Source organism: Carex rostrata, chromosome 4 (genome assembly GCF_964058835.1).
Source record: "Carex rostrata chromosome 4, lpCarRost1.2, whole genome shotgun sequence".
NCBI classification, from domain to species: domain Eukaryota; kingdom Viridiplantae; phylum Streptophyta; class Magnoliopsida; order Poales; family Cyperaceae; genus Carex; species Carex rostrata.
In genome coordinates, this window is record NC_135921.1 from 6,239,839 (window position 1) to 6,473,472 (window position 233,634).

At 33.5% G+C, this 233,634-nt stretch overlaps 13 protein-coding genes, 1 long non-coding RNA gene and 2 pseudogenes across 22 annotated transcripts; 5 read left to right on the forward strand and 11 right to left on the reverse strand.

The window, feature by feature from the left end:
- Positions 1-2,030: 2,030 nt before the first annotated feature.
- LOC144553198 (F-box/FBD/LRR-repeat protein At1g13570-like) lies at positions 2,031-4,401 on the reverse strand. Its single transcript, XM_078301299.1, has 3 exons — positions 3,577-4,401; positions 3,097-3,249; positions 2,031-2,664 (listed from the first exon to the last, which is right to left on the reverse strand). The coding sequence occupies exons 1-3, from the start codon at positions 4,399-4,401 to the stop codon at positions 2,326-2,328; spliced, it is 1,317 nt and encodes a 438-aa protein (XP_078157425.1). The 3' UTR covers positions 2,031-2,325.
- Positions 4,402-10,139: 5,738 nt separating this feature from the next.
- LOC144552873 (F-box/FBD/LRR-repeat protein At1g13570-like) lies at positions 10,140-53,807 on the forward strand. Of its 3 annotated transcripts, XM_078300898.1 has the most exons (5): positions 10,140-10,258; positions 11,313-12,144; positions 12,271-12,423; positions 12,536-12,874; positions 53,748-53,807. In XM_078300898.1, exons 2-4 carry the CDS (start codon positions 11,332-11,334, stop codon positions 12,830-12,832), a joined length of 1,263 nt encoding a protein of 420 aa, XP_078157024.1. In that variant the 5' UTR covers positions 10,140-10,258; positions 11,313-11,331; the 3' UTR covers positions 12,833-12,874; positions 53,748-53,807. The 3 variants fall into 3 exon arrangements, with proteins under 3 accessions (XP_078157024.1, XP_078157023.1, XP_078157025.1); XM_078300897.1 differs by lacking the exon at positions 53,748-53,807 and having other exon boundaries at positions 12,536-12,952; XM_078300899.1 differs by lacking the exons at positions 12,271-12,423; positions 53,748-53,807 and having other exon boundaries at positions 12,536-12,952.
- On the forward strand, positions 15,166-21,872 carry LOC144553200 (uncharacterized). The gene is made up of 4 exons (XM_078301300.1): positions 15,166-16,864; positions 20,341-20,780; positions 21,309-21,464; positions 21,579-21,872. Exons 1-4 carry the CDS (start codon positions 15,166-15,168, stop codon positions 21,870-21,872), a joined length of 2,589 nt encoding a protein of 862 aa, XP_078157426.1.
- Positions 53,808-68,176: 14,369 nt separating the features above from the next.
- LOC144553517 (uncharacterized) lies at positions 68,177-69,272 on the forward strand. The gene is made up of 2 exons (XR_013511384.1): positions 68,177-68,705; positions 69,009-69,272. It is a non-coding gene; the product is annotated as an uncharacterized LOC144553517 (long non-coding RNA).
- Positions 69,273-72,386: 3,114 nt separating this feature from the next.
- Positions 72,387-75,374, reverse strand: LOC144552887 (PLAC8 family protein). 2 transcript variants are annotated; one of them, XM_078300913.1, is made up of 6 exons: positions 75,234-75,374; positions 74,916-75,155; positions 74,276-74,339; positions 73,805-73,969; positions 73,520-73,585; positions 72,387-72,784 (listed from the first exon to the last, which is right to left on the reverse strand). In XM_078300913.1, the coding sequence occupies exons 2-6, from the start codon at positions 75,146-75,148 to the stop codon at positions 72,572-72,574; spliced, it is 741 nt and encodes a 246-aa protein (XP_078157039.1). In that variant the 5' UTR covers positions 75,149-75,155; positions 75,234-75,374; the 3' UTR covers positions 72,387-72,571. The 2 variants fall into 2 exon arrangements, with proteins under 2 accessions (XP_078157039.1, XP_078157040.1); XM_078300914.1 differs by having other exon boundaries at positions 74,916-75,308.
- A 4,068-nt stretch (positions 75,375-79,442) lies between these two features.
- Positions 79,443-83,809, reverse strand: LOC144552882 (G-type lectin S-receptor-like serine/threonine-protein kinase At1g61490). The gene is made up of 7 exons (XM_078300909.1): positions 82,289-83,809; positions 82,065-82,196; positions 81,836-81,969; positions 81,396-81,606; positions 80,623-80,863; positions 80,178-80,310; positions 79,443-79,900 (listed from the first exon to the last, which is right to left on the reverse strand). Exons 1-7 carry the CDS (start codon positions 83,058-83,060, stop codon positions 79,583-79,585), a joined length of 1,941 nt encoding a protein of 646 aa, XP_078157035.1. The 5' UTR covers positions 83,061-83,809; the 3' UTR covers positions 79,443-79,582.
- Positions 83,810-94,493: 10,684 nt separating this feature from the next.
- LOC144552884 (putative cysteine-rich receptor-like protein kinase 12) lies at positions 94,494-98,193 on the reverse strand. The gene is made up of 6 exons (XM_078300911.1): positions 98,047-98,193; positions 97,807-97,940; positions 97,275-97,485; positions 96,583-96,829; positions 95,059-95,191; positions 94,494-94,880 (listed from the first exon to the last, which is right to left on the reverse strand). Exons 1-6 carry the CDS (start codon positions 98,099-98,101, stop codon positions 94,611-94,613), a joined length of 1,050 nt encoding a protein of 349 aa, XP_078157037.1. The 5' UTR covers positions 98,102-98,193; the 3' UTR covers positions 94,494-94,610.
- An 88-nt stretch (positions 98,194-98,281) lies between these two features.
- Positions 98,282-101,708, reverse strand: LOC144552459 (G-type lectin S-receptor-like serine/threonine-protein kinase At1g11410). The gene is made up of 2 exons (XM_078300440.1): positions 101,644-101,708; positions 98,282-99,498 (listed from the first exon to the last, which is right to left on the reverse strand). Exons 1-2 carry the CDS (start codon positions 101,705-101,707, stop codon positions 98,282-98,284), a joined length of 1,281 nt encoding a protein of 426 aa, XP_078156566.1. The 5' UTR covers position 101,708.
- A 5,141-nt stretch (positions 101,709-106,849) lies between these two features.
- Positions 106,850-109,770, reverse strand: LOC144552883 (cysteine-rich receptor-like protein kinase 10). The gene is made up of 6 exons (XM_078300910.1): positions 109,631-109,770; positions 109,403-109,521; positions 108,944-109,154; positions 108,048-108,288; positions 107,797-107,929; positions 106,850-107,312 (listed from the first exon to the last, which is right to left on the reverse strand). Exons 1-6 carry the CDS (start codon positions 109,731-109,733, stop codon positions 107,043-107,045), a joined length of 1,077 nt encoding a protein of 358 aa, XP_078157036.1. The 5' UTR covers positions 109,734-109,770; the 3' UTR covers positions 106,850-107,042.
- Positions 109,771-110,110: 340 nt separating this feature from the next.
- Positions 110,111-112,672, reverse strand: LOC144553201 (G-type lectin S-receptor-like serine/threonine-protein kinase SD1-29). The gene is made up of 2 exons (XM_078301301.1): positions 112,636-112,672; positions 110,111-111,345 (listed from the first exon to the last, which is right to left on the reverse strand). Exons 1-2 carry the CDS (start codon positions 112,670-112,672, stop codon positions 110,111-110,113), a joined length of 1,272 nt encoding a protein of 423 aa, XP_078157427.1.
- Positions 112,673-117,941: 5,269 nt separating this feature from the next.
- Positions 117,942-119,568, reverse strand: LOC144552885 (agamous-like MADS-box protein AGL29). Its single transcript, XM_078300912.1, has 2 exons — positions 119,415-119,568; positions 117,942-118,865 (listed from the first exon to the last, which is right to left on the reverse strand). Exons 1-2 carry the CDS (start codon positions 119,532-119,534, stop codon positions 118,053-118,055), a joined length of 933 nt encoding a protein of 310 aa, XP_078157038.1. The 5' UTR covers positions 119,535-119,568; the 3' UTR covers positions 117,942-118,052.
- Positions 119,569-123,391: 3,823 nt separating this feature from the next.
- Positions 123,392-162,711, reverse strand: LOC144552881 (G-type lectin S-receptor-like serine/threonine-protein kinase B120). Of its 4 annotated transcripts, none has more exons than XM_078300906.1 (11): positions 161,863-162,281; positions 128,972-129,211; positions 128,091-128,597; positions 127,570-127,779; positions 126,937-127,050; positions 126,526-126,740; positions 125,969-126,179; positions 125,434-125,671; positions 124,650-124,800; positions 123,683-123,987; positions 123,392-123,549 (listed from the first exon to the last, which is right to left on the reverse strand). In XM_078300906.1, exons 1-11 carry the CDS (start codon positions 162,221-162,223, stop codon positions 123,513-123,515), a joined length of 2,589 nt encoding a protein of 862 aa, XP_078157032.1. In that variant the 5' UTR covers positions 162,224-162,281; the 3' UTR covers positions 123,392-123,512. The 4 variants fall into 4 exon arrangements, with proteins under 4 accessions (XP_078157032.1, XP_078157031.1, XP_078157033.1 ...); XM_078300905.1 differs by having other exon boundaries at positions 126,937-127,056; positions 161,863-162,275; XM_078300907.1 differs by lacking the exon at positions 161,863-162,281 and adding an exon at positions 130,138-130,549 and having other exon boundaries at positions 126,937-127,056.
- A 6,200-nt stretch (positions 162,712-168,911) lies between these two features.
- Positions 168,912-171,721, reverse strand: LOC144552889 (G-type lectin S-receptor-like serine/threonine-protein kinase At2g19130 pseudogene; annotated as a pseudogene). The gene has a single exon (XR_013511260.1). The product of XR_013511260.1 is annotated as a G-type lectin S-receptor-like serine/threonine-protein kinase At2g19130 pseudogene (transcript).
- An 8,877-nt stretch (positions 171,722-180,598) lies between these two features.
- On the reverse strand, positions 180,599-183,445 carry LOC144552888 (G-type lectin S-receptor-like serine/threonine-protein kinase At2g19130 pseudogene; annotated as a pseudogene). Its single transcript, XR_013511259.1, has one exon. The product of XR_013511259.1 is annotated as a G-type lectin S-receptor-like serine/threonine-protein kinase At2g19130 pseudogene (transcript).
- Positions 183,446-203,764: 20,319 nt separating this feature from the next.
- LOC144553586 (G-type lectin S-receptor-like serine/threonine-protein kinase RKS1) lies at positions 203,765-207,241 on the forward strand. Its single transcript, XM_078301814.1, has 5 exons — positions 203,765-203,952; positions 204,788-205,960; positions 206,051-206,224; positions 206,324-206,460; positions 206,769-207,241. Exons 2-5 carry the CDS (start codon positions 204,889-204,891, stop codon positions 207,021-207,023), a joined length of 1,638 nt encoding a protein of 545 aa, XP_078157940.1. The 5' UTR covers positions 203,765-203,952; positions 204,788-204,888; the 3' UTR covers positions 207,024-207,241.
- Positions 207,242-207,420: 179 nt separating this feature from the next.
- On the forward strand, positions 207,421-209,256 carry LOC144553587 (putative cysteine-rich receptor-like protein kinase 33). The gene is made up of 3 exons (XM_078301815.1): positions 207,421-207,665; positions 208,192-208,322; positions 208,814-209,256. Exons 1-3 carry the CDS (start codon positions 207,653-207,655, stop codon positions 209,093-209,095), a joined length of 426 nt encoding a protein of 141 aa, XP_078157941.1. The 5' UTR covers positions 207,421-207,652; the 3' UTR covers positions 209,096-209,256.
- The last annotated feature ends 24,378 nt before the right edge of the window (positions 209,257-233,634 follow it).

The window sequence follows — 233,634 nt, forward strand, 5'->3', positions numbered from 1 at the left end:
ATATACCAATCCATAACTGGCACCGATCTAAACCTTGTCAAGACAAAATTGTCAAATTCTGAATACGTTAACTCAAGAAATTTTATCGTATATTACTCTGTCAAATGACACCTCAGCAGTTGTGATGCAGAATTTTTATCAGAGTATTGCAGGAAATTATCGAATGGGGAACCCATTAGACAATTGGATACTAGGTTATAGGTTGTTCAGAGAGAAAGAACTACAGGTTGTCGGATGTCGGTAGTGCATTTCTCCTACTTCTTTTGTGCGTTCTTTAATCTATCAATGAGCCAAAAGCCCAAAACAGTTGAGATTTTCCAAAAAGTCAAGCAAGTATGAGATATGACAAAGGATGCAAATTGAATTTTAATTGGGCCATTGGTTATATAATATACAAAAATTTGATATAGAATGGGTTATCTGAAGTTCGAAATAATGCAGTTACTAATTCATGCTCTAGCATACATACAGAAAACATGAGAAATAACCTATTACTTTTGATTATAAAAAACAAAACTACTATTACTAAAAAAATCTTACTATTTTTAGTAAAAAGAATTCTAATTCTATATTTTTTAGTAATAGTTCGGGTAGGCCAAACGGCTGTAGATTCGGGGTTTTCAGTTTTAGTTGAGCATCAAAGAAGGATCTTTTATACTGATAGTCACAAGATCTCCTTTTCAAGGAAAGAGAATACTCAAAGTATTAAGGTTCCAACAAAAATACTTTTGTCCATCAAAAATCCCGTCCAAATATTTGAATTATTCAAGATAGGGCAATATTAATTTTCATGGTAGAACAAAGAACTCAGTCTTTTTTAACTAGTTTTAGATTTCTAAGATAAGGAAGTTGCCCTACCCTGCGCTATAGTAGATCTGCCCCTGCACCTCAGTTCTTGATCAGTCCATATACTCCAATAACAGGTCTAGCTGTGTTTATTGAACCTGTGTCAGTGGATCAATACCATGGTAATTTTCTCCTATAACCAGCTTCTTAAACATGGGAGCAATGTTAAGTACAAGCTTTAATTAAGAACAGCAGCACAAAAAATATATCTATGAAATTAACCATCTAAGTATCAGTACCTTCATCGACACCGCACCTGAAAGGTTAACATAGTTGTAATGTTATGCATAATGAGTGTTGATTTAGCAGGCTAAATTATTAAATAATTAGATGAAAATAACATCATCAATTGGTTAATATTTAGAATTAGTTTTTTTTTTCCTCATCAACTCGCCAAAGTGTATATAAATTAATGTTTATAAATTTTAACTAGGCTAAAAAATCAAATACAAAATGTATGGGTACACAAGATACTTTCACTGTGCGCTACAATCTATTACTTAATGGTTGCAGATAACATATTTGGGTATATTATACCCATTATACCCTAAAAAACTGTATTTTTTTTTATAGAAAAATGACAGTTATATATTTTTTATTTTTTAATATTTTTTATATGGGTAGAAAATCGTTTGATTTAAAAATTCTAAAACGTCCAAAAACAGTGTTTTTATGCTTGTATTAAAAAATAGAAAAAAGTTCTACAAAATATAAAAATTAGTCTGCAAGTACATTTTTGTATGGTAATGATGTTTAATGATTCAGATTGACTATTTAATACTTAAAAATAGAGAAATAAATCCATAAAATGAGTCGATCCGTAATATACATATTAACAGAGTGAGGATATCTATTATACCCTTTATCCTTTATAAAATACTCATTTTGCCTTCAAAAATCAGATACTCACTATATCCTTTACCCTTTATCCTTCATAAAATATCAATTTTGCTTTAAAAAACTGATGAAATATAAGACTAACATTTTTTTTAAACAAGTTACAAAATAATTATTTATGCCTTCAATAAAGGTTAAATTAAGTATTTCATAAACTTAAATGAGTTTTAATATAAAAGACAATAAAATAGATAAACTTGTGAGTTTTAAAAGTTTAGATGGGAAAATAAGTAATCTCAAAGTTTGAAGGGGCATACATGTAATTTTTGAAGCTTTTAAGGGGCATACATGAAATTCCCTCTTAATTTTATATACTAAGCTTCAACAAAGTAGGTAGTACATGTAATGGAGAGTAATGTCAATCACTACAGTTCTCTATGCCTCTATCTAAGGTGGTCATTTTAGTGTCAGAAGGAAAATCAAGTGGTCATTCGTCCATAATAACTGACCATAAAGTGCAGAGATCTATTATACTAAGACAAAAACCTAACATAAAAGTGCAAAGTGATAGCCCTCAACATAGAAATTTCTCAAAATATCACCACAAAAATTTCAGACTGCTGGAACATGAGTGGACACTATTCATGCATCACTGTCTTCATCACCATCACTCTCTTGTTCAACTTCCTCGACAAGAACGATTTTACACTTCACTGATAACTTGGGGAACAACTTTAGCTCCTCAAAAACTACCATGGCATCCCCCAAGTCAGTGACATTGAGTTCCTCTAACATAGGTGCAGTGCTTAGCACAAGTTTTGCAAATTCTAGTATCCACTTGGAGCTTTGTAAGGGCAACTTATTAATTTGTTCACACATAATGTTTACAACCTCGAGGTCCTTGAACAAGCAGTCCTGGATTGCTTTCAATTCCCACGAAGCTTGAACATGCGGTTCATCCATATCCTCAAAATCCCAAAACTGAAAAATTTGAAAGAAAAAGAAAGGAACCATGTTAGTGGTATCATTAGGTGGTATGATTGGATAGAAAGATTCAACTAATTGGCCAGAAACATATAATTACGTTGATCCAATCCAAGCATCAGTTTTATATAGATTGGTACTGGACCAATTCTGAAGCGTAGGGCGGATTTTGGACAATGGGGGTCAGTGTATACAGAGGAGCTATTAATGTTTATTTTTTTCAAAGTATGGGGGTAATTGCATCACTCAACCAGTCCATTTAAAGTAATTGGTAGCTATGTTATTCTTTCTGGTTTCCTATCCTACAGGATTACTTAAAAGATTTGCAATTAATTGAGCATTCAGTTTTGCCCAAAAATAAAAAAAATATTATAAAAGGTAAATAGAAAATTAATTAAATCATATATAAATTGTAGAGAAATAGTGGACCTCTATACGGAGTACTTTTAAGTTCGGTGCATTTTGAAACAAACAAAGTGCAGTCGGCATCATATCCTGGTGAATACGGAGGAGCACAAAAATTTCTGTCAAATGATTGAAGATGGCTGGAAGATTCTCTGGAATAGGTCCCACGGCTAAGTACTTGCAAAGAAAGTAGTAGAAATCATAAACATCTAGCCAAAAAAATAAGCTCATACTATTACAGTATCAGACAAATCTGTGCCGGTCGGATCTGTCAACACTGTAGTAACACATGTACATACCAGAATGTATTCGACTCATAGCCATTAATTCTATCAATTTGTTTTTTCTGTTGCTAGTCTTTCCTTGGCTAATTTATCTTAATTAAGTGCAGAGCTTGAGGCTTAATTAACTAGAACATAACCATTCTGTACAAAAGTTTTATGGTATTACGAGGAACAGGTATGCTTATATATGTCAAAAAATTTAAGCATATATCAAACTTACATCAAAAAATTCACCACGTACTTCTAGCCTTTGAATGCTAGAAAGGCGACCAAGAGCACGTGTAATGTTGCTTTCCTTCATATGTTTTGCTACACTAAACTCTTCAAAATCATCATTATCTGTGATGAGCCAAATGACTCCCGAGACCAATTTTGGAGTTTCCAAACAGATGTCATGAAATCCACCAAGAATATCCAAATAAGTGAGGTTTGGTGCAAGGATACGAAGGCAACCTTCCTGGAAAAAGGACCGAAGTTCCAAATGTTCTAGTAAAGGGCAACTCGAAACCAATTTTTCTATACCAAACCCCGACAAATTAAAATTAGATAGGCGAAGGGTGTGTAACAGAGTAAAACCATTGAAAAACTGAGGAACATTGATAATGCAACCTGACATGCACACAAATTTCAATGCAGTGCAAGAAAAGAAGCGGGAAGAAGGAATCTCGCATCTTTCACGACCTTTAAATGTTAGATGTAGTTCCTCAATTCCATTTGTAGATAAGGCATGGATCCAGCAACCGATTGCCTCATTGCAAGCATGCTTACTGACAAGCACGAATAGTCGAATCAGACCCTGGTGAACCAGTAATACCCTGTCAACCAAGTTAACAAGCCTAGACTCTGTAGATTTTTCTTTAAACACCAAATTTGGAAGTGAAGTCCATGAATCCTTCCACTTACTCGAGAGGATGCTTGTTCTAACTGCCTCATTGATTGAAAGTTTCACTAGAATTTTCTCTTTTAAATCAGCCGGTAAGTTGCTGATATAATCATGATTCAAATCAATATTAACTCTGCCTTTTTGGAGCTGAGGTCTGTCCATTGATAATTTGAATTCAATTTCAACCTGCAAGCAGCACTAGGAACTTATTATATGGTTATTAAGAACAGAAAGCATACCACTGAATCTAGATAAGTAGCAATTATAGCATAGCAGTTAATGAGTAAAATGAGTTGATCCAGATTAGAATGCATCTCACTAAACAAAATAACTCTTATAATATAAGGGTATAATAGCATGCACACCCAACTTTTATGGTACATCTAACTCTTATGTAGTTATGTTACATTTTTTTTAAATATATTAAATTCAAAAAAGTAAAAATTGCAGATGTGTCCATATTAAACAATTAAATTTGTAGAATTAATAATTGTCAAAGGTTTAGAAAGATAGTGCATAGAAGAAAAAGCTACATGGAAAAGAAAATCACAAGAATTATTCAATCTAACTAAAATCTCAACTATAGAAACGCCCACAATCAATTGATCTGACACCTAATTCCATATCATTGGAAATCAAATAATTCTATGACCGGCATTAGTTTCTATGCTTCCGACAATAAAAATAAGGCCAGTATCTGATTTTTTCTCCTTCTGCTTGATGTTTGGGGATGCTGGTTCAAATCGTAAAGAATTTCTTGGAAACATTACCCCCTCTATCTATTGAATCAAAGAAAGAAAGCTGAGGCCAAAGGTCTAGATCCAACCACAAAATTGTATAGCTAGAATAATGAAGTGCAAGTTTTTGAGAAAATAGAAGAATTAAAAAGGCGTTGCAAGCATCTACTCCTTAAAAAAAAAATTAACTTAAGAGAAATATGGGCAATCGGATAAGAGAGAGAGAGAGTACCGGAAAGAAGGGAAGTCGCGGGGAGTAGGCCGAGAATCTATGGAGTGGCACTGTGGCAGTGGAGATTGGAGAAGAAGAGGCAAGGCAAGATTTAGGGTTTAGTGTATTTTAAGTGGCGCCTTTCTAGTTTCGACTACCACAGGGCTCAGGGCACAGGCCCTATTTCCTATTTCCTATCCTCTATCTGACTCAACACAATTAAAATAGACGGCCCAGATTTAATTTCATTCGGTGGGTGATCGGAATGGCAGTAGGGGACTAGGGGGCAGTATTATTTGTGCTTTGAGATGCGTGGCAAATTAAAATTTTCATTTTCAGACCACAAGGAATAACTAGGGTTAGCTGCTATTCCGAGTGAGGCTATGATACTTTGCAATGTGCAGATTGTTCCGTTTATTGGATTTATATTTTCGTCTTTAAAGTCTAAATAGTCAATTCGAATTGATCAATATTATTATCATATGAAAAAGATATTTGAAAATCAAATTTTATATATTTTAGAATTTTTGTAGATTTTTCTTTTTTTACTATTTTTTTTTTATTTATGGTTTCCAAAAAAAAAAAATTTCAAAGAGAGCATGATGGGGCCAGAAAGATTTTCTCGGCACAGCATCCTGTGTGAGATTTGATAAATCTCGCCTAAGCCTAGGGCCCTAGGCACAGAGCATAGCACAGAAGAGCGAGCAACACTTCCCAAGCCTTAGGCCTAGGCCTTCTCGTTAGTAGTGAAATATCCATCTTCAAACACAATCTCCTTCCCTGAACATCAATAGGTATACATGGACTCCTTTCCTGGACTACTCCAGTGCCAATCTATATTAAGTTGGTGCTTGGATTGAATCAACATAATCATATGTTACCAGCAAATAAGTTAAACCATTCTATCTATCATACTGCCTATTGAGACTACTGCCAGGGTTTTCTTTTAATCCAATTTTCAGTTATTATATTGGATGAATGACACTTGATTTTCCTTCTGGCACCAATAGGGCTGCACAAAAAATTTGTAGTTCGTGATTCGATTCGAATTTGATTCGAAAAAGTTCGTAAAAGATTCGATTCAAAATAGTTCAAAATTAATTCAAATCAAATTCAAACTGGATCTGGTTCGTTCGAAATAGATTCACAAATTATTCTAGTTCGAAATTCAAAGTAACGTGAACTGTTAATTTCCGTTAATAACTGTTAATAACTTATATTCGCTGATGACTTAAAAGTTAAAACATAAGATCGCCCAGCCATAAGTCATAACTCGTAAGTCGTAACCTTCGCTCTCAGTTCTAAAACCCTAGACGACTTTCACCTCTCGCTTTCGGCAACTACGATCACTCTTCTTTACCATAAAAAAGTTCGTAAAAGATTTGAAAATTGAGTTCGTAAAAAAATTGATTTGAAATTAATTCAAACCAAACTCAAATTAGAGTAAGTTCGATTCAGTTTGATTTGTTTGCAGCCCTAGGCACCAATGTTCAATACATATAGTCCTAGGAACTGTAGTGATTGACATACCCTTTAGTACATATACATTGTTCCATGTGTGCTTGAGAAATGAGAACGGATGCAAAATTCTATGTTATCCAAATGACAAAAAAATAGGCCTAACATGCCAATCCAATTTTATTTTGATGATCCATATTTTTTTTAAAGTTAGAATTGGTGGCCACAAAGATCACACTATCTTGTACAAAGTATATTGTAGAACAACAACAGAACAACAACTGTGAATCTTTGTATGATATTAAACTTCAAAAAGATGTACTAAAAGTGTTCTGGATAAATAAAACGCCAAGATAAAACAAATTAAAGAAAACTAGTAATAAGTGTAATTAGAAATGGCAGCTTTGAATAAGAAATAATAACAAAACAAAAGAAGAGGACTTTGTTTTATAAATTTCATTAGTAATAATATTGCCTTAAACTTGGGACGGGACTAATTTAAAATTTAATTTTTTTTAGTACTGGGAAATTAAACGAAAGTTTTATGGAATTTGACTTTGTTTTCCTGTCTATGCCAGAAATAAGTGTTAGGATTGATATTTCAAATTCTGATATTTTGAAACTTTAAAATTTTAATTAATATTTTAATAGGGGATTAATTTGAAGATTTTTTAAATAGCAAATCAGAGTAAAAGAGGAATCTAAGTATTTTTTTTGCCCAATCAAACATCAGAGAGGGTTAAAAAACGATGGACGATAATCTGGGCATTTGTTGTATAATACTCTTCTTTTCTGTGTTTTCTATGTATATATGTACCTTTATTTAGTGTTTGGTAAATGCCCCCGGGGACCCAACCCGGACCGGTCCGCCCGTGCCCGTGCCCGGACCGGACCGTGCCCGTGCCCGGACCGGACCGTGCCCGTGCCACGGGTATGCACGGGTACACGGGCACACGGGCACGGGTATTAAACGGGCCGGACCCGGTTTTTTGAAAAAATGCCCGTGAGAACCCGGACCCCCGTACCCGTAACCCGTACCCGTGACGCCCGTGCCCGTGAGCCCGTGCGCCCGTGCCTGTGCCCGTGACCGTGAGCCCGTGACAGAATTTTTTTTTTTTTTTTACTTTTGGTGTAAAATTCAAAATTTAAACTCAAATTCTCCCCCTCATTTCCCCCATGCCCCAATATATTTTATTATAACAAAAATTATTGAGTTCAAATATACAACCATGTCCAATGAGTTTAAATTGGTATGAATTTGGATTTATAATATATTGGTTTTCAAAAAAAAAAACAGCAAAACAAAACAGCAAAAAAAATACAGCAAAAATAAAACAGCAAAAAAACAGCAAAAAAAAACAGCAAAATAAAACAGAACAAAAAACAGAACAAAAAAAAAAAGAACAAAAAAACAGAACAAAAAAACGAAAAAAAACAGAACAAAAAAAACTGAACCGAAAAACTGAACAGAAAAACCGAAAAAAACAGAAACAAAAAACAGAAAAAAAACCGAAAAAAAAACAGAACCAAAAAAACAGAACCAAAGAAACAGAACCAAAAAAACAGAACAAAAAAACCGAAAAAAAACCCAGAAGAAAAAAAACAGAACAGAAAAACAGAAACAAAAAACAGAAAAAAAAAAAAAAGCCGGTCCGGACCCGGACCGCCCGGCCCCCGGTACCCGGACCGTCCTGCCCCCGAACCCGTGACGGGCACGGGTATTAAACGGGCAGGGCAGGATTTTTGAAAAAAAAACCCGTGACGCCCGGCCCGTTGTACCCGTGTGCCCGTGACGCCCGTGACCGTGGCTACCCGTGCCCGTGCCCGGGTTTTGCCCGGACCGCCCGGCCCGGCCCATTTACCAATCACTACCTTTATTTCAATACGAGACAATATAGGGCCAGGGCTGTAAATGAGCCGAGTTTGAGCGAGTTACTCCCAACTCGAACTCGGCTCGTTTAATAAACGAGCGAGCCAACTCGAGTTGAGATGGTAATAACGAGTTGTAGAGCCAACTCGAACTCGGCTCGTTATCAACTCGAGTTAGCTCACAACTCGTTTAACCAGTGATAGTATTACAACACAAGTTCAAATGAAGCTCGTTATCAACTCGAGTTGGCTCACAACTCGTTTATAACTCGTTTAACCAGTGATAGTATTACAACACAAGTTCAAACTAAGCTCGTTATCAACTCGAGTTGGCTCACAACTCGTTTATAACTCGTTTAACCAGTGATAGTATTACAACACAAGTTCAAACATATTTTGCACGAATCTCAAAGCACAAATAACAGTCTAGAGATTCGAGTTTGATTATTTTAGAATTTATTGTGACCAATAATTTGCAACTCGAGTTATAAATGAGCGAGTTGGGCCCAACTCGAACTCGGCTCATTTATTAAACGAGTTGGCCAACTCGAGTTGTAAATGAGCTGAGCTGTAAATGAGCCGAGTTAAACGAGCTGTAAATGAGCGAGTTACGAGTTCGAGCTTTTTTGCCCAACCCTATATAGGGGTGTCAGGAATGTGGGGGGTGTGATACATGCACATAAGTTGTGACGTGTGGGGGCTCTGGATCACACAAAATATTAAGAATAATTATATTCATTCTCACACTCTTACCTTTCTCTATTCTCACATCTACAATTTAGAAAGATTGTATTATGATCTCCACTAAATATTTAAACACTTCTAAAATTAGAGAGTCCACGTTAAATAAGAATTGTGATAATTATTTAAAGGTTGTACTATGATCTTTACTAATTATTTAAACACTTCTAAAATTAGAAGTTGTACAATGGTCCCACTAATTATTTATTCATACAAAAAAATATTTATCACAATAAACATATACAAGGTGATTATTCAAATATTTTTTTACATAGGTATAAATACTCTAGTGTATAGGCATAAATACTTATAATACTTGATGTTAATACTTTCATATGTCAGTCAGTGTCATATGTAAAAAATATTTTCAAGTATATGTATAAATACTTGCACAACTAGGTATAAATACTTGTGCGACGACGAGCCTGAAAGTATGTCATCATTGATTTCGTTTGAAAGAAAAAATTACGTAGAAGACGTTTGTGGTTTTAGATTCGTAAAATTCCTCACAGATCGTCAGATATGTGTATAACCATAATACTTTTATTCGTAAATAAAACATAAATCATGAATCATTCATGAAAAAAAATGTAAAAAAACATGATTTTTTTTTGTTGTTGCTATGATACCGAATTATATTCGAATTATTCTCAAATTATTAATTTTTAACTCCGCCGAATCAAACATAATTCTGATAGCGCTGTAATAAGACAGGATGATGTGTTATATAAAAGATATCCCGGCACAGATTTGTACCGCACAGTGACATAGAACATGATGCATGCCTAGGCCTTGTCGGTTTGTCTTGGACGAATCGTATCAGGCACAGGCAGGGTTTAGAGGGGTTTTAATTGTTCACAAAACCCTCGAGCGACGATCGACGATCGACGATCGACGATCTCGCCTTCCTCCCCTCCACTGCCTCTCCCTCTCAGCGTCTCTCCTGCTCGCCTCCACTTCCTTTGGATCTCCCACTAGTCTCCGTTTTCTGACTCTTGTCTCGGTAACTAATTAACTCATCTCTCTGTTTATCCTTCTATCTATTTCCTTGATTATTGAAATTAATAGATGCATTTGTATCTTTTGCGGAGGAAGTTTCTTGCGGTATTAACTCTTTCTTTATTCGCTCTGTTTCATGATTGCAATGAATTGATTGTTAAGCTGTGAGAGAACTCATTGGACAAACATTTTGCTAGAATTCATGTTTTCTTAGATTCTTGCGGTGAACACATACAAATAATGCATCTACCAGTTGGCGTTTTTTAATCATTTATATTTTTATTTGGTATATAGATATTTAAAATATGCCTTTCTTATGCATCCACATTTTGCTTACATTATTTTGGAATTATGGTGTCTCTTATTTAATGGATCAAGATAAGCCGTTTCGTTTTAGAATTTATTCTTAAGGAATAAGGATCCCCACTCAATAGCAAATGCAATAACAAAAACAACAACAACAACAAAGCCTTTAGCCCAAAACAATTATATGACAGGGCATCAATTAATAATACCAAGCGCAGAAGAAATAGAAAGAAATATTCCAATCCATTTATAATAATAGCATCAATTAATAATTATATGACAGGGCATTATGTGTGTAAGGACCCGTTGTGAGCATTTCTATCTTGCAAAATAATAGAAATCAAATAATTTAACATTATTGAAATACTGTGGCAAAATTTATTGTCCACTTTCCTGTTTCCTATTTCCGCTCTGTTCTTTTTCTGAAAATAACTATCGAAGCTGTGAATGACTTGCAAAATTTCTCAAGAAAACATCTATCCGGTTGGAGGTATGGTTGCAAATTAAATATTTTCCTAATTCAATAAATTATCTGTTGTGTTACCAAACTAGGAAGCAAATCATTCCAAATTATTATTCTGCCTTGGAATTCTGTTTGAGCGATAACAAAATTTCATGTGATTATCGGTAACACAAACCAAATGCCCTCTTCCTTTAGTAACAGCTGCTATTCTATGCCACTTGCCATGTTTCAATCTTATACTTTTGCTATTTTCTAATAATTGCTAAAGAATTTACCAATACTTTTATAGGTCTCAAAGATAATACACCATGAACATTTTTCAGCGCAGAAGGTGCAGTGTTGATCTCGATTTAGAACAAGATTATATCAGCAACTTGCCCAAAAATTTAAAAGAGGAAGTTCTTATGAAACTTCCAATTAAAGAAGCGATCAGGACAAGCCTTCTATCAACCAAATGGAAAAATGCGTGGATGTTAATTCCAAATTTGGTCTTCACAGAAGACTGTTCACAGTCAACGCTAATTAGGCTGGTTGATATAGTATTATCGCTGCATTACGGTCCAATTCTACAATTTAAACTCATCAGGAGACATGCATGCAATGAGGCAATTGGTCGTTGGATGCTCATCTTGTCCAGAAATGGAATTAAGAATCTTTATGTAAAATTGGGGAGTTTTGTTGAAAAATGCATTATTCCTTCCAGCTTCTTCTCTTGTATTGAATTGGAAGATGTGCTTTTATATTACAGCATCATACATGTTCCTCCATCTTTTCTGGGCTTTAAGTTTCTTCGCACTTTAAGGCTGTTTTCATGTAATTTAACTGGGATTACTGTAGCAAAACTCATTTCAAGTTGTCATTTACTTGAGAGCTTGGAGCTGGATGGCATTGTGGAGTATGGTCGCCTCGTCATCCATGCACCAAACCTTAGATGGCTGAGTTTCACAGGGGGTTTTGTTGATCTCTGTTTGGAAACCCCCAAGTTGCTTTTTGCGAACATTTTTCTCGATTGTTATCAGAATTTCACAATGCCAAGCGAGGATTGTAAGAGTAATATTTTGCAAGTTCTTGGTATTCTTTCTGCGATTGAAGAACTTCAACTGTGCTCTGAAATTATTTCAGTAAGTGATCCGTACAAGTTCCCATCAATTACCTTAAAGGTGTTTAATTCGCACCTTTTATGATCTCTATATAGTTTTGCATTTGGCCTAGAGATTAATGATAATCTATTCTTTGACTTGTTTTAGTATTTTGCCAAGGGGCCTATACCAGAAGCATTCCCGTCACCTTTCTACCAATTGAAAAAGCTGCATATCGACCTTTTTTCATACAAGGAAGAGATTGCAGTTGCTTGTTGTTTGTTCAAAAGTGCCCCCAACTTAAAGGTGCTCTCTTTCAGGGTGCGTCCAAGAAACTGTTCACAAATTGGCTATTTGTTTGGTACAATTAATTTATATTTCTATTCAGTATCATTTTCTCATTGTATTTATCTTTTTTTTCTTTTCTTTCCAGCTTCATGAAGAGGAGGGTTACCCTTCATCATCACTTGCTCAATCTTTTTGGGAGGTGAAAGGAATAGAATCTGACTTGTTTAACTGCCTTGAAATTGTGAAGATACTTAATTTTGAATATCCTGCGTCAATTCTAAATGTTGCAAAATTCGTCTTCTGTGCTGCACCTGTGTTAGAAAAGCTGGTTATAAGAGAAGAAAGCTACTTCGATGATTTAAAGGATAGCGTGGCATTCTTGAAGCAGCTGGCGAGTTTTCCAAGGTTATCAAAGATGGCTGAAATTGTCTTTGTTGAGTGATTTCCTATGATATAAAAGAAAGCTGATATAGGTACCTTTTTAGTGCGTGGAATAGTTCAGCAACATTTCAAACAATCTACTATATATATTTTGTATAGCTTTTGTTAGCGCTCCAGTGGTATTGACTATTGACATATATTTTGTTGGAGAAGTTGTGGTTTAAATTTCTTGTTCTGTTTTTTTTTTTTTTTGAAAACTTGGTAGTAGCTACCAAGATTTGTGAGGGGGAATCGAATTCTCAATCTTTGGGTATAACAACTTTAGGACATTTTTCTAGCCAATTGTGCTACCTCCCCTTTCTCATTTCTTGTTCAGTTTTAATCAAGACAATCTGATCTAGGCAAAGGCTTCTATGGACATAAGAACCTATTTGTAAAATGAACACCCTTTTTATTTTCAAAGTTCAAACAGTTGATCCGAACCGTTCATCTTGTTCTCCATATTAATATGTACTTGGAGACCAAATTTTACATTTTTCTGAATTTTTTTACTATTTATTAAGACGGGTACAAAATTCAATGGTCTGAATTTGATATTTTTTGTACCCATCTTAATAAATAGTGAAAAAATTCAGAAAAATGTAAAATTTGGCCTCCAAACACATATTAATATGGAGAACAAGATGAACGGTTCGGATCGACTGTTTGAACTTTGAAAATAAAAAGGGTGTTCATTTTATAAATAGGTCCTTATGTCCATAGAAGCATCACTCTCTGATCTAACATAGACTTGCTCGGATAATTTTGAATCTCCCATTACTTCTATATCACCAGAGTGGATCAAACACTCAAAAAGTAATTTGTTTCAAGAATAATTAATAAATCATGTTTGTAACAGTCATGCTAAACTCAAATATATATGCTGAAGTTAAACATATTTTAATTCCTCTTTTGAGTTTCACTCGGCAACCTCCGATTAGAATAAAATAAAATTAAACGTTTTGGTTTGTAAAAAAAAAAAAAAAAAACAGAGAGAGAGAGAATCCTTTCCGAATCAAATAAGTATTGTGTCAAAGATTGCATTGCTAGTAAGAAGATTAAAGATAGCAGGAGCTACATCCTTTGGCTCTCCCCAAAAAAAAGAAAGCAGGGAAGAAAGAAAATATAGAAGTAGAGGAAAAATGAATTTAGAGGTGTAGAAAGAAGATTGAATTTATGTGCTAGGTACATGTCAGTAGATATAAGAACTCGAATCTTTGAAGCAAAAAATGGTTGAACAATTATCCAGGCTAATAGTGCCAATAAAATAATGCTTGTTTTAACTAATTGCCCTTTCTTGTGATGCATGTATTTTGAATCTGGTACAATGATAGTATTCTTTTCTTCTACAGCCTTTTATTTTAGATGGACCTCTCCGGAGTATATTTTTGTGTGGTGCCTTCTTCTTTTCTTTAGAATAACAATGTCTTTTAGATGGACCTCTCCGGAATTAGGCAAACAAATTCAAAAACTAATTTATTAGAATAACAATCTCGTCAATACTAATTTATACATGTATTTTAAAAAGGGGATTTCTCAAGATCCAACTTATGGTTTAGTGACAAAGATAATTGCTTCCGTATGAAATGATGGATCTAGTAAGAGAGAATGGAGTCAATTGATGATCCCGTTTCATTTTCAAATTTTAAGCTTATACATGTTTTTCTACATAGTTTAGAGTAAAATGCATGAGTAATTAATCCCATTAATTTTCAATAATTTTATGCTTATACATGATTTTCTATATAGTTTATAGTAAAACGTTATGAATATTGTAAAATTACCCTTATACTCAACATAGAAATTTTATATGATTAATTTTCATTTTTTTACTTTCATAACTTAATAATCTAGTACCACCTTTGCATGTAAATACTAAATAATTAATTGACTTAACCTTCAATTTTTACTTTAAAAAATATTCTATCGCCTAAGAACGAGCAAAGATCATCCAAAAATGAGCTATGAACAGAGTTTGAGCATGCCTTCAACGTTCAAACAATCTAAACTTGGGCATTTCTCTTCAAAATCAGTCGCAACTTAAATTGAAACATTAGATATAATCTATTGCACATTAAAAAGTTCCTTTATCAAATTAACTTTGAGTCGAAACATATAAACTTTGTAAATACGTTTTCTTATTTAATCAATTTATTAGCGGCAACAGTCATCTAACTTTAAAAAAAAAATTGCATCGAAACAACATAGTATTTTTAAGAAAAAAAATATGCACAACACCTGTTGCATATAGCAAGAGAGAGGAAACTACCAATATCACTGTTCAAGGCAGATTTCACTAAAGCATTTGACACAGTCAGTTGGGAATTCATCATTAAAGTTATGAGAGCACAAGGAATGCCAACCCAATGGTTATCTTGGATTCAACATTGCATACTAGCAGGCACATCTCAGATTATGATCAACGGTTTACTGGATAGGAAAATCACTTTAAAGCGTGGGGTGCGACAAGGAGACCCTCTTTCTCCACTACTATTCATCTTAGCAATCGACTTCCTAGGAAGGTACACTCAAAACCTAGCATACACTGAAGAACTGAGACTACCTTTCAGAGATATGACCCCATGTTTATTATATGCGGATGATGCGATGTTCTTCCTCAAACCAGAAGTACAACAGTTACAAGTGTTGCAGATAGTATTGACGGTGTTCAACCAAGTCTCAGGTTTATCTGTTAACCTCTCCAAATCCGAACTCCTCATTTCAGAAGGGCCGCAGCTCCTCAAGCAAGAACTCGCCAATGTCTTAGGATGCAAACTAGAAACATTACCATTTACATACCTCGAACTTCCTTTATCGAACAAAATACTCCCAAAGTCTGCTTACCTGCCACTTTTACAAAGGATGAACAAGAAATTAGGAGGTTGGGCAGCAAAGCATTTATCCATTGCCAGAAGAATAGTTCTCGTAAATTCAGTGTTGTCATCGTTACCGACATACTTCATGTCTTGTCTGAAGCTGCCAGAATGGGTAATCAAAGATATAGACAAGATACGACGATCTTTCTTATGGCACGGAGTGGCATTGAACCAAACTAAGATCAATCCAGCAAATTGGAACTTAGTATGCACGCCGAAGGATTTTGGGGGTTTAGGTGTTATGGATTTAGCAGTCTTCAACCAAGCTCTACTGATCAAGTGGTATTGGCAATGGACTCGACCCCAAAACACACTATGGAAGCCAATAATGCAAATAAACATAGGCCATGATGGCCTACCTCTCTCACCCGTATTCACTTTAGCCCTCAAAAAATCGATTCAGTTTTGTCTGATGTCATTCACGCACGTGATAGGCAGCGGAGCACAAATACAACTCTGGAATCACAAGTGGGCTGGCACTCCCCTTTGTCAAAGTCTACCGAATTTGTACTCACATGCAATTGATCAAAATGTCAGTCTTCAAGAAGTCAAGACAGCAACCGCACTCACTGATTTTTTCAGATTAATCACGTCCGACATAGCGCTATCAGAACTCACGACCCTACAACAACTGCTGGCTCAACTCAACCTTCAGCCGAACACACATGATGACATAATATGGATCTGGACGGATTCAGGACTCTTCACTGTGAAGAGTGCCTATCAAGCAATGAAAAACTTTCCCAGGATAGCAAATCGAGCACACAAAGTTTGGAAACTGCACATCCCTCCACGAATGAAAGTGTTCGGATGGTTGATGTCACTTAATAGATTGCTAACTATAGACAATCTAAACAAACGAGGATGGCCATTGGTGAATAGATGTATACTCTGCAAAGTGGCATTGGAATCCGTCTCACACTTGATGGATGACTGCATATTCTCATTAGTGGTATACAATGCAGTATTGATACATAGCCCGGACAGGATGACACCAAGACATAATTCAATATCATACAGAGAGGCAATTTCAAACCCAAAGATCCCAAAAATTCAAAGAGGCACCCTTCTAATAACACAATTCGTCATATGGAGAGAACGATGCTCACGAATTTTTAGAGATTGCAACAAAGAAGTGGAAGAACTCAAAGATGAGGTCATATGGCAGCTGCAATTCGGTTAGAGGCAACAGACACAATATCAAGAAAATCAGGGACTAAAATAAATAATTGGCTAAGGAGATATACTGACAATGGCTTTGAGGGTACCAACAGCTAGGGTACCAACCGCACAAAATTCAACCTTTTATTCTCTTTCAAATCTATTTTATGATGTTTTCAATTTACTTCTTTCATATTTTCAGTTTTTATTTATTTTGTAGCTCAACTGTTTTGAGCTCAATTGCTTTTTATTTTGGTGGTTACCACCCTTATGTAACGGAACCTTTCGTTTAATATAAATGTGGGCAAGACCCTCATTTTTATTCAAAAAAAAAAACAACATAGTATTTTAAAAAAAAAATATGCAAAACGGTAAAAATTGAAAGAACAAAAATACACAATAAATAGGTAAAGTTCACATCCCAATAAAGCTAAACTTCGTATAATAACAATCAAGTTAACTTGGAGAGCAGTACTAAAATACTTCCAAAACCCTAACAAACCATTCTTACATTTTCACCGTCTCTTGCTCAAACTAAAGGAAATGAAGCGCCAACACATGCAATGAATTGGAGGTGACATTTCGAGAAATTCAAGGGACAACATGTACTAAAATCAGGTATTATTTGGAATTATATAATGACCATATCCTAGTTAGATCGAAAATAGTTTTATGATATAATGATAATTAATTAACGGAAAACATTGAATTGAGTTCTTTATCCGTGCTTAATTTTATAGCACAAAGTAATTTTTTCTAAGATGACATCTATAATTTATAACATATAAGAGACAGTATCAGAGAGAACAATTAATATATATAACCGTGCGTCAAGAGCAAGTTTGATGTGACAAGATGTAAAATCTATGCACTAACTAACTATCATAACAACTGTATACATTCGGGTAAATATGTGATGTCTCATTATTGGGGACTCAATTTTAATGTAAAATGTTAATATATATTTGCATAATCACTTGACTATAATCCAGAAGGTATATATATAGTACATTTGTGTTGAAAACATTAGTTTGCAACTATTTATGCAAATAATTAATACATGGTAAACAATTAAAGAGCAATAGTGAACGAATCGACGAAATTTCATATGCTTATCACTCAGGCATCTATATATATGTAATTATTTTGTATAAAGTACTGACAAATGAACTTCAGATTATTTGAACGTGTATATCTTTCGTAAAAAATTATATTTGGTTAATCTTTATTTTAGAATTATTAATGTGGTAAGTACTTAAAAATTAATTTAAGTAATTATGAACCTTATTTAATAATAAATTAAAGCAAAGTTTATGATTAATACGTCTTTGAATAGAATAGAAACATTTAATTTAAATAACATAGAAGCAATAATTTAAAACCAATTATGTAATTATAAATAATCTCATTTGGAAAATAAAACTTCTAAGAACTATAATGAAAAAAACTTCGTCAATTTCTGAAGCTTTTTAGGAACTTTTAGTTTCAGTACAGTTATTTTTCTCTTCAAGTCTATCAAAAAGTTTCTCACAATACAAAATCCGATTCGAGGCTTATTAATCATTATTAATTATGTACATTTGAGAATAATATTTTACTGGGCCCTTATTATTATTTTTTTATCAAAGGTTCTACATCGCAAAAAAAAAGAAAAAAAAAGAAAAGAAAATAAATCAGAATAACTACGCATTTCCCTGCAACTGATTAAAACAATGCATTTCCCTAAATCAAGTTGTATCAATTCAACTGTTTGGAATATATTAAATTAAATAATACTTAAGAAATATAATTAACTCATGCATATTTAATTATTTAGCGAGATGATCGCAAGTTTTAATGCAAGTTTTAATTTGTTTTCCACTTTTCCTGTATAGGCTGATAGGACCCGCACAGTGACATAGAGCATGATGAATCGTGTGAGCTTTGATTAATGGACGGACCTGATCAACAGTGGAAATATCCCAGTTCCCTTTAGAACTGGTGCCACCGCCACATACATTCGACGAAATTCGTACCAAATATAACTCTTTTATTCTCCCACTTCGCTGGCTTCCACACGACTCCTGAAGTAAGTAGGGTTTAGAGGGTTTAGGCGCCACCCTTCTGTTTTGGAATCGACAAAATCACAAAACCCTCCATCCACCATCTCCCCTCCCCTGCCTCTCCCTCTCAGCGTCTCTCCTGCTCGCCTCCTCATCTTTTGGATCTACCATAAGTCTCCGTCTTCTAACTCTCTCCTTACTTCGGGTAACTAATTAACTACACACTATATTTATCCATCCGTCTATTTCATTGATTATTAAATCGATAATGTGTTTGTGTCTTTTACGGAGGAAGATTCTTGCGGTATCTACTCTTTCTTTATTTTTCTTTGTTTCGCAATTGCAATGAACTGATTGTTGCGCTATGAGAGAACTCATTGGACACAAATTTTGCTAGAATTCATGTTTTGTTAGATTCTTGCGATGAACGCATAGGAATAATGCATCTAACAGTTGGCTTTTTTATGATTATTTACCTTTTTCCTATAAGTTAGTTTCGTAGCTGGGAATTTGAAATGTGCCTTTGTTATGCATCCACACCCAGCTTACATTATTTTGGAATTAAGGTAGAGTTTCTGTGTCACTTTGGGTTTGTTTGATTCAATAGATAGAATAGAGAGATTTTTTCTCTTATTTAACATATCGAAAGAACCCATTTATCAGTTTGACAACTAAATGTTAAGGATCCCCACTCAATAGCAGATCCAACACCTAAAAATTTCAAGCACAAGTGAAATAGAAAGAAATATACCAATCCCTTTATAATACTAGCATCAGTTAATAATTATATGACAGGGTATTATGTGTAAGGACCTGTTGTGAGCATTTCTATCTTGCAGAATAATAAAAATCAATAATTTAATATTATTGAAATACTTGACATTGTTCTCCAGTTCCCCATCAGTTTCTTTGCTGTTATTTCTCCAATATAGACTTTAATGAAATGTAATGAACCTTTTATCCTATATTTTTTGTGGACTATGGAAAGAAATGTATCCTCATTGACAAATATTTTATTTATTTTGTAATTGTTTCTCCTGTTGTTAATCTAATATGTGAATTGGCAAAATTTAATGTCCACTTTCCGGTTTACCCTTTCCCTGTTGTTCTTTTTCTAAAAATAACTATCTAATCCGTAAATGACTTGCAAAATTTCTAAAGAAAACAGCTATTCAGGTGGGGGTATGGTTGGAATTTTCCTACTAACCATAGAGAGCAAATTAATTATTTTGGTAATCCGATAAACTATCTGTTGTGTTACCAAATAATACTTTGTCCTGGAATTATGTTTGAGTGATAATAACATTTACAGTGATCATCTGTAACCTAAAAAAAATGCCCTCTACCTTTCTTTAGTAACTCATGCTATTCTATACCACTTGCCCAGTTTCAATCTTATGCTTTTTCTATTTTCTAATAATTGCTAAATAATTTACCAATGCTTTTTACAGGTCTTAAAAGATCATACGCCATGAACAGTTTTCAGCCCCAATTGGGTAGTACTAATCTTGATTTAGAAAGCGATTATATCAGCAACTTGCCCACAAATATAAAAGAGGAAGTTCTTATGAAACTTCCAATTAAAGAGGCAGTGAGGACAAGCCTTCTATCAACCAAATGGAAAAATGCGTGGATGGCAATACCAAATTTGGTGTTCATAGAAGATTGTTCACAGTCAAAACTAATTAGGCTGGTTGATCTAGTATTATTATTGCATAGTGGCCCCACTCTACAATTTAAACTCGTCAGTAGGCACAAGTGCAAAGAGGCAATTGGTCGATGGATGCTTATCTTGTCCAGAAATGGAATCAAGAATCTTTATATAGAATTGGATTCTGTTAAAAGATGCATGATTCCTTCCAGCTTCTTCTCCTGTCTTGCATTGGAACATGTGCATATATTTCGCAGCACCATTCATGTCCCTCGCTCTTTACTAGGGTTTAAGTTTCTTCGCACCCTAAGGTTGTTTTTGTGCAAATTAACTGGGAATGTATCAAGACTCATTTCAAGTTGTCCTTGACTTGAAAGCTTGGAGCTATCTAGACTTATTGAGTATGGTTGCCTTGTCATCCATGCAACGAACTCAGATGGCTGAGCATTGGAGGGGAGTTTGGTGATCTCTGTTTGGAAACCCCTAAGTTGAGTTATGCAAACATTAGTCTCCTGATATATATTGGATGTTTTATGAATTTCAGTCTGCCAAGTGAGGATTGTAAGAGTAAAATTTTGTGAGTTCTTGGTAGCCTTTCTGTGATTGAAGAACTTGAACTACACGTTGCTTTTGTTACGGTAAGAGATCCATACTTGAGAAAAGTTCCCATCAATTGCCTTAATGGTGATTAATTTACACCTTTTAAGTTCTCTATAGCTTGTATTTGGCCTACATGTTAATGGTAATCTATTCTTTGACTTGTTTTAGTATGTAGCGATGGGGCCCATACCAGAAGCGCTCCCTGTACCCTTCTATCGATTGACAAAGCTTCATATTGACCTTTGTTCTGCATATAAGAAAGAGGTTGCAGCTGCTTTTTGTTTGTTCAAAAGTGCCCCCAACCTAAAGGTGCTCTGTTTACTGGTACGTCCAGCAAATTGATCATTAAATTGGCAATCTGGTACCATCTTGTTTGCTACAATTAATTTATCTTTCTATTCAATCTCATTTTTCATTGTGTTTTTATTTTTTTTCTAGCTTGACAAAGAGGTGCGTGACTATCCATCGTCACTTGCTCAATCTTTTTGGGAGGTGGAAGGAATAGAACCTGACTTGTTTAACTGCCTTGAAATTGTGAAGATACTTAATTTTGAATATCTCGAGTCAACTCTAAATGTTGCAAAATTCTTTCTGAGCACTGCGCCTGTGTTAGAGAAGCTGCTTATAATGGAATGCAATGTTGTTGATTCAAATGATGTCAGGTCCGTCATGAAGAAGCTAGCAAGCTTTCCAATGTTATCGAAGATGGCAAAAGTCGACTTTGTTTACTGATTTCCTATGAATTATGATATAAAAGAAAGCTGTTATTGGTCCTTTTTTGAGTGCATGAAATAGATCAGCAAGATTTCAATCAATCGACTATTTTTTTGTATTTCTATTAGCTCTCTAATGGTATCAACATATGTTTAGTTGGAGGAGTTGTGATTTTTCTTGTTCATTTCTATGCCTGCAAAAGAAAATTCTCTGTTATTAATTTTAGAAGAAACAAACAAATATGAAGGAGATTTTTCTTTGCGCCTTAATATATGATTAAAACTCGGTTATAATCTTATAGACAATCTGATCTAAAATAGACCCCTCAGGTATGTTCAGGACTCTTCAATTACTTATTTTCACCAGAGGATCAAACCCTCAAAAAAGGTTATATGAATTAAGAATAATGAACAAAATAATGTTTGTGGGATGAACTGGAATTAGGGGTGAAAACGGAGTCGGATTATCCGACGGATATCCGTTCCGAATCCATTTAAAACGGATACGGATAATACCGGATACGGATCCGGATATTTATTGGATATGGAAAAATAACCCGGATACGGATACGGATAATTCCGTAAGGGTATAAACGGAGCGGATATCCGTATATATCCGGATCCGTCTGAACCCCACGGACCCGCTAATTTTTTACCCCGCTAATAGCGGGTTGCCAGTCTTCGAGGACCAGCCAAGTGAATTTTAATCTGCACCCCGCTTATTTTATAGCCCCTCCTCCTAGCGACTCTTTTTAATATTCTCGTGTGGGACCAAACAAATGCAAATGCTGGGAACCGGACAGAGCGCGCCTCTTGACATGAATTGTTGTGGGAACTAGGAAGCTTGGCCACGTAAATTATGGAAGGCCTGTTTATAGTTGGGCCTAATTATAACTCATTTATTTGTTAGGCCTTTCTATAATGCTTAAAGAATAAATCAAAAGACCAATAAATAAATATAAGGTTGGAGCAAAATATCAAGGTGAAAAGTCTAAAATTATGATAACTTGTGACAACTGTGAGTTGGCATTTGGAATTCAAATATATTTAAAATTTAAAAGAACTGAATTAAAATTATATTTATTTACTTTATATTTGAATGTAGTTAAAATCATAATTATATTATCAGATTTATATAACTCAATTATCCGAACATTATTCGTTTTATATCCGTATTCGAATTCGTATCCGTGGACTATCCGTTCCGTATCCGTATCCGTTTAAGGCGGATTTGGTTTTGAATTTTGATATCCGTTTACTATCCGTATCCGTATTCGTATCCGCTCATTGTCCGACGGATGCGGATATGGTATCAGCATTATCCGCTCCGTATCCGCTCCGTTTTCACCCCTAACTGGAATGTTCTCTTTTGCTTTTCTCAGCTATATCAATGAATATTGGAATTTGTTGCTCCATTGTTAAAGACAATATTGTTTTGGTTTGTAAGAAAAATAAAAATAAAAAAGAGCGAGAATCCTTCAATTTGATATCTACGACCTTTCAGATATTTTGATTAGTATAAATTATATCTGAGATTTTTCTTTGTTCTTTTACAGATTTCAGAAAGACCCTTATTTTTCTGGGTGAAATTTATGAGCTCGCTGTTTGTTTTAGGAGATTCAAATTAATTATCTTTTTATTTAGACAGCAATTTATGTTTGATTGCCCACCTCCTTCGAATCTCTATTAATCAATTTAGTTTTGAATAAGAATAATTATTTCAGAGAATAACAGAGAATATGCCTCTTGGATAAAATAGGCCTGACCTGCCAATCCGATTTTTTTTTTTATAGCTCCAAAATTCTTGTAACGTTATAAAACTCCAAAAAGCATGTTTGTATGATATGAAACTCCAAAAAATGTACTGTATCAAGTAAAACGCCAAGAAAAAACAAAAGAAAACCAATAATCAAGTGTCCCTGCCCTATCATGGTGTTATGTTTTTATAGAGTAAACTGGGATAACAACTCCAAATTGGAAATGGTAGCTTTGAATGAGAAATAATAAATTTTCCAAAGTAGAAGAGGACTTTGCCTAAATTAACTACATAGATCTTTTTACATAAATCAAAATAAAACACAAACAAGAGAAAATCTTCAGCCGTTGACTGCTAGCCCGAATTTGGGAGAAAAATCTATTCTATAAATTTCATTGTTCCATTCGCATTCAAGTACTAATTTAAGCAATCTTAAACAAACCAAGTTGAAAAACCACAATCCTAGTCTCAAAGCATGCTTACTACGAAGTCTGCACTTCCTAACCGGACCAATGAAATTTATAGAGTGGAATGAGATCAAAATTCTCTTTGAGTCTAGTGATAGATCGATGGATGGTTTTTCTGAAAATAACTATTTATTTGGTTTTAGCGATAATAATTTTGAGTGAGTCTATGGTACTATGCATATTACGATTTGGCACCGTGTTACAGCTCTATATTTGAGTTTTCAAATCCTAACGGTTGATCCGAACCGTTCATCTTGTTCTCCATATTAATATGTGTTTGGAGAACAAATTTTACATTTTTTGAAATTTTTTTACTATTTCTTTAGATTTATTGAAAATCACTGTTTTTGGATGGTCCAGAATTTTCAGATCAAGTGATTTTCTAAATATCTAAAAAAATAGTAAAAAAATTTCAAAAAATGTAAAATTTGGTCTCCAAACACATATTAATATGGAGAACAAGATGAATGGTTTGGATCGACCGTTAGGATTTGAAAACTCGAATATAGAGCCGTAGCACGGTAACAACCCGTGATATGCATAGTACCATAGACTCACTCATAATATTTCTAGTGATTGTAACCAGAATCAAATACCCTCTTTCTTGCTGTAATAAATGTTGCTATTCTATGCCAATTACTTGCTCCGTTTCAATCTTAATTATACTTTTGCTATTTTGTAATAATTGCTAAAACATTTACCAATGCTTTTTATAGGTCTAAAAGACAATACACCATAGAACATTTTTCAGCCCAGAAGGGGTAGTGTTGATCTCGATTTAGAAAAAGATTACATCAGCAATTTGCCCATAACTATAAAGTAGGAAATGCTTATGAAACTTCCAATTGGAAAGGCGATCAGGACAAGCCTTATCAACCAAATGGACGTATGCATGGATGTCAATTCCAAATTTGGTGTTCAATGAAGATTGTTCACAATCAACGCTAAATAATTAAACTGGTTGATCAAGTATTATCACTGCCACAGTGGACCAATACTACAATTTAAACTCATTAGCTATGCTAGCAATGGGGCAATTGATCGATGGATGCTCATCTTGTCCAGAAATGGAATCAAGATACTTTATATAGATGTTAAAAAATGCATGATTCCTTCCAGCTTAATCAACTACTAGCGTCTATTTTTTTAATCTGATTCGGTTGAATTTTATTAACCGTATATGTTAGTACTATTTAGACACAATTCGGATTTCATGTACAAAGTATCCCTATTCATACACAACACTCACTGATACGGTTGTGTAATCGTGTGTGGTCGAGTTTTCGGATCGTGTGTGGTCGCGTTTTCTGTAATAGTGATAATATGTTTTTTAATCGGCTTATAAATTAGTATTTTAATCGGTGAAAACTAGATACATCAAAGTCGATTATGTGAGCCTATAAATAGATCAGGTCATATATACTTTTTTTTTTTTTTTGAGATAATGGCAGCAGCTGCCATACTTATTCTATTATTTGGTATTTAAAAAAATAAAAATATAGTCAAAGGTATCAAATTATAAAAAAACTACGTGAGCTAAGTAGGATATGTCATGTATCTTGTAATTGTGTGTTTCTCTCGTACCATACCGAACTTTTGATGGTGCAGTAGCAATTTTCTAAATGTGCGGATTGTAAATATATCTATCCATTATCTAGCACATCAGAATATCAGATAGAGTGAGGCTATGATAAAATCGGCCATTTTTATTAATATCCCTAAAACAAATGAAAATTTTAAATATGTCCCTGCTCCCAATTTTTTTTTATAGATGCCCTGACCGCCTGGGCCCAGGGCGGCCCAAAATACCCTCTGAGGCGCCAGCCCCTGGGGCGGCCCACAAGCCAAGTGAGGCGCCACACCCTGGGGCGCCCCATTAGGCCTGTGAGGCGCCACCCCCCCAGGCGCCCCATATGTAGTATGATTTAAACCCATTCGTTTTCTGCCTCTGCACTTCCCGATTTGAGAACTTCTCTCGAGGCGAGAAGCTGAGTGAATATGTATTTTTTTAATTATAATAATTAGTTATTACTGTTGCAAGTACTGTAGCGAACTGTACATTTACTGTAGAAATTTACTGTTGCAAGTAATGTAGCGAACTGTACATTTACTGTTGCACGCACTGTAACGTACCGTACATTTACTGTAGCAATTCCTGTACACCTACTGTAGAAAAATTGTAATTTTTTTTTTTTTTTTTTTAAAATATTTTTCAATTAGTCATTTATTACTGTACCCATTATTATGTCATGTAATACTTGTAAATTTTTTTTTTGAATGTAGTTTGTTAAAGAAGAGATGTTAGTTGCACTGTATGTCGGCGGCAAGCTAGAAAGGGATGAAGATGGCGTGCATTACACAAAAGAAGTCGCATTTGGCTTCGAGATTAATGAAAATACCACATTTGAGGAACTGAAGCAGCTAATATACGAAAAGACATCTGTAAACCCCAACAGGTATGAAATAGAATTGGCTACACGAATTGACAACTCACGTGGGGGGGGTGGGTAGACCTTACTTTGTTAAGTTTCCAATAACAGATGCCAATTTGTGGAGAGTTGTGTATACTCAATTTGTAGCTTGTGGGGTCCCGGTAATGGACATATATTCGAAGAGGGTTCCCCGAACGAGGGCTGGACCTTCAAGTTCGGCTGGGGCTGAACCTTCAGGTTATGATAACCAGGGGTACCACCAGCACTCCCCTTGTGACAACCAGGGGTACCATCAGCACTCCCCTTATGACCACCAGGAGTACCACCAGCAATCCCCTTATGTCAACCAGGGATATCACCAGCACTCCCCTTATGACAGCCAGAGGTACCACAGCCCCGGTTATGACAACCAGGGGTACCACAACTCCCCAGAAAATATTGAAGAGTTACCACCACCACCCAGACAGACACCCATAATCCCTAGATTTCCAACTATGCCAGAGTCAGGACCGGTACCCGTTAATCGAAATGATATTGATATTGATGTTGATGCTATTGATGCCATACCAGAAAGGGAAATGGAAACGGGGGATGAATACCAAGGGGTTTGGGAAGCTGATGACTTATCAGATGGTGATGCAAATGTACCAGGTTTATCCAGGGCAGAAAAATTCCCGATTACAGGTCGGGGAAGTAAGCATCCAGTCGCCACATTCAACGACACCACAGCTTTTGAAGAGGCAGACATTAGTTTCTTTGGTCCTCGTGTTGTATACAATCACGAACTTGCCGCAGGGCAACTTTATACCAACATAGATGAACTTGTAAAGAAAATCAATGAGACTCATGTTCACGGAAACTGGGAATGTATAATACAAAAAAGGGACCGAACAAGGTTAGTTGTGCTGTGTAAAACTCACCCGCACTGCGAGTTCCGCCTTTTTGCAACCCCTGCGGGTTCAGGGGAAGCATGGATGATTAAGAAGTGTGAACCACCTCATACATGCAAGTCTGCATCCACAAGGAGAGACCATGCGCAGCTGACTGCATCATTAATTGCCGATGTAATTGAGGAGGACATTAAGTTGGATCCATCGATGAGCATCAAGGCGGTGGCTATGACCGTCAGACACAAATACAAATATGTAATCCCAAAATACAACAGGCTGTGGAGAGGTCGTGAACTTGCAGTTTGCAGAATATTCGATAGTTGGAATGATTCATATGGCTATCTGGCACCATTGCTCCAAGCCATGGCAAGTACAAATGTTGGCACCGTATATGAGCGATGGCACTGCCCTTTTTTTGATAAAGACGGAGTACTAATAGAGGGAGCTACACAATTCAAGGGCATAGCATGGGCTTTTGGTGCTTGTATCCAAGCTGTGCCATACATCAGACCCGTTATCAGCATTGATGCATGCTTCATGTCTGGCCGTTACGAGGGGAGGCTACTCATAGCATGCGCATATGATGCTGAGAACCAGCTGTTGCCTTTGGCGTTTGCAATTGTTCATAAAGAGGACGGCGAGAACTGGGGATTATTTATGCAGTTTTTAAGAAGACGGGTGATTGGGGAAGGGAAGTTTTTCTGTGTGATATCAGACCAGCACAAAGGAATAAAATATGTTTTTGATCGTGAAGATTACGGTTGGTCAACCTGTACTGGCCAGTGTGTGCACAGGTTGTGTATGCAACACGTTGCGGAGAACCTTTCCAAGGCAACCGGGGGCGACAAGTGGGTTATTGATACATTTAGATGGAATTGCAGAAAGAAAAAACCGAGAAGGGTGGTAGAGATGACTAGCAGTTTTGCAAAGGTACATGTATTTCAATTGTTTACATATATTATTGTACTTTAAGAAAACAATTTTTTTTACTACAATTGTTTACTTACATTATTCTATTTCCTTATTTTTTATGTAGTACATGCCAAAGGCAAATCTTTACTTAATGAAGGTGGGCAAAAATAATTCCCGAGATGTCAACGAAGATCCAGCATACGAGAAAATATATCAATCCCGAGATGGAGGTTGGCGTTGGGGAATTATGACCACCAACGGATCCGAGTCACTGAATGCAGTATTCAAGCAGAGCTGAATGTTGCCTGTGGCTGCAGTTGTAGAGGACACATTCTACAAGTTAAATGCCTGGTTTCAGGAACGGCGTGCTAAGGCCGCATAATTAATAAGGATGAACCAGTCATTTTCAACAAGGGTGGAGGAGAAACTAAGATGACACAGGGACAAAGGTGCAACTATGACCGTGATCCCGATGGGTAATGATGGAACATAATTCGAAGTGCAAAATCCAAATGAGTACGTTCCTACCAGCCGTAAACCAGACGGCACTATGGCGTTTGTCAAGAGGCCTTGCAAGTACGTGGTTAAATTCGGAGATGCCAGGGCGGTAACTTGTACATGCCAAGGACCCCAGCTAAGTCACATACCCTGCAGTCACGTGATGGCGGTATGCCGAGTGAGGAACTACTGTGAGGATCACTATGTTGCTGACATGTACCGTACCGATTACCTTGCTTCCACTTGGGGTGGATCTTTCCATTCTTATCTCGATCAGCATGAGTGGCCTGCATATGTCGGTGATAGAATACTCCCTTCAGAAGGATGGATAAGAAAGGGCAGGAGGAGACACAAGCGTATTGTAATGACCATGGACGAGATGGGTGGTAGGCGACCGTCGGGAAATCGGGCTCGCCGTTCTGTTTCCGACAGGCGCAGGGCAGGTACGTAGAATTGTACAAAATTTATTTATGTTTTAATTATATTACTAACTGAATTGCATTGTTATCTTCAGATGCAATAAACGAACACAACGAAAGAGAAAATGCCAGAGTTGTTGCTGAAGCAACCGGTAGAACACAACCCCCTCCTCCTGTAAGCCAATCATCTAGTAGCCAAGCCTCTACAAGTAATGCCGCACCTGCCACTGGTACCAGAAGAACTAGTCGTTTGTTAGGTTTATTCAGACGTGGTGGCAGATAAACTTGCTATTTTGCTCATGCGAATTGATTTATTTGGTTTGAACTATGTTCTGAACTTTAATTGCGCTTTTGATTGTACTGTTGAACTTTTTATTGTTGAACTATGTTAAACTATTTTTAGAACTATATATGTATATGTGTATATGTGTATATGTGTATGTGTACGTGTATGTATATGTATATGTGTATGTGTATGTGTATATGTGTATATTATACATATAGTTCACCAAAAAAAAAAAAAATCAAAGTTATAAAAATTTACGACATCACTCCGTAAATATATCAAATATTTTATTTTTTGGCATACACATACACATACACATACACATACACATATACATAATATTTTATTTTTTGACATACACATACACATATACATAAACCCTAAACTTTTTTTCACAAAATTATTCAAATCAAAATACTAAGATTTCTCTAAAAAAAAAAAAAAATTACACATGAGGCGCCCCAGGAGCTAGCGCCTCACTAGCCTTATGGGCCGCCCCAGGGGCTGGCGCCTCACAGGGTATTTTGGGCCGCCCTAGGCCCAGGCGGTCAGGGCATATTTAAAAAAAAATTGGGGGCAGGGGCATATTTAAAATTTACATTTGTTTTAGGGATATTAATAAAAATGGCCGTGATAAAATGCACATTATACAGCAGTATGAGCTATGCACACATCTTTTTCATTTTTAAATTTCAAACTGCCAATTTGAACTTATTAACATTTTTTTCTTATAAAATGTACTTATTGAACAAATATTATGTTTTCAAGAATATTTAAACTATATTTTAAATAGTTAGAATATTACTTGATTTGAAAATTCTGAATTATCTAAAAATAATATTTTTCTACCTTTCTAAAAATATAATAAAATAATATATTTGCTGTCCAAATATATTTTAATATAAAAAATATGTTTAACTATTTGAATTTTCTTTTGAGTAAAGAGTAGACGTCAAACCATCAAACTATATTCAATATCTATAATGAATTTTTTTCATTCAAATTTCGAACCTGTAACTTTCAACACAAATAACATTTTCTAAATTTGCCACTAGATTAAATGTAGGTTACCTTAACTATTTGAATTTATATAAAAAATAAATAAATATGTCGTAACAGGTCGATCCATAATATCCATGTTTGCCTTACTCCATCAAATATAATATCGTCAATGGCACCCTTTTACCAATTTACTTATCTGAAAATATGTATAAGGGTAAGATTTTTTTTTTTTCGTTAGTTTATCGGATACGGATAATGGTAACGATTTTTTCGTATATAATTTTTACAAATAAAATTATATATATACATATATATATTTGTATGAAGATATATACATGATACAATAATTTTTTTGTATTTTATTAAATTTTCATAATACAAATTAGTTATATTCATTATTATTTTTTTCTTTTTGTTCTTCTTTTGAAAAAATAATTTATCAAAAACACAAATCGAAATGTCAGTGACATTTTTTTATCCGTTTATCCGATCCGTACCGTATTCAGAAAGACATGTAAGATAAAGATTTTTTTTGTTATTATAACGGATACGAGTATGAAAATTCCTCCACCCGATCTGTATCGTACCCGTTGACACCCCTAGAAGAACTAGTGTCAAACTTCACTAAATACATTGGATCCATAAAATTAAAACAAAATAACATATATACTTCACTGAGTCAAACTTATCAATTATACTGGTTCTACTGACATAAATTCAACAAAATTAATACTTGACATGAACGTAGCACGAACATAGAAATTATGTTCCGCAAATAAAATAAGATATGTTATTGTCAATATAATTTTAATTGAAGAAAACAGTTTTAATTAGTGTCGGGTCAAATAGGACCAGAATAGAAAGTGTAAAATGAGCGAATTGTATAGGTTTAAGTTTACTGGATATTTTGTTTAAAGATAATTTTGATCTTAATTAATAATAGGATTTAAGGAAAGAGAGAATTTTAATCTTCTATTGCCATCAGGAGATACTACTAGAGTGTCGCAAAGACTTTCAATTGAAGTGTTGCATTAGGATTGTGACTATCATCTTCTCTTGCCATATGAAAAAACTACTAGAGTGCTACAAACACCTTCTATTAGGGATACAAGTATTAACTTCTATTGCCATATGAAGACACTACTAGAGTGTTGCGAGGACCTTCAATTGGAGTGTTGTATTAGGCAGCAAGTACCCTATTCTCTTTTGATATGGAGACACTACTTGAGTGCTGCAAAGACCTTCAATTGGAGTGCTGTATTGGGGTTGTAACCACCCTCTTCTCTTTCTATCTAGAGACACAACTAGTGTGCTATAAATATCTTCAATTTAGGGTTGAATTCGGCTAACAACTTCTCTTGCCATTTGGAGACACTACTAGTGTGTTGCAAAGGCCTTCAATTGGAGTGTTGTATTAGGGTTGCAACCACACACTTATTTTGCTATCCAGATACATTACTATTGTGCTGCAAAGACCTTCAATTGGAGTGTTGTATTAGGATTGCAACCACCCTCCTTTCTTGCCATCTTGGGACACTACTAGTTTCCCGCAAAGACCTTCAATTGGAGTGTTGTATTAGGGTCACAACTACCCTCTTCCCTTGCCATCTGGAGACACTATTAGAGTGCTGCAAACAACTCAATTGGAGTGTTGTATTAGGGTTGCAACTACCCTCATCTCTTGCAAATCTGGAGACATTATTAGAGTGCTGCAAACAACTTCAATTGGAGCAAAGACCTTCAATTGGAGTGTTATATTAGGGTAGCAACTCTCCTCTTCTCCAGCCATCTGGAGACACTAGTAGGGCTGCAAACACCATCAATTGGAGTGTTGTATTAGGGTTGCAACTACTATTTTCTCTTGCCATATGAAGACACTACTAGAGTGCTGCAAACACTTTCAATTGGAGTGTTGTATTAGGGTTGCATCAATCATCTTCTCTTGCCATTTGGAGAAACTACTAGAGTGCTACAAAAACCTTCAATTGGAGTGTTGTATTTGGGTTGCAACTCCTATCTTCTCTTGCCATCTGGATTCTGGAGACACTTGTAGAGTGCTGCAAAGACCTTTAATTGGAGTGTTGCATTAGGTTTGCAACTAGCCTCTTCTCTTGCCTTATGGAGACACTAGTAGAGTGCTTGCTGCAAAGACCTTTAATTGAAGTGTTGCATTAGGTTTGCAACTAGCCTCTTCTGTTGCCATATAATGACACAACTAGAGTGCTACAAAGACCTTCAACTAGAGTGTTGTATTAAAGTTGCAACTATCCTATTCTTTTGCCATTTGGAGACACAAGTAGAATGCAACAAAAACCTTCAATTAGAGTGTTGTATTAGGGTTGCAACTACCCTTTCTCTTGCCATATGGAGACACTACTAGAGTGCTACAAAGACCTTTAATTCGAGTGCTGTATTAGGGTTGCAAGTACACACTTCTCTTGCCATATGGAGACACTATTAGAATGCTTCAAAGACCTTCATTTGGAGTGTTGTATTGGGGTTGCAACTCCCTCTTCTCCTGCCATCTAGAGACACTAGTAGAGTGCTGCAAAGATCTTCAATTGGAGTGTTGTATTAGGGTTGCAACTATGCTCTTTTGTTTTCTTCTGCGGATACTACTAGTGTGCTCCAAATAACTTCAATTGGAGTGTTGTATTAGGGTCGCAAGTACTCATATCTATTGCTATATGAATACACTACTAGAGCGCTGCAAGAACCTTCAATTAGAGTGTTGTATTAGGGCAGCAATTACCATATTCTCTTATGATATGGAGACACTACTTGAGTGCTACAAAGACCTTCAATTGGAGTGTTGTATTGGAGTTGCAACTATCATCTTCTCTTGCTATCTAGAGACATTACTAGTGTGCTGTAAAGATCTTCAATTGGAGGGTTGAATTCGGTTTAGAACTGCCCTCTTCTCTTGCCATATGGAGACACTACTAGTGTGCTGCAAAGGCTTTCAATTGAAGTGTTGTATTAGGGTTGAAACCACCCACTTATTTTGCTATCTAGAGACACTACTATTGTGCTGCAAAGACCTTCAATTGGAGTGTTATATTAGGATTGCAGCCACACTCCTTTCTTGCCATCTCGGGACACTACTAGTTTGCGACAAAAATCTTCAATTGGAGTGTTGTATTAGGGCCGGAACTACCCTCTTCTCTTGCCATCAAGGCAGGGGCTTGATGGGGTGGAAATTAATGATAATAATATTTATAACCCTAATTTCTACTTACTGTCAATTCACAAGCGCATGAATCTACCATGTAGTATAGATTGGGGTGTCGATCCGCAGGGATGGTGCATTAAGAGATCTAAGGTGTAAACCAAGGTCTAGGTTATCAGTTCCTTTAGGTTGGTTGATTGTGTTTGGTTGTTTGATTGATGGTTTCTCAGTTGTAATGTTGGATTACAACAAAGTAGTAGATTAAGTGTTTAGAAGATGGACTTCTAGGGAATCAGACATTCTATCATTCAAACTTGTTTAATCTAGGTTCTGGTTGTCATAACAATAGCGCACAGTTCTGTCACCAACCGCATACTATTGCTAATACTTGTCAGTTGCAAAGTTACTCAATAGCATGCGGCTCTGTCACCATCCGCACATGTTTGGGTAAACTGTACAAAGTCTTGTTTCAACTCCAGTCAGAATCGCATACAGTTTGATCAGAACCATACACTCCCGGTACGGTATCTCTGCGATCTGAGAGCTGCTAATCCTATTCTAGTGTTGATCTCCAGTCAGTCTCACAATACCGTAACTGAGTAAGTACCTGTCGGGTACTTAGCATAATTGCATGTATATTAATGATAAGTCCTAATTACTAATATTATAAAAGGGTCAAGTTCACTTGGTCAGTCCTTCCTCTAACCTTTGGTAATAACAATAATCAAGATTACCCCACTATCAGTGATGGAATGCGATATTTGTTTGCTAAACCACTTCCCAATAGGTCCCTTAATTGTGGTTCGAATACAAGCGGTCAACCGGTCAGTCTATTCTACTTGTATCTAGGATAACTTATATTCTTCGGATATTGGTTAACCCCAATTAGGTATGAACGGATTGTACACTCCATTCATACGAGGTCATTTTAAGTACACAATAAACAAGAATACAAGGCATAAAATCTCAGTAAGAATTCATATCACAGTGCAAAGATAATATAAATGAACAACTAGATTAAACTCATAAGAATTCAAGATTACATGTCTTCACCCTCAAATAGGGTTGCTTATCCACTCATAGTGGGTTCAACAACAAAAGAAACAAAGTACATAAAGAGGGAGAGCAATAGAGAGAGATGGAGGGTGAACACCTATGCTACCCCTTATCTCATGCACGCCGTCTTTACGCCTTGTTCCTTCCTCCTCTTCTAGTAGAGACCTTGCTATTCCTTAGTGATTTCTCCTTTGCATAACCTCCACTAGAGTGAAACCCGAGTTCTAAGTGCTCTCTATTATGTGTATTCTTCTGTGGTTCGAGAGAGAGAGAGATCTTTCCCAGTCGTTCATTTGCTTAAATAGGCCTTGATTGGGAAGTTAGATCTGTAACTGCTGTTCTGGCAGTTTCTGCGTGCAGATGCCGAAATAGCATGCGGTTTGGCTGAGATCCGCATGGGCGACATAACCGTCTGCGGTAGCGCTTCTGAATAACATGTGGATGAAGGCATCTGTGCGCTTGAGATTGAGATGTCAGAATTGCGTGTTTTATTCCTGTTTTTGCTCTAATGTCATTGAAAATATGTAATTCTCTAAAATCAAGTGAAATAACAAAATTGAATCTGATTCTCTATAAAATAGGCAATTGTAACTTGATAAATAATAATAATATAGGCTAAGTGATAGGGAAAATAGTGACATATTTGACCCCTATCAGGGGCGGAACTAGAGAATCTTAATAAGGGGGGCTAAAAATTAAAATATAAAAGTTGTAGCTAGTGGAAATTGAACCCAAACTCTTCCCAACACTACATAAGCTCTTACCACTAGACTAAAATTAACATGTGACCAATTATGAGGGGAGCTGGACTATATAAAATGTTTTAAAAAAAAAAAAATTTAATTAAATAATACTAATATTTTAAAATCATAGGGGTGGCTTAGCCACTTTTTGATTGGCTTAAGATCTGCCCTTGCATCAAGGGACACTACTAGTTTGCTGCAAATATCTTCAATTGGAGTGTTGTATTAAGGTCACAACTACCCTCTTCTCTTGACATCTAGATACACTAATAGAGTGCTACAAACACCTTCTATTAGAGTGTTGTATTAGGGTTGCAAGTACTCACTTCTATTGCTATTTGAAGACACTATTAGAGTGCTGTAAGGAACTTCAATTGGAGTGTTGTATTAGGGCAGCAAGTACCCTCTTCTCTTGTAATATGGAGACACTACTAGAGTGCTACAAAAGACCTTCAATTGGAGTGTTGTTAATAGGATTGCAACTCCCCTCTTCTCCTGCCATTTGGAGCCATTAGTAGAGTGCTGCAAAGACATTCAATTGGAGTGTTGTATTAGGGTTGCAACTACGCTCTTTTATTGCCTTCTGGGGACACTACTAGTTCGTTGCAAAGAACTTCAATTGGAGTGTTGTATTGGGGTTGCAACTACCCTCTTCTCTTGCTATCTGGAGACACTATTAGAGTGCTGTGAAAACCATACATTAGAGTGTTGTATTACGGTTGCAACTACCCCTCTTGCCATATAGAGACACTTCTAGAGTGCTGCAAATAACTTAAATTAGAGTGTTGTATTAGGGTTTCAACTACCCTTATCTCTTGCCATAAGGAGACACTACTAGAGTTATACAAAGACCTTCAATTGGAGTGTTGTATTAGGATTGCAACTCCCCTCTTCTCCTACAATCTGGAGCCACTAGAAGAGTGTTGCAATCTGGAGATACTATTGGAGTGATGCAAACACCTTCAATTCGAGTGTTGTATTTGGGTACCCATTTCTCTTGACATATGGAAACACTACTAGAGTGCCAAAAAAAACCTTCAATTGGATTGTTGTATTAGGGTTGCAAGTACCCACTTCTCGTGTGATAAGGAGACACTACTAGAGTGCTCCAAACATCTTCAATTGCAGCGTTGTATTAGGGTTGTAAATGCGCTATTATCTTGCAATCTGGAGACACTACTAGAGTGCTCCGAACACATTCAGTTAGAGTGTTGTATTAGGGTTGTTAATGCACTATTATCTTCCCATATAGAGACACTACTAGAGTCCTCCAAACAACTTCAATATGAGTGTTGTATTAGGGTTGTAAATGCCCTATTATCTTGCCATATAGAGACACTACTAGAGTGCTCCAAACACCTTCAATTAGAGTGTTGTATTAGCGTTGTAAATGCACGATTAACTTCCCATATAAAGACACTACAAAAGTGCACCAAATACCTTCAACTGGAGTATTGTATTAAAGTAGTAAATGCACTATTATCTTACAATCTGGAGACACTACTAGAGTGCTCCAAACACATTCAGTTCGAGTATTGTATTAGGATTTTAAATGCCCTATTATCTTGGAATCTGGAGACACTACTAGAGTGCTCCAAACACCGTCAATTGGAGTGTTGTATTAGGGTTGTGAATGCGTTATTATCTTGCAATATGAAGACACTACTAGAGTGCTCCAAACACCTTCAATTAGAGTGTTGTATTAGGGTTGTAAATGCAAGATTAACTTCCCACACAAAGACACTACAAGAGTGCTCCAAATACCTTCAACTGGAGTATTGTATTAAGGTAGTAAATGCACTATTATCTTGCAATCTGGAGACACTACTAGAGTGCTCCAAACACATTCAGTTCGAGTGTTGTGTTAGGGTTGTTAATGCACTATTATCTTCCCATATAGAGACACTACAACAGTGCTCCAAACACCTTCAATTAGAGTGTTGTATTAGAGTTGTAAATGCGCTATTATCTTCCCTTATAGAGAAACTACTAGGGTGCTCCAAACACCTTCAATTGGAGTGTTGTATCAGGGTTGTAAATGCCCTATTATCTTGGAATCTGGAGACACTACTAGAGTGCTCCAAACACATCCATTGGAGTGGTATATTAGGCTTGTAAATGCCTTATTATCTTGCCATATGGAAGCAATACTACAGTGCTCCAAACACCTTCCATTGGAGTGTTGTATTAGGGTTGTTAATGCCCAATTATCTTGCCATATAGAAACTACTAGAGTGCTCCAAACACCTTCAATTAGATTGTTGTATTAGGGTTGTAAATGTCCTATTATCTTCCCTTGTAGAGAGACTACTAGAGTGCTCCAAACACCTTCAATTGGAGTGTTATATCAGGGTTGTAAATGCCATATTATCTTGGAATCTGGAGACACTACTAGAGTGCTCCAAACACCATCAATTGGAGTGGTATATTAGGCTTGTAAATGCCTTATTATCTTGCCATATGGAAGCAATACTACAGTGCTCCAAACACCTTCCATTGGAGTGTTGTATTAGGGTTGTAAATGCCCTATTATCTTCCCATATTGAGACACAACAAGAGTGCTCCAAACACCGTTAATTGGAGTGTTGTATTAGGGTTGTAAATGTCCTGTTATCTTGGAATCTAGAGACACTACTAGAGTGCTCCAAACACCTTCAATTGGAGTGTTGTATTAGGGTTGTAAATGCCCTATTATCTTCCCATATTGAGACCCAACAAGAGTGCTGCAAACACCATCAATTGGAGTGTTGTATTAGGGTTGTAAATGCCCTATTATCTTGCCATATAGAGATATTACTAGAGTGCTTCAAACACCATTAATTAGAGTGTTATATTAGAGTTGTAAATGTGCCATTATCTCCGCTTATAGAGAAACTACTAGTGTGCTCCAAACACCTTCAATTGGAGTGTTGTATCGGGGTTGTAAATGCCCAATTATTTTGGAATCTGGAGACACTACAAGAGTGCTCCAAACACCATCAATTGGAGTGGTATATTAGGCTTGTAAATACCTTATTATCTTGCCATATAGAAGCCATACTACAGTGCTCCAAAAACCTTCCATTGGAGTGTTGTTTTAGGGTTGTTAATGCCCAATTATCTTGCCATATAAAGACACTACTAGAGTGCTGCAAACACCTTCAATTAGAGTGTGTTATTAGGGTTGTAAATGCACTATTATCTTCCCTTATACGAAGACCACTAGAGTGCTCCAAACACATTCAATTGGAGTGTTGTATCAGGGTTGTGAATGCCCTATTAACTTGGAATCTGGAGACACTACTAGAGTGCTCCAAACACCATCAATTGGAGTGTTGTATTAGGGTTGTAAATGCGCTATTACCTTGCAATCTGGAGACACTTCTAGAATGCTCGAAACACATTTAGTTAGAGTGTTGTATTAGGGTTGTTAATGCACTATTATATTCCCATATAGAGACACTAATAGATTACTCCAAACACCTTCAATTAGAATGTTGTATTAGGGTTGTAAATGCCCTATTATCTTCCCAAATTGTGACATCACAAGAGTGCTCCAAACACCATCAATTGGAGTGTTGTATTAGGACTGTAAATGCGCTATTATCTGGCAATCTGGAGACTACTAGAATGTTTGAAACACTTTCAATTGGAGTGTTGTATTAGTGTTGTTAATGCCCAATTATCTTGCCATATAAAGACACTACTAGAGTGGTCCAAATAACTTCAATTAGAGTATGGTATTAGGGTTGTAAATGCACTACTATCTTCCCTTATAGAGAGACTACTAGAGTGCTCCAAACACCTTCAATTGGAGTGTTGTATCAGGGTTGTGAATGCGTTATTATCTTGCAATATGGAGACACTACTAGAGTGTTCCAAACACATTCAGTTAGAGTGTTGTATTAGGGTTGTAAATGCCCAATTATCTTCCCACATTGAGATACAACAAGGGTGCTCCAAACACCTTTAATTAGAGTGTTGTATTAGGTTTGTAAATGTCTTATTATCTTGGAATCTGGAGACACTACTAGAGTGCTCCAAACACCTTCAGTTAGAGTGTTGTATTAGGGCTGTAAATGCTCTATTATCTTCCCATATTGAGACACAACAAGAGTGCTCCTAACACCATCAATTGGAGTGTTGTATTAGGGTTATAAAAGCCATATTATCTTGCCATATAGAGACACTACTCGAGTGCTCCAAACACACCTTCAATTAGAGTGTTGTATTAGGGTTATAAAGCCATGATTAACTTCTCATATAAAGACACTACAAGATCCTCCAAATACCTTCAACTGGAGTATTGTATTAAGGTAGTAAATGCACTATTATCTTGCACTCTGGAGACACTACTAGGGTGCTCCAAAGAAATTCATTTAAAGTGTTGTATTAGGGTTGTTATTGCACTATTATATTCCCATATAGAGACACTACTAGAGTGCTCCAAACACCTTCAATTAGAGTGTTATATTAGGTTGTAAATGCCCTATTATCTTGCCATATAGAGACACTACTAGAGTGCTCCAAACACCGTCAATTGGAGTGTTGTATTCGGGTTGTAAATGCCCTATTATCTTGGAATCTGGAGACACTACTAGAGTGTGCCAAACAACTTCAATTAGAGTGTTGTATTGGGGTTGTAAATGCCCTGTTATCTTCCCATATTGTGACACCAGAAGAGTGCTTCAAAAACCATCAATTGTTGTGTTGTATTAGGGATGTAAATGCACTATTATCTTGCAATCTGGAGACACTACTAGAATGTTTCAAACACCTTCAATTGGAGTGTTGTATTAGGGTTGTTATTGCCCAATTATCTTGCCATATAAAGACACTACTAGAGTGCTCCAAACACCTTCAATTAGAGTGTGGTATTAGGGTTGTAAATGCACTATTATCTTCCCTTATACAAAGACCACTAGAGTGCTCCAAACACATTTAATTGGAGTGTTGTATCAGGGTTGTGAATGCCCTATTAACTTGGAATCTAGAGACACTACTAGAGTGCTCCAAACACCATCAATTAGAGTGTTGTATTAGGGTTGTAAATGCGCTATTACATTGCAATCTCGAGACACTACTAGACTGTTCGAAACACATTCAGTTAGAGTGTTGTATTAGGGTTGTTAATGCACTATTATCTTCCCATATAGAGACACTACCAGAGTACTCGAAACAACTTCAATTAAAGTGTTGTATTAGGGTTGTAAATGCCCTATTATCTTGCCATATAGAGACACTGCTAGAGTGCTCCAAACACTTTCAATCAAAGTGTTGTATTAGGGTTACAATTGCACGATTAAATTCTCATATAAAGACACCACAACAGTGCTCCAACCACCTTCAACTGGAGTATTGTATTGAGGTAGTAAATGGACTTTTATGTTGCAATCTGGAGAAACTACTAGAGTGCTCCAAACACATTCAGTTAGAGTGTTGTATTAGGGTTATTAATGCACTATTATCTTCCCATATAGAGACACTACTAGAGTGCTCCAAACACCTTTAATTAGAGTGTTGTATTAGGGTTGTAAATGCCCAATTATCTTGCCATATACACTACTAGAGTGCTCCAAACACCTCCAATTAAAGTGTTGTATCAGGTTGTAAATGCCCTATTATCTTGGAATCTGGAGACACTACTGGAGTGCTCCAAACACCACCAATTTGGGTGTTGTATTAGGGTTGTAAATGCGTTATTATCTTGCTATCTGGAGACACTACTAGAGTGCTCCAAACACATTCAGTTATAGTGTTGTATTAGGGTTGTGAATCTACTTTTATCTTCCCATATAGAGACACTGCTAGAGTGCTCCAAACACCTTCAATTAGAGTGTTGTATTAGGGTTGTAAGTGCACTATTATCTTCCTATATAAAGACACTATAAGAGTGCTCCAAATACCTTCAACTGGAATGCTGTATAAGGGTTGTAAATGCCCTATTATCTTGCCATCTGGAGACACTATTAGAGTGCTCCAAAGACCTTCCATTGGAGTGTTGTATTAGGGTTGTTAATGCCCAATTATCTAGCAATGTGGAGACACTACTAAAGTAGTTCAAACACCTTCAACTGGAGTGTTGTATTAGGGTTGTAAATGCCCTATTATCTTACCATATCGAGCACTACTAGAGTGCTCCAATCACCTTCAATTGGAGTGTTGTATTAAGGTTGTAAATGCACTATTATCTTGTAATCTGGAGACATTACTGGAGTGCATTAAACAACATTAATTGGAGTGTTGTATTAGGCTTGTAAATGCACTATTATCTTGCCATATTGAACACTACTAGAGTGCTCCAAACACCTTCAATTGGAGTGTTGTATTAGGGTTGTAAATGCCATATTATCTTCCCTTATTGAGACACAACAAGAGTGCTCCAAACACCTTCAATTGGAGTGTTGTATTAAGGTTGTAAATGCACTATTATCTTGCAATCTGGAGACATTACGGGAGTTCTTTAAACACCATCAATTGGAGTGTTGTATTAGGCTTGTAAATGCCCTATTATCTTGCCATATAGAGACACTACTAGAGTGCTCCAAACACCATTAATTGGAGTGTTGTATTAGGGTTGTAAATGCGCTATTATCTTGCAATCTCGAGACACTACTAGAGTGTTCCAAAGATATTCAGTTAGAGTGTTGAATTAAGGTTGTTAACGCACTATTATCTTCCCATATAGAGTCTCTACAAGAGTACTCAAAACACCTTCAATTAGAGTGTTGTATTAGGGTTGTAAACGCACTATTATCTTTCCATATAGAGACACTACTAGAGTGCTCCAAACACCTTGAATTGGAGTGTTGTATTAGGGTTGTAAATGCACTATTATCTTCCCATATATAGACACTACTACAGTACTCCAAACACCTGCAATTAAAGTGTTGTATTAGGGTTATAAATCCACGATTAAATTCTCATATAAAGACACTAAAAGAGTGCTCCAAATACCTTCATCTGGAGAAACTACTAGAGTGTTCCAAATACATTCAGTTAGAGTGTTGTATTAGGGTTATTAATGCACTATTATCTTCCCATATGGGGACACTACTAGGGTGCTCCAAACACCTTTAATTAGAGTGTTGTATTAGGGTTGTAAATGTCCTATTATCTTCCCATATAGAGACACTACTAGATTGCTCCAAACACCTTTAATTAGAGTGTTGTATTAGGGTTGTAAATGCCCTATTTTCTTGCCATATAGAGACACTATTAGAGTGCTCCAAACACCTTCAATTAAAGTGTTGTATCAGGATTGTAAATGCCCTATTATCTTGGAATCTGGAGACACTACTAGAGTGGTCCAAACACCACCAATTGGGGTGTTGTATTAGGGTTGTAAATGCGCTATTATCTTGCCATATTGTGTCACAACAAGAATGCTCCAAACACCATCAATTGGAGTGTTGTATTAGGGTAATTAATGCACTGTTATCTTCCCATATAGAGACACTACTAGAGTGCTCCAAACAACTTTTATTAGATTGTTGTATTAGGGTTGTAATTGCCCTACTACCTTGCCATATAGAGACATTACTAGAGTGCTTCAAACACCATCAATTAGAGTGTTGTATTAGGGTTGTAAAAGCGCTACTATCTTCCCTTATAGAGAAAGTTCTAGAGTGCTCCAAACATCTTCAATTGGAGTGTTGTATCAGGGTTGTAAATGCCCTATTATCTTGTAATCTGGAGACATTACTAGGGTGCCCCAAAAACCATCAATTGGAGTGGTATATTAGGCTAGTAAATACCTTATTATCTTGTTATATAGAAGCAAAACTACAGTGCTACTAGAATGTTTCAAAAACCTTCAATTGAAGTGTTGTATTAGGGTTGTTAATGCCCAATTATCTTGCAATCTGGAGACACTACTAAAGTAGTTCAAACACCTTCAACTGGAGTGTTGTATTAGGGTTGTAAATGCCCTATTATCTTACCATATCGAGCACTACTACAGTGCTCCAATCACCTTCAATTGGAGTGTTGTATTAAGGTTGTAAATGCACTATTATCTTGTAATCTGGAGACATTACTGGAGTGCATTAAACACCATTAATTGGAGTGTTGTATTAGGCTTGTAAATGCACTATTATCTTCCCATATATAGACACTACTACAGTACTCCAAACACTTGCAATTAAAGTGTTGTATTAGGGTTGTAAATGCCATATTATCTTCCCTTATTGAGACACAACAAGAGTGCTCCAAACACCTTCAATTGGAGTGTTGTATTAAGGTTGTAAATGCACTATTATCTTGCAATCTGGAGACATTACGGGAGTTCTTTAAACACCATCAATTGGAGTGTTGTATTAGGCTAGTAAATGCCCTATTATCTTGCCATATAGAGACACTACTAGAGTGCTCCAAACACCATCAATTGGAGTGTTGTATTAGGGTTGTAAATGCGCTATTATCTTGCAATCTCGAGACACTACTAGAGTGTTCCAAAGATATTCAGTTAGAGTGTTGAATTAAGGTTGTTAACGCACTATTATCTTCCCATATAGAGTCTCTACAAGAGTACTCAAAAAACCTTCAATTAGAGTGTTGTATTAGGGTTGTAAACGCACTATTATCTTCCCATATAGAGACACTACTAGAGTGCTCCAAACACCTTGAATTGGAGTGTTGTATTAGGGTTGTAAATGCACTATTATCTTCCCATATATCGACACTAGTACAGTACTCCAAACACCTGCAATTAAAGTGTTGTATTAGGGTTATAAATCCACGATTAAATTCTCATATAAAGCCACTAAAAGAGTGCTCCAAATACCTTCATCTGGAGAAACTACTAGAGTGTTCCAAATACATTCAGTTAGAGTGTTGTATTAGGGTTATTAATGCACTATTATCTTCCCATATAGGGACACTACTAGGGTGCTCCAAACACCTTTAATTAGAGTGTTATATTAGGGTTGTAAATGTCCTATTATCTTCCCATATAGAGACACTACTAGATTGCTCCAAACACCTTTAATTAGAGTGTTGTATTAGGGTTGTAAATGCCCTATTTTCTTGCCATATAGAGACACTATTAGAGTGCTCCAAACACCTTCAATTAAAGTGTTGTATCAGGTTTGTAAATGCCCTATTATCTTGGAATCTGGAGACACTACTAGAGTGGTCCAAACACTACCAATTGGGGTGTTGTATTAGGGTTGTAAATGCGCTATTATCTTGCCATATTGTGTCACAACAAGAATGCTCCAAACACCATCAATTGGAGTGTTGTATTAGGGTAATTAATGCACTGTTATCTTCCCATATAGAGACACTACTAGAGTGCTCCAAACAACTTTTATTAGATTGTTGTATTAGGGTTGTAATTGCCCTACTACCTTGCCATATAGAGACATTACTAGAGTGCTTCAAACACCATCAATTAGAGTGTTGTATTAGGGTTGTAAAAGCACTACTATCTTCCCTTATAGAGAAAGTTCTAGAGTGCTCCAAACATCTTCAATTGGAGTGTTGTATCAGGGTTGTAAATGCCCTATTATCTTGTAATCTGGAGACGCTACTAGGGTGCCCCAAAAACCATCAATTGGAGTGGTATATTAGGCTAGTAAATACCTTATTATCTTGTTATATAGAAGCAAAACTACAGTGCTACTAGAATGTTTCAAAAACCTTCAATTGAAGTGTTGTATTAGGGTTGTTAATGCCCAATTATCTTGCCATATAAAGACACTAGTAGAGTGCTCCACACAACTTCAATTGGAGTGTGGTATTAGAGTTGTAAATGCACTATGATCTTCCCTTATAGAGAGAATACTAGAGTGATCCAAACACCTTCAATTGCAGTGTTGTATCTGGTTTGTAAATGCGCTATTAACTTGGAATCTGGAAACACTACTAGTGTGCTCCAAACACCATAATTTGGAGTGTTGTATTAGGGTTGTAAATGCGCTATTATCTTACTATCTGGAGACACTACTAGAGTGCTCCAAACACATTCAGTTAGAGTGTTGTATTAGGGTTGTTAATGCACTATTATCTTCCCATATAGAGACACTACTAGAGTACTCCAAACACCTTCAATTAGAGTTTTTTATTAGGGTTGTAAATACTCTATTATCTTGCCATATAGAGACACTACTGGAGTGCTCCAAACATCTTCAATTAGAGTGTTGTATTAGGGTTGTAAATGCACTATTATCTTCCTATATAAAGACACTATAAGAGTGCTCCAAAAACCTTCAACTGGAATGCTGTATAAGGGTTGTAAATGCCCTATTATCTTGCCATCTGGAGACACTATTATAGTGCTCCAAAGACCTTCCATTGGAGTGTTGTATTAGGGTTGTTAATGCCCAATTATCTAGCAATCTGGAGACACTACTAAAGTAGTTCAAACACCTTCAACTGGAGTGTTGTATTAGGGTTGTAAATGCCCTATTATCTTACCATATCGAGACACTACTAGAGTGCTCGAAACACCTTCAATTGGAGTGTTGTATTAAGATTGTAAATGCACTTTTATCTTGCAATCTGGAGACATTACTGGAGTACTTTAAACATCATCAATTGGAGTGTTGTATTAGGCTTGTAAAAGCGCTATTATCTTGCCATATAGAGACACTACTAGAGTGCTCCAAACACCATCAATTGGAGTGCTGTATTAGGGTTGTAAATGCGCTATTATATTGCAATCTCGAGACACTACTAGAGTGTTCCAAAGACATTCAGTTAGAGTGTTGTATTAAGATTGTTAACGCACTATTATCTTCCCATATAGAGTCTCTCTACTAGAGTACTCAAAACACCTTCAATTAGAGTGTTGTATTAGGGTTGTAAATGCACTATTATCTTCCCATATAGAGACACTACTAGAGTGCACCAAACACCTTGAATTGGAGTGTTGTATTAGGGTTGTAAATGCACTATTATCTTCCCATATATAGACACTACTACAGTACTCCAAACACCTGCAATTAAAGTGTTGTATTAGGGTTATAAATCCACGATTAAATTCTTATATAAAGCCACTAAAAGAGTGCTCCAAATACCTTCATCTGGAGAAACTACTAGAGTGTTCCAAACACATTCAGTTAGAGTGTTGTATTAGGGTTATTAATGCACTATTATCTTCCCATATAGAGACATTACTGGAGTGCTCCAAACACCTTTCATTAGAGTGTTGTTTTAGGGTTGTAAATGCCCTATTATCTTGCCATATAGAGACACTAATAGAGTGCTCCAAACACCTTCAATTAAAGTGTTGTATCAGGGTTGTAAATGCCCTATTATCTTGGAATCTGGAGACACTACTAGAGTGCTCCAAACACTACCAATTGGGGTGTTGTATTAGGGTTGTAAATGCGCTATTATCTTGCTATCTGGAGACACTAGAGTGCTCCAAACACATTCAGTTAGAGTGTTGTATTAGGGTTGTGAATCTACTTTTATCTTCCCATATAAAGACACTACTAGAGTGCTCCAAACACCACCAATTGGGGTGTTGTATTAGGGTTGTAAATGCGCTAGTTTCTTGCCATATTGTGACACAACAAGAATGCTCCGATCACCATCAATTGGAGTGTTGTATTAGGGTAATTAATGCACTGTTATCTTCCCATATAGAGACACTACTAGAGTGCAACAACCAACTTTTATTAGATTGTTGTATTAGGGTTGTAAATACCCTATTACCTTGCCATATAGAGACATTACTAGAGTACTTCAAACACCATCAATTAGAGAAGGGTTGTAAAAGCGCTATTATCTTCCCTTATAGAGAAACTACTAGAGTGCTCCAAACATCTTCAATTGGAGTGTTGTATCAGGGTTGTAAATGCCCTATTATCTTGGAATCTGGAGACACTACTACTAGAGTGCTCCAAAAACCATCAATTGGAGTGGTATATTAGGCTTGTAAATACCTTATTATCTTGCCATATAGAAGCAATACTACAGTGCTACTAGAATGTTCCAAAAACCTTCAATTGGAGTGTTGTATTAGGGTTGATAATGCCCAATTATCTTGCCATATAAAGACACTAGTAGAGTGCTTCAAACAACTTCAATTGGAGTGTGGTATTACGGTTGTAAATGCACTATTATCTTCCCTTATAGAGAGACTACTAGAGTGCTCCAAACACCTTCAATTGGAGTGTTGTATCAGGGTTGTAAATGTCCTACTATCCTGGGATCTGGAGACAGTACTGGAGAGCTCCAAACACCTTCAATTAGAGTGTTTTATTAGGGTTGTAATTGCGCTATTATCTTGCAATCTGGAGACACTACTAGAGTCCTCCAAACACATTCAGTTAGAGTATTGTATTAGGGTTGTTAATGCACTATTACCTTCCCATATGGAGACACTACTAGAGTGCTCCAAACACCTTTAATTAGAGTGTTGTATTAGGGTTGTAAATGCCCTATTATCTTGCCATATAGAGAGACTACTAGAGTGCTCCAAACACCTTCAATTAATGTGTTGTATCAGGATTGTAAGTGCCCTATTATCTTGGCATCTGGAGATACTTGAGTGTTTCAAACACCATCAATTGGGGTGTTGTATTAGGGTTGTAAAGGCGCTATTATCTTGCAATCTGGAGACACTACTAGAATGTTTCAAACATGTTCAATTGGAGTGTTGTATTAGGGTTGTAAATGCCCTATTATCTTGCCATAGAGAGACATTACTAGAGTGCTTCAAACACCATGAATTGGAGTGTTGTATTAGGGTTGTAAATGCACTATTATCTTTCCTTATAGAGAAACTACTAGGGTGCTCCAAACACCTTCAATTGGAGTGTTGTATCGGGGTTGTATATGCCCTATTATCTTGGAATCTAGAGATACTACTAGAGTGCTCCAAACACCTTCAATTGGAGTAGTATATTAGGCTTGTAAATGCGTTATTATCTTGCCATATAGAAGTAATACTACAGTGTTTCAAACACCTTTAATTGGAGTGTTGTATTAGGGTTGTAAATGCCCTATTATCTTGCCTTATAGAGACATTACTAGAGTGCTTCAAACACCATCAATTGGAGTGTTGTATTAGGGTTGTAAATGCGCTATTATCTTCTGGGGACACTACTAGTGTGCTCCAAATATCTTCAATTGGAGTTTTGTTTTAGAGATTCAACTACGCTCTTTTGTTTTCATCTGGAGACACTACTAGAGTGCCGCAAATACCTTCAATTGGAGAGTTGTATTAGGGTTGTGACTACTCTCTTCTCTTTTCATATGGAAACCCTACTAGAGTGGTCCAAAATCTTTCAACTAGAGCGTTATATTAGGGTTGCAACTTGCTTATTCTCTTGCCATCTGTAGACAGTATAATAGTGCTTCAAACACATTCAATTGGAGCATTGTATTAGGGTTGCAATTATCATCTTTTGTTGCCATCTAAGGACACTACTAGAGTGCTGCAAGGACCTTCAATTAGAGAGTTGTATTAGGGCAGCAAGTACAATCTTCTCTAATGATATAGAGACAATACTAGAGTTGCAAAGACCTTCAATTGGATTGCTGTATTGGGGTTGCAACCCTCTATTTTCTTCTGACACTACTAATGTGCTGCAAAGTACTTCAATTGGAGGGATGTATTCGATTTACAACTGCTTTTTTTCTCTTGCCATTTGGAGACTACTAGAGTGCCGCAACCACCTTAAATTGGAGTGTGGTCTGAGATTTGCAACAACTCTCTTCTTTTGCCATATGGAGACACTACTAGAGTGCTGCAAACATCTTCGTTGGAGTGTTATATTTGGGTGGCAACTACCCTCTTATTTTGCCATATGAAGACACTACAAGAGTGCTACAATGACCTTCAATTGGAGTGTTGTATTAGGGTTGCAGCATTTTCGCTTGCCATCTAGAGACACTAGTAGAGTGCTACAAAAATCATCAATTGGAGTATTATATTAGGCTTGCAACTACCCTCATCTCTTGCCATATGAAGATACTGGTGTGCTGCAAAGACCTTTTATTGTAGTGTTGTATTAGGGTTAGAACTACTCTTTTGTTGCCTTCTGAGGACACTACTAGTGTGCTCCAAATACCCTCTTCTCTTACCATATGGAGACACTACTCTAGTGCTGCAAACATCTTCGATTGGAGTGTTATATTAGAGTAGCAACTACCCTATTCTCTTACCATCTATAGACACTACTCTAGTGCTGCAAACATCTTCGATTGGAGTGTTGTATTTGGGTCGCAACTACCCTCTTCTCTTGCCATATGGAGACACTACTAGAGTGCTACAAAGACTTTCAAGTGGAGTGTTGTATTCGGGTTGCAAATATGCTCTTCTCTTGCTATATGGGGACACTACTAGTGTGCTACAAATACCTTCAATTGGAGTGTTGTATTAGAGTTACAACTACCTTATTCTCTTGCCATTTTGAGACACTATTAGAGTGCAGCAAACACCTTCAATTGGGGACTTGTATTACGATTGCAACCACCCTCTTTTATTGCCATATGGAGACATTACTAGTTTGTTGCAAAGACCTTCAATTAGAGTGTTATATTAGGGTTGCAACTCCTCACTTCTCGTTTGATTTGGAGACACTAGTAGAGTGGTGCAAAGACCTTCAAATGGAGTGTTGTATTATAGATGCAACTATCCTCTTCTCTTGCCGTTTGGGGACACTAATAGAGTGCTGCAAACACCTTCAATTGAAGTGTTGTATGAGGTTTGCAACAACTCTTTTCTCTTGCTATATGAAGACACTACTAGAGTGCCGCAAATATCTTCGATTGGGGTGTTGTATTTGGGTCGCAACTACCCTCTTCTCTTGCCACAAGAAGACACTACTAGAGTGCTGCAAGGACCTTAAATTGGGGTGTTGTATTAGAGTTCCAACTATGCTCTTCTATTGCCATATGGAGATAGTACTAGTGTGCTGCAAAGACCTTCTATTGGAGTGTTGTATCAGTGTTACAACTATGTTCCTTTGTTGCCTTCTGAGGACACTATTAGATTTCTGCAAACACATTCAATTGGAGTGTTGGATTTGGATCGCAGCTATCATCTTCTCTTCCCATATGGAGACACTACTACAGTGCTACAAAGACCTTCAATTGGAGTGTTGTATTAGGGTTGCAACTACCCTTTTCTCTTGCTATATGGAGACACTATTAAAGTGAACAAATACCTTTAATTGGAGTGTTATATTAGGGTTACAATTTCCCTATTCTCTTGCCATTTTGAGACACTATTAGAGTGCTGCAAACACATTCAATTGGAGTGTTGTATTTTGGTTGAAACTACCCTCTTCTTTTGACATATGGAGACACCACTAGAGTGCTCCAAAGACCTTCAATTGGATTGTTGTATTATGGTTGCAACTACCCTCTTCTCTTGCTATATGAAGACACTATCAGAATGTACAAACACCTTCAATTTGAGTGTTGTATTAGGGTTACAACTACCCTATTCTCTTGCCATCTAGAGACATTAGTAGAGTGTTACAAAGATCTTCAATTGGAGTGTTGCCTTAGGTTTGCAACTACTCTCTTCTCTTGCCATATGGAGACGCTACTAGTGTGTTGCAAAGGCCTTAAATTGGAGTGTTGTATTAGGGTTACAACTACGCTCTTTTGTTGCTTTCTTGGGACACTACTAGTGTGCTCAAAATACCTTCAATTGGAGTGTTGTATTAGGGTCACAACTAAGCTCTTATGTTTCCATCTGGAGACACTCTACAAATACCTTCAATTAGAGTGTTGTATTAGGGTTGTGACTACCCTCTTCTCTTGCCATATGAAAACGCAACTCAAGGGCTACAAAAACTTTCAATTGGAGTGATGTATTAGAGTTATAATTACCCACTTCTCTTGCCATATGGAGCACTACTAGAGTGCTGCAAGGACCTTCAATTGGAGTGTTGTATTTGGGGCAGCAAATATCCTCTTCTCTCGTGATATGGAGACACTACTAGTGTGCTGCAAAGAACTTCAATTTGAGGGTTGTATTCGATTTACAACTACCATCTTCTATTGCCATCTAGAGATACTACTTGTGTTTTGCAAAGGCCTTCAATTGGAGTATTGTATTAGGGTTGCAACTACCCTCTTCTCTTGCCATATAGAGACATTACTAGAGTGCTTGAAACACGTTCAATTGGAGGTATTAGATTTGCAACTACCATCTTCTCTTGCCATATAGTGACACTACTAGAGTGCTACAAAGACTTTCAATTCGAGTATTATATTAGGATTGCAACTACTCTTTTCTCTTGTCATCTAGATATACTATTAGACTGTTGCAAACACCTTCAATTAGAGTATTTTATTATGCTTGCAACTATCCTCCTCTTTTATCATATGGAGACACTACTAGTGTGCTGCAAAGATTTTCAATTGAAGTGTTGTATTAGGGTTCCAACTATGCTCTTCTGTTGCCATCTGAAGACACTACAATAATACTGCAAAGACCTTCGATTGGAGTGTTGTATTAGGGTTGCAAGTACCCACTTCTCTTACCATATGGAGACACTAATAGAGGTATTAGAGCAGCAAGTACCATTTTCTCTTGTGATATGGAGACACTACCTGAGTGCTGCAAATTACAAGGCTGAGCATTTCACTTAAACATACTACATTTTATTTTTTTAATAAAAGTAATTGGGTATTTAATAAATTTAAAATGAGATTTAATTGAAAATTTAATAAATTGAATAAATTTGTGAGTATTTATTAATTAAGAAGTATAAATAAATATTATGAATTTTCGATGGAAAAATACTTAATTTCAAGATTTTTGAGGTATACATGAAATTCCTTCTTTTAAAACAATTGTCATTGCTAGCTTATTGACGTGACAGAAGTGGTGGTAGGCCTCTTTAGAGAAGGAAATACGTGAGACGCCGTGACATGATGTGACAAACACGTCGTGATTTGCTCACGTGAAGTGATCAAAATGGTGGCGAATGGTCACGTCACGTGTAGTCATGCAGTAACCGTACGTGACATGATTACACATGACGTGACCACACGTGAAGTGACGTAAATTAGTCACGTCAAACTTTTTTTAATTTTAATTAAAATTGTTGAAAAAAACATATAAAAAATATGAAAAATTCTAAAAATTCTAAAATAAATAATAATGTTGCAATTTTTTTTGTTTTGAGAAAAGACAGTTGTATATCTGATATTACTTTAAAATTTAAAATTTAAAATATTTATTATACTAAACTAGACAACATTGGAACATGTGCATATATATTGGGTCACCAAACATGTTCCTCAACCTTTGCTAGGCTTTAAATTTGTTCGCAGCCATGTTGTTTTCGTGTAATTTAAATGGGAATATAGCAAGACTCATTTCAAGTTGTCCTTTACTTGAGAGCTTGAGCTGGATGACTTTGTTGAGTTTGGTCGCCTCGTCATCCATGCACTAAAGAGTTTGATTATCTCTGTTTGGAACCCCTAAGTTGTGTGTTGCATACATTAATCCCAATGGTTATTTTGGATATAATCTGAATTCCAGTCGGCCAATCAGGGATTGTAAAAGTAATATTTTACGAGTTATTGGTAGCCTTTCTGCAATTGAAGAACTTAAACTATACTCTGATTTTATTTTGGTAAGAGATCCATACATGGAAAAAGTTCCCATCAATTACCTTAAAAGTGATTGATTCACACCTTTTATGTTCTCTATATCTTTGTATTTGGTCTAAAGGTTGATGATAATATATTTTTGACTTGTTTTAGTTTTTATCCAAGGAGTCTATACCAGAAATGCTAGCAGTACGCTTGTTCCGATTGACAAAGCTGCCTATCGTACGTCCTTCATTCATACAAGGACAGTTGCTTGTAGTTTGTTCAAAAGTGCCCCCAACTTGAAGGTGCTCACTTTCATGGTGCGTTCAAAAAACAGTTCCCTAATTGGCTATCTGCTACTATCTTGTTTTCTACAATTAATTTATCTTTCTATTCAATCTGATTTTTTCATTTATATTTTTTTTCCAGCTTTACGGAGAGGAGTGTTACCCTTCATCATCACTTGCTCAATCTTTTTGGGAGGTGAAAGGAATAGAATCTGACTTGTTTAACAGACTTGAAATTGTGAATATACCTTATTTTGTATGTCTTGAGTCAATTCTTAATGTTGCAAAATATGTTCTGAGCACTGCGCCTGTGTTAGAAGCTGGTCATAGAAGAAAGGGTTGTTGATTATTTAATGGATGACATGACATTCTTGAAGAAGCTGGCGAGCTTTCCAAGGTTATCAAAGATGGCCAGAATTGACTTTGTTGATGATTTCTTACCATATTAAAGTAAGTTGAAATTGGTCTTTTAATTTTAGTGGAGCAATTAAATAATACAGCAAGATTTCAAACAATCTACTTTATTTTGTATTACTTTTATTAGCGAAGCAGTGGTATTGGCATATGTTTGGTTGGAGAAGTTATGATTTTTCTTGTTTATTTCTATGCCTGCAAAAAGAAAATTCTCTGTTATTAATTTAGGAAGCAACAAACAAATATTTAAGTTCGTTTTTTTTTGTATCTTGATATATAATTAAAACTCAATTTTATTCAAGACAATCAGATCTAAAATTGACGGCTCGTATATGTTTAGGACTCTTCAATTACTTCTATATATATTACCAGAGAAGATCAAATCCTCAAAAAAGGTAATTTGTTTTAAGAATAATCAACAAAATGATGTTATATATGCGAGTCCCTCTGTTTGTAATCTTTGTAACAGTTATTCTCTCTCTTCAATTTATGTAATTAAAGAGATAACCATTTATTCAATCAGACCACTTGATCTCTGCTAAACCGACTTTCGTGCCTATATATCATTTCTATCTTTCCATTATGCCTAGTAATTTTACAAGCTTTAGCTAGTTTTTCTGAGCTATAAATATTAGAAATGTACTGTAGGCCAGAATATTTATGAGCCATATTAATAATTAATATGGATCAACTCTTTATTGGGCTAGAATATTTATGGGCCATATTAATAATTAATATGGATCAACTCTTTATTGGGCTAGGCCCGAATTTCTGATATTATGATATTTTGATATGATCTGAAATGGATAAGTCTTCTGAAAGGGTTCAACGAATTGATGCCATGAATAGGCTCAAACGAACTGGTGCATATGCTTTATAAATATGCAGTGATTTGTTCAGAATAGGTGGGCTATTATTATTCAGATTTTTGGAAAAACAGAAAGAGAGATAGAAAGAAAGAGGGGCTGTTAATTCGGTACTAGCATATCGAATTACAGAAGTTTATCAACCTGTTCGTGTGGATACTGATAGAGGCGTGACTACTGGGCTGTTGCGTGGATCTGACACGAAGGAAAGGAGAAGAAGGCTACTGCTAGACTTGAAGTTTCCGCTGCGCGTCTAGTGGTAAAATCTTTTTTAATCTTAGAATTAGTTTTATACATGGATTCTGATTTTCGGGTAGTGAACAAATATTGAACTGTTTCGAATTGTTGCACTATAACCTACCCGAAATCTCTACAATAAATATAGGACACAAAATCACTTTTGCTGGTTAACTCTGCTTCAAAGCAAACTTGCTCATTGAACAATTATTTACTCTTTTGAGTTTCACTCAGAAAGTCTAATTAAAACTTAATTAGAAGATGTTTACATTTGGACATAATTGTCGTCAATTAATTTTACAAATGTTATATATTTGGACATACATGTTATTTGGTGGTCTATACACTAGTGGAAAAATTAGAATCAGGATCGGCCTATCTGGATCGGTTATATGAGGAAACCGACCCTAATAAGTATTTGGATCGGTTTTTTAAGAAAAACTGATCCTAATAACTATTCAGATCGGTTTTTAGTAACAACCGATCCTAATTATTAACTATTATGATCGGTTTTTTGTGGGAACTGATCCTGATACTTTCAGGATCGGTTTTTCTAGACAACCGATCCTAATAATTAATAATTAGGATGTTAACCCGGACCCATGTAAAACACGACTAACATGTGGTCACTACTGAGACAAAGTATGCAAAGAGTGGGATAGGATGTTAACCCGGACCCATGTAAGCCCTATTGTGAACAGAATTGAGTACCCAACCTTGTTCTTAATTAATTGTGTTTTATTATAATTGCAGATGGACCGCAGTTCGATGTACGAAGCATCACGTCTATCTGATGAATATATGATAGGTGTCGAGGAATTTATCAGAGTTGCTATGGAAGATATGGCGAGCAAAGGGAGTGCACTGATGTCGTGTCCTTGTCGTGATTGTAACAATGGTCAAAAATTTTCCAACCCGAACCAAGTGAAGAACCATTTAATCCGTCGTGGATTCAAGCAAGGATATAAGTGTTGGTTATGGCACGGTGAGAGTTTGTCAACCGGCATATGTACTGATACTGAGCATCAGGATTACCATACCGGTGATAATGACGGGAATAATCTCCGGGGATTGGAAACCGACATAGGCACTCGTACCCAGCATCAGGAATACCATACCGAAGAAAATGATGATATGGTGGTAGATAGATGTGATAATTTTGATCAAATGTTACGTGATTTAGAAGAGGATTTTGATAATGATAAGCAGTATTGTTTATTTGAGAATTTGTACGAAGATTCTAATAAGGAATTGTATCCTGGTTGTTCGAAATTTTCAAAATTGAAAGGTGTATTAAAATTATATAACCTTAAAGCATCTAACGGTTGGAGTGATAGAAATTTTACCGAGTTATTACAAATTTTGAAAGAAATGCTTCCGGATGGGAACGAGATACCACCTAATGTTTATGAAGCGAAGAAAATATTGTGCACAGTGGATTTGGAAGTTCAAAGAATACACGCGTGTCCAAATGATTGTATATTATATCGAAATGAGTATAAAGATCTTCACGAGTGTCTAAAATGTGGTGTATCACGTTACAAACCAAAGCAGATAACCAGCGATAAAAGTGATGATTGTAAACCGAATAAAGGACCTCTGGCAAAAGGATTGTGGTACCTCCCCGTGAAACCGAGATTGAAACGTTTGTTCTCAAATGCTAAAGATGCAAAATTAGTGCGTTGGCATGTAGATAACCAGAAAAAAGAGGGAAAATTACGGCACCCCGCTGATTGTCCTCAGTGGAGAAATATTGACAGAGAGTTTTTGGAATTCGGACGTGACCCTAGAAATCTAAAGCTTGGGCTGAGTGCAGATGGAATAAATCCGCACAGTAGCATGAGCAGCAAGCATAGTAGTTGGTCGATTCTATTGTGCATTTATAATCTTCTGCCTTGGTTATGTATGAAGCGCAGTTGACCTTGCTCATATCAGGACCCAAACAGCCAGGGAATGACATAGATGTGTATCTAGCACCATTGATTGAGGATTTAAAAGAATGGCAACCCGGAGTGCAGATATTTGATGCATACAGGAAGGAGAAATTCACTTTACGGGCCATGCTTTTCTGCACCATTAATGATTTTTCGGCTTATGGAAATTTGTCGGGTTACAGTGTCAAAGGAGAGAAAGTGTGCCCTGTTTGCCTGGACGATACAGTCGATGTCTGGCTACCTAACTCCTCTAAAAATGTGTACATGGGTCATCGTAGATTTCTTCCTGCCAACCATGCACACCGAAAGAGAAAGAAAGAATTCAATGGAAAGACCGAGAATACCAAAGCAAATTATCCGTTGACCGGTAAAGTTGTTTACTCGCGAGTAAAGGATATCAAAGTTCAATTTGGGAAATTAAAAAAAGGCGGTGAGAAAGAAAGGAGCACCGAAAATTAGTTGGAAGAAGAGGTCAATATTCTGGGATTTACCATACTGGCAGCACTTAGATGTTCGACATTGTCTCGATGTGATGCATGTGGTTAAAAATGTGTGTGATAGCCTGGTTGGAACATTATTGAATATTCCGGGTAAGACTAAGGACGGTATCAATGCTCGGAAAGACATGCAATTCTTGAACATACGGCCGGATCTACAACCAACAGAGAAGGAAAGAGAAAATGGGAAAACTTGTACATATCTAAAACCCGCAATGCATACGCTGTCGAAAGCAGAGAAAAAAAGCTTATTGGAATGCCTTCATGGTGTCAAAGTTCCATCTAGATATTCTTCGAATTTAAAAAACCTAGTTTCACTGGAAGATTTAAAATTGACAGGAATGAAGTCTCACGACTGTTATGTTTTAATGACACAGCTTCTTCCTGTTGCAATTCGGGGCATATTGCCAAAGTGTGTTAGGCAGACCATCACAAAGCTTTGTTTTTTCTTTAACGCCATCTGTTGCAAAGTAAATGATCCTGATACACTGGATGCTCTGCAGAAGGAGGTTGTTGTCACTCTTTGTCATCTTGAAATATACTTTCTGCCGTCCTTTTTTGATATCATGGTTCATTTAATCGTTCACCTAATTAGAGAAATTAAGATGTGTGGACCTGTCTTCTTGCGGTACATGTATCCGTTCGAGAGATACATGGGCTTGTTAAAGGCATATGTGAGGAATCGATATCGGCCTGAGGGCAGCATTGTAAGAGCTTATGCTGCCAAAGAGGTTATTGAGTTTTGTACTAATTATATGGACGATGTGAAAGCTATCGGCATCCCTAAATCTCGGCACGAGGGTAGACTTCACGGGGTAGGCACAATCGGTCCAAAATTATTCGAGCCCGATAGTACAACGATGTCACTGGCACATTTCCATGTTTTGCAACACCTCACTGACGTTCATCCATTTTGGAACGAGCATATGACTCTCTTGCGGCAACAGAATCCCAAGAAATCCGACAAGTGGTTAATCGGCAAACACAATAAAAAGTTTGAAGGATGGTTTACACGTAGAGTCATGCAAGCTCCAGAGGGAGAAAACATTAAAGAAACTGTCAGATTGTTGGCTCTTGGTCCAGTCCATGTCGTTAGGACCTTCCAAGGATATGACATCAACGGTTACACATTTTACACAAGAAATCAAGATTCAAAGAGTACCGTGCAAAACAGTGGAGTGACGTTAGTAGCCGTTTCGAGTGATTTGTCAGATCCTAAAGGTGTCGGACTATCGCATGCATCGATGTCATATTACGGATTTGTTGAAGAAATTTGGGAGCTAGATTATAGAAAATTTAACATCCCGTTATTTATGTGTAAATGGGTCGATAACCGTAGGGGGGTTAAAGTTGACGAAGATGGTTTTATTTTGGTGGATTTCAGTAAGGCTGGATACAAGGATGATCCATTTATACTTGCAAGACAAGCCACGCAAGTGTTCTACGTAACTGATCCCACCGATCGTTCAAGACATGTTGTCCTCCCTGGTAAAAGACGTATAATCGGGATTGATAATGTAGAAGACGAAGAAGCGTACGATCATTTTGATGAGATACCACCGTTTTCTACTGGCATGGCATTTTTACCAAGTGATGATAACGAAACAAGTCACACGCGCAACGATCATAATCAAGCTTCTAAATAGCTAGCTATAGCGGTTTTGGACCCAGAAAGCTAAGCTACGGGCTAAAACTGCGCTAATCAAGCTACGACCGCTATAGCGGCAATAGCGGTCCGCTATAGCGCGTAGCGGTCCGCTATAGCGCGTAGCGGCAATAGCGGTCCGCTATGCTACATGGGTTATGATTTTGCAATTTTTTTTTCTGAAAACATGATTTTGCAATTTTAATGGGCCTTAATATCTAGATTAGTTTTTTTTTTACTTTATTAAGCTATATCAATACAATGGAACATGTGCGGGCTATACCGCTATATCAATTAAATTTTGTATCATGCATTAATATATGGTAGTGGTATATTTTGAATATAAAATATATCGATAGTTTTTGAATTAGGGATATTTTGAATGACAATTTGAACTTTGTATTGGTTTAATATGAATAATATTAGAACTTCTTAATTAATTTGATATTTTTTTTCTTGATGAGACATTTTTACTAGGCAAAGCCTTCTATGAACATAAGGACCTATTTGTAAAATGAACATATTTTTGTTTTTAAAGTTCAAACAGTCGATCCGAACCGTTCATCTTGTTCTCCATATTAATATGTGCTTGGAGACCAAATTTTACATTTTTCTGATTTTTTTTACTATTTATTAAGATGGGTACAAAATTCAATGGTCTGAATTTGATATTTTTTTATACCCATCTTAATAAATAGTAAATAAATTCAGAAAAATGTAAAATTTGGTCTCCAAAGATATATTAATATGGAGAACAAGATGAACGGTTCGGATCGGCTGTTTGAACTTTGAAAATAAAAATATATTCATTTTACAAATAGGCCCTTATGTCCATAGAAGCATCACTCTTTTTACTATTAGTAGAAATATAAAATATAATTTTTGAAATAAAAAAACGCTATTTATAATAGCTTTCGCTATAGCTCCGCTATTCGCTAAAACTTTTTTTTTTGTCTCCCCGCTACACCGCTATAAACGCTATTTAGAAGCTTGATCATAATGAAGGAGAATGGATTGAAGTTGTTCCCACTAGAAACAATCCCTAAAAGCTTATGGGTATGTCAAAATATAAAAATATGAAAATGTGAGTTAATATTCGTTCTTCTCACTGACTTTATAATTTTTTTTTTCAGGATGAATTGAACCACTAGTCAGTGAGAAGCATGCAAGTAATTCTTCGAAATTTGTTGTAGCTTATATCTATTGATGGCGAATGTAAATTTTTAAGCTTATTTTTTAATTTGTAAATATCATCCTAAAATAATTATTTTTGTGTCTTATAAACATCTTATATATACAATTATTTTTGTACAGTTATTTATTAAGATATTTATTTAATTATTTTTTTATCTTTCATTTATCTTTCATTTATCTCAAACATATCAAATAAATTAAAATAAATCAGAAAAATAAATCTGGATCGGTTCTATTAATAAAAACCGATCCAGATAACTATCTGGATCGGTTCTTTATGGAAAAACCGATCCAGATAGTTATCTGGGTCGGTTATTACACTGAAAACCAATCCAGATCCATTTTTACTTCAATTCTGTGTGAAAAATTTCCTATTGCAATTATTTTTGTACAGAGAATACTTCAATTCTGTGTGAAAAATTTCTTATAAATTTTTATACATAATCCAGAGATATTATATTAGTAATTAACTTACATATATCTCAAACACAACTAATAAATCAATTTAAATCAGAAAATAGCATCTGGATCGGTTCTGAACATAATAACCGATCCAGATAACTATCTGGATCGGTTCTGCACTAAAAACCGATCCAAATAGTTATCTGGATCGGTTATTATACAAAACCGATCCAGATGCCCATTTTCCTTTCAATTATTATATAAAAAATTAGAAAAGTAAATTACACATTAAAATTTATTTTGTAAAATTGTATTAGTATTTTATTCTAATATAATTCTTAAAGATTATGACATCCTAAAATTTATTTTAGTATTACATTCTTAAAGATTATAAAAATAAATTGCATAAAAAAATTATTTTATAAATTGATTTATAAATTATTTTATAAATAATTAGAATATAAAAAGTTAGTAAATAATATTGTTAAATATAACCTACAAATTTTTTTGATTGAATTACAATATAAAACTTAATAAATTATTTTTACAAATTACATCTTAAAAAGTTAATAAATTTTGAATTAATTATTCTAAAAATAAATACATACAAAAATTATTTATAAATTGTTTTATAAAATATTTTATAAATTGTTTTATAAATTTTCTTTTTTAATATTAATATTCTCATTCCTTAAAATTAAAAATAAGTATCTGGATCGGTTCAGATTGAATAAAACCGATCCAGATTGATTAAAACCGTGCATACATGAACTATCTGGATCGGTTTTAGTGTAATAACCGATCTAGATAGTCCATGTATGCACCTCCCTCCTTCTCTTCGGGTACTTAAACAAAATTGAAAATTTTAAAAACACTCAAACCGTGACCTAGCTAGCTCTTACTCTCCTCAAACCACACCGTCGGCTCCTCCCTCTCCTCCTCCGTGGCCTCTCTTGTTGCTCCTCCCTCTCCTCCACCGTCGCTACTTTCTCCTCCGTGGAAGCTTTCTCTTCCACTCCCTCTCCGTCGGCTCGGTGGCCCCGCCTCCCTAGATCTCCCTCTCCAACCCGGCCCTCTCTCTCAAACTCCGGTAAGTCCCCTCTCCCTCTCCCTCTCTAAACTTGGTTTGTTAGGAATGGTTTAGAAATTGTTAGCATTTCGAATTAGAATTTGTTGTTAGGATCGGATTAGAAATTGTTGCTAATTAATTCGGTTTATTATGAATTTTTTAGAAATTGTTAGCATTGTGAGAAATTGTTAGCATTGTTGCTAATTAATTCGGGTAATTAATTTGGTTTATTTAATTATTTTTGTTAACCCTAGTTACTCAAGTGTAATTGGTACCAAGGCATTGTGAGAATTTTATTTGGTATTTGTTGCTAATTAATTCGGTTTATTTAATTATTTTTGTTAACCATAGTTACTCAAGTGTAATTGGTACCAAGGCATTGTGAGAATTTTATTTGGTATTTCATATTGTATTGGTTAGATTGTCATATGTGTCTTCTCATTACAAATATATTATAGTTTCTAATAAATTAGTGAAAGAATGGTTAGATTGTGCATGGTTTAGATTATGTATGGATTAGATTATGCGTAGATTAGATCAATTTTGTGGTCTCATTTTAATTTTATGCATGGATTGGATTATCTCCTCTTTATTGCATTGTATAATCGGGTAATTGCATTGCTATTAATTGTTGTATGGTATAACTTTGTTCTACTAATTATAGTTCTCTAGAGATAATGTAGCATTGAGTTCAATTAATTGTTTTGAAAAAAAAACAGATATGGAAGGTGATAGTGGTCATGATGGTAGTGAGTCGGCCTCGATTAAGAAACGAGGAAGAGGGCCTAACAGAATTAAGGAGAAGTTTAACGAGAAAGGGAAAACGCTGCAACTTGACAAATTTTTCAGGCCGGTTGTTACTCGAGAGACAACGAGTTTTGCAACATAATTTGGAATATTGGTAAGAAGGAATATTCCTATAAGGTTCCAACGATGGAAAAATGTTCCAGATGAGTACAAGCAAAAAATATGGGAAATACTTAAGGTAAATAACATGGTACTAATTTCATTAAAAATCATTCGATTAGTTTAACTCTAAATTTTGATTTATATTTGTTTGTTAGGTGACCTGGGGTATAGTCGAAGACGTAGATGTGAGGAAATATTATTATCAGAGAATGGCTACTTGTCACCGAAAATGGCGAACCGAGCTGACTAAAGTGTTCCGCGAGGGTGGGACGCCCGATTTTGATAAGCTCCAGATTGAAGAAAAAGACTGGGAAGAATTTGTCGAGTACCGAATGACGGAGGAATTTGATGTATGTTTATTTCTATGGACCACCTACCTTATCTATAATTAAGAATTCAATTTTTTTTTTATAATGAAGGCCAATTGTTTCTTTCTTGCCGTTGTAGGCTGCCAGTCAGATTGGGAGGGAGAATCAGGCCCACAACAAGTATCCACATTTCTTGGGATCCAGAGGTTACAATGATGAGGGTTTCCAGAACAGACTTAAAGATGCTATGCAGGCGATTGCAAACGAGAAAGCATCTAGTGATCCGTCTTCCCAAGGATCAACTAGTACTGCATTGACACCAGAGGAGTTTGTTGATTTGTCGGTTGAGCATAGGCACGTCACATGGAAACTAGCCAGACAGAAGCTCTCAGACGAGACCAAGGAACGCTTTTATCCAGAAAAATACATACCGGTTATCAACAGAATTGTGAGGATTTAGATATTGTTATTCATTGAAATTCAACTTTAAATTAATATGTTGTAACATGCATGTTGTCATTTCAGGAAGAACAAGAAGCGGCTTTCAAACAAGGCCAGTTGGCGGTCGTACGATACGACGATGTTCTGGGAAAATCTCTCCCAAATCCGGAACATCCTGGGAGGGTGAGAGGAGTGGGAGGTCTGATTCCACAGTAAAAAACATTCGGGAATGGCCGGATAAGGAGGACACGCACCTCGAAGACATCCGAAGAAGAAATTAACGCGAGAGTGGATCAAAGAGTGGATGAGGGAGTAAGAGGAATGGAGGACAGATTACGGCAAGAAATGAGGAAAGAAATGAAATCTGAACTTGCAATTTTGATTCAGCAGACGATGGCCCAACAAGAAAAGACGTTTACCCCAACGCCGATCTTTCTGGGTTTACTGAGGTAATACAAATTTAGATTTAAATCAGTTGGCATATGCCTTAGTTTCATATATATTCAGATTTTATTCGAGTAAATACATATACTTGTACAGGAGGCAGAACTGCGCTGCAAACTCCTCGCAAAAGTAGGTGAGAATACCCGTGTGGTGGCCAAGGGGATAATTAATGTTCCAGTTGTACCCGGTGGAATAATTCACAACAGGCCGATGCCACACGACCATGCAAGAGTAATGGTGGATGGTATTGAAGATGCGGACTTCCTAGACATCCCCTTACCTCTACCAAATGGTGAGCAGTTAACCCTTGGATCAGTCCTCGGCAGTTTCACTGCATGGCCGATGTCCATGATATTGACAGGTTCAGATGAGGTATATATTATTACTAAGTTCTTATACTTCTTAATTTGTATCTATATGACAGAGTTATAGTTCATTCTGAATTTTATTTCAATTTATTACGAAATTTTGCAGGAACCACGCAAAGAGATACAGCTTCCTATAGGTGGGAAAGCAACGAGTCACTGCCAGGCGCTTGATGGTATCAATTTTGACAAGCTGGGACGAACATTCAAGCAGCTGCGTGATTGGTTTTCGGAGCTAGATGGCAGTCCATTCAAAATCGATCCTCCACTTGATCTTTTCTGTTCAGCAGACTCCATATCTGTTTATGCAGATGATTATGCGGCCTTGCTTACACCACGGGAGTGGCTCACTGGACCAGTCATTCAGATGTGGATGCTGTGAGTTAATATTCGTAATAATTATAGAATTTAGTACCTGTAATTCAAATAAAACAAATTTAGTAACACCTGTATGCCTTCTTTTTTTTAGGTATTGGCACAAATTCGTCAAGGAGGAATTTCCCGATGAGCATGTTGGTTTCATGGACCCCCAGCGAACGAATGCCACCATGCTGAATGATGATCGAGGACGTACATTTCAATACATAGGGGAAGCACTCAACGAAAATCGGGACAAGAGATTGATATTTATCCCTTACCATCAGATGTTAGTGCTACATATATATATTCTAATTTTATTATATATATATATATAGAGTTAGGCTGGGGTGCTATGGATAGCATAGAGGCCTCTATGCTACGGCTCAATATTCGAGTTTTCAAAATCCAAACGGTCGATCCGAACCGTTCATCTTATTCTCCATATTAATATCTGCTTGGAGACCAAATTTTACATTTTTCTGAATTTTTTTACTATTTATTAAGTATTTTACAAAATTGTTGATCCAACGGTGGCTGCACAAAACAGTAAAACCGTTGGATTAGCGATTTTCAAAGTGGCTTAATAAATAGTAAAAAAATTCAGAAAATTATAAAATTTGGTCTCCAAGCAGATATTAATATGGAGAATAAGATGAACGGTTCGGATCGACCGTTTGGATTTTGAAAACTCGAATATTGAGCCGTAGCATAGACGCCTCTATGCTATCCATAGCACCCCAGCCTAACTCTATATATATATATATCTATTATAGAATATTACATGCTACAAACCTAACATGCAGCAATCATTGGGTATTGGCCGTGCTTATGCCAAGAGAAAGTGCTTTGTACGTGTACGATTCCGATAAGAAGAGTAAAAAAATGCTAATGATCACTGCTACGGTCGAGGAGTAAGTGTCATCCTAAATTTTATGTTTTTTTACAATGCATTAGATTTTTTTATTTTTTTTCAGTTTAAATATCTCTCGTAAGTACTGATTGTTCAATGTGTTCATATTTCAACAGTGTCTTCATCAGGGTAATGGGTACTTCTTTGACGATTCATAACGATTGCAAGGTAATAGTTTATATTGAGATATATGATTATAAGGACCTAGTTGGAAAAAAATTGTGAATATCTAGACATATAAGTCATTTGTATGCTCATTAACATACATTTCAATTTTTTCAAACTTTTTATGTAGTGCCCACAACAACCGGCCGACTGGGAATGTGCATATTATGTCATGTTGCTCGTGCAAGACATAATAAACGAACACATTGATACTTTTCCGAACTTAAAGGTATGCATTTATTAATTTTTCAAAAAGTAATTCAGCATTGTTGCTTCAAATATAATAAAATACACAATTAATTGTGCATGCTCTTCTATCTTTTAAAAAATGCAGGACATTTCCTCTAAACATACTGTACAATGCTTGAGCGAATTACGAAAAATATGGGTTCAATACTTCCTAAATGAGGTAAAGTCGACAAGAAGAAGTATTACAATTTAGGATGTGTAAACTTAATCTGTAGGATGTGTATGTCTATGATATTTAATTTAGGATTCGTATGTGATTTGTATATGTAAACTTAATTTAGGATGTGTAAACTTAATTTGTAGGATGTGTTTGATATCTATATGTGATTTGTATGCATATATATTTATCAATCTGTGATTTGTATCAGTAGCATATTAATTGGGCCAGCATATATATATAAATGGAAGCTGGCCAAATAATTAAAGTTTTATTTTTTACATTCAACCAAACATCTGGATCGGTTCTTATTCAAAAACCGATCTAGATATGTAATTTTTAATAAAAAAAATCAAAAAAACTATCAGGATCGGTTTTATATAACAATCGATCTTGATAGTATGTATCTGGATCGGTTCTTATTCAAAAACTGATCTAGATATGTAATTTTTAATAAAAAAAAATCGAAAAAACTATCAGGATCGGTTTTATATAACAACCGATCTTGATAGTATGTATCTGGATCGGTTCTTATTCAAAAACCGATCTAGATATGAAGTTTTTAATAAAAAAAAATTCAAAAATATTATCAGGATCAGTTTTATATAATAACCGATCTTGATAGTATGTATCTGGATCGGTTCTTATTCAAAAACCGATCTAGATAACAACTATTAAGATCGGTTATATTAAAAAATCGATCCTAATAGTTTCTATTTGGATCGGTTCTTTAAAAAATATAAAACCGATCCTGATAGTATCAGTATCGCCTTCATCAGGATCGGTTAGATTCCGATACTGATATGTGTATATAACCGATCCTGATTCCATATTTTCCACTAGTGATATTATCTCTACATAATGAACTGGAAATGTTCGCTGTTGATTTTCACAGCTATATCAACAAATATTGGAATCTGTTGCTTCATTGTTAAAGGCAATATTACTCTAGTTTGAAATAAAAAACACACTGAGAGAATTATTCTAGAACTAATAAGAATTGTGCCAGATATTGCATTGCTAGTAAGAGGATTGAATAATTACAAGTTCAAGGCTCTTCAATTTGAGAAGTACTCATCTACACCCCTTCAAACACTTTGATTTTAATATTAATTATTTATGGGATTGTTCTTAGTTCTTTTACATATTTTAGAAAGACTCATTTTTCCGGGTGAAATTTATGAGCTCTCTGTTTGTTTTAGGAGATTCAAATAATTTATCTTTTTTTTAGAAAAAAAAATATGTTTGATTGTCCACCTTCTCTGAATCTCTATTAATCAACTTAGTTAGTTTTGCATAAAAGTAATTATTTCAGAGAATAACAGAGAATAGGCCTTTCGATAAAATAGGCCTGACAAGCCAATCCGATTTTATTCTGAGGGCTCCAAAATTCTTGTAACGTTAGAATTGCTGGCACAAAGACCACACTATCCTGAACGAACTACGCAAGTACAACGTAAAACTCCAAATATGTATGTTTGTATGATGTGAAACCAAAAAATGTACTGTATAAAATAAAATGCCAACATAAAACAAAAGAAAACCAATAATACAGTGTTACTACCCTATCACGGTGTTCTCTTTTCCAGAGTAATTAAACTGGGACAACAGCTCCGAATTGGAAATGCATGGCAGCTTTGATTGAGGAATAAAAACAAAACTGAAGTATAAGAGGGTTTTTTCCCTAAAAAAAGTGCATAGACCATTTTTACAAAAACCAAACTTAAACACAAACAAGAGAACTATGTTGACACGTCGGTCATTGATTGCTGCTAAAAAATTGTGAGAGAAATCTTCTCTCTAAATTTCATTGTGCCATTTGCTAATTAATTTAAGTAATCTTAAAACAAACCAAGTTGAAGAACCACGATTCTAGACTCTTGCTCAAATAAGATAATTGAGCATTTTTCTACGTTGATATTTTCTTACCCAATTATAAATTTATTCCCAAACATGTGATGTGATGTTGAGTCATGAAAGTACGTGATGCACTTGTTAAATCATGCATTATTTTCTTGATTGTAGGTTTTTTTACATCTTTATTTGTTATATACAAACTACTTGAGCACATTTCTTAATTATATTTTTTACTAGTTAATTTAGTATATTATATCATAAATAAAGGTGAACCTCTGTAACAAAGATAGGAAGGAAAGGGAATAATTAAGAGAAAGGAGATGAGAGGACAAATTGAGACCCACAAATATATATTTGAATAAAGATTTTTATCTCCCAATCTATTTCCCCCATTTATCCCCCACTAACGGTCAAAGTCTCCAACTATTCTAATTATACCCCATTTCATCCCCATGTAACTGAATTTCCCTAAACGTCCTCTAATAATATTTAACGGTCTTATCCAATGGTCTAGCTTTCTTCTTCTCCCCAAGTAGCAATCAACATTGTTTTTCTTTCCAGATCAAACAAAAAAAAAATCACGCTGCTCTCTTCTCCTCCTCTCTCTCATTTCTTCATATCTCTCCTCTCGATTGCCTCTCCTTCACAGCCTCTGTCTCTTCTCTGTTGCTCTCCGATCAGACACGCTCCCTCTATCTCCTATCACATAAGATCAGATCTCCTTCACGGCCTCTGTCTCCACCGCCATCGCAATTTGGAATCCCTCCCCTTTTGTCTCCATTATTACTCCTCGTTTTCTCCTTCTTCACCTTAATTTTGTGTGAATCAGTCGAATACAAATTCGCGTTGCTCGATTTCCTCGCTCAGGCTCCGTACTCACGTGACCTTAACTGGGACCAAGCCACACACGCGTGCAGCAGCTGGACAGGTATCACATGCTCCGTGCTGGACAAGTATCACATGCTCCGTCAGCGGATCTCGCATCACGGCCGTACGCCAGATCCCTCTAAATCTTCAGTGTACTTCTAATTCGATCTTCACTGCTTTTTTCTATCTTTGCTGTTTAGTTCTTCATATTTTGTCAGAAATCGAGAATTTATTCTTTAGAAATTGTCTCATAGAGGATTGGAGATCAAAATTAAAAATAAAAATAAAAATAAGATCTGACAGATACTGCATAATTTATGTGTCAACAATAGATGTATGCATTTAATTTCTTTTTCAACTTTAGATCCAATAAAATATTCATTTTCAATTCTGTCAAAACATACAAATGTGATCAGATCCTCATTTAATGTCTATGTTTCATTTGCCTGTTGTAGGAATTGGGTGTAGAAATCAGAGTCTAACCGGATACGACATAAAACTATGCTTATTTGTATGATTTTGTGAGGGTAGTTAAGGAGTCGAATGCTCGAGTTTGAACTAATTCCAATATATTTTTTCTGGTTTGAACAACAACATATTGCCATCTAGTGCCAGTATACTTGAATTTACGGTTATTTTTAAAATCTGTTAGGTACCTTAGGTATGAATACTTGCATTACGACTGTATAAATATTTGCTCAATGTTGTATGAATACTTGTATTCTAGATTTTTAAAAATTGTCATATCGTCGTATTTGTATAGTATCTGTGCACATAGGTATTCATAATTGTGTACATAGGTATTCATATTTGTGCACATAGGTATTCATATTTGTACATAGTTTTTTTTAGAAATATATTAGATATCTTAGAAATGAATACTTGCATTACGAGATATAAATATTTGCTCAACATAGTATGAATATTTGCGCATATAGACATCCATACTTGCATCCAGTTATTTTAGAAATATGTTAGGTACTTTAGGTATGAATACTTGTATCGTATTTGTATCGTATCTGATACGATATCCATATCTGTATCCATGCAACATAGTCTACAATGTAAATATTAGTACATAAATGCACAGGTGTGAATACTTTCCATATTACGTATTAATACAATCAAACACCAAATAGAGTAATTTGTAAAAAAATATTAAATTAAGATATTTTTCAACGTAACAATTTATACTTCAGTTATAAGTATGAATACTGACATTATGAGGTATGAATACTGACAATACATAATATTAATACTTTCAAATATCATCTAGTGCCACAAGCAAAAAAATAGAGAATATGTTAGATACAAACACTTGATACACGAACTATTCACGCTTGCATGACAATGTATGAATACTTGTAATACTTTATATTAATACTTTCATATATCATCCAGTGCCATATAAAAAAAAAATAGAATTTGTTAGATACATATACTTGATACATGAACTATTTACACTTACATGAGGAGGTATGAATACTTGTATACTTTATATTAGTACTTTCAAACGTCATCTGATGCTAAAAGAAAAAAAACCGTTGATAAAATATTTTAGATAAAACGCTTGATACATAAACTATTAACATTTGCATGACAATGTATGAATACTTGCAATATTTGAAATTAATACTTTCATACATCATCACATGCCATATGAAAATAAAAATAAAAATTTCATAGATTATGCTAGTTACTAACACTTGACATATGAACTATTTACACTTGCATGACGATGTATAAATACTTGCACTACTTAATATTAATATTTTCAGATGTCATTCTCTGTCATATGGAAAAAAAATTGATAAAATATATCAGGCACAAACACTTCAGACATAAATTATATACACATGCATTACAAGATATGAATACTTGAACGAGGAGGTATGAATACTTGCTCGACAAGATATTAATACTTGCACGACGAACAACCCGAAAGTATGTCATCATGGATCTCATTTGAAAGAGAAAATTACGTAGAAGACGTCCATGGTTTTAGATTTGCAAATTTCCTCACGGATCGTCAGAAAATATTGCTGAGATTAAATGGAGAAAAAAAATCCAACTCTAAAAACATGTAGAAGATGTGTGTATGATGTGTCCAGTTTTTTTTTAAAATACTTGGTATCTTAGGTATAAATACTTGATATATTATATATTAACACTTACGCGCATAGGTATTCATACTTGCACGTGTCAGTCATAAAATATATCAAATATTAAGTGTTCTCACAAGTAATTAATGAATTACAGTTAGTTAATGGTCCCCACAAGTAGTTATTGATTGGGGGATGAATTGGGGAAATTGACTGGGGATAGTTAGTCGATCCCTATATATTTTTCTAATAATTTTAGGGAAAAAATTATTGGATGATTATAGAAAAAAAAAAAAAAAACAATTTTAACATTTCTCCTTTTTATTCCTAACCTTTGCATATATTTGGCTCCTTTCCGTTATTCTTATCACTTCTCCGTCTTTTGACCGAACATTTTTGTTCCACTCTAGTGGGTTTTTTTTTTTTCCAATTAGGACTGCTAGTGTCAATAATACTGTGGTAACCGGTATCGTCCTGGAATAATCTCCTCTCCACTATTCCACAAATTATTCGATGGTTTGTGTAAGATATGATCCATCCGTTTCAGATTAGATAGTTTATATCTATCTTCACTTCCTAATGGTCTTACTCCTGCCGATTTTGACTAATTTTAAGGGTAAAATTATTTTAAATTTAGACATTCTGAATAATGCTAATATCAAATTTGTATATGCTTTCCAATCATATGAACTTTAAGATACATATACTAGTGAAAATAAAGAAAAATAAATTAGAAAATAAAAAAATAGTTAAAAAAAATGGAGAAGAGATGGAATAGAGATCAGAAGGGAGTGGAGAAGCGGCGGAGTAAAAAGTTTGAGAATTAAACGGAGCAAAATCCAAAACTTTGAAACAGAAATGCCAAAAGCAGCGATCCGGACGACCGGAGCTTTAGTCCTACTTTTGAAATTAAAAAAGAAGCTAACAACTAGCAACAACATATTCTTATCATAATACTAAAGAATTAATTAATATACACACTACCTGAACTTTCATATAGTCTCAACCTGTATGTAACAACCCTCATCAAAAAAAACTAGCAACTACATATTCTTATCATACTCAAATATAAATTAATATACACACTATCTGAACTTTCATATAGTCTCAACTTGTAATATAACAACTCTTATCAAAAGAGCTAGCAACTACATATTCTTATCAGAATAATTAAAAATTAATTAATATACATACTATCTGAACTTTCATATAGTCTCAACTTGTATATAACAATCCTTATCAAAAGAGCTAGCAACTACATAATCTTATCAGAATACTCAAATATTAATTAATTAATATACACGCTATCTGAAATATAGTCTCAACTTGTATATAACAACCATTATCAAAAGAGCTAGCAACTACATATTCTTATCAGAATAATTAAAAATTAATTAATATACATACTATCTGAACTTTCATATAGTCTCAACCTGTATATAACAACCCTTATCAGAAGAGCTAGCACCTACATATTCATATCAGAATACTCAAAAATTAATTAATATACACACAATCTAAACTTTTATATAGTCTCAACTTGTAAAGATTTATACTTGCAATGCAAAAGATTTAATTATGTTTGTCATCATACATAGACACTTTTGAAAAGAAGTAGATATATAGATGCAAATAAATTGGGCAGGATAATTTCTAAATAAATTACTAAATCCACCATCCAGTTGAATCAGTTTATTATTCAGCTATCAATTTAGGAGCACATGCAGTCTCTATTTGTTTATTTACTAACTCATTGACAACTGAAATAAACTTAAATTGGAACATGAGAGTCATGGTGACAACAATTGACATTAAACAGGCAACTTGAACTTAATTATTATGATACAATTAAGACAATTCGATCGTGCTAATTAAGTGTATTACATGTTACATTTCGCAGATATTCACTAAACAGTCTAAGGTTCTAATTGACTGACATGTGGACCCAGCGACTCTCCATCTCCGTTCAATTTCCTATCCATACTACAGAGCTCAGGAGATTTTACAGGTAACAATTTCGGGAGATTCGTATTTCCCTCGGAGCTGTTGCCACTAACTAAACACATTGTTTCACCTCTCCCATGCCACACACCACATTGTACATTGTTCATTTCCAGTGTTCTCGACTCCTGGTCAATTCAACAACCCTTAGATTCATTTTCCAACTTTTGATAAATATAATGAGAAGAGTGAGGCTATGGTACTATGGAGAGGCGGATCCACTCTTATTGCATGGGGGTCAATTGACCCCCATTCAATTTCAAAATTTTTGTACTTTAATATATATTTTTTTATATAATTGAAAAAAAAAAAAAAGATGCTATGAATACTATAGAATTGACCCCCATATTTTTCGTGAAAATTTTATATGATTGACCCCCATACGAAATTCTTAAAATTTGACGCCCATGACTTGAAAGTCTGCCTCCGCCCCTGGTACTATGCATAGGCACATAGCGCATATTGGTCAGTACTATAGATTAATTATTTCCATTTTAAAGCTTCAAACAGTTAACCTGAACTGTTCAACATGATCTCTGTATAAATATACTTGCAGACTAAATATTACATAATCTTTTTTCTATTTTTTTAGATAATTAGAAAATTACTATCTAAAGATTCTGACCATTTAAAATAGTAATTTTCTAGCTATCTAAACAAATAGAAAAAATGATTATGTAATATTTAGTCTGCAAGTATATTTTCATATAGGGATCATGTTGAACGGTTCAAATCGATTGTTTGAGCTTTAAAAATGAAAATATTGATCCATAGTACAGACTAATATGCGCTATGCAAAGTACCATAGCCTAACTTGAATGAAAATATGGCATATTGCCATATTCCGAAGTGTGGTTTTGTACCTGGGATAAGGTGCAACAAGGAAACACGAGATGACTCGCACAATCATCTATTGAGCTGTTATTTCCCTACAACAAAGGAATTGTCTATTTAATATTGTGAAAAGAACACAAATCAAATAAAGGTGGACTCGTACATGTTTGGTAATGGTGGGGCCAAAATTAGATTAAACTATAGGAAAATCACATTATTTCATAATGAATTAAAATGATGTATATCATGTCTGAGGTAAACTATCCGGAGAAACTTGAATGATTTTAAAGAGTAACTTAAAATTTAAAACTTACCCTGATGTTGAACTGTTTTCTAATTCTGTTACGGAAATAGCCCAGGTAAACTCCAATCAAAAGAGCCGAACCAACACCAAAGTATACATACGCATTATGTCTCGTGACAAAGAATGCAACCAAGCTGATCAATGCCAACAGTCTCAATATCAAATATATCGCTCCCTGGTTACAAAAACAAAACAAAAATGTGGATAATGTACCATATACAAATCTCTGGACAATATAGGGACCTTATACAAATTTGTCCAAATATAAAACTATGAAGAAACATCACTTCCAGGCAGAATGAGCACATGAACTAGTGAATAAAAGTCAAATGGATTTTGCATTATTGTACTACATTCAAATATCATGCTAATTACATATATTCCTTCCACATGATATACCGAAGACTACGCTAAGTGTGAAGTTAGAAACAAATAAATAAATGCATGTATGTGTGTGTATCTTATTCATTGAGATGATTACCTGAAGAAAGCAAGAACCTAAATTAGCCCTTTGCATGTTCTTCCCAAATATATAACATGGACAACTGCAATAATTGAAAGCAACAGAAGAGAAAATAAATATTCCTAAAATAGAAACAGAAAAAAAGGGTAAAATTAGTAATTGGTCAAAAGGTTAATTTTGGAGCAAATGCTTAATGTTCAGTCTGCATTTTTATAGCAGTTTCACATTTATGGTACCGAACAGGTATCAGCTTAGCACCAGTAAATAGTCCTTTTCTATCTAACTTTTACCAGAGCAGTTTTCGCTTCATATAGCACACGGACAATAGAAACAAAACAGCGCTGCATATGATTCATGTAACTAGTTTCCTATCTAACATTTGGTATCTTTTGTGCTTATGCTAAAACTGTAGCTAAACAATTGTGTAACTTCACTACTGTTTCAGAAATCAGACAAGAATAGAAATCGAAACATGATTTCATAATGGAAAGAAACAAGGAACCAAGTGGGTTTTCTAAGCATGAAATTCAAACTTTGGTACAAAAAAAAAAAAAATGCGCTGCGTATATATGGTCCAAGTAAGTTCGCAAGGAACTATAAAACAAATATAAGAAATAACAGGGGTGATACACAAAACAACCAACGAGAGAGAGATTACCAGGTGGCTTCGATAGCAATCTGACGGTCGTCAAGATAATCCGCAAGCAACTCACCTTCCCACATGCGCTGCACGTGACCTAACCCCCACCTCTCCTCGCCCTCCTCCGCCACCTGCGCCACCTTTGCTGGCGCCGCCGCCGCCACAGCAGCACACAGCATATCAAAATCCAGCACCGCTACGCCTCCTGTCTCTCCCTCTCTCCCCTCCGCTTCCTCTTCTCTCTCCACCATCTCTTCTCTGAAATCGCCAATTGCAATTTGTTAGAAATGAGTTCTCGAATTACCCAGCAATTGTTTCCGAATGGAGTGATTATACCTTGCGTTTTGGAGGAGAAGAGTTTAAATTGGTTCAATGCATGAACCAGGAAGCAACACGAATTCAACAGTGAGAGATTATTTTATTTCGTTTTTAATTCCTCGTGTTTTGTTTAATATCGATTTGGTGAACCTTCCTGTTGCTATTTTCTTCAAATTTCTATTCCAATATCCATATTAGATCCCATGTAGCAGTTGTAATTATATCTTCTTTTTGATCGTCTGATAAGATCACACAAAGAGATAAATGCGTAAGATCCATAATTATCTTTTAAGTGGATTGGGCATGGATTGAGTTGGCTGGTGGGATCATTACACAACTAAGAATACGCGCAACTTTTACGGCGCATTCTTTACGGATGACGTGGCGAGATTCGAGTGGCTTAAATTGTTTAGACTAAGGGAAAACAAATGCACTGAGACTCTGAGTGGGCTTATCTGTAAATTGTTGTGTACCGTTGGTGCAGGTGCCGACAACATAGCCGTTTGGAAGATAGACGACGGCTGTTGGCGCACTAATTGATGGAATCTCATGTATGTGCCTGGAGTACAGATCGAGTACAGCAACATTATGTAGACCGAATTTTTATTTAACAGATAAATTAAAAAATATATATATAATTTATAAATATATTAATATTTTGAGAATACTGATATCTGCAATTATATTAGAATGTAATGTGAATCTAATTGTTGCGTAAATCTCAACATGAATCGGATGGTTTAAGTCTGACTCTAGGTAAAGATTATTCAAATTTTTTGAACAAAAACCTCACAAACATTAAACATTAAATAAGTCCTACAGAATGTGGTGAATTTTTTGTTGCTATTCCACATTGTTATACCCAAAATAAATAAATTAATGTTCTATTTATTTGCAACATTAACATTTCTTTTGAGGGGATCGAGCTTATAATGATTTTTTTTTCAGAATTTGATTAACAACATAAGCTATGAATGTTGTTTAATATTTTTTAAAACTTAATTAATATTATGCGTAAATATATAATAAATATAATTGTTATTAAATTGTAAGAATTGCTTATTTAATAAGAGTGAGCTACTTCTAATTGAAATAATTATATTGTGTAACAATGGAGTAAAATTATAAATAGTATAATAGTGATTACTCGAAAGAAAAACTATTAAAATAAATAAAAAATATTATTATTAACAAAATCATCATTCAACAAATTATGATAAAATTAACGAAATAATCCACATTTAACGAGAAAGTTTGTCGCTGGTTTAGGTTTGGTGCTCTTGAATAACAAATAGTCTTGGTGCATTGAAAATCATTCTGGTGGGCACACCGTTGCTTCGACCACTTTTATTGGTGGGGACCACCACAAGGTTACAATTTTTCTCGGCCGGTAATTGCAAGGGGTTTAACCTAATAATAATTGAATGCAAAAAAATAACCTTATAATAATGACTTCTAGTTATCAACGAAGAATTACGGATTGTAAGGAAAATTATTTCGTTAATTTTACAATTGGAGTCGTATTAAATACTGGTACAAGGTTCTATTGATTAGAAAATTATTTCTGCCAAAAAATAAGAGTAATTAATAATAATAGGTCCAATAAGTGTCTCACAAGTTTCTGAAAATAGTATTAAAAGTACAGATTTCTAATATTTAGAGCATGTTTTCCAGAATATATTTATAATAAGGACGATTTGGTATTATAAACAAACAAACATAAATCCTTAATTAATATTGAGAGAATAGTGTTGTTAGAAACTATCAAACTATTACGGCTTGACTGCTATAAAAAAATGCAATAGATAACTAAAAGAAGGCAGTTGAGGATAGACATCAGAGGAAAAAGAAAGAAAAGAGAGGATTAAAAAAAGAAGAGAGCAACGAAAAGAAATGGACATGATGGATTCGCCGCCCTGTTTGCAACCAAAAAAAAAAAAAAAGATTCCAATCAGATAGAAACAGAGTTGATCTTCGTTCACATGATTCATACTTTAAATTAACTCTTATTTTATCTATGGATACAACTTATTTGAATCAGGCAGGTCCTCTGATAATACTGTCGGATACGAGCACTCAGGAAAGGAGAAGCTCCATGGGGAATTCCGACGAGGACGCTTTTCTTGGTTTAGAGGGGCCGACCCTCTCTAACTATTTGCTTGATAGGGCCGAGTATGGCTATTGATGGTCTCCTCAATGATTCTCCTAATGGCGTTTTCTAGTTCTATGAGTGCTGTGGTTCGAAGTGCTACGTCTTAATTGCTTTAGTTGACTTAGTTGTTATTGGTTGCATTTTGCCTTAGCTGTTTTTATTTTCAATTTAGTTGTTCTTGGTTTTGTATATTTTGGACTATGCATTTGTACGAATTTGAACGTTTCGTAATGAAACCGATGGTATCCCCACTTTTTCAAAAAAAAAAAAAAAAATGCATATGTAGTCGCATATTTTAAACTACATAAATTGTATGACATTTTGAATGCGACTGTCGGCTGCATATGTATATACGGTATTTAAAAACAATAATTTTCACTCAAATTGTACGGATTTTATTTTGAATCATTTAGGTTAGACGATATATAAATAATTTTGATAATTTTATACCCTCTATTTATCTGTTAGCCCATGATGCCATACTTTCCTTAATTTGATCTGGACACTCATATTTTGAAATAAGCGGTTCAAACTTGACAGAAATGTGTACTGCTATCAGTCCCGATTTTTTTATTTATATCTAAAAATTAAATCAAATTACAAATAATAACCGAAGCACTGTTGAATTTCGAAAACTACCCAATCCGGTTATCCAACAGTGCTTCGGTTATTATTTGTAATTTGATTTAATTTTTGGATATAAATAAAAAAATCGGCTATCAGTCTCTACCTCTATTTATCCCAAATAAGCGTAGATTTAGCTTTGATACGATTATTAGATTCGCTCAGGAACTATCAATTGTGAGCAATTTGATGACTTGAAATTAGCTCTAATTTGTTAAAAATATCTAAACATATTGTAAATACATTTTATCTGTTTTTGTTACGGAAAAGTATATGTATTATTTTGAATTTGTTCTAACAAATTGTTGTGAAAACATTGGATAATATTTGAATTATTACAAGTGTCACGTTTAAGTTATTTACTGACTTAAAAATGAGTTCTGAATTAACTAAAAATATCGAACATGCAGTCAATGTAATGTAAATGCATCACAAGTTTACAACAAACCTTGATTGCTTAGACATATACATGTGTTCTTTTGAATCAGCTCTAATAAATTATTACAAAAGTATTAGATAATATATGAAGAATTATTGTCAGTTTTTGACATTTAATGACTATTAAATGAGATTGGAAATAATTAGAAATATATAACATGAACAATGTGATAAAATAAATGAATAAAAAGCGGCAATATTTGTTTGAGTAAAAATTGAAATAATCTTTCGATTCACTATAATTGATCTTCATGCAAGGATTAGAAAAAATATTTGAAGAAGAAATGATAGTTGATCTTGTATAGGTTAGAAAATATTTACATTATAAATCCTTGTTTTGATAATATTTACTTAATTAGAAACATCTAGCTTGCATGCAACATCAAATGCAACATCTAGCTTGCATGCAACATATCTTTTTAATTAGAAACATCTAGCTTGCATGCAACATCAAATGCATTCACGCAACTTTTGTTCCAAAAAACAATATATCTTTTTAAAATTTATCAAATAAATCTTTGTGAAAGTATTAGTCAATATTAGAAGTATAACTGTTACTTTTTTTATGTTTTAAAAACTTAAAGTGAGTTCTGATTTAATTAAGAACATATAGCATGCACGCAATGTGCTGTGCATGTATTAAAGTAGCTTTTGTTGCATATAATTAATTGTATAATTTTGAATTCGCTTAAAATCTTTGTAAAAATATTTGATAATATTGAAGAGCATGAATATCAGTTTTGGAGATTTAATGATATGTAATATGCTCTTGTATAGGTTAGAAAATATTTACATTATAAATCCTTGTTTTGATAATATTTACTTAATTTCAAATTTAGTTTTGATAACAAAATTAAGTAAATACATCCAACATGCACCCAACCTGCAGTAGTAAAAGCATTACAACAGTATGTGTTTGCATAAAAAAACTATATATCCTTTCAAATACGCTATTATAATTATTTCTGAATAAAATAAATAATATTTGAAGAATAAGTGATACTTTTTCGTATTTAACAACTTAAAATGAGGTTTGAATTAATTAGAAATACCTAACAATAAAGTAGCAGGACATGACATCCAGGAAAGTATAGAGGAGAACAAACCATAATATATCAACATAGAGACAATATAATATGGTGAGGCTATGGTACTATGCATGGCGCATATTGACCTGCGCTGGGGACTCAAAATATTCGGTTGGCAAGAGAGCCGAGCTGTTAACAACTGTAGAGCGGCCAATGACAATATTGCCCCAACACGAAGCCTGATCAGGCAAGGGAAGAGGATGGGTTGATTGGCAAGTAAGCCAGTGATTGATTTCCCGCATGCTAGGCCTCAAATTAGGATCTTCAAGGAGGCATTGTAATGCTATGTGTATGCTTCTTTTTATTTCAACATCAGAGCAGGGTTCTCTTAGTCTTTCATCTTTTAAATCTAGTATTCTTCCTTCATTTAAGTATTGAAGTACCTAAATGGTTGTGCAAACAAAAATTTGATATTTCTGTGAGTGAGAGAGAGAGAGAGAGAGAGAGAAGCACCCACTGCCAAGCTTCTCAAAAAGAGAGAGAACACTTGGCAGACGCTGCCATGGCTTTCAAATAAAAAAAGAGAGATGGAGAGAGAAAGGAGTTTGTCATGTTTTCTGGTTTTTATTTTGGACCAATGCGTGAGGTGACATTACATTTTACTTGTACAAAAGGAAGTACCTGCTTTTCATTTCAGAGAGAGAGAGAGAGAGAGCTTACAAGACTAACAAGCCCTGTAGGACTCGAAGTGTTTCTTTTACCGCTGATTATTTCGAGAACCACCATTCCAAAACTGTACACATCGGCTTTAGCTGACAGCATTCCACTTTGTAGTTCTGGGGCCATGTAACCTCTGAAAATATGAGTTATGAACCAATACTCGAGGTCAATATAGTTACATATCACAAACCATTTAATCTACTCAAGCCCATTGAATTTTACTGGACTGCCATTTATACCAATATATATAGGTATATTACTAATTGTTCCTATGTTTGATCCTTGAATTTCTTTCACAATAACTTGATTTTCGTTTAGGACTAAGTTGGTTATTTTGAAAAAGTTTTGAATCAATTGAGTTCATATATTCAGAAGTTCGGACCAGTTTGTTATATAATAAAGTCGAGAGACCGGTTTGTTATAAAACAGAAAGTCATGGACTAACCTCGTACCACCAATAGTGCTGATTGTAAAAAAAGTGCGATCTTCTTCAAAGAGTCTTGAAATGCCAAAATCTGAGATTTTTGGGACCATATTTCTGTCCAGTAGTATATTTGCAGGCTTTACATCCCGATGAATAACTGTATCACCAATATCCTCATGTAGGTAAAGAAGGCCTGAGCTGATTCCTTGTATTAATCTGGATCTCTGTTCCCAGTTCAGTTGTACTTGCAACATTCTAGTGCCTATTTAAACAAATCACACTTCTTAGTCAAAGTAAAATAAAAAAAATTCATTTATGGTCATGCACACATAAATCTCTTGCATGAAGGGTTGCACAATATTTAGAGTTTTGCGTGGAACGTAAAGAATGAATGAACAACATATGTCAAAGGGATCTAAGTATCTGACATAGGCTTAATATCATCTATACACTTTAACTCTTCTTAGATTTCATATTTTTTTTCCTATTTTTTATTGGATATATCATACTTCTCACTCAACTCTAACAATTATTTTCATTCTTAATACACAGTCATTGTACATTTATTAATCCTAATAAATGGTGAGATAAGAACTGATAAAAGTACCCTCTTCTTCCTCTATGTGCTGGCACTCTCATTTTCTTACTTGTATTGCAGGCCCTCAGTGAACTAAACTATATTTGCTTTTCCATATACCAGCATCCTTATCCCAGATTAGTGGAATACTGAAATAATTTTCAAGTGACTCACAAGACTATTCAAAACAAAAAAGAAAAATAAATGTGTAACATACCATACAACACTTGATCGAGGCTAGAATTTGTCATGAATTCAAAGCATAGGATTATTTCTTCCCGCTGTATGCAAAATCCCAACAATTTAACAAGATTTTTGTGCTTGAGCCTTGCAAGAAGATTTAGCTCATTTTTAAGCTGTTCATTTCCATTATGTGCACTTCTTGATACTCTTTTAACTGCTATTTCTTCACCGTTCTCAAGAATTCCCTATAGCAATGCACATGACAAGGGACATTAATTAGGGATCAGCTAATTTAAGAGTCAAAATAATTCAATCTATAACAAAAATTGTCGTAAAAAGGAACATTGATAGTAGTAAATACTAAATACATTATAAGTACAAAAAAGTTGAAATAATATTTTCCTTTATTATTAATTGTCTTTTTGAAATAAGCAGCCTAACGGCTCTCTCTGCCCGCAGAATGCATGATCATACCTTATATACTGGTCCAAGCTGTCCTTCGCCAATCGTGTGACTAAAATTATCAGTGGAAGCAATTATTCTCGTGAAATCAAAAATTTCAAAAATTTGAACATCTTCTCGGCCATTAGACGGATTATTTCCTAGAACTTGAGATAAGAAAATGTGAAGTATGTTCAGGCAATAGGTAATTATGATTCAAGAACGAACATTGGTCTGAGAATTGTTCTTAAACTAATCATACCTACTTGTGAAGTTCTTTTGAACGGCCACCTTCTTGTTTTCCAAAACAAAAATACCACTGCTAGTGATAAGAGAACCATAACTGCGGCAATACTGAGAAGCACGGCGAATAATACATTTATTTTATTGGACTCTGGCAAGACAAAGTGCAAAATAATCAATAAAAAAATAAATCAACTTCCCAAGCTGGTTAATTTTTTTTAATCATGGCAAATAACCACATACCACTCTTAGAAGCATCACTCTTAGATGCAACACTGATATATAAAGTATCCCCTCCTTCATGAAATTGTATCATATCAGTGATGTCTCCAAACCAAGCCAGACATCCTTGCCATCCGATATGTGCATAAGCCATGCAAGAGGAATTCTTCTGGCACCAACTCTTACATTCACTTTCGTTCTTTCTTTCATCAGAAATTGCATTGAGTGTGTCTGGCAACTTCACATTATCTAGAGATTGAAATCCATGATCTGTTGTGTCATTATTTAAAGGAGCGACTCTTTCACAACCTCCAGAATATATGCGATTCTTCCAATCTTTCTCATTCTTGTGATGAAAAAAGCTATCCAGACAACATTTACAAGTGCCATCACTATAAATCCCATAGGGCCCACAAAAAGCATATCGAGGGGTCGTATCATCTGGCGCTTTCCAAAATTCTATCCATTCACTGTTGTTCAAATAATAACGATATGTTGTACCATTATTTGAGTCCAGGACCAGACGCCAAAGGACTGATGAGTCTAGAGGCTCATACCAGAAAAACGCTCCATTTTCACCTGATTTTGAGACATTAAACCTCACCAATTCGTTTGTCATTTTGGGGAAACCATTCCATCGCATACCAGTCCATGGACCAGACCGATAAATTACATCAGAGCCCATAAAAGTAACCAGTTCGTACCTTCTAGAAGGGTCCACCTTCCGAACATATTGCCCAGGAGAAGGATCAATTCCAGTAATGTTCCAAGAAGAGAGTTGAATTTCAAGCATTGAATCCAAGAACTTGGTATACCCAAGTGGTACATGGGGCAATAGGGTATCAGAGAGTTGGTATAAACTCTGCCACAAAAGTTTCCCTGTTTTGGTATCATTAACTATGAGAAGCCCTAAATCAAGGAGACAAGCTTGAGGTTCTACTCTGCTGAGCTGACTACCAGTAGACCATATATCTCGGCCTGTGCTATCTTGGATGAAAAGGGTACCATCTGGGGATAGGTTAAGCTTGCCAGCACCACTGATGATTGGACGACCCCCATTGGCAACCCAGATGACTGTCTTATGAGGGTCGGTGATCCAAATTCCAAGATATAGGCTCTTGGAATTTGTGCTGTTGAAGAAACCCAATTGGAATCTTCCATTAGATGAAGTTAGGACCTCGCTATCTTGCAGCACCTCACTTGTGTTTAGTGTATTTCCTACAATGCAATGATAAATTTAGGTTACACCCACTCTATTACACTAATTCATTAAGAATGGATTAATGAATCATACTCTCTCATAAGTTATTATGCTATTTTAATTAGGCTTTACACTGACAAAAGTAAATGTCCATATATATATAGTCATGATCTTTGTTACGAGAATTACCAAGAGCAGAATTGGACAGCTCTAGTTCAGTGTTTCATTCGATGCTAGTTAGGGAGTCAATATAGGTATGGTGGTTAAGGATGAATATAATTGACAAATATATATAAAAAAAACATGCATAGAAAAACAACTTACAAATTCATATTAAATGAAAATAAATATTGAGATGATAAAGGATATAACTATACAGGCTTGATAGGAGTAATACAAAGGTGCAAAGGAACAAATCTTGGCGTGGAGCACCCCTGAAGTTGTTTGATATGCTGAGAATTGCTTTAGGTACTGGTAAGGATCAGATTAGGGATGAAGGATCAACTTAGGTACTGGTAAGGTAGATACTGGTTTAGGTTTGCTTGTCTATGGTGTGTGCCAAGAACAAGGCTTCTGATACCACATTTTAATGTATGGAGAAGTATTATGAATGAAATCTTTGTATTTATTTTCTTGTCTAATTGTATTTACATATAGGGATTTTTATAGACTTGTAAGATAAGCTAACAACTCCTTAACAAACTCTTCTAGCAAACTTATCTAATAGAAAACACCAATAACCTTTGACTTAGGTCAAAGGTGTATTATCTCTAACAAAAAGAAAAAATAAATAAATGCAGAAGAAAAAAAGAGAGCCAGAAACTAGAAATTAAAAGCATTGACATGGAAATCGACCAAGTCCGAGTTGATTCGATCAATCCAGGTCGAAATCGGTGGCCAACGGCTGAGTAATTGGAGAAGAAAAGATTAAAAAGAAGACGAATCGACACTAACCATCTGAGTTGAACCGATTCTGATTCTTCGAAGGGATGGAATGTGATGATCGGATGAGAAATTTCGGGTTATTTGTTTCACTAGAGTGTGGAGTTAACGACTCAGCTGGCTGGATTGAAATAGTCGCGAGCTAAATGGAAATAGCTCGCTATTTTGAATGCGAATCGCTTAAATAACCCAAATCATGAGGTTGGATTCCTACCGTCCTATCTGCTTTGACACGAATATTAAAGGAATCCTGTGCGTTTTATCTGAGTTGGATTGATCCACATTCTCATCGTACGGTCCAGATACAAACTCAAAATTTGGATTATTCAGGAGAACCGGTTAATAAATAGGAGGAGAAGAGGCGTGGGACCCAAAGGTGATAAGTGGGCTGCTGAGAAAAAGAAAATATTTTGGGCCGTGAGTTTAGATTTTTGTTGGACCAGCTATTTTATTTTTCTTTTCTTCCCTTTTTTTTGTTTTTTTTGTTTTTTGAAGTGAGACGTGGAGGCTCTAGCTTACTAGCTTTCTTCAAATTTCTATTTATATTACAGAGAATTTTTTTATTTTGTGGATTTTAAATCCATGATTTTTTACATGAGAAATATGTTCCTTAGCCACTAGATCAAAGGTTGGTTCTTTTTTTTTTAAATATTTTAAATGAAACGAGTCTACCATATATCTTGATGAAAATATATTTTATTTAAGTAGGATTTACCGTGACTAATTATGCAAATTAAAATATCATTTTTTTAAGTATGAGATTTGGAGAAGAAAAAGTGCACAGGATCGGTGAACAAAATCCGTCAATGAGAATGTATGATGAATATGTTATCATAAACTATGTTTGATTTTGCATACATAAATTCTTTTGATTCAAATGCAAAAGAAATCTTATTTATCAACTTTGGTGGTTTTTTATTTATTTTATTTTATCCGTGATGATGTAATCAAATAAACGCAACATAGCTTCTAATAGTGAACTTACGTGCCTTTTTTATTTTTAATATATGATCTAGTTCTTAATTAAAGCACATCATGTCTATTATAAATTAGATGTTCTATCATTTGTGTATCATAATCATTCTAAATTATGCCTTTCATCAAATATATATGTAATAGCTGGTTTGAACATTTTTCTATTCTGATTTTTTTCCCCTCGCAACTCCGTAGTAGTTTCTGTGGTTTAATGAAATAATAAGTAGGGGGGGGGGGGGGGGAGGGGGGGGTGGGCGCACTCAAAAAAATTTAACATTCTTATTTAAATAAAATGTTGGGATACGGTGAGTGTACTATATTATATATATGAGGTAAGGTATTACGTACTATTAATTATTGTCAATGGATAATAGATAGAGATGCTTTGTTCTTATGACCCTATCATTTTGGAAGAGCCGTGCACAAAATGCTGTGATTAAATTGTTAATTCAAATCATTTAACATGATTTTTATATAAAAATATACTTGAATCAAATTTTACATTTTTTTTAAATATTTTACTATTTTTTTAGATATATAAAAATCACCCGATTGAAAGATTTTAAACCATTCGAAAGTAGTGATCGATTTTCCACTTATTTAAAATATATGAAAAATTCTAATAAATGTAACATTTGGTCTCGTGATACATTTTAATATAAAAATTATGTTGATTTGTACTTTGCAAAGTACCGTAACCTCACTCAAGAAGTTGCACTGTATATATAGATCATAAATCATTTAATGTTGATTTGTTCATTTGATGTCTATTTCTGAAAGTTTTCAATTTACTATTATATGAAGTTAAATATTAATGGCATGTAGTTTTTTTTTTAATCTTCGCATAATGACTTTTAAATGACCGGATTTTTTCTTAACCAACTGTGCTATTTTTCTTTTTTTCTTAATAGCATATAGTTAAACGTAAATAATGACTATCTAAATTTTGAAGAGACAAATATATTTGTTTGGAGGAATTTCATGTATATCCTCAACAACCTCAAAATTACGTATTTTCCTCTTTAAATTCATATTATCATATTTACCCTTCTAAATTTCAACAACTCACAAGTATATAAATTTATTGATTTTTCTATTAAAACTCATTTTAACTTTATAAACTTCTTATTTGATCCTTTATTAAAAAATAAAAATATTTAGTATGTGTGAAAAATATTCAGATTTGAATTTGCTCTAATACATTATTTTGCATGTATTATATAATATTTCAATTAAAATTATCAGTTTTGATAAATTAATAAATTAAAATAAGCTCTATATTAATAAGAAAAACAAAGAAAAATAATCAATCAGTGTTGTCTACTCATCTTTTAGCTGTAAAGCTCCCGGGCACGGCGACCCGAGCGCAGGGTTGAGACTTGAGATATTTTATGCAATAATACTACAGTAGACTTTGACTGTGTTAAGTTAATACTTTCAAATCATGAGCTGTAATAAATTATTATGCAATTAATTAGAAAGTATATGAAGAATAAATATCAATGGTTTAATGACTTTGATAGTAGTCCATCAAAAAAAAATTCCCGGCCCCTGATTTGACTTGAGGGGACCACTTTCTTAAGAAAATAGGATCTGTATTATCTCAGATCGATACATGTAAGTACAACGAGAAAAGAATATATGGTATGGATTGTTCAGCTTCAGCTGCAAAAAAAATCGATATCTATTTTAGATATAGAAATATATAGAAGGTACATTTTAAGATACGCAACAGAGTTCTAAAATAGAAGGTACGTTTTGAGATACGCAACAGATCGACTTAAAGAACGCTCTGGATTTTTGTAATTGTATAGTTAGATATAATATATAGATTATAATTACTTTTATTTATTAACTTCGATTGTTGAGCAGTTATTATTCACTGTCGATGTTAAAAAAATGTCAAATAAATAAAAACCTACATGCAGAAGAAAAATAAAGCAAGAAATGAAAAGCTTTAATTGGTTAATTACAAGAATCTATCTTATCCGCGATAATAAAATTATTTAACAACATCAGTACCTAAGCAGATATTATTGTCAGTAATAACAATAGTCATTATATATACACACACCTTTTGATTTCTCTGTATAGAATGTTAATTACTGAAATGCCTATATATTTTACTCTTATCATACGTCTGTACGTTAACCCTTGGCAGTGAATGGAGAGAGGAAATACCGAGGCATTTAGTAACAAAGTTCGTAGTATTGTCCAATCATTTTTCAATTAAATTAACAATGTAATGATATGTAGGAAGTAATAGAATCAAGAGGGAGATCTAATATTATAGGAGATATTCCGAGTTGACTCGGCCGATCCAGGTTGAGATCAGTGAGCTGAGTAATTGGCGATTCTTCAGATTATTAACGATTCTACGAAGAGAAGGAATTAATGTGATGATCGGATGAGAGCTAGGTTTGGGCTTATCAGCTTGGAGTTTGTTTGTTTCATTAGGGTGCGTTTGGACTGATAGAGAGCGGGATTAGCGAGGTTAATTATAGCGTTTAAGTTTGAAATAGCCACTAGCTAGCGAGGTTAGCGTTTGGACTAGATTGATAAGTATCTTATATATATACAAGCAGATATAACATAGGGTGCAAATAAAAAGAAACTACAGAAAATTAAGAACATAAATGAAGCATAAAATAATACCTTTGCCATCAACAGTGACAGCGATGGAAGACAGCAAAAGAATAGGAATTAATAAGACCATCTTCTCCGACGATCGATCTTCTCTAGTTGATACTTCACCTTTGTACTTTGCACAGACTAGCAATATGGATCCTTTCACTTTCTATTTGTGCTAATATCAAGTCCACTTGGTCAATGTACTTCAATTAGATTATGAAGTGAGAAATGGTCAAGTATTAATAAAGTACTAAGTCAAACATCTTCAAATTGGGAAATTAATGAGAAATTTTAAGATGCTCTAACAATGCTAATTATAAATGAATATAGTTTCAATGTACGTACCTCTTATTGTTCATATGTCTATTCCATATGACCTGTCATCCCTAAGTAATCATTGTTTTATAGTTTGGTTGACAATACCTTATTCGACGTATACTTTAAACATATAAACAATAACCTCACTGAAACAGAAAATGCAAATAAAAAAGTGTTGAATTTATGCAATTTCTGAGGAGAGATTATTTTGAGAAAACAATTATTTCATTCAATTCTGTTCTTTACACTGTTTTCATTCCTATATATATTACAAACATCTAAGCTACTGTTTTGTTACCGTTTGTACCCTGTACCTATGTACAGTATATCTATTTGTTGAATATATGCAAGGAGGCCCCTTTACTTCCTTGATTTAATCCTAGCCTTCTATTTCTAGATCTATGATGATTATTAATCTGAGATCCTAGATCCTATTTCTCAACACTCCCCCTCAAGCTTGGAATGTATATATCATACAATCCTAGCTTGCTTGAAATTTTTTCAAATGAACTCGGGTCCAAGCCTTTGGTGAGGATATCCGCTAGTTGATCTTCACTCTTAACGTATGGTGTTTCTATTTCCTTTGCTTGAACTTTTTCTCTAATGAAGTGACAATCCACTTCTATATGTTTGGTTCGCTCGTGGAATACCGGATTCGATGCGATATGTCTTGCGGAGTTATTATCACAATACATCTTCATTGGTTGATCACAAGCAATGCCTATTTCTTTGAGTAGATGTTTTATCCAAGTTAATTCGCATGCGGTTGACGCCATGGCACGATATTCCGCCTCCGCGCTAGATCGTGCCACAACGTTTTGTTTCTTGCTTTTCCATGTGACTAAATTTCCGCCTACAAATGTGCAAAAACCGGTAGTGGATTTTCTATCAAAACTTCCAGCCCAATCTGCATCGGAATAGCCACATATGATATTAGAATTATTGTTTTTCATCCAAATTCCCTTGCCGGGATTTTTCTTTAAATACCTTAAAATTCTATTTATTGCCTCTAGGTGTGGAGTTCTTGGCGAGTGCATGAATCTACTAATTTGGCTTACGGAAAAAGAAATATCCGGACGGGTGACCGTTAGATAAATTAGCTTTCCAACTAGCCTTTGAAATTGGTTTATGTCTTTAATTGGTTCACCATCCTCATCATTTAATTTATGCCGGTTATCAATTGGGGTAGAGATTGGTTTGCATCCTAATTTACCGGTTTCCTTTAAGAGGTCTAAAGTATACTTTCTTTGGGAGATGAAGAGTCCCAATTTTGAATGTGCTACCTCTATTCCTAGAAAATATTTTAAATATCCAAGGTCTTTGATGTCAAATTTTTCTTTTAATTGGCTTTTAACTCTTTTAATTTCTTCTACGTTATTTCCGGTAACTATAATATCATCTACATATACTAGTACAAGGGTTATATTTTCTCCATCATTTTTAATAAATAATGAATGATCGGCACTACAAATTTAGACATGGCAAAAAATAATCAATTTGTATTAGTGGCCAACGGTATGAAAGCACAAATTAATGGTGTAGGAGAAATTGATATTTTTAACAAAAAAGTTCATAATGTTCTATATCTTGATACATTCCCTATAAATCTAATTTCCGTAAAAAAACTAACATATGAGTTTAATTGTGACGTAATTTTCTCATATAAAAATGTTATCTTTCAGGACCGGGAAACCGGGAGGAAGATTGGGGAATGTTTTCTTGAAAATGGACACTATCTCTTGAATTTACAAGAATTAAATGTTTGTGCTTCCGCTAAATCTATTAACCAAGACATTTGGCATAAGAGGCTTGGGCATCCTTCCAACAAGATTTTAAATAGTGCACTAGATTTTTCATTTTCAAATTGTATCAATTGTGAATATATGCAAGGAGGCCCCTTTACTTCCTTGATTTAATCCTAGCCTTCTATTTCTAGATCTATGATGATTATTAATCTGAGATCCTAGATCCTATTTCTCAACAAAAAGTAAATTGCTCCATTACACCAATCTGGTTTCAATATTTTTCTATTCAGATTGTTTTATTTCTTCTTTCTTTCTAAATCTGCAGCTAGTACTTTAATGTGTGCCTCTAAAAAACCATAAAATTACGTAGTTTCCCTTCTAAAATTCATGATATCATATTTACCCTTTTAAATTTAAAAAATTCACAAATTTAACCAATTTGTTGTCTATTTTTTTGTACTAAATTTCATTATAAATTTATAAAGTTTCTATTTTATCATTTATTAAAAAAAATCGTAGCTTGTATAAAAGACCTAATTAATTAGCCAATTTATTGAGGAAAAATAATTTATTTCTCTACTTCTGACAAATTCACAATAATATTTAAGCATATGCTTTTGTGTGTGTAACAAGTAGGGAAATTAATCACTTGTCCTAAAAAACCGACCAATTAGAAGACGGCATACATCTTACACACGATAGATATTTTTTTTATTTGTTCTAATAAAAAGTAAAATGAAAACTTTATAAATTTCAAATGAATTTAATAGAAAACATAACATATTAGATAAATTTGTGAGTTTTTAATTTAAAATAATAAATATGATATTATGAATTTTTGAAGGGAAAATACGTAATTGCAAGGTTCTTTAGGGGTATGAATAAAATTCCCCCTAAAAAAATATTGGGACAATTAAGGTGAGTGGACAAGGAAATATTTTGGTAATTATAAAAATATTTTAAAATAATAAAAGGAAAGGAAAGAGTACCTTAATTTTTCGATGTTTAGAAGAATTGGTATAAAATTTTCCAATCCAAATTTTAAATTGATAAAAATTATACCGATTCAAACTTTAGAAAAAATAAATTTATTCATGCAAAGTTTGGATCCAAGCAGAAAAAAAAAACCTTTTTATTCATGCAACGTTTGAGACATTTTACCAGTGCATCCAAACTTTGAGACTTTGAACAGTGGATGGGAAGCCGTGTCAAACAACAAAAATAAAAAATAAATCTTTGGATCGGTATAATTTCTCTCTTTCTTTATTTTGTTTTTATAAATAATAGTTTCTCGGAGACACGGAAGTATTATATAATTCTCCAGGAAAAATGGACAATAGACGACAGCATGATGCTTTGTTGTCCCTGTCAGTAGAAATTGTATTATATTAGATTATTAATTATAGTCAATCTAACATAACATAAAAGAATGCAAAGTGCAGCCCTTTCTTGTAATCAGTGTTGCAAAATGCGGTATGCGGAAGGTATGCGGAAGGGCACCGCATACCGCATATACAGTATGCGGCCGCATATACGGATTTTTATGCGGACTAATATATGCGGATTTTAAAATAAGAATTCATATATAATTTGTATCATTATATGCATAATCTCACAACAAAAATAAAAATACAAACATAAAAACACAAACAACATAATACAAACATATCAAAGAACATAAAATAACATAATACAAACATATCACAAGTCAGTTATCACAACATAATACATAAATTTTATAGCATACAAACATATGCGGTTCTATGCGGCCGCATATGCGGAACCGCATATGCAGAACCGCATATGCGGAACCGCATATGCGGAACTGCATAGAACCGCATATGCGGCCGCATATGTTTTTTCCTATGCGGTTTCCAACCGCATACGCATATGCGGCCGCATATGCGCCGCATAGAACCGCATTTTGCAACACTGGTTGTAATGTATAACAAGAAGAACGTGAATTAAACACAGCCCCTTTAATTGACTATTTACAACTTTAATTCGTCTGGAGTAATAAGATATTGAAAAAAAAAAATTCTGCATTGGACACTACAGTCAAAATAAATGTAGAGTAAATTATTTATTTAGAGAAATAGAATAACTTACTCCAAATTAATTAACTCTCACTTATTATTATTATCTTATTCATTTGATTTTGTTTTTAGTTTGATGCAGTTAAAGTGTGAAATAAGAAATTTACTTCACATCATATAATTAAACATGTTTTTATAATATTAATTTTAAATAAGGAATCTTTGTTATTATAAACAAACAAACAAACCTCAATCCTTAATTAATATTGAGAGAATAGTGTTGTTAGAAACTATATCACAAACTGTTACCGCTTGACTGGTATAAAAAATGCAATAAATAACTAAAACGAGGAAGTTGAGGTCCTTATGTCAGAACCTGGAGCGAATTTGGGAATTATCCAATCCAATTTGGATTTAATCAAACAAGGTGGAAAAGAAGAAAGGAGTTCGGGCATAGTCATTCAAACAACGGGCAAGATTTTTAAAAGAAATCAGACGCTGCAGAAGGACCCCACCTCTATTAATGAGAAATTAAATGAATGGAGAACGGGACCCAAAGTGTCAGAAATGGAGAGGATGGCATTACCTTTAAACAGAGGGGAACAAGACCAGATGAGTGACCAAGCTGTTACACGCAAGTGCTGAGATGGAGCATGGAGATTCAATTGAAAGATTGGAAGCATGGATTAGATTTATTCCACCTCGGGGGGCATCGCCTATAAAAAGGGAATTAGTCTGAGGAGTTAAAACATGAAAACAATTATCAATCATTTGTAATTTTACTTCCTTTCTTCCTTACTGTTTTTTCCTTACTGTTCTTGTTTCGCTACTGAGAGATCAATAAAATTTGTTCCTTCCTTCTATTCAATTTGTGTTCTTCTATATTGATTGAGTTGTGGTCGTCACACCTTATTAAAAAAAAATTTAGAGGACCCATTAAGAAGAGGAATGGATATGTCACATGATGGGTCGCCCGCCCTGTTTGCAACAACAATGAGAAAAAAAAAAAAAAAAGATTAAAAGAACATAAAAACAGAGTCGATCTTCACTACAGTTCCAGTCGTACGGATTTCATTTGTACCATTTAGATCAGGTGATATTAAAACTAATTTTGACTAAATTTATATCCACTATATATCTCCCGAAACTTTTACCTATAACCAACACTTGGGAGCCTCTTCCAAGTTTTAAAAAAAAACAAAAAAAAAACTTTTACCTATAACATCTGGCCAATTAAAAATTCAAATCATATACTCATTTTTACAAGATTTTCAAATATATTCGGCCCGTTGACTTAATTAATCTATTCAATTATCTAGCGGGTCATTTACATACATAATTTGATCACAAAATGAACTGTCCTATTGAATAATTCAGCGAGCTGGGTATATTTTAAAATTCTTTCAAAAATAATTGTATGGTTTGAATTTTTAATGGACCAGATGTTATAGATTAAAATTTCGGGTACATATATATCTGTTTTAGCCGTGACACTTTGGTTTGATCATGATCCTCATATTTGAAATAAACGGTTCAAACTTGACAAGAATGTATTGCGATCAATTCTGGCTACACATAAAGCGTAGACTTAGCTTTGACAAGATTTAGATTCCCTCATGAACTGTCAATTGCGAGTTCTTGTCAGTTTATTACAATGTAAAATCAGCTCTAATAAATTGTTACAAAAGTATTAGAAAATATATGAAGAGTACTTGTCAGTTTTTGACATTTAATGACTTTTAGATGATCTCGAAAATAATTAGAAATGTATGACATGAACAATGTGATAACAAAGAATAAAACCAGCTTTTCTTTGAGTAACAATTGATATAACCTTTCCAATTTTCTACTAAATCTTTATGCAAGGATTACAGAATATTTCAAGAACAAATGACAGTTTTGGTGATTTTAATAACTTGGAATTAATGAACTATATATGAATTAATTAGAAACATTTAATTAGCGTGTATGCAATGTTCTGTGAATGCATTCCAGCAACTTTTGTTGCAAAAAAATATATCTTTTGAAATTATCAAATAAATATCTTTTATAGTATTAGTTAATAGGATAATTTTCATGTATATCCCTCAAAAACCTCGAAATACATACATCCCCTTATAAAATTCATAATATCATATTAACCCTTCTAAATTTCAAACCTTACAAATCTACCCAATTCATTGACTTTCTATTAAAGCTCATTCCAAATTTATAAAATACCCATTGCATTTAGGAAAGTATAGAGGAGAACAAAGCATGATACATCAACATAAAGACGACAACAACAACAACTAAGCTTTTACTCCCAAATAAGTTGGAGTAAGCTAGAAATGAAACCCAATCACAATCATAAAATAAAACAAACAACAACAACATCAACATAAAGACAAATATAAAACTTAATGAAGACTAGATGAGACGTGCTCTTGTGAGCACACACTGAGAAAGTAGCAGTACAATGCATCTGTAGCATGCCGATAACAAATCATTTAGGTTTACAAGAGGGCCGAGCTGTCAACAACTGCAGAGCGGTCAATGACAATATTGCCCCAATGTGAAGCCTGAACAGGCAAGGTAGGAGGATGGGTTGATTGGCAAGTAAGCCAGTGATTGATTTCCCGCATGTCAGGTCTCCTATGAGGTTCTTCAAGGAGGCAGAGTAATGCAATGTGTATGCTTCTTTTTATTTCTCCATCAGAGCAGGGTTCTGTTAGTCTTGCATCTTTTAAGTCTAGTATTCTTCCTTCATTTAAGTATTTAAGTACCTAAATGGTTGTACAAACAAAATTTCATATTTTGTCAGTGAGTGTGAGAGAGAGCAAGAGAGCGAGAGAGAGAAGAAACCACTGCAGAGCTTCTCAAAAAGAGAGAACACTTAGCAGCCACTGCCAAGGTTTTCAAATAAAAGAAGAGATTGAGAGAGAGAGAGAGAGAGGTGCTTACAAGACTAACAAGCCCTGTGGGACAGGAAGTGTTTTTTTTACCGCTGATTATTTCGAGAACAACCATTCCGAAACTGTACACGTCTGCTTTAGTTGACAGCATTCCATTCTGTAGTTCTGGTGCTATGTAACCTCTGAAAAAATGAAGTTATGGACCGATACTAGTGGTCAATATTGCTAATTGTTCCGATGTCGATCCTTGAACTTCTCTCACAATAACATGAATTGTTTTAGGACTACGTTGGCTATTTTGAAATAAGTTTGAGAATCAATTTAGTTCATATTCAGAAGTTCAGTTATTGAAGTCGAGGGACCAACTTGGTTTATTAGATGTTATTGAAAGAGAATGAAATAATGACTTCGCTTATTGCCTTTTTTTTCATGGGGTCACTGTTATATTGAGAGCTAAATTAAATACTCAACGCATAGACATCTAGAATTTGATATCAAAATTTCTTAGATAAAATCACATTTTTCACATAGTTTTATCTAACATGCACGTGATTTTTTGTTCAATTGAAGTCTGATTTTTCGTTTGCATAATTTTACAATTCATTGAACAAAAATACATTATGTTTGTTTATTTATATAATTGATTCATATGCTCAAAACAAAAAAACTAAGAAAATAAATTAAAATTTTGCAAATGAAAACCATACATGAATTGAATAAAAATTAATATGTAACTTCAAAGAAAGAACAAGTTGAATGAATTTTGTTGCATATAATGAAAAAATTGTCTATGTTAAAAATATGACTTTATGTATGAAATTCAGATGTAAAAATCACATGATGAATTTTATTCTTATAGCAATAATAGTATATGTTTTCATACTTTTGTAGTGAAGACACATGAACAAAAAATATGACTTTTTTGAGAACCAGATAGCAGCTACCAGGAGTATAGAAATGAATTCATACTAGTGAGTAGTGAAGACATTTCCCTCTTGAACTTTTGTAGTCGTCACCAGAACATACAAATATTAGAAAAAAGGTTTCCCAAAATAAATCTTTCTGTTAATGTCAAAAAGGTATTTCATAACATATTATACTTTACTCTTCTTTTTAACAATGCGCTGCTGCACAAGACTTATCTAAATAGGGAGATATAATTAAGGATAAATTTTATATAAAACAAAACAAAACAAAACAAAAATCTTTGCATTGAGCATTCAACTAGCAAAATAACAGTGTTCAAAAATAAAATAAAAAAGGCAATAAGCCATGTCATTTTTTCATTCTCTTTCAAGTTCCTACCATAATTAAAAGATTCTAAAGAAGGATAAAGTGGGTATTAAGAGAGAAAATTTTCTATGCACCGAATAATCTAATTGTCGCTCTCAAAATATTGCCTCCATTGTTATTATTTTTTTAGAAAGTTAGATGACTGCAGGCTACATTTTTTTTCCCTTTTTATAATAGAAATGAAGAAGTCTCAGAAGTTCTAAATCATTACAGTACCTAATTGGTCTTGTACAGAAAGTCCCAAGCGGAATGAATTGTAAACATTAAGTTGTGGACTAACCTTGTCCCAGCAATACTGCTGACTGTAAAAAAGGAGCGATCTTCTTCAAAGAGCCTTGAAATACCAAAATCTGAGATTTTTGGGACCATATCTTTGTCTAGTAGAATATTAGCAGGCTTTACATCCCGATGAATTATTGTATTACCATAATCCTCATGTAGGTAAAGAAGGCCTGAGCTGATTCCTTGTATTAATCTGGATCTCTGTTCCCAGTTTAGTTCCACTTCCTCTTCTAAGATTGTAGTGCCTATTTAAACAAATAACACTTATCCGTCAAAGTAAAATTAAAAATTTCATTTATGGTAATGCACAATATCTAGAGATTCGGGTGGAGCAGCACAAAGAAGGAATGTATGCATATGTCAAAGTGATCTAGGTATCTGACACAGGTTTAATATCGTCTATACACTTTAACTCTTCTCAGATTTCATATTTTCCTCAGTTTTTATATATATATCACACTTCTCACTCAACTCTAAGAATTATTCTCATTCTTAAAACACATTCATTGTACTTCAATTAATCCTAATATATGGTGAGATAAGAATTGACAGAAGTACCATCTTCTTACTCTATGTGCAGGCCCTCAGTGAACTAAACTATTTGCATCCTCATCTTAGATTAGGGGAATACTGAAGTAATTCTCAACCAACTCACTAGACCAAATTTGAAAAAAAATTTGTGTAACATACCAAACAACAATTGATCGAGGCTATGATTCAGCATAAATTCAAAGCATAGGATTGTTTCGTCCCGCTGTATGCAAAATCCCATCAATTTAACAAGATTCTTGTGCTTGAGCCTTGAAAGAAGATTTAGCTCATTTTTAAGCTGTTCACTTCCATTAGGTGCACTTTTTGAAACTTTTTTAACTGCTATTTCTTCACCATTCTCGAGAACTCCCTATAGCAATGCACATAGCAAGTGATCTTAATATGGGACCAGCTAATCCAATAGTCAAAATAATGCAAAAATGTATAACAACAATGTCGTAAGAAAGAAGATTAGTAACAGAAAATACGTAATAAGTACACAAAAGATGAAAGACAATTTAACCTTATTATTGTCTTTTTGAAATTAAGCGGTCTAAGTTTTCTAACAACTACCAGCTTTCTATAATAAAAATAGTTTATTAGAACATATCCCAAATAAACTCCGACCTTTTGACAAAAACCTGATAACTACATATATGGCTCCCTCTGTATACAGGAGGCATGCACATACCTTATATACTGGTCCAAGCTGTCCTTCGCCAATGATTTTCATGTCACTAAAATTACCCGTGGCAGCTATTATTCTCTTGTAGTCGAAAAATTCAAAAATTTGAACATCTTCTCGCCCATTAGTTGGATCATTTCCTACAACATGAGATATGAAAATGGGAAGTATGATCAGGCAATAGGTAATTATGATACAAGGACGAACTTTGGTCTGAGAATTGTTCTTAGATGGTTTGTGGAGTACCTGGTTGTAGAGTTCTTTTGAATGGCCACCTTGTTGTGATCCATCTTAATATCATACCTATTTTTCGAGTTCTTCTGGATTTCCATACCAGAATTATAAGCACTGCCAAAATGAGAACCAGACCTGCAGCAATACTGAGAGGCACAATGATGGGGCCCATTTTTCCATTATTGGAGCCTGGTAAGACAAAGTGCAAAATAATCAATAAAAAATAAAATTGACTTCCCCAAGCTATTTAATTGTTTGTAATCATTGCAAATAACCACATACCACTCTTAGAAGCAACAACACTGATATATAAAGTATCCCCTCCTTGATGAAATTGTATCATATCAATTAGGTCTCCAAACCAAGCCAAGCATCCTTGCCATTCCATATGTGCATAAGCCATGCAAGAGGAATTCTTCTGGCACCAACTTGCACATTCACTTTTGCTTTTTCTGTCATCAGAAATTGCATTGATTGTGTCTGGCAGCTTCACATTATTTAGAGTTTGAAATTCATGATGTGTAGCGTCATTTAGAGGATCCACTCTTTCACAACCTCCAGAATATATGCGGTTCTTCCAATCTTTCTCATTCTTGGGAAGAAATAAACTTTCAACACAACATTTACAACTGCCATCAGAATAAATCCCATACCGCCCACATGCACCATATGAAGGCGTTGAGTCATCTGGCGCTTTCCAATACTCTATCCAATCACTTCCTTTCAAATAATAACGATATGTTGTGCCATTTGAGTTCATGACATAACGCCATGGGACCGATGAGTCTACAGGCTCATACCAGTAAAGCGCTCCATTGTCACCTGATTTTGAGAGAACAAACCTCACCAAATCATTTGTCATTTCGGGGAAACCATTCCATTTGTTACCATCCCAAGGACCAGACCGATAAAAAATATCAGAACCCCTGAAAGCAACCAGTTCATACCTTCTAGAAGGGTCCAATTTCCGAACATATTGCCCAGGGGAAGGATCAATTCCAGTAATGTTCCAAGAAGAGAGTTGAATTTCAAGTGTTGAATCCAACAACTTGGTATACCCAAGTGGTACATAGGGCAATAGGGTGTCAGAGAGTTGGTATAAACTCTGCCACAGAAATTTCCCTGTTTTGGTGTCATTAACTACAAGAAGCCCAATATCAAGGAGACAAACTTGAGGTTCTCCTCTGCTGAGCTGATTACCAGTAGACCATATATCTCGGCCCGTGCTATTATCTTGGATGAAAAGGGTTCCCTCTGGGGATAGGTAAAGGTTGCCAGTGCCACTGATGATTGGACGGCCCCCATTGGCAACCCAGACGACCGTCTTATGAGGGTCAGTGGACCAAATTCCAAGATATCGGTTTTTGGAATTTGTGGTGTTGAAGAAACCCAACTGAAATCTCCCATTAGATGAAGCTAGGACCTCGTTATCTTGCAGCACCTCACTTGTGTTTAGTGTATTCCCTGCAATGCAATGATAAAATTAGGTTACACCCACTGTATTACACTACTTATATAAAAATGGATTAATGAAGCATACTATATTTTAAGAGATTATCCTATTTAAATTATGCTTTACACTGACAAAAGTAAATAGGGTACATATATATAGTCATGAGCTTGGTTATAAGAATAACCAAGAGCAGAACTGGACAGCTCTACTTTAGTGCTTTATTCAATGCTAGTTAGGTAGTCAATAGGGGTCTGGTTAAGGATGAATAAAATTGACAGATATAAACAAAAACATGCATGGAAAAACAACTTACAAATTCATATATAAATGAAAATAAATATTGATATGATAAAGATATATAAATGAGCTTGATTAGGATCTGTAATTACAAAGGTAGAAAGGAACAAATCTTGGTCCAAGAATCTTTTGGGCCGTTTTTTTTTAATTTTTGTTGGACCAGCTGTTGTCATTTATTATTATTTTTTGTCTTTCAATCTTTGATTCCATTGAAACGAGTCTACCATATCGATCTTGAGGAAAATATAATTTCTTTAGGTAGGCTTTACCGTGATCAATTATGCAAATGAGGAGATACAATTTTTAAATATGGGATTTGGAGAGAAAAAGTGCACAGCATCGGTGAATGAAATCCTTAATGAGAGTGTATGATCAATATGTTATTATATACAACGTTTGATTTTGCATACATATATTATTTTGATCAATATTGAATGAAAAATAAATCTAATCATCAATTTTTACATTTTTAATTATATTTTTATTTTATCCGTGCTGATGTAATCAAATAAACGCAACATAACTTCTAATAGTAAAAATATGTGCTTGTTAATATTTTATATGATCAAGTTCTTAATAAAAGCATATCATGTCTATTCTAAATTTGACGTTCTATCATTTTTGTATTACATTCATTCTAAATTGTGTCTTTTATCACCGATTTTTTTTATTTATATCCATATATAAAATAAAAGGAATTTAAAAAAATAACCAAACGGGTTATAAAATTCGAAAAGTATCCAAACCGGCTAACGGACCCGAATCAAATTTCCGGTTAACCATTAACCGGTTTCATTGAAATAATTCGGTTAACCATTAACCGGTTTAGGAATTTTGGTCCGGTTAATGGTTAACCGGTTCCTTGGTCCGGTTAGTGAGTAATCGAAAATGAGTTCGGTTATTAACAAACCGGAAATTTGTTTTTTTTTATAAATTTCGAATTATTGAGTCATATGTTGAGTCCATCTCATCCGTCCATTTTGAGATGCAAAGCCGGGATTGAGGAGTCAAAGTGGGATTTGACTGGGTCCCACACATACAAGACCTTATGATTGGTCTCCAGCGTTGTCCCAGCCGTAAAACCCGCAAAACCTTAGCATTGAAAAATGAATATTTAAATCAACAATTAAAAAGAGTACCCACCCTCATTGAATAGTGTTCTCTTGCGTCATTTGTCGGCATATCCTTTTCATATAACGGGTCATTTTGATAATAAAAAAAGAAATGCAGTAACTTGGTACACTAACGAAGGGGATTCAAAGTAATATAGAAATTTGGGAGCCAATTACTGTCAGCACCTACTCTCTCCAAATTCCCAAACCGGTTAATGGTTAACCGGATTATTTCAATGAATCCGGTTAATGGTTAACCGGAAATTTGATTCGGGTCCGGTTAACCGTTAGCCGGTTTGGATACTTTTCGATTTTTATAACCCGTTTAGTTATTTTTTTAAATTCCTTTTATTTTATGGATATAAATAAAAAAATCGTATCAAATATGTAATATTTTCTTTATGCTTATTAGTGAATTATATTCTTTGAATGTAATTTTCAACAAAATAATATTATAATTTTTCTATTTTCAAGCACAAACAAACTATTGCTTTTTTAATCATTCTATTTTCTAAGAAGAACAATTCCGCTTCAGATTTTCATTTTTAGATATCGCATAGCACAACAATTGTGTGGATCTTTATCCAATTTGGGTTGAAATGTAATTAACGATTGATCATATGATAAAAAATTAATAACAGAAATTAAAAGAAATATTAAAGAATACCTTTGCATAATGGCCATATGGGTTGCAATTCAAGAGAAACAGAACAAATTAAGAACATAAAATCAAGCATAAAAGAATACCTTTGCCATCAACAGTGATGAGAGACAGCAATAAAATTGCAATTAAGACCTCTGTTGTATCCATCTTCTCCGGATATCCTCCCACTTTCTACGAGTAAACATCAATTCATGACCTTGGTTTAATACTACAATTAGGAACAGGGAATGATAAACTTGGTCAAGTATTGATCAAGTAAGCACTATGTCAAACATTTAAAAATTGGGAAATCACAAATTTTAAATTGCTCTAACAATGCTAAGGTATATTGGGGGAATTTCATGTGTATCCTAAAAAGCCTCAATATTATGTATTACCCACTCTTAAAACTTATAATATCATATTTAGTTATTTACCCTTCGAAATTTCAAAAACCCACAAATTTATCCAATTTATTGACTTTCTATTAAAACTCATTTTTTAATTTATAAAGAACCCATTTAAATTTTATTAAAAAAGTAAAAAAATATTTAGTCCATGTAAGAAAAATATTGCGTCTTCTAATTGATTGATTTCCGAAGACAAATGACTCATTTATCTACTTATGACGCATACACAGTGACGTTTAGGCATATACTTATTTTTGCGTCACAAGTAAGAAAATGAATCACATGCTCTCAAAACCAAACAATTGGAAGACTAAATATTTATTTTAAACATGCTACATATTTTTATTATTTTTTATTAGTGTAAAATTGGTACATTGAAAAGTTAAAAATAGATTTAATAGAAAAGTCAAGAAATTGGGTAAACTTGAAAGTATTTTAAACTTAGAAGGGTAAATATCACATTATGAATTAGAGGAAGAAATATGTAATTCTGTGGTTTTTGAGGAGTACACATTAAATGTCCCCTCTTATATCTTATTTGCAAATGACCTGTCATCCTTGAACAATCATGGATTTAGAAGTTGACATATAGTTTAAACATTAACAATAACCTCACTGAAACAAAAAATGTAAATTAAAAAGAATATTGCTCCAATACACCTGGTTTTAACATTTTTCTATTCTGATATATATATATATATATATTTTTCCCAACTCTGTAGGACTTTCATGGTTTAATCAAATAATAAGTGGGGGGCATCATTGGTCGGGAATAAATCTGCTGCGATTCAAATTAGATGAACAGTATCCTGAAATCTTTGCTTTTTCAAATTTAACCGTTCAATTTTTTTTGTGCACGCATCTCAAAATAGCTAGTTTATATGTGCACGCATCTTAAAACAAATTGACTGTTAGATTTAAAAAAAGCAGGAATTTTAGGTACTGTTTATCTATTTCAGATCGCAGCAGATTTATTCTCGTCATTGGTCAACGAATTGAGCGCTTCTTATTTAAATATAATATTGGGATAAGGTGCGTAGACTAGATATGAGGTAAGGTATTAGTTTTATTATCAAGGAATTAGTCAATGGATAATAGACAGAGATGCTTTGTTCCTATGGCTCTATTATTGAGGTAGAGCCGTTATATATTAAATTAATGATTATAGTCACTCTAATAGAGAATATAGAAGTAGTTGTACCATGTATAGATCTTCAAAACATTTAATCGTGAAAGGGCCATTACATATGAACATTATTTGCTAGTTGTTTACTATATTTCGAAAAAACCAACCGATTCGGATATTTTTTAAAATTTAATATAAAATTTGGATATTAATAAAAAATTCGGCTATTTATCTCTTAACGTTTCCAATTTTGCATTGTATCAAGCTAAATGTTAATACATCTAGTTGAATGTTAATAACGAATAACTAATTTGAAGAAGCGAATATATTTGTTAATATACAATGTTTAAAGTTTACAAGTTCAGATAATTAACTGTTAAAAAGTTGAGTTGTTTCTTAGATATGTTATAAACGAATATGTTAGTATAATTTATGATAATTAACTAGTTTTTCTTACCGAATATGTTAGTATATTTTTTTAAACTTTTTTTACTGTTTTTTAAATATGTACAAATTTTTGTTTTTAAAAAAATTATGGACTATCCAAAAAATATTGATTTTGTATCTATTTAAAAAAATAGTACAAAAGTTCCTCCAAAAAAAATATGAAATTTGGTTTCTAAACACATTTTAATATGGAGATCATGTTCAAAAATTTGGTTTGACTATTTGAATTTTGAAAACTGAGATAAAGATGTGAGGCACGATTGAGACATGAAAGACGTGATATTTGAACCCTGCTAGTTTCTTCTTATTTGTAAAATTTCAATTGAGAAATGAGGGGTACAAGAAATAATATATGCTAAGAGAAAGAATGAGACTGAGAATCAAAATGCAAAATGTCAAATTCCAATTTTATGATGAAAAGGTCCAATTAATATATTCAAAATTAACATTCTCTTGGCTTACTGCATTATCATTTTACAAAAAAATGTTATATAAAAAAAAAAAATAGATAGGTTCACAGTTTGCCGGCTCTCTTAATTTATTAAAAGATGTGGAATAAAATTCAATTCATTTTGTTTCCAATCATAAACAATCAACTGATTCCCTTGTAATTTCTCAAATCAATGAAATTTAAGGGCTTGATCTCGTCTTTTTTTTTTTAAAGGTATTTGCAACAGAAACTCACAGAACATAAATAAAATAAACAATAGAACGTGTAGTGTCATGACATTCTGCTTCAAATTTCTTATATAATACTTCTTCTATCTAGGTTCTACCAAAATTTAATTAATTGATAGAACTGGTTATATAATAGTTCTTCTGAGTTTTACTTTAAATTAGCATACAACATGTCCAATGCGCAGAATTTAGGTTGTTGTACGTTCAAAAATTGAGATATTTTTCTTTCAAAAAAGTAACTTTTTTTTCCTAAACAACATCTGATTTTTACAATAAATGTCATAATTGTACATCAGCTATTTGGATTTTTTTTTTCCCCCATTTTGCTTTGCTAAAAGAATAAGTACCTTTCTCCTCGTCAATTTTCAGACTGTTCTCCAAAATAATCTAGTTAATCGACACCACTTAGTAGAGCATAAATTGACCACAAGGAAATACACTTGGAATAATGGAAGACATTATTGCACTACTTCATAGATTTTTTACCAGTGTCCAGTGAGAGCAGTTATACCCTGCCAGTTCTCCTATTGATCTAGGCAGCTATGGGTCAGATCATTGTCCCATTATCCTGCAAATCTCATCAAAAATTGATTCCCCCAAAACATATTTAGGTTTGATCCATTATAGCTAGAACATTTAGATCCCTCTAAAATATGGGCCATATTTCGATCTCCAAAATCAGAAATGAGGATCAAGGACTTCAGCACGAGTTTGATTCAAAGAGGTTGTTTAGGCATCGCATCGCACCCCTTCTTCAGATTTGTTGAGCAATTAATTACTTCATTTCTGATTTTGGATTGGGATAAAGGTGGAAGGATTTTGGAGAATAGAAGAGGAAGGGGTGAATCAAACTCGTGCAGTCGTGCTGAAGTCCTTGATCCTCATTAGGTGTAATTTGTGGTACATGTCTTTTCCCCCCTTTTAGTGGATTTTTTTTAGAAACCATAAATAAATTTAAAAAAATGACTAAATCAACTTGATTATTTTGATTTTAACAAAAATCATAAAAATCGACAATCATTCCGATCTGAAGAGATTTTCTTTTCTATACCGAATTATCAAATTGGTCCAAAACTGTTTCACAAATTTTAAAACCACCTGTCATAGAAAATTACTTCTTTTTTTCCAGGAGTCGATTTACATGGAATGAATGGAGTGAATTGATTCTATTTATTTTTTAAAATTCACATATTTATATATTATTATTTTTATATAGTTTAGAGTGAAATATTATGAATATCGTCAAATTAACTCTCATATTTTGCATGAAAAAATTATATAATTGACCTCCAATTTGTATTTGACCCTCATAGTTTGATAATTTGGCTCCGCCCTTGATCTTATTTGAAATTATCTTTGAATTGACCATAATTGATTTAATTGTGAGGAATTGCTTAATTCTCTAGCTACCTACCACGAGTCTGGGTTGCCAATTCTTGTGAGACAATTTTTTTTTAAGGACCTAATTTTTAATATCCACATGATAATTTTCAATCCGAGTTTCGAACCTGCTATCTTTCTCACATAGAGCATTACTCTTACCACTAGACCAAAGACCAGTATCCTTGCGAGACAAATTTTGTGGGTTCTCCTATTTACCAAACGGATAAAACTAATATACCAATTCATACCAATACCAGATCAGCGTTTTCCAGATGAAAAAAAAAAATATATGCACATATAACTCCTGGTTTTACTTAAAAGACTTTTGTATCTTATATATTAGGGGCAATTTCATGTATATCCCTCAAAAGTTTTAATATTACATATTTATCCCCCACCTGATAGCCACTATCAGGGTTTAAAAAAAATACATATTTATCCCTCCAAAATTAATAATTACATATTTATCCTTGAAAATCATACAAACTCACATATTTGTCCAATTTAACTCTATAACATATCAAATATCTCCAAAAAAGTTAAATAATATTTTTTTAAACTTAAAAAAATTATTTTGCAGTATTAATTAATAATATGTTGATTATTATGCTCTTCGTTTTTATCCATTTAGTCCGTCTAAGTTCTCTTCTCTCTAAGGTGCCATACCTCCCAACGCTTTCTCCAAACGAAAATGGAAAATTAAAGCAGTGAGGGGCGGCATAAATTTGTGAGAGGAGAGGTGACTAGGGAAGGCAGGGAGAAATATGTGATTCGGCACATTCGAAGAGAGAGAGACAGGGGAGGTTTGGCATCTTACAAAGAAGAGAACTCAGGCGGACTAAAAAGACCGGAGGGCATAATAGTCAACATATTATTAATTAATATTGAAAAATAAATTTTAAAGTTTAAAAAATATTAATTAATTATTTTTGGAGATATTTTATATTTTATATAGTTAGATTGGGCAAATATGTGAGTTTGTACAATTTTCAAGGATAAATATGTAATTATTGATTTTAGAGGGATAAATACGTAATATTGAAACTTTTGAGGGATATATATGAAATTCCCCCTATATATTAGATAGCCTGTATGAATTCTAACAAAGTGGCATGGTGAACTTGAAAGCCTTCAATGGACGACATAAGAAAAAAGGATTATTATAGGCATAAAATATAGAAATTTTGTAGTCTGTTAATCATGAGACCAAAAGAAAAAGGAGAAAGAAACAAGGTCCAATATAACACGTGGGTAAAATGGGAAACAAATAAGACCTTGACATTATTTACATTTTCTTTAACTTACTATACAGATATTGTCTAAGAAAAAAAAAAACCACCTTCCTGTCAGAAAACAAATTACATGCATTGTCAATGTACAAAAGAATAACAAACCTCATAATTTAGAAGTTCAAAGCCTTTTGAGAAAAGAAAGTAATTCAAAAATGTATGAACAGAGCTTATAAGAGACTGATATCTTCGAAGGTTGTCGAGGAATCAACGAGCATTAATCCCCAATAAGAACAATTACGCGGGAGATTTGGAAGTGCGGTTTGCTTGTTTGTCAGCATTTGGTTTATACGACGCATTGTGGGGCGCATTTGGGATTGCTCTAGCATGCACAGGAGTGCTATGTGGATGCACCTTTCTATTTCATTAACTGGGTAAGGTTTCTTCAACTTTGGGTCTATTAGTTTTTCTACATTCCCTTCATTCCAGTATTGTAAGACCTGAGATAAATTATTAACCACAAATTTATGAACATGTTTTGGCAATGGTTTTAGAATATTTTACATGAAAAGTGTTCAAATGCCATGCCTCCACTTTTAATTTTCTAATAACAAAAATTATAAAATTTATATGTCAAAATAAAACCATTACATGTGATTAATATTATTTTCTCTACATGCACATAAAAAATTATCACTTTACAATTTTTATCTTATATGAATCAATAAGTTAAAAAAATCAACATCTATAATTTATCTACACGGGTATATTTTTTCAAGCTCTTGATACTAATCAAATTAAAATTGAATGTCATGTTCTTTTTAGATGTGCATAGAGAAAATTATATAGATCACATCATTTTATTTTTATCTTCAAATTTCAAATTTTAAGTTATTGTAGTTCTAAAAATGAAAGGATAACTAAGACACAAAAAAGGACACAATTGAATGCTCCTCATTTTACATAGGTCATAAGAATACTTACACCAGCAATGAGACCAGATGGAAAAGAGCTATTCCTTCGGCCGGTAACCAACTCCAAAATTAGAACCCCAAAACTGTATACATCTGCATTAGTTGAGAGGATCCTCTCTTTAAGTTCTGGTGCGTTGTGCCCACTGCAGAAGCAAAAATTAAAATAACAAATAAGAGAAACAAAATGGAACATGTCAAGTAATATTTGAAAAAAAAAAAAAAAAGGTCAAACATGAATACATGGAGTTAATTTGAACTCACCAGCTAGTTACCATGCAAAGCTTCACAAAAAAACCTTCTTCATCAAAGAGCTGTGAGAGACCAAAATCAGAGATTTTGGGTACCATATTTTGGTCAAGCAGTATATTACTCGGTTTTATTTCACAATGAATAATCGCATGTCCACTATCCTCATGTAGATACACTAACCCTGCGCTAATCCCTTCTATGATCCTCTGCCTCAATACCCAATCTAGCGGTGTATATAGGTCTTCAAGATTTCCTAGAAGAAAATGATTTGGGATGAAAGATGTATAAATGTACTTGGCTATATATAATGTAATTTTTATGTCAACAAAAGATATTAGGAAGACGACTATAAGTGTTAGAAATGTTTTGCGGATCAAGTTATTTTGGGCTAAAATTAATAGTTTATTTTTTTAATTAAAAAATTAACAGTTTAATTTCTGAAATTAAATATGGATAAAACCATATTGAGTTGTATAGATTATAGGCAAGAATTTTTGTACTCTCTCTGAATAGGTGGATCTGCTTTGGCGCCTGGTTATATATATGCAGTAGTAGTTTGGATTTAATAGATTCATTGGGTCACTAAAACCTAAATAGATAGAAAGTGAGAAAGGGGTTGTATGTTTGGTGCTAGCACACTGACTGACGGTTTTTTGTCAACTTGTTTGTATAGATACTGATAACTGCACAACTGCTATTATTACGTACATCTGACACGTCAATGAAGAGAAGCAAGATTACGATTAGAGTTGCGAAGAACTTTTGCTGCGTTGCTCATGGTAAGTTCTATGTTGAATTTAATTTTTAGACATGATTCTTGATTCGGATAGTAACTGAATTGAATTGTAACCCTATAATCCCACCCGAGTTCCTTACAGTAAGTAGATAAATGGAGGAAATTGTGGTACCGAAAAGTAGTTGATCAAGGCTTCGATTAGGCATATATTCATAACAGAGTAGCATTTCTTCTTCTTCAAGACAAAAACCAAGCAACTTTACAAGATTTGGATGTCTTAGCTTTGCAAGCAAGGTCGCCTCTTTCTTCGGATTTTCAATTCCTTCCATTGAGTTTCTTGCAAGCCGCTTTACCGCAATCTCTTCTCCATTACTTAATATTCCCTGAAGATGTTAAACCAAACATGTTTTGCTTTGGATTAAAATAAAATTTGTAAGACAACATCATGCGTTCAATTACTAAAGGATCACCTTGTATGACCGTTGTTTGAATTTGACAATTTTATTCACACATTTATGTACTATGATGTAATAAGTGAATTATATACATCAAAGACAGATATAAACCCGTAATGATAAAATATAAAATTTGACAAAAGAGAGAAAAAGTCCTCAAATTATTCTTATCATACCTTGTAAACCCATCCAAATTGACCTCCTCCAAGCTTGTTTCTCTCACTGAAGTTATTAGTGGCAGATATTAAAGCATTCAAGTCAAATATCATCAGTTCGTCTTGCCCAATATTCATTTCTGCAAAGTTATCAATGTAAATAAATAATTCAAGCAATGGTTATGTCATCACAAATTTGCTCGAAAGAGAGCCTTTATAGAATTATTTGGTGCAATACGCAGAACTTACTGGTATTTGGTGGTGGGATTCTGACTTTCCTCTTACTTCTCCATCTATTGCACTGAAAGCAAATTAATGCCAATAGTATAAGTGCGACTAAGGCTGCCGGCATTGCCGTATATTGAATTATCTTTTTGACGTTGTTCTCCGCTGACAACAAGAAAATAGAGTTACTAGTCAGATAAATGCAATCGTGTAGTTGGTTTAAACAAAATTAATAAAATCAATGATTCTCAAAAACAAAGTTGGGTCCTATTGCTTTGTTTCTGTACTGGTACAAAAGGTTTGGATAGGTACTCTGTATTACATCCATACAGGAGGTTTTGTTGAATCAATCTATGGATATGTAAATTTCGAACAAAGGTGCTAAACCAGGCAATTATTTGGAGTCTCTTTGCTTCAAGAAAAGAAAAAAGCGGTTAATGATAATAAAACTATTAAATAATTATAATAAATGTTCATCAATTCATATATGCTTGCATGAAATGATTAATCAGTGGCAGTGATACCTGAAGCAGGGGCTGCTGGTGAAGGCGGTGGCGGAGGTGACAGAGCAACAACACGTATGTATAAACTCTCGCCTTTATCACTTAGAAGCTTCACTGTATCTATTAGGTCACCAAACCAACCCACACAACCCTGCGAACCCAAAAAGGCAAACGCCGTGCAGGAGCAATTCACCAGGCACCACATTTTGCAATTCTCCAAATTGAGTATACTACTGTTTCCTTTTGCATTTATGGTATCTGGCAACTTGACATTTGATATATTCACAAATCCGGTAGCGGTTGTGCAGTTGAAAGGTTTAGCTCTCACACAGCCATGAGAAAAATTCATGTTGTTCCAATCATTTGGAGATTTGGGAATAAATACATCAGGACATGTACAAGTAGTGCCATTGGATGTCCCATAGGGCCCACATAATGCGTATGGACCGCTGTTTGCCGGTGGAATGCGTTGAAATTCTTCCCAATTGCTAGTTCCATTACTGCGTAAAAAACTTAAGTTCCCAGCTGGGTTCATAACCAATCGGAATATATAAGCAGGATTGAGCGGATAATAAGAAAAATAGGCACTACCGTCACCTTGCTGCAGTTTGAATTCTACTAAACTGTTGTCACCTAATTCTGGCATGCCGTTCCAGTGAGAACCGTTCCAAGGTCCCGAGCGGAAAGTTACAACTTCTCCATTTACTATAACAAGTTCGTACAATCTAGCAGGATCTAACTTGTACACATAGCCCCCTGGGGAAGGATCGGTTTCACTCTTCCATGAAGTGAGTTGCATTTTTATATTGACAATATTTGCGAGCATAATATACCCGAGATATACTTGAGGCAACAAGGTGTTAGATAAGTCATAGTTACTTTGCCATGAAGTAACTCCGGTTGAGGTATCATTTATAATAAGTGTACCCAAATTGAGCAGGATTGCTACCTGGGACGCGTTGGTAGATTGTTTGCCCCTCGACCAAATATCGGTTCCATTGCCATCTTGAAGTACAAGGACCCCACCTTGGGTAAGGTGTAGACTGCCATTGCCTCCACTGATTGGAGTATCACCATTGGCGACCCAAACAATGGTTTTACTTGGAGACTTGTACCAAATCCCCAAGTATTGATTTGTGGAATTTGAAGGGTTGAAGAAGCCTAGTTCAAATTGTTTACTGGGAGATGCTAGAGTTTGGTTTTCAGTCAAGACTTCGTTTGCCGATAATGTGTCATCTGCGGTTCAGATTTAAATTAATCAATATAGATAGAGGAACAATTAAACAAGAATAAAATTAAAAAACTGTAGCTATTGACTTAATCAATGGGATTATGGGATTATGGGAAGTGGTCAATAATATTTTGACTTAGAAATTCCAAATTTGTATTGCCTACTTGAAGCTTATTTTCAATTTTGTACTGGGGGTAAAAAGAAGTATTTGAGAGACTGAATAAAATTGGAATTTGGAAACTAAGTTTCAAATTATCTTGCTCTTATACATACATTTTCAACTTAGCATTATTTCGTTTATAATCGAACTCTGTTGGTCACCACTCGGAATTTTTTAATGGCTTCAGAAGCATCAGACACTTCTAGAACAATTAATAAACCAGCAATGGAAAAGAACAAAAATGTTTTTGCAAAAAAGTTATGAAAGCACCATGCTGCTATTCATGCATAGACCCATTGTGCAAAGTATAAAGATGAATCACTCTCTGTAATGGAGAAGATCCAAGTACAAAAGCTATGACAATAGGATGAAATTATGCTTGAAAAGACCCACAAACAAAAATTAAAATAGTGTATCTAAACAAGGGTAAATGTAAGAGAAAGAAATAAAGCTTACTTGATTGGCAATGGGCAAGTAGGATACAAGAAGAAAGCACCATCCAATATAAAAAAGGAAGCATTGCCATTATTCCCTTAGAGAAGGAAGTGTTTGTGGTTAAGTATGTAATATATATCTTTGAGTTAGTAGGTTATATTGGTCAGAGAAGTGCTTGTGGTAAAGTATTACACAAACAAACCCTAGAATGATCAATAATTATAACTCCTTAATTATCTATATGAAATAATTGAGGCTATGAAGAGTACCCAATTTATAGTTGCTGCCCATGGGTTTGATCTCTACTGTAATTCATTTTACAACATTACATTTGAGCTGTTAAGCATTTTAGCAAAATTATATGATATTCTTTCAATTTTACACATTTTTTTCAAAAACTTATTATTTTATTAAAGTTTGTTGGAAAAGTTAAAATTATGAGGTACTTTTGTACATAATTTTTTTTTTAAAAGTTGAATTGATATAGCATATTTTGCAGTTTGATATGACTAACTATAAAATATTAAAGATGACACTGTTTTATATAATTATCATAGGTATATATTTCTACATTTAATTTACACAATATTTTTATTGGGTTCAAGTGGTAACTGTTCTAAGAATAATAACAGGGCTACATATATGTGTCTTGGCTAAGAGATCAATATTGATTTATTTGGGGTTTATGTGAATAAAAGACCTTTGAAGAAATCTTCACTTGTAGACAGCTTTCTCATGATCTCATCCCATATATGTTAATAAGGACCAATTCAACACGTACAGGGCTAAATTAAAATCGAAAAGAAAAAATCTCTGAAAGAAATTAGAGAAGACAATTAAATAAAGAATGAATTAAAGAAGCTGTATGCCTAAAAAGAACCTAGAAATTAATTTGACAAATAGAAACATTGGAAAGTTTCTACCATCTATCTTTGGATGTTAGCTGTGCTTGACAAATACAATTTATAAAATATTTGACTGGATTCTTTTGACCTTCCTATTGCTAATATATCCATTATTCTGATATAAGAATTATAAATTTTAATAAATGTTTTCAATGTACGATCATTTTTGGTACGTCATTCAGAGTGACTAAGCCTTCCTGTTTTATTCATTATATTTTTTTATTTTTTATAAATATTTACGCATTCGAGTCTCTTTTATTAAATAAAATTGCATTATACATTAACTTATCCAGCATCCTCAATTTCAAATTTCTAGTTTAGGCCATGTGTTCAACAGCCAAGTTTGTTAAAGTTATTATTTCAGTGTTGGGTTTAGTTACGTTTGACCGATTTTTATAAATTTTTTGCATTGGTATATTATATTTATAATAAATTTAATCATTTGACAATCATAATAACGGACCAAGCATACGTTAAAATAAAAATGTTACAAATTTTTTTTTATGATTTAAATATCAAATTTGATGTAATTTAAAATAAAAGTAAGAAAATGGTTTGGTCGTTGAGAAAATTTCGCCTTGACCCACCAGCCAATAGGAACACACCATTTTTGTAAACAAATAAGCCAAAACGTGTAAATAATGTACAAACTTAAATTTGTATAGAGTTTATACTTACCAAAATAATATGTACATGATTCACACTTAATTTTGTTATGGTACATTATTGGATGAGCCGGGGCAAAATTTTCTCCAATAATTATTAATTGACCTTTTTGGAAAATGTTTGGTTGCCTATTAAGATTTTCAGCATATATCCACAATTGATCAATGGCACAATAATTTTAGAACAATTATATTACTCCCCCCCATTCCATCCCCCCACCATCCCCCCACTCTATCTCTCTCCAAATTAGTTTGATCTCATTTCGATCTCGTTCGTATTTCTCACGATTTATGAAAAATTTTGCGAATCTAAAACCACGAACGTTTTCTACGTAATTTTCTCTTTCAAATGAGATCCATGATGACATACTTTCGGACAACTCGTTACAGAAGTATTTATCTCTCATCATGCAAGTATTTATATCTATACAGACATATGAAAATATTACTATTAATTATTATAAGTATTTATACTGACATATGAAAGTATTAATATCATGTATTATAAGTATTTATACTGACATATGAAAGTATTAATATCATGTATTATAAGTATTTATACTGACATATGAAAGTATTACTAATAATTATTATAAGTATTTATACTGACATATGAAAGTATTACTATCAATTATTATAAGTATTTATACTGACATATGAAAGTATTAATATTATGTATTATAAGTTTTTATACTGATATATGAAAGTATTAATATCATGTATTATAAGTATTATATGCAAAAAAATACTTTCAAGTATAGATATAAATACTTACACGATGAGGAATAAATACTTCTGTAACGACTTGCTCGAAAGTATGTCATCATGGATCTCATTTGAAAGAGAAAATTACGTAGAAAACGTTCGTGGTTTTAGATTTGCAAAAATTTTCATAGATTGTGAGAAATGTGGACGAGATTGAAATGAGATAAAAAAACCCACCTCTAAAAACATGCATGGTCCCCCATGTGATTTGAGAGTCCCCCCACCCTCCATGAAAAAAATGTGCATGGTCCCTTAAATACTTTCGTACTTAGAGATAAATACTTTCGTTCTTAGAGATAAATACTTCTGTACGTAAGTATTAATACCTTATGAAAAAAAAAATGACAGCTGGAGTGTTTTGGCATTTTGTGCGGGGTTAATTGCGGGGTGGGAGGTGCGGGGTTAATTATCAGCCTCCATAATTTTATAGTTCGCATCAAATTTAATACGTGGCTAATTTAGAGCTAATACATGCATATGTACTCAATTTATTTTATAAAATTTTAAATTTTTTTGTTATATATAGTTGTTTATTAGTTTCGGTTTTGAATGTGTTACATACCTATTCTACAAATGTTTTTTTTTTCCGTAATCCACAGTTACAATATTTTATTTTTCTGGGTCCATCTTTCAAAGGTGTAATGCACTCATAATTATTATTATTTTCTATTTCTGTTACTTCCATCCTTTCAAGAAAATAGTCCAAGATTCATTTCATTCTCACACAAATTCCTAGCAAAGAAAAATTGTGAAAATGTCACTCCAAAACTTTCAAATTGTGAAAATATCACTCTAAAATTAGAAATCTTCAAATTGCCACTCTAAACTTACTAAATTGTAATTTTGCCATTTATACTGTATTTTTATACTATTTTTATTAAAAATTAAATGAAAAATTCTGTTTTGGTATACATATTTCTGTATTTCCAATTATACCCTTGATACAACTGTTTTGATTCTATACTGCTCTGTCGCCTCCTCCAAATGCAATCGCCTCCTTCTCCAGTTGTAACCAGCTCCTCCTCCATCACTCAATCGCCTCCTCCTTGTAATCGTCTCCTCATAATTTCCTCCTCCTTGTAATCACCTAGGAGGTGATGAGAGGAGGAGGGAATTATAAGGAGGTGGAGGAGACGATTGAGCCATGGAGGAGCCGGTTACAACTAGAGAAGGAGGCGATTGCATTTGGAGGAGGCGACAGAGCATTATAGAATCAAAACAGTTGTATCAAGGATATAATTGGAAATACAAAAATACGAATACCAAAACATAATTTTTCATTTAATTTTTAATAAAAATAATATAAGAATACAGTATAAATGACAAAATTACAATTTAGTAAGTTTAGAGTGGCAATTTGAAGATTTCTAATTTTGAAGTGGTATTTTAACAATTTTTCCTTTAAATAATATACACTATTAGATAGATTTTATCGATTTTTTATCTCACAGAAGGAACTAAAAAAAATTATGGTCCTGTTAGGAATTAGGAATATGTAAAGAAAAGAAAAACGGCTTTGGTTTCTTCAAGGATCTATAGATAACACGCTACCATGCCACATGGAATCCATATCTCTAATAAATTGAAAAAAAAAAAATTCAGTTTCTTTAAGATCTCCCACTCCAAAAAATTAATAATAAATAAACAAAATAAAAAATTGAAATCGTCTAATCTCCTGCTCTGAACCCCCTAAATGGAGCTGCTGCTCTCTGTTCAAACACTCAGATCCTCCTTTGACCCCCTCCACTTCATCCCTTCTCGCTGTTTGCAAATTGCCTACAAGCTGTTCGACTAAATTCCCAAGTAAATATCTTCATGGAAAACACCATGTTTCGAGGTGCTTTGTTCAGATAATCATTTTCTCAATCAATTATCTCTATAGTATAATGGTATTTATTGCCTTATTGGTATCGGACCTAGTAATCTCACCTTTCCAAATTCCAACCCCCGTTGCAACTGTACCCGCCTCTTACCACTATGTACCAGAACCCAATTTCATGGGAAAATTGCCATATCACTACAACCCATGGCATATTTCATGGGTAATATTTTAACAGAGCAGGCTTGACTTCATGCAACGCACGGACAATAGAATCAAAACAGCGCTGCATATGATTCGTATGCTGCATGAAGAAAAAATTGCTCTGTTAAAATCTTACCCGTATTTAATATGCATAGCAGGCATCAGTGAGGCTGTGGCATGGTAAGAAATCTAATGTATGAAGAAGACAAGACCAAGTTTTGTGAAGATTTTTTTAATTCATTTTTCTCAAGTATTGCAAGACTTTTGCAGAGTTCCATTGGCTGATATTTAAATAGTGTTTTGTTATTAGCAGATCGAAGAGGTTGTTAATTTTGGACCATTTTACCCTCAGCTACATTTTTAGAGCAATGTAGCATAGATGAGAGATCAATACCATATTGAGAACATTATGATATATTCTTCATATAAAGTGAAAAATTGCTGCTTATAATTAAAAGGGTGGAGGATAAAATCATTCCTCTAAAACATTAATTATGATTATATTATGAATGATAGTGCGATCTGTATTTTTACTGCTTTTTCGTTAAAAAAAAAAAAGTGAAAAAAAGAATGTTTTGCTCGAGATTTCAACCGGTCGCTAGTTAATATGAGGAATCCACTTGTAACATTTATAAGTTAAAACATCTTACAATAATTCGGTTTTGTGATTTTCAATTTTCAAACAGTCAATTCAAATCGTTCAGCATGATCTCTATATTAAAATGTGCTTGTTCTTACATTTTTTTTTTTGAATTTTTTACTATTTATTAAGTATTTTACAAAATTGTTGTTTTTAGACAAATCTGGACCATTGAAAATTAGCAGTTTTGTAAAATACTTAATAAATAGTAAAAAATTGAAAATAATGTAAAATTTGATCTCCAAGTACATTTTAATACAGTTACCATATTGAACGGTTTGAATCGACTGTTTGAACTTGTAAAATCACAAAATTAAATTGTTATAAGATGTTGTAACTTACAAATATTGTAAATATGGATCCCTTCACAGTTAATATATTGCAGAGGGGCAATGAATGTTGCTGTATTTTAAAAATAGGAAATTAACTTATATATTATAAAATAATCCAATACTATTGGGAAGTGAGATTTTCTGGGGATTTTATGTTTCCCTGAAATTATCTACAAAAATGGAAATATCAGACGCAAAATACAGAAATTGCAATATGGGATTTTGGTTTTAGTAGTCTTGCACATCCTATCTTGGAATTTAACCAGAAATGAAATTTACAGATTATTTTACCCATTTAATTAGATAAAATTTCCACGTTTTTCTTTTCCTCAAATCAAGCTACAACATTGCTGCAACCAAGATATGCAATGTGATATAAATATTGGCATTTTGTACAAGGCAAATGATTCTTGATATAAATATTTAAAAAAAAAAAAAATTAGAAGTGCATGATTCTTGAAATGGGGCTATATGGATAGTTCACATGTTTTAGATTGGAATGACAAAAAAAAAAGTAACAATCTGCTATGAGAAAACAGTAGATGTGGATCTCATATGCAACTATTCAAAATCAAAATTAATTCAAATAAAATCAAAATCTATTCAAGTCCAGAACTCGTCTCCAAATCAAAATAACAAGAGAGATAAAAAGTGGCTACACAAGCAAACAAAAGCAATGTCAACTTAAAATAAATAACACATTAATATATTAGGTAGATAAAACTATGCTTCCATACAAGTTAAAAAAATCAGCAGATGATAGGCTCGTACAGGTGGGGCCACATAGTCAGAGACAGTAGAAGGATGAAGCATCGGTGCAAACCGGTATCCATGGATAACATTGCTCTGGATACATACCGGTTACATCGATATATCGACCATTGCTCTGGATACCGGTTGCATCCATATATTGACCATTGCTCTGGATACCGGTTGCATCCATATATTGATCATTGCTCAGGACACCAGTTGCATCCATATATCGACCATGGCTCTGGAAACCGGTTGCATCCATATATCGATCATTGCTCTGGATACCGGTTGCATCCATATAAGGACCATTGCTCTGGACACCGGTTGCATCCATATATCGACCATTGCTTTGGATACCAGTTGCATCCATATATCGACCCGCATCCATGATTTGCAATTCACCAGCCCGAGCCAAGATATCCTCCTTAACTTTCTCTAGTGCCAGCTTTAGGTTGTTCAACTCAGTACAGCCGAGACGTGACACGTCACCATCCATCCATACATTTCCCTCCAATGCGTGTACCCTCTCTTTAAGTGCCTCTTTCCTGCTCTTTGTTGCTTCGAGCAAAGACATAAGTTCGGCCAGTTGTGCACTTAAATTAGACACAGAGGCATCAGAAGTAGATGCGAGATCGAGGAGTTGGTTTTGGTTTTGAGAGTAGTAATGCGGCTGATCAAAAGATTGAGAGGAGAGGTAGCGGTCGAGAACAGACGGGACCAAAGGGTGGATAAAGGAGAAGGGCTTTTTGGCAGGGGAGAAGACAATAACCGCCACGTGAGCGCCACAGAGGATCGAGAGCTCGCATGCCTTCTTGAACAGCCCGGATCTACGTTTCGAGAAAGAAACCTGAGAATAGTGCACATAATGTAACATATTTTAGTAATGTTAGTACAAACCAATTTGGTATTGACAAAAAGAATAATTAAATTGTGTAGTTACTTTTCCTAATGTAGCTTGGTGATCAAAGAATAAACAAAGAGCAAATAAAACACAGATTCAGAGAGAGCCATTTGGTAGAATTACTTACAAATCTAACTTTCATTAAACATTGGTTAAAAAAAATTGAAAAATACTTAAGCAAATAAAACACTGAATTCAGAAAGTCATTTTTTTTGTTAATTTGGCATTGATAAAAAAATTAAATTGTCTAGTTACTTTTCATAATCTCACTTTAATTAATCATTTGTTATGATTTCGTACAAATAGCACTTAAACTAATCATTATTTAACACAAATTTGAAAAAGAGAAGAAGAAAAATGAGAAAAAAAAAAACTGATAATTAGCAGATAGCCATATATGCGTGCTCAAAAACAGAGCGGATATCTAATTGTGAAACCATTTCTCTACCAGTACATCTGTTATTGCATTGTTCTCAAAGAATTAGAGAATTTAACCTGGCGTGCTGTCTCCCGCTCAATTGGTTTTATTTCGATTTTCTGACGACCCATACTTCGCTTCCTTTTCTTGCCATTAATGGCATCCGAAGCATCATCTCTAAGCATCGCTTCTTTCATCTCTGTCGCTTGTTCTCTGATGGTAAGAATTGTAATGAAATTGGGAGAGAGAGAGAGAGAATACTATGAAATTAACGATGGTTACTTAATGTGAAAGGGATGCTGGGAAAGAAATTAAGGAAGGAGGTTGTAATAAATCTTGGAGAGAATCTATTTGATAATTTGAACGAGATTAATTGAAGGTGAATCAAATTAAAAGATATCACAGTGGAAGTTTCCTTTAATGTGGTTATACTTTGGACCGACTGTTCTCTAATGACTGGGTAAAATATTGACGGAGCTGGTTGGCTTCATGCAGCACATCAGTTATATACTTCTTTGTTTTGTTGATTGGTTGTGCGCTGCATGAAACTAAACTACCTCTGTCAGTAATTTTACCACTTATGACTACAGTTATAAGGCAAGAAGACTGGTGGTTTAATTGGTAAACAAGAAATTGAATCAAATATGTTATTTTATATGCAAATGATATTAATTAGAATGTGCATGTGAATTCTATATAAATTTATAACTGATCTTCTTCGGTAAATAAAAATTAATGAAAGGGTGGAATTAATTGTATTTTCAACTTTAAAAAAATATATATCTTCAACCATTACAACTTATTAATAGAATAATTTATTCCTTGGATGGGATGGGGAGGGACTAAAGTACAAACAAAATGAAGTATAAATTGTTTCAATTTTATTTTATTTTTATTTATTTTTACTTTTCACAATTTATATAATTATATAATTGCACAGTTGTTCGTCAAGGATTACACCACAGTTCAACATTAGGCTCTGTTTGGCCGCGTTACTGTCAACTGAATTTTTTTTTTCCACGGAAACAATACTTTTCAGTTCAATTCATGTGCCTATGCTCATTCCTAATTGGAGACCGAACATGCCCTTAATGAGCCAAGAAATGATATAAAGTTTTCAAAATTTGCTGTAAACATGTAATTATATATATTTGGATCATCAAAATCTCTACAATTTTTCTCCTTTTTTCTCTCTGAAGTCCATCTGTAGCGGTTCAAAACTAGAGAAGATGGATTGTGCATGATGACTGTAATTTATGTAAAATAAGATTGTAATTTCTAAATGTACATATCTTCTCTTAAGAATACCGTATTCGAATGATTTTTTTTTTTATTTAAAATGTTCATATAAGAAAATATGACGAGTAAAACAAGTCCAGTATTAAATTTATTTCTTCGCTTCTGCGCAAGTTCTTTTCTAATTCTTAGACCCTAGAAAATGAAAAAAAATTAGTGAGGCCCAAAATATGATTTAGTCCAAAGTGATGCACTTGCCAAAGGCACCTAAATATCCACCGAAATTTTTATTAATAAGAAAAATAATAATTAAATATCGAGATTGAACAAAGCTTTTGAATTTTTTTCAGAAATAGGGAAAACGGTATGGGGCATCACGGGCAATGGCCGTTCTGGGGCATCACGGGCATAGTTAGTGCCTAATTAACCTCCCCTAAACTCAATAACTGATATAACTGATGAACCGGAAAAAAACAAAAAAAAAAAACCAGTCCGTTATGGCTTAAACCGGACATTGTCCGTGATGGGGCAATACGGCCATGGGTTAAACCATGCCATGCCTCAAAAGTGTCATTTTTGCCCTCTGCTGGTAAAACAGTAATTCTGGACTGATACAGGGGTCAAGTAATAAAAATAATTACACCATCATGTGGAGAATAAAAAAATATGCGAAATGGACTCAAATTTCATATTATTTGGATTTTTATTCAATTTATTATGAATTTTCGAAGTTCAGCCTTTTGAAATACCGAAAACCGGCAAATACCAGAACCAGTTCTGAATCTGCCCCTATGTTCAACTCCCTGTTTGATACACCTAGGTAGCTCCAAAGTTCATGAAATTTTACCAGAATATAGAAGATTCTGTCCTGAGAATTTTCATATAAAAAACATAAAATTTGGATCAGCAGAACTCTTGGAATTAAACTCTGAAGTTAGCTACCAGCATGGTATTTTTCTGACAGCTGATCTTTGGAGATTAATTCCCGCTAATTGGCTACACTAAATTTTGTGTTCTTCATATGAAAATTCTCCTCAAGTCATGGTTTATATGCATGTGAAACAGTTTTGTGAAACTCAATTCAGAACTATATGAAACAGGCATTTTTGTACAGGGAATTCTGCTGGTAAATAGCTGTTGTTACCATGCTGGTAGCTAACTTCAGAGTTTAATTCCAAGAGTTCTGCTGGTCCAAATTTTATGTTTTTTATATGAAAATTCTCAGGACAGAATCTTCTATATTCTGGTAAAATTTCATGAACTTTGGAGCTACCTAGGTGTATCAAACAGGGAGTTGAACATAGGGGCAGATTCAGAACTGGTTCTGGTATTTGCTGGTTTTCGGTATTTCAAAAGGCTGAACTTCGAAAATTCATAATAAATTGAATAAAAATCCAAATAATATGAAATTTGAGTCCATTTCGCATATTTTTTTATTCTCCACATGATGGTGTAATTATTTTTATTACTTGACCCCTGTATCAGTCCAGAATCACTGTTTTATCAGCAGAGGGCAAAAATGACACTTTTGAGGCATGGCATGGTTTAACCCATGGCCGTATTGCCCCATCACGGAAAATGTCCGGTTTAAGCCATAACGGACTGGTTTTTTTTTTGGTTTTTTTTCCCGGTTCATCAGTTATATCAATTATTGAGTTTAGGGGAGGTTAATTAGGCACTAACTATGCCCGTGATGCCCCAGAACAGCCATTGCCCGTGATGCCCCATACCGTTTTCCCTATTTCTGAAAAAAATTCAAAAGCTTTGTTCAATCTCGATATTTAATTATTATTTTTCCTATTAATAAAAATTTCGGTATCCATTGAAACAGATTGATAGCAATTATTTTCTCAAAAGGACAAAATTAAAAAGGCGATAATTTTGAGGGGAAAAAAGCTGGTGGAGAAGATATGACCATAAAATAAAACAAGTAGATATTAGATTTGCCAGATATACATCCTCTTCTAGGTGGAATCAGAGACTGTTTGATGGACATCAGATCAAATTCAGTCCGATGTTCAATCAGAGCCATCCGAATCCGTACCAAAATTCACATGAACAATTTTAAGATTTTTGCAAATCAAGTGAGCACAAATCTTGATGCAGATCAGACCCCCACTCCCTTCTAAATCACTCAAACAATATTCTGAGGTAATCTGAAACAAAGAGGAAATAGGTACAGGCATTGCAAACTTAGATAAGCAGACACCTTACAATGAAAGATGCTTTACAATTAACTATATACAAGATGCAATCGTCTATTTTTTTTTTCTCGCTTTAAATTCTGGCAGAGGGGAGCCAAATGAGCTATTTTTTTAAGATCAGTGCTCGAACAAGTTGAAAACTGAACTACGTACAAGTAGATGTGTTCAAACAGTCAGTTCAGCTAAAACCGAATTAAAATAATCAAACAAAATTTTATTCAATTTTCAAAAATCTAACCGAATTAAACTTGTCAACCAAATAACAGCTGAACCACTTGTCAACCAAATAACAGCTGAACCAAAAAAATAGAAGTAAATTTCGGTTTGTTGGTTGAACCGAAATAATAGAGATTTTAAAATTTCTTAATACATACACAATTACATTTAATAATCATAGAGATAAATACCAAGAGATATATTAGTCAAACCAAAATAAGAGAGATTAAACCGAATCAAATATAAAAAACCGAAGTAATTCAAAAATCGAACCATTTAAACCAAAAAAAACCAAACCATTTAATCCAAACTTTGTCAGTTCAGTTCAAAACTAAATAAACTGGATCCAACGAACACCCCTACATTGAATATAGAACAAAGAAGAAGAACAAGTATCCTATATATCAAAATAATGACAAACAGTATGGATAAAAAACTCAAATCATTAGCCTTCATATACAAGTATATCATAAAGGCCAAGGTATGTTCCAAAATTTCTTAATGGCCCCACCAATTGAATTACACATCCTTCTCTGTACAATTATCTTCATCAGAACTGCATAATGTGGATTTTCCTTTGTAAGTTTGTATACATGCAAATTGCATTTTCTTGATATTACATATTCAGAAGCTGCTGCTGTTAGACAAAAAAATTTATCCCCAATTTTACCATTATGCCCCTGGGTTACCTTCCTTGAAGTCTTGTTATAGTGATCTCACATGCTGACATTAACTCATCACTGCTTTTCAAGGCACTGGTCTCAGAAGAATAACCTTGGAGCGTGAACGTGGGCCGTCTTGGTGCCGGCAAACTAGGGTTATCACTTGTTATCAGTTTTATAACCAAATGGATCTCGGGGCGATCGTATGCAAGATCCTGTACACATAACAGCGCCACATGGATGCATCGGAGTACTTCGGGAATAGGACATGTTTCTTTTATTGTTGGGTCGATTAGGTCAGAAACTCTTTCTTCATACCATAATTTATATGCCTGAGTTCAACAAAATTGATTTAGAAATATAGTTGAAATTCTATTTGACATGCAAATTAAATAAAAACTCAGAAATGGTGATCTGGTAATTACATTGCTTCATATATTATCTGTTATCTTGTTAACCCTAACATGAGTGAGGCTATGGTACTATGCATAGCACACATTGGTCCGTACTTTGGATCATTATCTTCGTTTTCAAAGTTTAACGGTCAATCTGAACAGTTTAACATGACCTCTTTATGAAAATGTACTGGCAGACTAAATTTTACATTTTTATTATACTTTTACTATTTTTTTAGATTGGTAGAAAACCACTACTTTTGAATGGTCTAGAATCTTTAGATATTTTCTACCTATCTAAAAAAATAGTAAAAAAATTCTAAAAAATGTAAAATTTGGTCTCCAAGTACATATTTATACGGAGATCATGTTGAATGGTTCGGATCGATTGTTTGAACTTTGTAAACTAAAATATTTATCCATAACACAAACCGCTCCGCGCTTTGCAAAGTACCCTAGCCTCACTCTTCATATATTATCTGTTATCTTGTGAACCCTAACACTATCCTTCTAAATAAAGTGATGTCATACTTCTCATTTGTTTCAAATATTTTTCTTTGCAAAAATTGAAGGTAAAAATTAACTGAGAAGCAGCTTACATATCCAACAATATTAAGAGAGTCATCTTTATTATGGAAACTGCTATTCCTCTCCCCAGAAATTATCTCCAGAAGTAGAATTCCAAAGCTATAGATATCTGATTTCACCGAAAAGATGCCTTCCATTGCATATTCAGGTGACATGTAACCCCTATCAATCCATAAGAAACTCTTGTTAGATATGAATAGGGGTGTTCATTGGGTCCGGTTTAATGGTTTTCAACTGAACCGAAAAGTTTGGATTAAATGGTTTGGTATTTCAGATTAGATGGATCGGTTCGGTTGAATTTTTGAATTACTTCGGTTTTTTATATTTGGTTCGATTTAATCTCTATTATTTCGGTTCAACCAAACAAACCAAAATTTACTTGATAGTTGATATTTACTTGAATTACTTCAGTATTTTATATTTGGTTCGGTTTAATCTCTTATTCCGGTTCCACTGATATATATCTTGATATTTATTTCTATGATTATTAAATGTATGTGCATGCAATGAGTTTTGACCTTTTGAAATTTGATATCTTATTTTGGTTCAACCAAACAAACCGAAATTTGCTTTGATTTTTTTGGTTCGGTTGAAAAGCTTAATTCAGTTGGTTCGGTTAGATTTTTTTAAACCGAATACAATTTTGGTTTGACTATTCCGATTATAACAGAACCGACTGTTTAAACACCCTTAGTTCTGTACATACCAGTACTGGAGTTGACTGCATTTGGTACTGAAATCTTAAATTGTAAATTCTGAACCCATTCAAATTTTGATGTAGAACATTTCACTTACAATGTGCCAACAACACGATTAGTGTTCTCTTGATTTTGATCTCCACCAAAAATGCGTGCCATGCCAAAGTCCGATATCTTCGGTTCCATATCCTTATCTAACAAAATATTGCTGACTTTCAAATCACGGTGTACTACACGTAACCTTGAATCACGGTGGAGATATAGGAGCCCTCTAGCAATTCCTTCTATTATGTTGAATCTTGTTTTCCAATCTAATAATCCCCTCTTCAAAGGATCTACAAGAATTAGAACAAATTACTCATTTGAAGTAATATTTTTTTACTTTATTAATGAAGAACCCCTTGATTTTGATTGTTACCAGCTTGGTATCACCAAAAAAATAAAAAAAAAACACCATCCATTCTGTGAGTACTCAGCTGGTAGAGTACATTTCTATTGTAACACAACACACAGTTAATATTTCTTTTAAGTAACTTTTTTTTTTTTGGTATTACATATTATGGAGTTAATAGCAACAATAATTGATTGTGATTTTCCTAAATAGTAAAAAAGAAATGCAAGAGATAGCTTACCAAAGAGAAATGCATCCAAGCTCTTGTTAGGTAAGTATTCATAGACCAGTAGTCTCTCCTCGCCTTGTATGCAACAACCTAATAACCTGACGAGGTTTCGGTGCTGTAGTTTTGCGATAAGTATGACTTCATTTTTGAACTCTTCTATTCCTTGTCCCGATGTCGCCGATAGCCTTTTAACTGCTATTTCTTCTCCACCTGGCAAATTCCCCTGTATTCCGTAAAATATAATCAAATAAAAAACCAATCTAAATATCTCAAGCAAGATTGAATTTAAGAAGTACTAAGATAGGTTGATCAGACTTCTATGGATAACACCTCAAAGAGATGCAATTTCAATGTGAATGAATGTGAGTGTATGTGAGTGAATTCACAGAACATAAGAAATAAATAAATGAGAAACTGAGAACCATGGGCTTAGTGCAGTGGCACGAGCCCCCGTCTCTCTACAGAGAGACAAGTTCAATTCTCGAGAATAGCATCTAAAAGATGCTGGAATGTAGTAGTAGTAGTAGTAATAATAATAATAATAATATTAAAAAAAATGAGAAAGTGACCTTGTAGACGATCCCAAATCCACCTTCTCCGAGTTTATTTGAGCTACCAAAATTATTTGTAGCTAGAGCCAAGTAATCGAAATTATAAAGGGGCAGTTCGAATTTCTTTCCCTCTTCTGATTCATCTGCAAATTGGCTGGGGCCTGAGAAATCTTCTCTACTCTTTATAAACCCTAGGCTCGATTGCTGTGATCTACGGCTCATATGTAAGCTACCTGCGTAATGTTGACCAAATTTCATGTTAAATCCAAAGATCATCCACAAGGTAAAGTGGAGAAAAAGTATTCACTGTAGATAACTTCCATATAATTTAATTAAAATATTGTTAAATTGCATTCTATTAATTAGAAATGTAGGTCTTACAATATTATCTCAAACTTGCTAATGGAAAGAGAGACAAATGTGTATTACCTTTGGTCTTTGAACGGCGTATGAATTTCCACCAGAGGAAGATACAAGCTACCAAAAGGAATAACAAGCATGCCGACACAGTCCCCGCTATTACCGCAACAGAGCGGTTATGATCTGAACCTAAATCAGATTAATATGTATTGAGATCAACCTCAGCATGATTAAAAGGAGATTCATTTTTAGTATATAGAGTGAGGCTATGTTACTTTGCAAAGCGCACATTGATCCACGCTATGGATTCATATTTTTTTTTCAATTTCCGGACAGTCGATCCGAACCGTTCAACATGATCCTTATATGAAATGTACTTGGAGATCAAATTTTACCTCATTTAGAATTTTTTTACTATTTTTTAAAATAGGTAGAAAATCATTTAATTTAAAAATTCTTGACCGTCCAAAAGTAGTAAAAAAATATTCAACCTATCTAAAAAAAATAGTAAAAAAATTCTAAAATAAAGTAAAATCCGGTCTCCAACTACATTTTCATATAGTGATTGTGTTGAGCAGTTCAGATCAACTGTTTGAACTTCGAAAACATAGATGTGAATCCATAGTACATGCCGATCCGCACTGTGCCAGGTACCATAGCCTCACTCTTAGTATATATGGCCTTAAATTTAACAAGACTTACCCAATAGAGAGGCGGGCACCTTGAGAAAGAGATCATAACCGCCTTGATCAAAATGGTACAGATCTATCAGATCTCCACTCCACAGCATGCACCCAACTGTTGATACAAAAGTGTACGCATTGCACGTGCAATTTGTTGAACAATAAGTCCCACAGGTGTCAGTGTCGGCGATATTCTGGAGCCGCACTGTGTGATCTGGCAGCTTCATTCCTAGAAAAAGAACCAAATTTAATTTTTATTTTTACATTTTCATGTATATCTGACACCTTATACTTGATTAGTAAATTGAGTATGGGAATCAGTAGTGGTGATTTTTTTTTAATTCATCGGTTGTTCAGATCTGTGAACTGATCTAAAAGCTAGATAAATTTCACATCAAGATTTTGGGGGAAAAAGAGGGATCAACCAACCGCATTACATAAACTTAGATCAACCCATGCAGCAGGTCTAGTTACTCTAGTATTGAAGATTTATCAGTGTATCAAAAATTGACCTTGTGAAATAATTTGTAAAAATTGTACCTGGAATTGTTTTGTATCCATCTCCACTTTTATTCTGTTGGCAACCCAACACAACCTGCCTCACACACCCACCCGACCAAATCTTATTTTTCCATTCTTCGTCCGATTTGGGTTTGTATCCATCCAAACAACTACACGATGCGAAATCACCGTTATTTGTGCACAACCCGTTGGGCCCACATGTACCGTACATCTCACACTGCTTCACCGGTTGATCCCAAAAATCTTCCCATGCCTTTTTTTGTACCGTGTACATGTATATTGACTCAACACCATTCCATTGCAGCACAAACCGTTGCAGGGAGTCGTTAGCTGCTGTATACGTATAGTATTTTTCATCGCCTTCGGTCACCAAATAGAAGCCCTTCGAATAGATAGGCCGCCAAGGGATGCCGATGAAATTAGACGCACCATTCCATTCACCGGAGCGCCAATATGGGATTGTACCGTTCTTCCAAATAAACACTTGAGTTGACCCATTTGGATCCAAACCCATAGTAAAATTACCTGCGTCACGCATAAGACAAAAAAAAATTACCATTTATTCTAACAAAAGAAGCACAACATCATGTATAGAAGCTATAGTAGGTTTTGTACTATGGTAGTCACGGAGATAAATATCATCTATTGCTCTGACTTCACCATGATAGTGCACTTGGTACCACAGTACAAATTGAAAAACATAAAATAAAATGTTTTTTTACTTCTCTTCGTTTTTTTATGAACACCACAACAAGCTAATAAAAATCCAATATTGCACCCCCCCCCCCCCCCCCCCCCCCCCCCCATTGTCATGCTTAGTGGAAATTATATTAACATAACAATTGGTAAAACTATTGCCTCTTTATTACAAGTGTTTCAACACATGACAGTTGTATTACCTGGGGCTGGATCATCAGGGCTACGCCAGGAAGTGACAACCTGGCGTGCACCGGTTCTGGTATTGATCCCCATACGCATTCCCTGGATGTACGTATCGGTCATGTGATCAAAGCTCTTCCAGAGAACTGTGTCATCGGCACTTGCATCTGAGCTGGCAACACTGAGGATGAGGTTTCCTTCATTCGATAATTTCAATGTTGTAGAATTTATAGATGACGTGTTGGTTGTCCATATTGTAACTGTCATAAAAACAAAGTACAACATTTTATGTTAGTCTATGCAAAATAATTAAAGCTGCAATTTGAATTTTGAATCGTTGAAGAATTCTACATTTTCTTTCGGTGGGGGGGAGGTGAAGACTATTCCTGTAGGTTAAATTCCATTTATAAAATTATATACCTTTGCATTAAACATTCTGAAGTATCTTTTTCCACTTTTTAGTCTAACATGATTGGTGCCTACAGCCAACAGTTAAGTTTGAGTAAAAATTGTACCATCTAAAATAAAATCATTTATGTTTTTTCTAGATCTGAACTCTGAAGAGTATATTAAAGACATTCTGGACCTAAACGGATTTGATGCCTATAGCCAGGGGCGGAAGAATGTAGAGGGGAAAGGAGGCTAAGCACCCCTGTAAACTGAAATTTTTCATTTTAATCCTTTGAAACTTTTAATTTTTGCAAAAATTATTACTAATAGCCCCTCTTATAAAACGAAATTACGTGATACTTATTCAACCAGCCCTCGAATCTCATTCCGGTTCCGCCCCTACATATAGGGGAGCTAATTTCTATTCACACCAATAAAAATTCCATGAATTTGTCTCTGCTGAGTCATAAAGGGAGGCTTGGGCAAATTGAAAATGAGAAGTTGCAACTGGAGGTTAACTGTTTCAGAAAAGAAAACGAAAAGATGGCAACTATATAAATATTGAACCTTGTCCTTGTATATTTTAGAAGAAGAAAAATTTACAACCAGGACCTGGACCAATTTTCGAACTTTATAGTAACACCACAACTCCCATTAGCCGTTTCCAATGCTAAAACCAAAAATCACAGTCTAGTCCTTTCGAATTCAAAAAAAAAAAATCTAGTCCTTTCCAAAACAAAATTTTGCAATTTACCTACCAAAATTGAAGCAAGCACTTGAAAGAACTAAAACTTACCATTTGCAGTTCCAGCAACTAATTCCAGATTTCCAGAATCCGTGAGAGTCAGAGAAGCTGATGAGGAAGGAAGGATTGGGTTTTCACGATTACCGATCCATATAGTCGATATCGGGGAGATGCCATGGTACCAAATGGCAACGTACCGGTTTGAAGAATTTCCAGGACTGAAAAAACCTAATTCAAACACGTCATTTGCTGAGACAAGGGTGGATCCATCGACGGTGGAGATAGATTGGCCGGGTTTTAGAGTGTCTGTGGTGGCGGCATGAGATAGAAAGCAGAGAGAGGAGATGAGAGAGAGAAAGAGAGGGAATGAAGAAGAAGAGAGCATTGGTGTGTTGTGAGCTAGAGAGAGAGGATGAACTAAACTGTCTAAACAGGTGTTATTTGTGAAGAAAGAAATAGAAATGGAAAAGTACTGAAAAGTGGCTGCAGGCTGCTTGACAAGATTATAGTGGTAATAATAATAATACTAAACTACTAGTCGGGTGGTCTTCTATGGAGGCCTCAAATTGGCATCCATGTCAAAAGTATCTCGAATTTTGAGTTTAGATCTGGACTGTCAGATCTATTTTGGCACGAATATTAAAGGATCCGTTTGCATTCCAATTCGGGTCGCATCGGCCAGGATTCTGATCGAACGGTCCCAATTTAAACCCAAAATTTGAGTTACTTCAGAGAATCTACCGTTAATTTAGAACGGGCGGTTGAAATTGAGTATAACTATTAAGCTCCTATCCAATTGTAGGAAATTGAAGCAGATAACTACCGTTAATTTAGAACGGGCGGTTGAAAATGTAAGAGTTTAGATCGTATTTCAATCGTCCGATTAGAATCCAACAGATGACAAGTTTCCTCAGGCTATCTCGTGATTTTCTTACAGTTGGAGAGGATCCCTGTCTGTTTGATTGGAGTAGTTAAAGAAAGAGACGCCTCCATTTAGTGAGACTGGAGCGTGTTTGCGTGTGAGAGAGAGAAGTGGGCTATATATGGTTTGACTGTGGTTTGGCTTTAGAGGTAATTCCTGCCTTAGGTGGATATGAAATTTGATGTATTTGTCAAATGCGCTCGTGGATTTGAATTTTTGACTTTTAGTACTAGTTATAAATAGAATTATAATCTTTTGAATTTCAAAATTTCAATTTTGAATATTTCAAATCATTGAAGTAAGAATTTTGAAGTTTTAAGATGGTTAGATAGAAAGAATAACATCCTATAATTATGTATTTTCGTACATATATACTTACTAATTATCTTTTTGTCAACACAGTTTTGTAAACTTGTTCTTATTATGTATTATGGAATCAATTTTTGTAATATTATAAATATTCATATCATTAGCATCTCAAATTAAAGATGTTCAAATTAATGTTAGAAGTCAATATTGAGAGAGAGAAGTGGGCTAGGGTTTGGCTGTGGTTTGAATTTGGAGATAATTCCTGTCTTTATTTAGGTATACATGAAATTACATGTATCTGTCAAATGCGCTCGTGGATTTGAATTTTTTACTTTTAGTACTAGTTATACATAGAATTATAAGAGTAAAGCTAGCGTGTAGCATATATATGCAAATATATGCAAAATTTTGAAAGTTTCGAGTTTATTTGCTACACGGTCAAGTAGTCAAAGAAATGAACATTTTATTATAAGTTATTTTATATATTCAATTTTTATTATTTCTTTGACCACTTGACCGTGTAGCAAATAAACTCGAAACTTTCAAAATTTTGCATGTATATGCATCACTCATGAAGTACATGGATTTCAACGATTTGGATTTGGCATTTGACGTCGATCTGATATACTTTTGGAGTTATGCTCACCAAACTTTCTTGGTGAGCATGTCACACGCTAGCTTTACTCGAATTATAATCTTTTGAATTTCAAAATTTTAATTTTGAATATTTCAAATCATTGAAGTAAGAATTTTGAAGTTTTAAGACGGTTAGATAGGAAGAATAACGTTCTATAATTATGTATTTTCGTACATATATACTTACTAATCATCTTTTTGTCAACACAGTTTTGTAAACCTGTTCTTATTATGTATTATGAAATCAACTTTTGTAATATTATAAATATTCATATCATTAGCATCTCAAATTAAAGATGTTCAAATTAATGTTAGAAGTCAATATTGAGAGAGAGAAGTGGGCTAGGGTTTGGCTGTGGTTTGAATTTGGAGATAATTCCTATCTTTATTTAGGTATACATGAAATTACATGTATCTGTCAAATGCGCTCGTGGATTTGAATTTTTTACTTTTAGTACTAGTTATACATAGAATTATAATCTTTTGAATTTCAAAATTTTAATTTTGAATATTTCAAATCATTGAAGTAAGAATTTTGAAGTTTTAAGACGGTTAGATAGGAAGAATAACGTTCTATAATTATGTATTTTCGTACATATATACTTACTAATCATCTTTTTGTCAACACAGTTTTGTAAACCTGTTCTTATTATGTATTATGGAATCAATTTTTGTAATATTATAAATATTCATATCATTAGCATCTCAAATTAAAGATGTTCAAATTAATGTTAGAAGTCAATATTGAGAGAGAGAAGTGGGCTAGGGTTTGGCTGTGGTTTGAATTTGGAGATAATTCCTGTCTTTATTTAGGTATACATGAAATTACATGTATCTGTCAAATGTGCTCGTGGATTTGAATTTTTTACTTTTAGTACTAGTTATACATAGAATTATAAGAGTAAAGCTAGCGTGTAGCATATATATGCAAATATATGCAAAATTTTGAAAGTTTCGAGTTTATTTGCTACACGGTCAAGTAGTCAAAGAAATGAACATTTTATTATAAGTTATTTTATATATTCAATTTTTATTATTTCTTTGACCACTTGACCGTGTAGCAAATAAACTCGAAACTTTCAAAATTTTGCATGTATATGCATCACTCATGAAGTACATGGATTTCAACGGTTTGGATTTGGCATTTGACGTCGATATGATATACTTTTGGAGTTATGCTCACCAAACTTTCTTGGTGAGCATGTCACACGCTAGCTTTACTCGAATTATAATCTTTTGAATTTCAAAATTTTAATTTTGAATATTTCAAATCATTGAAGTAAGAATTTTGAAGTTTTAAGACGGTTAGATAGGAAGAATAACGTTCTATAATTATGTATTTTCGTACATATATACTTACTAATCATCTTTTTGTCAACACAGTTTTGTAAACCTGTTCTTATTATGTATTATGGAATCAATTTTTGTAATATTATAAATATTCATATCATTAGCATCTCAAATTAAAGATGTTCAAATTAATGTTAGAAGTCAATATTGAGAGAGAGAAGTGGGCTAGGGTTTGGCTGTGGTTTGAATTTGGAGATAATTCCTGTCTTTATTTAGGTATACATGAAATTACATGTATCTGTCAAATGCGCTCGTGGATTTGAATTTTTTACTTTTAGTACTAGTTATACATAGAATTATAAGAGTAAAGCTAGCGTGTAGCATATATATGCAAATATATGCAAAATTTTGAAAGTTTCGAGTTTATTTGCTACACGGTCAAGTAGTCAAAGAAATGAACATTTTATTATAAGTTATTTTATATATTCAATTTTTATTATTTCTTTGACCACTTGACCGTGTAGCAAATAAACTCGAAACTTTCAAAATTTTGCATGTATATGCATCACTCATGAAGTACATGGATTTCAACGGTTTGGATTTGGCATTTGACATCGATCTGATATACTTTTGGAGTTATGCTCACCAAACTTTCTTGGTGAGCATGTCACACGCTAGCTTTACTTGAATTATAATCTTTTGAATTTCAAAATTTTAATTTTGAATATTTCAAATCATTGAAGTAAGAATTTTGAAGTTTTAAGACGGTTAGATAGGAAGAATAACGTTCTATAATTATGTATTTTCGTACATATATACTTACTAATCATCTTTTTGTCAACACAGTTTTGTAAACCTGTTCTTATTATGTATTATGAAATCAACTTTTGTAATATTATAAATATTCATATCATTAGCATCTCAAATTAAAGATGTTCAAATTAATGTTAGAAGTCAATATTGAGAGAGAGAAGTGGGCTAGGGTTTGGCTGTGGTTTGAATTTGGAGATAATTCCTGTCTTTATTTAGGTATACATGAAATTACATGTATCTGTCAAATGCGCTCGTGGATTTGAATTTTTTACTTTTAGTACTAGTTATACATAGAATTATAATCTTTTGAATTTCAAAATTTTAATTTTGAATATTTCAAATCATTGAAGTAAGAATTTTGAAGTTTTAAGACGGTTAGATAGGAAGAATAACGTTCTATAATTATGTATTTTCGTACATATATACTTACTAATCATCTTTTTGTCAACACAGTTTTGTAAACCTGTTCTTATTATGTATTATGGAATCAACTTTTGTAATATTATAAATATTCATATTATTAGCATCTCAAATTAAAGATGTTCAAATTAATATTAGAAGTCAATATTGAACGATGTACATATGCTGATGTTGTCTGATACCATTCAAAATTTGTTGCATCAGATTTCTTTTATAGCATCAAAAGTTAATCCTACTAAAAAAATATACTTTAATTGTCAAATATATTGTTAAACATGCTCCGAAATTTGTTAGCATGCTATGATTTAAATATAGTCCTAAAATAATATACTTCAATCTTTGTTATAACTCAATTTCTCAATTTATAAATTATGAAATATTTGTTCAATACAGAGTCTATTATACAGTCATATTAATTAAAGAAACAGACAGTTTTTAAATTTGCGATTTAAAAATCTGAACAATTTTGATTCCCCGTAAACAACTCAAAAGTTGAGATATCTCTATCATATGAACTACCAGTACTAATGCTAACTTCAGGTCTTCATGTTCCCAGTTTCCGAAGAGATTACACAGTCTTCTTCAAAAGACATGCCATAGAAGATCTAAAGAGAACAGTAGCTTCCGACAAGGGTCTTGACTCTTGAGGCATGTGATGATGTGATCTAGGAGATTGATTTAATACATATTTTATTTGTTTCTTTACAGTTGGGATTTTCTAGAGTTTAGCTGCCAGAATAAAATAACAAAAATCTCTAAATTCCCATGACGCATACTAAGCGTAAATAAAACTGCCTCCTTAAACTTATAAATCTTACAATATCTTTGACTGTCTAGCTAATAGACTCCCATGGTACCGAGTTAAAATCCTTAATTTCACATTCCTAGAGTCAAATAATCATAGTTCATAGATGGAGAGAAATGTTAAGAAACCTAATATGAATTGAACCTTCTTTTTTCGAAATTATACAAACAGGAATCATGAGTAAAGTCAAATAAAATTTGGCCAGGAGAAAAGAACTTGTTCTCCGAAAAAGTAATTATAAACAATCTGAAATTTGGTGATAATTGAAATTTGTTCAGAAGATAAAGAAAAAGAAAAGTCAAATTAGATAAGACTTTTTGCAAATGAACATATTTATTGGAAAAAGAAAGGTCATATTAGATAAGACTTCTTGTAAATGAACATATTTATTACTTGAAGTAAATAAATTCTTACTTAATTAGAAGAGAACCAACAATAAAGTAATTTAAAATTAGAAAAAATAATTGTTTCCTTACAAGAGGATCGGAATCTCCCTACAATTCCATGCATCATCTCTTCCGTGTCAAACTCTTAGGAGATGAACACGAATTGAATATTGTTTAATAGATATTTGATATTCAAATAGTTGTGGATATGGATAGGGTATACATAAAATTTAGGGTTATGAGAATTGTCCCTCCACTCTCATCCTCCATTATTCTTTCAATTTTATTTGTTTAATCTCGTCCACATTTCTCACGATCTATGAGCAATTTTGCGAATCTAAAACCACGAACGTTTTCTACGCAATTTTATCTTTCAAATGAGATCCATGATGACATACTTTCGAGCTCATCGTCACACAAGTATTTATACCTCATCATCTAAATATTTTATACCTAGTATTTTCTAAATATAACACTGCTGACATTTAAAAGTATTAATATCAAGTATTACAAGTATTTATACCTATGTGGTTAACTATTTTTGTTAGAGAAATGTTACGCAGAAACGATTGGGGAATGTTGATGCATAGATGCGGGGTCAACGATTGAGGATAAATACTTACAATTATAAGTATAAATACTTGCACGATGAGGTATAAATACTTGTGTGATGATGAGACCGAAAGTATGTCATAATGAATCTCATTTGAAAAATAAAATTGCGTAGAATACGTTCGTGGTTTTAGATTCGCAAAATTTCTCATAGATCGCGATAAATGTGACGACATTGAAAAAAAAAATCACCTCTAAAAACGTGTATGATTTTTCTCCCATGTAGTTTGAATGGTTCCCCCATATAGTCATATCAAGTTAGACATGCAAGTATTAATATCTTAGTTTGTAAGTATTAATTTATTATCTTCCAAGTATTTATACCTAAGATATAGGGAGGTGAGAGTGAAGGGATTCATATAATTATTCTAAAATTTAAACATATACAAATACATATGTGGCTTTAAATTTCATATGTATCGTTTTGTTAATGCCGACAATCCAATGAGGAAGATATACATTAGTTTAAATATGTAAAAGAGAATATTTTATTTATGTATGAATGTTAGTTTATTGGAAGATATACATTAGTTTAAATATGTAAAAGAGAATATTTTATTTATGTATGAATGTTAGTTTATTTATAACATCCATATTGTTGTATGGATGTTAGATTGGAAAAAGAAAAATACTTCATAATATCTTTGTCATATGTAATTTACAAAAATAGCTTCATGTATGGATGTTGTGATTCGTATACGTATCTGAGTTTATTTGTATTTATAAAATAATAATGTATACGAATTAGTCAGACCACTATACGCTTGGAATAAGCATGAATAAAGATTAAGGATGCCACACCAATGGTTATTTCATATCTCTGCTAACAGTCAATTTTATTTTTCATTTACTTCTAAACATAATATAAATAATAATAATAATAAATACATAAAAGATCTTGTGATAATATATAGTTGTTGAAATATAACTAATAATTTCTCATTATTATAATCAATAATTCTAATGGACACATGGATTGCACGAGGGTAAATGATTACGAATTGCAGAGTTGGCAACTTAGTACCAACCAAAAGAACACTTTAAAAACCGGAGGCCAACCAAAAAAAGAATTTGTATCCTCTGAGATATCTCAAACTTTGCGTGACTTTATGGAAAATCCCAACCGTTTAAATTCGTACTGCACGAGTTTCAAAGCACAAATAATGCTGACCCTCTACATCCCCCCGAATAGGGAACCCGTATCCTCTCAGGTATTGCACCATTATTGCAGAGGATTACTTAATTTACGGTTTGAGATTAAATCTCAACCGGCTTGGGATTCGGGTCACTGTAGGGGGCCCCATTTTTGGGCTTTGAGATTCGTGCCAAGTTAAAAAGTACGGTTCAGATCTAGTAATTGTAAAAGATTCCCTTATCAGGTATTGGAGAGGATGTGAATTCCCGAATAGGCACCGGACACGTCGGTCACGCAAAAGTTGAGATATCTCAGAGGATACGCACTCCCAAAAAAACACAGTGTCACGCTTGCCTTTTTGTGTGCTCCATACAGTTGTCTACTTCTCTGTAAAGAAAATTGCTTTTTTTCGCTTTTAGGTAGATAGTGTGTAGTGTGTACGCGCTTGCCTAAGGGCTTCATCTCAAAAAAAAAAAAAGTGTGTACGCGCTTCTATAGTTCTATTCTATGATTCTATCTGGAGTTCGTATTCTCTTGGATATCTCAACTTCTGCGGGACCGACGTATGCGAATTTATTCTATCTGCGTAAACCTATTCGGGTATTAGGGTTTAGGGAGTTCTACAAACGTGACATTTATCTACATAGTCAAACGTCAAAGAAATAATAAAATTTATATATACAAAATAATTTATAAAAAAATTATTTCTTTAACCGCTTGACCTTGTAGCAAATAAACTCTAAAATTTTAAAATTTTATGTGTACATGCATCACTCATAAATTTCAACGGTTTAAATTCAGCGTTTGAAATCGATTCGATCGATATACTTTTGGAGTTATGCTCTCCAAACTCTTTTGGTGAGCACATCACACCTTAACTTTGCTCATATATGTATATCTATACTGATATTTGTATCTAATTTTTCAAATACGAATTAGATATTTGTAGTCCCTAACGACACCTGGGGGGGGGGATAGGGAGTTTTAAAGACTCTCTAATGCTTTTCGGTTACACCCTCTAAACTAACAAGTCAACCAAACAACCAATAAAGTATGTACAAGTAAAAGTAAATGGAGTAGAGTTAAAGAAATTTGACATGCAAGATAATAACGGAGTTCGGCATAAAATATCATTCAAAAAGAAATGATACAACTCCTGACACGTGAGCCCAACAAAGGTGGGAAGTTACGGCCTAACTCGTGCACAAAGTGAGCCTAGAAGCTTGAGCTGGAGAGTCCCAATGGGCTCGTCACACAGCTATTGATATATGTGAGCGGAAAACGCTCGAGCTAATGAATCTTTTTCACGCTCTACAAGCAGGAACACTAACTAGGATGGAAATGCTCTAGAATTAAATTCTAGACACTAAACTATATCTCAAAGAAAATAAGTCGAGTAGATTTGAGAGTGTTGAGAGGATATTGAAGAATCTTTCAAGAATGTACAATAAATATTTTTTGAATGTAAGAGATGGCTAGCTTGGTCAAATATGATGTGAGGTAACTTCTTTTATAGCGGTGGCTCCAGATTTGTCAGATATGTTCAGACAAAAGTGATCCGTTACGAACGGATTTTACGAATATTGAAATTAGGGTTTCTACAATAATTAAATTAATATTAACCGTTCTGAACGTTTATGTCCATTCGTAACGGTTAGTACCATTTATCCCACAAACTACTTGATAAGCGTTTCAACAAATCACAACCGTTCACAATGGAAGCAAATTGGAAATCTCTATAATTTTATGATTTAATCTGTTCTACGAGGTTTGTTCCATTTCGAACAATTGCTTTCAGAAATCAACAATTTTCAAATATACTTTACTTAACTACTTGATTATTACAAATCTATAGTTTCGTAAAGTCTTGTGTTTATTTTTTTTTATTCTTCAAATAAGTCTTGCAATTAAAATCTTCATGAATCAAAATATTTATGTGGCTGACATTTAGAAATAAAATACTTACAAGAGATAATCTGATCAAAAAAGGATGGGACGACCCTACTACCTGTGTTTTTTGTACATTACCTGAAACAGTTAACCATCTTTTTTTGCATTGTATAGTTGCCCAACAAATATGGCATTGGATGGGCCGAACGCAAGATTTCTACCAGAATTGGAGCTCCCTTAAGGATGTGTTTCATTTTGCACTCTCCTTGAATCCTAGTGACAAATTTGCTTTTCTAATTGTGTTTAGTGCTACTTGTTGGACTATTTGGAAACATCGCAATGAAATTTGCTTCCAACATGTATCACCCAAAACAGTCCGATCTTTAATAAATCTCATACTTTCTCTTGTTTCTTATTGGACAGGTAGCCCTCGGATCAAGCCGAAAGTGAAGGATGCTACTTACAAATGGATGCCCGAGACAATGGATTTTATACCTCTCTGAGTTATCTGGCCAGGAGATGAAGTGAGCGAATCCTTCCACTTGATTGATGAATCATTGATAGAGAGTGTGCACTCACACTGATGCCCGTTTTACATTTGATGCAGCAAAGTTCTAGGGGCCGCAATCGAATTTTCTAGATTGAACTTTGGGGTCCTTTGAGTGTATCCTCTTCTATATATGAGGAATAGCATTGGGTTAAGTATCTTTGATTTTTCTGCAATTGCCCAACTGGGATATATATTAGGTATATGTGAGATCAACTATGTTTTGTCTTTGCTACTCTGTGTTGTTTCTGTCAGACAGTGTATGTTTCGTTTTTTTAATGAAACTGGGTCTCTAAGACCTTTTAAACCAAAAAAAAATCTTCATGAATCTTGATTCTTCTCATATTAATATTGTAATATTGAAGGTCTTGAATCTATCTTTGATTCTTCGTATTAATCTTGTAAATAAGGTCTTGAACTTACAAATTTACTCAATTATATATATGAATGATTAAATTTAACTAATGTATGTCTTACAAATTATATCAAATAAAATACTTAGAAAATTACATACAAATAACAATATTATCCGCTCCGTTTTCATCCCTATCCAGTAGATGTAATATATAAGTATATATGGATGGAATATACAAGAGAACCGAGGAAGGGAACAAGAAGAGTTTTCCATATATATATGTAATTTTGTTCTCCTAATTAATTAAGAGATTTGACTGATCATGCATTAAATTGAATCCAATCATCCATAAGCTTGATAAAGTTTGATTAAGAGAAGTCAATATGAATATAAAAAAAGATGGTTAGGTTAAAAGTGTTAAAGATAGGTGTTATCTAAGACGGTTCTTTGATTGGAACAGCAAACTACTTCACGATCGACATTGGCAAAGACAAGTTGTCGTCGTTCCCCCTTTTTTTTTGTGGCCATCGTTATATTTTTACTGTTTTTTCTAGAATGAAATGAAGATTACAAATAGTCTTTCGTGACAAACACTGAATTCCAAATATATTACCTTCCAGTTCAACAATAAGCGTCTCAATTAAATAAAAAATGACCGATTAGTCATTGTTAGTGGAAGGTATTTTGTAAATTTAAACGATTAGTTGGCCGTGAAATATTAATCGAATAATTATTTTCTGGGATCCACAGTGTTTCTTGTTCATGTCATATCTTCTTCATCAAAAACCTTGATTTTAATGATCACAAACTCTATAGAAAGTAGATTTCACATATTTTAGTTGATTTAGTTTGTACCTATATAAAAAAAAACAAATAATGAATGGTAATTTTATTGTTATATTTTGTTCTCTCTAACAGGAAAATGCATGGTTTTTGAAAGTTTTAATTTTATAAAAGTGATTTTTTTTCTCTATATTTTTTTTGTGAAAGCGATGAATTTTTAAAACCTATTATTTTATTTAAAACAAACAAAATAATAATAATAAAGGTGATTTTTTTCTACTTTCAAGGTAGCAAAAATTCGTTAATAATTCCCACGTTTCAAATTTTGTTTTGTCACCCCTCGGATATGACATGAACAATACATATATGAGTTTCTATTCTCAAGTATATAAGCAACTTATTTGTGAATATTTGTGTATATATATTAAAATAAGAATACTAAAAATCTGATCAATTGGCCACCATATATATCCTCGTTTTTAACAAAACATTGTTTATTTTATTAACGAGCATTTGACATAGACTTTTTAATAAATCCATACACTGAGGTACATTTAATGTATTTATTTCAGGTGCTTTAGAAAATGAGGTTTAATCTATTTTACCAACAAGCAAACACAGTATATGTAAGACAATGGTCTTGAGAAGTCAAGCCCCAAATATATATATTTATGAAACCACAACTAAAATAAAATTAATTATGTAAATACATCAGCATTGTGCTATCAGATATTTTAAATAAGGTAGGTATCTTCTAGAAGAAGTTCCAATTGCAAGTCTATTGCTAGTTGTAGAATAATAATGGAAAATAAGTACAAGTATAAAAAGAATATATATGTTTCTTTTTAAAACCGTCTCCCACACACTTTTAATCCAGCACTTTTTTTTTTTACCGACTAGTTCTTTCACCTTTTTAAAAAAAAAATATATATATATTTATTCCTCCTTCTTTCCTTTTTTAGAGATATGTTTTGTTTGTCTTTCTTCTATCTTTTTCTTTTTAAATTTTTCTTGAAATTTTACTCTTTATATCTTACTTTTTAGAAGATTTTTGTTAGACCGTAATTAATGTAAAAGATATAATTACTATATTAATTAATGTACAAAATATTTATACATTAGTATAAGCATCTGACTTTTTTAAAATATAAACTCTGTTTTTTTTGGGATGAATACCAGTTCTGTAACTTACTGTTTGTATAACACTTCCCTTGTCAGAATAAATATATGTCTATTTAGTATAAACACATATTCTTTTAGTATGTAATATTTATTAGTATAAACATTTGTTATATTAATAAAAATATTTCTTGTTTTAATATATACATCTGTCTATTTATATAAGTATATATTATTTTAGTATAAATATATGTTCAATTAATATAAGCTATGTCTGTACGTTTAGTATAATCACCATCAAGTGATTGTGTAGGATGAAAGTATAAGCATATTTTATACTGAAGGAATAAACATCTAACAATAAATTTATAAATATTTAACAGTATAAATATAAAGATCTAAGAGTAAAGATAAACATTCATAAACCCTGTTGGAGATGGGGTCCTCAAGGGAAGTTTACCACTAGATCTCTGTATACTGTTCTTAATTTCTGTGGTATTATGACACCTTTCCCTCATCTCTGGTGGAAGTTGTCAATTCCCCCCAAAATTAAGATTTTTATGTGGTTGTTAAGTAATAATAAAATACTGACCAAATCCAGATTAAGACATAGAAGGTGGTCAGGAAATACACAATGTTTCTTTTGTTGTGCTATAGAGACCCGAGATCATATGTTCCTCAAATGCCCTCTCATCCAACAAGTTTGATTTTGGCTAGGGAAAAGTCAAAATTATTTGCATCAATGGAACACATGTCCAGACATTATTACCTTTGTCCTTGGCCTTCCAAAGGAAGAACAAACTGGTTTCTTAATGGTTTATAGTGCCTTGTGTTGGACTATCTGGAAACACCGGAATGAGGTGTGTTTTAATAAGTCAACACCTAAAACTGCACGCAGTATTATTTTTCTCATTATTTTGTTGGTTGAATATTGGACAGGTCACTAGTGGAGAACTTGGAATTAGTGTCGGACATTAGGCGACACTAATCGAGCTGATACTAATACTTTGTAAATAGCCGACACTAATGTTTTTTAAAAAAAAAAAAAAAAAAAAATTCAAAAATTCACTATAAATCATAGAAAATTCTAAAAATGAAATTTTTTGTTTTGGAATGCTCATATATTTTTGCTGAACTATATATAAAACAAAGATATCAAATAATTCATCATAATTTACAAATAACACTCACTAAATAAAATATCATCTAAATTGCTCATTTATTGTTATTCTTATAAATGGTTTGTGCAAACCCTAAAACAGAAAATACATAAAAGACATGACGTCTGTTTAAATACAAACCCTAAAACAGAAAATACATAAAAGATAGATAAAATACCCTAAAAACTCTAAAATTATAAAGAAAGGTCCAAAAGTCCATGAAGGAAGACTCGGATCACGAATCTGAGCCCGCAAAATGGCAAAATTTCAGTTTTGGGCTGTGGAGTTCCTGTCAAAATTTCAGTCCGATCCGACGGACGGATCAAAAGTTACGCCCCTTTTCGTGAAGCATGCGCAGGACCATATTGCATCACATCTTCTGGTATTCGCCTAGAAGAAGCGGCTAGGTTTGAGAAGATCAGATCGGAGAGAAGCGTGAAGCGAAGTGAAGGCTATGTTTTAAACCCTAGGCGTGCGTTTGAAAGAGGTGCGCGGGACTTAAAATGAAATTTTTTTAGCTTTAGTGTCGGTTGTTTATAAATAGGCGACACTAATAACTGAGAATTAGCGTCGGCTGTTTATAAATAGCCGACACTAATTGTTAAGTATTAGTGTCGGTTGTTTATAAATAGCCGACACTAATACATTAGTGTCGCATTTTTATAAACAGCCGACACTAATTCTCAGTTATTAGTGTCGCCTACATATAAATAGCCGACACTAATATTATTAGTGTCGTTTTTTTGTAAACGACCGATACTAAAATATTAGTGTCGGTTTTTTAAGGCGACACTAATTGTATGTTCTCCACTAGTGGGTAATACTGATACACAGGTTAAGGAAGCTGCTGCTCTTTGGATTACTGATACCCTGGATGCCATACCTCTGCAAGCCCTCCCTCCTGATACGGCCATGGTTGCTGTGCAACCCCAGGAAGATCTGACGTATGTCTAGAATCATGACTTACAAGATGCCTCTATTACCTTTAATTTTAAATACCAGCCCTTATGTGAGCAGCTTAGTTATAACTTTTGTGCTTGTTTTTGAACGTTTGGAGCCATTTTGCTGTTTTGATTTCCACTGGTATTATATCCTTGTTGTTGGGCTGGCACATCTGTGGTGCAGTCTCCTAGGAAAATAGCCAGGAACTATATGCTTTTGTAACTTAACTATTTTGGTTTCATTAACATGAAACGGGCATTCTGCCTTTTATCAAAAAAAAAAAAAAAAAGATAAACATTCATATGGACAGAGAATATTGGGCAAATGCTCATGACGTGGAGAGATAGGAACGGATCTTAGTGTACTCCAAAAAATGTTAAATCATCTTATTATTTTAATTTTTTTTAATTATGTATATTAAAATTTAATTTAATTTTCTTCTTTTTAATTTTTATATAGATTAAACACTTTTAAAATATTGAATGTTTGCTTCCATTCTAATAGTTAAAGTTGATCATTGTGATTGTGAGAGAATTTGAGTTCAAACTTACCCGCATATTATACATTTTTATATTTTATTTTTTAATTTTCTATCTAAATTTTCTAGTTCCGTCATATGTATCGAAGATATTTTTTTTGAAATTATAAATAGTAATATTAGTTAGGAAGACGGATTAAAATGCTAAAATTAAATAACTATTAAGCGTTCTTTCATAAGTACAAAATATTGAAAAATAGGTTAACTAGCAGCTTAATTAGTTTGTCAACACGCATACAAAACGGGATTTTGTTTTTGTTTTTGTTTTTGTGAAATAATACAAACGAGAAAGTGGCTGTCTCACCAATTAATTCTTCACATATGGACAAATTTTGGCGGTTGTCTTTCTTTTTTTTGATTTTTTTTTTTTTGATTAAATTGTCGGTTGTCTTTCATAATCTCTATATATTCTTATTGTTTTTCCTTTCTTTGAAATAAATTCGCGCTGTCCTCTCCCACTATAAATAGTGTTTTTAATTTATCATCAAATTTCTGTTAAAATCAAATTAATTATGGATCTTACAGAACTCGAATAAAAAAAAAATCTTAAGCAACCTAACTTCCTAAGTCAACACCCACAAATTTATATTCATTTCATTGAAAGTATAAATTTACATTCTCTCACACACAAAAAAAAAATGTGTAGCAGCATTTCCCGACAAAAAGAAAATGCATTTTATTTTTTAAGCACAATTAAGTCTTGGTAACGCCTGCCGCATTACCTTTGACTCGCGTCTCAATTGGACCTGAGAAAAGTTGTCAAATTTAAATTTGACCAGGAATTTTAAACCAACTGCTCCAGCCTCCATGTGGGCCCCACTCTCATCCCTATAAAATAATGCACTTTTCTCAATTATAATTTATAACACGTGTTATTGTTTCTGTTTCTTCGAGGTTTCTCCTCTCCTGCGCTGGACTAGGAATAGTCGCTCTCCAAATTTTATTGGGTCATGGTAATATGGTATTGACAAAGGAGATTTTGCTTCATGCAGCGCACGAGTCATATGCAACACTGTTTTTACTTTATTGTCTGCGCTGAAAGAAGAAAATACTGCTCTGTCAATATATTCATCCAAATTTTCTTCAAAAGTGTCTAATTTTATGATTGCTTTCAACTTTGAATTTTTGATTGCGTGTGACTTTAATTTATTATCCCTTGGCGTATCTTGAATTCAACTCTTTGACATGAAATCTATAAAGCCATTGTCTTTGACATGGACAAGTATGTATTTAGCGCACACCACCTTAGTACCTGACCTGTCAGGTACAAATGTTTCAAAAAAGTATTAGCCAAATCAATAGTTGAATGAGATTGATGTTCTATATTTATGTATGCTTATTATCCTATCTATTTTTTTGTAATATCTCGTGGGGCAGATATTAAATTTGGAGTAGGTAGTTGACTATTCTTAATTTTGAAAATCGGGAATAAGTTTGTGTTTATCTCTGAAAATTTTCTTGCATACTTCTGGACATGTGGCAGCTTTAATTGATTAATTTTTAGCAGTTCGCAATCTGTTAGTCATATCAGTAAATATTTTTAAATACTCCTACCACATCTCTAATAATATGGATAAAAATCTGCTGCAATTATGGACCGATAGCAGGATTCTGCAATCTCTCTTAAAGATTCTTAAAGATTGAATTTGGAATTTAATTAATTACCTAACAAACTCGTACTTGTGCCCACATAATATTAAAGTCGAGATCTATGGTCCTCCACATCGTTTTCTAATCAAAATCAAAATATTTAATCGATTTATGATAAGTGGGTCTGCTAGTTAGATGGCATTATTGTGAGAAATTGTGTGCTTCATTTCTTCAAGATCATTGAAAATAAATGTTGAATAATTTTAATTTAAAAATTGCTGACCATGAGTATTGTGGAGTAGGTAAATTAAATTATTGTATTACTTTTTAATTAATTATTTTAAGACTTTTTAGTATATATTTATAGAATAAATTATATTGACAATGAATATAGTTGATAATCACAGCAACAAAAATCAAAACATATAAAAGATAGAGATATTATGTAAAACGATACAAACTCAATGTAAATAATAAAGAAAATATTTATAAACTTATTTTGAATTTTAATGAACTTAATATCAGTTGCTTCCTTTATTATAATTGATTAACAACTAGGTTAGTTGTCAATGCGTCCCTTCATGTTTTTCCCAGAAAGTATTATTAGAAATTTGAGGTGTTATTGTTCTTCTTGTCAATAATTAATAACTAATATAAATACTTAAGAATATATAAGTCTTTAATTTAGTGATAAAAATTATATTATTTTATGTGAAGCATTAAATTTAGAAAGAGCTAGATTTCTCTAGAAGATGGAAAACAAATAATATAATTATTGCAATTACCAAGTATACAAAGTGTACCTACCACGTTATGCACGACTTCTAATTTTAATTAATTTGTTGCAATTAATGATGATAGCAAGTCATGATTTTCCTTTAGGAGGCCCGGTTTCCCCCAGCTGTACCAAACTCATTGGACAAACTGCCTTGTCGAGTTTTATAATATTAGCTATGTTTGGATGTACTGAGAATAGTGAGAATAGCGAGAATAGCGCTGTTTTGATCCATTCAAACATACTCAATTGTTATTTGGAACAGCGAGAATAGCGCTGTTCCGCTATTCCTACAAAAAGTCGGAATAGCAATTGGTGCTCTCTCAAATGTTCAATCCCTCCATCGCTATTCTAAATGTTCAATCCAAACAATATTTTTGCTATTCCGAATAGCACCACATCAACATTATTTTCACACTCTTCCAAAAATCACTATTCTCAAATAGTAGCTATTATAGAGTGCATCCAAACGTACAATTTGTACCGCTTTCACTGTTTTTCCAACTGGACATTATCTTTTAGAAAATTATTAACTTATATCTAATCCACCAAGATATGAAATATTTTTTTAGTTAGAAAGAAAACATAAGTTCCTATTTCAAATGATTTTTTTTTTTTTTTTTGTAATTAGTAGACGAAAAATATTTCCAAATTAATTAATCAAGGAGATTTCTGTTGCGGATACACGCTGTTATGATATGTTCGCTGCATAAAATCAAAACAACATTGTCAATATCTCTATACGTTGTTGGTGATTTTTAGAAGTTTAATTAACTTCTAAATTTGAATAACATAAGTTCTAATAAAGGAGTAAAGCTATGGTGTGATGTGCTCACCAAGAGAGTTTGGTGAGCACAACTCCAAAAGTATATCGGATCGATGTCAAATGTCGAATCAAACCCGTCGAAATCCATGTACTTTATGAGTGATGCATATACATGCAAAATTTTGAAAGTTTCAAGTTTATCTGCTACAAGGTCAAGCGGTCAAAAAAATAATAAAAATTGAATATATAAAATAACTTATAAATTAACTTATAAAATATTTATTTCTTTGACCGCTTGACCGTGTAGCAAATTATAAAATTGTATATGCATCACTCATGAAGTACATGGATTTCAACGGTTTGAATTCAGCGTATGGAGTCAATCCGATGAACTTTTGAAGTTGTGCTCACAAAACCTTCTTGATGAGCACATCACACTCTAGCTTTACTCCTGATAAAGTATGGAGCAAATTTAATCTCATTTATGCTGAAAATTTCTTCGGAAGGCTTGTTTGATATGTTAGAGAATAAAAAAAATGGAGGACGTAGTAATTTTTTTAGAATCAATGTTTTATTATATGAAACTAAAAAAAAAATAGTGAAAAATAATTAATTTTTTCCCATTATTTGCTTCAACTTTTTACAAAAATAAATAAATATAAAAATCGTGAATGCTTGAATATATTTTTCATATTTTGTTAGATTTTTTACTTTTTACCACGCATCAACTAGCTAATTGGAGCTGTCACATGTAATCACATGAAATCACATAGCTCCATCACACACACACACACACACACACGAGATGCACGGTAAATTTATTTAATTATTTTTCAATTGAATGTCATTATATTATTTTCATTTGATCATCAATTTTTTTAACAATGCAAGGTACTCGTGGTCAATCTCTACTAATTGTCACTTGTAGTACAAGTCAAGTCGAATGCATATACTAGTATATATTGGACCCGGATTATATGCTACTATTACTCGTTTTTGTTTTATCTGAATATATATATATGCGACGGGCTATGATGCATTGCAATGCATAGGTACCCTTGTGTATTGGACCATAAATCATCGATTCAAAGTCTAAATGACCGATCCAAACCGTTCATCTTGTTCTCCATATTAATATGTGCTTGGAGACCAAATTTTACATTTTTTGAAATTTTTTTACTAGTTTTTTATATTTATTGAAAATCTGCAAATCCGGGTGAACAGTAAAAAAACAGTAAAAATTTCTGGACCACTGGATCGGCAATTTTCAAAGTGGCTTAATAAATAGTAAAAAAATTTAAAAAAAATGTAAAATTTGGTCTCCAAGTACATATTAATATGGAGAACAAGATGAACGGTTTGGATCGGTCATTTGGACTTTGATTCGATGATTTACGATCCAATGCACAAGGGTGCCTATGCATTGCAATGCACCATAGCTCATCTCATATATATATATATGAGATGGGCTAAGATGAGTTGCGAAGTAAAGTGACTATTTTACTTCATACTCATATTTTGCGATTTTAAAGTTTAAAATGTCGATCCGAACCGCTCAACATGATCTCCATATTGAAATGTGCTTGGAGACCAAATTTACACTTTTTGGAATTTTTTTACTTTTATTAAGCCACTTTGAAAATCGCCGATCAAGTGGTCCAGAAATTTTTACTGTTCATCCCGATTTTCAGATTTTCAAAGTGGCTTAATAAATAGTAAAAAGATTTCAAAAAATGTAAAATTTAGTTTTCAAGCATATTTTATTATGGAAATCATGTTGAGCGGTTCAGATCGACATTTTGAATTTTTAAAATGAAGATATTGCGTGGAGTATAAACGTGTTTTACTTCGCAACTCACCGTAACCCATCTCTCTCTCTCTATATATATATAGAGAGAGAGAGAGAGAGAGAGATAGGCTAATGTGCTTTCGGTAGCATATGGGCCGAAATACACACGGTCCAAATTTTAAATTTTAAAATTCAAACGGTCGATCCGAACCGTTCATCTTATTCTCTATATTAATATGTGCTTGGAGACCAAATTTTACATTTTTCTGAATTTTTTTACTATTTATTAAGCCACTTTGAAAATCGCTAATCCAACAGTTTTACTATTTTGTGCAGCCACTGTTGGATCAACGATTTTGTAAAATACTTCATAAATAGTAAAAAAATTCAGAAAAATGTAAAATTTGGTCTCCAAGCACATATTAATATGGAGAACAAGATGAACGGTTCAGATTGACTTTTTGGATTTTGAAATTTCAAATTTCAAATTTGGACCGTGTGTATTTCAACCCATATGCTACCGAAAGCATATTAGCCTATCTCTCTATATATATATATATTTAGCGTATTTTCCATTCAACTCTTTGACATAGACATAAACGATTGTCTTTGAGATTGACATATATGTATTTTAGCGCGCTCCTGAAAGGAACAAATTAAGGATTTACAAAAGTACAATTAGCCAAATCAATAGTGAATGATATTGACATTCAAAATTTATGCATGTTCAATAATTTAAAAATCACAAGAATTAGATTTTGGACTGGTGGTAAAGGACAACACCCTTCATGTAAAAAGTCGTGAAAATTAGTAGACTAGATTTTCATCTTTCTATATATTAAAAAAAAAAATTAACATAAACAATTGTTTCATGACTAGATGTAATATTGTTAGTGTGAAAAATTGGAAGTTCAAAAATCGGATGGAGAGTTATATGAATATTGAAATTTGGAAAGCTAGATTTTTATTTATGCCTGTTAAATAGGGTTAATAATATACATTCATAAAAAAAATATCTATTATTCATGTCGAAATATATATTAGGGTCTACCACCTTGTCAATGTCAATATAGTAAAATTAATTAATATTTGTCATAAAAGAAATGAGGAAGAGTACGAATGATGAAAGAATTTGGCGTGTAGTCGCCATCTTTAAAGACTTAAGAGGTTGTACATCAAAGCATGCAAATAATGTTAAAATTAATTAGTTTGGAGGATTGTTGTTGTCAAATTTGTCTTATTAACTTGGCACGGCACATTTTCTTTCATAAAAAACCTTGGCATGGGACATGAGTCATATTTTTTTATATCTCATTCTATCCGTCGATCCAAATTTCATTTGCCAACTTTCAATTATACCGTGTTATGGACAATATTGACAATGCTAACAGCCACCGAATTCAGATCCATTGTAGAATGAGATCTGAATCTTCGGTTTTGATCCGACATGGATCTTAAAGTGAACCTCCCTGTATTCAAAATAGACACTCAATTAATTTTCATTCGGAATCTGCTTTAGCACGAATATTTAAAAAGTTCATACATTTCACCTCAGGTCAGATTAATCCGACATTACACATTTAAATTCAAAATTTGAGTTAATGTGATCCGGACTCATCAACAGCCACCGGCCATGTATTTTCTCAAACTTTTTTAGCCAATTATGACGTGACACGTGTCACTGAATTATGTTGCTCACACACCGTTCTGTCTCTTTACCGTTTAACATGTACATAATTAAAGACTTAATGTATAATTAAACTGTTCACACAGATCTGTCAGGATTTTTTTTTTTTTACTCATCTTAAATTTGAAATTTTTGTCAAGGAATTACTGATTTTAGTTTTTGGTCAAACTTGGGTAGGTCAAATTTTAGGCCGGTCGTACTAGACTAGGCTATAATTCAGAAATAGGCCATTTAAAGGACAGTGTTAATACAAAAACAGAGCCCATTTAAAGCGCTGGCTTGTTTAATTTTTCTCTGATCTCAAAAATTCAAAAAGGAAGTGAGAGAACCAAACAGGAAGAATGCTAATTTTAAAATTAAAAAAATTAAAAAAAATGTACATATTGTTTGCGACAATCTTTTGGTCTATAAATAAGGAAATAAATCAGCTGCTATCAGAAAGGGATTGTAAGTCCTACGATTTCAAATCCAACCTTTTATTTATTTTGAGATTCCTGCATACAAAACACTTTTACAGAGATTCGTACAACTCAAAAAATAAAAGGTTGGATTTTAAAATCTTAGGACCCTGCAATTCCTTAGGATCGTAGCAGATTTATTTCTTCATAAATAATGCCTAGAGCAAAGCTAGGGTGTGATGTAGAGTGGAAAAAATGTGCCGTGTCATGATTAACACGTTGTGATTTTGATATCGTGCCGTGACTAAGTGAACAGCGACCCATGCTGTGCCGTGCCATGACCAAAATGTTAAGGGGTGGTCACAGCATGTGAATCATGTCGTGACTTGCATGTCGTGTCCAAACGTAACTAGTCACGTTTAACTATTTTTTCATACTTTAAGTTAGTGTCTTCAAGATTCACCATTTAATTAAGACCTAATGGTCCTAATTACATGTGACTCGTGTGATTACGTGCCGTGACCAAAATGTCAAGGGGTGGTTACGGCACCGAACAGTAACACGTGCCGTGCCGTAGCCTGCCGTTTCGTGACGGAGCCGGCTCCGCCGTGCCATTTTTTCCACACTAGTGTGATGTGTTCACTAAGAGGGTTTGGTGAGTACAACTCAAAAAATATATCGAATTGGCTTCAAACGACGAATCCAAACCGTTGAAATCATGAAGTACTTGGATTTCAACGGTTGACCTTGTAGCAAATTAATTCGAAACTACCTACGGGTTTTCAATCAAAAAAAAAAAAATTAATTCGAAACTTCAAAAAATTTGTATGTACATGCATCACTCATGAAGTACTTGGATTTCAATGGTTTGGATTCGTCGTTTGAAGCCAATTCGATATACTTTTTGAGTTGTACTTACCAAATCCTCTTGGTGAGCACAACTCAAAAAGTATATCGAATCGGCTTCAAACAACGAATCCAAACCATTGAAATCCAATTACTTTATTCTTCTCAATTACAACTTTTAAATTATATATTAAAAGAAGTCCATTTGAAGCTAGATAATGTATACTATATCGATAATTTCGTTGATCATACGCTATACTTACTAAATTATTAGAAATTTTATTCATTAAAAAAGACTCAAATCCAAAATCATTTAATACACATTATTCTAGGTTCCCACAAATACTTCATATTAATTTATAAGACGTGTTTTATAATTTTTTACAATCTTTTTTAGTTAATTATAGATAGTTTGAGATCTTTACTCAAAATCATTTTTTGAATGATAAGATACCAGACCTTTTTCTTTTCCTTTTTGTTGGAAAAATTAGAGACGTCCAATACGAAATCAAAATTAAATAATGAAAATGAATATATATTTAGGACTTTTCCGACAATTACAGGATTTTTATATTGATTGATGATGCCATCAAAACATCATTTCGAAATAATTTCATAAGATCGATCAAATTATAGTTCGTATTAGAACGGCCATTTTTATTAATAACCCAAAAAAAAAAGTTTTTTACAAAAATAACCTCAAAATCTGATTTTTTTCAAATATAACCAAACCGCCAGGGTTGCTGGCGGTCCACTTCTATAGCGGACCGCCACGATCCCTGGCGGTCCACTATTTTTTATTTTTTTGTAGAGATCTGATTTTTTCTTAATATTTTCATTTGTGAAGTTTTAGTTTTTTTTTGTTTAGGGTATTTGGGGTATTTGTCAAAAAATTAAGGACTTGGCATTTATTAAAATTTTAAATTTCAAGTTCAGACAGCTTGTTGGTCTTTTTTTTTTTCGGTTTTTATAATATATGTATAATATATACATATATACATACATACATACATACATACATACATACATACATACATACATACATACATACATACATACATACATACATACATACATACATACATATATACATACATACATATACACATACATATATACATATACAATTTTTTTATGATGTATTTATTATGATTGCAGTTTTTTTATGATGTATTTTGGACTGTAGCTCTTTATTATGATTGCAGTTTTATTTTATATTTCATGTTGGTTTTTATGTTTTTTCTGCTTTACATCGAAATGGTCTTCTGAAATTACAACGTATCTTTCACGACGTCGGAATAATAAGTTCACAAATACAATTAAAGTTCAACGATACAACTGAAGTTCACAAATATTCATAACTTAGTTCACCTAAGCAAAATAATAAGTTCATCTTTCACGACGTCGGAATAGACCCAATAGACGAGAAGATTTTCTGGTGTCAGCTGCAGGAGCAGTAGTACTTGTAGACCCTTGGCTACTAGATGATTGGGTCGCAAGAGGTGGTTGTGTTCTACCAGTTGCTTCAGCAACAATTCTCTCATTTTCTCTTTCATTGTGTTCGTTTATGGCATCTGAACATAACAACAGAATTCAATTATTAATATAATAAAATCATAAATTAATTCCGGAAAATGCTACATACCTGCCCTGCGCCTGTCAGAAATGGAACGGCGAGCCTGATTTTCCGATGGCCTCCTACCACCCATCTCGTCCATGGTCATTATAGCACGTTTGTGTCTCCTCCTCCCCTTCCTTATCCATCCTTCTGAAGGGAGTATTCTATCACCGACATACGCAGGCCACTCATGCTGGTTAGGATAAGAATGGAAAGATCCACCCCAAGTAGAAGCAAGGTAATCGGTACAATACATGTCAGCGACATAGTGATCCTCGCAGAAGTTTCTCACTCGGCATACCGCCATCACGTGACTACAAGGTATTTAATTACAGTATAATAGATTCATTATTTTTTGCAATTTAAAAGTTAATTATAATATTAATTAAAGACTAATTTATAGTATTTACATACTGCGGGTATAATAATTATTAATTAAAAATTAAACAGAAAATAATTAAATAAAAAATAAAATACCTGTAGCAATCGCCTCTAAATCGCCTAAAATCGCTTCAAAATCGCCAAAATCGCTCTCTCTTTCTTCTCTGTAGTTTAACAAATGAGACTGTGTGCTGGAGAGAGAGAGAAAGCGTGCTTATAAGACAGCTAGCGGACCGCCAGGGATACTGGCGGTCTGGTCCCTAGTGGACCGCCCAAGCTGTCAGAACTTGAAATTTAAAATTTTAATAAAGGCCAAGTCCTTAATTTTTTGACAAATACCCCAAATACCCTAAAAAAAAAAAAACTAAAACTTCACAAATGAATTTATTAAGAAAAAATCAGATCTCTAAAAAAAAAAAAAATAGTGGACCGCCAGGGATCGTGGCGGTCCGCTATAGAAGTGGACCGCCAGCAACCCTGGCGGTTTGGTTATATTTGAAAAAAATCAGATTTTAAGGTTATTTTTTGTAAAAAACTTTTTTTTTTGGGTTATTAATAAAAATGGCCGGTATTAGAATAACATCGGATCTCTCAAGGTTTCTTTTGCCAATAAATAGAAAAAAAAAAGTTTGGGCTCAAAAATTGACACGAAATATCAGTTATTCTCACACATTCCAATAGGCCTTTAAATGCTGAGCTACACAGTACAGATTACGACGTGACGATTACGGCCTTTCAAAATTTTAAATGCTTATAGAAATTTGTTTCTTCTGAATCTTAGAAATTAGCACGAATTTTAAAGCACAAGTTACCGTTTGATATGGCTGATTTGCTTCGTTTCGGGCCCAAACTGAAACAAGTTCAAGCTGCAAATTGTGCTTTTATGGGCCATGGTTAAGCTTCAGCTAATTAGCATACTATTCAACAAATAATAAAATAAAACAAACTAGGGTTTCTATCAATTCGGATCCAAATTCAAAATCTGAGTTACTTCAGAATACATTTTTTAGTGGAGCTGTTCGTGCTAAATTGAAACTCGCGCCATACTGGTATACAGTCATTTGATAATTATCATTCAGTTTTTCTTTGTAATAATAAAAAATATCTGGCTTTACATGGGGCCCTACATGTACAGACACTGATACTATTATGGCTACAAAAAAACCAAATGATTTCTTAATTTCTCACTAATGGGAATATAATATTACTAATTACACATCATTCTCTATACAAAACAACATAAAACATATTTTCCTGTGGTAGTATGTATAATGCAAGCTGCATGTTTTAGATATTATAAACTATAAGGCATTGTGTTAGCCAATTAATTTTACCATTATGCCCTTGGTTACCTTCCTTGAAGCCTTGTTATAGTTACATCAGATGATGACATTGAATTGCCCCTGTTGTTCATGCTATTGTTCTTAGAAGAATAACCGAGCGTGAAGTTGGGCCGTCTCGGTAGCGGCAAGCTTGGGTTTTCACTTGTTATAATTTTTATCACTAATGGCATCTCAGGCCGATCATGTGCGTGATCTTGTACACACAACAGAGCCACCTGGATGCATCTGAGTACCTCAGGAATAGAACATGTTTCTTTTATTGTGGGGTCGATAAGGTCAGAAGCTTTTTCCTCATACCACAATATATAAGCCTGTGCATAAGAAACTTAATTTAGAAATACAGTTCAGGTTCTGTTTGGCTTTTGAAATTGAAACTAAAATGACAACTCCAAATTGGTGATTTGGTAATCAATTGGTTGCAATCCGAACCGCTTGTATATTTATTTTCATTCTAATTTTTAGTGATGTCATATTTGAGTAGAACCAGGGCTCACCAAGCCTCTTGGTGAGGTTATCTCCAAAATATATCGGATTGGATTCAGAAAATTAATTTTTTAGTTCAATCCACTTCAGGAGTGTTGCATTTACAAACAAAGTTTCTAAATTTTTGAATCAATTTAGTATAAAGTCAAGTGGTAAAAAAAAGTTTATAAGTTAATTTTAATAAAATTTATTTTCTTGAAAATATTTTGACACACTTGACTTTATACAAAATTAATTTGAAAATTTAAAAACATTGCATATAAACGAATCAATCGTGAAGTCGATCGGTTCCAATAGCTTGGATTCACCGTTTGAAGTCAATCCGATAAATTTTAGAGTTAAACTCACTAAATTTTTTGATGAGCTTAAGAACACCCTAATTCTACTTGTTATATTTTTCCCATTTGTTAATTTTTTTCCTTTGCAAAATTTAAAGGTAAAACATAATTGAGAATTAGCTTACATATCCAACAATATTTAGGTAATCATCCTTATTATGGAAGCTGCTATTCCTTTCCCCAATTATTATCTCCAAAAGTAGAATCCCGAAGCTATAGACATCTGATTTCACTGAGAAGATGCCTTCCATTGCGTACTCAGGCGACATGTAACCCCTATCAACCCAACATAAATCCGAATAAGCATTTGGGGAAAACACCAAGTAAGCATTTCTAGAGGGTACAGAGCAAACCCTAATTAATATTTTTGGATGATAAACGCATTAGGCTGAAACCTATAGCATGGGAACAAACAAAAGATTTCAAATTTACCTTGGCTGATTTCAGATGTGCCAGTATGCCAGTGCGGTACAGCATAGAACTAGGTAACCAACTCATATACTGCAATTCAGTGTATTTGATGATCCGAATTGGTTCTACAATCTAGAATTGCTAATGTTTAATCAGTATAGTTGATCTAAAGCATTTTACTTACAATGTGCCAACAACCCGATTAGTACTCTCTTGATTTTGGTCTCCACCAAAAATGCGTGCCATGCCAAAGTCAGATATCTTTGGTTCCATATCCTTGTCTAACAAAATGTTGCTAGCCTTCAAATCACGGTGTACTACACGTAACCTTGAATCCCGGTGGAGGTATAGGAGCCCTCTAGCAATCCCTTCTATTATGTTGAATCTTGTTTTCCAATCTAATAATCCCTTCTTCGAAGGATCTATGAAAAATAGAACAGATTATATTTTTCATTCTTAGTATAAGATTCTTTATGTCAAAAACAATACAGAGAAACATCAAGAAAGAGTAAGCCAGTTTATGAGTACTCAGCTGGTACGGGTAAATTTCTGTTGTAAGATACCTATAATACATGTCTCATGATACCCTAAAATAAACACCAGCATGTATCGCATAAATAACTATGGATTTGTGTTTAAATCAGGAGTCTGGTTTGCAAATACCTGTTCCATTCTAATTGACATTGTCTTCATTGTTTAGTGGTGTTCAATTATTCTTTCATTAATTTCTCTAGTTTCTTACTATTTCTCATCAGTAGTTTATTTATCGTTATCATTATGGATTATTTTTTATGGAATATATGGAATACCAAAGAGAAATGCATCCAAGCTCTTGTTAGGCAAGTATTCATAAACCAGTAGCTTCTCCTCGCCTTGTATGCAACAACCTAAAAGCCTGACAAGGTTTCGGTGCTGTAGTTTCGCAATAAGTATGACTTCGTTTTTGAACTCTTCTATTCCTTGACCTGATGTAGCAGATAGCCTTTTAACTGCTATTTCTTCTCCATCTGGTAAATTTCCCTGTACTCAGCACAAGGTTATTGAATAAATATCCTCTGCAAAAATCTCAAGTAAATTAATTAAAGAAACTGGTAAGATAGGTTTGATCAGTCTTTTTCAGTTAAAATCCTTTTTGCAGTAATCAACAAATTTATTAGGCCCTTCAAAATAAAATATATATTAAGAGCTGAGTGAGGCTATGGTACTATGCATAGCGCGGATTGGTCCATACTATGAATCAATATCTTCGTTTGCAAAATTCAAATAGTCTATCTGAACCGTTAAACAAGATCTTTGTACGAAAATGTAATTGCATGCTAAATTTTACATTTTTTAGATATTTTTACTATTTTTTAGATAGATAGAAAATCACTTAAATGGTCTAGAAAAAATTTAGATCAAGTAATTTTCTACCTATCTAAAAAAAATAGTAAAATAATTGTAAAAAAATGTAAAATTTGATCTACAAGTACATCTTCGTATCGAGATCATGTTGAATGGTTCAGATTGACTTTTTGGACTTCGAAAAAGGAGATATTGATCTATAGTACTGACCAATCCATGCTATGCATAGTACCATAGCCTCACTCAAGAGCTTAAACCTTTTACATCTGATGTCTTTGGGGACACATACTGGGGATTATGAGATACTGACCTTGAAGACAAACCCAAATCCACCTTTTCCAAGCTGATTTGAGGTACCAAAATTATTTGTAGCTGTAGCCAAGCAACCAAAAGTAAAGAGTGGCAGTTCAAATTTCTCCCCGTCTTCTGATTCATTTGCAAATTGGCTTGGGCCTGAGAAATCTTTCTTTATCCTCGGAAACCGACCGCTTGATTGCTGTGATCTACGGCTAATATTTAAGTTACCTGTTTAAGGTTGACCATACTTGTGTTAAATCCAAAGATTCCACATAATTTATACTGGCAAGAGATTATTTTATTTTGTTTTTTTTAATTGCAATTGCAGATATTACAATGGCAGCTTCCAAACTTAGTATTACAATGAGAAACATATATATATTACCTTTGCTCTTTGAACAGTGTTTCGACCAAAATAAGGTACCGGCAACCAAAAGGATTACCAAGGATGCTGACACAGTCCCAGCTATTATAGAAACACGATGATCTGAACCTGAATCAGATTAACTAAACTTATTATAATAAAAAAGATATACAGTTTTAATATCCAATGGTCATAAATTTAACAAGACTTACCCAATTGAGAGGCGGGCACCTTCACATAGAGATCATAACCCCCTTGATCAAAATTGTACAGATCGATTAGATCTCCACTCCACAGCATGCACCCAACTGTTGGTACAAATGCGTACGCATTGCACGTGCAATTTTTTGAACAATAACTCCCACAGGTGTCAGAGTCTGCGATATCCTGGACCCGCACTGTGTGATCTGGCAACTTCATTCCTAGAAATAAAACCAAATGGAAGTGAATAGACAGATGCAGGCATTATAATTTGTTTTTGTAAATTATCAAAAAAATTCAGCTTCTAACTTTTTTCACCATTTTTGCCTCTTAAAGCAGCTATAGTCAGGTGCCAAGCTGGACAAAGGCTGTCAGATTCAATAATTATATATGCTATATCTGATTACATTTCTCCCAGTATGAAAGTATCATGGTTTTCAATCTTGATTTTGTACCGGTGCCAAGGACCATAGCAAGTTATATTTGGAGCTGTCATGGATCTCTAACATCTTTTACTCGATAGAGTAGATGAGTAAGGGGATCAATAATTATAAAAAAGTAGATAATGTTTGACAAAAATTTCAATGGAAACACATGGGTCAAACGACCACACGTACACTTAGATTAACCTGTGCAGGCAGGTGCAGGTCTAGTTTCTCTAGTACCTATACATATCAGTGTTATAAAAATTGATTGTGTGAAAGAATTTGTAGATTGTACCAGGAAACGTTTTGTATCCATCTCCACCTTTATTCTGTTGGCAACCCAATGCAATGTGCCGCACACAACCACCCGACCAAATACCGGCTTTCCATTCTTTGTCAGACTTGGGTTCATACCCATCCAAACACATACACAATGCCAAATCACCATTATTTTTGCACAAACCATTGGGCCCACATGTACCGTACAGCTCACACTGCTTCTTTGGTTGATCCCAAGAATCTTCCCACACCTTCTCTTTCTCCATGTACAAGTATATAGACTCAACTCCATTCCATTGCAACACAAACCGTTGCAGAGTATTGTTGGTCACTGTGTACGTATAGTATTTTTTATCGCCTTCTATGTTCAAATAGAAGCCCCTTGAGTAGAGAGGCCGCCATGGGATGCCGATGAAATTAGATGCACCATTCCATTCGCCAGAACGCCAGTATGGAATTGTACTGTTCTTCCAGATAAACACTTGGGTTGACCCATTTGGATCCAAACCCATAATAAAATTACCTGCATCACGCATCAAACACAGAATTGACTATTTATGATAACTTACACATAATTTACTGGTACCATGGTTATGACTTCACTATTATAGTTTGCTTGGTACCCTGGTACATACTGGTTATTATAAAGATAATTATTTTTCTTTTTTCTTTTTACAAGTACGATAAACCAATATTGTCCCACACCTTTTAAGTTACACAGCATTTGTGTTAACAAAACAAATTGGTAAATTTTTGTCACACTTGTAATCAAGTTGCAATACAAGAGAGTTGTATTACCTGGGGCAGGATCGTCAGGGCTACGCCAGGAAGTGATGACCTGGCGTGCGCCAGTTTTGGTATTGATCCCCATTCGCATTCCCTGGATGAATGTATTGGTCATGTTGTCAAAGCTCTGCCAGAGAATTGTGGGATCACCATTAGTATCTGAGCTGGCCGCACTGAGGATTAGGTTTCCTTCATCCGATAATTTCAAACTCGTAGAATTTATATATGATGTGTTGGTTGTCCATATTGTAACTGTCAGTGACACAAAGTAAAATTTTCATGTTAATTGGTGTATGCAAAGAATATAAATTGCAAATTTGAAGTTTACAACTAATGGTGGTGAATTTGCAGGGAGATTGGGATAGGGGTGTCAACGGGTACGACATGGTTGGGTGGAAGCATTTTCAAACCCGTACCCATTATGTTAACAAAAAAAAGAACTTTACACTTACCCTACCCAATAAACTAACAAAAAAAAATCTTATTCATACCCATCTTATCGAATGCAGTACGAATCAAATAAACAGATAAAAGGGTGCCATTGACACCTGTAGAACGGGAGAGATAGGATGAATTGTATTTATGAAATTCTGTACCTTTCAACTTAACATTAGTAGTATCTTTCTTTTTCACCATTTTTAAGTCTAGCATGATTTTGGATCAGCTGGTTGAGTTGAGTCATACCAGTACCTTCTAAAACAAAGAAATTGAATTACTTCTCTTCATCTAAAGAGTTTAAGAATTCTTGACTTACACACAATTGATGCTTAAAGCAAGCCTATTATACATTCTATTTACTCCAATAACAAATTCATGATTTCATAGTAACATCAGAACTCCAACAAATTAGCCATTAACAACGCAATAACAATACTTTTTTTTTTTAAGAAAGGAAAATACCAACTTTGAATCAATAAGTTGCAAAAACAATACATGAGAATCTAGTCCTTACCAAATTGCCAAATTTTGATCAAGTAAAAAAGAAAAAGTTACCATTTCCATTTGCACTTGAAGCAATCAGTGCCAGATTTCCAGAATCCATGAGTGTCAGAGAAGCTGCTGAGGAGGGCAGAATTGGAATTTCACGATTAGCGATCCATATGGTAGACTTTGGTGAGATGTCATGGTACCAAATTGCAATGTACCGGTTAGAAGAATTGCCAGGACTAAAGAAACCTAATTCAAACACACCATTTCCTGAGACAAGTGTTGACCCATCAACGGTAGAGAGGGATTGGCCGGGTTTTAGAGTGTCTGAGGTGCCGGCACAAGAGAGAAAACAGAGAGAGGAGATCACAGAGAGAAAGAGAAGAAAGGAATAGAAAGAAGAAGAAAAGGTGAAAGAAGAGAGCATTGTTTTGTTATGAGAGAGGTGTCATTTGTGAAGAAATTGAAATGGGAAGGTAGTAAAAGAGGCTTGTTTGATTATGGTGGTAGAATGAAATGTAATACAACTACTAACAGAGGAAATTACTATACAGCAATACAACTACTAACATGGTTTTATTCGTGTTATTAATTTAAAATACGCCATAGACAAACAAAGTTTCTTTGCTAGTGTGCTCGGAAAAAAAAATTATAGTTAAGATCCTCTTCAATTTAATTGTATGAAATTAAATAAGAAGGTTTACAAAGGTTAAGTTTATACAAGAAAGAGAAGCCTCCATTTTGGAGCTGTGGTAATTCGTGCCTTTATTCAGGCGTACAATTAATAATCTTTTAAGTATATTCTTGGACTCAGAACAAATTGGCTTGACCGGATCTCTAATATTATATAACAAAATAGGTAAAAGGTATTGAAGTACATGAAAAAGGGAATTTAGGGGGTTGAGCACTTGAGCTTCATAGAAACAGAGGATGGCTATATACTACCAATTTTTCTTGAGAACTAATTATATATTTTTTTAATCATACTATATGGACAGAGGGCTACCCACTAGACAGAAAGGGGCTTTTCTCTTTTGGTAGTTAACACTAAACAAAACAGAGTATAATGTTGTACAGTTTATTGGACGGTTTTATAAAAAAAAAAAAATTCAATTACATTAAAATCTGAGTTATCTAGAAAAATATCTTGCTATGAAGTTGGGTCGGTAAGTTTATCTAGTAAATATTCCCCTACTTTTGTACTCTTTATATGAAGTTGGGTTGGTGATTTTATCTAGTAAATATCTTGCTATGAAGTTCGATCGAAATACAAATAGTCAAAAAAAAAAAATTATGTTCGAATAATCCTAAGTCGCTTAATATAACTTATAAATTGAAATATTATATAATCTTAATTTTATCATTTTTAGAGTTTTGAAAATATGACCCAAGAATAATATAATATACAAATATTTGCATATCTTACAACGTCATTTTTTTAAACTCCCAACATAATGTAATAAATTTTTAATTTTTCTTAAAAAAAAAAATCTAGAAAAGTGAAGTTATATATTAAGCAACTTGGATCAATCAGTCACATAAAATAAATATAATTTAGATTTTTGTTCTAACTGAAAGAATAAAATTCAATTTCAATTTAACGACGCAAAATCCAAAACCTCTTCAACAAATCCGACTAAATCGGAGCTTTCATTTGCGACCACATGAAGTTCACATGTGACATAGCCACATGGCCACATAACACTTGAGCCACATCTATATTCCACAACACTTTATTTAATATTATTTTATCATTCCACGTCCACGATGCTTTATTTAATATTTTTTTTAGTAGGATACCGTGTATTTATTCATTTCAGCATTAAAATGTTAGAGGGTTAAAATGTACCTTTTTTTTTGTTTTTTTTAACGTGTATCCTCTTTTTATATCTTCATTTTTAAAGTTCAAATAGTCGATTCGAACCTTCTAACGTGTTCTTCTTATTAAAATGTGCTTGGAGACCAAATTTTACATTTTTTTTAAATTATCTTACTATTTTTTAAGAATTTTTGAAAATCATCACTTTGCTAAATTTTTTATTATTGTTTTGTTTAATAAAAAAATTCTGAAAAAATAGTAAATTTTTTTCAAAAAATATAAAATTTGGTCTCTAAGCACATTTCAATATGAAGAACACGTTGGAAGGTTTGAATTGTCTATTTAAACTTTAAAAATAAAAATTTGAGATAGTGCATGTTAAGAGCACAAAAAGAATGGTGCATTTTAACCTCCTCAAAATGTTAACATGTGCAACATCCTTCTACAGTATAACTGTACAACACAAAGGTAACATGTGTTGTGTTGACCTTGATATGTAATATATAGACCAGACATCGGATGAGATAGTTTATTAATCCATACCGAATTATATTACATTCAAACATTATGTTTGTTTAAATAAACAAGCTTTATCCGTGTTAAATAGGAATATATCCTCTGAGATTGAGCGTTTTTTGGAAAATCTCAACCGTTCAAATACGTTCTGCACGAATCGCAAAGCACAAGTTATACTGCCCCCGCGCTATCTCCAAATAGGCACCGTACACGTCAGTCACTCAGACATGGAGGTATCTCAGAGGAAACGCACTCGTTAAACAGGGGTATTTCAAACTTTCAATTATTTTGGTGCTTAAACAGAGTCTAAACGATGCTACTCTAAACTACTTTTTTTTCTTCTTCTCATACCTAAAAAGCTATGTTACCCCGATATTTTATATATGATTCCGTATCGTATCTGATACATATTGTATTGCTATACCAATATCCGTATCTGTATCGTATTGAAAATAATAATATCGCTATATCCCATATAGCATCCAATACAATACCCATAACCACATTAACATAGTTAAAAGGTAATTCTACTTTAGAGCGTATTCAACAGACGGAGGGGAATAAGATTGCAAAATTTTGAACTAATTTTTGTTGTTCATGTGAGAAAAAAAATTCACTCTGAATGAACAGTAAACAATTTTAAACTAATTTTTTTCCCAGGTAAACAATAAATTCCGAACACACTCTTAAACTGTTTTTCTTTTTTCAAGACACAACAGGAAACATAAAAAAAACTCACACCCATTTTTTTTACTCCTATATTAATAACATAAATATTCAAATAGATAACACTTTTTAGCACGCCATTTTGACCATGACTCATTCTGATTCTAGGAAAACTACCTTTTTTCCTTGGCACATGTTTTGAATCACTTAAATAAAGTTCGCGTGAAAGAGTTATGGTCAAAATACATCAGCATCAGAGCAAGTAACGAAGTGTCTGGAATGTACGGTTGATGGCAATGTCTTTCTTACCAGTTGAAGCGATTGCTAGCTAACTGAAGGTGTCTTTCTGTCATGTAGCGTCTCAGATAGGGTAATAAACATCAAAACTTAATTAGTTTGTTACCACTTGCCTGTTTATATTGATAATAATTAGTCAAAAATCTGCATTGAAGGGGAGAATCACCAATAATTAAGCCCGGAAAGAACTACTAAACAACAAAATCTAGACAAATTTTACCAAATACATATATAAAACTTGAAACGTGCATTTTCTCAACTAGAATTATATCCTTGTACTTGGTTGCTAGGATATGATTGTGACTTTGTTGAATACTTCAACATATGTTAGATATTAAGTATCTAAGTGAATAATAAATTATGATTATATATATCTTATATAATTTTTTGGAATTCTTTCATTACTAATATATTATAAAATAAAATCTAAAACAAGATTGAGACTAGTAAAGAAAACATGCTTCTCTCAAATCATTTCTCTTGGCTAAATTAATTCGGATACTATATATATACAATCTTATTTGTGTGAGTCTATGGTACTATGCATAGCACGATTTGGTTCATAATACTGATCAATATTTTCGTTTTCAAAATTATAACGGTTGATCCAAACCGTTCAACATAATTTTAATATGAATGTACTTGCAGACTAAATTTTATATTTTTTTAGAATTTTTTTACTATTTTTTAAGATAGGTTGAAAATCACTGTTTTTGAATGGTTCATAATTTTTAGATAAGTAATTTTCTACATATCTTTAAGAATAGTAAAAAAAACTCTAAAAAATATAAAATTTGGTCTGCAAGTACATATTTATATGGGGATCATGTTGTATGGTTCGGATCGACCATTAAAATTTTGAAAATAAAAATATTAATCCGTTTTATGGACCAATCCGTGATATGCATAGTACTAGAGAACTTATCTTATTTTTTTGAAAAACTTGACAGTCACTACCAAAATTGGACCCACATATTAATAATTGCAGCATTTATTCTCTGAAAGTTATGTGAAAATTAGCTCTCTATCAAAATTAATATGTGAGTATGACTAATTTGATAATGAAAAATCTAGATAATATAGCATTAGTAAGAGCTTAATTAGAAAGTTCAATCATCTTTATGAAATATATTTTTTATATAGATATTTATGGAATATTGAATTGACATTATTATTAAAAGTAATTGGTATATCTTCAAAAATTAACTACTATTATTCATAATTTAATTTTTTTTCTCATGTTATCTTACAATTTAAAATGTAATTATTCTTACTTTGTACAATAAATCAAACATATCTTTTCAAAACAGACAACAACATGACTAATTGTGTGATGGTTGTGCGTGGCATGCAAGAGTGATATGATCAATAAACCCTGGTAAATATATCTTTTAGTATTCATGTCTAGATGCTAGGGACTATTATAATATATTAATATTGTATTATTATTATATCAACGCTAATCTAATAAAATAAATGTCAAAAGAGAAATGAGGTGTACGTATGGATGACGAAAGCATGAGCTCATTCTTGTATTTAAAAAAGAATCAAATTATCAAAGTCAATGATTCACTTCCATCAAAATATTTTTTAGACTAAAAGTTAGTAGTTCAGCATGCATGTCTTTGCCATAAAATGATTTAAAAATACCGGAACCGAATTATTATTGATTGTGGGTCCTCTCCTCTCCCTCTTTTTTTTTTCTTTTTTTTTTGTCTCTTCCATTCGGTCAAATAAAAGCCAACTATTAATTTTTCACACTAAATGAGCGTTGGCATAGTAAATTGTGAAAATTAGTTTGCTCGAATTATTATTTCAGTTTTCTTCATTTATGAGAAAAAAAAGCTATCGAATTTCTGACAAATTGATTTTCTGAATTTCTAAAAATAAAAATTGCTGATTTATTTTTTTAGTGATTACACGGCCACTAGGCCCGAAGTTTGGTGCGTGGTCGCTTTCTTTCTCCGATAGTGCTCCATAATAAATTATTATCAAGTTCAAAAGGTAAAACATCAAGCCAACAAACCAATGCTAAAATTCGGCGTTTTGTCAAAATAAGTTGTCTTATTAACGAGGCATGGAGCATGCCTCAGTTATAAAAATAGTATAATTAATTATAGGAACATAATAGTAGTTATAAAAATAGTATAATTAATTATAGGAACATAATAGTCTTCGAAAAAAAAATTCACAAAATTTTCAATTTTAACCATTTTTGATTTGATTGAGATCACTTTCTAAAAAGTCACCGGTGTTAGTGTCTGAACGTATTAACATTAAATATTATAACTATTTATATCTCATTATAGAAAAATAAAATAAATAGTTCAAGTATCAAGTGTTTTTATTTAACATATTATATCAAATTTTATCTTTTTACATATGATACTCATTGGCACCTAAAAGTATTTATATCAAATATAATAGATATTTATATCTAGTCTGTTGAGTTTTTGAGTTTTAGACAGAGAGATGAATGAGAAAATTGTATATTTCATTCTTAATCTAATTTGTACAGTGGGTTCTTTATATAGTTGGAGAAAAATAAATATAACGGTAATATGCCTATCCTATACAGTAAGCTACAGTACTAGATAACATTTTATCACTAGTAGCTCTATTTAATTCTAAACGGATCTAAAGCTTAACGGGTCTGACTTATCCTTCATTCTCAACATAGTCATATAGTAGAAAATGGTTCACGTAGCACCTACTGAAAGATAATATATTAAATTTTAAACTTTTTTTAATTCACATTGATTACTGCCTGCAACTTCTTACGTCAACGCTTACAAATATTTATATCTTAATAGACAACACAAAATAGTACTGGTTTGCAGTATTTATATCTAAAATAAAATCTTTGCATGAACTACGAAATGAAAAATAAAAAAATAAATGTATACTGACATTACATATACACCTATAAAGTCTTCCTTTGCGTAAACAAAAAATTAATTGCAATTTCACATAGATACATACAGAGATACTGCTCACTTAACGGGTCTCCTGCTGACTGTGCGAACCCGAAATCGGTATTGAGGCTGCCCTTCTTCAGTCTTCATCATCTGATTCCTCTTCACTCGATTCATCTCCGATTTTATCCCATCTCAATCCAAACCAAAATTCCCCTTTGGTTTTGGGATTGTCAAAACCAAAATGCTTTTATTTGATTTGGAAGGATACAAAATATATTTATTGGACAGAATATCAGTTAACGGGTCTGAGAGATACACATTCATTTTTTTGCGGATGATAGGCTTTTTTGGGCCCAAAGCTTATCAAACAAATTGGGCTGCTGCCTTATTCTATAACCTTTTGAGCCTCTTCTCGACCTTGATTCCATAGAACTATTTTTTCCAGAATATTGCCATGTTTTTGCTTTAATAAAAAAAAAAAAAAGAATAAACATTTGTCTTGTTAGATTTTTTTTTTTTATGAAAGCGTAATGTGGAGGTCAAATCTCCATATTTTATTTATCCAGACATCAAAGGTGTCAATTTACAGGTTGCATAAAAAACCAAAAAAAGTTAAAAATTAAAAAAAAAACTAAAAGACTAAAAAAAAAAACTTTTGTCCTTGTTCCCTATTACATATATTAAGTTCTATGAAAACCAACTCTGCATAACTGCATTTCATTTATCATTTCATTCCTGACTGCTAAAGAGCGCAAGTAAGAGTGGTATCCAATGTTTCCTCCAAGGACCTGCTGTTTGAAGCATTGTACCAAGCACCTGTAACTTTGGCAAGTATCTCTAGAAGATCACAAAGAGAGAAAAAAAAAAGGTGGCTTTCTGAAAATTTACCAAAACATCAGTTTGATTTTTCATGGGATTAAGCTTCAGCTTACCGTGTAAAGATTCAGTAGAAATTTATTATGAAAAACATAGGACTTTTTTTTGCCAATGTACAACTACATATTAAACAAAATTATCTCATGGACTCTCTACAATTTAAATCACTAATTGATATTTAAATAATCATCCTCAATATATATACATATAATGCAATAAGTACAACTCTACAACTTGAATAAGATAAATTAGACGGATTCAGCCCGAGTTATTAACTTGGGAACTGGATGCACTGGTAGTGGAGGTGGTGCTTCGGGTCTTCGAAGATGTACCGGCAGAAATATCCGAGAAGAAATTTATATAATCAGGGCTCTCCTCCATAACTCTAAGTGACATCGGCATTGGCGGCGTGTTAACCTCCAAAATGCCTTCCAAAATTTGCACAACTTGTCCCATTGTCGGCCTAGCGGTCTCGTCATCTTGGATGCACCAACACGCCACCTTACATGCTCTTTCAATCTCTCCAATTGGTGCATCTCCATCCAATTTTTGATCCAAAAGTGTCTGAACATCTCCTTCAATTAGTTTTTTAGCAGCAAAAGTAGGGAAGAAACCCGTACTTGATGAGGTGCTATTCCATTGATCAGAGTTGTTTCTATGGCCAGATATTAGCTCGAAAAGCATCATGCCATAGCTAAAAACATCTGCTTTTGGCGTAATCGGTACGCCTGTTATCCACTCAGGCGCTAGGTAGCCTCTTGTGCCTCTCATGGTTGTCAAAACCCTACTAAAATCCCGACCCAAAAGCTTTGATAATCCGAAATCGGCAACTTTTGGTACCAAACTGTCATCCAAGAGAATGTTCTCGGGTTTAATGTCACAATGAATGATGCAATCCCGACATTTTTCATGTAGGTACGCTAACCCTCTTGCCGTACCAAGTGCAATTTGGTACCGAGTGCTCCAATTTAGTATCACATCTCTGCAATTAAATAATTGCGCATCAAGAGAGCTCTTAGGCATGTACTCATAAACCAGTAACCTATGGGAGGCTTCAGAACAAAACCCGATGAGGCGAACTAGGTTAACATGCTGGATCGTCCCGATCGTGCTGACCTCGGCCCTAAATTGCTTCTCGCCTTGGTGAAAACCATCTAACTTCTTAATAGCAATAGCAGTTGAATCAGGTAAATACCCCTTATAAACCGAACCGAATGCACCGCCACCCAATTTCTCAGAAAAATTCTTACTAACAAATTGCATATCATCGTACCGAAATGCAATTAAGGTACCTTTCGACTCCTTTAACAAGCGAGCTCTTCTCTGAGCTCTCTTTCTCTTAATTACAACCAAAACAACTATGATACAAAAAAGCACGGCAATTACGCCGCCTATAACTACACCAATAATTAAACCTGTGTGACTTTTACTCGCAGTAAATTCTGATGCAGCCAACCTTAGATAAAGCGTACCGGAGCCGTTTCCACTATATCCATTTTGGAGATCCAGCAAACCTCCGTACCACAAATCGCACCCACTTTGGTACGAATAAGCTGAGCAGGAACAATTTTTCAAACATGCTGATTCGCACTCTTGTGCAGTATTAGCTTGTATACTTTGCGAATTGTCGGGGTACTTCATGTTATTCAAAACATAGAACTTATCTTGTTCTACCTTAGTCTGATTGCCGCTTTCGCATTGTAATTGTGTATTTCTCACACACCCACCACTATAATCCTCTAGACTGTAATTGGTCTTAGATTTTTGTGAAAACCCATGCAAACAATTACAATACGGCAATGCAATCTCATTGCAACTACCATAGGGCCCACAAAGCGCATACACATCACATGTCTGTTTTGGCTGAGACCAGAACTGAATCCACTCTTCTGATGTGTTTACCCAATTTGTTTGTGTGATTTGGCCACTAGGATCCATTTTAAATCTTGATATCAGACCGGAATCAGGTTTTACCGAGTAGGTGAAGTAATTCTCCTCCTTGTTGCTCACATAAGTGAAATTGTATATGTAATTCTCGGTCATTTCAGGGACATCAGTGAAAATTTTCTGTGTATCACTCCAGGTACCACTGGTCCAGTATTGTTTAATCTTGTTCCACTGTATGAAATATTGACTGGTACCATTTGGGTCTAATAATAAAGAGTATATACCTTCAGCTGGGTCAGCCTCACTCTTCCAAGAAATCAACCTTTGGCTAATACCAGTTGTTTTATTGAGACCCAATTTACCACCCGGTAACCATGTGTCGGTTGGGTTGTCGATACTTTGCCACAATACATTAGATGTATTCGACACATATCTCAATATGAGGTTTCCACTATCATTCAACACTGCTTCGGTTTTGTTTAACGGGTTTATACCGGTAACATTAGTGGACCATACTTCAGTACTGGACCCGTTAAGCAAGACCAAGTTACCGTCGGAACCAATGGTGAGCCGTGCCGTGGCGGGGTCAGTGAGCGGTGCGTTTCGGTTGGCTATGAAGACAGATGTTTGCTCAGTGATGGTGTTGTACCAGATGGATATGTACCAGTAGGAGGAATTGGTAGGCTGGTAGAAACCAAGTGCAAACTGTTTTTGAGCAGAGATGAGTGTTTGTTTGGTGCCTGAGAGAGATGAGTTGGAGGTGATGGTGTCTGTTGAAGTAGACATGGATAGGAGAGAGACGAGGTAGAGAGAGAAAATAGAAGAAAGCAAGGGATTTCCTCTCAAGGAAGCCATTGATGGTAGGAGGGGGGGGCAGAGAGAGAGAGAGAGGTGGAATGGTATTTGCTAATGGGTTGTGATAATTGCTTCTTTTGGTGATTTGGCCAGGATTTGTGTGTATTTAAAGAGAGATTTTGACTAAGCACGGGGAATGAGAAGGAATTCAGTGGGATGTACTTTTATTCTAATACGAAGCGTCGAAGTGGGAATGATTTAGCACGGGTGAAAGTTTTTAAAGGAACTAGTTTGCCTTCATGCAGCGCATGAACTATACAAAGAGCTGCTTTTATTCTATAGTCTGTGTGTTGTAAGAAGTAAAATCTACTCTGTTAAAATAGTATCCATTTAGAACGGAGTTAATGTGAACTGAGCATTTTTTGCAGTTTTGTTGCTTAGATATTGAACTTTTTAAAGGAACTAGTTTCGCTTCATGCAGCGCACGAACTATACAAAGAGCTGCTTTTATTCTATAGTCTGTGTGCTGTAAGAAGTAAAATCTACTCTGTTAAAATATTATCCATTTAGCACGGAGTTAATGTGAACTGAGCATTTTTTGCAGTTTTGTTGCTTAGATATAGCAGGAAATATACTCAGATCTGAACCGTTGGATTTGATCAAATGGTATACAGTAGTCTTGAGAATGGTCCAACTAAATATCTCATAAATCAGGGTGCCCTTTAAATCAGTTCGATCTCAATCGAACGGTCTGGATCTTTATTTCAGCCTCTAGTATACATCAACAGTTGTAGCGGATATGGATAGATTACCCGCCATCGGTTTTTTACTTTTTTACACCTGCTCTACATTATTGAGACTTCTCCACAAAAGATTTCGACCGTTCGTTCGATCTGAATTGGAGAATGGCAAATCATTTTCCGTTGAATCCAAAAATTGAGGCGGTGATGATTGGATGACATATTTGCAGTTGAATTTGATTTATACGCCACTAATATTATGAACATGTTTGATTGGTATCCAATACTTAGTCAAAATATTTTCATCAAAAATACTTAGTCAAAATATTAGTCCTCATTCTTTTTTGTTTTTTTGTTAAGGTTGGAAGCTCCATTAGTCCTCATACTTGAATAATCGAATCATAGACTTATTTGGTTGGGGCTAACTATAATCCCAAATATTTGTATCTTTTGAATAATCTATCCACTAAAATGTGCCACCCGTTAAATTTTCATATCTAAATACCAAAGATTAAATACCAAAGATTAAAATAGTGTTTATCACAATGTTCTAAATAGCTAGCTATAGCGGTTTTGGACCTAAAAAGCTAAGCTACGGGGTAAAACTGCGCTAATCGAGCTACGGCCGTTATAGCGCGTAGCAGCAATAGCGGTCCGCTATGCTACATGGACTTATAATTGTGCAATTTTAATGGGCCTTAATGTCCAGATGGGCTTTTATTATTTTGTCAAGTTATATCAATACAATGGAACATGTGCGGGCTATATCGTTATATCAATATTTTGTATCATGCATTAATATATGGTAGTGGTATATTTTGAATATAAAATATATCGATAGTTTTTAAATTAGGAATATTTTGAATAACAATTTGAACTTTGTATTGGTTTAATATGAATATTATAACTTCTTAATCAATTTGGTTTTTTTTTTTCTTGATGAGACATGTTTACTATTAGTACAAATAAAAAATATAATTTTTGAAATAAAAAAAAAAACTATTTATGATAGCTTTCGCTATAGCTGCACTATTCGCTAAAGCTTTTTTTTGTCTCCCCGCTATGCTGCTATAAACGCTATTTAGAACCTTGGTTTATCACATCATAACAGAATAGCTAAAAAAATGACATTATGCTCATATAGCGTTGCTATAGTGCGAAATAGCGTACTATAATGCCACAACTTTTATAGTCCGAAAACGCAATAGTGATGTAATATAACACTATTTAAAACCTTGCTAAATATCAAACCAAACAAATATAAATTTTTATACGATTAAATTTTATCAAAGATTTATACATAATTTATAGTTAGATGTACCATTGACTAGGAACTATAAAATAAGCACGGAGTAATAACGGTCTGTGGCGAAAATAGCCTGAAGGATTAAAAGTCTTTTCCAACCTAATTTTTCAATTCGTTGTCATTTTTTTCCAATTCGTCGTAGTTTTATTCTTGGTCTGATTTGACAAAAAAAATATCTAGAAAGATAACATAGTTGGCTTTTTTTTTATGGGAAGCAGCTAATAGTCCTCCAAAATTCTCCATATATTTTCAAAGATTTTGTAAACTAAATGAGCAAATTCAGTAAACTTCAATACTAAATCCTGTAAACTAATTCAACGAATCATGTCAATATAAAACCTTCTCATTTCTGTGTGGTCCCCAATAACCACTTTAACTTCCACTTCAACCTCCACTTTAACTTTCACTTTAACCACTTTAACCTCCACTTCAACTTCTACTATAACCTCCACTTCAACCCCCATTTTTTTTTCCAAATTTTTTTTCCAAATTTTTTTTTCAAATTTTTTTTCAAATTTTTTCCCATTTTTTTTCAAATATCCTCCTAGATACTACTTTCAATTATTTTAAATTATGCAAATCTTATTACATAACTCTGTAGATAGTTTCATTGAATCTTGTAAACTGATAAAAAAAATTCAAATTTTTATTTTTTTTTCAAAACTTTATTTTATTTTTTAAATTTACATCTAAATGATACTTTCAATTGTTTTGAATTCTGTAAACATAATCACATAACTCTGTAGACAATTTCATTGAATACTGTAAACCAATAAAAAAAATTCAAATTTAAAAAAAAAATTTGTTTAAATTTGCATCTAGATGCTATTTTCAATTATTTTAAATTCTATAAACCTTATCACATAACTATGTGGACAGTTTCATTGAATACTGTAAACCGGTAAAAAAAATTCAATTATAATTTTTTTTAATTCTATAAACCTTCTGACATGACTCTGTAGATAGTTTCATTGAATACTGTAAACCACTAGAAAAAATTCAATTTTTTCTACAATTTTTTTATTCTACATCTAGATGCTATTTCCAATTATTTTAAATTTTATAAACCTTATTACATAACACTGTAAATTGTTTATTTAAACACTGTAAATCTAATACATGAATTCAAGTACAAGCATGTAATGTATACAAACTATAAATCATTCACTCAGCCTATACATTGGTTCTGAATCTTGAATTGCTTCTTGAACCGATTGATGAAATCATTTGCTCTAGACTACATATAAAATAAAATAAATCAAATATTTACTAAACTACAAATTATCTAAAAAAAATTATATAATAATATGATGATCCTATATACAATTGTAACTATGTAAACTTATGTGTTAAATTATGTAAGCCTAAATTGCAATTTATGAATTTTATCCTTTTTGATGTGCTGCATCAAAGAACTAAAATTTTATATTTTTAATTCTATAAATCTTACTGTAAAACTTTGTAAAGCAGTACTCTAAATACTATAAACATAACAACTAATCTCAAAAAACACATACTATTATGTCTAACAATGAGACATAATTCTTACACCAAACAAAATTAATTATCAATAAATAACATAAATGTTTTCCACCAAACATAACATTTTCATCAGATGCTGTACTGTTCAAAAAACCTGATGTGCTTTGTGTCGATTAGATTTGGAAAGATTTTATGGACCTCTCTCATAAGCAATTTCTTAGAAAACCTGCATGGTTAAGACTTTGTATGAAATTAAACACTTATAACCGTACCAGTAAAGACTGGAGATTTCCTTGAGAAAGAACAGAGATAAAATAGTGCATATACATCTATAGATGAAGAATCTTAAATGAACAATTGAGTCCCCATCCATCTTGTACCACTCTTATGTCAATATCCAGCGGCCATGCACAAATGAGTCCGGACATAACCTGCTCAAAATGAGTCTGGACATAACCTTGTTCAGAATGTAAAACAGTCATACCATATTATCAGCTACTCGTGCTACATCCACACAGCATCCAGCGGCCGTGCACAAAAATGGATAAGATAAGATAAATGGTACCGTTAGAAACAGTTAAAACCGCGTAAAAATTAGTAGACGGGAATTATCGGGGGACTGAAGATCAGAGGACGTTACCTTTTCTCTTTTTTATGAGCGGGATTTTAATTTGGACCAAATGATCCTTTTCATATTACAAAAATGGATTATTAGGGATTGTGTTGTGTGTAGATCCAGATAGCTATTGTAATACAAGAAGTCAAATGTTGGTAAAAGTAAAATATTTTTATGTGGTTTGGTTTTGATCAAGCTGTTTTTGTTGATTGAAAGTTCTTTTGGGGATGATCTTTTTTATTTAGGAATATAAGTTGTTTGTTCCAAATTTTTGGGAATTTGCTTCTCTCAATTTAGAATAAAAAACAAAGGTAATTAATTCACCAAAAGAATAAATTTTATTTTGTTAAACTTTTATAAGAGTGTCAATAAAATTGTATCTTGTGTTGTTTAAGAGATATTTTCCATCCACTAATTATTTTTATGAGTAAATTCATTTAAATTTGATAGTCGCAAATAGGAGTTCAAATCTGCTGTAATTCCTCGGAATTACAAGATTCTAAAATTTGATATTAACCATTCAAACTTTTTTGTGCGCGGATCTCAAAAACGTTTTAAAAAAGTAAGTTTTCATACACGCATTTCGAAAAAAAATCAACGGCTGAAATCAGGATTACAGGTCCTGTAATTCTCCCATAATTACATCAGATTTATTTTCTGCAAATAGTGGAAGTTGATGGACAAAAACTGCATTTGAAGAGCGTTTTTAAAATTTATACTATTATTTTTCGATCATATCATCTTCGTTTAAACTCCATTTTTTTTATGAGTTAAGAACCTATAGAAACTATGATTTTGACAACCTTTCATTTGGCACTTATTTTTTGCACTATAACTATGTAAAAGAAGATTGTGAAGAGGAGCTACTTTGTAATTTATGATTGTCTCTAATGAAACAATGATTTTTGGAAGTTTCAAAATTTATTAATTGAATATTCGGACATTTCTGTATTTAAAAAAATGATATTTTTACACTGTAAATGCTTCACAATAATAAACTATGAAGAGCAGTCATTATTTATTATAACAAGCAGGTAAATATTCTATTGTCAACATATCTAAAAATCGTCTAATTTGATGTCCACCTTTTATTTTATGGAACATCTAGCTATCCATGTAACAACCCCCGTTTCATCTCTCAATCATTAACTACTTCAATAATTACTAACTACTTAGGGCGGACCACTTACTATTTGGGAACCACTTAATATTTAAAATATTTTACAACTGACGCGCGCAAGTATTCATATATAATGCATCAAGTATTCATATCTAATATATCAAGTTTTTTTTTTAAAAAAAAAACAGGACATGTTTTTAGAGGTGGATTTTTTTTTCTCCGTTCAATCTAATCAATATTTATGACGATCGGTGATGAATTTTGCAAATCTAAAACCACGAATGTTTTTTACATATTTTTGTCTTTCAAATGAGATCCATGATGACATACTTTCAAGTTGTCCGTTGCACCAGTATTTATTCCTCATCGAGAAAGTATTCATCCTCGTCGTGCAAGTGCAAATATAAAAACTGGACACATCACTTATCCATCTTTTACATGTTTTTAGATGTGGTTTTTTTTTCTCCGTTCAATATAACCAATATTGCTGACGATCTGTGAGAATTTTACAAATCTAAAACTATGAACGTTTTCTACACAATTTTATCTTTCAAATGAGATTGCTGATGACATACTTTCGAGTTGTCCATTGCACAAGTATTAATATCTTGTCACGCAAGTATTCATTTATACACGTTGAAGTATTCATTCATATACCTCAAGTATTCATTCATATACCTCTATTTTTTTTCAAAAAAAAATTTCATGTTATTTACTTAGTATGCAGTGGCCTAATTCACCATTAATAAAGCTTTGTTATTTGCAAAACTCGCTACTTCATGAGGAAGGGAAACATAGATATGAGAGAGATTAATTGCATTCACATATACAAAATTATTTTGATACAGTCAATAGTGATGGATCTGACCCGGTAGAGGCGTGCTCTAGTATTTATTCATATACGTTGAAGTATTCATTCATACATGTTGAAGTATTCATTATTGGCAAAGGCGTGCTTGATTGGGATGGAGTGACGAATGATCTCCGGCAGAACGTTTGCTGGAGCGGGAGCAACAAGAATAGACGAAAAAAAATCGAGGCGGAAGTATAAGAGAGAGGGAGCTTATTGTATTTACCATTTCGAGGTGAGAGAGGATGGAAGGTGGGAGAGGGAGAGAGCTTATCGATGGAAAAATGGAGGCGGAGGTGGGATGCAGAGGTGAGAGAAGAAGGTAGAGGTGAAAGTGAGGTGAGGTGTGGGAGGCGGAGGTGTGAGAAGAAGATGGAGGTGGAAGAGAAAGGAAAAAAGATGAAAGAAATAAAAGTTGTTAGAAATAGTAGTTATAATTAAAATAGAAAATTAGTTAGTTGGAGGATGAAATATGTGATGGATAGGTAGGAGAAAGTATAATTACCCTTTATTTTATACTAACTTAAAATATAAAATAATAAAAGTTTTCATGTTTTTATTAGTTAAGTGCATAAAGAACTTATTTTTATTCAAACTTCGAATATTATATGACAAGTGAAAAATTACATTTAGTAATTTATTGAAGAAAAACCATCAAATTCTAATTGGGGATTAATCGATTGTAATAAAAACATGTAAAAGATGTAAAAGATGGATGAGCTATTCGGAGATAGCGCAAGAGGCCAGTATTATTTTTGCTTTGAGATTCGTTCAGACATATATTGAACGGTTGAGATTTTCCATATAAACACGCAAAAATATGAGAGACTGAGAGACATCTCATAGGATGCGAATTCGATAACTGGATAGCCGGAGAATGGAATAATAGTCCAATAATGACTGACTGGTGATGCGATAAATTTTAGCAAATAAATTACTGATGTAATAATTCAATGGAAATGTTCTAACGTGGAAACTCAGATGTGGATATGATCATATGAATAGTGACCAGTGGCCAAGCTAGTGTGTTACGCAATTCGTATCCTCTGAGATATCTCAAACTTTGCGTGACTTTATGGAAAATCTCAACCGTTTAAATATGTTCTGCACGAATCTCAAAGCACAAATAATACAGGCCCCTGTGCTATCACCGAATAGGCACCGGACACGTCCGTCACGCAAAAATTGAGATATCTCAGAGGATACGCACTCGTGTGTTACGGGGTAGGCATCTGCCTACCCAGGAAACTGGAAACACCAGCACACTTGAAATTTTTTTATCTAGACCATTTGATATATAATTAACCGTTCAGATTCTATCTACACATAAAGCCGCACTATTGGAGATGTACATCCGAAAAGGTTGATTTGGAAAAAAAATTTGACTTTGTTTTTCTGCGAGGACACGGTTTACAATCAATCTCCTCAAAACTGTTCTTACCTTTCTAGTACTGAAAAGAGAAACCAAGTGATCCCTTCTGTTGAGCTATTTGGTGCACATGATAGGAAGAACTATTCTATGAACTATTTGTCCATTTCTAAATGCTGCACCTAGAGAGGCGAGATTTTTTCTCTACAAATGGTCCCTGACTTTTTTTGCCCTCTATACTTGTACCCATTTTAAAATTCTAATACCATCATAGTGGAGGCTTAATATATCAATAAATATATAAATTATTAATCAACACAGATTTATTTTTAAATAGAAGGGAAACTAATAAGAGCACATCTATTTAAGCAAAAATCATATTAAAGTTTTGATTTAGTGACAAAAATAATATTCTTTGTATGAAAAATTACATATTTAAAATCTGAATAAGTTTTTTTGTGAATATTTAAAGGTGCTATAACATCTATATTAAAAAAAATAATAATCTGACCTTCAACTGGTCTTACAAATATTTATATCTTTAATAGACAACACTAAATAGTACTGATTTGAAGTGTTTATATCTAAAATAAAATCTTTGCATGAAATACAAAATGAAAAATAAAAGAATATATGTATACTGACATTACATATACACAAATAAAGTCTTCCTTTGCGTAAACAAAAAATTGATTGCAATTTCACATAGATACATAGATACTGCTCACTTAACGGGTCTCCTGCTGACTGTGCGAACCCGAAATTGATATTGAGGCTGCCCTTCTTCATCATCATCTGATTCCTCTTCACTCGATTCATCTCCGATTTTATCCCATCTCAATCCAAACCAAAATTCCCCTTTGGTTTTGGGATTGTCAAAACCAAAATGCTTTTATTTGATTTGTAAGGATACAAAATATATTTATTGGACAGAATATCAGTTAACGGGTCTGAGAGATACACATTCATTTTTTTGCGGATGATAGGCTTTTTTGGGCCCAAAGCTTATCAAACAAATTGGGCTGCTGCCTTATTCTGTAACCTTTTGAGCCTCTTCTCGACCTTGATTCCTTAGAACTATTTTTTCCAGAATATTGCCATGTTTTTGCTTTAATCAGAAAAAAAAAAAAAAGAATAAACATTTGTCTTGTTAGATTTTTTTTTTTTATGAAAGCGTAATGTGGAGGTCAAATCTCCATATTTTATTTATCCAGACACCAAAGGTGTCAATTTACAGGTTGCATAAAAAACCAAAAAAAGTTAAAAATTAAAAAAAGAAACGAAAAGAATAAAAAAAAAAAAAAAAATTTTGTCCTTGCTCCCTATTACATATGTTAAGTTCTATCAAAACCAACTCTGCATAACTGCATTTGATTTATGATTTCATTCCTGACTGCTAAAGAGTAAGAGTGGTACCCAATGTTTCTTACAAGGACATGCTGTTTGAAGCATTGTACCAAGCACCTGTACCTTTGGCAAGTATATCTTGAAGATCACAAAGAGAAAAAAGAAAAGTGGCTTTCTGAAAATATACCAAAACATCAGTTTGATTTTTCATGGGATTAAGCTTCAGCTTCCCGTGTAAAGATTCAGTAGAAATTTATTATGAAAAACATAGGACTTTTTTTTGCCAATGTACAACTACATATTAAACAAAATTATCTCATGGACTCTCTACAATTTAAATCACAAATTGATATCTAAATAATCATCCTGAATATATATACATATAATGCAATAAGTACAACTCTACAACTTGAATAAGATAAATTAGACGGCTGCAGTAGGTCAGTCATAACGAATGCTGTGTAATTATCATGTTTCATATATGAAACGGGCTTTTTGCCTTTTCTCAAAAAAAAAAAAAAAAGAAGATAAATTAGACGGATTCAGCCCGAGTTTTTAACTTGGGAACTAGATGCACTGGTAGTGGTGGTGGTGCTTCGGGTCTTCGAAGATGTACCAGCAGAAATATCCGAGAAGAAATTTATATAATCAGGGCTCTCCTCCATAACTCTAAGTGACATCGGCATTGGCGGCGTGTTAACCTCCAAAATGCCTTCCAAAATTTGCACAACTTGTCCCATTGTCGGCCTAGCGGTCTCGTCATCTTGGATGCACCAACACGCCACCTTACATGCTCTTTCAATCTCTCCAATTGGTGCATCGCCATCCAATTTTTGATCCAAAAGTGTCTGAACATCTCCTTCAATTAGTTTTTTAGCAGCAAAAGTAGGGAAGAAACCCGTACTTGATGAGGTGCTATTCCATTGATCAGAGTTGTTTCTATGGCCAGATATTAGCTCGAAAAGCATCATGCCGTAGCTAAAAACATCTGCTTTTGGCGTAATCGGTACGCCTGTTATCCACTCAGGCGCTAGATAGCCTCTTGTGCCTCTCATGGTTGTCAAAACCCTACTAAAATCCCGACCCAAAAGCTTCGATAATCCGAAATCGGCAACTTTCGGTACCAAACTGTCATCCAAGAGAATGTTCTCGGGTTTAATGTCACAATGAATGATGCAATCTCGACATTTTTCATGTAGGTACGCTAACCCTCTTGCCGTACCAAGTGCAATTTGGTACCGAGTGCTCCAATTTAGTATCACATCTCTGCAATTAAATAATTGCGCATCAAGAGAGCTCTTAGGCATGTACTCATAAACCAGTAGCCTATGGGAGGCTTCAGAACAAAACCCGATGAGGCGAACTAGGTTAACATGCTGGATCGTACCGATCGTGCTGACCTCGGCCCTAAATTGCTTCTCGCCTTGGTGAAAACCATCTAGCTTCTTAATAGCAATAGCAGTTGAATCAGGTAAATACCCCTTATAAACCGAACCGAATGCACCGCCACCCAATTTCTCAGAGAAGTTCTTACTAACAAATTGCATATCACCGTACCGAAATGCAATTAAGGTACCTTTCGAATCCTTTAACAATCGAGCTCTCCTCTGAGCTCTCTTTCTCTTAATTACAACCAAAACAACTATGATACAAAAAAGCACGGCAATTACGCCACCTATAACTAGACCAATAATTAAACCCGTGTGACTTTTACTCGCAGTAAATTCTGATGCAGCCAACCTTAGATAAAGCGTACCGGCATTGCTTCCACTATATCCATCTTGGAGATTCAACAAACCATCATACCACAAATTGCACCCACTCTGGTACGAATAAGCGGAGCAGGTACAATTTTTCAAACATGCCGATTCGCACTCTTGTGCACTATTAACTTGTATACTCTGTGAATTGTCTGGGTATTTCATGTTATTCAAAACATAGAACTTATCTTGTTGTACCTTAGTCAGATTGCCGTTTTCGCATTGTAATTCGATATTTCTCACACACCCACCAGTATAATCCCCCAAATCGTATTCGGTCTTAGATTTTTGTGAAAACCCACGTAAACAATTACAATACGGCATATTGTTCCCATTGCAACTACTGTAGGCGCCGCAAAGCGCATAGACAGCACAAGTCTGCTTTGGCTGAGCCCAGAACAGAAGCCACTGGTTTGATGTTTCCATCCAATTTAGTTGATTGATTTGGCCAGTATGATCCATTGTAAATCTCGATATCATACCGGTATCAGGTTTTACCGAGTAGGTGAAGTAATTCTCCTCCTTGTTGCTCACATAAGTGAAATTGTATATGTAATTCTCGGTCATTTCAGGGACATCAACGAAAATTTTCTGTGTATCACTCCAGTTACCACTAGTCCAGAAACCTGTAGTCTTGTTCCACTGTATGAAATATTGACTGGTACCATTTGGGTCTAATAATAGAGAGTACAAACCTTCAGCCGGGTCAGATGAACTCTTCCAAGAAATCAACCTTTGGCTAATACCAGTTGTTTTATTGAGACCCAATTTACCGCCTGGTAACCACGTGTCGGTTGGGTTGTCGATACTTTGCCACAATACATTAGATGTATTCGAGGCATATCTCAAAATGAGGCTTCCATCATCATCCAACAGTGCTTCGGTTTTGTTTAACGGGTTTATACCGGTAACATTAGTGGACCATACTTCAGTTTTAGACCCATTAAGCAAGACCAAGTTACCGTCGGAACCAATGGTGAGCTGAGACGTGGCGGGGTCGGTGAGTGGTGCGTTTCGGTTGGCTATGAAGACAGATGTTTGTCCAGGGATGGTGTTGTACCAGATGGATATGTACCAGTAGGAGGAATTGGGAGGCTGGTAGAAACCAAGTGCAAACTGTTTTTTAGCAGAGATGAGTGTTTGGTTGGTGCCTGAGAGAGATGAGTTGGAGGTGATGGTGTCTGTTGAAGTGGCCATGGATAGGAGAGAGAAGAGGCAGAGAGAGAAAATAGAAGAAAGCAAGGGATTTCCTCTCAAGGAAGCCATTCATGTGGGGGGGGGGGGGGGGTTGGGGGATGGGGAGGAGGGCAGGAGAGAGAGAGAGAGAGAAAGGTGGAATGGTATTTGCTAATGGGTTGTGATAATTGCTTCTTTTGGTGATTTGGTCAGGATTTGTGTGTATTTGAAAGAGAGAGATTTTGACTAAGCACGGGGAATGAGAAGGAATTCAGTGGGCTCTTTTTTTATTCTAATACCAAGTGGGAATGATTTAGCACGGGTGAAACTTTTTAAATGAACTAGTTTGGCTTCATGCAGCGCACGAACTATACAAAGAGCTTCTTTTATTCTAAAGTATATGCGCTGTAAGAAGTAAAATATACTTCGTTAAAATATTATGCAGTTAGCACGGAGTCAATGTGAACTGAGCATTTTTTGCAGTTTTGGTGCTTAGATATAATAGGAAAGATACTCAGATCTGAACCGTTGGATTTGATCAAATGGTACACAGTAGTCTTGAGAATGGTCCAACTAAATATCTCACAAATCAGGGTGCACTTTAAATCAGTTCGATCTCAATCGAACGGTCTGGATCTTTATTTCAGCTTCTAGTATACATCAACAGTTGGAGCGGATATAGACAGATTACCCTCGAAAATGTTCGATAGATTGAGGCGGTTTTTTTACTTTTTTACACCTGCTCTACAATTATTGAGACTTCTCCACAAAAGATTTCGACCGTTCGTTCTATCTTGACCGTTCGTTTGAAGTGGAGAATGGCAAATCATTTTCCGTTGAATCCAAAAATTGAGGCGGTGATGATTGGATGACATATTGTAGTTGAACTTGATTTAATACGGCACTAATATTATGCACACGTTTGATTGGTATCAATACTTAGTCAAAATATTAGTCCTCAAACCTTTTTTTTTTTTTTAAGGTAGGAAGCTTTTAAGCTCCATTAGTCCTCATACTTGAAATTGACTTGTTTGGCAACATTTGTTTGGTTTTACTAATAAGATTCAGATTTTATAGATTATTAAAAAAATATATATAAAATTGAATCATAGACTTATTTGGTTGGGGCTAACTATAATCCCAAATATTTGTATCTTTTGAATAATCTATTCACTAAAATGTGCCACCCCATTAAATTTTCATATTTAATACCAAAGATTTAAATAGTGTTTATGATATGATTTAAATAGTGTTTATCACGTTATAGCGGAATGGCTAAAGAATGACACTATGCTCATATAGTGTTGCTATAGTGCGAAATAGCACGCCATAGCGCCACAGCTTTTATAATCCGAAAACGCAATAGTGACGCAATATACTCTAGTTATGTCGTATAAGGAGACATTGTAAGTTACCAATTTCAAAATATATGAAACGGGCTTTTGCCTTTTAAAAAAAAATAATAATAGTGGCGTAATATAACGCTATTTAAAACCTTGCTAAATACCAAACCAAACAAATATAATTTTTATACGATTAAATTTTAACAAAGATTTATACATAATTTATAGTTAGATGTATCATTGACTAGAAACTATATAATAAGCAAGGAGTAATAACGGTCTGTGGCGAAAATAGCTTGAAAGATTAAAAGTCTTTTCCAACCTAATTTTTCAATTCATCGTAGTTTTATTCTTGGTCAAATTTGACAAAAGTTATCTAGAAAGTGAACATAGTTGGCTTTTTTCTATGAGCGGGATTTTAAGTTGGACCAAATGTTCAAACTTTTGTGTGTACTTATTTCAGAATCATTTTCAGAAAAGTAAGTTTTATGCACGCATCCCAAAAAAAATTAACGGTTGGAATTGGGATTACAGACCCTATAATTCCCCCATAATTACAGCAGATTTATTTTCCGCAAATAGTGGAAGTTGATGGACAAAAATTATATTTGAAGAGCGTTTTTAAAATTTATACTATTATTTTTTCGATCATATCATCTTCGTTTAAACTCCATTTTTTATGAATTACGATTTAGAAACTATGATTTTGACAACCTTTCATTTGGCACTTATATTTTGCACTATGACTACTTTGTAAAAGAAGATTGTGAAGAGCTACTTTGTAATTTATGATTCTCTCTAATGAAACAGTGATTTTTGGAAGTTTCAAAATTTATTAATTGAATATTCGGACATTTCTGTATTTAAAAAAAATATTGATATTTTTACACTGTAAATGCTTCACAAAAATAAAATGTGAAGAGCAGTCATTATTTATTATTACAAGCTGGTAAATATTCTATTGTCAACATGTCTAAAAATCGTCTAGTTAGATATCTACCTTTTATTTTATACTAACTTAAATAAAAAATAATAAAAGTTATCATATTTTTATTAGTTAAGTGCATAAAGAACTTATTTTCATTCAAACTTCGAATATTATATGACAAGTGAAAAATTACATTTATTAATTTTTTGAACCGTGCTCAACCTGTCTGTCAAACATATACTATTTTATTTTTATATAATACATGTCATATTTTGCATGACCGATGTGCCCGATGCCTATTCGGGGATAGCGCAAGAGACCAGTATTATTTGTGCTTTGAGATTCGTACATAACATATTCGAAGGATTGAGATTTTTCATAAAAACACGCAAAATACGAGATATCTCATAGGATGCGAATGCGATAACTGGATAGCCGGAGAATGGAGGCCTTCATTTGAAACGAAAAATAATAGTCCAATAATGACTGGTGAATGGTGATGTGATAAATTTTAGCAAATAAAATAAATTACTGGTGTAATAATTAAATGGAAATGTTCTAACGTGAAAACTCAGATGTGGATATGATCATATATGATTAGTCACATCACATGTGTGAATAGACTGTTTAAGTCTTAAATGCACTAAAGCAACCGGTAGGTGTCTTAACATTTATTCCACCCCCTTTGCAAAGGAACATTTATTTTGTCATAAAGAAAATGTCTAGAAGCAGATGCTCTATCTGGATGGGATCAGCTGATATTTCTCAACTCTCATTGTGCAGCTCTGATCAAAGGGAATAAATCTGCTGCGATCCGAAATAGATAAACAGTACTATGAAATTCTTGGTTTTTTAAATCTAACTGTCGATTTATTTTGAGATGGATGTATAGACAAACTAGCTATTTCGAGATGCGTGCACAAAAAAAGTTGAACGGTTAGATTTAAAAAAACAGAGATTTCAGAATAATATTCATCTAATTCGAATTATAGCAGCAGATTTATTCCCCTGATCAAATGGTAGGATATTTTGTCAAATTGAGAAAAGTATATTATTAAATTTTCAAGTCTCTTCTTAAATAAGAATGAGGCTATGCTACTTTGCAATGTGTATATGGATCGTGTAATGTGTTTTGAATTTATATCTTTGTTTTTAAATTTTAAATAGTTTATTCAAATTAGTCAACATAATTTTCAGATGAAAATGACCAAATTTTATATATTTTTTTAGATATGTATTAAATCACCTTATTTAAATATTATAATCATCCGAAAGCAGTAAGTTTTTATCAATCTAAAATAATATTTTTCTTAAAAAGATTTTTAAATTTGTAAAATTTAATTTCCAAACACATTTTTATACAAAGATTTTGTTGAGATGTTCATATAGACTTATTTGGATTTTAAAAAAAAATTCATTATATTTAATTATTTATACATACTGATCTGCACATTGCAAACTACATAACTTAATTCTGTTAAATAATATCTATTTGTATCTGCACATTGCAAACTACATAACTTAATTCTGTTAAATAATATCTATTTGTATGAAGCTAAGTATAAACTAATGTTTTATATTTACATAGAAAATATCTTTTGAACACTCAATCCGATCATTTTGCAACTGAGCATTAGATGCCATTAGCAAAAAAAAAAAAAAAAAAAAAAAAAGAAGAAGAAGAAGAAATAAAAGAAAAGGAATAGATGGCATTAGACGCAGGGCTGAAAACGAATCCGGTAAACTCCGACCGAATCCGCTCCGTATCCGACCCAGATTCGGATAAACGGATCCGGATAATTTAGCGGATCGGATTCGAATAATTATTGATTACTCAGCAAATAATCGGATACGGATTCGGATTCGGTAGCTGAAGAGAAAACGGAGCCACAGCTATGATTATTGTTTTTCGCTTAGTATACAGAGCTTTCAAAGTTATTTTCCTTTTAGTAGTGGGACAAACGTTAAAGCTTCGATCCGAAATTTCTCTGAGACCTGATTCCAATTTTGTCTTGGTCCGTGGGCTTTTTACTTTTTGAAAAGCTGACAGTGTGCTTTGAAATTTTCAAACTTTCAATGCTACATATGCAAGTCAATTTCATGCGTCCTCATTCTACAATTATTTGTTCTACTCTTCTCCATTTAAATGCTCATTGACATCTCCATTTATTTATATTTTTTAATTATGTTTCAATTACAAAGAACAATATCAATATTTGTATAATTTTGTTTTAAAAATAATTTGGTATATATACACAACATAAACGGAAGGTATTATATTTGCATAAATAAGTTTTTTTTTTCCTAATTCTTTTCTTAAAGTTCATATGACTTGATTATCCGACCATTATTTGTTTTATATCTGTATTCGAATCCGTATCCGTGGACTATCCGTTTCGTATCCGTATCCGTTTAAGACGGATTTGGTTTTGAATTTTGATATCCGTTTACTGTCCGTATTCGTATCCGCTCATTATCCGACAGATGCGGATATGACATCAGCATTATCCGCTCTGTATCCGCTCCGTTTTCACCCCTAATTAGACGTCACATAAAGTAAAACCACACCAGCTTTTTTCCTTTCTCTAATAAGTCAACAATTTTACAGAACTCAACTCAATTTTCAACCAGAATTAATTTTTCTTTATACACATTTTCTATCCAGAAACAAAAAAAAATTGAGCCAAAAATATAATAATATTATCTATGCTATTAAAAAAATTACAAGAACAGTCCCTTCACCAACCTTAACCTCTTTTGTGCAAATTCTTTCCGTGCAATATTTTGTTTTTAAGCAAAAATCATATTAAAATTTTGATTTGGTGACAAAAATAATATTCTTTGTTTGAAAAATTACATATTTGAAATCGGGATAAGATTTTTTGTGAATATTTAAAGGTGTTATAAATTCATCTTAAAAAATAATAATCTGACCTTCAACCCGAAATTTTTATTAATAGGAAATATAATAAAAAAATATCCAGATTAGAGAACACTTTTGATTTTTTTCGAGATATAGGGAAAACGTTTTGATTTATCACGGCCTCTGGCCGTTATGACTTATCACGGCCAAGATTAGCACTAATTACCGCACTTATTAAAATAAAAAAAATAAAAAAAAATAAAAATTTCATGCCCGTGATTGATAATCACGGCCAGCATATATGCCATATTAAAATGGACAAACTCAGATCTCATTCTACACGGTCAGATATTGCACTGGATTTGAATTCTGGCCGTGATTATCAATCACGGCCAGGAACTGTTTTTTTTTTTTTTTTTTTAATAAGTGCGGTAATTAGTGTTAATCCTGGCCGTGATAAGCCATAACGGCCAGAGGCCGTGATAAATCAAAACGTTTTCCCTATATCTCGAAAAAAATTAAAAGTGTTCTCTAATCTGGATATTTTTTTTAATATATTTTCTATTAATAAAAATTTCGGGACCTTCAACTGGTCTTAAAAGATTTTTTTTTTTTTTTTTTTTTTTGGTGTAGAAAGCTTTGTACCATATTAAGGGATGAATTTTTTTCATAAACCATAATTAATAAAACGTTTTTTAGGGAACCAATATGATTGATTTTTTTTTTTCAAAAACCATAAGGACCGTGGGAACCCCACAGTCTCAAATTGGTTTTTTTTTTTTTTTTTTTTTTTAAAACAGATTTTTTTTTCAGACCGTGGGGTTCCAACGGTCTCAATTTTTTTTTTTTTTTTATAAAACATAATTTTTTTATTTTTGTATTAAAATATTAGAAATGTTGAATATATTTCTTTGAAAATAGATGAAATACAATATAATTTGATTTATTAGAAATACTGCAATAAATAACTCGGATCAATATTTTTCAGGTCGGGTTTTTCGCGGCTGTAAGAAAAATTAATATATTTCTGTATGTGTTATTAGAAAAAAAATAAAAATGCTTAGATTCTGAGTTATTGATCCCGGTTCAAAAGTCACTTCTAGATAATTCAGAAAATATTGTGATCCTTCTAGGACATTTAATTTATAAAAAGTTATATCTATTTTGAGAATTCTTTTTCAATAACAATTATTAAATAACTTAAAAGTTATTGTTTTTTTTCAAAAATAGATACAACTTTTCATAAATTAAATTTACTAGAAAGATCATAATATTTTCTGGATTACCTAGAAATGACTTTTGAACCGGGATCAATAACTCAGAATCTAAGCATTTTTATTTTTTTCTAATAACACATAAAAAAATATATTAATTTTTCTTACAGCCGCGAAAATCCCGACCTGAAAAATATTAATTCGAGTTATTTATTGCAGTATTTTTAATAAATCAAATTATATTGTATTTCATCTATTTTCAAAGAAATATATTCAACATTTCTAATATTTTAATACAAAAATTAAAAAAAAAAAATTTTGTTTTATAAAAAAAAAAAAAAAAAATTTGAGACCGTGGGAACCCCACGGTCTGAACAAAAAAATCTGTTTAAAAAAAAAAAAAAAAACCAATTTGAGACCGTGGGGTTCCCACGGTCCTTATGGTTTTTGAAAAAAAAAAATTAATCATATTGGTTCCCTAAAAAATGTTTTATTAATTATGGTTTATGAAAAAGTCCTTAAGGGATTGTTCATTTAACCCCTCTAAAATAAAGAAATTTGTAAAGAGGTTGACGTGATAAATTTTCCATCTCTAGACCAATTAGACCACAACATCTACATCTAACAGCTGACAGGTGACATCTCCGTATCAACTGCAAAATCTGTTCTTAATAAATGAATGATTGATTCCTGGCAGCCTTTGCCCGGCTTTCAAAAAAATAAATGAATGATTGATGCTAAAATGTGAATCATATTATTGTAAACTTACGAGTAGAACTAGGTGTTCTTAAGCTCAAGTGTTTGGTGGAGCTTAACTCCAAAATTCATCAAATCTGATTCAAATGATGAGTCTGATCCGTTAGAACCCGTCTATCTTACGTGTGATGCGTCTACATGTGAAATTTTTAAACATTCGAATTAGTTTAGTAGAAAGTCAATCGGTTAAAATTAGAAGGTTAATAAATTAATTTTAGTGCATTCATTTTTTGAACTTTTTTTACCGCTTGACTTTATACTAAATTAATTCGAATGTTTAAAATTTTCACATGTAGACTCATCACTCATAAGATAGGCAGGTTTCAACGGTTCAGATTTGTCATTTGAAATAGATTTGATGGGTTTTGAAGTTAAGCTCACCAAACACTTTGGTGAGCTTAAGAACACCCTAGTTTTACTCTAAACTTATAATATAACTAATTCTCCATGACAACATCATAATATTCAATATCCTAAAAAAACAATTTTTTTTTCTTTTATCCCGTTTACACACATGTGCTCTTGCGCTCCCCCATGAATTTTGAGATTTAATAATGATCTATTGGTGCTGATCGACTTTGTCCTCTCTTGAAATTTTTTTTGCCTCCCTCTTGATGTTTGATTTGTAATTTGGGTTAAATTTATTGTTAAAATTAAAATATTTTTTTTGAATTATGATTGGTAATTAGAATTATAAGTTAAAGCATCAGAAATTACAAGTTAAAAGATTGGAAAATATATGTCAAAATATTATTATTTTTATCGAGTACCCAATTAGTTAATGGGTTTAAATCCGATTCGATGTTTTTTTGCCCCCTTGACGAAAATTCTGGATCCGCCCATGATGCCAAGGTTAAGTAAATAAAAGGAATAAAATAAAAAAATATTTAGTTATTATAAGTATATTGAATATTTTGTATTTTTTTTTGGAAAAATTAATTAATTTTAGAAGTTTATATGGGTACACTAGAAATTTTCCCTAGTGTAAACGAGGTTGCTAATAAAAACAATTCATTATGCGTCTCTCATTTAATTCTTCCATTATTTAGTAAGTTAGCTGGAAACATTAATTTAATGAATATTTAATGTCACTGATGCTATAGTTCTAGTTTGTCGCTTAGTTGTACGAATTAACTAATAAATACCGGGTCAGACACTCATCGGACCAATCAAGAGCAAAAGTTGATACAATAAAATATATCAAGAGCATAACATTTAAAAATTCTTTGATGTAATTTGACACTACCAAAATAATATAATAAGATTTCAGTAAATTATTGCAATGCGCTGATAGTTACCCAGAAAGATGTAATGTACTTAGTAAGAGAGTTTGATGATATAACTTTAAAATCTATCTATTTCATGAGTGATGCGTATACACAGATTTTTGAAAATTTCAAATTTATTTAGTACAAGATCAAGCGATAAAAGAATAGTAAAAAATAAATACATAAAAACAACTCATGACATATAAAATAAAAGAGTCATTGTTTTAACTGCTCGACTTCGTACTAAATGAATTAAATTTTTTTTTATATACATGCATCGATCATGAAGTAGATGGATTTCAACGATTTTAATTCATTATTTGAAACCAATATGGTAGATTTTTGGAGTTGTGCTAACTGCTCACCAAACTCTAATGATGAGCACATCACACTCTAGCTTTTATGTGAAAAATATTTCTAGTTACTTTTTGATATGAAAATTAATATTTGGTCTATTATTAGTAGCGTAATGGGGAATATTTTTTTGTGAGAAACCTCAAATATGAAATTCATATGATTTTTTGTTGAAATTTATGGTACTTAAGGCAGCGAAATTAAAAAAAATGACAAGAATAAGTACCAAAGGAACATCATGTGCTACTAAAATCAAACTAAAATAAATTTCCAAATCAATAAACATCATATCTTTAGTTTCTTGTCTCCAAACAAGAAATGAAGGTTATTGAGATGTAGGGTTGTAGCCTCCACCTCCTTGTTGATGTCTTGCAACGCCTTGGTGGTTAATGTGTGCGTGACCTAGAACGCCTTGCACTAAGATGAGACTCTAAAATAGAAGATTTACAAATTAATCAGCGGGAAAATTATCACAATAACAATATTTTAATTATAAAAGTTTATGTAGTATGTAAATACTGGTTAAGATCATAGTCATATAACTAAGTTTTTAGTATTACGAAATTAGTTTTGCAATTTTAAAATTAAAATAGTCAATTTGAAGTGTTTGACTTTGACATGTTCTTTGTATTAAAATGTGTTTGGAAACAAAATTTTATATTTTCTTGAATTTTTTTTTACCATTTTGTTAGAATATTTGAAAATGACTGTTTTAATAAAATAAAATAAAAAATTCTCAAAAACATTTCGGTTGGGCTCAGATTTTCTGCAGTGAGATGAGGTCGAGATGGCGTAAAGCAGAACATATATATTACAAGTTTGTGAAGTCAAAAGCAACTTTTTGTGGGGGAAACAAAACGCACACTGCCTTGCACAAAATTATTGTATTTTTTTATGATCCACAATCTTTTGTAAATCAGTATTTTTCTATTTATATAAAAAGAAAGCAGTAAGAAAATTGAAATAAAAAAAAGTAAAATTCGGTCTCTAAGCATATTTTAATATAGATATCATATTAAACGATTCAAATTGATTGTTTAAATTTTAAAAACATAAATAAGAATGTGAGATATTATTGGAATACAATACTAATGACTCATTTTAATTCTATTATTGAGAAAAATATTCCCTTTTGCATATTGATACTAAATTGGAAAAATTTGGAATACCAGAATTGATATTGGAGTAAAATAATGTGATAAGCATATACAACAAGTACACTGGTGAGACAATTTTCAAGGTGATACTCAATAGTCAAGACTAATTAATTCTACAAATTTCAAATTTTTATTTCGATTAAAAGAAAATTTGGTAATGAAAGTGAATTATGAAAGCTTTTGTCAACAACTCATGACATGAATTCGATGACAAAGAAATATATTTTCTTTTTGGGGTCAATTAGATACTATCTAATAATATTGACAATACTGGTTTAAATTCTTATATTATTGACATAATTGTCTAAATTCTATTTACCAATGATCATGAGAGTGTGGTGGGTATTAAATTTAAAAGTTCAGCATAAATTTCGGAGCCAAAATAGTGCATCTATGGAAATGTTTGAGAAAAGAAATATGAAATAACAACGAATCAGTCTTTAGTCTAGTGACAAAAACACAGTCTCTATGTAAGAGATCATAGATTCAAAATTTAAATAAAAAAAATCATCTGTCTTAATAACAAAAATATTAAATAGTTAAATGACTTGACCTCCAACCTTTACTTAAAAAAAAAAAACACTACACATTGTTTAAAAAAGCAAAAATATAATCGAACCCTCGTAACGAACAATCATGACAACGCCGCACGAATCTTGATTTAAGAACAGGCCGAAAGAAAACAAAGAAGAGAAAATAAGGCCTTCTGTATAGCCCAATAAAAAGAGGAAAGCCCAAAGAAGAAAGACATAACCCGAAAAGAAGTAAAAGCCCATGAGAAAGAACTTTTGCAGAGAAGACTATGAAAGTTTGAAGAATTCAAGAAAGTTCTATGAGGGACCTGGAATTTACATAGTAACCCCTTTAAAATCCTTAAAATCATAAAAATATATTTTTAGTGTTATAATGATCCAAATAAATTCTTATTGTTATAAAATATATTTATGTGGATGTTCATTCTATAACTTCCAATATTAATTATCCACTACCTCCACTATCTCCACTACTATGGACATTTATTTTCTCCTTTATTGTAACATCTCTTTCTAGCCTATAAATAGAGGCTTTGTAAATAGAGAATAGTGGACACACATATTATATACAATAGTGGAGAATACAAGTTTGTTGTTGCTCTCTTTATCTCTCTTGTTATTTACTTACTTTTGTTGCAACTTTATATTAATTTTACAACACGTTATCAGCACGAATTGCTTGGAAGAAGTTGTAAAGTAATCATGTAAGTAATTTGTGTGATTAATTATTATATCTTTCATTAATTTAAATTTCATTTAAATTTTTGATTATATTTGTTTTAGTTTATAAGAATCATTCCTTGAAGTGAATGATGAAATAATAACATGAAGTTATTATCAAAACTAAATGTTTATCAAGAACCTGAAGTTCATATTACATTAATATAATAATAAGAGTAATAACCTGAAGTTATTATCACAACTAAAATTTTATCAAGAACCCGAAGTTCGTATTACTTGAATAAAATAATAACCTGGAGTTATTATTAGAATTATTTACAACCTGAAGTTCTATTATAAAATTAATATAATAACCAGCAGTTATTATAGGCCACTGGATGAATAATAACCTGAAGTTATTCTCAATTAAAACCTGAAGTTTTATTAGAAATTTTCATATAAAATCAATATAATAACCAGAAGTTATTATAGGTCATCAGATGAAAATATAACCCGAAGTTATTTCAAATTAAATTATACAATTGTGCAGCCAAGCAATTTAATAACTAGAAGTTATTAAATAAAATATTTTATTATAACCTGAAGTTATATAATATTAACCTGAAGTTATTAATACATTTAATTTATTTATTTATTCATACAATTTACGTATTCTTTTATTTATATTTATTTATCTCCCTTTTCATAATATGAAGTTATGATATTAATAACCTGAAGTTATGACATTGATAACCTGAAGTTATGACATTGATAACCTGAAGTTATGACATTTATAATTCAAAATTATGGCATTCATAACCCGAAGTTATGGCATTAATAACCTGAAGTTAATGCGTATCTATTTTGTAGTATATATGACAAATCTCACAAAGTTTGAATTTATCTCATTTTTCATTTATCATAACTCGAAGTTATGGTAGTAATAACCTGATGTTGTAAATACATATTAATGAGAAAGAAAAACGTCCTGAAGATGTTTGTTTCAGATGTGGGATGATAAATCATTGGTCGCGTACTTGTCGTACGCCAAAATATTTTGTAGAGCTATATCAAGCCACAATCAAGAAATAAGGGGAAAATGTGGAAACTAACTTTACTGAATATGACTCCAAAATGAATGCCATGTGGATACACATCTTGATGTATCAGATTTCTTCCATAATGTCAATGAAGAAATATATATTATTACTTAGGGAGAAAATATAGTATAAAAATTTATATTTATGTTTAATAAAAATTTAGTTTACTTTTTAATTTTTTTTATGAAAATGAATAAAAGTAATTTATTTTTGCATTTTAAAGGAAAATGGCTGACGCAATGATAAGTAATGAAGATTCATGTCTGGTAGACAGTGGAACAACTAATACCATATTGAAAAGTAAGAAATACTTTTCACTATTGTATCTTGGTGAGACTAATATTCACACTATATCTGGCACAAATAATTTAATAGAAGGCTCCGGAAGAGCTTGTATTTTGTTACCTGAAGGAACAAAATTAATAATAGATGATGCATTATATTCAAGTAGATCCAGAAGAAATCCACTAAGCTTTAAAGATATTCGAAAGAATGTTATCATATTGAAACTATGAATGAGAAAAATTGCGAGTATCTTCATATCACATCTATTAAGAATGGTCAGAAGATCATAATTGAAAAGATGCAAGCAATGTCATCTGGATTATATAGTACTTATATAAGTAAAATAGAATCAAATATGGTTGCTAACCCGAAGTTAACCGTTACTAACCAGAAGTTAGTTGATCCAAAATTATTTACATTATGGCATGACAGATTGGGTCATCCAGGAAATATAATGATGAGGAGAATAATTGAAAGTGCAAATGGGCATCCCCTAAAGGACCTGAAGATCCTATTATCAAAAGATATGACATGCGAAGCATGCTCTCTCGGAAAACTAATTATTAGACCATCTCCAAATAAAGTTGAACCTGAAGCTCCTTTATTTTTAGAAAGAATTCAAGGAGATATATGTGGACCTATTACACCTCCATGTGGACCGTTTAGATATTTTATGGTGTTAATTGATGCATCAACACGCTGGTCACATGTGAGTTTGTTAGCAACAAGAAATGTTGCATTTGCTAGACTATTAGCACAAATTATCCAATTGAGAGCTAATTTTCCGGATTATCAAATCAGAAGAATCCGGCTTGATAATGCAAGTGAGTTCACTTCTCAAACTTTTAATGATTATTGCATGTCTATTGGAATTACGGTAGAACATCCAGGAGATGTTTTTACAGCAAGATTTGCTGATTGTCATTTTAATGAATCAGTATTCCCAAATTTAGGGGAAGAAAAACAAAAACTGGATAAACAAGTAACTTGGAATTCATCGTTATCTTATCTTGACCCCCCGAAGTGGTCAATGTGAACTCGAAGTTCAAAAGATCATAAATATGCAAAGAATTGCAAATGAATTGCCTGATGCATTCACAAATACAAATAGAGTTACTAAATCACATATTCCAGCTATAAACGCACCCGCTCGAATTGACATTACAAAAATATCTAATGAATCTAATGTGCGTAGAAAACGTGGAAGACCACTTGGTTCTAAGGATGTAAATCCACGTAAAAGGAAAGAGCAGAATAAAGCAGTTGGTTCAACCCCAGAAGAGGTTGATAGTAAAACTCCTGAAGAAGTATATAAAATCCCAGAAGAGATTAATGGTAGAACTCATGAAGAAGTTGATAAAACCCCAGAAGAGGTTGATGAAGTTCCAGAAGAAACTCAAGTACCAAATGATTATGAGATTTCTATAAATTATGTAATAAATGGTACTATATTAAATAGAAATAAAACACTTGTTGATGAAATCTTTGCATTCGCTATAGCAAGCGATGTTATAAACGAAGAAGATAATGTGCCAAAAACTCTAGAAGAGTGTAGACATAGAAATGATTGGCCTAAATGGAAAGATGCCATACAAGCAGAATTAAGTTCATTAGACAAGCGGCAAGTATTTGGACCTGTAGTCCAAACGCCCAAAGATGTTAACCCTGTAGGTTACAAATGGGTATTTGTCATAAAAAGAAATGAAAAAAATGAGATTGTGAGATATAAAGCAAGGCTAGTGGCACAAGGCTTTACACAAATACCTGGAGTTGATTATGAAGAAACGTATTCACCTGTAGTGGATGCAATAACTCTCAGATTCCTATTAAGTCTCACAGTTGCAGAAAATCTAAAAATGCGACTTATGGATGTTGTAATAGCCTATTTATATGGTTCACTTGACAGTAATATATACATGAAAGTCCCAGAAGGATTGAAAATGCCTGAAGCATATAAGTCAAAACCTAGAGAGATGTACTTTATAAAATTAAGAAGATCTTTATACGGACTAAAACAATCTGGTCGAATGTGGTATAATCGACTGAGTGAGTACCTTCTAAAAGAAGGATATAAAAATAATATAATTAGTCCGTGTGTTTTTATTAAAAGATCAAATCTAGGTTTCACAATCATTGCAGTGTATGTTGATGATTTGAATATTATTAGATCTCCTGAAGAGATTGAGAATACTGCAAAATTAATGAAGAATGAATTTGAGATGAAAGACCTTGGTGTAACAAAATTTTGTCTCGACCTGCAGATCGAACATCTAAAGAATGAAATATTTATCCATCAATTAAATTATGTTGAAAAAATATTAAAGAGATTCAATATGGATAAAGCTCATCCTTTGAGCACACCAATGGTCGTACGATTGCTAAATGCAGAAAATGATCATTTTCGCCCACAAGAAAATAATGAAAAAGTGCTTGGTCCTGAAGTACCATACTTAAGTGCAATCGGGGCATTATTATATCTTGCAAATAATACGAGACCCGATATCTCATTTGCAGTAAATGTGTTAGCAAGATATAGTTCCAAACCAACCAGAAGACATTGGAATGGAATTAAACAAGTATTTCGGTATCTCTGCGGAACTAGAGATATGGGGTTATACTATCAAAAAGATACAAAATCCAATTTAGTTGGATATGCAGATGCAGGATATTTATCAGATCCACATAAAGCACGATCTCAATCGGGATATGTATTCACCTATTGTGGAGCTGCAATTTCATGGCGATCGACAAAACAAACTCTTACAGCTACATCTTCAAATCACACCGAACTGATTGCCTTATACGAGGCGGGTCGAGAATGTGTTTGGTTACGGTCAATGATTCAAAATATTCAAGAAGAATGCGGACTTGAAAACATCAAGGTAAATCCTACTCCGCTATATGAAGATAATGCAGCATGCATTGCACAAATCAAAGAAGGATATATCAAAGGAGACCGAACTAAACATATTGCACCAAAGTTCTTTTCGACACATGACCTACAAAAGGAAGGCGTAATAGATGTTTGCCAAGTCCGATCAATTGACAATCTTGCAGACCTATTCACAAAATCTTTACCAACAAAGGTTTTTGTACAACTCACGAAGAAGATAGGTCTACATCGATTGAAGGATATTCAATGATATCAAATTGAGGGGAAGCATTATACGCACTGTACTCTTTTTCCCTTAACCAAGTTTTTATCCCAATGGGTTTTTCTTGGTAAGGTTTTTAATGAGGCAGTACATGGTCCTGAAGTATCATGTTGATCCTGAAGTATCATGTTAATATCGATCCTGAAGTATCATATTAACAGCGTATAATGAAAGATGAACATCCAAGGAGAAGTGTTATAAAATATATTTATGTGGATGTTCATTCTATAACTTCCAATATTAATTATCCACTACCTCCACTATCTCCACTACCATGGACATTTATTTTCTCCTTTATTGTAACATCTCTTTCTAGCCTATAAATAGAGGCTTTGTAAATAGAGAATAGTGGACACACATATTATATACAATAGTGGAGAATACAAGTTTGTTGTTGCTCTTTTTATCTCTCTTGTTATTTACTTACTTTTGTTGCAACTTTATATTAATTTTACAACACTTATAAATATTATAAAATTCAGAAATAGTAAGAAGTAATCAAACTAAAAAAAAAAATCATTAATAAACCTAAATAAATTAAAAATAAAAGAAAATAAATAAATTCAAATGAAATTCAAATCTAAAATAAGTTCAAATTAGACCTAAATAAATTTAAATTCAAGTGAAATATATATAACTAAAAACAAATTCAAAGTCGAACTACATATGCTACCATTTAGCCTTTCGATTCATAGACTCAAAAGTCAAAACATTATTTTCTCGAACTACATATGCTACCATCCACCAGCAATTGCTTAAATTTTGGTAGAACACCAGTACAAGTCTTACATAATATGAAACTTGAAGCAGAATGTCATGACTTCACTTGAAACATTATTTATGTTATGTGAATCTCCGTTGCAAATATTTTTTTAAAACAAAAAGATGAAATCAAACCCTTATATTTCATTGATTTTGAGTAATCAATTGAATTTTATTCGCCACCCTCAAGCTGGCAGACTGTGAGGCTATTAATTTTTTATTTAAAACAATAATGCAACCAGTCAAGAGCACCGTTAATTTTGGATATATTGCGAGGTCGTATATATTCCTCTAGTTTCCAGTACCCCTAATTTCTCATTTGAAATTTTAACAAAATAAAATTCTGATATTTAATCATATGAGATTCAAATGCTTTCATTTTTTTAATTTCTTTATTTCTCTCCTTTTTATTTTTTTAACAATTTTTTAAAATATTTCAAAATAAAGTCATTAAATATGATATATATTATTCTCTCGACATGCAGCACATAAAAATTATCACTTTTCAGTTTATTTTTATATGAATTAGTAAATTGAAGAATCAACGTTCACAAATTGCCCGGACTTCTACTATGTCCTAAGTCAAAATGATCCAAAGTTTCTTTAATGAAAGTGGCATAATTACCTTTTTTAAAAAAAAAAAAAATCCACATCAATTTATGTTATAAACTCTTGATAATAATAAAACAAAGTTGGAATATCATAATATTTTACATGTACATGGAAAAAATAATGTAGATCATATCTAATGTTTCATTTTGATATTTAAGTTCGAATTTTTTAGATTATTAAAGTTTTGAAAATAAAGACACTTAAAAAGAAACATTTTAATCCTCAGATAGTTGACATACTCATGTGTTCTACCAAAAATATAAAAAAACCCCGCTAATGTAGTTACTATATTAGTTTTTCGGAAATCTCTAAATTGGAAGTAAAATTATTTGGTAAATAAGACCGCAAGGAGGGCACAATATGCCCCTGCGTGATCTAATATACCCTTGTCACTTCTAATTCTATACAAAAAGTTCTCAATTATACATATCAGTTGTATTTCATCTATTTTAAATTCTTGCTTGGTCCGGAGAAAGCTCTGGAACCGAATCGTCTGTCTCTCTGGGGGCAGGAAATTCCTGCCCCCGGAGTCACTGCAGAGTTTTAACACTAAACCTAAAACCATTTTAACCCTAAACTCTTTAACAGTAACCGAGTCCACCCCGCAGTGACTCTGGGAACAAGAATTTCCTGCACCCGGGGGCAGGAGATCTGATTCCGAAAGTTCTCCTGTTTCTTTTCTTTCTTTATAGAAGTTAAAAACTCGATTTGTTAAGAAAACACATTGATGGTTTTTTACTTCAAAAATAATAAGGATTAAACTATTAATTCGGTTCAAATGAGAAGTGATCAAATTAATAATTCGGTCTATCTTTTACACACCTGGAATTTTAAAATCCGGACGCCTTCCTTTGATAATTCTTTTTCTCTCCTATTCTCCATTCTCTCATCCAAAAACTTTTGCCCACTTTGGTGATTTCCTGATTGCCCCATTCCACCCCCACCCAAAAACTCATTAATTTTGAAATCTATTTACACAATGTTTGATAGTTCTTGTGGGGATGGGGTGTGGGATTGGACCAAATTAAGACCCTATTCGGCGGGCTCAAAGAAATGGGCCTCTAAAATTTTGAACTGAATTTTACTGTTTACGTAGGGAAAAAAAAAAATTTCAGTTAGACTGAATTTTTGTTTTTTCACGTGAACAGTAAAAGTTGGAGCTACTGCCGAACAGGGCCTTAATAGTTCAGTTCAAGGTGAGGGTAGCAAGATCTGTGTGGCCAATCATGAGGTGTGAACAAGTGTGGATCGAACCATTAATTCGACTATCCCTTATATACGTAGACTGAATCAATCTGTTTTGGAAGAAAAGAAAATCAATATGTTTCCTGATAAATCGACTTTTTAATTTCTAAAAATAAAAAATAGCAATATTCATATGTAAATGCCCTTCCACAATTAAATGTTTTTAATATATATACATGTAACAACTTCTTTTATTCTTGATGGCTCCTTGCCAACATACCTTAAAAAAAAAAAAATTATTCTGTCTTTATGAGAGTGACAATTTCAGGACAATTAATACTAATAATACCTCACAGTCTCCTCACCTTAAACCCAATATTTTATTTTAAATAAGAAGCGCTCAACTCCTTGAAACCCCCACTTATTATTTCATTAAACCATGAAAGTACTACAGATTTTAGAAAAAAACAACACAATCAGAATACAAAAATGTTCAATATAGCAGCTTGGTTTCTTGGAGCAACTTTAAATTGCATTTTTTTTTTCCACTGAGGTTATTGTTTAAACCTTATTTAAAGCCAAATTAGCCTTGTCTAAACCTCTAAAGCCATGATTATTTAAGGATGACAGGTCATTTGCAATAATATGAACAGTAAAAGGGACATTGAAACTGTATTAATTCACTAGCATTGCTAGACCATTTAAAAATTTCTTATTTCCCATTTTTTAGATGTTTGACATAATGATTAATTTATTAATTAATACTTGACTAGGTGAGCTCTCATTTTCTACTCTATTTCAAGTATTAAACCAAGATGAATTGATGTTGATTAACTCATAGAACCTGGGAGGATATGTATTGCTAATTTACAAAACACAAATCTACAATATATCAAAGAGAAGATCGTTGGAGAAGATGGATGCAATAGAGATCTTAATTGCAATTTTATTGCTGTCTTTCATCACTGTTGATGTCAAATGTACTATTCTTTATGCTTCATTTCTGTTCTTAATTTCTGTTGTTTTTCTTGAATTGCAAAAGCATTTGGTGATTGTTTGCAATAGTTTGGTTTTGGATGTGCGTGTGTATGAAATTTTTATTACATGTAAGGGCTACAAAATTATGATTGGGAGGGGCTTGAAAGAAAAATTAATTTAGTATAGTGTAACTTTATTTTATAAGAGGGTTAATAAGTATTCATACATAAAACATAACATTAAAATTTAATAGACACAATTACAAAGTTTCAATTTTAAAAAAAAGGCTTATCCCCTTTTTTACTCGCTTAAATCCACCCCTGGTCACATGATCAATTGTTACAATATTTCAACTAAAAATGATATCCTAAAAGGACAATCGGAAACGGAATTTCCTAAGAAAAAACAAAGATTAAAAAGTAATAGTTTGTTTTGTGCTTAAAAATAGAAAAAATATATATATACTAATAAATAATAATTTGTGAAAAATTAATTTAATGAAAGAAATTATACTCAAATAATGTACTTATATGATATAATCCTGATATAGTGTCATGCAAAATACACATACAAATGAAAACAAGATATTACATATTTAATGAAAGACACAATTTAGAATGAATATAATACACGAATGATAGAACATCTAATTGAGAATAGACATGATATGAACTTGATCATATAAAAAATAAACAAGCACATAACTTTACTATTAGAAATAGTTATGTTGGGTTTATTTGATTACATCAACACGGATAAAATAAAAGAATTTAAAAATTATCAATGTTGATAAACTAGATGTATTTTTTATTTAACATTCATCGAAAGAATTTATGGATTTAAAATCAAATATAGTTTATGATAGCATATTGAAAAGTTGATCAGACATGATCTCATTGATGGATTTCATTCAATTATCCTGAGCGCATTTTCTATCCAAATCTCCTATTAAATATTGATCTTTTCATTGGCATAATTAATCACGGTAAAGCCAACCTAATGAAATTAGATTCATCAAGATTGAAAGACAAAAAAAAAAAAGAGAGAGAGAGAGAGAACGAAAAACAGCTGATCCAACAAAAATATAAATTCACGGCCCAAAACATTTTCTTTTTCCTGAGCGGCCCACTTATCACCATCGGGTCCCACTGTCAGATCCTTCTTCTCCATCTATTCATTAACCAAACCAAAATAGCGAACTATTTCAATTCCAGAAAGCTGAGTCGTTAACCCCGCACTTAATCCAAACGCACTCTAGTGAAACAAACTATGCGATAACCCCAATTACATTCCATCCCTTCAAAGAATCGTTAAAAATCTAAAGAATCAGTTCAACTCAGAATCTCAGATGGTGAGTCCGAAGAATTGGAAGAAGTGGCCATACGAGGAAATCGCCAATTACTCAGCCGTTGGCCACCGATTTCGATGCCATAACTTCCTGTCTATCCAAATCCTTCTATAATGTTAGATCTCCCTCTTGATTCCATTACAACCTACTTCTTCATTATATTGTTAATTTAATTGAAAATTGATTGGACATACTACCAACTTCGTTACTAGTGGAACTCTGATGTTCCAGATTTTATGTATTTTAGTGCGTATTATTCGCCCATATTTTATGGCTAAATAAGCTGATTTAACAGATAATTGATCTGAGCCGAAATTATTCAGCCATGTCCATAGTTTCTTTCCCCTTATATTTGTTTATTGTTTTATAGTTGAGTTGCATCTTGCTGATAAATGCCAATATTATTGCATTTAAAGCATTTGCATCTGAAGCATTTGCGTTCATTGAGCTTGCTATGGTATGAGGCAATGCATCTGAAGCATTTGCGTTCATTGAAAGGGGCCATTAAGGTCTTGGTCGTTTTTGTTTGGCAGGCCTTACATTGTTTGTCTGCCCTTTGTTGGATGTCTAAAAAGATCTCCCCTTTGGTCATTCCGCCCTTCTATTCTGTATCGAATGAGCCTCAGAGCCTGATTTCTATCTTTATCATTTCTATTGTATGTTGTTTTTTATATTTGTCAATTATATTATTCTTAACCAAACCTACATTGACTCCCTAACTAGCATTGAATAAAGCACAGAATTAGAGCTGTCCAATTCTGCTCTTGGTAATTATTGTAAGTTTGTAACAAAGCTCATGGCTATATATATCGACCATATTTTACTTTGGTCGGTGGAAGGCCTAATTAAAATAACATAATATCTAACAAATAATATGATTCATTAATCCATTCTGATTGAATTAGTGTAATAGAGTGGGTGTAACCTAAATTAGTGTAATACATCTGCAGGGAATACGCTAAACACAACTGAGGTGCTGCAAGATAATGACCTCCTAACTTCAACTAATGGGAGATTTCAATTGGGTTTCTTCAATGCCACAAATTCCAAAATGCAATATCTTGGAATTTGGAACACCGACCCTCGTAAGACGGTCGTCTGGGTTGCCAATGGGAACCATCCAATTATCAGTGGCACTGGTAAGCTTTGCCTATCCTCAGATGGAACCCTTTTCCTCGGAGATATTACAGGCCGAGATATATGGTCTACTGGTAGTCAGCTCAGCAGAGTAGAACCTCAAGCTTGTCTCCTTGATATAGGGCTTCTTGTAATTAATGACACAAGAACAGGGAAACTTTTGTGGCAGAGTTTATACCAACTCTCTGACACCCTATTGCCCTTTGTACCACTTGGGTATACGAAGTTGTTGGATTCAATGCTTGAATTTCAACTCACTTCTTGGAACATTACTGGGATTGATCCTTCCTCTGGGCAATATGTTCGGAAATTGGATCCTTCAAGAAGGTATGCATTGGTTGCTTATAGGGGCTCTGATGTAACTTATCGGTCTGGTCCATGGAATGGTACGAGATGGAATGGTTTCCCCAAAATGACACAAGATTCGGTGAGGTTTTTCCTCAATAAATCAGGTGATAATGGAGCGCTTTACTGGTATGAGCCTATAAACTTATCGGTCCCATGGCGTTTTGTCATGAACTCAAATGGTACAACATATCGTTATTTTTTGAATGGCAGTGATTGGATAGAATTTTGGAAAGCGCCAGATGAATCGACCCCTTCATATGCTCTCTGTGGACCATATGGGATTTATATTGATGGAAATTGTAAATGTTGTGAGGAAAGTTTATTTCATCCCAAGAATGAGAAAGATTGGAAAAAACGCATATTTGCTGGAGGTTGCATAAGAAATGTTCCTCTAAATGACACACATCCTGGATTTGTTACTCTAACTAATGTGAAACTGCCAGACACAATCAATGCAATTTCTGATGAAAGAAAGAGCAAAAGTGAATGTGCCAGTTGGTGCCAGAAGAATTCTTCTTGCATGGCTTATGCATATATCGGATGGCAAGGATGTCTGGCTTGGTTTGGAGACATCATTGATATGCAAAAATTTCTTAATGCAGGGGATGATTTATATATCCGTGTTGCTTCTAACAGTGGTAAGTGGTTATTTGCAATGATTAAGAACAATTAACCAGCTTGAGAAGTCGATTTATTCTTGATTGATTATTTTGCACTTGTCTTATCAGAGTCCATTTATCGAAAAACACATCTCATCATCCTGTCTCTCAGTATAGCTGCAGTTCTTGTTCTCTTAGCAGTAGTTATCATTCTGGTATGGAAATTCAGAAGAACACCACAAAAAAATATGATAATAAGATGGATCAAAACAAGATGGCCATTCCAAAGAACTCCACAAACAGGTACTCCACTAACAGTCTAAGAACAATTCTCAGATCAAAGTTCGTTCTCATACCATAATACCTATTGCCTGATCGTACTTCACATTTTCTTAAATCAAGTTGTAGGAAACCATCCAGCTAATGGCCGAGAAGTTCGATTTTTTGAAATTTTCGACTTCAATACAATAATAGCTGCCACTAGTAATTTTAGAGACATGAGAATCATTGGCAGGGGACAGCTTGGACCAGTATATAAGGTATGATCATGCCTCCCGCGGACAGAGAGTCATATATGTAGTTATAAGGTTATATTATGTCTGAGTTTATTTGGGATGTGTTCTAATAATCTGCTTTTATTAAAGAAAGCTGGTTGCTGTTAGGTTACTTATTTGAAAAAGACAATTAATAATAAGGTAAGAATTGTCTTTCAATTTTTTTGTACTTGGTTATGTATTTACTACTACTAATCTTCTTTCTTACAACATTTTTGTTATTCATTGCATTATTTTGACTCTTAAATTAGCTGATCCCAGATTAAGATCACTGGTCATGTGCATTGCTATAGGGAATCCTTGAGAATGGGGAAGAAATAGCAGTTAAAAGAGCTCCAAGAAATGCACATAATGGAAGTGAACAGCTTAACAATGAGCTAAATCTTATTGCAAGGCTCAAGCACAAGCATCTTGTTAAATTGACGGGATATTGCATACAGCAGCAAGAAATAATCCTATGCTTTGAATTTATGCATAATCATAGCCTTGATCAATTGTTGTTTGGCATGTTATACATATTTGTTTTTCTTTTTCGTTTTGAAGTTTAGTCTTGTGAGTTGCTACTTATTCCACTAATCTGGTAAAAGAATACTGGCTGATGGAAAAGCTAATAAATTAGTTTAGTTCACTGATGAGGGTACTTTTGTCAATTTGATTCTCGTCATATATTAGGATTAATTGAAGTACAATGACTGAGTTTAAGATTGAAAAGAGTTGTTAGGGTTGAGTGAGAAGTGTGATATATCAAATAAAAACAGAGGAAAAATGTCAAATCTAAGAATAGTTGAAGTGAATAGAGGATATTAAGCCTATGCCAGATACTTAGATCACTCAGTCATTCTAAATCTTCCACCCAAATCTCTCGATATTGTGCAACCCTTCATGCAATAAATTGATTCGTGCATTACCATAAATGAAATTTCAATTTTTGCTTTGACAGAGAAGTGTGATTTGTTTAAATAGGTATTAGAACTAAACTGGGAACAGAGATCCAAATTAATACAAGGAATTAGCTCAGGCCTTCTTTACCTACATGAGGATAATGGTGATACAATAATACATCGGGATGTAAAGCCTGCAAATATTCTACTAGACAGAAATATGGTCCCCAAAATCTCAGATTTTGGTATTTCAAGGCTCGTTGAAGAAGATCGCTCCTTTTTTACAACTGACACTTATGGTGGGACAAGGTTAGTTGATGACTTTCTGTTTACAATTTTTTTTTTTGCAACTTTCTGTACTAGACCAATTAGATATTGCGATGGTTTAAAAAAATCATCGATTCAAGCTTTCATAGGCACTAATAATATAGATTTAGAAGATTAAAAAAATAAATAAATATAGGTTTTATTCATTAAACATTCTAAAAAATATTAATAAACTGGTTCCTAAACATTTATTTGTAGCAAACTGGTCCTTGTAATTTTTAAAGCAACCAAGTTGGTCTCTCGACTTTAATTTATAAGAAACCGGTCCTTAAACTTTTGAATATGAACTGTAAATTGATTCTCAAACTTCTTTCTGAATAACCAATTTATTGTTAAAAGATCAAGTTATCGTGAGAGAAGTTCAGGATCAACATCTGAACAATTAGTAATACTCCTATTGGTATATTTTTACAGTCCTGTAAAATTCAAAAATTGAGTAGATTAAATGGTTTCTGATATGTAACAATACTGACCTCGAGTATTGGTTCTTACCTTCATATTTTCACAGGTTACATAGCACCAGAACTACAAAGTGGAATGCTGTCACCTAAATCAGACGTGTACAGTTTCGGAATTGTTATTCTCGAAATGATCAGTGGTACAAGAAACACTTCCTTTACATCGGCGCTTGTTAGTCTTGTAAGCTCCTCTCCTTGCTCTCTCTCTCTCTCTCTCTCTTTTGGTTTTTTTTTTTTTTTTAAACTTGGCAGGGCTACCAAGGTCCCTGCTCTCTTTCTCTCTCTTTTTTTTTCTTCAAAAAACCAAGGTCTGTGCTCTCTTTTTCTAAAACGTTGGCAGCGGCTGCCAAGTATCAAGGTCCTTGCTCTCTCGCTCTCTCTCTTTGAAACCTTGGCAGGGGCTGCCATATTATTCTCTCTTTTGAAACCCTTGGCAGTCTCTCTCTGTTCTTTTTTTTTTAAAACTTAACAGTGTCAGCAGTTTCTATCTTTTTTTTTTTTTTGAAATGTTGGCAGTAGCTGCCAATCGAATAATTTGGCTTTAGAAGCCAATCTTCTACTTATAATTTGGTGGCAGCAGCAGTTTCTCTCTCTCTCTCTCTCTCACACACACACACACACACAGACACTCACTCAGAGAAATATCAAATTTTTGTTTGTACAACCATTTAGGTACTTCGATACTTAAATGAAGGAAGAATACTAGACTTAAAAGATGCAAGACTAAGAGAACCCTGCTCTGATGGAGAAATAAAAAGAAGAATACACATCGCATTACACTGCCTTCTTGGAAATCCTAATTCGAGGCCTGACATGCGGCAAATCAATCTCTGGCTTACTAGCGAATCAACCCATCCTCCTGCCTTGCCTGTTCACGCTTCGCATTGGGGCAGTATTGGCATTGACGGCTCTACAGTAGATGCAATGTACCGCTACTTTGTCAGTGTGTGCTGACAGGAACACGTCTCATCTAGTGTTCATTGAGGTTTATAATTGATTTCATGTATCATGCTTTGTTTTCTATATTTTTTTTGTTTCCAAAATGCAATGTTTTGCTTCATTGTCAGATATTTTTAATTAACTCAAAGCTCATTTGCAGTCGTTAAATACGAAAAGTATCATTTTTTCCAAATATTTTTTTTTTCCCCAAGTATTAATTATAAAAGTGAATTTGAAAGGATTCATAGTTTTTTTCGCAAACCTATGCAGTAGTAATGCTTTTACAGTAGGTTGCTTGTATGTTGGATGTTTTAACTTAATTTCGTGCTTGTGTGGTTGTTTTAGGTTAATTAAATCACCAAATTACTATAATATCATTATTATCACTGCACAACAATTTATTAGCAAATTCGAAATTTTAGAAACGAGAGTGATGCATTTTCTGAGTCCAGATCCTCTAAAGTAACGCAAATTTTGAGTTTAGATCCAGATAGTCCGATCAGAATATGGACCAATCCGTTCCGACTCGGGGCTCCTTTAATATTCATGCCAAAACAGTTCTAATGGTACGAATTCAAAATTTAAGTTACTTTAGTTGATATTAATGTCGTATTTTACTGGGGCGGCATTGACACGAGTTTGGATTATCTACATTCTTATAAGAAAGTGGTTCCTCAGTCAAATCAGACCGATTTTTTTATTGATCCAAAATAAAATAAAAAAATATAGGAAAAGGGTATCATTTTGCTGGAAAATCAAAATCTAGAAAAAACGGAATGGTTTATCCCATCCAGCTACAGTGTCTGGACGGAATAAACCATCACGTCTAGATAAGTGTTCCACTAATCTCGTTAAGCAAAAAGAGAGAGAGAGAGAGAGAGAGAGAGAGAGAATCATGGACATGATAGATTATCCAGTCCAGCACAGGATGGATTCAAATTAGCTGAAATTCAAATACATGAATAGTATCCCTGAAATTTCTAGAATTCCGAATCCAACCGTCCAACTTTTTCTATACACGCATCTTGGAACATATGATTTTTCTGTGCATGCATCTCGAAATAGTTCCACGGTTGGATTTGGAATTCTAGAGATTTCAGGGTTATTGTTCATGCAGCTGGGATTTCAGCTGATTTGAATCCGCACAAGATAGATTATCTAATCCCTAATTAGGATCAAGATTAACGGGACGGGATGGTTTATTCCATCCAGACACGGTAGTTGGACGGGATAAACCATCCCGTTTTTCCTAGATTTCAATTTTCCAGCAAAACAAACCCCTTTCGCAATATTTATTTTTATTTTTATTTTCGATTAATAAAAAAAGGGCAAATCAGGGGCAGGGGAATTAGTTTGGAGGACTACTATCAAAGTCATTATCCCATTGTTATTTATTCTTCATATATTTTTTAATTAATTGCATAATAATTTATTACAAGCTGATTTGAAAGAATCAAAGTCTAATTAATGTAGTATCGTTGCATACAAGTTAGGTGTTTTATCAAAATTGACAATTTAATTGAAATATTATTAAATACATGCATAACAATTTATTAGAGAAAATTCGAAAGAACACATCAAACATCTTAATGACATTTAATGATTGTTAGCTATGAATAGTTCATCCTTCAAATGCAAGGAATCAACACACAGTTAAATTAATTCTACAATGTAATTCATTTCTATTCTTGCATACAAACCGAAGAACTATCTTGAATATAGCATGAGATTTGAAGGAGAGCATATATCTGAGAATTTGAGATTGAATTGCCTAAAAGGAAGTTTTCCTCTCACTAAGTATGCACTTCCTTATTTAGCTGTGTTTCATAATTAAGTCAAGACTCAAGAGGAAGAGAGTAATGACAAAACAGGTACTTAAGAAAGTTTTCTGTGAGCGCTCAATAATTTAATTTCTGAGCTTAAAATAGCACGGCCATTCATAAATGGTCCAAAAGGCCAATACAATATGCAAATTTCCATTGGAAATGGACTCGTACAACTCAGTCATAATTAACTATAAGAACAAAAAACTGAATTTGTACAAAGACTTCCATAGTTCTCATCCCTCAATCTTAGATCAATCATCACACTGTAGATGTTAGATTAGAAATGGGCCTTGCATGCTTGTTTTGTTACTGGTGTCCTCCCTGCCTGGTTAGTAGAGAAGATATCTTCTCCATTTCCTCGAGCTTCTGCAAAAACGGCTCTACGTTGTTCTTTTCATAGTAGTCAAACTGTGATGAGAGAGAGAGAGAGAGGGAGGGAGTGAGATAAGCAGCTATGTACGAAAAAAATGAGTGCCAGTATACACACAATTCACGGTCTAAAAAAATGGGGACCTTATAAAAGCTCAAGTGTTAAATAATACAAATGCATCAATTTACTTACTGCTTGAATTATTTCTTCCTTTTTGGTGAGTAGCTGTTGCTGCTTAGCGATGTTAGATTGCCGTGCTGACTCAGCCTCTTGGATTAGCCTCTCACCCTTAGAAAGGCATCATAAAATAAATAAGGAGAAAGAAGAAAAAGATAGCTTTCCTGGACTACAGTACACATTAGATTTTTCTGTACTGTTTGATATACTACAATAAATAATACAAATTCTACTCATTATAATATGTATTTTCCGATAACCAAATTTTCTATATTCACTGACATTATTGGGAATTCAATAAGACAACCATCTGATCTATTACCATGACTCAGTGCAAACTTCATTCCCTATACTCATACTAAACCAAGATTAGGCAAATTAAGTGGATCCATGTTGGGCTTCAATTTTATATGAACTAGTCATAAAAAGATTCCAGTGGAGTTGAAGAAATCAGGGGCAATTTAGTAAAACACGGGGTGTAATTTGAAAAATAAAACCAGTGTTTTAAAATGCGGTTTTGTTCATGCATGCGGAAGGCCACTGCATACCGCATATGCGGTAGGCGGATGCATATGCGGATTTTCATGCGGATTTATATATGCGGATTTTAAAATAAAAATTCACGTATATATATATATTCATATTCATATATTTGAATTTATTTTCACATATTAACATAACCAACAATAATTTTTTGATTTTTTTAATATAAATTTTAATTAAAATACAATCAAATTATCAAAACCGTATGGAAAAACTGCATGGCCGCATATTTCAGTCCGTATGGCTGCATATTCAGACCGCATGTCCGCATTTTTAATCCGCATGACCGCATATTCGGACCGCATATGCGGCCGCATGGAAAAACCGCATGGACATTCTGAGCACGGCTGCCGACCGCATATGCATATGCGGCCGCATTTTAAAACACTGAATAAAACACAGGGTGTATTCATACCTTAGAAACCATGGCTTTTGCCTCTCTCTCTCTAGGTTCAAGAAGCTTTAATTTAAGTTCAATCTGAGACCTCACACCATTAATTTTTTGAGTCTCCTCTGACAATGTTTTTTCTCTTTCTTTCTCTTCCCCCTTTAGCATCTCCTCAGATTGTTGCACTGATCAATTCAGGTTACAACAGTAAAAATTAAAAAAATACACTTCAGATCTTGTTATTCTTCTCTTTCATTTCTTGTTTTACGGTTATTTTGCACTGTTATAATATATACCTTTTCCTTGCTTCTCATCTAGCTTAGCATTAAGTGTCATATCAGATACATTTTCATCACTCAGTTTTGCCTTTAGTGCCTTTATATTCTTCTCGAGAGCTTTGTTTTTGTTCACCTAAATTTCAGAAACCAAATAAATAAAATGTTCTGTAATATAAAGGAAGCCAACAGGTAAGCCATGCAAGTTCTCCACATTTTGAAATGATATAATCCTAACAATAGAACTTCAGAAAAAGAAAAAAAAAACCATACTTGCTCCTGTAAGGTTTGCATCTTCTCCAAATGCTTACACAACTTCTCATGTGTCTACATTGAAAACAAGTTACAGCATTGTGATTTTTTGTTTTGAAAGAAAAATACAAATATAACAAACCAACATAATTCAAACACACACACTTACCCTATTGTAAATTTCACGAGTTGTAGCTTTCTCTAGGGCTTTTTGCTTTGTCAATTGCTCTGAGTTCTTTGCCTCAGTTCTAGCCAATTTCTTCTCCTCTAGTGCCATCTTTTTAACCAAAGAAATAAGATTCATGGATACTTAAATGTGGCAAGTAATTTCAAGAAGAAAAAAAATTGACAAAACATATTTTATCACAAGATGGTATGAACTATTATCATTAATTTTCAAAGCTTTCAAGAGTCAAAACAAGAACAATTTTATCAATGAACCTAAATTTTTTTCAAAAATATATTAAACAACAAATATCACACTTACTCCTTAAAAAGGTAAAAAAAATATTATATAGCTATATATATATAAATTTATTTTGTTTGGCTTTCCAGAAAACATTAACGAAGCTTGTTATGGAATATACCTGTAGCTTATCTGGCGATTGAATAATCTGAGAAGATAATTTTGAGATTTCTTGTTCTTTATTCATTAGCTGAAAATCAGCTTGAGATATCTGACAATAAAATAATAGAAACGACATAATTAACAGCAAAAAAATACAGTCCTTGTTGGGGACTTGTGTGTCGCAAAGATTAAAAGAGACGATCAAATAAATTTGGAAACCTGATTATTGATTGCCTCAATTTCATTTTTGAGATCGTTGGCATGGGTCCTCTGAGACATCTGTTGTTGGTCGTAATTTTGGATTTTTTGTTCCAGTTCTCTCACCTCTACATCCAGTTGTTGTACCACTGCTTCCTCCATTCTCGCCTCTATGTCATGACCTTGTATCGCATTATTGAGCTGTATATATACATTTACCAAGCAAATAAGATGTCAAGTGCATTTTAATAATCTCATATATTGCTAGTACCAAAATCCAAACTTACAAATTTTCTAAATATAATGTTTGGTATACGATCTTGTCATTATTTAACCTCTTTTGTTTCATTTTTTTAATTGACTCACATTGTCCATTTGAGCAATTCGGTTAAAGTGAAGGAAGGCGCAATTGGGTAAAAATTGAACCATGTAACGTGAATCTATTTGCTTGTTCCACTTTTTTTTTTTTTTTTTAAATAAAACTATAGTCTCAAGTCTCAACAACTACTTAGCGTAAAATATTCTAGAAAAAGGTAAAAACAGTACCTCAGATATCCTTGAACTGAGCTTGATTGTTCTATCCTCAGAAAAAAATTCATCCCTCAAGGGGTTCAAAAGCTGCAGCTTTTCAGATCTGAATCACCAAAGCATAGAATTCAAACCAAAATTTCACAATTAAACAATAATATCAAAGCACAATTCATAAGTAGTGATACAGTAATTACAACTCAATAAAGAATTACTGTATACCACAATATAATAATAGAAAATAGCAAGAGCTCGTTTCACCTGTGGTAGATAAAGTTGACAACAGCACTGAGATGTTGCAATGTGCATTTGGGGTTGGGATCAGGCCGCAGCAGATCCCGAAATGTGAATTCGTGATACTGAATGGACGCAAAAAATTTCTTTATTTGTTGGTACAGATTAAGTTTCCAGATGGTATCCGCATGCTGAGATGGATCTTCAAGCACCGTCAGAGCCTCAAACCCGGTTTGCAAATCAGAGGAACTGTTATCAGGACACCATTAGAGTCTCTTGAAAATTAAAAGAACACTATTACCACATCTTTTTAGGGCTTTCGGTTTATTTTTGCAAATATATCAACAAATGTAGTCAAGGGATATTCAAACTAAAGGACCCTAAATTTGTGAATCGGTAAAGGCGGGTAAATGAAAAATTGCAATCTCTCTCTCTGGAACCCCCCCCCCCAAAGGGCCCAAACACACGCATTTCGTTAGGAGATAAATAGATGGTGAGAATAGTACCTGAGCGGGTCAATGTAGTGGAGTACATTTGAGAAGATGCCGAAGAGAAGCTCGGCGGAGGGCTTGGCTAGGTCTGCCGTGCTTACCTCCGCTATGCGCTCCTCTTGCAAGGCTCTGGCTATCTCTGCTGCCGACAACTTTTTGAACGTAAAAGATTTCGCCATCTCTCTCGTGAGGAAAATAGTAACTCTCCACCTTTGAGTTGACACAGGAGAGCAGTGGAGAGGGAGAGGAAGAAAGCTCTGGACTGGGTGTCGGGGCTGGGGAGTAGTGGAGACGGAGAAGGAGAAATTGATGAGTTATGGCCTTATGGGGGCGGACTGGGAAGCAGGGAAGAAGGAGAGAGGAAGTGCGAGTGGTAATGCAACGCGGTTAGGTGATTGAACGAGAGAGGCGAAAGAAAGAATGCTGGAGCGAAAAAATCCCACTCCCCACTAAAACCAAGTTTCAAACTTCTCCATTAACTTCACCCCGTTTGTTGATTAACTAATAACTACTCGGTCCTATGAGAATTATTATTATTTTATTTTTTTTGCGTTTAAGTCCTGTAAGAAACGTAAGGTTCAGGATTGTTCTTTGTAGGCACCAGCTGAGAGTAAATTTGAGCTGTGCATATTAGCATTAATGGCCGGGTACAAGCATGGAGATAAAGCTTTCAGCAAAGGTCATTAGTTTAAAATTTAAGCTGTATTAAAGAGAGCATGTTCGATAATAAAGTTGAATAATCACTTTCTTAAGAAAATTTTAAGTTTGAAAAATTGCTTAAGCCATGCAGAATCAAAGTTTAAAATCTTAAATAAACTTAAAAAATAGGACAAAAGGAGCACTAAAAAAATAATTTTAAGCTTTATAAAAAGAACACTTGTTCAGCAAGCTTAAAACTCCTTAAGATGCTAAAGAGCTCTAAGGAGACTTAATCTACCCCTGCCGAACACCCACCTATAGTATCCATTTGATTTTGACATATGACAGCCTCTTGATAGGTAGGAGCAGGGTGAGCAAGGTGCTTAGGATGAACTTACCTTGGGAGGCAAAGCCATTAATGAAGTTGTTCCCCTTAGGGGTGTTCATCGGTTCGGTTCGATTGAAACCGAACTGAACTTGGTAAACTAAAGTTATAATTCGGTTTTAAAAATAAAATTGAACCGATCCGAACCGAATTAGCATTGCAACTGAACCGAACCGAAGTTTAATTTTGGTTTGTTCAGTTTGTTCGGTTCAAGCCGAAATATATTAATTTTTTTATTTAAAACAATTGATTTATAATAAATCGAAGTATATTAAGAAATAAACCGGAGTATTAAAAAATAAATCAAGTATTTAAAGCAATTGATTAAGAAATAAATCGGAGTATTAAAAAATAAACCGGGGTGGTTCCGATCAAATTCATGTTATATGAAAGTTTGGTCGGTTTGGTTATTTTGGTTTTGAAAATTTTCAAACCGAAGCGAACCGAAATTATAATTCGGTTTTGAAAAGCCAACCGAACCAATCCAATAAACCGAAATAACCGAACCGTTTAAACCGAACTAATTCGGTTCAGTCCAAAACCGATTAAACCGAACCGTTTGAACACCCCTAGTTCCCCTGGCACCTTTTGGGAGGCAGATTTCATATCAATGAAACGGGCTACCGTTCTTTCTTTTTTTTAACAAGCTATCATAACTTGGATCGGAGCTTTTTTTTCTTTTAGGTCATATGCTTATCCGAATTCGATGAGTTAAAAGTGGGTTAGAATCTGCCGAAGGATGAACTTTTTTAAATCCAACTGTTTAAATTTTAAATAGAAGAGCAGAAATAGCAGATTTTTAAATAGTTGGGATGAAGAAAATCATACTCCTGCCTTTCGGAGTAAAAAACCAGTATATATTTGTTTCCATTAATAGTGTACTATATATGTGCTTTTTCAGGATTTGGTGCTGATATTCACACCACAAAAAATATTATTAATACAACAAACTTTAAATATTTTAATAAATAGACAATTTTATCTCTCAATTTGTTTCTCAATCAAACAGTCGTTTATTTTTTTTAATTAACAAGTTTCTTAAATATCAACTTGTAAATTTGTTATCCTTCATTCATGTTATCTTCGGGTTGTTTACTATACAATGAAAAGAAGAAAAAACAAATATTTTAGCATGTTACCAAATCAAATTTTGAAATAATATGTCCAATTTAAATGTCTTAGTTTAAAAAGAGTAAATTTTGAAATAATATGTCCAATATTTTTATCCTTTATAATTGATTCAATTTAAAACAGACTAGAAGCAAATTCTTATTGTCAGAAAATGTCTTAGTTTAAAAAGAATACAATATTATTAGACAAAAAAACACTAACGAGGAGGAAAGGATAAATTTCGCTGAAGGTCACTAAACTTTGTTATTTGTCACGAATTAGTCACTCAAGTTTGATTTGTCTTTTTTAAGTCACTCAACTTTGTTATTTGTCCCAATCAAGTCCCTTTATACTTTTATATCCAAAAATTTAACGGAATATTCCTATTCCGTCCAAAAAATTAATGAAATATACTCATTCCCTCCAAAATATTAACGGAATTAGCATATTCCATCCAAAATACTAACGGAATTAGCATATTCCGTTAAAATTTTGGATGGAAAAAATAGAAGGACTTCATTGGGACAAATAACAAAGTTGAGTGACTTAAAAGGGACAAATCAAACTTGAGTGACCAATTCGTGACAAATAACAAAGTTTAATGACCTACAGCTAAATTTACCCAGGAGGAAATCTATCTAAATACCCAAGTCATTTGAGTAGGATGTCAATGGATACAATACAGTAGGGTGAAAGCATTTTCATACCCATACCTTATAAGAATTAATTTTACTCGTATTCTATTCATACTTATTAAGAATTGACTTTATCTTACCCTACCCTTACCTGTTAAATTATCGGGTAACTGAACGGTAGCAGATAAATAACGAATAATACTAATATAATAATTAGTTTTATTATATTTTATAAATAGAACATAAAAAATCATTGATTTCACACATACAATCACATTACTAATAAAAAAATGTGCAATCAATTCCAACTAAATAACAAAACATGCAAATAAAAGTAATATATTTAATAAATTTTGTAGTAAAACACTAAATAACAAAAGTCCATCGCTAATTATTGCTCAAACTATATTATATGAAATATTTTGCAAATAAATTTCACTATCACTAATTATTACTACTCAAACATCATTATAAAATTTTATTTTATATAATTACCCTATAGGATAATAGGTGTGAAATATGTTTTACTCATATCTTTATCAGTTTATCTAACGAAAAAAATTCTTACCCATTCTCATACCTGATAAGCTAACAAAAGAAAATCTTATCCACACCCACCTTGTTGAATACAGTACAGGTAGAATAAACGGTTAAAAGGATATCATTGACACCCCTACATTTGAGAAATATTTTGTGGGCAACAAAAACTGGAATGATAATATCAGCAACCTTCGCTGCTTCAACTATGCGCAATTTGGCATGCCTTAAATAGAAACTTTAGTTGGGTATTGACTGAATATTATTAAAATTGACATGTCAAAAGGCCATAAATTAAATCACAGCTTTACTGTTATCTATATTTTTTTTTATAGAAAAAACATAGACATAAAATTGCAAACAGTTTTTTTTAAAACATCACTAAATCTTGAAAATTTACAAAAATTATCTCCACCGAAAATGATTATCGGTATGAAAATTTTAAAGAAATATTCGATATGCAGTATCAAATTTGAACTCATTTACACCTAACTCCTCTTGTTATTGTCACAGAAAATCAAATAAATAAAACTGCACTCTTCACTCCAATTTGAATTAGAAACCGGATCTACCTAAAGTAACTTAATTTTTAGGTTTTGATCAGGACCGTCCAATTCGAATCCGAGTCAATCCAGTCCGAGGTGAAGCGCACGAGATCCCTTTAATCTGACTGTCCGGATCAAAACTAAAAAAAAGTTACTTCAGGAGATCCGAACTCATCTCAACTCCGGTTTGGTGACGTGGGCCCCGCCTAAGCCATCCTACTCTTTCATCAGGTGTGACTGTTTGGCAGTCAGCCCCGTGTGATGATGATAGCTCTCATCATCCCTGGGCCCCGCTGAAATAAGGGCTATGCAATCCGCCTTCGGTTTTAATTCTCAGGGATACGACACTGTAACCATAGATATACGATCGATGTGAGTATGTGACCCTGACCTCTGACTCTGAGGAGGTTAGTGTTCAGAGTCTTCATACTATTTCGGAGTTAAGTTAGGCGGCCTGTGATTGGACAGCCTCGAACAAATAACAGTCTGAAAGCTCGAAGGGAGTTCAGACTGATAATTGGATTTTTTTTTTTTACTAGTATTTTATTAGATACAAAATTAATGTATTCACATGATCATAGACAATAAAAAAAAGAAACCTTGTATCTATCTAAAGAGGAGGGTTCAAATGCCTCCATGTTTTTGTGTCTCCATCATGCCTCCATCTCTCTCTATTATTTTTAAAGTTCAAACAGTCGATCCGAACCGCTCAACCTAACCTCCATACTAAAATATGTTTGGAGACCAAATTTTATATTTTTAGGAATTTTTTTACTATTTTTTTAGATAGGTACAAAATCAGTAAATCTGAACCATCTAAAAATAATATTTTTGTACCTATCTAAAAAAATAGTAAAAAAATTCCTAAAAATATAAAATTTGGTCTCCAAACATATTTTAGTATCGAGGTTAGGTTGAGCGGATCAGATCAACTGTTTGAACTTTGAAAATAATGAAGAGAGATGGAGGCATTTGAACCCTCCCCCTATCTAAATAGACACCATACTAAATTATGTTAAAATATACTAAATTACTAAATTTGGTTTGGATGGAAGTAAATATAAACCACAAAATTGTGGCCTCCACCGTACGATAATACAGAGATACATTTCTCCTAACACAAGTCGAGACAACCCTAAACACCACCTGAAAAAACAGATTGTTAATATTAACAACACTAATTTTTTTATTAACACAACATGTTCAAATATTTTAATTGTTTAGACAAATTTTCCCTTCGTTAAATATTTTCATTTCAAAATAAATCTTTTACGCATATTATTGTCTCATGTGTTTTCTTCTATGTTTACTTTTCTTTTGTGAAAATCAAAATAGTAGATATATTAATTGCCGAGTAGAACTAGGGTGTTCTTAAGCTTACCAAAGTTTTGGTGAGCTTAATTCTAAAACTCATCAAATCGATTTCAAACGACGAATCCGAACCGTTGAAACCCGCCTACCTTACATGCGATGCATCTACATGTGAAATTTTTAAACATTCGAATTAATTTAGTATAAAGTCAAGCGGTCAAAATTAGAAGGTTAATAAATTAATTTTAGTGCATTCATTTTTTGAACGTTTTTGACCACTTGACTTTATACTAAATTAATTCGAATGTTTAAAAATTTCACATGTAGATGCATCACACGTAAGGTAGGTGGGTTTCAACGGTTCGGATTCGTCATTTGAAATCGATTTGATGAGTTTTAGAGTTAAGCTCACCAAAATTTTGGTAAGCTTAAGAGCACCCTAGTTCTACTCTTAATTGCCATATATATGATAGTCTTATATCAAAAGTAAAACAATTAAATAATAGATCTATTAGACAAAATTTCATATATTCGTATGTAATCCTTGAGCTTCTAATTTCTTTTTCTCCACAAAAACAATTGTTCTGATTCTTCAATCAACGCTATTATTGAATTATTGAACCTCAATCCTATCCAAGCATATATCTTCTTTTTCATTTCTTCTTCATCTGTTTGATTTATATAATAAAAAACAGAATTATAATTTGTTTCTTTCAATTTTATTTAGATACACATATAGATTTAAAAGTATATAACTAGAATAATAATTAAACGAACCGCAAGAAATATAGTTGTCTTATTCTGGATCAATAAAAATACATATATCAAATTATTTATTAATTTATCGAAAAAAATAATTTAACATAATTTAGCATAATTAGTCTCATTTAGCATATTTTAATATAATTAGCATAATTTAGTATAATTAGAATTATTTGCATATTTTAGTATAATTAGCATAATTTAGTATATTTTTAGCATAATATAACAAATTTTAACAATTTACTACCATTTTGGAGTTAAAATCATATATCTTATTAGAGCATCTACATCCCTAAAACTAAAAAAGATTTCTAAATAACTGTTAACTATTTTTTAGAAATTATGATCTTTAAAGTTTCTAACTCTCACATCCCTAAAACTCATTTTAGAGTTTCTATTAAGCCACATCAGTAACAAATTAAAATAGGAGAAACAATTTGAGCCAATCATTTGGCCAACATAGAGTTTATAAACAGTTTCTTAATAAGAAACTTTCATGCATAGTTTCTAAATAAGAAACTCTCCCACATCTCTGAAACTAGATTAGAAATTGCCACGTCAGATTAGAAACTCTAATAGTTTCAGAGATGCAGATACTCTTAATCATCACCGCCGGTTTTAATTATGTGGGATACGGGACTGTAACCATAGATACGCGATGTGACCTTACGTGGATTCGTCGCCGCACTGACCCCCGAGGATATATTCAAAGAATTAGACCCCTGAGTTTAATTCGCGAATAATTCCTTCACTATGGTATGATCTACATCTATCTACCCAACAATGAGATCATTAAAGAGCACCTAACATACATGGATCGGCTAGCAATAGTTCTCTAAATTTTGGACTCGCTATAATAATCAAAGTGACAAATGAATTATTCGGATTCAATTCATCGAGGTTAAAAATTCATAATTCGGAAATAATTCATATATAATTTTGTAATGATTCAGAATTATTTGGATTAGAAACCTCAGTGTTGCAAGAGAGCAAAAAAATATAAAATAAAATAAATATTATGAAAAAATTTGGAAAAATTCGTGAATAATTTGTAAAATTCAGAAAATTTTTTTATAAAATTTGCGAATTATTCGAGTTTAATTCGGTCAAAGTTCAGCCAGCCGAATAAATTGGCGTTCGGTTCGGCATCACCCAAAAAACAAATTATTCGGATATAATTCGTGAATCTTGTGACTATGGTAATAATCACTCTGGTAGTCTGGTTTGCTTAAAAAGAAAAAGAAAAATAGAAATCGTGGACTGTAAAATTATTTGATTAGATAGGATATTTATATTTCTTAAGTGGAGAGAAGAAGTCCAAAATTTAGTACCCTAACAACTGTTTCTGAAAATCTATCCCAACAGAAGTTGCGCACCCTAACATGGAATCGTTACTCTGAATTAGTGGATTCACAGTTTCACATTTTTTTCAACCCGACACAAAATTATGAACTCCATCGTGCGGTATCAGGAGATACAGCCTACAGGTCCTGACATAACTGAGTCAGCTACTCAGCCCTGATCATACCTAAGGGTTTCAACAAAAAAAAAAAAAGTTAGCCCTGATCACAACACCCGCAAAAACAAAGCATAAACACGTCCAAACACAACCCAACACGTTGTTACCGCGCAGTGTTCCACTGTGTGCTTAGGTGTTCGCACTTGTGTTCAATACGGCCACTGTTCGGTGGACACATGAGATTGAGAACACTTGAAATAAAAGTCAAATTAAACTGTCTGTTACTGTACGCGTGAGATGTGCACTATCTAATCAAACAGGGCCTACATGTAAAAACACAAGACAGTATGCCCGCTTCAACTTTGAAGCCCCATTTCTGCAAACGATGTACACAATCAACGCTAAATTATAACTTCTGAACCTCTTCACTTGCAATTTCATCTAATTGGCCATTCAGTCTTCACGATTCGCCATGAGCGGTTCAACTTCCACCAACATATCAGACCCCTCGCTGATACCAATCATTCCGTCACACTTTCCCTTCGTAGAACCCGTTGCTGAGGTGTAAAACTCACTGTACGCTAACTGTTCGATAAAATGTCTGAAAGACAGATTGGGTCCGAGGTTGCCCTTGTACTTTTTCCTTGAATTCGGTTGTAACGTACGGATATTTTGGTTGGCTCAGGTGTTCTGTGACGAGGTGGAGATGGCGTAAAGCAGATGAGATGCACTAGAGGTTTGTGCAGTCGTAGCAACTTCTTGTGGGGAAGCTAAACACACGCTCCCCTGGCTGGTTTCCTTCTTACTTTTTTAAGTAGTAAGTTCCTGTTTTATACTATTCTTTTGTTGCACTAGATAGAGCTTTGAGGTAATGAGTATACTCCCTTTGCATGTTGATATTAAATTAGAATACCAGAATTGATATTGGAGTAAAATTAGGTGATAATCATGTACAATAAGTACAATGGTGAGACAATTACTGAGGTTATGCTTAAGACCAAATCCTACAAATTTTAAATTTTTTAGCTTGATTAAAAGAAAACATACGTGGTTGAAGGTTGCTGTAAAATTTGGTAATGAAATGAATTATATATGAAAGCTTTTGTCAACACCTCATGATTTTAATCCCTGGGATGACAAAGAAATACATTTCTTTATGGGGTCAATTAGGTACTATCTAATAATATTGACATAGTTTTCTGTATTTTATTTTACCAATCTTCATGAGAGTGTCGGGGCCATTAAATTTTAAAGTTCAGCATAACTTTCGGGATCAAAATGAGTACATCTATGGAAATGTTTGAGAAAAGAAATTTGAAGTAACACTACTTCCAAGTTATTGTTTACAAAAAGCTAGCAAGTAATGATGTCGTGTTAGTCATTATTTGTAGAGCGACTGTTTTTTTGTAGCTCGTTTGAAATGCTAGTGTGTTTTGTCTTATTTGCTTTTGGTTGAGTTAATTCGTTGATTTTATTCTAACCAATGGAGGCCAAGGTTTGGGTTTTAATCCTTTAAAAATGTGCTTTCTTACTTCTTATTTTGTACAACTATTTCTAATATTTGTTTAATGAAATTCATGGTAGGCTTTTTGCCTACTACTTAAAAAATTGTGCCTCTTACAACTAAAAGCATCATATAGTTATCTATGGTCGGTTTGTAAATTTTTCCTAATTAGAGTCTTGCTTGTTGTAATTCAAATTTACATTTTTACATACTGCTGTTTAAGTTGGATAGTATTAGTCTTTTTGGTCAAGTGTTTTGTTCAAATATAAAGAGTACAATTTTTTTGTTTGTGATTAGCCATTTGGTTCTTTTCTTCCTGTCATAGCGAGTCACAATTCTAATAAAGATAACTAATTGAATGCGCTAATGATAGAATTTCATATTTTGAATTAATTGATTCTTGACGTTCTCATTGATACATTGAATTGTGTTTCCTATGAGCTTCTGTATTTTTAATTGTTGTTGATGAATAAATATAATTCTTATTTTTGCTATTGTTGTCAAATAATGAGATTTTAGTGACATGCATTTTCTTAAAAAGATTTATATGATGCCAAGTGATCATTGCTTCTTGGAATAATTGGTGCTTTTATATAAATGTTATTGCGAACCTTTCATTGGCTTTGCTGAAGTTGGCAAGTGTTCTGTTACAAATTCACTCTGTCTCATGGGAAGAGTTGCTTTGTGGTTGCAACATCTCAGCCATCTAATCAAAATTGCACGTCCTTTGAGTAAAATATAGCTTTCAGTTCTTGAGATCAAAGGTGAATGCCAATATTTGCTTTTTGGCTTGTTGTCAATTGTCCAAAATAACAGAGAACGGTGAGTTGATCATTTTCATTTTCAACAAGAAGAAATCTCATTATTATTATATAGTAAAATATCAATCCTGAGAAACCTCAATGTACTCCTCAAGTTGTGCTTTGAGGGCTGAGGAGTTTGCTTAGAGTGTTGCTATGTTGCATTATTAAAGGGTTCAGACCTTCTTACAAGGCTTCCACTGTTTGTTGTCGGATAGGCTTGTACTCTCGGTCTTGATTAGGTTCTGACTACTGCTTCCTATATGATCTTGAATTACTTGAAACATGAGTTTCTGGATTGAAGATTATACTGACATTTTGGTTTCAGCAAGAATTTAAGGTAATTTTGGCTTTGAAATTGATGGAAGATGAAGTAAAGTGTTGTAGAAGTGATCGGTTTGTGGCCGGAAATTGTCATCTAACTGCATCAGTAATACAATAGATTAGAGGAAAAATATATTATATAACATAATAAATAAATAGCAATTAAGGGAAAAAAAAAGAGAAAATGGTAAAAATGGAAAGCAGGTAGGGCAGCACCTGGCATCAAGGAGGCACGGTCAGGCACCAATTCCTTGCCCGGGTTGGCCGAAAGGTGTCTTGGGCTTCAGCCTGGATTGGGCCTTGGTTGGCCTATAATGTCTCATCGCCAACCTATAAATTATAGACCATTGTGACCTAACCCTCACCGCCGTCTTCCAGCAACACCATTCCCTCTTATCATTTTGCCCCTCATCAGTATTCAACTTACAGATCTACAATACTCTACTCCTAAAAGAGTTCAATCTTTCTCCACAAGATTAATTCAGAATTCAGCTACTTTTCCCTCTTTGTTAATCTAAGGTACTTGGAATATATGTCAATTGAATTGTTATAGCTCTTCACTCTAATATTCTGGATGAATTTCGTTATCCTTTTTATTTGTTTTATGTACATATATCTAAATTTAGAAATCTATACGACTTATTTCTGCTTAGATCTAATCATAACTGGTTTTCTGTAAATGTTCTCACTGTCAAATTATTTATTCTGTACATATATGTAAATTTAGAAATCCATAAAATGTATTTCTGCCTAGATCTAGTCATGACTGGTTTGTATTTTAATTTGATGACCTACTTCCATTTAGATCTGGTCACGTTTAGCCGAATTCTTATATTTAATTTGACAGTTGTTTTTTTTTTCCATGATCTCACTGATCTGATTGACTTGTTTAAATTCATGTCTTTTTTCTTTGCTGAATCGATCGATAATGAAATCTAAGTGTTTCATTGATAAGTTATTTATTTGATTTCATCAATCTAATATCCTTTTATTAATTTTGAGTTCCTTTTCCTCTTATCTCATGTAATGTAGGATTAGTAGTTTTAGAATCATCAATAATTAGTGAACCGGCAGACCTTTTGGAACTCCATTGGAAATATTACCCAAATGACACTTCTTTCCCATGTTTCAAATACTTCGTATAGTACCCAATAAGTTATTGGGAGTTCTTTTAGTGGTCTCAGTACCATTGGGACTACTGACAGTCCCTTTTTTTGGAAATGTCAATAAGTTCCAATATCCATTTCGCCGTCCAGCCACTACAACGGCTTTTTTAATCAGTACCATTGTTCTGATGGCCTTGTCAATTTCTGATTTCTCATTTTATCAATGCAACTAAATGTCATGGAAGCAATTGCTCTTATTCTCTATTCATTATCACTGTAGACACTAATTATTTAGATTGGTAATTGTTTTCTTGCTGATGACATTGATGTTCTTTTCGTGCTTGTTATAGATCTATTGGAGAGCTTTGGAACAGTCTTGGTAATTTCTAATTATATAGCTTGTGGAGTGTTTTCCTCTTTTGCATGTGTTAAACAGTAGTGCTATAAAAAACTTAGTGAATAGTGATGTTTTAGTAAGTTCACTAACATATTCCTACCTTTATTTATAAATATATTTTTCAACTACATATAGATGAATAGAAATGCATAAATGTAGCAGTTCATTTGAGAAAGTTTTTCTTGAAAAACATGTTAAATATTTCTACAAGATTTTTCCTGCAAGAGTTATTTTTTTGGGTCTAGGGTTTAGGACTTTAGGGTTTAGCTTCATATGTTTTTCGTTATGACTAATTAGCAATTCCAAGAAGTTATGGTTGCACGGGAATTTCTCTCACAGTTCTGAAGAAGCAGATGATAACACTGTTCAGCAGTATGCATGGGCTTATTTGCTTATGCTGGTCGGTTTTGTAATTTATCTCGATCCCGCCCTTTGAAGATTTTGACGAAGCCGGTAGGCTTGCGTTTGGATCGGTGGCCCCACATAACTCTCTGTATAAAACTGCCAGCACGCCACTGCTGAACAGAGTTATTTTGACCAAAGTTGCTCTATGTAATTTATACAGAGAGTTATGCAAGCCACCTATCCAAAACGCAAGCAATTTGTGTGTGTGTGTGTGTGGGTCTTCAGAAAGAGTCTGAGGTCCCACAGGAACTTTGAAGTACCCCAACTCGGTGGTGTGGATTTAGAGAGAAGGCCTTCACTCAGGTACCGTTGGTGTTTTTATCACGAGTTTGCGGGCCATATTGCATGCAGGGTACAAGGATTTTACCAAACCAGTTGACGGTGATGGCGTCATTGCAGTTTTTCTTCTTTATTATGTACTTTTTTTTGTATAAGTTCTAATCTGGCATGGTCCTGGAGCTGGAATGGATTTATGGTTTATAATTTGATTTTCAGTATTCTTATGTTTTATATATGTGTTGTAATTGGTGTTTAAATGAATTATTGATGATCCGCACTTGTGTAGTTCACTTGATTTCGTAATTTGTAACTTTCTTCCTTCAGACTAATTCATATTATACATACAAAAATCATAGGAACACAATATTTTCTCTATCAGTAGCTTTTTGGTTCAAGGTTCAAACCTAAAATAGCACAGAAATAGAGAGTAGAACCAGGGTGTTTCCAAGTTCATCAACTCTCTTTGTGAACTCCAGAAATAGAAATATAAATAGTGCTACAATATTTTATAAATTTATTATTAGCATCTCCACCGTACCCTTTATTGGAATCTAGTAGGATCTCTTGCAATGAAGTTTTGTGTGACCTTATGTGATGCCATCTCTTGAATCCTGATATAGTGATATGTTTACCGAATATTTCGGATTTTTTTACGAGGAATTTTGAGTACGCCTGATTACACCAATATTCGGAAATGAACATTCAGATCAGATCCAACCTATGCTTTGTGATGTAAAATGGATTTCCAGATCCAACCTATAAAGGATAGAATAAATTACGGGCTGATGCCTGATGATGGGCCGTAAGTCAGAAATATTAATCGGAACATATTTAATGTTTTTTCAAATATAAGCCCAAATTAATAATTTTGTCTACATGTAACATTTGTAGATCCAAAATTATATCTCCACCATCCCATTCGTTTTTTTTTTCATCAACGAAAATAAAAATTAGATCGCGCCATCGATTACAAACCTTTCGTATCTCTCTCTCTCGCCTTTTATTCAAAGAATCGTTAGGAAGGATTAGAGCTAGCAGTCTCTCTCTCGCCTGCCCTATGAGTTTGAGGTAAATCCTTTCTGTCATTTCTATTTCTTACTTTTGTCAAGGTTTATTCTATTTGTTTTTTATTTATATTTTTTGGGTTCGGGGAAATAACAACCCGAATTTTTTTATTAATAGGAAACGAAAAAAAAAATTAAAATCGAAAAAAAACCATAATCATGGTTTATGAAGTCAGCCCAGCTGAAAAAAAGGAAAAACTTCCGGACGCCTTATTCTTACGATGTCCAATCCTGTGCATATTTTTTTTCTTTGTTCCCGAGCATGCTCACTGCTACTTCTCTATATATTAAGCAGTTCTTTGAGTCTTGCTTCCATAGCTTTATTGAGGAGCCCTGTACCGGTATTCTCAAGATGGCACTGTCGCAAAATGTTAGTGCCTCTTTGAGATGTCTCACACAGAAATTCGACTCATATATAGCCATCGGTCCCTGTTGACTGTGAATGGCTGATATGATTGATTTCTTCCTGCCAAGATGATTTTTGAGTTTTTCAAAACATCTTAATTGGCAATGCTTTTGTTTAAAAGATCAACAACTTGATCTCCACTATTCACATATATTGATTCAGTATTCTTCTCTATCACCTGTTCCCGAATAGAATGAAATCTCACATCGACATGTTTTCTCCTTTCGTGATGAACCATATTCTTTCCCAACTTGATTATTGACATGCTATCGAAAAAAATTTGAGTATAGTCGCATCTTGAGTAATGCTAATTTCTTTAAGTAATCTTCTTAACCAAGTTGTGTCACACATGCATGCCATTGCTGCCACATATTTCACCACACATATCGAAAGTGTCACGATTGGTTGTTTCTTTGATAGCCAAGGGAAAGCCATATTATCCATATAAAATTCAAATCATGAGGTGCTCTTTCTATCATCCATATACCCCTATCACTATCCAGATAATGTAAACTCCAAAGTTGTTAGCAGATGAATTATAAAATAAACCAAGGGATAAAGTGTCTCGTATGTAAGATTGGTGGATATGGTGTTATTGGCGCACTAGTCCAACTCTGACCTTTGAACTATACTGTGAGCATGTTCACAAAGGCAATTGACAGATGGGCGCTTGTTTCAATATCTATAAAAGTTGCAAAATTCTTTCAAGCCTCAGGTCACAAATTGGAACATGTTAAAATTTCAAATTGCATTATAAATGAACCTCAGTATTCCCAAACTTAATCTTCTATGCAGCCTAAAGCTATCTATTGTGATTTAATTGGGATTGCCATAGAGAAATTGGTTTTGTAACTGTCCATTGCTTGAGTGCTTGGAACTGTCTAATGTTTCTGAATGGGGATGCGTCGTTATTCATGCATCTAACATATGAAGATTGAATCTTGCTGGTTTCTGCTGGCATTCGTCCCTCTTGCAGAGATCATCATTATGAGACCGACCCAACAAATGATGGATGTAAAAAAGTAAATTTTGTGCTCACTTGGTCAACTTTCTAGTATTGAAGAACTCGAAATCTGCTCTACATTTCGTGGTAAGAGCTACACGAGATCTTCTCTTCATTTTATGCTTAGAGTAACTTTACTCGTGGATTATTTTTGGTATTTTGTACAATTAAAATAAATTACTCCATCTAAATAAAAGATAATTCATTGATAAAATAAGCAAAAGTAGAAAATTATTTAGCTGATTCCTTTCTTCCTTAATATGCAGACAATCACTAGCACTAAATATCATCAATGAATAGCAATTAAGGGGTAAAAAACAAAAAGATATATGGTAAAAATGGAAGGTAGATAGGGCAGTGCCTAGACATCGAGGAGGTGCCAATTTCTTGCCTGTGTTGTCCGGAAGGTAGTCATGGGCTTCGACCTGGGTTGGGCCTAGTTTGGCCGATTAGGTCTTATTTCCAACCTATAAATTACTAGACCATTGTGACCTAACCCTCACCACCGTCTTCAGCAATACCATTCACTCTTATCACAATTGCCACCTCCTCAGTCTCCATCCTATAGATCTACTTCGCAAGATTAATTTAGGATTCAGGTACTTTTTCTATTTTGTTTATCTAAGGTACTTGGATATAGCAATTGAATTGTTACATCCCTCCACTCTAAAATTCTGGATGAATTTGAATTTCATTGTCCTTTGTATTTGTTTTCTGTACATATATGTAATTTAGGTCTTTAGGAATCATACAACTTATTTTTGTTTAGATCTAGTCATAATTGTTTGTATTTTAATTTGATGATCAACTTCCATTTAGATATGGTCATGTTAGCCAAATTCTTAACTATAATTTGACTGTGAATTTTTTTCCCGTGATCTCACTGATCTGATTGACTTGCTTGAATTTATGTCTTTTTCCTTTTGTCAGATTGATATCTTTTTTTGATTTCACAGATCTAATATTCTTATATTAAATTTAAGTTCCTTTTCTTTATCTCATTGATTTGATGGCCTTGTTTAAGTTCTGAGTTCTCTTGTAATTAATGCAACTAATGTCATGGAAGTAATTGCTCTAATTCTTATTTATATCCATTATCACTGATGGTACTATTTGTTTAGAATGGTAATTTTTTCACATTGATGCCTTTGATGTTCTATTAGAAAGCGTTGAAAGATTGTTGGTAATTGCTAATTAGCTTGTAAAGAGTTTTCGTCTTTTGTATGTGTTAAACATTGTTGCTATAAAAAATTAAGTGAATAATTAATGATGTTGTAGTTAGTTTACTAACATATTCCTACATTTGCTGTTAAATATATTTTTCAACGACACACATATATATATATGCGAGTGCATAAATATAGCAGTTGGTAGTTCATATAAAAAGATAAAGCTTTTGTTGAAAATTGTGTTAAATATTTCTATAAGATTTTTCTGTAAGAGTTCCTTTTTTGGGATGAAATTGGGAGCAATTTGAGTAGTTATTTTGCTCTATCAATGGAGATGTGCTTGTGTTTCTATTTTTTCTTTTCTTTCCTTTCCATATCTCATCATCTTTATTTTTTAATGAAATTTAGTAGGCCTACTACAAAAAAAGCCCTAACAATGAAAGAGAAAGGAAAATACAAAAGACGGTGAAAATTAGAAGAGATGTAAGAAATAGGTAGGCTTTGATTTCAAGTATATTTCTTTGCACTGACTGCTGCTTTTTCATGTTTCATTTCTTGGAAAGATTGCGAAAATGGAGAATACAAGTAGTACACCACGCTTAGGAAGTTTAAATCCATATCTGGTCCAGTGAACCTCAAATTATGAGCCGTACATAAATCCGTGTCATCCATCAGATTGAGCACATCGCTGCTATCATGAACTTATAAGTGCTTTGGTAGAGAGATGGCTTTATTTAAACCTTTTATTTGCCCATTTGCACTTATAAGTGGTTTCTTATGCTATCATTGCTGGCCAATTAAGATATGTTCATGGACAGTCTTTCCCATCGACCCCCAACCTAAGAGAACTACCATATCTTCTAAGGGCAAATGAAACGTGTGAGTTTCTTGGCACTATATCTCCACTAGAGTGCTGATCAGTGCTTGATCAGTTGGGATGTGTTCAATCTGGTTAATGCCACAAATACTGGTGTCAATGACATACTAGTTATAGCAGCTGTTCCATGGTAGATGACTAGATTCCTTATATGCTTGCAAATGATGATCCCCTATCTGGATCATTTTTTAATGTTGCATCTGATCAAGATGACTTGAGCTACTTTTGCAGTCAACAGCTTAGTTATCTACATCAAGGTTTCATTTATTTTTTCTTTCATTTGCTCAAATTGAGATTTGAATATTCTTTGACTCGAACACTAATTGGAATTTGGCAGAATATTAGGAAGAATTGGAATGTAGTCACCTAATATGTTTGAGGTAGGTCTCAACTCAGGGAATCGGGGGCGAAATTCGGTCTGATGCCAGATCAAAGCCGTCTGATTGGCATTAAGATTCGCACAGACAAATCTATGATTCGTGCGGATCAAGTGCGCACTATTTCTGATGTGGATTAGATGGCTCCGACCGGTCATCGGACCACTTCCACTCCCCTCAACTCGGATGTTAATATGAATTTTTGTTATTCCTGTTTAATTTCTTCATCTTTTTTTCTGTTACAATACTGGTACAAGCAATACCAGCACATACCTGCTCTGAGTGGCCAATTACTGTCAGTAATGTATGCACATTAGTTTGATCCTTGCAAGTTCATTATTATCATAAAAAAAATCTAAAACTAGGTAAATGGGTACTTATTATCTATGTAAATTCAAGCTTGAAATTGTTTTTAGCTTTCAGAAAATTCATCATGTTGGCTTCATCAATCATTATTATACTAAATAGAGCATATACATCATGCAAAGGAAATATATTAGTCAGACTTCTCCGAGCATAAGAAAAGTTAAGGTTCTTCTTTGCTCTTAATTTTTTTCATGTTAAGTAACAAGAAAGAAATATATTTGATTTCATGTATTTACTCTTAATTTTTTATTATTTGTAGGTGTTAAATTGAGCAGGAATATACTACTTCAAGTTGATGTAAAGTGGACCCTTGGACTTTTGGTGGTTATCCTGGTATCCAGGTCATTGATCAGCATTTTCCTTTGTGCTATTATATGGTAAAGATAAATTTACCCTTATTTTTCCTTCTTTTTAATAAAATATTAGTAGGCGCTTTGCCTGCTATTTCAAAGAAAAAAATGTTATTCTTGAAGAGGTAAATTAAATTGGTTAGTGAAAATTACATTACTTTATTTAGAAGGTTATTTTGGAATATTTATTTGAAGAAAAAGTCTTTTTCTAAGTTCGATATAGAAGATAAGTCAGTTGTATCTCACTTATTTCACCAATTGGTTTAAATGAAACAATTCAGAATCCAAGATGAAGCTTGATAAGGTATTTCTCGATTGTCCAGTGCCACTTTGCAATGTGAAATAAGAGGGGCTAAAATGCAGCTTCCTATGGCTTTGTTTATATTCCAAAACTTTCTCTTATTTTCGGGAATAATTGGAAGTTTGGTTTGTGATTGATGAAGAACTGAGGGGAAAATTGGTTGCATAAAAAAGCCATAGGAAGTAATAGGAAACTTTCTCCTTTTAATGTCACTCCTATGGTCCGGATTTAAACATAAATATTATGTTACCCTAGGTGATATGAATTAACAAAGGTCAATAATTCCATATCTCTACAAGTACTTTGGGCTTCTATTAGACTTTTAGTTTTTATTTTTATTTTTTGGGTTTGGAGGGCTTGTGTTGCCTTAATATTACTTGTTGTGTGTGCTAGTCCGGCATGGTCAAGGTGCTGGAATGGTTTATTTATTATTTATTTGATAGCCTGTGCCTTAATAATTACTTTTTGCCCACTAGAATATGTGCTGCACCTTTTCTGGTTTGACCCGTACGTGATATGGCATGCCACTGCTGCACTCTTGAGGAAGGAGAAGGCAACCAATTGAGGACGTACAATGGTATGTATATTTCAAA

Excerpts from the sequence above, each read along its gene's own strand:
- LOC144553198 (XM_078301299.1), bottom strand. The coding sequence starts at position 4,401 with ATGGACAGACCTCAGCTCCAAAAAGGCAGAGTTAATATTGATTTGAAT. Across the intron at positions 3,250-3,576 it reads TACGTGGTGAATTTTTTGAT|TACTTAGCCGTGGGACCTAT; the intron begins GTAAGTTTGATA and ends TTTCTTTGCAAG. Across the intron at positions 2,665-3,096 it reads TAAAAGTACTCCGTATAGAG|TTTTGGGATTTTGAGGATAT; the intron begins GTCCACTATTTC and ends CAAATTTTTCAG.
- LOC144552873 (XM_078300898.1), top strand. The coding sequence starts at position 11,332 with ATGAACATTTTTCAGCGCAGAAGGTGCAGTGTTGATCTCGATTTAGAA. Across the intron at positions 12,145-12,270 it reads TGTGCTCTGAAATTATTTCA|TATTTTGCCAAGGGGCCTAT; the intron begins GTAAGTGATCCG and ends GACTTGTTTTAG. Across the intron at positions 12,424-12,535 it reads TAAAGGTGCTCTCTTTCAGG|CTTCATGAAGAGGAGGGTTA; the intron begins GTGCGTCCAAGA and ends TTTTCTTTCCAG.
- LOC144553200 (XM_078301300.1), top strand. The coding sequence starts at position 15,166 with ATGCCAACCCAATGGTTATCTTGGATTCAACATTGCATACTAGCAGGC. Across the intron at positions 16,865-20,340 it reads CATATGGCAGCTGCAATTCG|GTCTTAAAAGATCATACGCC; the intron begins GTTAGAGGCAAC and ends TGCTTTTTACAG. Across the intron at positions 20,781-21,308 it reads CCTGTCTTGCATTGGAACAT|TATGTAGCGATGGGGCCCAT; the intron begins GTGCATATATTT and ends GACTTGTTTTAG.
- LOC144552887 (XM_078300913.1), bottom strand. The coding sequence starts at position 75,148 with ATGGTGGAGAGAGAAGAGGAAGCGGAGGGGAGAGAGGGAGAGACAGGA. Across the intron at positions 74,340-74,915 it reads ATTGCTATCGAAGCCACCTG|TTGTCCATGTTATATATTTG; the intron begins GTAATCTCTCTC and ends CAATTATTGCAG. Across the intron at positions 72,785-73,519 it reads CTTGTTGCACCTTATCCCAG|GAGTCGAGAACACTGGAAAT; the intron begins GTACAAAACCAC and ends TGAATTGACCAG.
- LOC144552882 (XM_078300909.1), bottom strand. The coding sequence starts at position 83,060 with ATGCTTGAAATTCAACTCTCTTCTTGGAACATTACTGGAATTGATCCT. Across the intron at positions 80,311-80,622 it reads AGCACTATTGGTGGTACGAG|AGGTTACATGGCCCCAGAAC; the intron begins GTTAGTCCATGA and ends TCATATTTTCAG. Across the intron at positions 79,901-80,177 it reads CTACAGGGCTTGTTAGTCTT|GTACTTCAATACTTAAATGA; the intron begins GTAAGCTCTCTC and ends ACAACCATTTAG.
- LOC144552884 (XM_078300911.1), bottom strand. The coding sequence starts at position 98,101 with ATGATATTAAGATGGATCACAACAAGGTGGCCATTCAAAAGAACTCTA. Across the intron at positions 97,941-98,046 it reads CAAAAGAACTCTACAACCAG|GAAATGATCCAACTAATGGG; the intron begins GTACTCCACAAA and ends CTCATGTTGTAG. Across the intron at positions 96,830-97,274 it reads CCTCGATCAATTGTTGTTTG|GCACTACAATCTTAGAAGAG; the intron begins GTATGTTACACA and ends TTGTTTAAATAG.
- LOC144552459 (XM_078300440.1), bottom strand. The coding sequence starts at position 101,707 with ATGGATACAACAGAGGTCTTAATTGCAATTTTATTGCTGTCTCTCATC. Across the intron at positions 99,499-101,643 it reads CATCACTGTTGATGGCAAAG|GGAATACACTAAACACAAGT; the intron begins GTATTCTTTTAT and ends ATTGCATTGCAG.
- LOC144552883 (XM_078300910.1), bottom strand. The coding sequence starts at position 109,733 with ATGCCGGCAGCCTTAGTCGCACTTATACTATTGGCATTAATTTGCTTT. Across the intron at positions 109,155-109,402 it reads AATTTGGATGGGTTTACAAG|GGAATATTAAGTAATGGAGA; the intron begins GTATGATAAGAA and ends TAACATCTTCAG. Across the intron at positions 108,289-108,943 it reads CCTTGATCAACTACTTTTCG|GAAATCTTGAAGACCTATAT; the intron begins GTACCACAATTT and ends ATTTTCTTCTAG.
- LOC144553201 (XM_078301301.1), bottom strand. The coding sequence starts at position 112,672 with ATGAGAAAGCTGTCTACAAGTGAAGATTTCTTCAAAG. Across the intron at positions 111,346-112,635 it reads AAGTGAAGATTTCTTCAAAG|ATGACACATTATCGGCAAAC; the intron begins GTCTTTTATTCA and ends TCTGAACCGCAG.
- LOC144552885 (XM_078300912.1), bottom strand. The coding sequence starts at position 119,534 with ATGAAAGAAGCGATGCTTAGAGATGATGCTTCGGATGCCATTAATGGC. Across the intron at positions 118,866-119,414 it reads AGCGGGAGACAGCACGCCAG|GTTTCTTTCTCGAAACGTAG; the intron begins GTTAAATTCTCT and ends CACTATTCTCAG.
- LOC144552881 (XM_078300905.1), bottom strand. The coding sequence starts at position 162,223 with ATGCTCTCTTCTTTCACCTTTTCTTCTTCTTTCTATTCCTTTCTTCTC. Across the intron at positions 128,598-128,971 it reads CCCTGATGATCCAGCCCCAG|GTAATTTTACTATGGGTTTG; the intron begins GTAATACAACTG and ends TGCGTGACGCAG. Across the intron at positions 127,057-127,569 it reads GGTGCCCGCCTCTCTATTGG|GTTCAGATCATAACCGCTCT; the intron begins GTAAGTCTTGTT and ends AATCTGATTTAG.
- LOC144553586 (XM_078301814.1), top strand. The coding sequence starts at position 204,889 with ATGCAATATCTTGGAATTTGGAACACCGACCCTCGTAAGACGGTCGTC. Across the intron at positions 205,961-206,050 it reads CCGTGTTGCTTCTAACAGTG|AGTCCATTTATCGAAAAACA; the intron begins GTAAGTGGTTAT and ends TTGTCTTATCAG. Across the intron at positions 206,225-206,323 it reads CCAAAGAACTCCACAAACAG|TTGTAGGAAACCATCCAGCT; the intron begins GTACTCCACTAA and ends TCTTAAATCAAG.
- LOC144553587 (XM_078301815.1), top strand. Across the intron at positions 208,323-208,813 it reads CATCGGCGCTTGTTAGTCTT|GTACTTCGATACTTAAATGA; the intron begins GTAAGCTCCTCT and ends ACAACCATTTAG.